Source organism: Gossypium arboreum, chromosome 8 (genome assembly GCF_025698485.1).
Source record: "Gossypium arboreum isolate Shixiya-1 chromosome 8, ASM2569848v2, whole genome shotgun sequence".
Taxonomy (NCBI): Eukaryota; Viridiplantae; Streptophyta; class Magnoliopsida; order Malvales; family Malvaceae; genus Gossypium; species Gossypium arboreum.
Window position 1 is genome coordinate 98,013,712 of NC_069077.1, and position 288,358 is coordinate 98,302,069.

Below are 288,358 nucleotides of genomic sequence, written 5' to 3' on the forward strand. Positions count from 1 at the left end.
TGCACATATCAATAAATCATGACACATCTATATTTCATTTTCATAACTAGAATTCAAACACAAGTCACTTATCAAGCATTATCATTTTCGGCTCAATAATTACATACAAAGAGCATGATTTTGATTTACTTAAAACATGATCTAATCGAATCATAATCTAAGATCCATTACTCAAAAACTTACCTCGGATGTTGTCGAACTATTTCATGGCTATTCGATCACTTTTTCCTTTCCTTATCCAACTTTGGTCCTCTAAGCTCTTGAGCTAATTCAAACAAATTTAACTTATTAAAGTCTCATTATGCTAGCTTATGGCGAATATGACAAGGAGTTTGATAGGTCATATGGCCACCTTTAGCTCAAATACAAAATGGTCATACACATTTTAATCACATTGAGCAATTTAATACAATTAATCTAACATTTCCTCATGTGCACCTTTATGACCGAATACACACATCATTAACCTAATATCAATTAACTAAGCACTTTAACAAATTCTCCTTGAGCCGATTATCTAAGTCAAGATAGATTAATCATTATGCTCGCCTATAACCGAATACATGCAACACCAATCTATCTCATGTGGCGAATATGCATGTCTATGTTGAGGCCAATTATATGCTTAATACTTCCTACAAATATGGTTACTTGTATTGACTACATACCATTTTGTTTCAAGTTCAAAACTCGGCTAATACACATATATACACTAGTAATCAAATACTAACATTTGCACTTCACCTTACTACCATTTTTCATCCAAATAACATGAACAACAACCATATTTCTCTTCTACTTCCTACCATGGCGAATGCATCAAGACACCATACCATTTCAATTTTGGTCATGGGTTAAACAAAGAACTTAATGTCTAACTCAAAAATGCTAAAAAGAAAATCCAAGAGTCATCAATCCACCATCACATGTATCATTACAAAGCTTCACATTTAGCATGCAAATGACATCAACACAAATCCACCTTAGCCGAAACTTAACTCATCTTCATGCCTCATCACCACAACATCAAACACCAACCAAGAAGACAACACCCATGGCGAATATCATCTCCATCACATAGCAAAGATTTAAACCATGGGCTAGGTAGAACTCAAGCTAACAACTAAAACATGCATGAATCTCATGGAACAACATCAAACATACCTCCTCCTAAACACCAACCAACCGAACATGAAGCAAGAAAATCCTCTTCTTCTTCCTTCCTCAAGTCACGGCAATGGAGGAGTAGCCTAGCTCATTTTTTTTTTCTTTTTCTCTTTCTCCTCCTACTAACCACTATTATTTTATTACCCATGCTCCTTATTTTATCATTCCTCCCATAAAACACTAACATAACATGTTTATGACATGTTTTACCCATCACATTTGTCCACCCTCATTGTCATGGCGGCCACTACCAATTAAGTGGGAAATTGACATGCAAGTCCACCCTTTTATTACATGCACTAATAGATCCTTATAGATTAACCTATCACATTTCAAAAGTGTCACACATAAGTCCTATTAACTAAATTCACATACAATTAACTAAATCGAAGCTTAAAACTTTCACACATTCATATTCACATATTTTAAACAATAATTATCATATTCAAATAATTTGGTGACTCGGTTTAGCGGTCCCGAAACCGCTTTCTGACTAGGGTCACTTTAAGGCTGTCACATACGCCCATGCTGCATGCCTTGTTCGACCCCGTGTAACTCTCTAACTTGTACAATGTGGCCAGCCACACACGCGTATGAGTAGGCCGTGTGATTAATTAAATTTTCAAAAATTAGGTGCATGGTTCACACAGCCAAGACACACGCCTGTGTTCTAGGCCTTGTAACGCACACGGCTGAGACACACGTCTGTGTCTCTGCCCGTGTGCTCAATTCCAAGCATTATATTTCTCAAATTTAAGATGCAGGGGACACACAGTCTAACCACACGCCCATGTACCAGGACGTGTGTCACACACGGTCTAGACACACCCCGTGTGTCTACCCTTGTGGACAAAATAAAGCAATTTGTAGCTTCATTTCTCACCCAAAATTTTACCTATATCTTGGACCAAAACTTACATCCAAATACAAACCAATCCAAGCATTATAATATGACCAATTCAAGCATCTAACATAGTATATCATTATATGGATACCTCAATCAAACCATAATATATGTACTCATGATAATACCATATGATTTCCTTAATAGATACCCCAAAATATAATCATTACTAGCCATTTCAAATAGCTAAATTACAAACAGCATTTATGTACCAATATTTAGCTAAGTTACCTATATATGCCATTATACCAAAATGAGGTTACTATTTACACCAAAACAAGATTGTGGATAGTGTGATTATGCTCCAACTGTTCACCAACCTTCGCTAGCTTTCGAGCACTATAAAATAGAGAAAAGTAAATCTAGTAAGCAATATATGCTTAGTAAGTTCGTATAACTAGAATTAAACTTACCAATCTCATTTATTAAAATTAAGCATATAATAACATATTTCCATCAACTTGACAAGATTGCCTTAACACATGCATTCAATCAAACAAGTTAGTAACTTAATTCTCATATACATCAAGTAAACATAGATAAGCTCATCATACTATATTCTTTCAAGACATTATTCATTTCGTCTCATAATTCTCATATCATTCAAGTATTTTATCTGTTGAATTATTGAAATTTAAATGGATACTCAAATAGTACACTCAAGGTGTACAATTCAATAAGCCATCAATTCATATTCAAGAGTACTCATTAGGGCATATAATCAGTGAGCACCCACTCAAGCCACATATCATATAACATGATTACTTGTCCAAGCTAAATCTTGTTTCCAATATATGCTCACAGGAGCTTATTCAGGATTACCCATTCGGGCTAAATCCTATCTATAACATATGCTCAATAGGGCTTATATCAGGATTACCAGTCCAGGCTAAATTCTTTCTGTAATGAGGTCAATAGGATTACTCGTCCGAGCTAAATGCCGTTAGCAACAAATGCAGGACCTCATTCAATAAGGGAAATCACAATTATCCATCAAAATTCAGTATTCAAACGGAACTTAACCTTTTTTAAACAATTTCAAGCATGTATTTAATTCTTCTAGCTACTAGAATCCAACTTTTTCATTTTATGCGATTTGGTCCTTCCCGTAATTAAGCACATAATCGGTAAAATTTTCTTATCAGAATTTTCACATGACATCTCTATCATAATACGGACCACAAAATAAAATTAAAATAAATTTTATTTTCGGCTCAAATTTGTGGTCCGAAATCACTATTCTGATTTCACTAAAAATGGGCTATTACAACTCTCCCCTCTTAAGGATTTTCGTCCTCGAAAATCTTACCAGTAAAGAGGTTTGGACATTGCTTTCTCATGGTATCCTTCGGTTCCCAAGTTGCTTATTCAATACCATGTCTTTACCAAAGAACTTTTATTAATGCCACCTTTTTATTTCTTAACTCTTTTGTTTCACAAGCTAGGATTTTGATCTATTCTTCACTATATGTTATATCAGGCTGAAGCTCTACCTATGTTGGAGAAATAACATGTGAAGGATCTAATCGATACCGTTGTAGCATAGACAGATAAAAAACATTATGAATTCGATCAAGTTCTGGCGGTTAAGCTAACCAATATGCAATAGGTTCAATTCTTTCTGTAATTTCATATGGTCCAATAAACCGTGGACTCAATTTTCCTTTACGACCAAATTGTAGAACTTTCTTCCGAGGTGAGACTTTCAAGAATACCTTGTCACAGACCTGAAATTTTATTTATTTCCGTCTAAGATCAGTATAGGATTTTTGATGATCAGAAGCTGCTTTCAAACTATCCCAAATTATTTTCACCTTTTATTCGGTTTCATGAACTAAATCAACTTTGTGTAACTTTTTCTCACTGAGTTATGTCTAATACAATGGAGTTCTACATTTGAGACCATATAGAGCTTCATAAGGTGCCATTTTGATACTGGAATGATAACTGTTATTATAAGCAAATTCAACCAAAGGTAAATACTTTTCCCAATTACCTTCAAATTCAAGTACACAACATCGAAACATATCTTCCAAGATCTGTATTACATATTTAGGTTGACCATCTGTCTGAGGATGAAATGCAATGCTAAAATGTAGCTGCGTATCCAAAGCTTTTTGCAATCTGCTCCAGAATCAGGATGTAAATCGAGGATTTCTATCGGAAATAATGGAGAAAGGTACTCCATGCAATTTAACAATCTCAGAGACATATAATTCGGCCAATCTATCTAAAGAAAAATCCATACGTATGTGCAGATTTTTTTCAATCGATCAACAATTACCCAAATGGTATCTTTCTTCTTGGGAGACAGAGGTAGCTCTGATACAAAATCCATGGTAATTCTTTCCCATTTCCATTCTGGTATTATAACTGGCTGTAATAATCCTAAAGGAAACTAATGTTCAGCTTTTACTTGTTGACATATTAAACATTTAGATAAAAATTCATAAGTATCCCGTTTCATTACCGGCCACCAGTACATCTTTTTCAGATCATTATACATTTTATTACTACCAGATGAATATACATGTTACCATTATGAGGTTCAATCAAAATCTTTTGTACTAATTCTAAATTCTTCGGTACATATCTTCTGTATCTGAATAACAAACAACCATCAGTGCCGATTTGAAATTCTAAATCAGAAGTCGATTCACATTGTATCCGTTTCGCTCGTAATTTACTGTCATCTTTCTGAGCTTCACTAATCTGCTGCAAGAACATCAGTCTACCTTTTAATTCAACTATAAGTGAACCATCATCAGATAACATCAATCAAGTATTCATTGCTTGCAAAGCAAACATAGATTTTCTACTTAGAGCATCTGTAACTACATTGGCTTTTCTTGGATGGTAGTTAATAACTAGATCATAATCTTTCAATAACTCAAGCCACCTGTGTTGTCTCAAATTCAAATATTTTTGTGACATCAAATATTTCAAACTTTTGTGATCAATGAATATATGATATTTTTCAGAAAATAGATAATGTCACCATATTTTCAATGCAAACACAATTGCTACTAATTCAAGATCATGTATCGGGTAATGTCTTTCATGTGGTTTTAGCTGTCTTGAAGTATAGGCTATTACTTTACATTCTTTCATCAAAACACAGCCTAAAACATTTAACGATGCATCGCTATAAATTATAAATTCTTTACCTGATTCAGGCTAAACTAACACAAGTGCTTCTGTCAATAAGGTTTTCAATCTATCAAAGCTTTGTTGACACTTATCAGACCATTCAAACTTCACATCTTTTTGTAACAATCAAGTCATCAGAAAAGCTATCATTGAAAAACCATTTACAAACCTCCGATAATATTTGGGAAGTCCTAGAAAACTTTAGACTTTAAATACATTCTTCGGTGGCTTCCAATTGACAATAGCTGAAATTTTACTTGGATCTACTCAATACCCTCTGCAGATACAATATGTCAAGGAAAACCAACTTCTCGTAGCTAAAATTCACATTTTCTGAATTTAGCATACAATTATTTTTCATGTAATGTATGCAACACAATTCTCAAATGTTCATTATGTTCATTATGTTCATTTTTATCTCGGGAATAAACCAAAATATCATTAATGAATACCACTACAAATCTATCTAAATAAGGCTTGAAAATTCTGTTCATCAGATCCATAAATACTACAGGTGTATTTGTCAAACCGAATGGCATCACAAGAAAATCATAATGTCCATACCTGGTTCTAAAAGTTGTATTTGGCACATCTGAATCTTTTACCCGTAATTGATAGTAACCAGAACGAAGATCAATCTTTGAAAATACAGTGGCCCCCTTCAATTGATCAAACAAAACACCAATGCGAGGCAATGGATACTTGTACTTTATTTTAACTTTGTTAAGCTGTCTGTAATCAATGCACAGCCTCAACGATCCATCTTTCTTTTTTACAAACAAAATCGGTGCACCCCATGATGAAAAACTAGGTCGAGCAAAACCTCTATCAATCAACTCTTGCAACTGTACTTTCAACTCCTTTAATTCGGTAGGAGCCATTCTGGAAGGTGCTATAGATATAGATGTTTTTCCTGGGACAAGATCTATAGAGAACTCTACTTCTCTAACCGGTGGTAAACTAGGAAATTCCTCTGGAAATAAATCAGGAAATTCATATACAACCAGCACTGATTGAATTTTTGAATCAGATACTTTAGTGTCCAATACATTTGCAAGATAAGCTTCATAACCCTTTTTTACATATTTTTGTGCTGATATTGCTAAAATCACATTTGATAACCCATTTAATTTATCAGATTCAACATGGAGTACTCACCGTTTTGACATTTCAACACAATGTATTTCTATTTACGATTTACCACTGCATCATGTTGGGTTAACCAGTCCATTTCCAAAATCACATCAAATTCATCAAATGGTAATAACATCAAATTAGTTGAAAAGCAATAACCCTTAATCATCAACGAACAATTTTTACAAACTTTATCGACCATAACATACTGGCCTAGGGGGTTTGAGACTTTAACCACAAATTCAGTGAATTCAACAGGTAAATTTTTAACATACACTAAATTTGTGCATATATATGAATATGTGGAATCAGGATCAGTCAAAGCAGTAATATTAGTATCAAGTAGAGTAAATGTACTAGTAATAACGTCTGGTGCAGTGGCATCTTCTCTAGCATGAATAGCATATGTCTTCGCCGGTGCTTGTGCCTCAGATTTAACTGTTGTATCTCTTGTAGTACCTTGACTAACACTGATATTGCCGGGATGACGGGGTGGTCTGCCTCTTGAAATAGGATTACTAGGCTTCCAAGCTTGCTTAATTTCTTTTTCAACCCTTTTTGGACAATCTCTGAGAAAATGGTCAAGGGAACCACATCCATAACAAGCCCCACTTCTCAAACGACATTCTCCAAAATGAAACTTATTACAATGTTTACATTTCAGTTTAGGATTACCAACACTACCAACACTGGTTACAGATGGAGATGAAGACCTCGGGTTAGAGCGTTGAGAGCCTCACTCTTTTCTAGAATATCCCGTAGAGGTGGCAACACGATCATAATACTTTTTTAATTTATTAGAAGCAGATGATTGTGACTTACTCATAATTATTTTACTAGAAACTTGAACTTCTTTTTCAGCTTGTTTCTTTTCTTTACTCAATTCTTCAGCTTTATGAGCTCGATCAACTAGTACCGTAAATTCCCTTAATTCAAGAATACCAATCAACAACTTAATGTCTTCATTTAAACCCTCTTCAAAATGTTTGCACATATCAGCCTTAATTGGAACCCACTATTTGACATACTAGCTCAACCAAAAAAATCCCACTCATACTCAGATACAGTCATGTTGCCTTGTTTGAGCTCTAAAAGGTCTTTCTTTTTCTAATCCATAAATCTCTAGCTAACATATTTCTTTCTGAATTTAGTCTGGAAAAACTCCCATGTAATGTTTTCTCTTGGTACAACAGAAGTTATGGTATTCCACCAATGATAAGCTGTGTCTTTCAGTAAAAATACTACACATTTCAGACATTCAGCGGGTGTACAAGAAATTCATTTAAAACCTGAATAGAATTTTTGAACCAAAACTCATCCCGTTCTAGATCATCATCTATAGTAGCTCTGAATTCCTCTGCCCCATACTTACGGATTTTAACTATTGGAGGTTTGCTAGTTCTAGCGGGTTATGCACCTTGTGGTACCTCAAGAACTGGTTGTGGAGCAGGTGGGAGAGGTTGTTGTACAACAGGATTTGTTCTTATATATTGAGTGAACCATTCATTCATCATTTGAAAGAAGGCTTTTCTTGCCTCCTCACTTTGGCCCTTAGATACAGACCTTTCACTACTAGTTGCAGCTCTTTGAACTGAAGCTGAAGCATTACTCTCAGCTTCCTTCGATTCAGCTCTAGCATAGTTGGATGACATTACTATATGAAAACACATTTAAAATGGTTAGGAGATATCACACTATCAGAAATTATATAATGGCATGTATAGCTAAACTCATACTTGTTACGTTCATTTTAAGAATTGACTAAACTGTAGCTCTGATACCAATAAATGTAACACTCCTAACCTGTATCCGTTACTGGAACAGGGTTATAAAGTATTACTAGAGTTTACAAAACATTTACAAATATTTCATATAAATTACTATTCATTTTCCGAGATTATTCTTAACGTCCCTTAAATGGACCTTCGAGGCCCAATTTTAGTATTAGAATAAAGTCGAGACTTAATTGGGAACACCAAGAAATTTTTGCAAAATTTTAAAAATTTCCATAGGTGCAAGGCTCACATGCCCGCATGGCCTAGGGACACGTCCCTATGACCCTAAGACACGCCTATGCTGCATGCCATGTTCGACCCCGTGTAACTCTCTGACTTGTGCCACACGGCTAGCCACACGCACGTGTGAGTAGGCCGTGTGATTAATTAAATTTTCAAAAATTAGGTGCAGGGTTCACACGACTAAGACACATGTTCATGTTCTAGGCCGTGTAACGCACATGGCTGATACACCCCCGTGTCTCTACCTGTGTACTCAATTCTGAACATTCTATTTCTCAAATTTAAGATGTAGAGGGCACACAGCCTAACCACATGCCCAAGTACCAGGCCATGTGTCACACACGGTCTAGACACACGCTCATGTGACTGCCCGCATGGACAAAATAAAGCCATTTGTAGCTTCATTTCTCACCCAAAATTTTACCTATATCCTGCACCAAAACTTACATCCAAATACAAACCAATCCAAGCATTATAATATGACCAATTCAAGCATCTAACATAGTATATCATTATATGGATATCTCAATCAAACCATAATATATGTACTCATGATAATACCATATGATTTCCTTAATAGATACCTCCAAAATATAATCATTACAAGCCATTTCAAATAGCTAGATTACAAACAACATTTATATACCAATATTTGGCTAAGTTACCTATGCATGCCATTATACCAAAATGAGGTTACTATTTATACCAAAACAAGATTGTGGATTGTGTAATATCCTGATTTTGGGCCTAGTCGGAATAGCGGTTTCGTTACCACAAAATTCGAGATAGAAATAATTATTTTATGATTATTTTAAGGTCTATGATATGATTGCATGATTGTGTGAAAATTTCGTGAAGAAATTTTATGCATAAAGTGCTTAAATTGAAATTAGGGACTAAATCGAACAATTTGTAAAACTTGTATTCTAGAAGTTTCTAGTATGAAATTGTTTTGAAATATTAATTAGGAGGTCTTAAATAGCAATTTTATCAATTTCTAAGTCTATGGACAAAATTGGACATGGATGGAATTTTGGAAAGTTTAGTAGTAAGGGCATTTTGGTCATTTAGGGTAAAATGAATTAAAATACAAAATTAAAAGCCAATTTTGCTCATCTTCAACCCCATGTCCGAATATAGCAAGGAGAAACCATGGCTAGGGTTTTCAAGCTTCCAAGCTCGATTGTAAGTCCGTTCTAGCCTCGTTTTTAATTATTTTTACGTTTTGGAGTCCCGTAGCTCGATTAAGCTTATGCTAGCAATAATTCAATCTAGGGTTCATATTTGGAAAAATACCCATAGGTGAAATTTGTGTATTTTGGTGTTTTATGATAGAATATGAGGTTTTAAATTATGTTAGACAACTTGTACTACTCGGTTTTAAGTGAAAACGAGCAAAAGGGCTTAATCAGTAAAAATACCTAATAGTCATAAGTACATGTTAGAGTGAGAATTTGATGTTTCCATAGAAGGGAAAAATGATCAGCATGTCATAAAACATAAGAAAATAGGCTGAAGTTTAATTTACGAGCTTTGGGGCAAAAGTGTAAATATGCAAAAGTTTAGGGCAAAACTATAATTTTTCAAAATATGATTTTGGGTCAATTTGAATAATGTGAGTCCTAATTAGACTATATTTTAAATGATAGAGCAAGGAAAACTGAAATTGGGCTAAAATGGAAAAATACCAAGTTGTGGACGAAATGGTAAAAGTAGCAATTTTCGCATACGAGGTAAGTTCATGTGTAAATAATGTAGCATAATTGTTATTTTTAAGTTATTGATGTTAATTATATGATATGCTGATTTTTTTATCGTGAAATATTATGCTCTGTGGTTAATGTTGAGTAATATGCAAATTATGTTTACTACTTGATAAATATGAATTGCTACCGAGTATCGGTTCCGATATTCTATGGAAGACGGCAATGTGAGATCGAGGAAAAAAGTCTGTTTGAACCTTAGGAATAGATTAGGATACAAGTAACATGTCACTAGGATGGTTGAGCATCCGAACTCGTTGAGTTGAGTCCGAGTTCACTTATGGATGCGAATGTCCGAACTCGTTGAGTTGAGTCCGAGTTCGTGAAATGTAACTAGGCATCCAAACTCGTTGAGTTGAGTCCGAGTTCACTTATGGATGCGAACGGCCGAGCTCGTTGAGTTGAGTCCGAGTTCACTTAGGGGCGGGTTACATGATTTCTTGATTACATATGAGGCACTTATGTGCAAATTATCCGTGTATCCGAGTTGTATTCCGATGTGTTCAACGGGTGAAATTTCTAGTGAAATGAAAGAACACTTAAGATGCAAGCGACGTTTTGGTAAGTGTTGTGAAATGGACACTTTGGACAGGTATGTTCTTAACCCTCAGGTTGATAATAGATACAACAACGATAAGGTAGTAAGATGATGAACGATAAGGTAGTAAGATGATGAATGATGTTTAGAAATATGATATATGTTTTGGTGATACCATGCTAAAGTTGTTTGGTATATTTGTATTGTTATATTACTTGTTATTTACATATGAACTTACAAGCATTTATGCTTACTCCCTCCTCTTTATTTATTGTAGTTTTGAACAAGCCAGCTCGGGAATCGGGACGGGTCGAAGGTTCGATCACACTATCCAAAGGACTTTCATCTGGGTAAATGGCTTGTAAAACTTAAGTATGGCATGTATAGCAATATATTTATTTTGTGTAAATAATTTTATGATATGGCCATGATTGGTTGAGAAAATGTTTGATATTGATAAGTCATGGTGATGGTTAAATTTAGATCATGTTTGATATCATGGAAGTTTAATAGGTTATCTAGTTCATAACAACTCATGAAAAGATGAAATTTGCCTTAAAACAAAATATTGCTGCAGCAATGACATGAATTTGAAAAATCACTAAAAATAGTATAAATGGAATTAAATGATGAGAAAGTTATGAAATTTAAGCTTAATGAGTCTATTTTCATATGGATAAAAAAAAACAGGCATATAAATTATACTTTATGAGATATTTGAAACCTTGTGAAACAGGGCTAGAGTGATTTCTGGATCCTCTATTCTGACTTTAAAAATTCATAATAAATTGTAAAAAAATAATTAGAAGTAATTATTTATATGTACAGATTCCTTATTGAGTCTAGTTTTAACAGAAACAAACCTTGTAGTCATTGAAATTCTGTATAGAGAGATATCTGATTCGTAATACACAGATGTCAGAGCAGTCGAACCCTAAAATAGGGGAGACTTTAACTAATAAACTGTACTAACTAGCCCAACCAAAAATTCTAGAAAACAATTAGTAAATAGATATATGAGTCTAGATTTATGGAAAATTTACGGATCTTGATTTCGAGTTTCGTAACTCGAGATATGATTTTTCTTGTAACTGTGACGCGAGTAGCTAGAAAGCTGTGAATCTAGAAACAAAAGATTTGAAGTTCTTATTTTGATAAATTATGTTCGGTAACTCCTCAAGCTCGACTCCGGCGACGGTTTCGGGCGTGAGGGTGTTACAGATTGTGTGATCATACTCTAACAATTCACCAACCTTCGCGAGCTTCTGAGCACTATAAAATAGAGAAAAGTAAACGTAGTAAGCATTATATGCTTAGTAAGTTCGTATAACTAGAATTTAACTTACCAATTTCATTTATTAAAATTAAACATATAATAACATATTTCCGTCAACTTGAAAAGATTGCCTAAACACATGCATTCAATCAAACAAGTTAGTAACTTAATTCTCATATACATCAAGTAAACATAGATGAGTTCATCATACTATATTCTTTCAAGACATTATTCATTTCATCTCATAATTCTCATATCATGTCAAGTATTTTGTCCGTTGAATCATTGAAATTCTGATGGATACTCAAATAGTACACTCAAGGTGTACAATTCAATAACCCGTTAATTCATATTCAAGAGTACCCATTAGGGCACATAATCAGTTAGCACCCTCTTAAGCCACATATCACATAACAGGATTACTTATCCAAGCTAAATCTTGTTTCCAATATATTCTCATAAGAGCTTATGCAGGAACACTCATGTAACACCCCTTACCCGAGTTCGAGGCCTGGACAGGGTACGAGGCATTACTGGACTTAAACATACACAACTATGTAAAACTATGCCATAAAATCTCATTCAATTTAAATTGAATCAAAGATATGTACATTGTTCCTTATACGGGCCTACGAGGCCCAAAACATACACCGAGGTGATTTGGGAGTGAACTGAGAATTTTTAAAAATTTTACAACACTTAAAGAAATTTTCCATGTTTGGAGAGTCACACGCCTGTGCAGCTTGGGACATGCTCGTGTCCTCAGCCTGTGTAACTCTCTATTTATAACGTCATCAACAAATGAGGGTCACACGGCCAAGTCACTCGCCCGTGTGCTAGACCGTGTCCTCCACACGGATGAGACACACTACCATGTCTCTGCTCGTGTGGCCGAGAAAATGACTATTTACCAAGCCATTTGTCACCTTTATTTGCACATACTTAAACACAACTACAATATTACATTTCATGGCATAAATAAACTACCATCAGGCAATAACATATCATCTTCACACCATCATCTATAATGCATTATAACATCATAGTCTACCAAATCACTTCATGTTGAGTTCACAATCAAAAGGCATTAACATATGAATAAATTCATATCCATTATATATATATATATATATGTATCAAGAAAATATAAATCACATTACAAAACATTGCCATATGCACATGCATAATTATATGGGCTTACAACCAATTAGCCAATATAGCCAATTTGCATGGCTACAAATTACATCCAACCTTTAGCTTCACAAGCCAGTACATTTAACCAATTCATAATGACTCATACAAAAAATGACCAAGTCTCTATAAATGCCATAAACTTAAAGGGGTTTGCATTCACTTATACCTAACATGATAGCTTGATAGTGCGATAGCATCTTCGACGATCTCTAACCCGAGCTAGCTAAATTAACCTATAAAAGATGGGAAAAGAAGGGGAGTAAGCTTTAAAGCTTAGTAAGTCTGTATGAAAATAATAAGCATTTTATTAACATGCTTCTACCAATTCTCACAACATGATATGAAGGTAAAACAATCATATTTGCACTTTTTTTTTACTTATATTCATGACAAGCTGTCCACTCGAGTCATGGTCACTCAATTATTTATAACTTAAGCTACATAATTCTAAATTAAGATCCGTTAAAAGCATTTGAAACTAGACTCATATATATTTCTACCATGAAATTTTTAGAATTTATGAATTATCCAATAAGTATAGTTTATTCTTCAAATTTACCCCTATTTTGCTATCTGACAATTCTGACCCATCTTCACTAAAAGTTAATTACCTCCCCGTACAGGATTCGAATGATTAATTAATCATGACCCATTCTTCAAAGTTAGCATGATATTGCAACAAAATTCATAATCATAATTTATACATCTTAGCTCACCAAGGTCTCAACATTTCAAAATCTCAATAATCATAAGCTTAGCATACATACCTGTACCCTTTCAACATTTTTCACATATTCATTCTTTCTTTGACATACCCTTTTGGGACTATCATCAAATCATTCTTTGAACTACCTATTGAACACTTGGAATACTATTGGATATGCGGAAAACTTGCACATAAGTGCCACATATACATACGTATGCAAAGCTACCTCATAACATGTAACGCTCATAATAGAGCTACTCACGGGCCTACTCACATAAGCTATCAGTCAAGGTGTAACTACATGGGCTGCTCACACAAGCTGTCAGGTATCCGACGCACTCGGGACTACCTAGACACCGATAGAACACACATAAGACCAGCGTCCGAAACCAAATTACATGTATTGTATCCATCATGAACTCAAACCAACTCAATGAGTTCAGATGCCACACATATATCACGAACCTAGACCAACTCAATGAGTTCAGATTTCTAAATTCCTAGTGACATGTCACTTGTATCCTAGACTATTCTTAAGGTTCAAACGAGGTTTCTTGCTTATTGTATCACTGTCGAACTTGCTCGTAATGTCATTTACAATATCCATAATGCCAACCATATACTCATGGAATATCAATGCATATAATTCATGATAGCAAATAAGCATTTAAATTCATATAACATTAAAGAATTAAAATATGTAACACATCACATTATTTACACATGAACTTACAACTCATATAATATCAAGCATTAACATTCAAGTATAACATTGCATTATTATTATCGTATGAACTTACCTCGATACCAAAAATGGTGAAAAAAGGACTTAACCGTCAAATACTTATTTTTCCCCGATCTAAGTCTGAATCTCGTTTTCCTTGATAATCGAGCTTGGAAGCTTGGAAAACCCTAGCCATGGTTTGTCCATGCAAGTTTCGTCCATATCTTGAAGATGGACAAAAATTGGCTTTTAATTTTATTTTTAATTCATTTTAATTACTAAATGACCAAAATGCCCCTAACTTAAAAATATTCTATTTCACCTATTTCATGTCCATTTTTGTCCAAAAAATTAACCAATATTCTAATTACCATACAAGGACCTCCAATTTAAATTTCATAACAATTGGATACCTCTAGCATATAGAACTCAAGTTTTGCAGTTTTTAGAATTTAGTCCTTTTGACCAAATTGAGTGCCCAAACGTCAAAATTTTCGAACAAAATTTTCATGAAATCATCCCATGAAATTGTAGACCATAAAAATATAATAAAAATAAATTTTATAATGTTGGATTTGTGGTCCCAAAATTACTGTTCCAACTAGACCCTAAATCGGTATGTTACAACCCGTCCGGGCTAAATCCTATCTATAATATATGCTAAATAGGTTTTATATTAGCATTAGCAGTCCAGGCTAAATCCTTTCTGTAATGAGGTCAATAGGATTACTCATTCAAGCTATAAATCCGTCAGCAACAAATGCAAGACCTCATTCAATAAGGGAAATCACATTTATCCATTGAAATTCAATATTCAAACTGAACTTAACACTTTTTAAACAATTTCAAGCATGTATTCATTTCTTATATGGTAACATCCAAACAATTCACATACAAATAAACCACATTCCATACAAGTACAACATCCAATTCAACAATTAACATGCTCAATTAAGTTACACGAACTTGCCTCGACACTTGTTCGCTTATATAAATCTACTAATTCGAAACTTTCTCCTTTCCTCGTTCTAACTTTGAATTTGAATTATCTGGATCTATACAAATGAATTTAATCCCCCAAATAGATAGATTAAACTATCCCGATTTCAAAAATATCAAAATTACTAAAAATGGGATAAGAAAACTTACCCAATTAAGCCAAGAAAGATTGTTTTCTCTTTCCTAGGGTTTCCATGGAATATTTGGGGAAGAAGATGATATGAAATGATTTTAATTCTATTTTAATTATTTATCATCTTTAATTATTTCTATTTCCAATTTAGTCCTTACCCTTTTCTAAATTTCCATGGATGAATCATTAAAAATATTTACTAACTTTTGATTAATAGTCTAATTACCATATAAGGACCTCAAGTTTTAAATTCCATAGCTATTTAATCCTTCTATCTACTAGAATCTAACTTTTGCATTTTATGCGATTTGGTCATTCCCGTAATTAAGCACATAATCAATAAAATTTTCTTATTAGAATTTTCACATGACATCTCTATCATAATACAAACCATACAATAAAATTAAAATAAAATTTATTTTCGGCTCGAATTTGTAGTCCCAAAACCACTATTCTGATTTCATTGAAAATGGGTTGTTACACCCCATGGCATAGTGGAAAAAATATTCTAGCGATCATCAGTCATGTATCCATGTAAGATGAATGAATTGGTGTTGAAACAAAGGTTGAAAAATATACCTTTTGAAACTGAAAAGAGACGAATAAAATTGTTGACAGGATCCCTTTTGAAGATGTAAATTCCAAGCGACAAAAATAGTGTCTCAGCCTCTACGTAATCCACCCAGTTAAAGAACGAACAACAACAAACTTTTGAACTTTTTCAGAGACTATTTTAAAAATGACTGCTAGACTTTTTTGTTTTATTTTTTCTCTTGGTAACCCTAACACATTAATGGATTCCTTTTCCTTTTATTTTCTTTGATATCATATATTAGAAAACAAAACAGGATTATTCCCTTATTATTAGAGAAACAAATGGAAAGTCAAGAAAAAAAATATTATTTCCAAAAGAATATCACTTTCCATGTCCTTTTATATTTTGACCGAAATTATTATTATAACTTTTGTATTAAGAATTTCATAAACTATATACAATTAATATTTTATATGAATCAAATTCATATATTAATTTTAACTATGTTTTCTATTTTGTAAAATAAGTTTGTACGAATAATGTGTTGAATATTTAACCATCAAATTAAATTAACTCAATAATTAATTTAATTCATGTGATAGCTAAATACAATACCGAATGTATTTGGATTCTGTTCACTTCAAGTATAGGGTGTGATCCTATAGACTCTTGTATTGTTAGTAGTAATACTAGAACATTTCTACTATTACAAGCAATGAGTGACATCTAGCAATGCATCATTGCTACCCAAGTTACAAGAAGTTGTGATTCAACATAACCTTTCTATGACAAATTTTCATGTATTATATCATTTTATCTTTAATATCTAGATTAAACACAAGTCATGGAATTGTCACATTTGTATAGTCCAATCTCATATTTCTTGATATTCTAAGTAGACTACAATAAACAAATAAGTGTGATATCTCATATCAACTTATTCGAGCATGGTCGTGCATTTCTAGTCTCACATCATCAAGAGGCCTAAGATATTGCTCCCATCATGTAGGAGGGACAAATCCTATCTTGGTCTATCATCTCCCACTGCATAGATCGTGGCATACCCAACATCAGTATTTATCATATGACCTGTTATGGTAGACATTTATCTGTGCCAAAATATACAACTCACGATATTATGACAGTGATGATCTCAAGTCTGAGGATTATACACATAGTTATCAATATGAGTAATGTTGTGACTATTATATGATAATCCAAGAAATATACTCATAGCGGGTAGGTCCAGTATGTTGTTATCTAACATATACTTATGTATCGATTTTTGACATCTCTATGTCAATGGTAACATTTTGTCATCAATCAACTACACATTAGTCTCAATGCATTATCATTGTCAATGCCCACAATAATACTTGACTAAGGACCTTTTAAGAATAATCATATTATTCTCAGGACTTTATTATTAACCACTTTATTTATACACATAGAAAAAGAAATTGAAATGACAGTGGCAATGCCTTATTAACAAACAAGGTAAAAGAGTATGTGATTACAATCATCTCATGATTGGTCTTTAAGTATACTCTAACAAGATTTATATCAAATCTTGTTTTAAGATTCTAACAAGTGGCATCAGAGCCTCGTTATGCCTAATCATCAAGAATGAATTGATTCTCTATTATTTTTAGATTGATTCATTTTTCAGATTTTATAGATTTAATATTTCAGTTATATATATGTTTGTAACACCCTACACCCGGTCCAGTCGCTTGAGTTGAGCTATATGATGCTACAACATTTAACTGAATCATTCCCATACAATTAATTCATTAAGAATCAATAAAACAATAAATTCATGTTAAGTCTTTATTAATCATACATTAAAATAAAAAAAATGAGTAAAAAAGAGCTTACGAGAGCCCCTAAAATAGCTCAAAACCAACTCAAGACTATTTTGAAACATTTACAAAAAGATAAATAAAATAGTGAAAAGGGGTCACATGACCATGTGATAGGGCTGCGAGCGAGTGGTGCCATTGCATAGTCATGTCCCAAACCCATGCTAAAGACTAATGTCGTGTAATCCGAGGTCACACAGCCATGTCACTAGGCCAAGTAATAGATTGTGGCCGTGTGAGCTAACCTACCCTAAATTAAACATACCACACGACCATGCCCTGCACCTATGTATGCTTATGGCCATATGGAAAATTGTGTCACAGACCATGTGTGTGCAAAAAGCCTGTAACACCCTATACCCGGCTCGGTCGCCAAACCCAAATATCAGGATATCACACCACCACCACACATCACACACATTATAGATTGTCTCATTGTTCAGCAACACCCTTTTGTATTAGCGTATGCACGAGTTTTAAGTCAAATTTACTCTAATATTCATTAATACATGCTAAACATACATCAAATAGTCTTAAATAATAACTAAACATGCATAGGGACCATTTAGCAAAATCTCCAAACAAGTCACATAGGTATCGATACTAAAAGAAATGCATCAATATTTCTTTTAAATGGTATCGATTCCAATTGGAAAATCAATACCAAAAAAGTATTTTTTTCTCACCTAAAAATTAAATTCCAGAATTTATCGGTACCTTTATTAAAGTATCGATTATTTTACCCCGAGTATTAATACTCAAGATAAGGTATCAATACCAAATTACCATACTATCTTCCTGCACATCAAAATATCATAGAGGTATCATTTATAAAACCCGAATATCAATACCTCTGCTCTTAACCACAAAAATACAACAGATTTAAACATTCAAAACATTCGAACTTATACCAATACAACATCACCAAAAAGAACATGAAAACATCTGTATTAATAGTTCAAAAGAACGTAATAATGTCCGAGCAAGTGAACGACATAGTAAGATCGATATTCAAAATTTCTAGACAATAAATTCTTGAAAACAGACTAATAAACATGGAAAAAAAACTAGAAAAAAGTCTACCACATTGCCTTTATTTCCCCAAACGTAAACAAATAAATAACACCTACGAAATAATGCTAAGGTCTTGCTTGGACCACTCTCTTGGAAACACTCTGTTCACACTAGAACACAACCAATCTACAATGGTTTAAAAAAGGAGTGGGTGAGCTTTATAAGCTCAGTGATTAATCAGAATAACTTCCATGCAAACATGTCATCATGCATTAATGAAACAACTTATATAGCACAGTTACAATGTTTCCAGTTCTACTGTCACACCACTTATTCATTAGTTCGTTGACATAGAGTTCACATACACATTTAGACATTTATAACATTATACATAATCACATTTATTGATAATTTGGCACTTGAACTATGGAACATTAAAGCGGGCTTTATCAACACATTTGTCCCGGGCCTTAACCCCCAAAAAACACAACACATATAGGTTAGTACTCAAAATCCTATGGCATGTCAACTATATCTAATGGTCTCTGTAACACCCTTCACCCATATTCAACACCGAAATAGGGTTACAGAGTATTACCAAACTTATAAAACATTTAAACATTTAATTCACATATAATTTCACATTCCATGCAAACATAATTCAAACTCAAGCATAATGTCCCTATAATGAGCCTACGAGGCCCTAAACATGCTTTGGGAGAGGTTCAGGACGAAATCGATAGCTCAAGAAATTTTTACAAAACTTAGAAAATTTTCCTTAAAACAGGGGACACATGCCCGTGTGGTCTGACCGTGTCTCTCACACAGCCACCAGACACGCCTGTGTCACAAGCTGTAATAGCCCGGTTTTAGCTAAATTGGAACAGTGGTTTTGGGACCACAAATCTGAGGTTATAAAATTATTTTAATATTATTTTTGGTATTTATAGCATTTGAATATGTATGTGTGAAAATTTCGTGAAATGATTTTAGCGTTTGAGTGTTTAATTTGACGAAAGGACTAAATCGCGTAAAATGCAAAAGTATCATGCTATAAGTTAAAAGTTTCTATTTACTATGGTTTATTAAATGGAAGGTCCTTATGTTGATATTAGACCATTGATACTGGATTTTTTTATAAATGGCCTTACTATGGTTTATTAAATGAAAGGTCCTTCTGTTTGATATTAGACCATTGATAGTGGAATTTGTCATAAATGGCCTTATATTAATTTTTTTAAAGGTTTTTATTAAAGGTTAATATTGGTAATTGATAAATCATGTTATTATTAATTAAAACAAACATAATAGTGGCTATTTTATCATCTTTTTGCACCAAAAATAGAAGAAAAAAGAAGCTATTTTCATGTTTTAGGGTTTGGCACTTTGTGTTTCTAATTAAGGTATGATTTGAGTTCAGTTTTTGATGATTTTTATGTTTTTGTGATTGTTGCTTTGAGTACTAGCTAAGCTAGGGACTAATTTGCAAAACTGCTTAATGTTTTGAAAGTTGCCATTGATGAATTCATGTGTTTTTGAATGTTTGATGATGAATTATGAAAGTTTAGTGATGGATATCTACGTTCTGTAAAGTGACTTTGAGTAAAAATGTATACTAGGGATTAAATTGTGAAAAAATAAAAATTTGGGGTTAAAAGTATGAATAAATAAAAGTTTTAGGCTGTTAGAGGTCCCTATGAAATTTGATCAAGCATGGATTAAATTGAATTTCATGAATTTTGTGTATTTATGAAATAGAGACTAAATTGAATAAATGTGGAACTTTAAGGGCTAAAGTGTAAAAATGCCCAAATTGTGTGTTTTGGATGAAATTGAATGAATTTATGAATAAAGGAGTTAATTTTGAATGTTTATAGATCAAGAAAGAAATAAATTGGATTTAGATCGGGGAAAATTGAATGTTATCGAATAGTCGATGCAGTCCATTTATTCTGACTATGAGGTAAGTTCATATGCAAATAAATGTCTTTAAATTGAATTATACATGTTTGTCATTGAATTAACATAAATGTTGAATGAGCAAGTACGAGTAAGAATCAACAGAGTTACGACATCCGAAAGTCCTGTACGAACCTTAGGAATAGTATAGGATACAAATGTCATGACATTAGGTTACCAAGATGTGATTACATGTATGACCATGTCTGGGACACTGGCATTGTATTGTGATTACGTGTAAGACCATGTCTAGGACATTGGCATCGTTATATGATTTTGTGTAAGACCCTGTCTTGGACAGTGGCATCAATATGTGATAACATGTAAGACCATATTTGGGATATGGCATTGTACGAGCTTTATATGATTTTCGAGTATCCTTAACGATTTTGAATGGTTCAACAGGAAAATTCAAGTCGAGAAAGAATGTGTGAATGGGTTAAGTGACTCAGGTATGTATGAGATTCATACAAGTATTGAAAAGGGAAGTATTTGACAAATTCAATTATGATACTGAATATGTGTACAATGAGAAAGGTTTGTGAACTTGTATGTGTTTAACTATGCTTGGCATATTTGAATTGATATGCAATTATTCACAAGATGACTTTATTTGTATATGGCTTACTAAGCTTTTAAAGCTTACTTTGTGTGTTCTTTCCCTATTTTATAGATTATCAAGCAACCTCAGAGTCGGGGATTATCGGGAAACGTCATCACACTATTGATCATCTTGGTGGTACTTTTGAAGCTTTGGAATTATGGTATATGACATGTATAGGCTAGTAGTTTGATGATAAGTTTTGAGATATGATAGCAGCCATTTGTATTGGCATGTGAAATGATGTAAATGTTGGTGTGTATGGCCATTTAAGTTGGCTTGAAGTAGGTGTTTGGTAAGTAATTCATGATGTATAAGTCAACATATGTTTTGGTTTGTTTGGTATGGTTATATGGTTGCTCAAGTAACTAGTTGTCAATTGGTGAGTTAATGCTTGAATGATATTATTTTGTGGCTTGGTTTTGAGATGATGAAATGGTATGATTTGACGCATGACATAGATGATAAGATGACGAGGAAATGCATTTAGAAATTACATAAGTTTGATGATTTTGGCATATTGATTTGGTATGTTTTGGTTATGGATTTGAGTAGTTAAGAGAATGGTTTATAAATGGCATGAAATGTGTATGAATTTGCGTGTTTTGCCTGCCTATAAATGTATTGAAATGGTACCATATTGATTGCTAGGTGTGCTTGAGAAAAGGGTGGCAAATTGGCTTTGCAACTAGCCTATTTTTTTGCCCACACGGGTAGAGACACAGACGTGTGTCTCAGCCGTGTGTGACACACGGTCATGCTACACTGTCGTGTGTCCCTTGGGGTACCCTTTCAAATTAAGTCAGTATACACTATAGGTTTGACATGGCCTAGACACACGGGCGTGTCTACTGGCCATGTGTGACACATGGGCTGGCACATGGGCGTGTGGCCGACCGTGTGACCCAAGTCAGTAACCCCTCCAGTTTTTCCACGGCCGTGGCATACGGGCATGTCTCTGACTGTGTGGTACAAGTTAGTATGTATGCCCTGTTTTCACACGGCCTGTGACACGGGCGTGTCTGGTGGCCGTGTGAGGCATACGGCCTATTCACACGGACGTATGACCCCTGAAAGATTGAAAATTTTATAAGTTTCTCAAAGTTTGCAAATGATATCAATTTAGACCCGAACCACTTCTAAGCATGTTTTAAGGTCTTCTAGAACCTTATATGGGACTATATGATTATGTTAGTTTGATATTTATATGAAATTGAATCTTGTATGAGAAATGTATATTATATGTTGTGCCGGTAATGCCTGTAACCCTATTCCGGTGATGGATACGGGTTGGGGGTGTTCAACAAGCCGTGTGGACATTCGAAATGGGAGCACATGGCGATGTCCCAGCCCATGTCCAACCTCATGTAACTCTCTGACTTAGGTCAGACAACCAACACACACGTGAGTGTGGCTAGCCCATGTGCCAGGCCATGTGCTAGGTCGTGCCAAACCTGTAGGGTATATTGACTTATGCCATATGTGTAACATTCTGAAATAAGGCCTAATTGGAACATGGTTTCAGGACCACAAATCCGACATTGAAATATTTATTTTATGATTATTATGAGGTCTAGAATATGAAAATATGCATGTGTTAAAGTTTCATGAGGAAATTCTATGAGTAAGGTGTCCAATTGGTAAATAAGGACCGAATTGAATAAATTGCAAAACTTGGATTCTAGAAGCAATTTGTATGAAATTTCTTTAGATTATTAATTAGAAGGTATTAAAGAACAGTTTGCCCAATTTCTAAGTTTTTGCACAAAAATGGGCATGTATGGATGAAATTTGAAAGAAAGGGCTTAAGGGCATTTTGGTCATTTGGCTAATTAATGAAATAAAATGGGAAAAAGAAGGCAAAAATCAGCCATTCTTCTCCCTTGTCCAGGAAAATTTCTCAAGCCTCCATAGCTAGGGTTTTCAACATTTTCAAGCTCAGTAGTAAGTGCTCCCAAGCCCCGTTTTTAATGTTCTTCGTATTTTTAAAATCCCGGTAGCTTACTCTCTCCATTTCTACCCATATTTTGAGTTAGGGTTCATGTTTTCAAAATGAACCATGTGTGACATGTTTATTCCTTGATGTTTTATGGAGGAATATGAAGGTTGGATGTGTGTTAAACATCTTTTTCTAGGTGATTTTCATGAAAAAACCCCTAAAAGGACCTTTTTGCAAAATGTATAAAATATGTGGTAGAAATGTGAAATAATGGAAAATGTGGGCTGCCATAAGAGGGAAAAACATTCGGCTAGGATTATGTAAGGTAGAAATTGCATGCATTTCATTTTACGAGCCTAGGGACTAAATCGTAAAAATATGAAAAGTTAGGGGCAAAACAGTCAATTTGTCCGGGGGTGAAATTTAGACTTGAAAAGTATAATGTGAAAATTTAATGATTCTAATTTATTGTTATATACCCCAAGGAACAAATTTTGGAGGTCGATCGAGGAAAACGAAAGGTTTCATAATAACTGAAACACGATACTGAAATGAGTACCAGGTAAGTTCGAATAACTTTAAGTAAACTATTAATATGCCTAATTACGTGTGTTATGAATGCATGATATTTAGTTATAAGAATGACATGAAAATCCATGAAAATGTCAATAATAATGATATGATAATAAATGTCCCGGTTGAAGTAAAAAGGGAAAATTCGATGGATAAACCATGGCTTACATGACTTGAGATCCTGTATATGTTGCAGAAAAGGATTTAGCCCGGACGGGTAATCCGTTGATCTCAAATGTAGAAAGTATCTAGCCCAGAAGAATATGTGTACATTGTGGGTTTAGCTCGGACGGGTAATCCGATTAGGGTCTGAATTTAGCTTGGACTGGTAATTTAGATCCGAGCTTATTGAGGGTGTTTGTCGCTATAAGGGATTTAGCCTGGACTGGTATTCCTGAAATCACCTTATGAGTTTACATTACGAGAGATTTAGCTTGGATTGGTAATCCCGCCGTAAGATGTAAGATTCGCGGGAGTGCATATATGAGATGATCGCTCTTCTGACTTGACGGTAAATGGATAATCCATTGAAATTTTACAAGTAACTCAACGGGATTAATATGTGATACATAAATGAAAACATTGAATGATGAGCTCATCTTAGATAAGTTACATGGTGTGATGTTATGTGACTAACTTGTTGATGGAGTGCATGTTATAGGGAAACCATTCCATACTTGTTGGTTTATTTGCCTAATATGGTTGCATGCTAAACAAATCGGTAAGTTCATTTTCCAGTTATTCGGGCTTACTAAGCATGTAAATGCTTACCTCTCTCTTTTCCCTGTCTTACAGAGCTCGTGGACTTACGAAGATTGAAGGACAATTGGAGAGTCAACACACTATCATCTTGTCTAGCTTTGGTATATAGATACTTTTATTTTGTTCAATGGCATGTATAGGGCTTCTGTTAATTTTGTAATATGTGTCATTTGATTAGCCAATATGAAGGCTTGTAAGGTGTACATGTCCACATGCATATGGCCATTGGATTTGGCTCATTTTGTTATAAGGTATGACCTACATAGTTGTGCATATTTGTGTTCTAATGTTATTGAGATGAATGAACATGGCGTATCACAAGTAGATACACATGTAACATGGCCAAATCAAATGGGATGGCTAGACCATAATTGGAAATGAGTTATAATAATGAGCCAATCTTGAATGTGTTATAAGGTAGAGACATTCTTGATACAAGATAAATAATCGTAGCATGTGTAAGACTGATGAAATGAGGTTTACATGCAATGAGGTGTATCGAGGTCATTTGAGAGTATAATTAGGCCTGGCTATATGTTATGCAATGTTTCCACACGGGCATGTGAGACATTAACTCAAAATTTTTCTTAAATTTTTATTAGGTCCTCGGTTTAGTCCCGAATCAATTCCAATGTACGTTTGAGCCTCGTAGGCCTATAATAGAGACATGAAGATGCTATTGGATTGGTTTCAAATTGGAACGAAATTTTATAACCTGTATTTCCCGAAAATTTTCAAGTACATGCCTGGTAACGCCTCATACCTGGTCCTGGTCTCAGGTATGGGTAAGGGGTGTTACAACACGACCATGTCACACACCCGTGTATGAGGCAGTGTAGGGTATATTGACTTAGTTTTTAATTCAACACCAGGGGACACATGGCCATGTAATTTGACCGTGTGTCGCACATGGCTGAGACACACGCCTGTGTCTCTGCCCGTGTGGACAAGAATAGGCTATTTACCAAGCCATTTTGCCACCCAATTTGGTACACACCTACATTAAACCAATTTGCACCAATACAAAGCATAAATAAGCATTCTATTAACATTTTTCAAGCATAATTCATACCGTCTCAACACCAACCAATAAAAACACAATACCATTCAATTCCATACCAAAACTCACTTGCGCAACACATCTACATGCACTATTTCATCTAAACGTTCCTTTACCTAGAAGCACAAGCATACCAATCTCAAATTCAACCATTAGCTACTTAAACTAATAATCCACAATCAACCCTTCACTATGCAATATAAACCACATCACCAAATGGCATTAGCACACACTTATGTATATCACCAACTAAGCCAAATAGGTCAACTTACATGGCCATATACAACATTATATACATAACATTTATAAGCCAACACAAATGGCCAAACTCATAACAACACATATTCCAAAATGACCAAAGTCCCTATACATGTCATATACTTAAAATACCAAAGTTCATAGGTACCGAGTGATAGGCGGGTGGTGTGAAACGAACTCTGACAATCTCTGAATCCAAGCTAGCTTGATAACACTATAAAACATAGGAAAAATAAACAAAGTAAGCTATAAAGCTTAGTAAGCTCGTATGAAACAAACTCGATATAATCATATTCACATAATTCAACAATTGATTATAGATACATGAATTCACATCAACTAACAAACCTTTCAATTACTCATTCACAAAACTATATACTTTCATCATCATTTCTTCGATTCAAAGCTAATTGGTTTATGCACATACCTGTACCGTCTCGTGCCAATCTGATTTTCAGCCACATCATTCATTTACCCATTAAACCATTCCGAATAGAATTCGGATACTCAAGAGTCTTGCACATTAAATACCTATACCATGGCCTGAAGCCAAATCAAGGTAACTTATATCCGAAGTACTGATATCATGGCCCAAAGCCAAATCAGCCAATATTCATGGCCCGAAGCCAAACGGTATAACTCGCACCTGAAGTGCTAATATCATGGCCCGAAGCCAACTCAATGTATCCTCTAATGACATGTCACTAGTATCCTAAATTATTCCTAGGGTACAATTGGGATTTCGAATGTCGAATTACCATCTAGTCATTGTCGAATTTATCCGAAGTCTCGTATTCACAAGTTATATAATATTAAAGCATTTAAAATACACTTATAATGAAATTTATCACATATGAACTTACTTTAGATGTGAAAACGATGAAATAAGTCAATTAGTCAATACCTTTAGTTTTCCTTCGATCTAGATTGAATTCTGCATTTCTTCATCTAAATATATTCAAAATTAACTTATTTAATAAGCTCTCTATTCAATTTAATTCAAAACACACATTTAAACATATTTACACATTTTCCCTTAATGTATCACCACTTTTACAATTTAGTCCCTAGGCTTGTAAAACAAAAATTCATTCAATTTCATCACAACCCAAGCCTAGCTGAATTACTATTATGCCTCTAGCATCCCATATTTTTCATTTATTTCACATTTTAACCACAAAGTTTCCACATTTCACAATTTAATCCCTAATTTGCATTTTTACTAAAAATCACTTAACAAAACTTGTATATCTATCAACAAACATTCATAATCTATCAAGAAACTTCAAAACTCATGCTTTTTCATCAATGGAAACATTCAAAATCTTTAATAGTTTTGCAAAATAGTCTCTGGGCTAGCTAGAACTAGTTGCAAAGATCATAAAAACATAAAAATCATAAAAAACCGGGTAAAAAATGACTTACATGCACAAAAAGACCTAGTCGAACCTTCAAATACGAGTTCCTTCCTTCTTAATTTCGGTGGACAAAACCAATAAGGAAGATGATAGCTTTGTTTGTTAATTGTTTTACTTAACTCATTTAATAAATTACCATTTTAACCTTGTTAATTAATCACTTAAAACATTTAATAGATGTCCATCTTTGTCCACTCATATTAAACATGGTCTAATTACAACATAAGGACCTCTACTTTAAAGTTCTATAGCTATTAAATACCTTTAGCTAATAGAACAACACTTTTGCACTTTATGCGATTTAGTTTTTTTTTTTTATTATCAAATTGACCAATCAAACGATAAAATTTCTTAATGAAATTTTCACACCAACATAATATCATACTGTAGACATTAAAATAATAATAAAATAATTATTTCAACTTTGAATTTGTGGTTCCGAAACCATTGTTCCGATTTAGCTAAAAACGGGTTGTTACAGTCTCAAAGTTCACATGGCCAAAATATCTGTAATTAACATGCATAATTACTTACTATTTTTTTGCATTTTTTCACTGCATATTTACATTATAAGCACAACATAATTTCTGTCATTTGACATGCATAACACGTCCACATTTCCACATTCACAATAATCATCACAAACATATAACACATGTCATGGCATCACATTTTACTTCACTTTCTCACAACACATAAGCGGATATTTCATAGTCTAAACGTTGGTATGAGAAAATTTACACAAGGAATTTGGAGTTGGGGTTTAAGCTACTACTAAATTTCCAATGAATGCAATGAATCATGTCTATAAGCAGTGATTCCAAACATTCACCAATTACGTTTCTATTGAAGTGCCAAAAGCCCAAACTAGCCTTTCCTTAACTCGTAAAAGGTCCTAACTGTGACAGCCCTAATTTGACCTTAATCGGAAGTGGTTTCGGGACCACAAAATCGAGTCGTAAAAATAATTAACCATTAAATTTTGTGTTTATTGTATGTGAAAAGGCATGTGTGAAAGTTTCATACTTTAATTTTATCATTTGTATGCCAAATTATTAAATAGGACTTATGTGAGAAAATTTAGAAATGTGTTAGGCAAATGTTGAAGTGACTTATTAATGCATGTTATAAAAATGCTTGGACTTGCATGTCAAATATCCCCTTTTGCTAGTAGTGGCCGACCATGATGATGAATTTATATTAAAAAAATGTATTAATTTTAGTTAAATGGTTTTATACTTTAAATAAAAATAAAGAAATTTGGTGATGAAAACAAAGTTCTCTCTTTGTTCAACTTGGCCGAATAGAAGAAAGAAAGGAAGGGAAAAATTTCGGTCACTTGAATCCTTAGGGAGGTTAGTATATTGTGTTAAATTTGTGAAATGTTTACTTGTTTTAGGTAAATTATCATGGTTCTTGCTTAGCCCATGCTAAAATTTTCAATAATGATGGGTGAATGGAGCATTCGGCTATGGTTATAAAGGAAGGAATTTTGATTGTTTTATTTGAATTTTGATGATGAATGTGTTGAGGAAAGAAATTGGTCTTTCTAAAAAAAATATGAATGGTTAATGCTTATACTAGTAATAGCCGAAATAAAGATGCTTGATGTCATGAATAAATGTTGTTTATATGTTTGGAATTGAGAAAAATTTGATGTTTAATCACTTAAGGATTCGGCATTGTTTAAGATAATTTATTTAAAATGTGATTTTGAATATTATGAGTATTGGGATGTAAGTATATGTGTGTGCTTGGTCGTAGGAGTTTGCTATGAAATTTTGTTTGGTTGAGTGATGAATGGTCGAATGAACTATAGGCTAGGGTGGATAAATTTTTGTACATAAGTAGTGAGTGTGACTATTGGTTAATGACATTCGGCATTATATTTTTTATATGTGTGCATTCGGCCTTTGGGGGGGGATAACAAGATGAAGTCAAAATGTTAAAGAAGGATTCTAAGACTTGCTAAGTTGTTATGATCATTGCCGAATGTATATTGGTCAAAGGGAAATTTTCAAATCGTTTATGTATGAGTATGTGAACAAAATATTAAATGAATATTCGGCATAATGGGGTTTATGAGTAAATGGCATACTATATATATATATATGTGAATACGTGGTAGTGCATAAAACAAGTAATCGATTAAATTGTGATAGTCACACATAGGTATAGATATATGAACGCTTTATGGATGTACCTTGAGACATAGGGACATTTAGATATATATATATATATATATAGTTAAATTCGTGTATATGGAAGCATGGTAAGTTATGTGAATTTTTGCTTGTTCATGTGAAATAGATATCGGTATAATAAGCATAAAAATTTAGTCTTGGCATATTATATAAAACATATTATACTTTGAAGTTATGTGACTGCCGAATGTGAATAATAAGTAAATAATATTAGTTAAGATATTAAACAAATTTATTTACATTTATTAAGCTAAAGAGCAAGGAGGATCGAAGTTGGAAAGGGAAAAAGAGAAAGCAATAGAGTAACCAATCTACAACCGTTCGAATATACCGAGGTAAGTCTTTGAGTAACGGAACTTAGCTTATGATTTTATAGGTATCATATAAAAGCATAGTAGATAAATTGTGATCTTATGGTTCTATATAAATTACATAGTGAAACAAATGATTTTTATTTTATATGACTTGGAGCCGAATGGTTAAAGAATTCATGTGGAATAGCGAAATGAAATCGTATTACGTGTATGTAGCTATTGAGCCGTAAGAGTAAGGGTTGATAAGCATATTGAACTTGTTTGCTAGTAATGCTAATGGGTTATGATATATATATGTGCAAGGCATTAAATGCGGGTTATTATAACCGGGTTAAGTCCTGAAGGCATTAAATGCGGGTTATTATAAAGGGTTAAGTCCCGAAGGCATTCGTGCTGGTTGTTATATCCGAGCCAAATTCCGAAAGTATTTATGTTTGGAAAGGTGCGATTCTGTCGTAATAATTCGATTAATGTGCTTATAATCTCTAATATGACCAGGTATGGATCGTATATACATTGGAAAAATTTGGTACAGTATAAGTTGTGATTATGTAATCGAATAATGCTCTCCCGGCCATTCCTTAGGGTTATATGAAGTCTATAGCTCACTCGAGTTACATGAAATTGATTCAAATGAAATTTAGTTAAGTTTGACTTCGAATGTGTAAACATATTGATAGAAGTGTAAATTAAAATGAATATGTGATCTTGTGCATAGACATTTATTTATCCTTATGAATGCTATTTCTTTTGTGTTTTTGTTTCAAATGATTTCCTTACTTATAAGCTTACTAAGCATCGAAACGCTTACTCTGTTGCTTAAATTCTCGTATTATAGATTTTGTTCGTCATTATCGGACTCGGAAGTGTCAAAGTCGAAGTCATCCACACTATCTAAGCCCCTTTTTGGTACTCTTTTAGTTGAACTTTGATAATGGCATGTATAGGACTGACCTTTGTTGTTAGTTAAGTATCTTTTGGTAATGTATATATTCGTATAGCCATGTGAAAATGGCTTATATATTTTGAGTATAGCATTATAATCATTTTGTAAATATGGTCTTATGATATGGTTATTGAGTGGTATGGAAATGCTTGATAATGATTAGCCATTGGAATGGCTAATCATGATCATATTTGGTGCTATGTATGTCAAATTGCTAGCTAATCCATGGAAACCATGAAATAGGTAAAATTTATCACAAAATCAATTCAGATAGCAGTAGTGACGTGAATTTGAAAAATCACTAAAAATATTAGAAATGGAATTAAATAATGAATAAGTTATGGAATCGAATCTTGATGAGTCTATTTTCATATGGAAGAAACAAAACAGGTATATGAGCTATATTTTATGAGATGTTTAAATTTTTGTGAAATAGAGCCAGAGCGATTTCTGGATCCCCTGTTATGACTTTGGAAATTCACCATAAATTTTACGAAGATAATTAAAAGTCATGATTTATATGTACAGATCCATTATTGAGTCTAGTTTTATTAGAGACAAACGACATAGTCATTGAAGCTCGATACAGGGAGATATCTGATTCGTAATACACAGAGGTCAGAGTAGTTGAACCCTGAAATGGGGGAGACTTTAACTAATAAACTGTACTAATTGGCCTGACCAAAAATTCTAGAAAAACATTAGTAGATATATGTATGAGTCTAATTTTAGGAAAAATTTACGGAATTGGATTTTGAGTTTTAGAACTCGAGATATGATTTTTAAAGCGACTATGATGCAGTTCGCCAGCTTGTCTGGAAAATTTTAAAATGAATTGTATAAGCTGTTTAAGTAATGAATTAAGTCCGTTAACACCTCGTGTTCAATTTCGGAAACGGTCTTGGGTACGGGACGTTACATTTTATTGGTATCAGAGCTACGGTTTAGTCGATTTTAGGACTACCGTAATAAGTATGGGTCTAGCTATACATGCCATTATGTGTTAATATGATAGTGTGGTGATTTCTGACAGATAAAAATGTGTTTTCGTATAGAAATGGATTCGATCTGATCGAGCGATGGTGATGATATTGAGAGTGTAGCGCCTGCTCCCGCCTACGGGACAGCGCCGATTGACTCTCAATTAAATGCAAGTAATCAAAATGATGAGGCAAAATAAGCCTTCTATGCTATGATGAACGACTGGTTTACCCAATATGTTCGAACTAATCCGGCTGTTGCACAACCCTCACCCCCGACTAATACAAACCCTACACCTGTAATATCTCCTGTAGTTGACCCATTGAGGTTGAACAAGCCCCCGGTTGATAGGATTCGGAAGCATGGGGCTACTGAGTTCAAGGCTACTGACAGTGATGATGCTGAGCAGGCTGAGTTTTGGCTTGATAATACCGTTCGTGTGTTCGATGAATTATCGTGCACACCTGATGAATGTTTAAAATGTGCTATATCTACATTACGTGATTCTGCCTACTATTGGTGGAATACTTTGGTTTCGTTGCCGAGAGAACGGGTTACTTGGGAATTCTTTCAAACCTAGTTTCGCAAGAAATATATCGATCAAAGATTCATCGATCGAAACGGAAAGAATTTCTTGAGCTTAGCGAGGTTCTATGTCGATTCATCGATTATGAGCAAAAGTTTGTCGGACTTAGGAGATACGCTCGGAATGTGTTTTAAATCGAGGCTATCATGTGTAAACGCTTTGAGGACGGGTTGAGCGAAGATATAAAGCGTATGTTGGCATTCTTGAAATTAGAGAATTTGTAGTACTTGTCGAGCGAGCTTGCAAAGCCGAAGAGCTCAGTAAGGAGAAAAGAAAAGCTAAAGTGGAAGCAAGAGAGTTTCGTAAGAGATCTTCAGGAAAGCCTTTTCAACAATCATCGAAGAAATTTAGAAATGATCCAGGCCGATCTATAGACACTTCGGGCTTTTCCAGACGAGATCGTGATCGACCCCCTGTGAGTATGCGAGTCACTTCACTTGCCAGTGTTGGAAATGATCATCGGGACAGGACAGAGTGCCAGTATTGCGGTAAATGGCATTCGGGGAGTTGTAGATTCCATGATCGCTCCTGTTATAAGTGCGGATCAGCTGACCACTTTATCAAAGATTTTCCGAAACTGTCTGAACAGAATGTAAATCAGAGTGGGAAACTGGGTGCTACTACAACACGAGGTAGGCCACCTAGGAATACGGGGGACGCTAGCAGCGATCAGAGAGGGTCTAAAGATCTTATCACCAGATCTGAGGCTCGTGCTCCTGTTAGAGCTTATGCTATACGTGCACGCGAGGATACTTCTTCGCCTGATGTTATTACCGGTACTTTCACTCTCTTTGATACTAATGTGATTGCTTTGATTGACCCTAGATCTACTCATTCTTATGTATGTGAGACTTTAGCATCCAGTAAGACTTTACCTGTTGAGTCTACTGAGTTCGTTATTAGAGTGTCGAATCCCTTGGGTCGTTATGTGCTTGTCGACAAGGTGTGTAAGAAATGCCCCTTAATAATCCGAGGCTCCTGTTTTCCGGCTGACTTGATGCTTTTACCGTTTGATGAATTTGATGTTATTCTCGGTTTGGATTGGTTGACCGTACATGATGCAGTTGTGAATTGCAAAAGTAAGACTATTGATTTGAGGTGTGCAAATAATGAGATAATCCGAATTGAGTCTACTGTTTTGAATGGATTGCCAACAATAATATCCTCGATGTTAGCTCAAAAATATGTGAGAAAGGGGTGTGAAGCGTATCTTGCATACGTACTTGATAATAAAGAATCAGAAAAGAAACTTGAATCGGTACCAGTGGTTTGTGAATATCCGGATGTTTTTCCCGAAGAATTACTGGGGTTACCACCTGTTCGGGAGGTAGAGTTTGGCATTGAACTTGTACCTGGGACTACACCGATTTCGATAGCTCTGTATCGTATGGCATCAACGGAATTAAAGGAATTGAAAGCTCAATTGCAAGAGTTGATGGATAGAGGTTTCGCTCGACCGAGTTTCTCACCTTGGGGTGCACCAGTATTGTTTGTGAAAAAGAAGGACGGAACCATGAGGTTGTGCATCAACTATCGTCAGCTGAATAAAGTGACAAGAAAGAATAAATATCCGTTACTGCGTATTGATGATTTGTTTGATCAACTAAAGGGAGCCTCAGTGTTTTCAAAGATAGATTTGAGGTCGGGTTATTATCAGTTGCGAGTTCGAAATTCAGATATACCCAAAACAGCTTTTAGAACGAGATACAGTCACTATGAGTTCTTAGTGATGTCGTTTAGACTCACTAATGCCCCTGCGGTATTTATGGATTTGATGAATCGGATCTTCAGACAGTATTTGGATCAGTTTGTAGTTGTGTTTATTGATGACATTTTGGTCTATTCGAGAGATGAAACTGAACATGCTGAGCACTTGAGATTAGTGTTGTAGATATTACGGGATAAGCAGTTATATGCTAAGTTCAGTAAATGTGAGTTCTGGTTGAGAGAAGTTAGCTTTTTGGGTCATGTGGTATCTGGATCGGGTATTCGAGTTGATCCAAGCAAAATTTCAGTCATACTTAACTAGAAGCCTCTGAGAAATATTACTGAGGTTCGGAGCTTTTTGGGACTTGCCGGTTACTACAGACGGTTTGTAAAGGGTTTCTCGATGATAGCCACACCAATGACGAAACTACTTCAGAAAGATGTTAAGTTTGAATGGATAGAAAAATGTCAGAAAAGTTTCGATCAACTAAAAACTTATTTGACTGAAGCTCCAGTACTAGTGCAACCCAAATCAGGCAAAGAGTTTGTCATTTACAGTGATGCATCCTTACTTGGGTTGGGTTGTGTATTGATGCAAGAAGGTCGAGTTGTAGCTTATGCGTCGAGGCAATTGAAGCCACATGAGAAAAATTATCCAACCCATGATCTCGAATTAGCTGCCATCGTATTCGCTTTGAAAATATGGCGACATTACTTATTTGGTGAGAAGTGCCATGTATTTTTGGATCACAAAAGTCTCAAATATTTGACGACTCAAAGAGATTTGAATCTGCGACAAAGACGTTGGCTTGAGTTGTTGAAAGATTATGAGCTTGTCATTGACTATCACCCGGGAAAGGCTAATGTGGTTGCGGATGCTTTAAGTCGTAAATCACCTTTTGCTTTACGAGCGATGAATGTACACTTGTCTGTTCTATCCAATAATGTGTTAGTAGCAGAATTAAAGGTCAAACCATTGTTGATTCATCAAATTCGTGAAGCTCAGAAAGTCGATGATGAATTGGTTGCAAAACGGGCTGAATGTGTTTCGAATATGGAATCAGAGTTTCAAATTGATGATGACGATTGTTTGAGGTTCAGAAGTCGTTTGTGTGTTCCAAGAAATTCAAAACTTATTTCGATGATTCTGAACGAAGCTCATTGTAGCCGAATGTCAATTCACCCGGGGAGTACGAAAATGTACAACGATCTGAGATGTCAGTTTTGGTGGCATGGTATGAAACGTGACATTTCTGATTTTGTTTCGAAGTGTTTAATATGTCAACAAGTGAAAGCGGAACATCAAGTGCCTACAGGTTTACATCAGCCGATCATGATACCTGAATGGGAATGGGATCGAGTCACGATGGATTTTGTATCTGGGTTGCCATTGTCGGCAAGTAAGAAAGATGCGATTTGGGTTGTTGTTGATAAACTGACTAAGTCGACTCATTTTATTCCTGTACGTACGGATTATTCACTGGATAAACTAGCTGAATTGTATGTTTCTCAGATTGTAAGATTACACGGGGTACCTATTTCTATTGTGTCGGATAGAGATCCGAGGTTCACTCGCGATTTTGGAAGAAATTGCAGGAAGCTTTGGGTACCAAGTTGCATTTTAGCACCGCTTTTCATCCCCAGACTGATGGTAAATCCTAGCAGATAATTCAGATACTCGAGGATATGTTGAGATGTTGTATCCTTGAGTTTAGTGGTTCATGGAAGCGGTATTTACCTTTGATTGAATTCGCTTACAACAATAGTTTTCAGTCAAGCATTAAGATGGCACCTTACGAGGCTTTGTATGGTCGTAAATGCCGTACACTGTTATTTTGGACCGAGCTTAATGAAAATAAAATCTTTGGGGTTGATTTGATTAAAGATGCTGAGCAGAAAGTAAAAGTAATCCATGAAAGTCTAAAAGCAACTTCAGATCGTCAGAAGTCGTATGCAGATTTAAAGCGAAAAGACATTGGATATCAGGTCGGAGACAAAGTGTTTCTTAAAGTTTCACCTTGGAAAAAGGTGCTCAGATTTGGCCGTAAAGGCAAATTGAGTCTGAGACTCATCGGGCCGTATGAGATATCCGAACGAATTGGGCCAGTCGCATACAGATTGATTCTACCCCCTGAACTTGAAAAGATTCACAACGTTTTTCATGTCTCGATGCTTCGACATTATAGATCCGATCCATCGCACATAATTAATCCATCAGAGGTTGAAATTCAATCTGATTTGAGTTATCAAGAAGAACCGATTCGTATCCTAGCTCGCGAGGTGAAAGAGTTGCGAAACAAAAGGGTTCCGTTAGTAAAGGTGTTATGGCTCAAACACGGGATCGAAGAAGCTACTTGGGAAACCGAGAACTCTATGAAAGAACGATACCCAAATCTATTTACAGGTAAGATTTTCGGGGACGAAAATTTCTTAAGTGGGGGAGAATTGTGACAACCCTAATTTGACCTTAGTCGGAAAGTGGTTTCGGGACCACAAAACCGAGTCGTAAAAATAATTAACCATTAAATTTTGTGTTTATTGTATGTGAAAAGGCATGTGTGAAAGTTTCATACTTTAATTTTATCATTTGTATGCGAAATTATTAAATAGGACTTATGTGAGAAAATTTAGAAATGTGTTAGGCAAATGTTGAAGTGACTAATTAATGCATGTTATAAAAATGCTTGGACTTGCATGTCAAATATCCCCTTTTGCTAGTAGTGGCGGCCATGATGATGAATTTATATTAAAAAATGTATTAATTTTAGTTAAATGGTTTTATACTTTAAATAAAAATAAAGAAATTTGGTGATGAAAACAAAGTTCTCTCTTTGTTCAACTTGGTGAATAGAAGAAAGAAAGGAGGGAAGAATTTGGTCACTTGAATCCTTAGGGAGGTTAGTATATTGTGTTAAATTTGTGAAATGTTTACTTGTTTTAGGTAAATTATCATGGTTCTTGCTTAGCCCATGCTAAAATTTTCAATAATGATGGGTGAATGGAGCATTCGGCTATGGTTATAAAGGAAGGAATTTTGATTGTTTTATTTGAATTTTGATGATGAATGTGTTGAGGAAAGAAATTGGTCTTTCTAAAAAAAATATGAATGGTTAATGCTTATACTAGTAATAGCCGAAATAAAGATGCTTGATGTCATGAATAAATGTTGTTTATATGTTTGGAATTGAGAAAAATTTGATGTTTAATCACTTAAGGATTCGGCATTGTTTAAGATAATTTATTTAAAATGTGATTTTGAATATTATGAGTATTGGGATGTAAGTATATGTGTGTGCTTGGTCATAGGAGTTTGCTATGAAATTTTGTTTGGTTGAGTGATGAATGCCGAATGAACTATAGGCTAGGGTGGATAAATTTTTGTACATAAGTAGTGAGTGTGACTATTGGTTAATGACATTGAATTATATTTTTATATGTGTGCATTCGGTCTTTGGGGGATAACAAGATGAAGTCAAAATGTTAAAGAAGGATTCTAAGACTTGCTAAGTTGTTATGATCATTGCCGAATGTATATTGGTCAAAGGAAATTTTCAAATCGTTTATGTATGAGTATGTGAACAAAATATTAAATGAATATTCGGCATAATGGGGTTTATGAGTAAATGGCATACTATATATATATGTGAATACGTGGTAGTGCATAAAACAAGTAATCGATTAAATTGTGATAGTCACACATAGGTATAGATATATGAACGCTTTATGTATGTACCTTGAGACATAGGGACATTTAGATATATATATATATATATATATATATATATATATATATATATAGTTAAATTCGTGTATATGGAAGCATGGTAAGTTATGTGAATTTTTGCTTGTTCATGTGAAATAGATATCGGTATAATAAGCATAAAAATTTAGTCTTGGCATATTATATAAAACATATTATACTTTGAAGTTATGTGACTGCCGAATGTGAATAATAAGTAAATAATATTAGTTAAGATATTAAACAAATTTATTTACATTTATTAAGCTAAAGAGCAAGGAGGATCGAAGTTGGATTGGGGAAAAGAGAAAGCAATAGAGTAACCAATCTACAACCGTTCGAATATACCGAGGTAAGTCTTTGAGTAACGGAACTTAGCTTATGATTTTATAGGTATCATATAAAAGCATAGTAGATAAATTGTGATCTTATGGTTCTATATAAATTACATAGTGAAACAAATGATTTTTATTTTATATGACTTGGAGCCGAATGGTTAAAGAATTCATGTGGAATAGCGAAATGAAATCGTATTACGTGTATGTAGCTATTGAGCCGTAAGAGTAAGGGTTGATAAGCATATTGAACTTGTTTGCTAGTAATGCTAATGGGTTATGATATATATATGTGCAAGGCATTCGTGCGGGTTATTATAACCGGGTTAAGTCCTGAAGGCATTCGTGCGGGTTATTATAACCGGGTTAAGTCTCGAAGGCATTCGTGCTGGTTGTTATATCTGAGCCAAATTCCGAAAGTATTTATGTTTGGAAAGGTGCGATTCTGTCGTAATAATTCCGATTAATGTGCTTATAATCTCTAATATGACCAGGTATGGATCGTATATACATTGGAAAAATTTGGTACAGTATAAGTTGTGATTATGTAATCGAATAATGCTCTCCCGGCCATTCCTTAGGGTTATATGAAGTCTATAGCTCACTCGAGTTACATGAAATTGATTCAAATGAAATTTAGTTAAGTTTGACTTCGAATGTGTAAACATATTGATAGAAGTGTAAATTAAAATGAATATGTGATCTTGTGCATAGACATTTATTTATCCTTATGAATGCTATTTCTTTTGTGTTTTTGTTTCAAATGATTTCCTTACTTATAAGCTTACTAAGCATCGAAACGCTTACTCTGTTGCTTAAATTCTCTGTATTATAGATTTTGTTCGTCAGCTATCGGACTCGGAAGTGTCAAAGTTGAAGTCATCCACACTATCTAAGCCCCTTTTTGGTACTCTTTTAGTTGAACTTTGATAATGGCATGTATAGGACTGACCTTTGTTGTTAATTAAGTATCTTTTGGTAATGTATATATTCGTATAGCCATGCGAAAATGGCTTATATATTTTGAGTATAGCATTATAATCATTTTGTATATATGGTCTTATGATATGGTTATTGAGTGGTATGGAAATGCTTGGTAATGATTAGCCATTCGAATGGCTAATCATGATCATATTTGGTGCTATGTATGTCAAATTGCTAGCTAATCCATGGAAACCATGAAATAGGTAAAATTTATCACAAAATAGATTCAGACAGTAGTAGTGACGTGAATTTGAAAAATCACTAAAAATAGTAGAAATGGAATTAAATAATGAATAAGTTATGGAATCGAAGCTTGATGAGTCTATTTTTATATGGAAGCAACAAAACAGGTATATGAGCTATATTTTATGAGATGTTTAAATTTTTGTGAAACAGGGCCAGAGCGATTTATGGATCCCCTATTATGACTTTGGAAATTCACCATAAATTTTACAAAGATAATTAGAAGTCATAATTTATATGTACAGATTTATTATTGAGTCTAGTTTTATTAGAGACAAACGGCGTAGTCATTGAAGCTCTATACAGGGAGATATCTAATTCGTAATACACAGAGGTCAGAGTAGTCGAACCTTGAAATAGGGGAGAATTTAAATAATAAACTGTACTAATTGGCCTGACAAAAAATTCTAGAAAAAAATTAGTAGATATATGTATGAGTCTAGTTTCAGGAAAAATTTACGGAATTGGATTTTGAGTTTTATAACTCGAGATATGATTTTTAAAGCGACTGTGATGCAGTTAGCCAGCTTGTCTGGAAAATTTTAAAATGAATTGTATGAGCTGTTTAAGTAATGAATTAAGTCCGTTAACACCTCGTGTTCGATTCCGGCAACGGTCTCGGGTACGGGGCGTTACACTAACAAATATGAAGCTTCAACATAATAAATTACATAACAATACAATAAACAAACAGCTAAGGACTCACATCAAGCAATCAAAATACAAGCCTAAGCTAACTTCTCATGCAATCGAAACCTTTGGCATAGCAAACTCAAATTTCAAATATTTCGGTCTATACTTAATCTTTTTGCCTAAAATGAATTTTATTCATCTAATTATTCACCTACGATAGATTCTCTACCTTTAAACTACGCAAAACTACCCAATTCATGGTATCAAAAGTTTTCAACAAGTTATGGTAATTTCTACAAAAATTCATTAAATCCATAGAAATCTTTAACGAAACTTTAAAATAAGTTAACAAATATTTTTACTTTAAAACTAATGAAAAAAACACTCTAAAACCACTTTTTTTTTTCAAAATCCTAAAATCCACCATTAATGACCCATTTTTTTTACTTTTATTTGAAACATGAATTTAATGGCTAAAAACTCAGTTTTAAAGACTAGCTAGCTTTTAAAACTAATTAGAAATCGATTAGTTTCCTTAGTTGATGATAAACCGAGTGTTTGATCAAAAATTAGAAAAACCCAAAAACTCAACAATGGAGAAATATGTGGTGTTTTGAGTGTTTTTCTTGAAACACTACGAAGGTCTATGTTGGGAGAATGAAAGAATCTAGGGAATGGAGTTTGGGAATCAAAATTTGAATTGGAAGAGCTTGGGAGAGCAAGGGACGGAAAACAAAAGAAAAGGGAGAAAACTATCGTGAAAACTGCAGGTGGGGGGAATAAAATAGGGTGAAAATTAGAATTTTGTTTGACTGTCTTTTAAAAACTCTTAATTTAGATTATTTTACAAATCAGTCCTTATTTCAAAATTGAAAATCTTTTGAACATTATTTTCAAAATTGTTTTAATTTTTAAAAGCTATTGAAATTCTTCAGCTCATTAGAGCTAAAATCCCTAAAATATCCCTAAACTCCTAGGCCTAATTTTGGGTGTTACAACTCTCCCCTCCAAAAAAGAATTTCATCCTCAAAATATACCTAAGCTAAACAAATAAGGATATTGCTGCCTTATTGCATCTTCAACTTTCCAAGTTGTCTTTTGTATTGTGGTTGCGTTACAAAACCTTAACCAATGAAACCTTTTTATTTCACAAAACCTTTTCTTCACGAGCTAGAATCTTAATTGGCTCTTCTTCATAGATTAGATCAGTTCAAACTTCAATCCCATCTACTAGCACAATATGTGACAGATCTAAAATATACTTTCGCAAAATAGAAACATCATGAATCTGCTCAAGTTCTTGCGGCAACTTGAGTCAATAAGCTACCGAACCAATTCTCTCAACAACATCATAGGATCCAATGTACCTTGGACTCAACTTACCCTTCCTTCCAAACTTCAAAACTTTCTTCCAAGGTGAAACCTTTAAGAACACCTTACCACCAACTTGAAACTTGATATCTCAACATTTCAAATCAACATAAGATTTCTACCTATCAAATGCTGCTTTCAATCAATCACAAATCAACTTCACTTTCTCCTTTGTCTCACGAACTAAATCCATCCAAACAACTTACCTCTCATCCAATTCTGTCCAACACAAATGAGTTCTACTCTTCCTACCATACAACACTTCCAACGGTGCCATACGAATACTCGCTTGATGTAACACCCCAAACCCGACCCAGACGTTATTGCCAGATCTGATGTGTCACATACACTTACGACTTAGTATGCATTCGTTGGTTTAAGTGATTGGGGTGGTCTTTGTAAAAACAACGATTGAATGAAAAGCCGGTTTATCAATCTTTAGGCTATCCATTTGTTGTGCTTGTTGAGTCTTGGAAAACATTCATTAATTTTGAAAACCCGTGCAGCTAACACTAGCAGTTTAGACATAGTATGAATATAATCAAAAAATAAAACCATGGCAGGAATAAGAAATTTAAATAGTGGCCTTATTACAACTTAAAACCCAAAAATTAGAATATAAAAATAATAAAAATAAACTAACTTAGGAAAACCAACTTTGCAGATGATGTGGCCGCTCTGAATCCCTCACGGCTCCAAGCCCACTATGGTTGGGGATTTCCTGCAGAGATGAAAATAGAGGGTGAGTTCGGTAAACTCAGTGTGTAACATAACCCAACCATAGCCTAAAACAGATTAAACCTCAGAGTCAAACTTATCTGGGCCTTGGCCAAGTACAGATATCAGAATGAAACCCATAGGCCCATAGCAGATACAGAACAAATATATCATGAATGCAGAAATCCCAACCCAGAGCCATCCATAACACCCCCGTACCAGCTTTGCACAATGTGGGGAGACTACTCGACCCACCCAACCGCTACACACTACAGAAATTGCAGCGAGGCTGCCAGATATTGTGACGAAGTCACCAGATACAGATATTGTGGCTAGGCCACTAGAATAGATATATATATGTGGCGAAGCCACCAGATTGCAGTGAGGCTGCCAGATATTGTGACGAAGTCACCAGAACAGATATATGTGGCGAGGCCACCAGACTGCAGCGAGGCTGCCAGAACGCTTCCTCCATCAATATAAACCCATGTCTCATGCAATAGAAATAATATGTCATGGCATACGTATATAGAAACAGAACATCATGCTTTTCAGAAAAAAATAACCCTAGGGGTAAAATTGTAATTTTGCAAGCATAAGGGTATTTCAGTATTTATTACCTATTGCTAAAGTTTCATGCTCATTCTAACGTTTACTAAGTAATCAGAAGTACTTACCGCATCTTTTTACCAAAGTGGGCCCATTGGCCCATTTGCCCGTTTTCGGCCCATTAAGCCCAAAAATACCGTTGTGCACGAAAATGCACACTCTGCACTCTAACCATCCAAATGCACCATATTCATTAACAACTGTCTCACGAAGCTTCAGACGTCATGAGTTCTAAAATACCAACATTTCAGTATTTCAACTTTTACCGATTCAGTCTAAGGGAGGGTGTCGTTTATACACCTGGTTGATGACGATTGATGACGATATCTCTCACGCGATAATCCTACAATCGATCAGTAACACATTAGACTTACGAATTAACGATAACTAACACAAATCCACGTCAACTAACCCAATCATCACACAAGTTAGTCATTTACGCACGAGAGGCAAAATAGTCATTTAACACCCTAGGGGCAAAATGGTAATTTTACCCCACAAGGGCATCTTGGTAATTCTACCCTACAGGGGTATTTCGGTATTTCTACCCTATAAGGGTATTTTGGTAATTCTATTCTACAGGGGTATTTCGTTAATTCTACAACTTATCCACTTAGGCCTACAGGCCGATTGGGACCACATGGCCCATTTCAGCCCATCGCAGCCCGAAATAGCCATCCTACTGCTAGAGTAGTGAGAAATACACACCTGTTAGGAGACTGCAGTTAATCCGCGCTCCAAACACTCTTAGCTGACGCCCAACCCAAATGAACATGTCACAAAGCGAAAGGGATCAGCCAAGAAGGGTATGCCTACTCTCCTTATGGTTTGCTCTATTTAAAGCCAGCTCTCCATCTACTCTTATGTTAGCTTCCTGATGTGGGATCCCTCCATCACCAGAGTTTAAAACCAAAACCAACTCTTTCCGTCCCAACATAGCAAAATAATCAACCTTTGCGTGCCAAGGGATTCGAACCAAAGTCCTCTCACATGCCAACTTACGCCACCACCACTAGGCCATCAACTCATTTGTGTCATAAATCCAACACATTAAACTTTAAAGCGCACCTACTTGCTTCCAGATTTATTGAAAAGAAAAACCAAAATATATTGCAAGAGCCAAGACTTGAACCTTGGACCCCTTGCTTCCTCTATGGCGTCACTTCCTTGTCCCCTAAGTGGCGCCACCTTGCCACTACACCACACTTCTTTTTTGCATCATCTTTTACCCCTTTACTCTTAAAAGCCCAAATGCCAATTGCATCACCTGTTCATAAAATTAAAATTTCGAAGACTACCACAGATTTAACTTAAGTTTGGGCCTTCCAAAGGCCCACTAACCTACTAAAATATATATATTAACCAACCAGAACACACACAAATTTTAAAAATCACAGAAACACAGAAAACCCGAAAATTGGGGCGTTACAAATCTACCCTCCTTAAAGAAATTTCGTCCTCGAAAATTTACCTAAATCAAACAGATGAGGATATTGTTGACACATCACCACTTCTGGCTCCCAAGTAGCTTCCTCTCTGCCATGATTACGCCATAGCACCTTTACTAGCGGAACTGATTTCCTACTCAAAATCTTAACATCTCAATCCAAAATCTGCACAAGCTCTTCCTTAAAAGTCAAGTCTGTTTGGACCTCGATCTCTGCAACCGGCATAACATGAGTAGGGTCAAAATGATACCGCCTTAACATGGTGACGTGAAAGACATCATGAATCCTATCCAACTTTGGAGGTAGCTCTAATTGATAAGCCACTGGACCCACTCGCTTAAGAATCTGATAAGGCCCAATGAACTGTGAACTTAACTTGCCTTTCCTCCCAAACCTTAATATTTTCTTCCAAGGTGAAACCTTCAAGAAGATCATATCACCCACAGAGTACTCAATTTCCTTGCGCTTCAAATCTGCATATGACTTCTATCTATCAGATGCTTCCTTCAACCGGTCTCTAATCAACTTGACTTATCCTCAGTATCTACCACCAACTCAGGTCCAAGAACCTGTCGTTCACCTAACTCGTTCCAACAACTAGGTGTACGACATCTTCGCCTATATAGTGCCTCATAAAGAGCCATTCGAATACTTGCTTGATAACTGTTGTTGTATGCAAACTCTACCAACGATAAGTAATCCTCCTAACTGCCTCAAAAGTCATAACGCATCCCCTCAACATGTCTTCCAGAATCTGAATAACCCTTTCCGACTAACCATCAGTCTAAGGATGAAAGGCTATATTAAAGTTCAACTGCGTACCCAACGCCTCATTCAACTTTTTCCAAAATCAAGATGTGAATCTAGGATCTCGATCAGAAATAATCGACACTGGAACTCCGTGAAGTCGTACTATTTTTGCCACATACAATTTGGCTAACTTCTGAAGTGAATAATCAGTGTGGACAGGTATGAAATGAGCAGATTTGGTCAACCTATCCACAATTACCCAAATCGAGTCCTTCTTCGATGGTGTCAAGTGTAACCTACTCACAAAATCCATGGTTACCCTCTCCCACTTCCAAAGTGGTACTTTCACTAGCTGCAAAAGTCCAGATGGTAATTGATGTTCAGCTTTCACTTGCTGACAAGTCAGACATTTTCCTACAACTTCTGTTACCTCTCGCTTCAATCCAGGCCACCAATACAACTTCTTTAAGTTGCGATACATTTTACTCCCTCTAGGATGTATAGCACACAGCCCTCCATGAGCTTCTTTCAGAATTGCTTGCCTCAAGTCAGAGTCCTTCGGAATACAAACTCTACCTCGGTAACACAGAACTCCCTCACTGTTCAGTCTAAACTCAGAAGTATCCCCATTCTTAACCTGCCGGAATCAAGAAACTAAGGACTCATCCCTTGACTATTTTTCCTTAATCTCATCCACCCAGGTCAGCCTAACTTGCAGTTCTGCTAACAGACTACCGTCGTCATACAGACTTAAACGAGCAAACATGGCTCTCGGATCGGATCTGATTCTACGACTTAGGGCATCACCACCACATTAGCTTTGCACAGGTGATACTCAATCGCGATCATAATCCTTAAGCAACTCTATCCATCTCGCTACCTAAGGTTCACTTCTTACGAGTCGCAAGTACTTAAGACTCTTATGATCGTGTATATAATACACCTTTCTCCGTATAGGTAATGTCTCCAAATCTTAAGCGCAAAGATTACGGCGCTAACTCCAAATCATGAGTAGGATAGTTAACTTCATGTGGTTTAAGTCGTCATCGCGATGCATAAGCAACAACTTTACCCTCTTGCATCAAGACACGGCATTAACCCTACATGTGATGCATCACTGCATACGGTAAAATCTTTTCCAGACTCCAGCTGAATCAGTACAAGTGTCTCGGTCAGAACTTTCTTCAACTTCTCAAAAGATTTCTGTTGTTTCTCAGTCCAAACAAACGGTACTCCCTTACTTATAAGCTTTGTCAAAAGTGCTTCCATCACAGAAAATCCTTCCACAAACCTTCTATAGTACCCAGCTAAACCTAGAAAACTTTGAATTTTCGACACTAACCTCGGTGACTTCCATTCCAGAATCGCTTCAATCTTTCGAGGGTCTACCTTGATCCCTTCAGCAGAAACAACATGCCCCAAGAAAGTTACCTCTCTCAACCAGAACTCACACTTACTGAATTTCGCATAAAGCTCCTTCTCCCTCAGCACTTACAGCACAATACGAAGATGCTCATCATGCTTCTCCTCAGTTTCAGAATAAACCAGAATATCATCGATAAAGGCGACCATGAATCTATCCAAGTATGGCTGGAACACTCGATTCATCAGATCCATAAATGCCGCAGGTGCATTCGTCAACCCAAATGGCATAACCAAGAACTCATAGTGACCATACTGAGTTCTAAATGTCGTCTTGTGAATATCCACCTCCTTAACCCTCAACTGATGATACCCAGATCGAAGGTCAATCTTGGAAAATACTGAAGCTCCTCTAAGTTAGTAGAATAAATCATCGATTATCGGCAGTGGGTACTTGTTCTTAATCGCCAATTTGTTCAACTGCCGATAATCGATGCACATCTGCATTGACCCATCTTTCTTCTTTACGAACAACACTGGTGCTCCCCATGGAGACACACTTGGTCTAAAAAGCCTCTATCCAATAACTCTTGAACACCAACTCCTTCGGTGCCATCCTATAAGGTGCAATGGACACTGGTGCTGTTCCAGGCAACAAGTCAAATCCAAACTCAACCTCTCAGTTCGAGGGCAAACCCGGAAGCTCCTTTGGAAAAACATCTTGAAAATCCTTGACGGTTCTAATTTTATCCACTGTCAGATCCTCAGTTTCCGATTGGCTTACAAATTCCAAATAAGCCTCATATCCCTTTCGAATCCACTTCTTGGCTCTCAATGCCGACACTACATTACACAGATAATCCCTACACTCACCTATCACCAAAACCTCCTCATCCTTTGTGGTCTTTAACATTATTCGCTTAGTAGCACAATCCAGGGTAGCCCTATGCTTAACAAGCCAATCCATTCCCAAAATGAGATTGAATTCTTCGAAAGGTAGCTCCATCAGATCTCCAGAGAAAACTTTTCCTTGAGTTTCTATAGGCACATCTCTATACAGTTTATCTACCCTAACCGAGTGACCCAAAGGACTTAGTACAGATACCCCACTCACGGTCTCCTCAGAGTGCACACCCAGCGACCCAGATATAGCACATGCAACATATGAATGGGTAGATCCAACATCTATCAACGCAGTGTATGGCATACTGGAAATAAAAAATGTACCAGTTATGATGTCAGGTACATCACCCTCCTCTCGGTGACGAGCTGCATACACCAATGCCGGCTGACGAGCCTCAGTAAATCTAGCACCTCTGCCAGGCGCTCCTCTTCCTCGACTGTTTCCATTACCACCACTGCCTTGCCCACGTCCTCTCGAAAACTGTGGTCCACCCCTCACTGGTTGAGTGACCCTCTGCTCTAAAACTTGAACCTGATCTGGTTCCTGGGGACAATCCTTAACCCTATGCTCCATAGATCCGTATCGAAAAAAAGTACCAGAATGTTTCTGACACTCGCCCATATGCATCTTCCCACAATTCCTACAACCCTGCAGTCTAACAGCACTCATTGTTATTGCTCGAACTGGCTCCATTACCCTTGCTCTCTTAATATTCCTGTTCATACCACCTGAAAGTCCTGAAACTCTCCTAAAACGGTTCCGATCTTTCTCACGATTCTATCTTTCTGTATGCTTCACTTCCTCAGCTATCTTAGCTTTCTCCACTAAAGCAGCAAAGTTACGCTCCTTCTGCGAAGCAATCAGCACCCTAAGTTCATCTCTTAGACCATCCTCGAAGCGTACGCTACGCTCATACCCTGTAGTGACAATCCCAGAAGCATACCGGCTCAGTCTTAGAAACTCAGACTCATACTCAGCCACTGACTTACTCCTTGGACAAGTTTCAGAAATTCTTTCCAGCGAGCGTCCACGTAACTAGCCCCAACATACTTTCCTTTGAAGGCTGTCTTAAACAGCTCCCAAGTCACACTGTCAGCAGGAGTTCCATCTCTCGCCATGAGCCACCACTGATAAGCCTCATCCCTGAGAAACGATATGGCTCTCTTCAGCTTCTGCTCCACAGAGCAGTCCAGATCATCCATAATCCGCTTTGTGGCTTCTAGCCAATACTCAGCCACATTCGGAGCTACACCAAATACGCCCCTAAATAACTCTGCTACATTGGCCCAGTGTGACATCCCTAAATTGACCCTAGTCGGAAAGTGGTTTCGGGACCACTAAACCGAGTTATAATAATAATTAACCATCATAATTGATGCTCATTATATGTATATATGCATGTGTGAAAATTTCATGTTTGGATTTTGTTAATTGTAAGTGAATTTTTATCAAATAGGACTTATGTGAGAAAATTTAGAAATGTGCTAGGCAAATGTAAGGTGGCCTATTAATACATGTGGGAAAGTGTTGTCCTTGCATGTCAAATTAGCCAAAATGAAGCATGATGGCCGGCCATACTATGGGTGGAAACATGTCTCCAACATGTTAGACTAGTGATGCATGTAGGAAACAATAAATTAAGAAAGTTAGCATTAAAGAAATGGAAAAAGAAAATGATGATAACAAAAAAAAAAGTGTGGATGCTTCCCCCTTGCCGTACATGAGAGAAACAAAAACAAAGAAAGAAAGAAAAAAATGTTCATTCTCTCATTTTCTCCTTGCTTGGCGAATGTACTAAGAAGAAAGGGGAAGCTTGAGAAAATCAGCCATGGGAGTTTGCTAGACTAAGGTATGTTGATGTTATCCATGAGATTTATGCATGTTTTAGTTGATAGTTTGAGTTCCACCTAACCCATGGTCTAAACCTTTACCATGAAATGGGGATGATATTCGCCATGGGTGTTGTCTTCTTGGTATCATTGATGTTTGATGTTTGATGTTGTGGTGGTGAGGCATGAAGATGAGTTAAGGTTCAACTAAGGTGGATTTGTGGATGTTATTTGCATGCTAAAGGTAAAGCTTGTAATGATGCATGGTATGGTGTTGTATGGCATTTGGCCATGGTAGGAAATAAAAGGAAACTATGTTCGTTGTTCATGTCATTTGAATGAGAAGTGCTAGTAAGGTGAAGTACAAATGTTAGTGTTTGATTTACTAGTGTATATATGCATACTAGCCTAGTTGTGAACTTGAATCAAATTGGTGTTAAGTCGATACAAGCGACCTTACTTGTTGAATGTATCAAGTGTGGAAATCGGCCTTAACATGAACGTGTATGTTCGGCCACATGAACGAATACATATGTTGATGTGTATATTCGGCCTTAGGTAGCCTATTGAGGGCCTTAGCTTTTCCTTGATGCTTGAATGAATTGTATTGAATTGCTTGATGTAATATAAAATGTGCATGACCAATGTGTATCCAAGCAAAAGGGTGGCCATATGACCATTTAAACTCCTTGTCATATTCGGCCATAAGCTAGCATAATGAGGTTTTAATAAGTTAAATTTGTGTGAACTAGCTCAAGAACTCAAAGGATCAAAGTTGGACAAGGGGAAAGACAAAGTAATTGAATAGCCATTGAAAGCGATGCGACAACATCCGAGGTAAGTCATTAAGCATATATTTGGTATTGATTTAAATGATCATAATATATATGCAATTGTGTTTAATGAATTGATGTGTAAATGAAAATGTATGTGTATGGAATGATGCCATTGTTGAATGTATAAAGGCAGCAAAATGCATAAGGTATTGGTCACGGCACTAAGTGTGCGGGTATAAATGGACACGGTGACAAGATTGGCACTAAGTGTGCGGGTTTAAATTGTACAGCACTAAGCGTGCGAGTTTGATTCTATAGCACTAAGTGTGCGAGCTGAAAATATATAGCACTAAGTGTGCGGATTCACTATATGCTCTTGTATTACAATCGGCCTTGAGTGTGCGAGATTATCGAGTTAATCCGGACAGCGAATCGGGTAAGTACCTTGAGCTCATGACGAATAGGCGGTATGTTCATGCTCGGGGTTGAGCTTGGTAAGCTTTAAATCTATGTGATGATTGCAATTGTGTGATTGTGGTGAAAATGAGTTAGTGTGTGAAAATGCCTCAAATATCTTATCGTATAAATATGAAATGTGGATGTATGGCTTGGTATGAGATTGAACCGAAAGGTCCGAGGAATTATGGTATAGTTCGATATGGATGAAGTACCTAACCTTGTTTCATTGTTTCACTTTGTGATGAATTTAGCTAATGGATAAGCGTAAAGTGCTTATGACTTCTTGAGTTATAAACTCACTCGGTGTTTTCTTGTCACCCATTTTAGGTCTCTTGGACTCGTATTGTTGCGTGCTCGGAACCGTCGTTGAAGTCATCACACCGGCTGAAATATTTTGGTATTGTCTTCGTTGTTGAAGAACATTTGGCATGTATAGGCTATTATATTTTGTTGAACTGTGGGTTGTAAACTTTAAGCCATGTGAAAATGGGCTATGTGGTCGTCGAGTGGGATGCTAGAACCTATAGCCACGAGTCTTAGAAACTTTAATTTTGATAAGGTGGCCATAATTTGTGTCATGTTTGATGGATGATTAAGGCCAAGGAAAGATTCATGAAATTGGCATAGTCTCATCGCAGTAACTGTTGCGGACAGCAGCAGTGAGGTGAGATTGAAAATCACTAAAAATAGTAGAAGTAGAATTAAATAGTGAATAAATTATGCAATTTAACCTTGATGAATCTAGTTTAATATGGATGGAACGAAACGACCATATGAGCAGTATATTGAGAGATATTAAAGTTCTCGTGAGACAGGGCCAGAACGGTTTCGGGTCCCCTGTCGTGACTTTGAAAATTTACTATAAATTATCCAGAAATAATTAGAAGTCATGCCTTATATGTGCAGATTCCATTTTGAGTCTAGTTTCATTAGAAACAAACGGCACCAGTATTAAAGCCCTGTACAGAGAGATATTGAGAGATATTCAAGTTTTAACGCGCGAAGGTCAGTGTAGTCGACTTCTGTAACATTGGTGACTTTAACTAATAAACTGTACCAATTGGCCCAACCAAAAATTCTAGAAATAAATCTATTGATAAATATATGAGTCTAAATTCAGGGAAAATTTACGGAATCAGTTTCCGAGTTTCAAACTCGAGATATGATTTTTATGGCGACAGTGACGCAGTTTTCCAGCCTGTCTGGAAATGCCAAATTGGTTGGTACCTTGAGAAGATTTGGCCCATTAACCCTCGTGTCGGCTAACGGCGACGGTCACGGGTTCGGGTGTTACATTTAATTGGTATCGAGCTATGGTTTAGTCGGTTCTAGGACTACCATAGCGTGTGAGTCTAGCTATACATGCCAAATTGTTAGTGCTTAATAATGTGATGACTTGACGGTTGAAATTTTTGTTTTGATTAGCAATGGAACCGGGTAGAGAGACCCTTGGCGGATCACGTTGAAAGTGTAGCGGCTGCTCTCTGCACAAGGGACACCGCCGTTGAGCCTCGTCATCCGCGAATAATCAAAATGAAGGCGAAACAAGCCTTCTTCACCATGATGAATGAGTGGGTCGCGCAATATGCCCGAACCAACCCTACTGTCCAACCATTCCCGAATTTAAATACTCCACCCCAAGAGCCCGCAATGCCTCCGATTCATCGATCCCGTGAGGCTGAGTAAACCACCGTGGACTTGATTAGGAAGCGTGGGGCTGAGGAGTTCAAGGCCATAGTTCTTGATGATGCCGAAAAGGCCGAGTTACGCTCGATAACACCATTAGAGTGTTAGATGAACTGTCATGCACACCGATGAATGTCTTAAGTGTGCTATATCCTTGTTTGAGACTCGACTTACTATTGGTGGAGGACTTTAATTTCCATAGTCCCAAATGAACGAGTTACTTGGGATTTCTTTCAATCCAATTTGAAAGAAATACATTAGTCAACAGTTCATCGATCGAAGCGTAAGGAATTCTTGGAACTCAAGCAAGGCCGGATGATCAGATCTGAATCTGAACATGAGTTCGTAAGACTTAGTCGGTATGCTCTGGAGTGTGTGGCTGATGAGGTTGCGATGTGCAAAAGATTTGAAGAAGGATTGAATGAAGAGTTAAAGTTACTAGTGGGAATTTTGGAGATAAAGGAGTTCGTGACACTAGTCGAACGAGCTCGCAAGGCGGAAGAACTTGGGAAGGAGAAGAAGAAGGCTGAATTTGAAGCAAGAGATTACCGTAAAAGATTGACGAGTAAAGCTCCGTTCTCGGCTGTAAAGAGGTTCGTGGAGGACACCGAAGAAGTCGAGGACGATGCGGGAATTTCCATTAGAGCCCGACCATTGACGGACTCGAGCTACTTGAGTAGCTAGTGTGGGCAATAATCGTCAAGAGAGACCTGAATGCCCCCAATGTGGAAGACGACACCTAGGTGAATGTTGGGGTAAGTCATTAATAGGGCTGTTATGGATGCGGTTCAAGGACCACTTCATTAGAGATTGCACGGAGCTAGATGAGAGGAATAAGACGCAAGGTGCAAGACCTAGTGGAACGACGGCTAGAGGTAGGCCCCCGAGAATCTCTGGAGGTAGGGGTGGTAATCAGAGAGGAGCCTCTAATACGACCGTCCGATCCGAGACCCGTGCTCCTGCTAGAGCATATGCCATCCGCGCACGAGAGGAGGCATCCTCCCCTGACGTTATCACTGGTACTTTTACTCTCTTTGATACTATTGTGATTGCATTGATTGACCCCGGCTCTACTCACTCCATAGTATGTGAAACCTTAGCATCCAAAGAAGACTCTACCTATTGAGTCTCTTGAGTTCGTAATTCGAGTGTCAAACCCTTTGGGTCAATACGTGCTTTCGTTGATAAAGTGTGCAAGAGATGCCCCTAATAATTCGAGAATCGCTTTTCCGGCCGATTTGATGCTTCTACCATTTCATGAATTCGATGTTATTCTTGGTATGGATTGGCTGACCGTACATGATGCAGTGGTGGACTGCAAAAGGAAAACCATTGATTTGAGGAGTGCAAATAATGAGGTAGTCCGAGTCGAGTCTCTCGATTTAAAAGGAGCGCCGCGATAATATCTTCTATGACCGCCGGAGGTATGTGAAAAGGGTGTGAAACATACCTTGCGTATGTGTTTGGAAGTAAAGAGACGGAAAGGAAACTCGAATCGGTACCAGTGGTTTGTGAGTATTTAGATGTTTTTCCGAGGAGTTACCTGGGATTGCCACGGTTCGAGAAGTGGAATTCGCATCGGTTGTACCGGTACTACGCCGATTTCAATAGCCCGTATCGTATGGCGTTAACGGAATTAAAGGAATTGAAGGTTCAATTGTAAGAATTGACGGATAGAGGTTTCGCTCGACCGAGTTTTTCTCCATGGGCGCTTTGTATTGTTTGTGAAGAAGAAGGACGGAACCATGAGGTTGTGCATCGACTATCGTCAACTCAATAAAGTGACGATAAAGAATAAATATCCATTGCCACGAATTGAAGATTTGTTTGATCAATTAAAGGAGCCTCGGTGTTTTCAAAGATAGATTTGAGGTCGGGTACTATCGGTTGAGGGTCCGAGAATCGGACATACCCAAAACCGCTTTTAGAACGAGGTACGGTCACTACGAATTCTTGGTGATGCCGTTTGGGCTCACTAATGCCCTACGGTGTTTATGGATTTAATGAATAGAATTTTCAGGCCATACTTGGATCGGTTCGTAGTTGTATTTATCGATGACATTTTGGTCTATTCGAGAGATGAAACCGAACATCTTGAACACCGAGGCTAGTGTTGCAAATCTTACGAGATAAGCGATTATACGCAAAGTTCAAGTAAATGTGAATTTTGGTTGAAAGAGGTTAGCTTTTGGGGCACGTGGTGTCCGTGATCGGTGTCGAGGTGGACTCGAACAAAATTACGCCATAGTCGATTGGAAACCACCAAGGAATGTTACGAAGTTAGGAGCTTTTGGGGCTTGCGGTTATTACCGATGATTTGTAAAGATTTCTCGACGATAGCCACGCCAATGACGGCTTACTCCAAAAGGATGTTAAGTTCGAATGGACGGAGAAATGTCGAAAAGATTCGATCAATGAAAGCTTATTTGGTGAAGCCCCAATTCTAGTGCAACCCGAATCGGGCAAAGAGTTTGTCATTTATAGTGACGCATCCCTACTTGGGTTGGGTTGCGTATTGATGCAAGAAGGGCGAGTTGTGGCCTATCGTCGAGGCAATTAAAGCCACATGAGAAAAATTATCCGACCCATGATCTCGAATTGGTCGCCATCGTATTCGCCTTTAAAGATATGGCGACATTACTTATTTGGTGAGAAGTGCCATGTGTATTCGGATCACAAAAGTCTCAAATATTTGATGACCCAAAGAGACTTAAATCTGCGACAAAGGCGATGGCTCGAGTTGTTAAAAGATTATGAGCTCGTCATTGATTATCACCGGGAAGGGCTAATGTGGTTGCGGATGCCTTAAGCGAAATCATCCTTTGTTTTATGACGATGAATGTACACTTGTCTATCCTACCCGACAATGTGTTAGTAGCTGAATTGAAAGCCAAACCATTATTGATACGTCAAATTCGTGAAGCTCAAGAAGGTCGACGATGAGTTGGTTGCAAAACGGGATGAGTGTGTTCGAACAAGGACTCGAAATTTCAAATCGATGATGACGATTGTTTGAGGTTCAGAAGTCGTCTGTGTGTTCCAAAGAATTCGGAACTTATTCCAATAATTTTGAACGAAGCCCATTGTAGCCGAATGGCAATCCACCCGGGGAGTACGAAGATGTACAACGATTTGAAACGTCGGTTTTGGTGGCATGGTATGAAACGAGACATCTCTGATTTTGTTTTGAGATGTTTAATATGTCAACAAGTGAAAGCGGAACATCAAGTGCCTTCAGGATTACTTCAGCCGATCACGATACCCGAGTGGAAATGGGATCGAGTCACAATGGACTTTGTATCCGGACTGCCATTGTCAGTGAGTAAGAAGGATACGATTTGGGTCGTTGTCGATAGACTGACTAAGTCGGCTCACTTTATCCCCGTACGTACGGATTTTTCAATGGACAAACTAGCCGAATTGTACGTTTCTCAGATTGTGAGATTACACGGGGTGCCTATTTCCATCGTGTCGGATAGAGATCCGAGATTTACCTCGCGATTTTGGAAGAAGTTGCAAGAAGCTTTGGGTACCAAGTTGCATTTCAGCACCGCCTTTCACCCTCAAACCGATGGTCAATCTGAACGGATAATTCAAATACTCGAGGATATGTTAAGAAGTTGTATCCTTGAGTTTAGTGGTTCATGGGAACAGTATCGCCTTTGATTGAATTAAACACAACAATAGCTTTCAATCAAGTATTAAGATGGCGCCTTACGAGGCTTTATACGATCGTAAATGCCGTACCCCATTATTCTCGGGTGAACTTAGTGAAGGTAAATTCTTCGGGGTTGATTTGGTTAAGGATGCCGAGCAAAGAGTTCGAGTAATTCGTGAAAGTTTGAAAGTTGCTTCGGATCGCCAAAAGTCGTATGCGGATTTGAAAAGAAAAGATATTGAATATCAGGTTGGAGACAAGGTCTTTCTCAAAGTTTCACCTTGGAAGAAGGTGCTTAGATTTGGTCGTAAGGGCAAATTGAGTCCGAGGTTCATCGGGCCATATGAAGTATCCGAACGAGTTGGGCCAGTCGCATATCGATTAATTTTGCCCCGAGCTCGAAAGGATTCACAACGTTTTCATGTCTCGATGCTTGACGATATAGGTCGATCCATCGCGTAATTGCTCCATCCGAGATTGAGATTCACCTAATTTGAGCTATGAAGAGGAACGGTTCGCATTATGAGGCGTGAAGTAAAAGAGTTGCGCAATAGGAAAATCCGTTAGTGAAGGTGTTGTGGCATAAACACGGAATGGAAGAAGCCACTTGGGAACTTGAGGACTCTATGAAAGAGCGATACCGAGCCTATTTACTGGTAAGATTTTCGGGACGAAAATTTCTTAAGTGGGGAGAGTTGTGACATCCCTAAATTGACCCTAGTCGGAAAGTGGTTTCGGGACCACTAAACCGAGTCATAATAATAATTAGCCATCATAATTGATGCTCATTATATGTATATATGCATGTGTGAAAATTTCATGTTTGGATTTTGTTAATTGTAAGTGAATTTTTATCAAATAGGACTTATGTGAGAAAATTTAGAAATGTGCTAGGCAAATGTAAGGTGGCCTATTAATACATGTGGGAAAGTGTTGTCCTTGCATGTCAAATTAGCCAAAATGAAGCATGATGGCCGGCCATACTATGGGTGGAAACATGTCTCCAACATGTTAGACTAGTGATGCATGTAGGAAACAATAAATTAAGAAAGTTAGCATTAAAGAAATGGAAAAAGAAAATGATGATAACAAAAAAAAAGAGTGTGGATGCTTTCCCCCCTTGCCGTACATGAGAGAAACAAAACAAAGAAAGAAAGAAAAAAATGTTCATTCTCTCATTTTCTCCTTGCTTGGCGAATGTACTAAGAAGAAAGGGGGAAGCTTGAGAAAATCAGCCATGGGAGTTTGCTAGACTAAGGTATGTTGATGTTATCCATGAGATTTATGCATGTTTTAGTTGATAGTTTGAGTTCCACCTAACCCATGGTCTAAACCTTTACCATGAAATGGGGATGATATTCGCCATGGGTGTTGTCTTCTTGGTATCATTGATGTTTGATGTTTGATGTTGTGGTGGTGAGGCATGAAGATGAGTTAAGGTTCAACTAAGGTGGATTTGTGGATGTTACTTGCATGCTAAAGGTAAAGCTTGTAATGATGCATGGTATGGTGTTGTATGGCATTTGGCCATGGTAGGAAATAAAAGGAAACTATGTTCGTTGTTCATGTCATTTGAATGAGAAGTGCTAGTAAGGTGAAGTACAAATGTTAGTGTTTGATTTACTAGTGTATATATGCATACTAGCCTAGTTGTGAACTTGAATCAAATTGGTGTTAAGTCGATACAAGCGACCTTACTTGTTGAATGTATCAAGTGTGGAAATCGGCCTTAACATGAACGTGTATGTTCGACCACATGAACGAATACATATGTTGATGTGTATATTCGCCTTAGGTAGCCTATTGAGGGCCTTAGCTTTTCCTTGATGCTTGAATGAATTGTATTGAATTGCTTGATGTAATATAAAATGTGCATGACCAATGTGTATCCAAGCAAAAGGGTGGCCATATGACCATTTAAACTCCTTGTCATATTCGGCCATAAGCTAGCATAATGAGGTTTTAATAAGTTAAATTTGTGTGAACTAGCTCAAGAACTCAAAGGATCAAAGTTGGACAAGGGGAAAGACAAAGTAATTGAATAGCCATTGAAAACGTGCGCCAACATCCGAGGTAAGTCATTAAGCATATATTTGGTATTGATTTAAATGATCATAATATATATGCAATTGTGTTTAATGAATTGATGTGTAAATGAAAATGTATGTGTATGGAATGATGCCATTGTTGAATGTATAAAGGCAGCAAAATGCATAAGGTATTGGTCACGGCACTAAGTGTGCGGGTATAAATGGACACGGTGACAAGATTGGCACTAAGTGTGCGGGTTTAAAATTGTACAGCACTAAGTGTGCGAGTTTGATTCTATAGCACTAAGTGTGCGAGCTGAAAATATATAGCACTAAGTGTGCGGATTCACTATATGCTCTTGTATTACAATCGGCACTGAGTGTGCGACATTATCGAGTTAATCCGGACAGCGAATCGGGTAAGTACCTTGAGCTCATGACGAATAGGCGGTATGTTCATGCTCGGGGTTGAGCTTGGTAAGCTTTAAATCTATGTGATGATTGCAATTGTGTGATTGTGGTGAAAATGAGTTAGTGTGTGAAAATGCCTCAAATATCTTATCGTATAAATATGAAATGTGGATGTATGGCTTGGTATGAGATTGAACCGAAAGGTCCGAGGAATTATGGTATAGTTCCGATATGGATGAAGTACCTAGCCTTGTTTCATTGTTTCACTTTGTGATGAATTTAGCTAATGGATAATTGTAAAGTGCTTATGACTTACTGAGTTATAAACTCACTCGGTGTTTTCTTGTCACCCATTTTAGGTCTCTTGGACTCGTATTGTTGCGTGCTCGAACCGTCGTTGAAGTCATCACACCGGCTGAAATATTTTGGTATTGTCTTCGTTGTTGAAGAACATTTGGCATGTATAGGCTATTATATTTTGTTGAACTGTGGGTTGTAAACTTTAAGCCATGTGAAAATGGCCTATGTGGTCGTCGAGTGGGATGCTAGAACCTATAGCCACGAGTCTTAGAAACTTTAATTTTGATAAGGTGGCCATAATTTGTGTCATGTTTGATGGATGATTAAGGCCAAGGAAAGATTCATGAAATTGGCATAGTTCTCGCAGTAACTGTTGCGGACAGCAGCAGTGAGGTGAGATTGAAAAATCACTAAAAATAGTAGAAGTAGAATTAAATAGTGAATAAATTATGAAATTGAACCTTGATGAATCTAGTTTAATATGGATGGAACGAAACGACCATATGAGCAGTATATTGAGAGATATTAAAGTTCTCGTGAGACAGGGCCAGAACGGTTTCTGGGTCCCCTGTCGTGACTTTGAAAATTTACTATAAATTATCCAGAAATAATTAGAAGTCATGCCTTATATGTGCAGATTCCATTTTGAGTCTAGTTTCATTAGAAACAAACGGCACCAGTATTAAAGCCCTGTACAGAGAGATATTGAGAGATATTCAAGTTTTAACGCGCGAAGGTCAGTGTAGTCGACTTCTGTAACATTGGTGACTTTAACTAATAAACTGTACCAATTGGCCCAACCAAAAATTCTAGAAATAAATCCATGGATAAATATATGAGTCTAAATTCAGGGAAAATTTACGGAATCAGTTTCCGAGTTTCGAAACTCGAGATATGATTTTTATGACGACAGTGACGCAGTTTTTCAGCCTGTCTGGAAATGCCAAATTGGTTGGTACCTTGAGAAGATTTGGCCCATTAACCCCTCGTGTCCGACACCGGCGACGGTCACGGGTTCGGGGTGTTACACCCAGAGCCGCTCAGAAATAGACCCCCGAATTTCATTTCCCGTACTTGCCTCAGCAACCCTTTCCAAAACTTAGAGCATTGCCTGGGATAGAGCATCATCCCTGGCACCTCGATCATGCGACTCTACCTCCGTTGCTGGTGGTACCGGTGCATCTGCTGCCGGCACATGTCCTGAAGAGGAAGATTCAGCCTAAGCATTACCTCGGCCACGTCCACGGCCTCTTCCATGAGCTGCTCGTGTACTTATTTCAGACATATCGATTAAGAATTTTATGAATCGTTTAATATTTGAGTGTTTATTACAGATGTCTTATGAATAATGATAATTGAGTTTGAGTTTGTTTCATTTTGCGGTAGCCTAGCTACTGATCTCGATCTACTTATCGAGTTTCTATAGTTCGGTGTTACCCTAACTAAAGTACCATGATAAGGTTTTGTACAAGCATATAATGATATTTCAGAAACAATCAGAAAGGCTCAGAAAACTTACAAACTTGGGCCAGGGATTCGATGTGCCACCTTCTAAAAACCTAATTTTAGAAAACCGATTTTAATCTTTAAAATCATCTATTTGCAAAGAGAAAATATTGGAAACATTCTCGAAAACAATTTATAATCAAGTTCCAAAAAAAATGATTTTTGAAGACCTTTATTCAGTGTTTCTTTACAAACTCCCGTTTTTAGACCCGTTCTACAACCGAGTTGTTGCAACTTGGCTCTGATACCACTAAATGTAACACCCCAAACCCGGCCCAGACGTTATTGCTAGATCTGACGTGTCACATACACTTACGACTTAGTATGCATTCATTGGTTTAAGTGATTGGGGTGGTCTTTGTAAAAACAGCGGTTGAATGAAAAGCCGGTTTATCAATCTTTAGGCTATCCATTTGTTGGGCTTGATGAGTCTTGGAAAACGTTCATTAATTTTGAAAACTCGTGCAGCCTAACACTAGCTGTTTCGACATAGTATAAATATAATCAGAAAATAAAACCATAGCGGGAAAAAGAAATTTCAATAGCGGCCTTATTACAACTTAAAACCCAAAATTAAATTAGAATATAAAAATAATAAAAATAAACTAACTTAGGAAAACCAGCTTTGCAGATGATGTGGCCACTCCGAATCCCTCACGGCTCCAAGCCCACTATGGTTGGGGATTTCCTGCAGATATGAAAATAAAAGGTGAGTTCGATAAACTCAGTGTGTAACATAACCCAACCATAGCCCAAAACAGATCAAACCTCAGAGTCAGACTTATCTAGGCTTTGGCCCAAAACAGATATCAGAATGAAACCCATAGGCCCATAGCAGATACAGAACAAATATATCATGAATGCAGAAATCCCAACCCAGAGCCATCTATAACACCCTTGTACCAGCCTTACACTATGTGGGGAGACTACTCACCCACCCAACCGCTACACACCACAGAAATTGCAGCGAGGCTGCCAGATATTGTGACGAAGTCACCAGATACAGATATTGTGGCGAGGCCACCAGAACATATATATATGTGGCGAAGCCACCAGATTGCAGCGAGGCTGCCAGATATTGTGACGAAGTCACCAGAAAAGATATATGTGGCGAGGCCACCAGATTGCAGCAAGGTTGCCAGAACGCTTCCTCTATTAATATAAACCCATGTCCCATGCAACAGAAATAATATGTCATGGCATACGTATACAGAAACAGAACATCATGCTTTTCAGAAAAAAATAACCCTAGGGGTAAAATCGTAATTTTACATCCATAAGGGTATTACAGTATTTATTACCTATTGCTAAGGTTTCATGCTCATTCTAACGTTTACCAAGTAATCAGAAGTACTTACCTCGTCTTTTTACCAAAGTGGGCCCGTGACTTTTAAAATTTACTATAAATTATCCAGAAATAATTAGAAGTCATGCCTTATATGTGCAGATTCCATTTTGAGTCTAGTTTCATTAGAAACAAACGGCACCGATATTAAAGCCTGTATGAGAGAGATATTGAGAGATATTCAAGTTTTAACGCGAAGGTCGGTGTAGTCGACTTACGTAACATTGGTGACTTTAACTAATAAACTGTACCAATTGGCCCAACCAAAATTCTAGAAATAAATCCATGGATAAATATATGAGTCTAAATTCAGGAAAATTTACGGAATCAGTTTCGAGTTTGAAACTCGAGATATGATTTTTATGGCGACGATGACGCAGCTTTTCCACTGTCTGAAATGCCAAATTGGTTGGTACCTTGAGAAGATTTGGCCCATTAACCCTCGTGTCAAACACCCATGACGGTCACGGGTTCGGGTGTTACATTTAATTGGTATCGAGCTATGGTTTAGTCGGTTCTAGGACTACCATAGCGTGTGAGTCTAGCTATACATGCCAAATTGTTAGTGCTTAATAATGTGATGACTTCTGACGGTTGAAATTTTTTGTTTTGATTAGCAATGGAACCCGGGGTAGAGAGACCCTTGGCGGATCACGTTGAAAGTGTAGCGGCTGCTCCTGCACAAGGGACACCGCCCGTTGAGCCTCAGTCATCCGCGAATAATCAAAATGAAGGGGCGAAACAAGCCTTCTTCACCATGATGAATGAGTGGGTCGCGCAATATGCCCGAACCAACCCGGCTGTCCAACCTTTTCCCAACAACTTCTCAGCTTGCATAGCGAAAACCATATTAGTTATAAATCCTAGTCTTTCACCAACAACAATAATCTCCAACCCATCACTATTTCTCAAAGTAATTCGCTTAGCCATATACTCACTCAACCAGTCCATACCAAGAATCACATCGAAATCGTAGAAAGCCAGTTCCATAAGATCAATAGAAAAAACATATCTTTGAATCATAAAAGGGGATCTATGATAAACTTTATTCATTGCCACACAATCTCTACAAGAACTAATAATAGTCATACCCAAATCAAGAATCTCTACAGGAATCCCTAACTTACAAATCAATTCACACAAGATATATGAACGTGTAGAACTAGAATCAACCAAAGAAAATAACTGAGTGTATTACAAAGTGAAAGTACTTGCAATGACATCAATTGGATCCTGATCCTTTGGCTTTCTAACAGCATAAACCCCAGTTGAACCTTTAGACTCAACCTATGTAGGCACAATATGAGGAATAATCCACTACCGAACCGGTCTCCCATTACCTTTACTGCAATCCCACCTCTAGCAAGTGCAGAAGCAAGTGTTGAAGTTTGAGTTTGTGAAACCTCAACTCTGTTTGGGCAGTCCCTCAGAAAATGTTCCTTCGAACCACACTTAAAGCAACCATCTCTCATCTTGCAACACTCGCCAGGATGCTTACGCTCACAATGTGCATAAAGCGGCCGTCCAAAACCACCCGTTGAACCACCAGTACTAACTATGAAACTACTTTTCTGTTTTGACGGACTCGGTTGAGACCCAAGTCTCGTACCCCTACCAAAACTCTAACTATCATGCCCTCTATTAGGCGATCGACCAGATGCACAATCGGAAGTCCTTTTACTAGACTCAGTAACCACAAAATGAGGCGGCTCATCTAAAGTCTCATCAACTACTTTGTCTTTCTCAACTAACTTATCTAACATCGTTGTGTTCTGAGTTACCAAATAAACCCGAATCTCACGGTTAAGCCCAAAATGGAACCTCTTACAATGGTTCCTATAGAAAGAACCATCTCAGGAGCATACTGGCTAAGTCACACAAACTTCATTTCATAGTCAGCTACTGACAAATCTCCCTAAACCAGATCCAGACACTTACGTTTACGAGCCTTCATATACTACTTGCCCATAAACTTTCTTTTAAATACCTCAAGAAAGTAACCCCAAGTCAAACAATCAGTAGAAGTAACCTTTTAACATTATTCCACCAATGATGAGCCTCACTGTTGAGTAAGAACATGCTACCAACTTCTCCTCATTAGAACAAGACATTTACTTGAGGATCCTTTCAACTCCCTCCAACCAGTACTCAGCTATAGTTGGATCGATTCTTTTTACCCTAGAAAGTTCCTTACGACCCAACGCCTGAAGATATTCAAGCAGCAACCATCAATTAATAGATACAAGGTTGGCAAGTGTAGGAGCAGGGTTAGCACCAGCAATCCACTAAAACGCTCCAATCATAGCCTCCATCAAAAGGCCAACACCCTTATCAGGTATGTTCACTTTACGCGGCGGCATAGGAGGTGCAGAGGGAGTATGTAAGGCTTTGAAAATAGGTCTAGTAATTTCAAGTAAGTTTACCAGGTTTTGAGTGAAATTTAGGAGTTAGTCGAGTTTATTAGTGATTTTTTTAATTTAGTTAGCTTAATTTCATTTAAACTCAAAAAATAATATTCTGGAAAATGAAAAAAATGTTTCAAAAATTTAATTTTATGGTTTAAATAATTTTTGGGTAAAATAAATATTTTGGGTCTAATTAGAAAGAAAAATAAATTAAAATGGGGGTTTAATTGAGAGAATTTAAAATATTAAGTAAATAAGACCATTTTGTAAAACAAGGGAAATGTAAAAGTGGTTTTATAGCAAATATCCTTATTTTCAGAATTTTAGAGGGAAAGGTGTTTGTAAAACAAGGGAAATGTGGGAGTGGCCTAAAGGAATTTCCCCAATTTTTGAAAATCAGGTGGGGGTTTTCAGTTTTAAAAATACTACAACTACCTCACTTTGCACATCATTTTCACCCAAATTGAGAACTTTTTCTCTCTTTTTTTTTTCTCATTTTTATAGACCGCGTATCAGAGATAGATCTCAACTTTTACTCTATCAAAATTCTCTCCAAAATCTCCATAAAAGTTTTCCAAAGTTGAGTAAAAGTCATCTGAAATTTCTTCAAGGATCTTGAGTCAATCTTCTAAATTGACGATTTGAGATCAATTGAAGGTAATTCTCAAATCTAAATTTGTTTTTAATTTTTCAATCATTATTTTCTATTTAAATTGATTAAAATGGATTTTCAAGTTTTGAATTCTTCTTTCTTGAACATGGAACTCAGCAATGGTGAATCCATGGTTTTGAGTTGGAATTCAACTTTTAATGGATTTCTAAGCTCAAAATATGTTTATCAAGAGGTTTTTAATTAGAAAATAGGAGATCAAACTCGTTTGGTTGATCAATTTTGATAAATTCGTTTTTAATCAATAAAATGAGTTGATTTTCCAGAAAATTTTAAAACAATTTAATAGATGAAATTAACACTTAGGTTTTATGTTAATGGACTAGGAATGAAGTTTAGAAGTGGTCTGTGGTGTTGAGATTAGTTGATGAGTTTTATGTTTTGGCTTAATTGTGTAATTTCAATAAGGTAGATTAGAGAAACAATTTAGATTTGTATAGTTTATGAAATTTAGACTTTCTTGGTGTTAATGTTAGTTTGTAATGCATATTTTGTCTGTGTTAAAGCTTCACACTGAGATGAGGATGATGCTAATTGAATTTGAGGCTAAAACATACCTACTTGAACACATTTTTGTTTGAAAAACAAAGTGTGGAGGTGAGTGATTTTAAAGGCTATTGGTAAATTTTCCCTGTTATTTGTTAAATTGAAGTTTTAAATAGTGTTTTTAATAACTTAATCACATCCTATTTGGTTGGATTTGTAAAAATTGATTTTATTTTTCAATAGCATTATTGCAATTGGCTTTTGGAAAATTGCGTGTTAAGCATTTTGCATGATTAATTTGGATTGAATGGATTGTTAATTGGAGCATGAGTAACTAAATTTTTGAGCATTGGATGTTGGTGTTATGATTTGTTTAAGATTCATGGACAAAGGCATTTGTCATACTTAATTATATTGATGTTGAAATTGTTAAGCTACATGCTTTTAATGACATTTTTACATATTAAATTCAGTGTTTAAACATAAGATTTTATGCCTTGTATGTATTACAATGTTGGCAACATTGCATGGTGGATCTATTGGATATAGTTGACATGCTATAGGATTTGTTAGTGCTCACCATTATATGTGTTATTTGTGAGCATATTTCTCAAGAAGTTCTGATTTTTGGAGTGAATAAAAGAGTGTTGAGCTTATGTCTTGATCGACTATTTAACGTCACAGCAATAATGTGCAAGCGTACACTGTTGATACAAGTATAGTAGACAGATGTGAGTTTTTCAGATATCGATCCCACAGGGATGGGTGTCTTTTGTCTATTAATGTTGGTACAATAACCGGATATAAATGAGATGAATTGTGAGGATAGTTGTCGACGAAATAACTTTAAAAACAATAAAAGAAACTATGATAATGATAAACTAGGATCTCCAACATGAATCTTTTAGCAGAATACTAAGTGCTCACAAGGTATAAAAGTATAGGTGATTGTCGATGCAATAAAGCTCAATGTATATCTTACTTAGTGTTACTCCTCTATTTAAACTTATACTTAACCAAGCATATTAACCTCACATTCCGATGGTGGCAGTATTGCACTAGTAAGAACAAGTGGACTAAAATCCTCTAATCTTTACTCAACTTCCGTTGTAATGCTTGTTGGCTCAAACTGTCATTGCACTTTCCAGTGTCAGTGATTGCAATAACACTTCCGTGTTAAAAAAAATTCAAACCCCAAGATTAAACCATAAAAGCAAGATTAAATAAGATAACATTTCACCAAGAACTCATCAATACTTCCATACAATCAGAAATTAGAGAGTAATCACCAGCATTTAGAAAGAAATAAGAAATAATTGAATGGAGAATATATCCCTAGACAACTCGACTGAATCTCTCTATTCCCTCTTGTCGTGCACTTAGGTCTCCTCGTCAGGAGCTAGTCTGCATCTTGTTTTCACGTTGGCTCACCCATGAGAGGTTTAAGTTGCCATGGCTACAAGCTCCAAGGTCGAATGGTGAAGATGATGATGGAGAGAAAAAAACTCAAGAAGGCTCATTTTTTCTTCTCATCTCCACCTTTTATGTCCTCCCCCATAGTACAGGTGTCATTTCCCTAAAATTATTCTGTCCTTGTTCGTACAGGTTGGTTATACCAGACTGGATAGCTCATGTAGTTTTGGTTCTTATCTGGACAGTTGTCAAGTACGGGAACAATTCTGAACGCAATTTGGAATTAACCCATGTAACGACATTGCAAACATCTGTCAAGTGCAGCGATAATTTTAGACGCAATTTGGAATTAACTCATGCGGTGACATTAATGCAATAAGATAGCAAAATTAAGGATAAAATAGGCTAGGATTCACTGAGTTATAAAATGCAATTTACTAAACTAAAAATGCTAAAATGTATGCTAAGGATAACTAAATGGGAACAATTTAACCAATAAGTAAGGGAAAACCTATGTTCTTTCTAGTGCTATCATGTCTCCACTTAACGAGACTGTGAGGCAATATAAGGGAGCGTGTGGCTTCAACCCGTTCAACCTTGTATTGTTTCTGATTTGTAGGAGTCTAGAGATCCATTTATTGAATGTTTGATCACATGTTTAAATATTGCCATAGATGTATTATGCCTATATAAGTGTATGTTTATAAGTTAAATTATGATTTCATATGCTATATCAATTTGGAATTTTATTCATGGAATATCATATGTTATTATGATTATAATATGTGATATTGTGACTGAAATTTTAATGCTTAATTTTTCTGGATTTATGCATGAATTGGACGTGATTTACTTATTGTTTTTACGACCATTCACTGAGCTTTTTAAGCTCACGCCCTCACACCTTTGTGTAGAGACATTTCTGGCTTGAGGAGTTGAGGAGTGAGTGCAAGGCTGTTCCAAGATGAAGGCTCGGTAGTAGCTTAAGATTTCTTCTTTAAAAACAATAGGGGGCATTGTAGCACTTATTGGGGCTAGATTTTATTCAATTGTAATGGACATTGGACATTTATTTGGACATTTATTTTGGTGATGTTATAATTACTTTAATGCTTGACTTTTATGCTTAATTGTTGTGTGGTTTATGGTATGTTTGTAACGCCCCAATTTTTGGGAATTCTGTAAAAGTTGTAAAATTTAAAATTCTGTATTCTGCTTGTTAAGTGTAGGTTTAATTGTGATAGTGGGCCTCTAGAAGGCCCAAGCTTAGGATAACCCGATAGTTTTAACTAATTTTAATTCCATAAGAGAAAGGGGTTCTGGTAAATTGGGCTTTGAGGAATTAACTGTGTAAATAGATCACAAGGAAGCAAGTGGTGAAGTGGCATGTGATGCCACAGGGAAGGCTATAAGTGGCATGTGGAAGCTAGGGAGGAGCCAGGTTCAAGTCACGTTGATAGCAAAACAAGGGATTAATTTTTATGAACAGAAAAGGTAGGTAATAGAAATGAAGTGAAAGACTGTTAACAAGAGTTTGAGTTGCTCAGGAGATTGAATAAGGATAGAGATAAGGGAGGAAATCTAGGAGCTGATTGGGGTGAGCTGTGTTGGCCGAATTTTGGACTCTTGAGGGGCAAGAGGTGGCCAGCTAAGGGTTTCTTTAGGGGGAAAATTTTGGCTAGGTCAAAAGCTAGGTATAAATTCGGCATTAGGGAGTGTTGTGCCGTTTTTTTTCTTTTCTGACCATTCTTCCTTCTTTTCTTTTTTTTTTCCTTTTCTTTTTTTCTCTCCATCTATCTTCCTTCTCCTTTCCTCCATTACTGAACCTTCCTACCATCTTGTTCATCTCTATTTTTTCCTTCAACCGTTTCAAAACCTTCATAGCCTTTGGCCATAAAAAGCCGAAATCCCGAAAGCTTGATTTTTTTTGTGCTGATTTCTTATAACCAAAACCCCATCTCTTCTCTTCATCATTTGTGGCCGATTCACCAGCCCACTAAAACCTCAAGTTTTGACGACAAGACCATAGCAAAACCCTCTCGTTTTACCTTTCTAAGCACAAGTTGCAAAAAGCCGAAAACCCCACATTAAAAGGGACTTGGCCGAATACTGGAATCACTGAAAGCTCGACTTTTGTTATCATCTGAGGGGTTAGATCTACATCGGGATCGAGTGGGAAACTCATTGGAATCAGTTGCTGAGGAATCGGTGGTAAGTCTTCTCCAAAACTAAGTCTTCTTACATATTTTAGGAAAAGCCGAAATCCCTAAAAGTTAGGGAGGTTGTCGATTTGGACTTGTAACCTTGAAGGTTCGTAATAACTATTTTGTTTTGGTAATAGCGTGATTTAGAGGCGGTTGATCAAGGGGTTGGACAGGTGGAACGATCGGATCTTTGGAATTAACCATCATTCGGCAGTAAGGTAAGAGCAATAAGGGATTTAGGCATGTTTGGCCGAATGTGGTAGAGGACTATGTACTCAATTTTATTTCGATATTTGGAGTAATATTAAGTTATTCAATTGTAGGCAGTTGGTGTGTAGATCTCGTCAAGGAAATCCCAAAAATAGGTGTGTAACTGACACCCTCTCATAGGCTAGATCGGGAAAAGCCGAAAAGCCGAAATGCCGAAAAATTGGTATTTTAGGCACTTGCGAGTGTACGAATGCTCGTAAGACGTATGGGTAATTATTACTGGTAATCAAAAGTGATAAAACTGCAGTACGCGCGATTTCGTGCGTTTTGATATTTTGGGCTTGATGGCCAAAACTGGGTTAATGGGCCAACGGGCCCAATTCGGTAAGAACACTCGGTAAGTGTTTCTGGCTAAAGCGTAATAGCTACGATATGCATGAAAACCTTAGAAATAGTTAGATTTACTAGAATACCCCTATGTATGCAAAATTACCATTATACCCTTATGTATGCAAAATTACCATTATACCCCTATGTATGCAAAATGACCTTTATACCCCTAGGGTTAATTTTGTCTGAAAAGCATGATGAATTAAATCGTATGATGTATGCCATGAATGTATATCATTGCATGGGGACATGGGTTATATTATGGAGGAAACGTCCCGGTGGCTATGCCACAAATTATTTGTTCGGTGGCCCCGCCACAAATTATCTGATCGGTGGCACCGCCACAAAATATCTATATCCGTGACTCTGTCACATTTTACATTCTGGCGACCATCTTTGCATATTTCGTATGTGTAGCGGTTGGGTGGGTCGAGTAGTCTCCCACATGGTGAAAGGATGGTATGGAGGTGTATGTGGTTGGATATGGTTGGGTTTCGCATAAGCATGATATATACGTTCAGTCATTGCGGGCCTACGGGCTTTATTCGATATCTGCTGGGTGAGGCCAACTTATTCATCTCGTGGTTTGAACTGATCTAGGCTATGGTTGGGTTGAATTACACACTGAGTTTTCCAAAACTCACCCTTATTTTCATCCTCGCAGTAATCCTCAACCATAGTGGGCTTGGAGTCGTGAGGGGTTGGATCGCCACATGTTTCTACGAACCTGGTTTCTTTCTGGTGAGCTGGACGTCCTTTTAATTTCATTTATGGTTTTGGGGTTTTAAGTGTAATAAGGCCGCTTAATTATTATTATGGTTTTGTTTTACTTTTATTATTTTATTTTATTATGATGAAAAAAAACTATGATAACTAAGGAAAATGGGTTAGCTTTAGGACGCGTTTCCAAAAACATTAAGGGATTTCAAAATAACACGTTTACAAGTAATACTTCCACTAAGCAAACGTTTTCAAACTTAATCATTTTTCTTAAGATAGTCATAACCAGACGGTTTTCTCAAAGTTATACGAGTTGTTAAGGTGTGGCAATGGTGGTGTGCATGTCTAGGATTGGATCCGGAGGGAGCTTGGTACTTAAGCAGTCCAACAGACTCACCTCCTCTTTTCCTGGTTTCCTACCTGGTGCACAACTTCTATTCACTTTAACCTACTTTTAAAAGTATCTTTTACAACACCAACTAAGTTTTCCAAACTAAGTAATACGGAACGTTTTGAAACACATTGATGTGGCACACCGGATCCGGTCATAACGTCTAGGCCGGGTTTGGGGTGTTACATTTAGTGGTATCAGAGCCAAGTTGCAACAACTCGACTGTGGAATGGGTTTACAAAAACGAAGATTTTAAAAAAAAAAATCTGGACTTCAGAAGGTGGCATTCCGAATCTCCGGCCCAAGCCTGTAAGTATTCTGAATTTTTCTAAATATATTCTGAATTATCTGTCTGTACTAAAACTTTATTAGAATACTCTAGATAGGATGCTACTGAAATCCTAGAAAAACTTGCTAAAAGACTGAGACTGTAGCTAGACATCGATTCTGCGAAAACCCATTTCTGAATTACTGTCTGAATTATAAAACATCTGTAATAAACATTGGAATGATATTAATGCATAAAAGTCATAATCAGATAATACGATATGAGTACGCGAGCAGCTCGAGGTAGAGGCCATGGACGAGGCCGAGGAAGAGCTCGAGCAGGATCTTCGCCTTCAGGACATATGCCAGTGGCAGAAGCACTGGTACCATCGGCAACGGAATTGGAATCACATGATCATGGTGCCGGGGATGACGCCCTATCGCAGGAAATGCTTCGAGTTCTGGAAAGGGTTGCCGAGGCAAGTTTGGGCAACGAAATTCGAGGATTGATTTCTGAATGACTCCGGGCTAATGGAGCGGAGATCTTTAGGGGTGTATCTGGTGTAGCCCCGAATGTGGCAGAATATTGGTTGGAGGCCACGGAACGAATTATGGATGACTTGGACTGTTCTGTGGAGCAGAAGCTGAAGGGGGTCGTATCGTTGCTGCGAGATGAGGCTTATCAGTGGTGGCTCACCATGAGGGATGGAACCCCAGTTGATAGGGTTACTTGGGAGCTATTTAAGACAGCCTTTAAAGGAAAGTACGTCGGGGCAAGTTATGTGGACGCCCGTAGGAAAGAATTCCTGAATCTGGTCCAAGGAGGTAAAACTGTTGCTGATTACGAGGCTGAATTTCTGAGGCTGAGTAGGTATGCTGTGGGAATAGTTGCTACGGAGTATGAGCGTAGCGTTCGCTTTGAGGATGGACTCAGAGATGACCTTAAGGTGCTGATTGCTCCACAGAGGGAGCGTGACTTTGCGGTTCTAGTGGAAAAAGCTAAGATCGCTGAGGAGGTAAAGCGTACTGAGAGGCAGAACCGTGAGAAAGATCGGAACCATTTTCGGAGGGATTCTGGACCTTCGGGTGGAGCAAACAAGAATGCCAAAAGGGCGAGAGTGGAGGAGCCAGTTCGAGCTGTTCCGATGAATGTGGTTAGACCGCCAATTTGTGGAGACTGTGGTAAGGTACACCTGGGTGAGTGTAGGAAACATTCGGTGCTTGTTTCGATGCGGATCTATGGAGCCTGAGTTAAGGATCTGCCCACGAGAGTGATCGAGCTCAAAGTTCTTTGTCTGAGGGTTGTTCAACCCATGAGAGGACGTGGACAAGGTAGGGCGAAATGGGAATGGAAATGGTCGAGGTCGAGGAGCTGGCGGGGAGCCAGAATCTTGAGGCTCGACACCAAAGATTGGTGTATGTAGCTTGTCGTCTAGAGAAGGGCGGCCTTTTGATGTCATAAGCTGATACGTTTTAGTTTCTAATATGCCGATAACGCCTTGGTGGATATTGGATCTACTCATTCTTATGTTGCGTGTGCCATATCTGGGTCATTGGGGGTGCATTCTGAGAAGATAGTGAGTGGGGTATCTGTGCTAAGTCCCTTGGGTCAGTCGGTTAGGGTAGACAAGCGGTATAAGGATGTACCCTTAGAAACTCAAGGTAGGATCTTTCCTGGTGATCTAATGGAGTTGCCGTTTGGAGAGTTTGATCTCATTCTGGGAATGGACTGGCTTGTTAAGCATAAGGCGTGTAACACCCCGATCCCGATACCGTCGCCGGAGTCGGACACGAGGGGTTCACAGACTAAATTTCACTTGTCACACAGACCATTTTAACATTTCCAGACAAGCTGGCTAACTGCATCACTGTCACCTTAAAAATCATATCTCGAGTTCCAGAGCCCGAAAATCAGTTCTGTAAATTTTTCCTGAAACTAGACTCATAATTCTATCTACACATTTTTTTCTAGAATTTTTGGTCAAGCCAATTAGTACAGTTTATTAGTGAAATTCTCCCCTGTTTCAGGGTTCGACTACACTGATCTTTGCGCGTTACGACTTAGATATCTTCTAGTACAGGGCTCCAACACTTATGCCGTTTGTTTCTAATGAAACTAGACTCACAAATAAATCTGTACATGCATAGAAAAACTTCTAATTCCCTCTGATTAATTTATAGTGAATTTTCAAAGTCGGAACAGGGAATCCAGAAACCGTTCTAGCCCTGTTTCGCGAAATCTTGAATATCTCTTAAAATCCGACTCATATGACCATTTCGTTTCTTTCATATGAAAATAGGTTCATCAAGGTTCAATTACATAATTTATTCACTATTTAATTCCATTCCTACTATTTTTAGTGATTTTTCAATTTCACATCACTGCGGCTGTTAGCATCTGTTACTAAAGCAAACAATGACTATTTCATAATTCTTCCATGGCCAAGCTATAATTCATCATACATAACACAAATTATGACCACCTTATCAAAATTTAGATTTCTAAGACTCGTGACTATAGGTTTTAGAACCACACTCAACCGACCACATAGGCCATTTTCGCATGGCTTAAAGTTTACAACCCAAAATTCAACAAAACAAAAGAGCCTATACATGCCAATGTTCTCCTAGATCGACTAAGAAGACAATACCAAAAATTGCTCGCCGGTGTGATGACTTCGATGACGGTCCCAAGCACGCAAACAGGTCGAGTCCAAGAAACCTAAAATGGGTGACAAGAAAACACCGAATGAGTATATAACTCAGTAAGTCATAAGCATTCCTCAACCATCCATTAACAAAATTTTCATAAAATGAAATAATGATACAAGGCCAAGTGTTCCAGCCATACCGAACTATACCATAGTTCCTTAGACCTTTCGGTTCAATCTCATACCAAGTCATACATTCACATTTCACATTCTAATCAATAGGATATTTGAGGCAATTTCCACACATCATTTCATTTCCGTTACAATCATACAACTAAATGATCTTTCGTCCATTCGACGATACCTTATTTACGTGAATGCAATTGAAATCATCACATAGGTTCAAACTTACCAAGCTCAACCCCGAGCATGAACATAGGGTCTATTAGCCATGATCTCAAGGTACTTACTCTTTCCGCTGTCCATAATCAACTCGACAAGGTCACACCCTCCATGAAAATAATCAATCGAAGATCTATATTTAATTCGCACACATAGTGCTTAATAATCGTTCACGCACACTTAGTGCCATGTGATTTAAGCTCGCACACATAGTGCCAGGTAGTCCAAGCTCGTACACTTAGTGCCATACATTTCAAGCTCGCACACTCAGTGCCAATCTCGTCACCGTACACATTTATTTCTCGCACACTTAGTGCCATAAGCAAACTCTCTACACACATCACTATCTCTTAGTGCCATAAGCAAACTCTCTACACACATCACTATCTCTTTTACATTCAACAATATCATCTTTTCATACACATACATTTGTATACATTTCATCTCATTAAACACAATTGCATAGGTATTACGATCATTTAAGCAATATCAAATATATGCTTAATGACTTACCTTGTGTTAGGTAAAACGGTTCCAACTCGGCTACTCGACGTTCTTCCCTTTGCTTTTGCTTGATTCGCCTCCTCTAACTTCTTGAGCTAAATCAATAAATTAACTAGTTTAACCATCTTGCCAAATATTTATATCAAAATACTAATGATTTCATAGCATAGGAGACACATGGCAAATTTATATCTTTCTACCTTATGTTCTTAAGCTATTCGACTTATAGCCAATTATCTAAGTCAAGATAAAAATCATCGATTTGCCTAACTATAGCTGAATGTGCAACATCAATCTATCATTTCCACTTCATTTAACACTTAACATTTACCACATATCAATTAACCAAACTCTTCATCTAATCATGCTCTCATATTCGGTCATCCATAGCTATACTAACCATATAGCAAATTGATTCTAAGTCTAACACAAGTACCACATTTTTAACACCATGGCCGAAGACTTCATGTCTCATCCACAACATCAAAACACCAACCGAATCCTTCCTATCACCGAGACTAAAATTCACACCTTGGGCTTCCTACATTCTTTTCATAACATTCATAGTTCATTCGGCCATTCATCACTCAACCAACAAAATTTTCTAGCAAACTCTTATGACCAAGCACACACATATACTTACATTTCAAACTCAAAATACCCAAAATCACATATTAACTAAGTCATCCTAAACAATGCCGAATCCTTAAGTGATTAAACATCAATCTCTTTTCTTTTTTTTCCTTTTCTCAATTCCAAACATATAAACAACATTTACTCATGACATCAAGCATCTTTATTTCGGCTATTACTAGTATAAACATTAACCATTCATATTTTTTAGAAAGACCAATTTCTTTCCTCAAGACATTCATCATCAAGGTTTTGACATGGCTAAGTAGGAAACTTAGTAGCTAGCTTAAAGTATGCTAACCTTTCAAGAACCAACATGAACTCACTTACCTTAATTCAAGCTCAAGGGTGACCAAACCTTCTCTTCCTTTCTCCTTCAATTCGCCAAGCATGAACCAAGGATGAACACTTTTTTTTTTTTCTTTCTTTCCTTCAACTCACGGCAACAAGGGGGGCATGCATGAGACCATTTCTCTTTGTTCATCATTTCCCCTTTTTTCCATTTCTTTAATGCTAGCTTTTTTTATTTAATTGTTTCCTACATACACTATTAACATAACATGTTAGAGACATGTTTTCCACCCATAGCATGGCCGGCCACTACTAATTGGGGGGGGGGGAAATTGACATGCAAGTCCCCCCTTTTTCTTACATGCACTAATAGGTCCTTATGTTTTGTTCTATCACATTTCAAACTTTTATCACATAAGTCCTATTTACTAAAATTCACCTACAATACAACAAAATTCAAATATGAAATTTTCACACATGCATATATACATATAATAAGCATCAAATATGACAGCTAATTATTTTTATGACTCGGTTTAGCGGTCCCAAAACCACTTTCTGACTAGGGCCAATTTAGGGCTGTCACAACTCTCCCCCACTTAAGAAATTTTCGTCCCCGAAAATCTTACCGGTAAATAGGCTCGGGTATCGCTCTTTCATAGAGTCCTCAAGTTCCCAAGTGGCTTCTTCAATTCCGTGTTTATGCCACAACACCTGCACTAATGGGATTTTCTTATTTCGCAACTCTTTTACTTCACGCATCAGAATGCGAACCGGCTCTTCTTCATAACTCAAATTAGGCTAAATCTCAATCTCAGATGGAGTGATCACGCAACGGGTCGACCTATATCGTCAAGCATCGAGACATGGAAAACGCTAGAATCTTTTCGAGCTCGGGGTAAAATTAATCGGTATGCGATCGCCCAACTCGTTCGGATACTTCATACGGCCCGATGAACCTCGGACTTAATTTGCCCTTACGACCAAATCTAAGCACCTTCTTCCAGGGTGAAACTTTGAGAAATACCTTGTCTCCAACATGATATTCAATGTCTTTTCTTTTCAAATCCGATACGACTTTTGGCGATCCGGCGACTTTCAAACTTTCACGAATTACTCGAACTTTCGCTCGGCATCCTTGATCAAATCAACCTCAAGATTTTACTTTCACTAAGTTCATCCGAACAATGGGGTACGGCATTTACGATCGTATAAAGCCTCGTAAGGCGCCATCTTAATACTTGATTGAAAACTATTGTTGTAAGCGAATTCAATCAAAGGTAAATACTGCTCCCATGAACCACTAAACTCAAGGATGCAACATCTCAACATATCCTCGAGTATTTGAATTATCCGTTCGGATTGACCATCGGTTTGGGGATGAAAAGCAGTGCTAAAGTGCAGCTTGGTACCCAAAGCCTCTTGCAATTTCTTCCAAAATCGCGATGTAAATCTTGGGTCTCTATCCGACACGATAGAAATAGGTACCCCATGCAATCGAACGATTTGAGAGACGATAATTCGCCAATTTATCAGCGAAAAATCCGTATGACAGGATAAAATGAGCGACTTGGTCATCTATCAACAATGACCCGCATCGAGTCTTTCTTATTCTGAGTCAACGGTAACCCAGACACAAAGTCCATTGTTACTCGATCCCATTTCCATTCGGGTATCATGATTGGCTGAAGTAATCCCGATGGCACTTGATGTTCTACTTTCACTTGTTGACATTTCAAACACTTTGAAACAAATTCTAAAATGTCTTGTTTCATACTGGGCCACCAAAATTGGCGTTTCAGGTCATTGTACATTTTAGTACTACCCGGGTGGACTGACATTCGACTACTATGAGCCTCATTCAAAATCATCGAAACAAGTTTCGAATTCCTTGGAATACATAATCGACCCTTGAACGTCAAGCAATCATTGTCGTAAATCTGAAATTTCGATTCCTCATTCGAAACACATTCAGCTCGTTTAGCGACCAATTCAGCGTCGACCTTCTGGGATTCAAGTATTTGATGAACCAATAACGGTTTGGCCTCTAATTCAACTACTAGTACCTCATCGGGTGAAACGGACAGGTGAGCATCCATCGCTCTCAAAGCAAACAGTGCTTTACGACTTAAAGCATCGGCCACCACGTTAGCCTTTCCCGGGTGATAATCAATGACAAGTTCATAGTCTTTCAACAACTCAAGCCAACGTCTTTGTCGCAGGTTTAGATCTCTTTGAGTCATCAAATATTTAAGACTCTTGTGGTCCGAATAAATATGACACATTTCTCCAAACAAGTAATGTCGCCATATTTTCAAGGCGTAACACTATATTGCTAATTCAAGGTCATGGGTCGGATAGTTTCTCTCATGTGGCTTTAATTGTCTCGACGCGTAAGCCACAACTCGACCTTCTTGCATCAATACACAACCTAGCCCAAGCAAGGATGCATCGCTGTAAATGACGAACTCTTTACCGGACTCCTATTTGTACTAGCACTGGGGCCTCGGTTAAGCAGTGTTTTCATCGATCGAAACTTTCTTGACAAAGATTCGACCACTCGAACTTAACATCTTTTTGGAGTAGTTTCGTCAACGGTGCAGCTATCATCGAAAAACCATTTACAAATCGTCGATAGTATCCGGCAAGCCCCAAAAAGCTCCTAACTTCGGTAATATTCCTTGGAGGTTTCCAATCGACTATGGCTGAAATTTTGCTCGGGTCCACTCTGACACCCGATGCGGACACCACGTGCCCCAAAAAGCTAACCTCTCTCAACCAAAATTCACATTTACTGAACTTTGCGTATAACTGCTTATCTCGTAAAATTTGCAATACTAATCTCAGGTGTTCCGCATGATCGGTTTCATCTCTTGAAAATAGACCAAGATGTCATTAATAAACACAACTACAAATCGATCCAAATACGGTCTAAAGATCCGATTCATCAAATCCATAAATACCGCAGGGGCATTAGTGAGCCCAAACGGCATCACTAAGAATTCGTAATGACCGTACCTCGTTCTGAAAGCAGTTTTGGGTACATCCGAATCTCGAATTCAAGAATCGGTAATAACCCGATCTCAAATCTATCTTTGAAAACACCGAGGCTCCTTTCGGTTGATCAAACAAATCCTCAATACGCGGTAACGGATATTTATTCTTTATTGTCACTTTATTGAGTTGACGATAGTTGATGCACAACCTCATGGTTCCGTCCTTCTTTTTCACAAACAATACAGGTGCGCCCCAAGGTGAGAAACTTGGTCGGGCAAAACCTCTATCCGTCAACTCTTGCAACTGAGCTTTCAATTCCTTTAATTCCGTTGGTGCCATACGATACGGAGCTATCGAAATTGGTGTAGTCCCAGGTACAAGCTCGATGCCGAACTCTACCTCCCGGACGGGTGGTAAACCCGGTAATTCTTCGGGAAAAACGTCCGGGTATTCACAAACCACCGGCACAGATTTGGGTTTCTTTTCTAACTTTTTGTCATCAAGTACATACGCAAGGTATGCTTCGCACCCCTTTCTCACATGCCTTTGAGCGGTCATTGAAGATATTATCGCTGGCACTCCGTTTAAATCGGTAGACTCAACTCGGACTATCTCATTATTCGCACTCCTCAAATCAATGGTTTTCTTTTTGCAGTTCACCACTGCCTCATGTACGGTGAGCCAATCCATTCCAAGAATAACATCAAATTCGTCGAACGGCAAAAGCATCAGATCGGCCGGAAAACAAGATTCTCGAATTATTAGGGGGCATCTCTTGCACACTTTATCAACAAGTACGTATTGACCCAAAGGGTTTGACACCCGAATTATGAACTCAGTAGACTCAATAGGTAGAGTCTTACTGGATGCTAAGGTTTCACATACATATGAATGAGTAGAGCCAGGGTCAATCAATGCAATCACACTAGTATCAAAGAGAGTGAAAGTACCAGTGATAACGTCAGGGGAGGATGCCTCCTCTCATGCGCGGATAGCATATGCTCTAGCAGGAGCACGAGTCTCGGATCGAACAACCGTATTAGAGGCCCCTCTCTGATTACCACCCCTACCTCCTGAAATCCTCGGGGGTCTACCTCTAGCCGTCGTCCCACTAGATCCTGCACCTTGCATCTTATTCTTCTCATCTAGCTCCGTGCAATCTCTAATGAAGTGGTCCTTCGAACCGCATCCGTAACAGGCCCTGTTAGCAGACTTACCCCAACATTCACCTATGTGTCGTCTTCCACATTGGGGGCATTCGGGCTTTTCTTGACGATTATTTCCCACACTAGCAACCGAAGTAGCTCGTGAGTCCATCGATGGTCGTGCTCTAATGGAAATCCCCGCAGTCGCCCTCGACTTATTTGTGTCCTCTCTGAACTTCTTTACAGCCAAAAATGGAGCTTTCCCCGTCAATCTTTTACGATAATCTCTAGCTTCAAATTCAGCCTTCTTCTTCTCCCTTCCGAGTTCTTCCGCCTTGCAGGCTCGTTCAACTAGTGTTACAAATTCTTTTATCTCCAAAATACCCACCAGTAGCTTTAACTCTTCATTCAATCCTTCTTCAAATCTTTTGCACATAGTAACCTCATCAGCCACACACTCCCGAGCATACCGACTAAGTCTTACGAACTCATGTTCGTATTCAGATACTGTCATACGGCCTTGCTTGAGTTCCAAGAATTCCTTACACTTTTGATCGATGAACCGTTGACTAATATATTTCTTCCGAAATTCGTTTGAAAGAAATCCCAAGTAACTTGTTCCTTTGGGACTATGGAAATTAAGGTCCTCCACCAATAGTAGGTGAGTCTCGCAACAAGGATATAGCACACTTAAGACATTCATCGGTGTGCATGACAGTTCATCAAACACTCGAATGGTGTTATCAAGCGTAACTCGGCCCTTTCGGCATCATCAAGAACTATAGCCTTGAACTCTCTCGCCCCACGCTTCCTAATCAAGTCCACGTGTGGTTTACTCAACCTCACAGGATCAAGAATCAAGGCATTACGGGCTCTTGGGGTGGAGTATTTAAATTCGGAATGGTTGGACAGTAGGATTGGTTCGAGCATATTGCGCGACCCACTCATTCATCATGGTGAAGAAGGCTTGTTTCGCCCTTCATCTTGATTATTCGCGGATGATCGAGGCTCAACAGCGGTGTCCCTTGCGCAGAGCAGCCGCTACACTTTCAACGTCATCCGCCAAGGGTCTCTCTACCGGGTTCCATTTGCTAATGAAAACAAAAATTTCAACTGTCAGAAGTCATCACATTTTTAAGCGCTAACATTATGGCATGTATAGCTAGACTCACACGCGCTATGGTAGTCCTAGAACCGAAAAAACCATAGCTTTGATACCAATAAAATTGTAACACCCCGTTCCAGATACCGTCGCCGGAGTCGGACACGAGGGGTTCACAGACTAGATTTCACTTGTCACACAGACCATTTTAACATTTCCAGACAAGCTGGCTAACTGCATCACTGTCACCTTAAAAATCATATCTTGAGTTCCAGAGCCCAAAAATCAGTTTCGTAAATTTTTCCTGAAACTATTCTCATAATTCCATCTACAAATTGTTTTCTAGAATTTTTGGTCAAGCCAATTAGTACAGTTTATTAGTGAAAGTCTCCCCTGTTTCAGGGTTCGACTACACTGACCTTTGCGTGTTACGACTTAGATATCTTCCAGTACAGGGCTCCAACACTTATGCCGTTTGTTTCTAATGAAACTAGACTCACAAAGAAATCTGTACATGTAGAGAACAACTTCTAATTCCCTCTGGTTAATTTATAGTGAATTTTTAAAGTCGGAACAGGGGATCCAGAAACCGTTCTGGCCCTGTTTCGCAAAATCTTGAATATATCTTAAAATCCGACTCATATGACCGTTTCGTTCCTTTCATATGAAAGTAGGTTCATCTAGGTTAAATTACATAATTTATTCACTATTTAATTCCATTTCTACTATTTTTAGTGATTTTTCAATTTCACATCACTGCAGCTGTCAGTATCTCTTACTAAAGCAAACAATGACTATTTCATAATTCTTCCATGGCCAAGCTATAATTCATCATACATAACACAAATTATGGCCACCTTATCAAAATTTAGATTTCTAAGACTCGTGACTATAGGTTTTAGAACCACACTCAACTGACCACATAGGCCATTTTCGCATGGCTTAAAGTTTACAACCCAAAATTCAACAAAACAAAAGAGCCTATACATGCCAATGTTCTCCTAGATCGACTAAGAAGACAATACCAAAAATTGCTCACCGGTGTGATGACTTCGATGAAGGTCCCAAGCACGCAAACAGGTCGAGTCCAAGAAACCTAAAATGGGTGACAAGAAAACACCGAATGAGTATATAACTCAGTAAGTCATAAGCATTCCTCAATCATCCATTAACAAAATTTTCATAAAATGAAATAATGATACGAGGCCAAGTGTTCCAGCCATACCGAACTATACCATAGTTCCTTAGACCTTTCGGTTCAATCTCATACCAAGTCATACATTCACATTTCATATTCTAATCAATAGGATATTTGAGGCAATTTCCACACATCATTTCATTTCCGTTACAATCATACAACTAAATGATCTTTCGTCCATTCGACGATACCTTATTTACGTGAATGCAATTGAAATCATCACATAGGTTCAAACTTACCAAGCTCAACCCCGAGCATGAACATAGGGTCTATTAGCCATGATCTCAAGGTACTTACTCTTTCCGCTGTCCATAATCAACTCGACAAGGTCACACCTCCATGAAAATAATCAATCAAGATCTATATTTAATTCGCACACATAGTGCTTAATAATCGCTCACGCACACTTAGTGCCATGTGATTTAAGCTCGCACACATAGTGCCGATAGTCCAAGCTCGCACACTTAGTGCCATACATTTCAAGCTCGCACACTCAGTGCCAATCTCGTCACCGTACACATTTATTTCTCGCACACTTAGTGCCATAAGCAAACTCTCTACACACATCACTATCTCTTTTACATTCAACAATATCATCTTTTCATACACATACATTTGTATACATTTCATCTCATTAAACACAATTGCATAGGTATTACGATCATTTAAGCAATATCAAATATATGCTTAATGACTTACCTTGTGTTAGGTAAAACGGTTCCAACTCGGCTACTCGACGTTCTTCCCTTTGCTTTTGCTTGATTCGCCTCCTCTAACTTCTTGAGCTAAATCAATAAATTAACTAGTTTAACCGTCATGCCAAATATTTATATCAAAATACTAATGATTTCATAGCATAGGAGACACATGGCAAATTTATATCTTTCTACCTTATGTTCTTAAGCTATTCGACTTATAGCCAATTATCTAAGTCAAGATAAAAATCATCGATTTGCCTAACTATAGCCGAATGTGCAACATCAATCTATCATTTCCACTTCATTTAACACTTAACATTTACCACATATCAATTAAACAAACTCTTCATCTAATCATGCTCTCATATTCGGTCATCCATAGCTATACTAACCACATAGCAAATTGATTCTAAGTCTAACACAAGTACCACATTTTTAACACCATGGCCGAAGACTTCATGTCTCATCCACAACATCAAAACACCAACCGAATCCTTCCTATCACCGAGACTAAAATTCACACCTTGGGCTTCCTACATTCTTTTCATAACATTCATAGTTCATTCGGCCATTCATCACTCAACCAACAAAATTTTCTAGCAAACTCTTATGACCAAGCACACACATATACTTACATTTCAAACTCAAAATACCCAAAATCACATATTAACTAAGTCATCCTAAACAATGCCGAATCCTTAAGTGATTAAACATCAATCTCTTTTCTTTTTTTTTCTTTTCTCAATTCCAAACATATAAACAACATTTACTCATGACATCAAGCATCTTTATTTCGGCTATTACTAGTATAAACATTAACCATTCATATTTTTTTAGAAAGACCAATTTCTTTCCTCAAGACATTCATCATCAAGGTTTTGACATGGCTAAGTAGGAAACTTAGTAGCTAGCTTAAAGTATGCTAACCTTTCAAGAACCAACATGAACTCACTTACCTTAGTTCAAGCTCAAGGGTGACCAAACCTTCTCTTCCTTTCTCCTTCAATTCGGCCAAGCATGAACCAAGGATGAACACTTTCTTTTTTTTTTTTCTTTCTTTCTTTTCTTCAACTCACGGCAACAAGGGGGGGCATGCATGAGACCATTTCTCTTTGTTCATCATTTCCCCCTTTTTTCTATTTCTTTAATGCTAGCTTTTTTTATTTAATTGTTTCCTACATACACTATTAACATAGCATGTTGGAGACATGTTTTCCACCCATAGCATGGCCGGCCACTACTAATTGGGGGGGAAATTGACATGCAAGTCCCCCCTTTTTCTTACATGCACTAATAGGTCCTTATGTTTTGTTCTATCACATTTCAAACTTTTATCACATAAGTCCTATTTACTAAAATTCACCTACAATACAACAAAATTCAAATATGAAATTTTCACACATGCATATATACATATAATAAGCATCAAATATGGCAGCTAATTATTTTTATGACTCGGTTTAGCGGTCCCGAAACCACTTTCCGACTAGGGCCAATTTAGGGCTGTCACAAGGCGACTCTGGATTGTGCTGCTAAGCAAATGGTGCTAAGGACCACGGAAAGGGATGTGGTTATGGTGATAGGTGAGTGAAGGGACTATTTGTCTAATGTGATATCGGCTTTGAGGGCTGAAAAGTGGATTCGAAAAGGTTGTGAGGCCTATTTGGCATTTTTAAGTCAAACAGATGTAGAGGGGCTGACAGTGGATAAGGTTAGAACTGTAAAAGAGTTCCAAGATGTCTTTCCGGAGGAGCTTCCGGGATTTCCTCCAAACTGAGAAGTTGAATTTGGAATCGACATTGCTCGGGACAAGACACGGTGTCCATTGCACCATATAGGATGGCACCGAAGGAGTTAGTGGAGTTAAAGGCGCAAATTCAAGAATTGTTGGATAGGGGCTTTATTAGGCCAAGTGTGTCTCCATGGGGAGCACCGATGCTATTCGTGAAGAAGAAGGATGGGACGATGCGCATGTGCATGGATTATCGCCAGTTAAATAAACTGACGATTAAGAATAAGTACCCTCTGCCAAGGATTGGCGATCTGTTCGACCAGCTTAAAGGAGCTTCTATATTTTCCAAGATCGATCTTCGATCTGGGTATCATCAGTTAAGGGTCAAGGAGGCAGATATTCATAAGACAGCATTCAGGACTCGTTATGGTCATTATGAGTTTCTGGTTATGCCATTTGGACTAACAAACGCTCCTGCAGCGTTTATGGATCTGATGAATCGTGTGTTCCAACCATTTCTGGATCGGTTTGTGGTCATCTTTATTGACGATATTCTGGTATATTCTGAGACCGAAGTAAAACATGATGAGCATCTCCGCACTGTGTTGCAGGTGTTAAGGGAGAAGGAACTTTATTCGAAGTTCAGCAAGTGTGAGTTCGGTTGAGGAGGTAACCTTTTGGGGCATGTGGTCTCTGCAGAGGGATTAGAGTGGATCCTCGAAAGATTGAAGCAATTTTGAATGGAAGCCACCTAGGTCGGTTTGAAATTCAAGTTTCCTAGGATTGGCGGGTTACTACAGAAGGTTTGTGGAAGGTTTTTCTGTGATGGCAACACCTCTCACAAAACTTATAAGGAAAGGAGTACCGTTTGTTTGGACGGAGAAGCAGCAAGAAGCTTTTGAGAGGTTGAAGAAAGTTCTGACTGAAGCACCTGTGTTAATTCAACCAGAGTCTGGAAAAGATTTTACTGTGTACAGTGATGCATCACACGTGGGTTTGGGTTGTGTGTTGATGCAAGAGGGTAAGGTGGTTGCTTATGCGTCTCGACAACTTAAGCCCCACGAAGGGAACTATCCTACTCATGATTTGGAGTTAGCAGCAGTGATCTTTGCGCTTAAAATCTGGAGACATTACTTGTATGGAGAAAGGTGTATTATATACACAGATCATAAGAGTCTCAAGTATTTGCTGACTCAGAAGGAACTGAACCTTAGGCAAAGGAGATGGATCGAGTTGCTTAAGGATTATGATTGTTCAATCGAATATCACCCAGGCAAGGCTAATGTGGTAGCCGATACTCTAAGTCGTAGAGCCGTATCTGATCTGAGAGCAATGTTTGCTCGTCTAAGTCTGTATGATGATGGAAGTCTGTTGGCTGAATTGCAAGTAAGGCCAACCTGGGTGGATCAGATTAAAGAGAAGCAGTTGAAAGATGAGTCTTTGGTCCCTCGTTTTCAACAAGTTAAGGAAGGGGGAACTTCTGAGTTTGGGTTAAATGATGATGGGGTTCTATGTTTTTGAGGTAGAATTTGTGTTCCGAAGGACTCTGACTTGAGACAGTCTATTTTGAAGGAAGCTCATGGGGGACTTTGTGCCATGCATCCTAGAGGGAATAAGTTGTACCATGACTTGCGAGAACTGTATTGGTGGCTCGGACTCAAGCGAGAGGTAACGAAATTTGTGGGGAAATGTCTGACATGCCAGCAAGTGAAAGTTGAGCATCGATTACCTTACGGATTATTGCGGCGGTAAAAATACCACTTTGGAAGTGGGAGAGGGTAACCATGGACTTTGTGAGTGCGCTACCCTTGACACTATCGAAGAAAGACTCGATATGGGTGGTTGTGGATAGGTTGACCAAGTCGGCTCATTTTATACCTGTTCGCACAGACTTTTCTCTTTAGAAGTTAGCCAAGTTGTATGTGGCGGAGATTGTACGACTGCATGGAGTTCCAGTTTCGATTATCTCTGATCGGGATCCTAGATTCACATCTCGGTTTTGGAAAAAGTTGCATGAGGCGTTGGGAACACGATTGAACTTTAGTACGGCTTTCCATCCCCAAACCGATGGTCATCGGAAAGAGTTATTCGATTCGGAAGACATCTTTGAGGGATGTGTTATTGATTTCGAGGTAGTTGGGAGGATTACTTGCCTTTGGCAGAGTTTGCATACAACAATAGTTATCAGTCGAGTATTCGAATGGCACCTTATGAAGCTCTGTATGGGTGAAGGTGTCGAACACCTAGTTGTTGGACTGAACTGGGGGAGCGACAAGTTCTTGGACCGAAGTTAGTGGCAGATACTGAGGATAAGGTCAGGTTAATTAGAGATCGGTTAAAGGAAGCGTCTGATAGGCAAAAGTTGTATGCAGATCTGAAGCGTAAGGAGATTGAATACTCAGTGGGCGATATGGTCTTCTTGAAGGTTTCACCTTGGAAGAAGATACTAAGGTTTGGTAAGAAGGGCAAGTTGAGTCCGCGATTCATTGGGCCTTATCGGATTTTGAAGCGAGTAGGCCCAGTGGCTTATCAGTTGGAATTGCCTTCAGATTTAGACAGGATTCATGATGTTTTTCACGTCTCCATGTTAAGGCGTTATCGTTCTGACCCTACTCATGTCGTGTCGATTACAGAAGTTGAGGTGCGAACTGATTTGACCTTTGAGGAGGAGCCTGTACAAATATTGGATCGAAACGTTAAGGTTCTGAGGAGGAAATCGGTAAAATTAGTGAAAGTGCTTTGGCGTAACCATGGCAGAGAAGAAGCTACTTTGGAGCCAGAGGAGGCAATGCAACAACAATACCCTCATCTGTTCGGATCAGGTAAATTTCGAGGACGAAATTTCTTTAAGAAGGGTAGAGTTGTAACGCCCCAATTTTCGAGAATTCTGTAAAAGTTGTAAAATTTAAAATTCTGTGTTATGCTTGTTAAGTGTAGGTTTAATTGTGATAGTGGGCCTCTGGAAGGCCTAAGCTTAGGATAACCCGATAGTTTTAATTAATTTTAATTCCATAAGAGAAAGGGGTTTTGGTAAATTGGGCTTTGAGGAATTAACTGTGTAAATAGATCACAAGGAAGCAAGTGGTGAAGTGGCATGTGACGCCACAGGGAAGGCTATAAGTGGCGTGTCGAAGCTAGGGAGGACCCAGGTTCAAGTCACATTGATAGCAAAACAAGGGATTAATTTTATGAATGTAAAAGGTAGGTAATGGAAATGAAGTGAAAGATCATTAACAAGAGTTTGAGTTGCTCAGGAGATTGAATAAGGATAGAGATAAGGGAGGAAATCTAGGAGCTGATTGGGGTGAGTTGTGTTGGCCGAATTTTGGACTCTTGAGGAGCAAGAGGTGGCTGGCCAAGGGTTTCTTTAGGGGGAAAATTTCGGCTAGGTCAAAAGCTAGGTATAAATTCAGCATTAGGGAGTGTTGTGCCGTTTTTTTTCTTTTCTGACCATTCTTCCTTCTCTTCTTTTTTTTCCTTTTATTTTTTTCTCTCCATCTATCTTCCTTCTCCTTTCCTCCATTGCCGAACCTTCCTACCATCTTGTTCATCTCCATTTTTCCCTTCAACCGTTTCAAAACCTTCATAGCCTTTGGCCATAAAAAGCCGAAATCCCAAAAGCTTGATTCTTTTTGTGCTGATTTCTTATAACCAAAACCCCATCTCTTCTCTTCATCATTTGTGGCCGATTCACCAGCCCTCTAAAACCTCAAGTTTTAACGACAAGACCATAGAAAAACCCTCTCGTTTTACCTTTCTAAACACAAGTTGCAAAAAGCCAAAAACCCCACATTAAAAGGGACTTGGCCGAATACTGGAGTCACTGAAAGCTCAACTTTTGTTATCATCTGAGGGCTTAGATCTACAACGGGATCGAGTGGGAAACTCATTGGAATCAGTCACTAAGGAATCGGTGGTACGTCTTCTCCAAAACTTAGTCTTCTTACATATTTTAGGAAAAGTCGAAATCCCTAAAAGTTAGGAAGGTTGTCGATTTGGACTTGTAACCTTGAGGGGTAGTAATAACTATTTTGTTTTGGTAATAGCGTGATTTAGAGGCGGTTGATCAAGGGCTTGGACAGGTGGAATGATCGGATCTTTGGAATTAACCATCATTCGGCAGTAAGGTAAGAGTAATAAGGGATTTAGGCATGTTTGGCCGAATGTGGTAGGAGACTATGTACTGAGTTTTATTTCGATATTTGGAGTAATATTAAGTGATTCAATTGTAGGCAGTTGGTGTGTAGATCTCATTGAGGAAATCCCAAAAATAGGTGTGTAACTGACACCCTCTCATAGGCTAGATCGGCAAAAGCCGAAAAGTCGAAATGCTTAGAAAACCAAAGATTTTGGGCACTTGCGAAAAGCGAATGCTCGTAAGACGTATGGGTAATTATTACTGGTAATCAAAAGTGATAAAATTGCAGTACGCGCGATTTCGTGCGTTTTGATATTTTGGGCTTGATGGGCCAAAACTGGGTTAATGAGCCAACGGGCCCAATTCGGTAAGAACACTCGGTAAGTGTTTCTGGCTAAAGCGTAATAGCTACGATATGCATGAAAACCTTAGAAATAGTTAGATTTACTAGAATACCCCTATGTATGCAAAATTACCATTATACCCTTATGTATGCAAAATTACCATTATACCCCTATGTATGCAAAATGACCTTTATACCCCTAAGGTTAATTTTGTCTGAAAAGCATGATGAATTAAATCTGTATGATGTATTCCATGAATGTATATCTGTTGCATGGGGACATGGGTTATATTATGGAGGAAGCGTCCGGTGGCTATGCCACAAATTATCTGATTCGTGGCCCCGCCACAAAATATTCATGTCTGGTGACTCACACATTTTCAGATCTGGCGACCATCTTGCATATTTCTGTGGCATGTAGCGGTTGGGTGGGTCGAGTAGTCTCCCCACATGGTGAAAGGATGGTATGGAGGTGTATGTGGTTGGATATGGTTGGGTTTCTGCATAAGCATGATATATCTGTTCTGGTCTGTTCTAGGCCTACGGGCTTTATTCTGATATCTGTTCTGGGCTAAGGCCAACTTATTCTGTCTCTGTAGTTTGAACTGATTTAGGCTATGGTTGGGTTGAATTACACACTGAGTTTTCCAAAACTCACCCCTTATTTTCATCCTCGCAGGTAATCCTCAACCATAGTGGGCTTGGAGCTGTGAGGGATTCGGACTGGCCACATGTTTCTACGAACCTGGTTTCTTTCTAGTGAACTGGACGTCCTTTTAATTTCATTTATGGTTTTGGGGTTTTAAGTGTAATAAGGCCGCTTAATTATTATTATGGTTTTGTTTTACTTTTATTATTTTATTTTATTATGATGAAAAAAACTATGATAACTAAGGAAAATGGGTTAGCTTTAGGACGCGTTTCCAAAAACATTAAGGGATTTCAAAATAACACGTTTACAAGTAAGACTTTCGCTAAGCAAACATTTTCAAACTTAATCATTTTTCTTAAGATAGACATAACCAGACTGTTTTCTCAAAGTTATACGAGTTGTTAAGGTGTGGCAATGGTGGTGTGCATGTCTAGGATTGGATCCGGAGGGAGCTTGGTACTTAAGCAGTCCGACAGACTCACCTCCTCTTTTCCTGGTTTCCTACTTGGTGCACAACTTCTATTCACTTTAACCTACTTTTAAAAGTATCTTTTACAACACCAACTAAGTTTTCCAAACTAAGTAATACGGAACGTTTTGAAACACATCGATGTGGCGCACCGGATTCGATCATAACGTCTAGGCCGGGTTTGAGGTGTTACAATGTTGATGAGAGTTCATATGGTGATTGAGAACATGGTGTTTGAAGCATGTATTTTACCATGTATTTTATACTAACATAGTTTATCTATAGCTTGCCAAGAAGTGGAATGCTTGTGGCTAAGGTATGTACCTTGTGTGATATAATTGATGGTTGCTAACTATGATTATAATTTAGTCCTAAAAGTTGATTAGATTAATTGAAGCCTTTAATGATAGGGAAACTCCATAATATTTTAGAATTAGACTTGTGAGTGGTAAAATTTGGTAGAAATATTCTTAGATAATATTTTGGGTAATGTATTAAAAGTTTATAATATAATAGCCCATTTTTGGGTCACATCGAAATAGTGGTTTGGGGACCAAAAATTTGAAGTAGAAATATTTATTTTGTTATTATTTTAAGGTTTACAGTGTAACATCCCGATTTAAGGTCTAGTCAGAATAGTAGTTTTGAAACCACAAATTCAACGTAATAAAATTTGTTTTTATTATATTTTTATGGTATAAAATTTCACGGGATGATTTCATGAAAATTTTGTTCGAAAATTTTGACGTCTGGGCACTCAATTTGGTCAAAAGGACTAAATTGTAAAAAGTGCAAAACTTGAGTTCTAGAACTAAAGGTGTCTAATTGCTATGAAAATTTAAATTGGAGGTCCTTATATGCTAATTAGACCATTGGTTACTTTGTTTGACAAAAATGGACAAGAAACAGGTGAAATAGAATATTTTTAAGTTAGGGCCATTTTGGTCATTTAGTAATTAAAATGAATTAAAAACAAAATTAAAAGCCAATTTTTGTTCATCTTCAAGCTATGGTTGAAACTTGCATGGAGAAACCATGGCTAGGGTTTTCCAAGCTTCCAAGCTCGATTGTAAGTCTGTTCTTGCCCCGTTTTTAATGATTTTTACGTTTTTGAAATCCTCTAACAAGATCTAGCTATTTCTACCATTTATTTCAGCTAGGGTTGATGTTTAAAAATTTACCCATGTGCTAAATGTGTGTATTTTGATGTTTAAAGGAGGAATATGAATGTTTTTTGTGTGTTAAATGACTTTTACTAAGTAGTTTTCGGTGAAAACGTTAAAATGGACTAATTTCTAAAAGTTATAAAAATTGTCATAAAAGTGTGATTTAGTGGAAATTGTGGGCTGGTAGTTATGAAAATGATTCAGCTAGGCTTAAAGTACAATGAAATTGAATAAATTTGATTTTACGAGCCTAGGGGTAAAAATATAAATATGACAAAGATTAGGGGCAAAAATGTAATTTTTTCATAATATGATTTTTGAGTCACAATGAATAATGTGACTAATTATTAAGCTAAATGTGATATTATAGATCAAGGAAAATGAGATTCGGACTTAGATTGGGCCAAAACAAGTATTTGACGGTTAAGTCATTTTTCACCATTTTTGGTATCGAGCTAAGTTCGTGAGATAATAATAATGCAATGTTATACTTGAAAGTTAATGCTTGATATTACATGAATTGTAAGTACATGTGTAAATAATGTGACGATATAGTATGTTTTGATGTGTCGACATTATGTGGTAAATATTTTATCATTATTATGTATGTTATGCCTAATGGTGATTTTGTAAGTATGAATGAAATTGTGGTCGTTATCCACGACATCACGAGCAAGTACGATGGAGATGTTATGTGTATGTGAGAAAGAATCCCGTTTGAACGTTAGGAATAGTTTAGGATACAAGTGACATGTCACTAGGAATTAAGATATCCAAATTCATTGAGTTGGTCTGGGTTCGTGATATATATGTGACATCTGAGCTCATTGAGTTGGCCTGAGTTCATGATGTATGTGATACATGTAATTGGGTTCTAGGTCTAGTCTTATGTGTTCTACCGATGGCTAGGTAGTCCTGAGTGTGTCAGATACCTGACAGCTTGTTTGAGCAGCCCATGTAGTTACACCCTGACCGATAGCTTATGTGAGCAGGCTCGTGAGCAGCTCTATTTTGAGCATTACATGTTATGAGGTAGCTTTGGCTACGTATGTATATATGGCACTTACGTGTAAGTTTTTTGTGTATCCAATAGTATTACAAGTGTTTAACGGGTAGTTCAAACAATGATTCGATGATAGTCCCAATAGGGTATGTCAAAGACAAGACTGAATATGTGAAAAATGTTGAAAGGGTATAGGTATGTACGCTAACCTTATGGTTATTGAGATTTTCAAATGTTGACACCTCGACGAGCTAAGATGTATGAATTATGATTATGAATTTTGTTGCAATATCATGCTAACTTACATTGTGAAATTGAACATAGAATCCATGAAATGGTGAATTCATGATTAGTTGAAAATGAACTTATGATAGTTATCATTATATTACACTAAAACAGTTTTGAACAGCAGCAGTAGTCTGACTTTGAAAATCCACCAAAAATTGTGAAAATCTAACTAGAGACTGAATAAAATATGAAATTAAAGCTTATTGAGTATATTTTCTTATAAATGAAATGGTGTAAGAAAAAAATTCATATTATGAGATATTTGAATTTTCGTAAGACAAGGTCAGAGTGATTTCGGATTCCCTTGTTCTGACTTTGGAAAATCACTAAAAATTGTAAAAAAAATAATTATGGGTTAGAATTTATATGAATAAATTCTTAATGAGTCTATTTTCAAGAGAGAGAACATCATCCGAATCTCGTATTAAGATATAAGTAATTTTCAGTAAAGAAAGGTCAAAGCTATCAAACAGCAAAACAGGGGTAACTTTGAAGAATAAACTGTACTTATTGGCTAATCCATAAATTTTGAAAATTTCATGTTAGAAATATATATGAGTCTAGTTTCAAATTCTTTTAACGGATCTTAATTTAGAATTTTTTAGCTCAAGTTATAAATAATTGAGTGACCATGTCTCGAGTGGACAGCTTGTCATGAATATAAGTAAAAAGGTGCAAATATGATTGTATTACCTTGAGATCATGTTGTGAGAATTGGTAGAAGCATGTTAATAAAATGCTTATTATTTTCATATGGACTTACTAATCTTTAAAGCTTACTCCCCTTCTTTTCCTATCTTTTATAGGTTAATTTAGCTAGCTCAGGTTGGAGATTGCTGGAGATGCTATCACACTATCAAGCTATCATGTTGGGTAAAAGTGAATGCAAACCCCTTTGATTTTATGGCATGTATAGAGACTTGTTTATTTGTTGTATGAGTCATTATGAATTGGTTAAATGTATTGGCTTGTGAAGGCTAAAGGTTGGATGTAATTTGTAGCCATGCAAATTGCCTATATTGGCTAATTGGTTGTAAGCCCATATAATTATGCATATGCATATGGCCATGTTTTGTAATGTGATTTATATTTTCTTGATATATATATATATAATGGATATGAATTTATTCATATGTTAATGCCTTTTGAGTGTAAATTCAGCATGAAGTGATTTGGTAAGGCATGATGTTATAATGCATAATAGATGATGGTGTGAAAATGATATGTTATTGCCTTGTAACACCCCATACCCGTGTCTGACGCCGGGACAGGATACGAGGCATTACCGGACTTAAACGCAATCAATCATGCAAACCCAACCATAAAATTTCATTCATATTTCAAAATATTCAATTATATGTACATAGTCCCTTATTTGGGTCTACGAAACTCAAATCATACTTTAGAAGGGGTTCAGGACTAAACCGAGAACCTCCCAAAGTTTTACAGCACTTAGAAAATGTTTCATGTTTTGGAGAGTCACACGACAGTGTGGGTAGGCCGTGTGGTCTCACACGCCCATGGTGCTCTGGACACGCCAGTTTCCTCAGTCTGTGTAACTCTCTGTTTATGAAGTCACGCTTGTGTGCTAGACCGTGTCTTCCACACGGTTGAGCCATATGGTTGTGTCCCTGCCCGTGTGGCTAGCACATAGGCTATTTTCCAAGCCTTTCTGTCACCCTTTACATGCATACACACAAACAAGGATCCAAAAGCATTGAACACCCTCAATTATGATGTAGACATTTCATTTACTTATCAACATTCATGTGTTACACTAATTCTCACGTTAAATCAAGTCTAGACACACCATATCTTATTCATTTGGCTTTATCAAATATCTTATTCATGACTATTTAATTCCAACTTATCATCAAGCATAACCTTCTACCCAATTCATAACTTTATATAGTGTCTACATTTCACATGCATAAAACAATATGCTTGACTAAGATATTCTACACCAATTCCATATTCAATTTAACATTATTACTATTTCTCACCTTATACCATTGCACCATGGTTACCAAACTATCCATCAAACGTCCATGTTCAAGGCATTATCATTTTATTTCCACATTACACATTTAATTCATGGTCATGACCACCTCGATTGGTCATAAAACATGGATTCAACACACATAATATATTACAAACCATGCATGGCAAACAGACATATTCACATCAGAATTATTAGGCACAACATGAATAGCTAGATTTACAAGTCGTAATCAATAGCACAATATAGGCCAATACATTTGGCCAAATTATAATAACACGTGTTATAAAACTAGATCCCTATACATGCCACTCACTTGATAATTCTAAGATATGTATCAATACTCCAAAGGTATTGGCTTGATAGTGTGATGCTGCCTCCGACGATCTCCAACCCCGTGCCGACCTGAGAACACTAAGGAATGGAAATGAGGGAGTAAGCTTTACGCTTAGTAAGTTCGCATGAAAAATAATAAGCAATGTATTAACATGCTATTTTCAAATTCTTTCTATTTATTCAAAGTCCAGTCAAGCTATTTTCTCGAGTCATAGTAATTAAATTATTTATAGCTGGAGTTACGGAACTCTAAAATAAGATTTGTTAATTTTCCCTGAAGTTAGACTCACATATCTTCTTACCATAAAATTTTCAGAATTTTTTGGTCTAGCCAATAAGTACAGTTTATTATTCAAAGTCTCCCCTGTTTCGCTATTTGACAGCTTCGACCTTTTTTCACTAAATTTTTTTTATCTCTTAGTACAGGATTCTGATAATGTTCCCACCTATTTCTATTGAAAATAGACTCCTTAAGGACTTAGTAATATGAATTAACCCATAATTATTTTTGTACAATTTCTAGTGATTTTCCCAAGTCAGAACAGGGGATTCCGAACTCATTCTAACACTATCTCACAAAAATTAAAATATCTCATAATATGAGATTACTTTTCTTATACCATTTCCTTTATCTAAAACAAGACTCAATAAACTTTAATTTTATATTTTATTTAACATTTAATTCGACATCCACAATTTTTTGTGGAATTTCAAAGTCGGACTATTGCTGCTGGCCAAACAGTTTTAGAGCAATTAAATGATAATCATCATAAGATTGCCATAAAAATTATTCTCATATGTATCACTCATTTATTAGCACTCTTACCACCAGTCCATTTCACTTCCAATGTCCAACACATATTCGTGTGTTTCGAGGATGTACCTATGCTATCTCTTAGCACCACCACTCGTCCAATCGTGACAATCATATCCATCATAATAGTATCTTATAAGATAAATAAGTTCGTCATGGAAAAAACCCTTTTTATTCATATCTCATATTAATCCCGCTGAATTTCTCAAAAACTCGATGGATATCCCATTTACCATCAAATCATGCAAGTGATCATTTCAAGTACACACTCCCGCAAACCTTGCTCTTACGGCAGAATTATCAGTCTAGGCTAAATCCCTCGTACTATAAACTCATAGAGTAAATATTGGGATTAGTAGTCCAGGGATTTCCCTTGTGACGGAAAATTACTTTCATGAGCTTGAATCTGAATTACCAGTCCAGGCTAAATTTAGACCCTAATCGGATTACCCATCCAGGCTAAATCCATAATGCACACATATTCTTCGGAAGGCTTGATCACTATAGGAACATCGTCTGGGCTAGATCCTTTTTACCATTAATTCATTTCTAGAAATCCATCGATTATCCTTTTTATTCAATCGCGATTTTCTCTTTTCATCAAGTATATCAATATGCATAGATTATCATGCAATGCACATTCAAATCAACACATTTTCATGTTTATTTGAGCATAAATCCATACAATCAAAATAACATGTCACGTTGTTTCTATACAAACTTATTCATTTCATTTAAAATATCATATTCCACCAAATTTCTATTAACACAAATTCAATACAATCATAGCAAGATATATTTGATGTATAACAATAATAACATGAATAATATGCTTATTAAATCACACGAACTTACCTCGAATATGAAAACGAAAATTTATCGATTTAGTCCAAAACCTTATATTTTCCCGATTTAAGCTTGAATCTCGATTTTCTTGATAATTGAGCTTGGAAGCTTGAAAAACCCTAGCCATGGTTTCTCCATGCAAGTTTTAGCCAAGAGGTTGAAGATGGACAGAAATTGGCTTTTAATTTTGTTTTTAATTCATTTTAATAACTAAATGACCAAAATGCCCTTCATGAAATATTTTGGAAACATGCCTAACCATGTCTATTTTTGTCCACCAACTTCACCAATAGTCTAATTACCATATAAGGACCTCCAATTTAAAATTTCATAACAATTGGACACCTCGAGCATGTAGAACTCAACTTTTTCACTTTTTACGATTTAGTCCTTTTGACTAAATTGAGTGCCCAAACGTCAAATTTTTGGAACGAATTTTTCATGAAATCATTTCGTGAAATTGTAGACAATAAAAATATAATAAAAATAAAATTTTTCTCATCAGATTTGTGGTCCCGAGACCACTATTTTGACTAGGCCCAAAATCGGGATCTTACATTTCTCCCCTTTTAGGGATTTTTGTTCCCGAAAATCTTACCAAAAAAGTGGTTTTGGTTTTTCACTTATTTTCCTCAATCTTATAATCGATGTCAAAGAACTTTCACTCAAGCTAAGCTTTTACTACCTATCTCCTTAAATTCCACATACAAGAATCATTAGTGGTTTTCGCTTTACAACACTTTCACTGAAACTTAATCTCTATCAAAAAGTTCATGTATTCAAAGGTCTAATCCATACCATCATGTTACATATACATTCATACTTGAATATTTTTTGAATTCGAATAGTGAAACTAGCCAGTTCATGTTGGCTTTCTACTTCCTATAATTCCATACAGCTCGATTATTTTCCAATCCAACTCTCGGTTACTTTTAAGTTTGAAAGCCTCTTCTAGCTTTCCCAAGAAATCATGATATGAAACCTAGATCTCAATCCGATTAGTCGAGACTAGAATCTCAAGATGTCCGATATTCATAAAGAAACAAAATTCCTCAAACCTGATGAGCGAAGATTCAGTACATACCAGCATGATTTACATATCTCGTCAAATATTTAACAATAAGCTACATGACATTTTTCTCTTTCAAAGAAAGAGATGATCTTGATAAGGCTTTGATGATAATCCTTTCTCATTTTCTATCCTAATTGATAAACCATAATTTATACATATTTTTACCCCATGCTTAACGCATTTATGGATGGTTTCTCCTTAGAATTGGTGAATTCGATGCTCCTAATCCCTTAATTTCATGTTTTATACTTAGGTGAGCATAGGAGAGTGAAAGGAACGAGAAACGGGCCAAAAACGGAGAAAATGGGCCAATGTACAAAATCAACACGACATGGACTTCCTCACACGGGCAGACCACACGACCGTGTCCCTTTGGCAAGGTCAAAGCATGAGTTACACGGGTAGATCACACGCCCGTGCCCATTTAACAGCCTTGACCATGGCTCTAAGCAACCGCACATGGGCATGTCCCTGCCGAGCCCAAGTTTAGTCCAATTCGAAAAAGGCCAATTTTGAGGGCTCTTAGGCATTCCAAAGCCTATTTAAACACCTAAGAAGGCACTTAGACGGGGAAGGCATAGGAGGAAGCAAGGAATTGCTCAAGGAAAGCCAATTGATCCATCTCAGAAGCTGGATTCACCATCAAGAATAAAGATCTCCCTTCAAATTCCCTCAAGAGTTTTGGGTTTTAGTATGTTTTGTTATTTTTATTCTTTTGAGATGTTTACTTTCATTAGTATGAACTAAAACCCCTAAATACCTAAGGGGGATGAAACCTAAGACGGATCTTGTTATTATTATCTGAATTGTATGATAAATATTTGACTTGTTCTTAATTATGTGTTCTTAATTCTTGTTTTGATATTCCAAGATATTGATTCAAGTTAAGCTCTTATTCAGAGAAGGAATAGACCCTGTCTAAGAGAAAATTTGTCATAATTAAGCGGACTTGATTGCGCCCCTAGAGATAGGGTGACAAGATTTTTTCGGATTAGGGTGAAACCTAATAAGGGATTTTTCCGAATTAGGGTGAAACCTAATAAGGGGATCCATAGATCGAATTAATGCAACCCTAGGGCATTAATTAGAAAGAGATTTCAATTATTCAATCTAGGGTTAGACGTTGTTAGTCTCGAGAGAGATAATAATATAACTTAGGGATCTCTATGGAACAAGTTGAATGAATAAATCGTTTGATTCAGAGTCAAATAACAAGTAAAGTCTAGGTGGATTTTTCCTTAGGTATTGTCTCAATCAATCGAGTTTTCCAAAATGTATTTTCCCCAAATTTCCTTTCTATGATTTCTTAGTTTAGTTAATTAGTTAGATAAACAAAACCCTTTTATTTGTTTTAGGCTAGATAATAAAAAGAAAGTTGATACTAGTACTTTTAGTTCCTTTCCCGGTTTGATAATCCGGTCTTGCTAAAGCTATACTACTGTTCGATAGGTACACTTGCATTCATCGTGATAATAGTTAGTTTCAAGAACGATTCATTATAAATATTTAAAACATGTCATAAATATCACGTATCACTAATATCAATACTAGCAGAGATAAATCTAGTAGAACCTGATGCTCAGCTTTAACCCCATTAACATTTCAAATATTCTTACACAAGGGTCATACAATAACTATCTCATCATCTTTTAATACCAAAGTCATTTACACTATAGCAAACTTAGGCCTTTCTATGACATCAGATATTTTAAGCTATCACTTGTCTTGTTGCCTTAAAACGCATCGCCATTCAAGCAACAATACATCATTGAAAATCAGGAAGTCTTTGCTCAACACAGACTAGACTAGTTCAAAGGCTTCGGTTAACAATGTTCTTATCTGTCCAAAGTTTTCCAATCATGCCTTAAGCCATTAATTTCACAAGACGAAAATTTTACTGCTTAAGCCTTTGCCAATGTTAAATCCTTATATGAAAATTTAAAGACATCCAAATACTAAGATCACCATATTACCACAATCAAATTAGAAACATAGTCATGCTTGATATATATATTACAAATTAAAGATCATATTTTAGATATAAGCCATGCTCGACAAGTAATGAGATAAAGATAACTGGAAACTCAAGATAAAGAAACCGAATACGAGAAATCCAGAATATAGAAATCCAAAACACGATACTGTCTCGAAAGACTGAGAACAAAGTTTATAAGAAAGTATGAAAACCTCAATGGTTTCTTAGAGAAAAGAAATCCAGAAAGACATCATTCTAACTCACTGAAAACGAATACGACCAGAACGATATACTTCTCGTGTATATATATATATAATCATAAAGAGGAATAATTTGTAGAGACAGAATCATGGCACCATTTACAATTTCACATCATTTCCCAATAGGCAGAATGTAGCAGAATACCAGAAAGAAGATAGAATCATGTAGATCATAACCCAAATCAAATTGACAATGTCTTTGTCTAACATTAAGATCAGAAAACATTCTCATAATATCAACATTCATCAAAAAATAGATAGTCTCAATAACCCTTCCGCAGACAAATGATCTCATACTATATTTCAAGAGAGGCAGTCAAAATTTGCTCACTGTAATTACCATACGCGGACATCTCATATTTCAAATATTATTTCCCGAAATCATTTTAGAATAGATTGATTTTCAAAGTTAACCTCTTTACTAACTGTGATATTGCAAAAATTAAATAATCTTTCAATCAGTCCAATATCTTTCTAACTCTATTTGCACTTATCAACCTATTCTCAATCACTAATCATGCTTATGACTATTCAATCACTGAATTCTTTGGTTTCTCATTCGGAAACTTGTTCATCACAAATCTCGGGAAATTCCATTATAAAACACCACTTTGGTAAGGGGACGGGAGTCGTAGGGCCTCTAACTCGACTCTCATATACATATACATGTAACACAATTTTCATCATCATAGCAACATCATCACAAACATGTCATTCATTTCGGGTAAACTAACTTTCATTTTGAATTTACGCCCACTTTCCAGTCATCTCATTTTAACAAGTATACTTATGCATGCATTCCATGTTTTCTAGATAACTTTACTTATCTATTATTTAATCATACAAGTCATGCACATGGTATCATACAAGGGCCAACAACATGGTTAAGTTTATCACAATCTATACTTTTACCTCATACACCATCATTTAGACATATCATTATAATCATATAAATTAGTCCAAGCAATTTAACACATTTACTCAAGCTATACGAGCTTGCCAATCATAATCATCCAAACAGATATACATGAATATTCATCACATTAATATTTTTGATAAGTTATCTAAACACATGCATTTACTCGAGCAATTCGGTCATATACATCATGAAATTATTAATAAATCATAAGTAAGTTCGTTATGCCATATAATCCTTTGTCTCATTTCAATAATTCATTTCAATCTATCAAATTTTTTATATCCAATCAGGACAATGACATTTTAGTCATAACAGGATATTGTGAATCTTATTCGTACCTTTCCAAGTTTCATATCATCATGACTGTACTTTAATCAAATACCTTAATTCCCGAATCAATATGGTCAAATGTAGCTCGGTTGGAGAGTACATTTGTCTAAACAAAATGGCTATCATATGCGTCGAGAGACATCACACTATCATAGATCGGTGGCATGTATAGCTAGACTCTCATACATATGATAAGTTAGTCAGAGAATTGACTAAACCATAGCTCTGATACCACTAAATGTAACACCCCCTACTAGTGTTCGATGCCGGGACAGGATACGAGGCATTACCAGACTTAAACGCAATTAATCATGCAAACCCGACCATAAAATTTCATTCATATTTCGAAATATTCAATCATATGTACATAGTCCCTTATCTGGGTCTACAAAACTCAAATCATACTTTAGAAGGGGTTAGGGACTAAATTGAGAACCTCTAAAAGTTTTACATCACTTAGAAAATGTTTCATGTTTTGGAGAGTCACACGCCCGAGTGGGTAGGTCGTGTGGTCTCATACGCCCATGTGGCTCTGGGCACGCCTATGTCCTCAACCTATGTAACTCTCTATTTATGAAGTCAGCAAACAAAAAAGGGTCACACGGCCAAGTCACATGCCCGTGTACTAGATCGTGTCTACCATACGGCTGAGACACACAACCGTGTCTCTGCCAGTGTGGCCAGCACATAGGCTATTTTCCAAGCCTTTTTGTCACCCTTTACATACACACACACAAACATGGATCCAAAAGCATCCAACATCCTCAATTATGATGCAGACATTTCATTTACTTATCAACATACATGTGTTACACATTCTCACATTAAATCAAGTCTAGACACACCATATCTTATTCATTTGGCTTTATCAAATACCTTACCACTTATACCTTTTTACCATAGTTATCTTCATGTCTATTTAATTCCAACTTATCATCAAGCATAACCTTCTAGCCAAGTCATAATTTTATATAGTGTCCATATTTCACATGCATAAAACAATATGCTTGACTAAGACATTCTACACCAGTTTCATATTCAATTTAACATTATTACTATTTCTCACTTTATACCATTGTACCATGGTTACCAAACTATCCATCAAACATCCATGTTCAAGGCATTATCATTTTATTTCCACATTACACATTTAATTCATCATCATGACCACCTCAATTTGTCATAAAACATGGATTCAACACACATAACATATTACCAACCATGCATGGAAAACAGGCATATTCACATCACAATTATTAGACATAACATGAATAGCTAGATTTACAAGTCATAATCAATAGCACAATATAGGCCAATACATTTGGTCACATTATAATAACACATGTTATAAAACTATATCCCTATACATGCCACTCACTTGATATTTCTAACTTATGTATCAATACTCAAAAGGTATTTGCTTGATAGTGTGATGCTGCCTCCGACGATCTCCAACCCAAGCCGACCTGAGAAATCTAAGGAATGGAAAGAAGGGAGTAAGCTTTACGCTTACTAAGCTCACATGAAAAATAATAAGCAATGTATTAACATGTTATTTTCAAATTCTTTCTATTTATTCAAAGTCTAGTCAAGCTGTTTTCTTGAGTCATAGTGATTAAACTATTTATATCCGGAGCTATGGAACTCCAAATTAATATTTGTTAATTTTTCTGAAACTAGACTCACATATCTTCTTACCATAAAATTTTCAGAATTTTTGGTCCAGCCAATAAGTACAGCTTATTATTCAAAGTCTCCCCTGTTTTGCTATTTGACAGCTTCGACCTTTCTTCACTAAAATTTATTTATCTCTTAGTACGGGATTCGGATAATGTTCCTATATATTTCTATTGAAAATAGACTCATTAAGGACTTAGTAATATGAATTAACCCATAATTATTTTTGTACAATTTCTAGTGATTTTCCCAGGTTACAATAGGGGATTCCGAACTCATTCTAACACTGTCTCACAAAAATTAAAATATTTCATAATATGAGATTACTTTGCTTATAGCATTTCCTTTATCTAAAACTAGACTCAATAAGCTTTAATTTCATATTTTATTTAGCATTTAATTCGACTTCCATAATTTTTGATGGAATTTCAAAGTCAGACTATTGCTGCTGGCCAAACAGTTTTAGAGCAATTAAATGATAATCATCATAAGATTGCCATAAAAATTATTCTCATATGTATCACTCATTTATTAGCATTCTTACCACAAGTCCATTTCACCTCCAATGTCCAACACATGTTCATGTGTTTCGAGGACATACCTATGCTATCTCTTAGCACCACCACTCGTCCAATCGTGACAATCATATCCATCATAATAGTATCTTTTAACATAAATAAGTTCGTCATGGAAAAAACCCTTTTAATTCATTTCTCATATTAATCCTGGTGAATTTCTCAGAATCTCGATGGATTTCCCATTTACCGTCAAATCATGCAAGTGATCATTTCAAGTACGCACTCCCGCGAACCTCGCTCTTATGGTAGGATTACAAGTCCAGGCTAAATCCCTTGTACTATAAACTCATAGAGTAAATATTGGGATTAGTAGTCCAGGGTAAATCCCTTGTGACAAAAAATTACTTTCATGAGCTTGAATCTGAATTACCAGTCCAGGCTAAATTCAGACCTTAATCAGATTACCCATCTAGGCTAAATCCATAATGCACACATATTCTTTGGAAGGCTTGATCACTATAGGAACACTCGTCCGGGCTAGATCCTTTTTACCATCAATTCATTTCTAGAAATCCATCAATTCTCCTTTTTATTCAACCGAGATTTTCTCTTTTCATCAAGTATATCAATATGCATAGATGATCATGCAATGCACATTCAAATCAACACATTTTCATGTTTATTTGAGCATTAATCCATACAATCAAAATAACATGTCACCTTGTTTCTATACAAACTTACTCATTAAAATATCATATTCCACCAAATTTCAATTAACATCAAATTCAATACAATCATAGCAAGGTATATTTCATGTATAACAATAATAACATGAATAATATGCTTATTAAATCACACGAACTTACCTCGAATACGAAAATGGCAATTTATCAATTTAGTCCATAACCTTGTATTTTCTCGATTTAAGCCTAAATCTCGATTTCCTTGATAATCGAGCTTAGAAGCTTGAAAAACCCTAGCCATGGTTTCTGCATGCAAGTTTCGGCCAAGAGGTTGAAGATGGGCAAAAATTGGCTTTTAATTTTGTTTTTAATTCATTTTAATAACTAAATGACCAAAATGCCCTTAATGAAAAACTCTGGAAACATGCCTAACCATGTCCAGCTTTGTCCACCAACTTAACCAATGGTCTAATTACCGTATAAAGACCTCCAATTTAAAATTTCATAACAATTGGACACCTCTAACATGTATAACTCAACTTTTGCATTTGTTACAATTTACTCCTTTTGACTAAATTGAGTGCCCAAACGTCAAAATTTTTGAACGAAATTTTCATGAAATCTTTTCGTGAAATTTTAGAAAATAAAAATATAATAAAAATAAAATTTTCCTCATCAGATTTTTGGTCCCGAAACCACTGTTCTGACTAGGCCCAAAATTGGGATGTTACATGCCTGATGGTAGTTTATTTATGCCATGAAATTTACTATTGTAGTTGTGTTTAAGTATTTGCAAGTAAGGGTGACAAATGTCTTGGTAAATAGCCATTTTCTCAGCCACACGAGCAGAGACACGAATGTGTGTCTCAGCCGTGTGGAGGACACGGCCTAGCACACGGGCAAGTGACTTGGCCGTGTGACCCCTATTTGTTGATGATTTCATAAATAGAGAGTTACACGGGTTGAGGACATGGTCGTGTCCCAAGCCACAAGGGTGTGTGACTCTCCAAACATCGTTGTAAAATTTTTAGAAATTCTCAGTTTAGTCCCGAATCACCTCTTGTGTATGTTTTGGGCCTCTAGGCTCGTATAAGGGACAATGTACATGTGTTTGATTCATTTTAAATTGAATGAAATTTATGGCCCAATTTTATGAAATTGTGTATGTTTAAGTCCTATAATGCCTCGTATCCTATCCCGATCTCGGGTACGGGTAAGGGGTGTTAAATACAGTATGATTGGATGATTGTGTAAAAATTTCATTAATAAATTTTATCGATTAAGTGTCCAATTTGACTAGAAGGACTAAATTACAATAGGTGCAAAACTTGAGTTCTCTATGTTCAAAGTGTCTAATTGCTATGAATCCTTAAATTAGAGGTCCTTAAATGGTAATTAGAAATGTGACAGTGAATTGCAAGCTAAGAGAGTTCAGTGCAAACCGAATAGTGATCCAGACATTCAGTTTAGGGCCGATGATTGTTTAATGTTCCGAGGTAGGATTTTCGTACTGAAAGATACTGAGTTGATTCAGAAAATTCTTCATGAGGCACACAGTGGTTGTCTGTCTGTTCATCTAGGAAGTACGAAGATGTATAATGATTTGAAGAAATTGTATTGGTGGTCGAGTATGAAACGAGATATTTCTAAATTCGTATCGAGATGTTTGATTTGTCAACTAGTAAAGGCCAAACATCAAGTACCTTCAGGTTTACTTCAGCCTGTGACCATACCTAAGTGGAAATGGGATAAAGTTACAATGGATTTCGTATTGGGGTTACCTTTGACTTCGAAAAAGAAAGATGTCGTAGGGGTCGTTGTTGATAGATTGATAAAATCGACTAATTTTGTTCTGGTACATATTGATTATTCACTTGATAAGCTAGCTAAATTTTACATTGCTAAGATTGTTAGATTGCACAGGGTGCCTATTTCTATTATTTCGGATAGAGATTCGAGGTTTAAGTCGCAATATTGGAAAAAATTGCAAGAAGCGTTGGGTATAAAGTTGAATTTTAGTACTTCGTTCCATTCACAAATCGACGGTCAATCTGAGAGAGTGATTCAAATTCTCAAAGATATGCTTTGCTTTTGTGTTTTAAAGTTCGAAGGTAGTTGGGAGAAATACCTATCGTTGGTTGGATTTGCTTATAACAATAGTTATCAGGCGAGTATAAATGTAACATCTCGAAGTAAGGCCTAGTCAGAATAGTGGTTTCAAGACTACAAATCTGAGATAGAAATAATGATTTTATGATTATTATGAGGTCCATGATATGTATACATGCTTGTGTGAAAGATTCATGAAGAAATTCTATGTATAGAATGTCTAATTGAATGTTAGAGACCAAATTGAATAATATGCAAAACTTGTGTTCTAGAAGCTATTAGCATCAAATTGCTTTAGATTATAAATTAGAAGGTCCTAATTAAAAATTTGACCAATTTCTATAATTTTGGACAAAAATGGGCATGTAGAGGAAAATTTTGAAAGAAAGACCCTAAGGGCATTTTGGTCATTGGGTAATTAAAAGAATAAAAAGGGAAAGTCGAAGCAAAAATGTGCTCATCATTTCCATGCTTGTCCTAAATTCTCAAGACACCATAGCTAAGGTTTTGTTCAACTTTCAAGCTTGATTGTAAGTGCTCCCAAGCCCCATTTTTAATGTTCTTTACATTTTTGAAGTCCTCGTAGCTTGATTTACCTATTTCCACCCTTATTTTGAAGTAGGGTTTATGTATGAAAATTTACCTATGCGTAACATGCATGTATTTTGATGATTTATGGAGGAATATGAGAGTTTGATATGTGATAAACATCTTTTACTAGGTGATTTCTCATGAAAGCCATTAAAAAGGACTAAATTGAAAAAGGTCTAAAATAAGTGATAAAAATCTGATTTTGAAGAAAATATGGGCTGTTATGAGTATAAGAAAAGTTCGGTTAGGCTTGGGTAACAAAAAAAATGCATGTATTTCATTTTGCGAGCCTAGGGACTAAATTGTGAATAAGTGGAAAGTTAGGGGTAAAAAGGTAATTTTACCAAAGCATGAATTATGGATTGATTTGAAAAATGTGATTAATAAACAAGTTAAATTTGGTATTATATATTAACAAAAAATTGATCTGGGTCTTGATCGGGGAAAGAATAAAGTATATGATGATTAGGCTCGATTATCATCATTTTGTATGAGAAAGGTACATGTGTAAATAATGTGACAATGTAATATATTTTGATGTGTTGATATTATGTGATAAATTTTTCATCATTATCATGTATGCTATGCCTAGTGGTAACTTTGCAAGTATGAATGATATTGGTCGTTATCCATGACGTTACGAGCAACTACAATGGAGATGTTATGTACATGTGAGGAAATGTCAGACTCACCAAGTATGCCCAGGAGTGTGTGTCCACCGAAGCTATTATGTGTAAGAGGTTCGAGGATGGGCTAAATGAAGACATCAAGCTACTAGTTGGGATTCTAGAGTTGAAAGAGTTTGTGGTATTGGTCAATCGAGCTTGTAACGCTGAAGAACTGAACAAAGAGAAAAGAAAAGCTATGAATGAAGCCAGAGACGCAAGAAAGAGGCCAATGAGTAAGTCATTCCAATCTCAGTCAAAGAAGTCTAAAGAAATGAATCCTCGGTTGACTGTTTCAATTGGACATTCGTATCGGGATCGTGAGAGATCATATTTGGGTTCTGAAGCTCAAGCTACTTCAATGGCGAGTGTAGGTAATGTGAGAGCTAATAGACCCGGTGTCAGCAATGTGGTAAACAACATTTTGGAGAGTGTTGGATGATTAGTCGGGCTTGTTTCAAATGTGGTTCCCGAGAACATTATATTAAAGATTGTCCAAAAAGGGTTAAAGAAGAAAAATTTCAGAGTGCCAGACAGACTAGTGCTACTAGTAGAGATAGACCTCCGAGAAATACTAGAAATGGAGCTAGTAGTCGAAGTGTGACAAAGGAATTAACTGGGAGACTGGAAGCTAAAGTACCTGCTAGAGCTTATGCCATACGTGCTTGGGAAGAGGCGTCATCTCCTGATGTGATCATTGGTACATTTTCTCTTTATGATACTATTGTTATTGCATTGATTGATCCCAGATCTACTCATTCTTATGTTTGTGTGAATTTGGTATCTAGTAAGAGCTTGCATGTAGAATCTACTGAATTTGTGATTAAAGTGTCAAACCCTTTAGGCATATATGTGTTAGTAGATAAGGTTTGCAAAAATTGCCCTTTGATGATTCAAGGTCATTGTTTTCCGGCTAATCTAATGTTGCTACCATTTGACGAGTTTGATGTCATTTTGGGTATGGATTGGTTGATATTACATGATGCCAGAGTAAATTACAGACAGAAAACTCTTGAGTTGAAATGTGAAAATGGTGAAATTCTTCGGGTGGAAACAAATGAATCAAATAAATTGCCTATGTTGATTTCATACATGTCTGCTCAGCGATATATGCGAAAAGGGTGTGAAGCTTATCCTGCTTATGTATTAAATACTAAAATGTCTGAGTCGAAGATTGAATCAGTACCGATAGTCTACGAGTTCCTGGATGTATTTCCAGAAGAATTGCCGGGGTTGCCTCCGATTAGAGAGGTAGAGTTTCCTATTGATTTATTACCTAGAACTGCACCAATTTCTATCTCTTCATACAGAATGGCTCCGACTGAATTGAAAGAATTAAAAGTTCTGTTGCAAGAGTTAACAGATAAGGGGTTTGTGAGACCGAGTTTCTCTCCCTGGGGTGCCCCTGTGTTGTTTGTAAAGAAAAAGGATTGATCTATGAGACTTTGTATTGACTATCGACAGCTCAACAAGGTGACCATAAAGAACAAGTATCCGTTGCCGAGAATCAATGATTTGTTTGACCAGTTAAAAGGAGTGACAGTGTTTTCAAAGATTGATTTGAGATCCGGTTACTATCAGCTGAGAGTTAAAGAGTCGGATGTGCCAAAAACTGCTTTCAGGATGAGGTATGGACACTACGAATTCCTTGTGATGCCTTTTGGTTTAACCAATGCTCCAGCTATCTTTATGGATTTGATGAATCGAATCTTTCAGCCATACTTGGATAGGTTTGTGGTTGTGTTCATAGATGATATCCTGATTTATTCTCGAAACGAGTCCGAGCATGCTGAACATTTAAGAATGGTATTACAGATTTTAAGAGAAAAGAATTTTTTTGCTAAATTCGGTAAAAGTGAATTTTGGCTTCATGAAGTCGGATTTTTGGGACATGTAGTTTCGAATAATGGTATTCGGGTCGATCCGAGCAAAGTTTCGACAATTGTTAATTGGAAACTACCGAAGGATGTATCTGAGGTTAGAAGCTTTTTGGGCTTAGCTAGATATTATTGACGCTTTGTCGAGGGATTTTCGATGATCACCTCTCCTATGACTAAGCTGTTGCAAAAGAATGTTAAGTTTGATTGGACTGAAGAGTGTCAATAAAGTTTTGAGAAGTTGAAAGAGCGGTTGACCAAAGCACCAGTGTTACTGCAACCTGAGTCGGGAAAAGAATTTGTGACCTATAGTGACGGGTCATCAATTGGTCTTGGTTGTGTTTTAATGCAAGAAGGTAAAGTAGTAGCTTATGCCTCAAGACAGTTGAAACCGCACGAGAAGAATTACCCGACGCATGATTTAGAGTTGGCCGCCATTGTCTTTGCTATGAAGATTTGGCGTCAGATTTATCTGGTGAGAAATGCCGAATCTTCTTGATCACAAAATTTTGAAATATTTGATGAATCAAAAAGATTTGAATTTACGACAACAGAGATGGCTTGAATTATTAAAGGATTATGAATTAATAATTGATTATCATCCCGGGAAAGCGAATGTAGTCGCAGATGCCTTAAGTAGAAAATCTTTGTTTGCTTTGAGAGCTATGGGTACAGATTTGGCTATGTCTGATGATGGTTTGATTTTGGCTGAGTTAAGAGTTAGGCCGCTATTTCTTCAGCAAATTTGTGAAGCTCAGAAGAATGACAGTGAATTGCGAGCCAAGCGAGCTCAGTGTGAATTGGATTGTAACTCAGATTTTTGAATCAGACTAGAGGATTGCTTAATGTTCTGTGATCGAGTATGTGTACCAAAAGATGCTGAGTTGATTCAGAAGATTTTACATGAGGCACACAGTGGTTGTTTGCAAGTTCATCCTGGTAGTACGAAAATGTACAACGACCTGAAGAAAATATATTGGTGGAACGGTATGAAGAGAGATATCTCTGAGTTTGTAGCAAAATGTTTGATTTTCCAGCAAGTGAAAGTTGAACACCAAGTTCCTTTAGGTTTACTTCAACCAGTGATGATTCCCGAGTGGAAATGGGACAGAATTATGATGGATTTTGTGACAGGGTTGCCTCTGACTCCGAAAAATAAAAATGCCATCTGGGTAATAGTTGACAAACTAACTAAATCAGCTCATTTTATTCTGGTATGTACGGATTATTCTCTTGATAAGTTGGCTGGATTATATATTTCTGAAATTGTGAAATTACACAGAGTACCTATGTCTATTATTTCGGATAGAGATCCGAGATTTACTTCGAGGTTTTGGAAAAAGTTGCAAAAAGCTTTGGGTGCGAAATTGAATTTTAGTACGGTCAATCCGAAAGAGTAATTCAGGTACTCGAGGATATGCTCCGATGTTGTGTTTTAGAATTTCAGGGTAGTTGGGAGAAATATTTGCCCTTGGTCGAATTTGTCTACAACAACAGTTTTCAATCGAGCATACAGATGGCACCGTACGAAGCATTGTATGGTCGCAAGTGTCAGACTCCTTTGTATTGGAGTGATCTCAGTGAGAAACAGATTCACGGAGTTGACTTAATTAGAGAAACTGAAGAAAAAGTGAAAGTGATTCATGATTGTCTGAAAGCTGCTTCAGATCGACAAAAGTCATATACGGATTTGAAGAGAAAAGAGATCGAGTTCCAAGTGGGTGATAAAGTTTTTCTAAAGGTATCTCCGTGGAAGAAAATTTTAAGGTTTGGCCGAAAAGGCAAGTTGAGTCCGCGTTTCATTGGGCCTTATAAGGTTATTAAAAGAGTTGGACCAGTGGCTCATCGGCTAGCCTTGCCAACCGAGTTGGAAAAGATTCCTAATGTGTTTCATGTGTCGATGCTGCGACGTTACCGTTCTGATCCTTCACATGTGATTCTTCTAACAGAAATTGAAATTCTACCGGATATGACCTATGAGGAGGAACCAATAAAGATTTTGGCTCGGGAAATTAAACAGTTGAGAAATAAAAGTATAGCCTTAGTGAAAGTATTATGGCACAAACATGGAATAGAAAAGGCTACGTGGGAACTTGAGGAAGCTATAAGGAAACAGTACCCGAACCTCTTTACCGGTAAGATTTTTGGGGACGAAAATCCGTAAAGGGGGGAGAATTGTGACAGCCCGAATTAGGGCCTAATCGGAATAGTGGTTTTGTGACCACAAATTCGAGATAGAAATAATTATTTTATAATTATTTCGAGGTTCATGATATGATTGCATGATTGTGTGAAAATTTCTTTATGAAATTTTATGCATAAAGTGCTTAAATTGAAATTAGGGACTAAATCGAATAATTTGCAAAACTTGCATTCTAGAAGTTTTTAGTATGAAATTGCTTTGGAATATTAATGAGGAGGTCTTAAATAGAAATTTGACCAATTTCTAAGTCTATGGACAAAAATTGGACATGGATGGAATTTTTGGAAAGTTTAGTAGTAAGGGCATTTTGGTCATTTGTATATTAAATGAAATAAAATGGGAAAAATAACACAAAAATGTTTTCATCTTCATTAAGCTTGGCCGAATTTCACCTCTTTCCATATCTAGGGTTTCTTCAAATTTCAAGCTTAATAGTAAGTGATTTCAGGCCCCGTTTTTAATGATTTTTATGTTTTTGAAATCCAGGTAGCTCAATTTAGCTTATGTTAACAATAATTCAACCTAGGGTTCATATTTGGAAATATACCCATAGGTGAAATTTGTGTATTTTGGTGTTTTATGATAGAATATGAGGTTTTAAATTATGTTCGACAACTTGTGCTACTCGGTTTTAAGTGAAAATGAGCAAAACGACATAATCTGTAAAAATACCTAATGTTCTTAAGTACATGTTAGAGTGAGAATTTGATGTTTCCATAGAAGAGAAAAATGTTCAGCATGTCATAAAACATAAGAATAAGGGCTGAAATTAAATTTCTGAGCCTAGGGGCAAAATCATAATTTTGTAAAAGTTAGGGGGCAAAAACATAAATTTTCCATAATGTGATTTTTGGATTGAAATAAATAGTATGAGTGTTAAATGAGCTAAATGTGTTGTTATAGATCAAGAAATACGTGGAATCGATCGTGATCGGGGAAAAGAAAAGCTTTCGGACTAAATTATAACATTTCTAAAGTTTGCACCGAGTAAGTTCATGCATGAATAATTTATCGATTTTTTTTATGTTATTTTATGTTGTTATCATATGAATTGGTGACTGTCCATAGAATGATTAAATGATGGAATTTGAAAATTTAATCCGATTATGAATAAGTGTTAACAGTGAAAAAGGAAAGATTTTCAGGTTGAACCTTCGGAACAGGAACAATACGAATGACCCATTGTGAATACACCTATGTAGTACTAAGTGTAGGCTACTACGTGTATCATACTGTTAAGTCGCATGTGTAGTACTAAGTGCAGGCTACTATGCGTACTCAATGACTTTGATCACGTGTGTAGTACTAAGTGCAGGCTACTACGTGTATCGGATTGTTGATCGCATGTGTAGTACTAAGTGCAGGCTACTATGCGTGTCGAGATAACCGCTATAAGTGTGGAAGGGGGAAATATGTGTAAACAATGGTATATTTGTTATTTTCCGTTGAGTTCAACGGGGAAAATCGATAAAATTGTAATATGTGAAAGTTATTATAAGGTGAATATGTGCAAATTTATGTTTATGAAGAGTTAGGAGCTATGTGCTCGATAATTGGGTGAATTATGGTATAACAAAAAGGACTAGGTGGAATTATGCAAGAGTGAATGTTAGAAATAAAACAGTGTTGGATAGTAGCAGTTACATGATTTTAAAAATTTACCAAAAATCGTGGAAGTTGAATAAAAATGCAAATGATATATGAAAATAAAGCTTAATGAGTTTGTTTTCACATAAAAGAAACAGGGGAAGCAAAATAATTCTATATTGTGTGATATTTGAATTCTTGTGAAACAGGATCTGAATGAATTCGAGATCCCCTGTTCTGAATTTAGAAACAAATTATTAAGAGTCATACCTTACATGAATGGATTCCTTATTGAGTCTATTTTTAAGGGAAACAGACAGCATGGTCGTTGGAATTCTGTACAGGGATAAATTTGGTTTGTAGTGCACAAGAGTCAGAGTAGTCCTACCCTGAAACAGGGGATACTTTAACTAATAAACTGTACTAATTGGGCCGACCAAAAATTCTAGAAAAAAATTAGTAAGTAGACATATGAGCTTAGTTTTAAAGAAAATTTACAGAATTGGATTTTTAGTTTTTTAGCTCAAGATATGATTTTCTTTTTAAACCAGGACTCCAAAAAACAGTCTATCCTGAATATGTTATTATATACTAGTAGGATTGTTTTACTTTGATAAATTGTATATCAATTTCGTACTTACTTACTAAGCTATATGCTTACCTTCTTTTCTTTTTCTTGTCTTATAGAATTACTAAGCCAACTCGAGATTTGGAGATCGTCGGAGACCCATCCACACTATCAATACTTTTTGGTATTTTGTAAACACTATTTTGGAATTATGGCATGTATAGAGGGCTGAATCATTTTGTTATATGTTATAATTAATTTGGTTTAAAATATTACTTTTCAAAATTTGATAATTTACTTGTATTTATGTATATCTGTTAATGTTATCTATTTTTGTTCAAACTAGAGGAATTAATTATGTAAGATTAGGTAAATGTGTGAATTCATACTTTCGTGATCTGTAATATTCCGTACCTTGTTCCGGCTTAGAACATGGGTAAGGGGTGTTACATTGAGAGCACCAAAACATATATCACATTTCTATTCATCATTCATCGTCTTACTACATTATTGTTGTCGTATCAAGTTTCAACCCGAAGGTTAAGTACATACCTGTCCAAAGTGCCCATTCCATAACACTTACCAATACGTCACTTGCATCTTGAGTATTCTTCCATATCACTAGAATTTTACCCGTTGAACACATCGGAATAGAACTCGGATACACAGATTTCATGCATGTAAGTGCCATACTCGCAGCTAGACAAACTCAATAGCCTACGAAAATTATGTAGCCAAGCTACCATGTAACCCGCCCATAAGCGAACTCGAACTCAACTCAACGAGCTCGGGCGTTCACATCCATAAGTGAACTCAGACTCAACTTAATGAGCGCAGATGCATAGTTACATCTCACGAACTCGGACTCAACTCAACGAGTTCGGCACTCAACCATCCTAGTGACATGTCACTTGTACCCTAATCTATTCCCAAGGTTCAAAAGGGATTCTTCTCAATTTTACATTTTGATCACCTTCTTCGAAATGTAGAAACCGATACTTGCTAACATCTCATACTTATCAAGTTGTTCAAATAATTTGCATATCACCAAATAATAATTTACAAAACATCATATTTCATGATAATAAGTATCATGTCATATAAATAACATTAAATCACATAAAATAAAAATTATGTTACCTTATTTACACATGAACTTACCTCGTATGCGAAAATGGTCATTTTTACCATTTTGTCCACAACTTGGTATTTTGTCGATTTTAGCCCGAATTTTGATTTTCCTTGCTCTATCATTTCAAATATAGCCTAATTAGGACTCATATTATTCAAATCAACCCAAAATCATATTTTGTAAAAATTACAATTTTGCCCCTAAACTTTCACATATTTACACTTTTGCCCCAAATCTCGTAAATTAAACTTCATCCTATTTTATTATGTTTTATGATATGCTGATCATTTTTCCCTTCTACAACAACATCCAGTTCTCACTCTAACATGTACTTATGAACATTAGGTATTTTTACCAATTATGTCATTTTAGTCGTTTTTACGTAAAATCACTTAGCAAAAGTTGTTTAACACAATCTCAAGCTTCATATTCGACCATAAAACATCAAAATTCATGCATATCATTCATGGGTAAATTTTTAAATACAAACCCTAGCTCAAAATATTAGTAGAAACAGGTAAACCGAGCTACGAGGATTTCAAAAATGTAAAGAATATTAAAAACAGGCATAGAAATCACTAACAATCAAGGCTTAAAAGTGTTGAAACCCTAGCTATGGTGGAGAGCAAAATTCAGCAGCAACTTATGGAGAAGATGATCATTTTTTTGTTATTTTTCCCATTTTATTTCATTTAATATCCAAATGACCAAAATGCCCTTCCTTACTAAACTTTCAAAAATTCCATCCATGTCCAATTTTTGTCCATAAACTTAGAAATTGGTCAAATTGCTATTTAAGACCTCCTAATTAATATTTCAAAGCAATTTCATACTAGAAACTTCTAGAATGCAAGTTTTGTAACTTATTCAATTTAGGCCCTAAGTTCAAATTAAGCACTTTATGCATAGAATTTCTTCACGAAATTTTCACACAATCATGAAATCATATCATAGACCTCAAAATAATCATAAAATAATTATTTCCATCTCAGATTTGTGGTCCTAAAACCACTATTCTGATTAGGCCCTAATTCGGGATATCACAACTCTCCCCCTTTAGGGATTTTCGTCCCCGAAAATCTTACCGGAAAAGTGGTCTTCACTTAGATTTCTCAATTTCATATTCGGTGCTGAAGAACTTTCACTCAGGCAGTGCCTCCAATATATCTCTTTAATTTCTCATATATTCTGAAAGCTTACGGACTCATCTCTCAATTGTTCTTAAATTTTCAGCCCTTCTCAGTTTCCCTTGTCATCATGACATAAAACCCAGATCTCAATTTGGTTAATGGAGACTAGAATTCCAAGAAATCCAACAATCAAAGGGACTTGCACTCTTCCAAAATAATCATACAGATTTTCATCATCGATAAATCACAATCCAATAACATCTGAATCAAATTACAGTACATGTCATTACTCTCTGAATGAATAGACAAATTTTCACTGTAAGCTTCATACAATTCTTTTTGTATAAGCCTCGAATAATAATACCATGAATCAAATCCAATCTAAAATTCAACATCAGAAGTTGATCCTCATTGTACTCTTTTAGTTTACTACTCACTATCACATTTTCCTCTTTCTGCTACGGAAATAATTCTGATATAGCGTCGAAAATAATCCTTCTCATTCTTATCCTAATATCAATACTGGCAAAGATAATTCTGGTAGATCCTGATATTTGGCTTTAACCCCATCAACAACTCAAATTTTTCGTGGCATCAAATGCTCTAAACTATTACATTACCTTATTGTCTTGAATCACATTACAATTTATACAGATTGAACACTTGAGTCGATCTTAATCACTAGTGAATGACATTTCAAGTAATCCTTTCTTCTAGTTACAAAATAATTCATCATGCCATCCTTTACTATTCATTTCTTACGCTAATCAAAACCATCTCAATTGCATTAGCTCAAATAACCAAAATATCTCATTCGAAGTCATTAATTATAATTGACTTACTTGAGAGAAGTAATCCACCATACCGATTGAAACTCGCACTTTTATCACTTACGCATTTACTGTTGTCAAACCCTTACACAGAAATTTGAGAAATTCTAATATTAAAATCACCACATTACCAAGATTAAATCAAAAGTATAGTCATGCTTGTCATGATTATCACGAGCTAAAGAGTGCACTTCGAACATAAGTCATAATTGACAAATTATGGAATAAAGATAACAAGAAAACTAAATAAAGAAATCCAAGATTGAGAAACCCGAAATAAAGAAATCCAGAATAAAGAAACCCAAGATACGATACTATGTCGGAAAATCGAAAACCAAACTCATAGGAAAATATAGAAGATCTCGAAAATTCCTCAGAGAAAAGAAGTCCAGAAGAAAACATCATTTAATCCCACTGGAATCAAATATAACAAGAACAATGTATCTTCCCATACATATATATCAAATGGAGCATTAAGTAGAAGAAACAGTATCATAATATCATACATATCCTCTCATCAATTCTTATCAGACGAAATGTAATAAAATGCCCGAGGAAATATAGTAATACAAATTATAAACCAGTCGGACTACCAATGCATCCATCTAACACCAGGATTAGAAAACATTCCCATATAACAAGAATTTCTTCAAAAGATCAACAGCCATAGAAAATTTTTTTTCTGAGAAGGGATAAATACATAGAACATCTCAGAAGAAACTGTTAAATCTGTCCAGCCGTAACTGTCACACTCAGATATTACACATTTCAAATATCATTTCCCACAACTAGTTCAGCCATCACAAATTTCATGTTAGACCTTTCATTAAAGAAGACCAGTTCTGAATAAATTTTGATTTACACTTTTCTCGACCTTGTACCTGAGTAATTCAATTTACCAAAGTAAATTCATTCTTTAAATGGGACAATGCATAGCTCCAATAATCTTTATATCAACCTAATACTTTTCTAGCTTTGACTTTATTTACCAACTCATTCTCAGTCTCTAATCATGTTTATGATTATTCTAGCACTGAACTCTTTAGTTTCTCAATCGAAAACTTATTCAATACAAATCTCATGAAATTCCATTATAAGCTCCACCTCGGTAAGGGGGAGGGGTTGTAGGGCCTCTGACTCGACTTTCTCATACATATACATATGACAAAATTTCCATCATCATAAGAACATCATCAAAATCATATCATTCATTCAGGCAATTCATCATTCATGTTGGTTTACACAAATTTTCTAGTTATCCCATTTAGACAAGTATACTTATGCATGCATCCTATGTTTTCTGGATAGCTTGACTTATCCATTCATTTAATCAAACAAATCATACTCATGACATCATATAAGGGCTAAACAAACATAGATATCACAATCGCAACTTTCATTTCGTGCATTATCATATACATATCATTACAATCATATAATTCAGTCCAAACAATTTAACATAGATAAATTCATTTCATTATAATCTTTTATCTCATAAAAAATATCATTGACAAAATTGGATATAAAGCAGTGTCATACAGCAGTAGTGACGTGAATTTGAAAAATCACTAAAAATAGTATAGATAGAATTAGATGATGAATAAAATATGGAATTTAATCTTAATGAATCTATTTTCATGTGGAAGAAACAAAATAGGTAAAAGAGTTGTATCTTATGAGATGTTTACATTTTGGTAAAACAAGGTTAGAGCAATTTCTGGATTCCCTGTTCTGACTTTAGAAATTCACCATAACTTGTGTAAAAATAATTAGGACTCAAAATTTATATGTATGGATTCCTTATTGAGTCTATTTTTAAGTGAGACAAACGACATAGTCATTGGATTTCTGTACTGAAAGAAATTTGATTCGTAATGCATAGGTTTCATAGTAGCCTAACCCTACAATAGGAGAGACTTTAACTAATAAACTATACTAATTGGCCCGACCAAAAATTCTAGAAAAAAAAATAGTAAGTAGATATCTGAGTCTAGTTTCAGGAAAATTTACGGAATTGGATTTCGAGTTTTGTAACTCGAGATATGACTTTTTTATGTAACGCCTCCATACTCGAGACCGTCGCCGGAGCCAAGCATGAGGTGTTAACGGACTTAATTCATTAATTAAACAGCTCAAACAATTTATTTTAGAATTTCCAAACAAGATGGCCAACTGCGTCACAGTTGCTAAAAAAATCATATCTCGAGTTACAAAACTTGAAATCCAATTCCGTAAATTTTTCCTGAAACTATACTCAGATATATACTTACTAATTTTTTTCTAGAATTTTTGGTCAGGCCAATTAGTACAGTTTATTAGTTAAAGTCTCCCCTATTTCAGGGTTCAGCTACTCTGACCCCTGTGTACTACGAATCAAATTTCTTCCTGTACAGAGATACAATGACTATGATGTTTATTTTTATTAAAAATAGACTCAATAATGAATCCATACATATAAAATGTGAGTCTTAATTTTTTTAAAAAAATTTATGGTGAATTTATAAATTCAGAATAGGGGATCCAGAAATTGCTCTGACCCTATTTCACTAAAACGTAAATATCTCATAAAATACAACTTTTTTACCTATTTTGTTTCTTCCACATGAAAATAGATTAATTAAGATTCAATTCCATATTTTATTCATCATCTAATTCTATCTCTACTATTTATAGTGATTTTTCAAACTCACGTCACTGCTACTGTGTGATTCTGTTTTATAGCCAATTTCACCATTTTATGGATTTCCATAGATTAGTTAGCATAGAAAGCATACGTGTTATCAACTATAATCTCGATTAGCCACTCCAATAGCCAATCATTCTCAAACATTTTCATGCCATCCATGAGCTATATCATAAGATTATATACACAAAAGGATTATAATGCTATACATGCCATATTCCCAAAATATGCAAGCCATCATACCGAGATGGTCCGTTGATAGTGTGAACGTGCCTCCGACCGTCCTGATCTCCAAACCGGCTTGTCAAAACTACAAGGAATGGAAGGGAGGGAGTAAAAATAAATGCTTAGTAAGTTCACATGCAAATAACAAATAACTTAACAAAGCAATTATACCAACCAACATTAGCATAATATCACCAAAACATATATCACATTTCTATTAATCATTCATCGTCTTATTACATTATTGTTGTCGTATCAAGTCTCAACCCGAGGATTAAGTACATACCTGTCCAAAGTGCCCATTCTATAACACTTACCAATACGTTACTTGCATCTTGAGTATTCTTCCATTTCACTAGAATTTTACCCGTTGAACACAATCGGAATATAATTCGGATACATGGATTTCATGCACGTAAGTGCCATACCCGCAGCTAGACAAACTCAATAGCCTGCGAAAATTATGTAGCCAAGCTACCATGTAACCCGCCCATAAGTGAACTCGGACTCAACTCAACGAGCTCGAGCGTTTGCATCCATAAGTGAACTTGGACTCAACTCAACGAGTTCAGATGCCTAGTTACATCTCACGAACTCAAACTTAACTCAATGAGTTTGGACATTCGCATTCATATTCTGCCACAAAAATTTTACATTGTTTCAGCTCAAGGAACTCTTTCCGTTTTTGATCAATGAACCGCTGGCTTATATACTTCTTTTTAAACTCTTCTTGGAAGAAATCCCATGTAACCCTTTCTTTCGGAACCACAGATACCAGTGTCTTCCACCAATGATATGCAGAATCCCTTAGTAAAGATATAGCACATTTCAAACATTCTTCGGGAGTGCAAGAAAGCTCATCGAATACCTTGATAGAATTTCAAGCCAGAACTCTGCCTTCTCGAGATCATCATCTATATTAGCCCTAAATTCTTCGGCCCCTTGTTTTTGAATTTTATCAACTCGGGGTTTGCTCAATCTTACCATTTCGGCACCTTGGGGAACTACAGGAACTGGTTGAGGAATAGGAGGGGGTGGAGGAGGCTGAGCGTTCGGATTTGCCCAAACAAATTCTGTGTACCAATTACTCATCATACGGAGAAAGGCTTCGAGCCCCATCTCCCGATCATGTGTCTCATGCTCGCTCTCAATGGCGCGATCCCTTGTGCAGAGCCGTGCATTACTTTCTACATCATCATTCTGACTTGGTGGGATCCATTTACTATATAAAAACACGATTTAAATTGTCAGGAGTCATCACACTATCATAATATAATTATGGCATGTATAGATAGACTTCCACACAGTACGTAAATTCGAGAACCGCCTAAACCTCGGTTCTGATACCAATAAATGTAACACCCTTACCCATTTTCTAAGCCGGAACAAGGTACGGAATATTACAGATCACGAAAGTATGAATTCACACATTTATCTGATCTTACATAATTAATTCCTCTAGTTTGAACAAAAATAGATAACATTAACAGATATACATAAATACAAGTAAATTATCAAATTTTGAAAAGTAATATTTTAAACCAAATTAATTATAACATATAACAAAATGATTCAGCCCTCTATACATGCCATAATTCCAAAATAGTGTCTACAAAATACCAAAAAGTAGTGATAGTGTGGATGGGTCTCCGACGATCTCCAAATCTCGAGCTAGCTTAGTAATTCTATAAGACAAAAAAAAGAAAAGAAGGTAAGCATATAGCTTAGTAAGTAAGTACGAAATTGATATGCAATTTATCAAAGTAAAACAATCCTACTAGTATATAATCACATATTTAGGACAGGCTGATTTCTGGAGTCCCAGTTTAAAAAAAATCATATCTCGAGCTACAAAACTCGAAATCCAATTCCATAAATTTTTTCTGAAACTAGACTTATATGTCTACTTACTAATTTTTTTCTAGAATTTTTGGTCGGGCCAATTAGTACAGTTTATTAGTTAAAGTCTCCCCTATTTCAGGGTACAACTACTCTGACCCCTGTGCACTACGAACCAAATTTTGTGTTATTTTTCCCATTTTATTTCCTTTAATATACAAATGACCAAAATGCCCTTACTACTAAACTTTCCAAAAATTCCATCCATGTCCAATTTTTGTCCATAGACTTAGAAATTGGTCACATTGCTATTTAAGACCTCCTCATTAATACTCCAAAGCAATTTCATACTAAAAACATCTAGAATGCAAGTTTTGCAAATTATTCGATCTAGTCCCTAATTTCAATTTAAGCACTTTATGCATAAAACTTCATCACGAAATTTTCACACAATCATGCAATCATATCATGAACCTCAAAATAATTAGAAAATAATTATTTCTATCTCGAATTTGTGGTCACAAAACCACTATTCTGATTAGGCCTTAATTCGGGCTGTCACAGGAAAACTCCATTTGAACCTTAGGAATAGTGTAGGATACAAGTGTCATGCCATTAGGAATTAAGAAATCCGAACTCATTGAGTTGGTCTGGGTTCGTGATATATATGTGGCATCCGAGCTTATTGAGTTGGTCTTAGTTCATAATGGATGTGATACATGTAATTGGGTTCTAGGCGCGAGTCTTGTAACACCCCAAACCCGGCCTGGATGTTATGGCTGAATCTGACGATGTAACAATGAAGTGTTTTTCGCAAAGTACGATATTGTAAAAACCCATTCTCAACTTATCCTCTTTGTGTGTTCTTATAGAGATTCGTTTAGTTTAAAACTCAAGTCGTTTAGCAAAATGCTAATCATATTAAAATTGTTATTACTTTTTAAAAAATTGTTTGTTGCGGAAGCTTTAAAATATGTCGCGTAAATGTGGTGTTGTGGGAAAAACATTTATCTTTTTTAAAACACGTGCCTTATCCTACTACTAGCAGTTATAAACCCAAGAAAATAAAAACCCAAATTTAAGTTAAAATCTATAGAGGCCTTATTACATAAACAAATACCCAAATTAAATTACTTATAAATTAAAAATCAAATAAGAAAGCAAGTGCAGTTGTGTGGCCACTATTGAGTCCCTCGCAGCATCGATCTGCCTAAGGCTGGGGATTACCTGTATAGTTAAATAGATGTGTGGGTTTATGAAAACTCAATATGTAATCCCATATAAGCAAACAGTCAGAAAACAAGCACAGTCTGGGCCTAAGCCCTTTTTAGTAACAGTGACAATATCAGTTTGGGCTTTAGCCCATCTCAATATAGAAACAGTCATGTGTTCGAGCCTTGGCCCATTGCAGTAACTGTAAATAGTACAGTAATAGTAATAGTGCAGTAATAGTAAACAATGCAGTAACAGTAAATAGTATGCAAGTCCTACCCATCCATCCTCTACACTTCATCTCCGTCTAACCCTACACTCCATGTGGGGATAAAATCAACCTACCCATCCCTACATTCCATGTAGCACCAGTTGCGGCACTAAACAGTATTTGCAGCAGAGCTGCCAGTATAATAGGCTTAGAGCCATCAGTGATTTGCAGCAGAGTTGGCAGTACGATACACTTCCTCCAATCATATAAAAACCCATCCCCATGGAATGCATCATTCAACATGTCATAATATCATACATGTATTCAATACAATTACAATAGCATGCTAAAATATAAACATAGATCACATAGGGGTAAAACAATCATCTTACCATAAAAGGGCAAAACGATCATTTTACCACATGAGTGCGTAACAATTATTTTACCTCATAAGAGCAAAACAATCATTTTACCTCATAAAATCAAAACAACCATTTTACCCTATAAGGGCAAAATAATCATTTTACCACATGAGTGCGTAACAATTATTTTACCTCATAAGAGCAAAACAATCATTTTACCTCATAAAATCAAAACAACCATTTTACCCTATAAGGGCAAAACAATCATTTTACCCCATAAGGGAAAAATAGTCATTTTTCCCCATAAGGCAAAATAGTCATTTTACCACATAAGGGCAAAACAATCATTTTACCTCATAAGGGCAAAATAGTCATTTTACCTTATAAGGGCAAAATAGTCATTTTACCTTATAAGGGCAAAACAATCATTTTACCCTATAAGGGAAAAACAATTATTTTACCTCATAAGGGCAAAACAATCATTTTACCACATAAAGGGCAAAATAGTCATTTTATCTATTTAGGGTCCAGCTTACCGACCCAATAGAAGGTCCACAGTCGTCTTGGGCGACCCGTGCAACCTTAATAGTCAAACAGTGAAAATGGGCCCAAGGCCCATATTGTAGGCCCATAAGCCCGTGTCGCCCACATAGCCCAGAAATGGCCTTGGCTATGTAGATTACACAGCCTAGCCCAATATTCTCCACACGTTCGTGTGGTTTACCTGTGTGGGGCCCACACGACCCAGTTCGGCCCAAAACGGCCCAAAAGGCCTAAGCCCATAAAATCGCTGATGGTGGCTTCTACGATCAAACACTAATGCCTATGCGTTTGGATTACCACACGAGCGAGCGTACAATCGTGTAGCATCGACGGTCCCCTATTTCGGCTTTTGCGAATTTAATATTGTGGCAGTGTGATTACACACCTGGTTATGAACCGCATACTCAATCCTCAAGCCCTCCAAATCTGAGTTCAATCATAAAAAAGGATAACTATATGTCTAACAAATTTAAAACAACTCAACACAAAATACTTAATCACTTCACCGCATTCACATACCGCGTTTGAACAACCAAGACCCCCACTTAAACTGTTGAAACTGAATAACTTTTAATTTTTGAAATCAAACTGAAACACCCATTAACCAATACCACATGACTAAATTGAAACCAAAAAGAAACACCATCTAACGACCGCAAAGTCGCAGAATAAATTAGCACCCAAAAACGGCAGCGCAGTATAGAAAGAGTTGACGCAGAGAGGGTAAAAGAAGAAGAAACAACCTAATAACAATGGAGGAGAAAGTTTGCATTAAGAAGGGTCAAAACCGAAATGAAAAAACAGAAGATCAAGGAATCAAAAATCAATATCATAATAATTAGGCACGAGATAATCAACTGAAGTTTAAGAAACCAATAGCTCAAAGCCGAAATTGATGAAAGGTTCGGCTAGAGAACAAGAACACAACTAACACTCACTCGACACAGGAAAAGGGTTTGAGGAAGAAGAAAACAAATAGCAAAGTGCAGAGGGGAGAGAAAAATACAAAACAGTAGAGAAGAACACAGTTATCAAAAATTTCAGAAAGAAAAAGAGAAAAACAAGGTAAAGCCGAATTGCCAAAAGAACAAATTTTGGCTAAGGGGAAAAGTTTTCTTTGCCGTCAGACCTTTGGGAATTTGGAAAGAGAGTCCAAAATTTTGGAAAACCAGAGTTCAATTTTAGTTCTATCTCATCCCATTCCCTAATCCACTCCTCAAATCACTCCCCAAATCCTCCTAACAATCGAAATTCCCTTAACAATCTACTAAAATTTGGCCACAACTTCCCACACTCTTCAAACACACAAGTTTCGGTCAAACTAGAACTCTCCCATGGCCAACAACAAAATAAAACAGCTCCATGTGCCTACCAGCATTCGAACCTCAGACCTCAAGTAACTACCACACGCCACCTATCTCCCAGACCAGCAGGCCCTTTCTGTCATGTTTTACCCACATTTATTTAGAAGCCTACTGACTAAAGATAGAGTTTAAACCTTTTAAAAGAAAAACTTTTGCACATGCCTAGGCTTGAACCCAAGACTTCACAAATAGTTCCTAGAACACATAACCACTAAAGCAGACAGACACTTGTGTCACTTTCTTGCACAATTAAACATTTATATACAGCCTTCTAATTATTCCCATGCTTAAAACCTAATACTTCTAGGCCAAAAATTTAGGGCGTTACAGGTCTTGTGTATCCTACCAGTGGCTAGGTAATCCTTGAGTGGGTCGAATACCTGATAGCTTGTATGAGCTGCTCGTATAGCTACACCCTGACCGATAGCTTATATGAGCAAGCCCGTGGGTAGCTCCATTGTGAGCATTACATGTTCTGAGGTAGCTTAGGCTATGTATGTATATGTGGCACTTATGTGCTAGTTTTTTCGTGTATCCAATAGTATTTCGAGTGTTCAACGTGTAATGCAATGGATAATGTGATGAAAGACCCAAGGAGGGCATGTTAAAGAAGGTATGGTTATGTAACATACTATGAGTGAGTACAAGTATGTACGCTAAACTCATGAGCAATGCCTTGATAAAGAATGACTTATGGTGAGAAAGTGAGAAAGTTTATGTATATGTATATATATGAACATATGATAAGTATGCAAAAAGGCTTGAATGATGAATAATCTTTATGGTTATATTATTATGTCTTTGTGTGATAATTGCTTACCATCATTGCATATTATTTGCATGTGGACTTACTAAGCTTTAATGCTTACCCCCTTTCCTTTCCCTCCTTTGTAGTTCTACCAACCTAGCTCGGGGATCGGAAGTTATCGGAGTATTCAATCACGCTATCAAAAGAATATTGGGTATAGTAAATTTGATAACTTGAGTATGGCATGTATAAGGGGCTTGGTTATTTTGTGAGATGTGTCATGCGAATTTGGCCAAGTTGTAAAGGCCTCTAATATTGATGATTCATTTTGTAATGGCCATGTGATATGACTTATATTTGATCATTGGGTTGTAATCTAATTACCCATGCATGCATGTACTAATGCCTTGATGATGTGATATGTTATTGCTTGGTGAATGGATGATGAGGTGTGGAATAGATGATAGGAGATAAGAATTGACTAAATGACTTAAGATGATCATGGTAATAAGTCTGTAATATGGAATCTGGATAATAAATTTGATTATGCATGAAATTGGTGTAGAATGCTTTTAAATGGTGAACTAATTGAATATGCATTAGGATGATATTTTGAAGACATGAAAATGCCATGGAATTGGATAATGAGTGTTTAAATATGCTATATTGCATGCTATGAAACATGTTTGAGTATGTGGATGAGTGAGGGTGGCAATTGGCTTAGAAAATAGCCTCTAAATTGTCTACACGGGTAAACACACGGGCATGTGTCTATGCCGTGTGTGACACACGGTTTTCCCCCATGGGCATGTTGCATAGCCGTGTGTCCCCTGCACCCTAGTTTTATAAGTTAGTATGCCGAGTAGCAAACACACGGGCTAAGACACGGGTATGTGTCTTGGCCATGTGAGAGACACGGCCTGCCCAAATGGGCATGTGCTCTGGCCATTTGAAGTCTGCACCATTTTATGAAATATTCATTTATTTTTAATTGACCACAGGTTTGGCCACACGGGCATGTGATATGGCTGTGTGACCTTAAATTGATGCTGACATCATAGTCAGAGAGTTACACAGCTGGAGGACACGGGCATGTTGAGAGCACACGTTCATATCCCCTGTCTCACACGGGCATGTGGCTTTGTATTAAAGAAATTTTCCCAAACTTTTCTAAAGTTCTTGGTTTAGTCCTTGACCACCCCCAATGTATGTTTTGGGCTTCGTAGGCGCATATGAGGGACAATATGCTTGTGTTTGAATTTTTTGAACTGGTTAAAATTTTATGGCCTGATTTTTCATGTATGTGTATGTTTAAATTTGGTAATGCCTCGTGCCCTATCCTAGCATCGGACTCAGGTAAAGGGGTGTTATATTTAGTGGTATTGGAGCTACAGTTTAGTCAGTTCTCAAACTATGTAGCATGTGTTCGAGTCTAGCTATACATGCCATACATATATTATGATAGTTTGACGACTCCTGATGATTTTAAAATGTGTTTTCATATAGCAAATGGATCCTGACAGAGCAGTGGCGGATGATGTAGAAAGTAACAGACCTACTCTTGCTAAAGGAGTAGTGCCATCCGATAGTAGACCTGAGACTGTTTGTAGAGGAGCAGGAGGCAAAGAAGCCTTTCTCCACATGATGAATGCCTGGTATACGGAGTCTGTTCGAACAAACCCGAACGCTCAACCTCCCTCGCCTCCTCCAAATCCTCAACTCGTAGCCATGATGCCTTAAGGTATGGATTTTATGATATTTTTTAGAACACCAATTGATAAAATTCAGAAGTAAAGTACTGAGGAATTTAGGGCAAATGCCAATGATGACCCTAAGAGAGCAGAGATCTGGTTAGAAAATTCGATACGGGTATTTGATGAATTATCCTGTACACCCAAGGAATGCTTAAAATGTGGCATATCCTTATTGAGAGATGCAGCATATCACTATTGGAAAACGCTGATACCCGTGGTGCCTCCAGAGAGGGTTACTTGGGAATTCTTCCAAGATGAATTCTGAAAGAAGTATATTAGTGAACGGTTTATCGACCAAAAGCGTAAGGAATTTCTAGATTTGAAACAGGGTCGTATGACAGTTATGAGTATGAGAGAGAATTCATCAGACTGAGTAAGTACGCTCGGGAGTGTGTATCCTCCGAGGCTAGAATATGTAGAAGATTTGAAGATGGACTTAATGAGGATATCAAGAAGTTGGTAGGTATTCTTGAGTTGAAGGAATTTGTAGTACTCGTCGAACGGGCTTGTAAAGCTAAAGAACTGATTAAAGAAAAGAGGAAAGCCAAGCTTGAGGCTTGAGACACAAGAGAGAGACACCCGAGTAAGTCATTTCCATCTCAATCTAAGAAAGCTAGAGAGATGAACTCCCGTTCATATGTGTCAGCTGGACATTCATATGGGAAATGTAGAAAGCAAAATTCAGGTTTTAAAACTCAGACTACGTCTGTAGCAAGCGTGGGTAACGTTAAACCTTCCAAACCGGAGTGCCAGCAATGTGGTAGATGTCATTTTGGCACCTGTAGAGTGAGTGATGGATCTTGTTTCAGATGTGGTTCTCAAGGCCACTATATTAAAGATTGTCCTGAGATGGTAAAAAAAGAAAGATTACAGAACCCAAGATCGAGTGGTACAGCTTCTAAGGGAAGACCCTCAAGAAATGCTGAAATTAAGTCCAGTAGTAAGAATGTAACACGAGATACATCAGTGAGGTCTAAAGCCAGAGCTCCAGCTAGAGACTACGCCATACATGCGCGTGAAGATGCGACTTCTCCTGATGTGATCACTGGTAATTTTTCTCTTTACGATGCTACTGTTATTGCTTTGATAGACCCTGGCTCTACTCATTCGTTTGTGTGTATGAAATTGGTATCTAGCATGAATATACCTGTTAAGTCTACAGAGTTTATGATTAAGGTGTCGAACCCATTAGGAAAGCATGTGATAGTAAATAAAGTATGTAAGAAATGCCTTTTGATGATTAGAGGTCATTGTTTCCCGGCCGACTTGATGTTGTTGCCGTTTGATCAATTTAATGTCATATTGGGTATGGATTGGTTGACATTTCATGATGCTATAGTGAATTGTAGATAGAAAGTTATTGAATTGAAGTGTGATAATGGTAAGATTCTCCGGGTTGAAACAGACAAGTCAGATAGCTCACCAATTGTAATTTCTTTGATGTCTGCTAAAAAATGCATGAGAAAAGGGTACAAATCTTATTTGGCGTACATATTAAATACAAAGGAATTTGAATTGAAAATTGAATCAGTACTAGTTGTATGTGAGTATGCAGATGTATTTTTGAAGGAATTACTAGGTTTGCCTCCAATTAGAGAAGCTAAATTTGGTATCGAGTTAATGCAAGGCACGAAACCTATTTCTATTGCTCCGTACAGGATGGCTTCGACTGAGCTCAAAGAATTGAAGTCACAATTGCAAGAGTTGACCGATAAAGGTTTTGCGAGACCAAGCTTTTCACCGTGGGGTGCTCCCATACTATTTGTGAAAGAGAAGGATGGTTCCATGAGATTATGCATCGACTGTAACAACCCGATTTAGGGCCTAGTTGGAATAGTGGTCTCAGGACCACAAATCCAAAGTTTGGGGAATTATTTTATTAATATTTTACAGTCATAGCATGTTTATATTAGTACATGAAAAATTTGGTAAGCTAAGTTTGACGTTTGTGAGCCCAGTTGCGAAAAAGGACTAAATCGCATAAAGTGTAAAAGAGAGAACCAAAAATTGAGGGTCTTTAATGGGAAGGTAGACCCTTAATTGATAGTATAGCCGGCCATGAGACATAGGGGAGACAATTTTCAAAATTAGGTGGAAATTTGGTAGCTATTTTGACCAAAAAGAAATAAAATAAAAAAAAGTTGTCAATTTCTTTTCTTCTCATCTCTTTCCACTGAAAGTATCAGCCATGAAAGGGGTTTGAAAGCTTAAAATTTTTAGCGACTTGAAGCACTTGCAAGTAAGTGATTTTGATAGTTTCTTTTAACGATTTTTACATTTTTGGACTCCTTGAAGCATAAGCTATCAAATGAGGGGTCTGTTTTACAAAATGATTAAGAGTTTAGGGTTTTTCCATGAATGGATTTGTAGTGTTTAGTGATTTTTTATGGAAGAAAATGAGTCTTGGTTGTCTTATAAACAACTTTTTTGAAAGGTGTTAGCATGAAAACACCTAAAGGGACTATTTTGCATAAGTTGCAAAATAAGTGATGAGTGTGTGAAATAGTGGTAATTTTGGGTTGCTATAACAGTAGAAAAAGTTCAGCTAAGCTTAAGAAGCGAAGAAATTCAATAAAAATTGATTTTTGAGCATAAGGGTAAAATGGTCATTTTACTAAAGTTTAGGGGCAAAATGGTCATTTTGCCGAAATATGAATTTTCAATTGCCTAATTGTAATGAGTGACCAAATGAGTGTATTTTGCTAATATAGATCAAGAATTGTCAAATCCGGACCAAGACTGAGGGAAAGCCAAGCAAATCGACTAAACCATATAATCGCTATATTTTGAAATCTGAGGTAAGTTGTATGTAAATAATATAACTTCATTGATACTATCCATATTGAAATTTTCATTAAATAGATATTGCATGAATTGCTTGATTTCGAGATTTGAGAATGGGTAATGATCATTGAGATAGTAGAATTCTCGTTGGAACCTCAAGAAGTAAGCTGAATATTCATGCCGTATCACTTGGGTCATTTGTGTGAGCTAGTGTAAGACATGTTTGGGACATGTATCGGCCACATTATGAGAGCTAGTGTAAGACCATGTCTGGGACATGGCATCAGCATTGAGACGAGTGCTAGTGTAAAACATGTCTGGGACATGCATCGGCCTCGGGACGTAAGCCAGTGTAAGACATGTCTGGGACATACATCGGCTACGAGATGGGTCAGTGTAAGACCATGTCTAGGACATGGCATCGGCACAGTTATGCGAGAGCTAGTGTAAGACCATGTTTAGGACATGGCATCGGCCTCGAAGATGATAGCCAGTGTGAGACCATGTCTGGAACATGGCATCGGTGCCTTACCCATGATTGAGCCTTATGGAATATCCAGTAGTGTTCCGAATGGTTCAACGACGAGAGTTATAAATTTAAGTTAATGAGGAAAGTATAACCGTATTGTGAGTACTACAGGTACCTAAGTGATAGAAATGCATAAGATGTGAACTCATTGTATATGCTATGTGATTTGTATGAAGTGAAGAGTAAGCCATGCTTATGCCCACATTAGTATCATGTCTTATTGATAAAGGGTAGACTTATTGTTGTATATCTGTTTATGTGAAACTTCCTAAGCTTTATGCTTACTCATTTTTCCTTTCTATTTCCTTACAGTGCCGCCTATCTAGCTTAAGGATTACTAAAAGTCAGAGATATCGATCACACTATCAGCTGAAGCAACCGCTATAGTTGGATTTAAATTTTTGAATATGGCATGTATAGGGCTTAGACTTTATTATTTTGTGCCTTTGAGAATTGGCTAATGGTAATAACTTGGGTTGGGAATCCTTTATTTTGTGAAGCCTTGAATGATGGCTAACACTTATTTTGATTTATAAAGATATATTGCCATTGGTAAATGAATGTCTATTATGACTGTTCGATTTTAGAAATTGTATTTGTCTTGGTATTGGTTGGTATTAGCATGGAATTAGGTATATAAGGGTGGCAATAAGGCTTGGAAAATAACCTTATATTGTCCACATGGGTAGGCACACAGACGTGTGTCTAGACCGTGTGTGACACACGGTTTGCCCCATGAGCGTGTACTTCAGTCGTCTGTCCCTTACACGTAAAAAAAATTTCAAGTCAGCATGCATGGTAATAAACACACGGGCAGGGACACGGTCCTGTGTCTCAGCCGTGTGGAGGACACAGCCTAGTACACGGGCTTGTGCCATGGCCGTGTGACATTTTAGTGATGCTGACGTCAGAAATAGAATGTCCAAGTTTTTGCACACGGGCTTGAACACGGGCGTGTCGTGGCCGTGTGAGGGACATGGGCCATTGATACGGGCGTGTGTCTGGCCGTGTGAAAACCCCTGTAGGTGAGATTTAGAAATTAATTCTACACGGGTATGGGACACGGGAGTGTCCCAGGGTGCTTAGGCAGTGTGAGCCACACGGGCCAATAGCACGACCATGTCGAAATGGTCACACAGATGTGTATTTTAAGGTAAATTTATTAAGGTTGGTTTAAGGACCTGAAATGGTTTCGAATAGTTTTTAACAATTGATTTGGGGATCGTGGGCCCGCAATAAGAAGTTTAAATTAGAAATTGAAAAGGTTTTAATTTGGACCAAGTCTCGGTGACTTGAGATTGTTTGTACGCAAGAGATACAGTTAGGTAATGCCTCGTACTCTAACCTGGCATGGGTTATGGGTATAGGGTGTTACATCAACTACCAACAACTCAATAAGGTGAGAATTAAAACTAAGTATCCTCTCCCAAGGATTAATGACCTGTTTGATCAGCTGAAGAGAGCAACATGGTTCTCTAAGATAGATTTGAGATCTGGCTACTATCTATTAAGAGTTAAAGAGTCAGATGTGCCTAAGACTGCCTTCAGAACGAGGTATGGCCACTATGAGTTTCTTGTTATGTCATTTGGATTAACAAATGCCCCTACCGTGTTTATGGATTTGATGAATTGAATATTTCGACCATATTTGGATAAGTTTGTTATAGTATTCATCGATGATATCTTGATTTATTCGAGAGATGAGGTAGAGCATACCGAGCACTTGAGAACTATTTTGCAGAATTTGAGGGACAAACAGTTGTATGCTAAGTTTAGCAAAAGCGAGTTTTTGCTTCGAGAGGTCAGATTCTTAGGCCACATTGTTTCAGGTGATGGCATCCGAGTTGATCCTACTAAGATTTTTGCTATTGTTGAATGGAAGCCGAAAAGGAATGTAACAGAGATTAGGAGCTTTAAGGGTTTGGCTAGTTACTACAGATGTTTTGTGAAAGGATTCTTTATGATAGCGACTTCTATGATGAGATTACTTCAGAAAAATGTTAAGTTTGAGTGGTCGAAAAAATGTCAGCAGAGCTTTGAGAAATTGAAATTGTTATTAACCGAGGCACCAGTGTTAATACAACTGGAATTAGGGAAAGAGTTTGTGATTTACACTGATGTATCCTTGAGTGGACTGAGTTGTGTGCTTATGCAAGAAGGTAAAGCTGTAGCTTATGCTTCGGGGTAATAGAAACCCCATAAGAAGAACTATCCTACGCATGATCTAGAATTGGCCGCCATTGCCTTTGCTTTGAAGATTGGCGACACTATCTATTTGGGGAGAAATGTCATGTTTATACAGACCATAAAAGTCTTAAATATTTGATGACCGAAAAGGACTTGAATTTGAGGCAACGAATATGGCTCAAATTTTTAAAAGACTATGAGTTTGTGATTGATTATCACCCTGGTAAGGCAAATGTGGTCGCCGATGCCCTGAGCAGGAAGTCTATATTTTCCTTGGGAGCTATGAACACGTGGCTGGCCCTGTCCAATGATGCTGCAATTCTAGCAGAGTTAAGCGCCTTTTTTACGACAAATTTGTGATGCTTAGAAAACTGATAAAGAGTTACAAGCAAAGAAAGCTCAGTGTGAGTCGAACAATGAACTAGATTTTCAAAAAGACTCCGATGGTTGTCTGAAGTTCCATAGGAGAATTTGTGTTCTGAAGAATACTGAGTTAATCCGAAATATTTTGCATGAGGCTCATAACAAATGTATGTTAGTTCACCCGGGTAGCACGAAAATGTACACCTACTTAAAGAAAATGTATTGGTGGAACGGTATGAAAAGAGATATATTTGAGTTTGTATCGAGGTGCATGATTTGTCAGCAAGTAAAAGTCGAACACCAGGTACCTTCATGTTTACTTCAGCCTATTGAGGCTCCTGAATGGAAATGGGACCAAATTACCATGGATTTTGTGACATGTTTACCATTGACACCAAGAAAGAAAGATGTCGTTTTGGTGGTGATTGATAGAATGAATAAATCGGCTCATTTTATACCGGTACACACTGATTATTTACTTAATAAGTTGGCTAAATTGTATGTTTCTGAAATTGTAAGACTTCACGGAGTACCTTTGTCGATTATTTCAGACAGAGATCCAAGGTTTACTTCACGATTTTGGAAGAAGTTACAAGAAGCTTTGGGTACAAAACTGAATTTTAGTACCACTTTTCACCCACAGACTGATGGACAATCCGAAAGGGGAATTCAAATCTTGGAAGATATGTTCAGATGTTGTGTTTTTGAGTTCCAAGGTAGTTGGGAAAATTATCTACCCTCAGTCAAATTTTCTTACAACAATAGTTATCAGTTGAGCTTGAAGATGGTGCCTTATGAGGCATTGTATGGACGTAAATGTCATACACCGTTATATTGGACTGAGCTCAAGAAGAATAATATTCATGGAATCGATTTGTTTAAGGAAACCGAAGAAAAGGTGAAAGTAATCCGTGATTGTTTGAAAGCGGCATCAGATAGGCAAAAGTCGTATGCAGATTTGAAAAGAAAAGAAATTGAGTTTCAAGTCAGTGATAAAGTATTCTTGAAAGTATCTCCATAGAAAAAGGTTTTGAGATTTTGCAAAAAGAGCAAGTTGAGTTCTTGTTTCGTAGGACCTTATGAGATTACTAAGAAAGTAGAGCCTGTTGCTTATCGTTTGGCTTTGCCGACTAAGTTAGAAAAGATTCACGATGTATTTCATGTGTCCATGTTGCATCGATATAGATCTGATCCCTCACATATGATTGCTCTAACAGAGGTTGAAATTCGACCGGATATGACTTATGGTGAGGAACCCGTTAAAATTTTGGCTCGAGAAGTTAAGCAATTGAGAAACAAAAGTATTGCTCTTGTGAAGGTATTCTAGCAAAGACATGGGGTTTAAGAATCAACATGGGAGCCCGAGGAAGCTATGAGAAAACAATAACCAAACCTTTTTTATGGTAAAATCTTCGGGCATGAAAATCCCTAAAGGGAGGAGAGTTGTAACATCCCAAAGTAGGGCCTAGTCAGAATAGTGGTTTTGAGACCACAAATCCAAGATAGAAATAATTATTTTATGATTATTATGAGTTCCATGATATGTATGCATGCTTGTGTGAAAGATTCATGAAGAATTTCTATGCATAGAATGTCTAATTGAATGTTAGGGACCAAATTGAATAAGATGCAAAACTTGTGTTCTAGAAGCTTTTAGTATGAAATTGCATTAGATTATAAATTAGAAGGCCCTAATTAGGAATTTCACCAATTTTTATAATTTTGGACAAAAATGGGCATACATAGGAAAAAATTGAAAGAAATACCCCTAAGGGCATTTTGTTCATTTGGTAATTAAAAGAATGAAAAGGAAAAGTCAGAGCAAAAATGTGCTCATCTTCTCCATTCTTGGCCGAAATTCTCAAGACACCATAGCTAGGGTTTTGTTCAACTTTCAAGCTTGATTGTAAGTGCTCCCAAGCCCCGTTTTTAATGTTTTTTTTTACATTTTTGAAGTCCTCGTAGCTTGATTTACCTATTTCCACCCTTATTTTGAAGTAGGGTTTATGTATGAAAATATACCCATGTCTGACATGCATGTATTTTGATGATTTATGGAGGAATATCAAAGTTTGATGTGTGATAAACATCTTTTACTAGGTGATTTTTCATGAAAACCACTAAAAAGGACTAAATTCAAAAAGGTGTAAAATAAGCGATAAAAATCTAATTTTGAGGAAAATATGGACTGTTATGAGTATTAGGAAAATTTGGCTAGGCTTGGGTAACAAAGAAAATGCATGCATTTCATTTTACGAGCCTATGGACTAAATTATAAATAAGTAAAAAGTTAGGGGTAAAAAGGTAAATTTACCAAAACATGAATTATGGATTGATTTAAAAAATGTGATTAATAAATAAGTGAAATTTGGTATTATATATTAAGAAAAACGTGATCTAGGTCTTGATCGGGGAAGGAATAAAGTATACGACGATTAGGCTCGATTATCATCATTTTGTACCGAGGTAAGTACATTTGTAAATAATGTGACAATGTAATATATTTTGATGTGTTGATATTATGTCATAAACGTTTCATCATTATTATGTATGCTATGCCTAATGGTAACTTTCCAAGTATGAATAATATTGGTCGTTATCTATGACATTACGAGCAAGTACGATGGAGATGTTATGTAAATGTGAGGAAAACCCAGTGTGAACCTTAGGAATAATCTAGGATACAAGTGACATGTCACTAGGAATTAAGAAATCCAAACTCACTGATTTGGTCTTGGTTCGTGATATATATGTGGCATCCGAGCTCATTGAGTTGTTATGAGTTCATAATGGATGCGATACATGAAATTGGGTTCCGGACACGAGTCTTGTGTGTCCTACTGATGGCTAGGTAATCCTTGAGTGGGTTGGATACGTGATAGCTTGTGTGAGCAGCTTGTGTAGTTATACCCTGACCAATAACTTATATGAGCAAGCTCGTGAGTAGCTCCATTGCGAGTGTTATATGTTATGAGGTAGCTTAGGCTATGTATGTATATGTGGCACTTATGTGCTAGTTTTTCTGCATATCCAACAGTATTTTGAGTGTTCAACGGGTAATGCAATGGATAATTTGATGAAAGACCCAAGGAGGGCATGCTAAAGAAGGTATGGTTATGTGACATACTACAAGTGAGTACAGGTATGTACGCTAAACTCACGAGCAATGCCTTGATGAAGAATGACCTATGATGAGAAAGTTTATGTATATGTATATATATGAACATATGATAAGTATGCAAAAAGGGTTGAATGATGAATAATCTTTGCGGTTATATTATTATGTCTTTGTGTGATAATTGCTTACTATCATTGCATATTATTTGCATGTGGACTTACTAAGCTTTAATGCTTACCCCTTTTCCTTTCCCTCCTTTGTAGTTCCACCGAGCTAGCTCAGGGATCAGAAGCTGTTGCAGTATTCGATCACACTATTGAAAGTATATTGGGTATAGTGAATTTGATAACTTGATTATGGCATGTATGGGGGACTTGGTTATTTTGTAAGATGTGTCATGCTAATTTGGACAAGTTGTAAAGGCCTCTAATATTGATGATTCATTTTGTAATGGCCATGCGATATGGCTTATATTTGATCATTGGGTTGTAATCTAATTACCCATGCATGCATGTGCTAATGCCTTGATGATGTGATATGTTATTGCCTGGTGAATGAATGATAAGGTGTAGAATAGATGCTAGGAGATAAGAATTGACTAAATGAGTTAAGATGATCATGGTAATGAGTTTGTAATATGGAATTTGGATAATAAATTTGATTATGCATGAAATTGGTGTGGAATACTTCTAAATGGTGAACTAATTGAATATGCATTAGGATGATATTTTGAAGATATGAAAATGTCATGGAATTAGATAATGAGTGTTTAAATATTCTATGTTGCATCTATGAAACATGTTTGAGTATGTGGATGAGTGAGGGTGACAATTGGCTTAGAAAATAGCCTCTAAATTGTCCACACGGGTAGACACACGGGCATGTGTCTAGGCCGTGTGTGACACACGGTCTGCCCCAATGGGCGTGTTGCATAGCCGTGTGTCCCCTTCACCTTAGTTTTACAAGTCAGTATGCCTAGTAATAAACACACAGGCATGTGTCTTGGCCATGTGAGAGACACGGCCTATCCAGATGGGCATCTGCTCTGGCTGTGAGAAGTCTACACCATTTTATGAAAAATTCATTTATTTTTAATTGACCACACGGCCTGCCCACACGGGCGTATGATACGGCCGCGTGACCCTAAATTGGTGCTGGCGTCATAGTCTGAGAGTTACACGACTGGAGAACATGGACATGTCAAGAGTACACGGGCATGTCCCCCGTCTCACACGAGCGTATGGCTCTGTATTAAAGAAATTTTCCCAAACTTTTCTAAAGTTCTCGGTTTAGTCCTTGAATACCCCCAATGTATGTTTTGGGCCTCGTAGGCTCATATGAGGGACAATATGCTTGTGTTTGAATGTTTTTGAACTGGTTAAAAGTTTATGGCCAGTTTTTCATGTATGTGTATGTTTAAGTCCAATAATGCTTCGTACCCTGTCCTAGCGTTGGACGCTGGTAAGGGGGTGTTAAAATAAATATGGCACCGTATGAAGCATTGTATGGCTGCAAGTGCTGAACCCCGTTACACTGGACCGAACTTAATGAGAAATAAATTCATGGGGTTGATTTGGTCAGAGAAACCAAAGAAAAGGTGAAAGTAATTCGTGATTGTTTGAAAGCAGCTTTGGATCGACAAAAATCATACATATATTTGAAACGAAAGGATATTGAATTTCAGGTTGGTGATAAATTATTTCTGAAAGTACCATCGTGGAAGAAAATTCTTAGATTTGGTCGCAAAGGCAAGTTGAGTCTGCGGTTCATTGGGCCGTATGAGATTATTGAAAGAATAGGGCCAGTGGTATATCGATAAGCTTTTCCGTCAAAATTGGAAAGGATTCACAATGTGTTTCATGTATCGATGTTGCGCCATTATCGATCAAATCCTTCGCACATAATTTCGTCAAAAGAGGTTGAGATTCAACTCGATATGAGTTATGGTGAAGAACCGATCAAGATTTTAGCTCGAAAAGTTAAACAGTTGAGAAATAAAAGTATAGCTCTAGTGAAAGTTTTGTGGCAACGACATGGGGTCGAAGAGGCTCCGTGGGAACCTAAGGAAGGTATGAGAAAATAGTACCCTAACCTCTTTTCTGGTAAGATTTTCGGGGCCAAAAATCCCTAAAGGGGGGAGAGTTGTAACAACCCGTTTTTGGGTCAAATCAGAACAGTGGTTTTGGACCATAAATCCGAAGTAGAAATATTTATTTTGTTATTATTTTAAGATCTACAGTATGATAAATGATAATGTGAAAATTTTGTTAAGAAATTTTATCGATTAAGTGTCTAATTTGACTAGATGGACTAAATTACAATAGGTGCAAAACTTGAGTTCTCTATGTTAAAAGTGCCTAATTGCTATGAATCCTTAAATTAGAGGTCCTTAAATGGTAATTAGACCATTATACTAGGGTGGAAAAAAATAGACATAGTAAGGTGAAATTTTAAAGTTTTTCATTAAGGGCATTTTAGTCATTTGGTAAATAAAGACAAAATTTAACAAATAAAAGACGTCATCTTCTTCAAATTAGTCCCCAATGGCCTAATTTTGCAAGGAGAAAACATAGCTAGGGTTTTGGTCACTTTCAAGGTCGATTGTAAGTCTGTTCTTGTCCCGTTTTTAACGATTTTTATATTTTTGAGATTGTTGTAACTTGGTTTAGCTATTTCAAGGATTAATTTGAAAGAAAGGTGAAGTTTAAAATTTTACCCATGTTGAACATGTATGTATTTTGATGTTTGATGGTAGAAAATGCATGTTTGTTGTTTGTTAAACAACTTTTGTAAAGTAATTTTCAGTAAAAACGTCAAATAGGGACTTATTTATAAAAGTCTATAAAATGAGAAGAAATGTGAATAAATGAAAAATGTGGGTTGTCATGAGTATGAAAAAGGTTTGGCTAGGCTTGGGTTGTGAGAAAATTGAAAGAAATTCATTTTACGAGCCTAGGGACTAAACTGTAAAAATATCAAAAGGTTAGGGACTAAACTGCTTGTGTAAGCAACGCCATATAGTTACGTCTAGACTGACAGCCTGTGTGAGCATGCCCGTCGATAGCTCGAGAGCGAGCAATTGTGAGATACGAGAATCAGGTAGCATTGGCTACATATGTGCAAGATTCCCAAGTATCTGACATTATTATTCCGAGTGGTTCACAAGTATGTCAAGGATGAGAATAAGTGTAAATTCGTTACAAGCTAGTACAGGTATGTATTCGAAGCTTATGATTATTAATTTGTGAAATGACGATTTCAAGGTAAGTTGTGATGGAAGTGAATTATGATCAAGAGATTATGATAAATTATGTTATCTTATGTTATATTACTTGCATGATTAATGTATGGTAAGGTTGCTTATTTCTTCATACGAGCTTACTAAGCTATATAGCTTGCTCCATTTTATTTTCAATGTTTTATAGTGTCAACAAGCTAGCTCGGGATTGCAGATCGTCAGAAGTCGCATCACACTATCAAACTGTCCTTTGGGTACCAATGATTTTAAAACATTTTGAAAGTATGGCATGTATAGGGACGTGGTCATTTTGTTATATGTGTCATTTGATTTGGCCAAAGTATTGGCTTATATTTGTTTAAAGTGATTTGGTATTTAGCCATGTAACTTGCTTATTTTGGCTAAAATGATTGTAAGCCCATTTATATAAGTATATGTGTTAATAGGTTCTTCTTTTTTTGTGTTTTGTAATGGGTTGCTATATGTTTATTATGGTTAAATGACTTATTGTGAAATGGAAGAGATGGGTCCTTTGGTGTGCTAGGAAATCTAAGCAGAATTATGGATGATGAAAGTATTCATGTTGATACTTGTGAATGTGAGTTTGACATGAATTGATTTGGTAAATTATGCTATAGTAAATATGTTAAGAGTTGGTAATGAATGATATAATTTAACCTTGTTTATGGATGTTTTAGTTGCTTAAACATACAATGGATTATGCCATTGAACTTTTGTGTGTGTAGGTGTAAATGAGGGTGACAATTGGCTTGGTAAATAGCCTTATTTTGTCCACACCGGTGTATGTCTAGGCCGTGTGTGACACACAGTCTGCCCCATGGGCATGTGTTCTAGCCGTGTGTCCCAGACACCTTAATTTTGAGAAATAGAATGCTCAGAATTGAACACACGGGCAAAGACATGGGGGTGTGTCTCAGTTGTGTGAGGGACACGGCCTCAAGCATGGGCGTGTGTCCCGACCATGTGAAGTTTGCACCTATTTTATGAAAATATTACCACACGGCCTGGCTCACGGGCATGTGACTTGGCTGTGTGACATTAATTTGTTCATGCATTGCAAAACAAAAAGTTACACGAGTTAGGGACATGGGCGTGTGTGACTACACGGCCTACCCACATGGGTGTGTCCCAAGCCACACGAATATGTGACCCTGTTCATAGCTAAACTTTTCTAAGTATTTTAAAAATTTCCTAAGTGCTTGGTTTATTCCTGAACCACTTCCAAAGCATGTTTTGGGCCTCATAGGCTCGTATTAGGGACTTTATGATTGAATGCGAATGGTTTTAATTTGGATGAAAATTTATGACCGAAAATTTTATGTTTGCCCGCTTTGTAAGTCCGATAATGCCTTATATCATGTTCCGACGTTGAATACGGGTAAGGGGTGTTATGTAACATCCCGAATTAGGGCCTAGTCAGAACAATGGTTTCGGGACCACAAATATAACACATTAAAATTTTCTTTTATTACATTTTTATGGTCTACAATTTCACGGGATGATTTCATGAAAATTTCGTTCGAAAATTTTGACGTTTGGGCATTCAATTTGGTCAAACGGACTAAATTGTAAAAAGTGCAAAACTTGCGTTCTAGAAGTAGAGGTGTCTAATTGATATGAAATTTTAAATTGGAGGTCCTTATATGGTAATTAGACCATTGGTTAATTTTTTGGACAAAAATGGACATGAAATAGGTGAAATAGAATATTTTTAAGTTAGGGGCATTTTAGTCATTTGGTAATTAAAATAATAAAAAGGGAAAATAAAAGCCAAATTTATGCTCATCTTCAACCTTTGGCCGAAATTTGCATGGAAGCCATGGCTAGGTTTTTGTTCAAGCTTTCCAAGCTCAATAATAAGTCTGTTCTTGCCCTGTTTTTAATGATTTTACGTTTTTGAAATCCTCGTAACAAGATCTAGCTATTTCTACCATTTATTTAAGCTAGGGTTGATGTTTGAAAATTTACCCATATGCTACGTGTGTATATTTTGATGTTTAAGGGAGGAATATGAATGTTTGTTGAGTTTAAATGACTTTTACTAAATAGTTTTCGGTGAAAACGCTAAAAAGGACTAAATTGTAAAAGTTATAAAATTTATCATAAAAGTGTGATTTATTGGAAATTGTGGGCTATTATAGTTATGAAAATGATTCGGAGAGGCTTAAAGTACAAAGAAATTAGATAAATTTCATTTTTATGAGCCTAGGGGCTAAATTGCAAATATGTGAAAGTTTAGGGGTAAAAATGAAAATTTGTAAAAGTATGATTTTTGGGTCAATTTGATTAATGTGAGTAATAAATAAGTTATATTTGAAATTTTAGATCAAGAAAATCGAGATTCAGGCTTAAACCGGGAAAGTACGAGATTTTGGACTAAAATGGAATAATTAGTTGTGCTCAGATCCGGGGTAAGTTCTTATGATAATAATAATGCAATGTTATGTTTGAATTATATTTCTTACTATTATTTCATATATTGTATGATTTAATATATTGGAAAAATTGATGGAATAGTGTTTATGATGTGGAAATATGACACGGAAGAGTATTACATAAAATGCAAGAAAATGATGATACATGACAAGTGATATATGAAATATGTGATATATGTTATGTAAATTATTAAAAGCTTATTTGCTATTTGAGTTATGCCTTATTATGCTATGAATGGACAATTGGTACTATTGTAAGCATGAAGGATATTATGGTCGCTATCCACAACGTCACGAGCAAGTGTAATAGAGGTGCAATGTGCAAGTGAGAAAAATCTCGTTTGAACTTTAGGAATAGTTTAGGATACAAGTGACATGTCACTAGGAATTAAGAAGTCCAAACTCATTGAGTGGTCTGAATTCGTGATATATGTGGCATCAAAGCTCATTGAGTGGTCTGAGTTCATTATAGATGCGAGCATTCGAGCTCGTTGAGTGGACTGAGTTCATAATTGATGCGATACATGTGATTAAGTTCCGGGAAATGGTCTTGTGTGTCCTACCGGTGGCTAGGTAATCCTTGAGTGGTCGGATACCTGACAGCTTTTATGAGTAGCTCGTATAGTTACACCTTGATCGATAGCTTATATGAGCAAGCCCGTAAGTAGCTCGATTGCGAGCGTTACATGTTATGAGGTAGCTTTGGATTTATGTACAAGTTTTTCGTGTATCCAATAGTATACCGAGTGTTCAATGGGTAATGTAATGCAATAGATGTGATGAAAGTCCCGAGGAGGGCATATAAAGAGGTATGGTCATATGATATACTATAAGTGGTACAGGTATGTACACTAAACTCACAAGTAATGCCTTGATATATGATGTTTCATGATAAAGAGGTATGTGGGTGATAAGTAAGTCAAAGTTTTTGAATGATGAATAAACTTATGTTTATGTTTATGGTTATGTTTATTATGTCATCATATGATAGTTATCATGATATTGCACTGAAACAGTCTTGGACAACAGCAATTGTCTGACTTTGAAAATCCACTAAAAATTGTAGAAATTGAATTAGAAATTGAATAAGATATGAGATTAAATCTTATTGAGCCTAGTTGCACGTAGAGGAAACGGTGTAAACAAAAAATTTCATATTATTAGATATTAGAATTTTTATGAGATAGGGTCAGAGTGATTTCATTCTCCCCTATTTTAACTTTGGAAAATAACCAAAAATTGTACAAGAATAATTATGGGTCAAAATTTATATGAATAAATTATTAATGAGTCTATTTTCAAAAGAATTAGACAAAAACAACATCTGGATCCCGTACTAAGAGATATATAAATTTTAGTAAAGAAAGGTTGAAGCTATCAAACAGCAGAACAGGGGTAACTTTGAAGAAAAAACTGTACTTATTGGCTAGACCAAAAATTCTATAAATTTTATGGTAAGAATATATATGAGTCTAATTTTAGGAAAAATTAGCGGTTCTTAATTTAGAATTTTGTAGCTCAAGTTATAAATAATTTAGTGACTATGACTCGAGTAGATAGCTTGACTGGAATATGAGCAAATAGTGGAATTATGTGTAATTTCGATTGTGTTACCATGAGAATATGTTGTAAGAATTTGGCAAAAGCACGTTAATAAATTGCTTATTATTATTTTCATATAGTCTTACTAAGCTATAAAGCTTACCCTTCTCCTTTCCATTTCTTTTAGTGTTGTCAGGTTAGCCCGAGGTTGGTGATCGTCGGAGGCGGCATCACACTATCAAGTTATCAGCCAGATATTAACAAATCTTAAGTGTTTTCAAGTGAGTGGCATGTATAAAGACTTAGCACTTTATGATATGTGTTTCATGATTTGGCCAATTGAGTTGGCTTATAATGTTTCATTTGTATATAGCCATGAGATACGACTTGTATTTTATCATTGGGTTGTAAACCTAATTGATTTTGCTTGACTATTCTAATGTTTTGATGATGTGCATGTTGTGATGGATTGATATCGATGGATGTGTGATATGGTATGCATATTTGATGGATGAACTTTGATCAATAGGTGTGGAATGCCTTAAAGAAACATGTTGGTGTGAATGTGTGATATGTGACATTATAGATATGAATTAGACATGACTATGAGTGCTAGATGATTAAGTTGAGAATATTAGCATGAAGATAATCATGGTATAAGGATATAAGTGGTAATGAAGATGACAAGGCCAAATGAATATGGTTTGGTATGTCTAGACTTGTTATAAAATGAGTATGAGAAACACAAGTATGATGACATGCAGATGTTATGTTTGTAACTTAATTGAGGATGTTTAATCTTTAATTAGATACCATATTCTATGCCTTTGATGTTGTATAAGTGTGTGAGGGATTAAGGTTGACCAAGGCTTGAAAATAGCCTAGTGTTGGCCATACGAGAAGAGACACAGCTGTGTGTCTCAGCCGTGTGGGAGACACGGCCTTAGCACACGAGTTGGCCGTGTGACCTTAAAATACTGCTGACGTCATAAACAGAGAGTTACACGGGTTGATGACATAGGCGTGTCCGAGCCACACGGGCGAGTGTGACCATAAGGCCTACCCACACGGGCGTGTGACTCTCCAAAAACTAGAAAATTTTTTAAGTGTTGTAAAAAGTTCGTAAGTTCTCGGTCTAGTCCCGAACCACTTCTAATGTAAGTTGTGGGCCTCGTATGCCCACATAAGGGACAATATGCATGTGTTTGAATGTTTTTGAAATGGTTGAAATTTTATGGCGCAGTTTCACTTGTATATGTACATTTAAGTCCGGTAATACCTCGTATCTTTTCCTGGCATCGGACACGGATAAGGATGTTACATGTTACATATAAAATTTACGTTTTAGTTTCTATTAATAAAATAATAATTAGACTTAGTAAATGAATTTGATTGAAACTGAAATTTTTAGGGCTTGCATAAATTGACTAAAAGAAGGTTGGTAACCATTTAGAACTAAAAATTGGACTGTTTAACTTTAGATGGTAAAATGACCAAAATACCCTTAAGGTTAAATAATTAGAAATGGTTTAAAAATGGTTTACAAAATCACTTCCGCATTAAAATTAGATAGTTAATTAGTTAGAATTCAGGTGTTATAAGGTTGGGGGTATGTTTTGGGTTGTCTTGAGCTGGAGAGTCACTTCGGTGGCTATTGTGTCGCTTCGGATTTGGGCCGGGCCATCTCGGTTGGGTTTGGGTGTCATAAAGTACCATCCCTTGTGCACTAGTCTCACATTAACACGTCTAGAAGGCATATTGCATCTAATAATCTATCACACAAACAAACAAACAAAGGTGTGAGTGGCGGGAAATGATCCAAGCAACATTACTGCAGTAAAAATTTAGGATTAAGGCAATGTGTTCCTGTTCTTATCCTATATGCAATTCAACCAGAGATATTTCAACAATTCCAAGCAATCAAAATAACTTAAACACTGGGGTTTTTGGATCCATGGGTTACAAAACCTCTATCAATACAACAATGACTTAGGCTCGAGTGTTAAATATCCTAAGCTTTGATACCATGAAATGTAACACCCTAAACTCGACTCGGTTCGTCGAGCCCAAATATTAGGATATCACACCACCGTCATACATAAATTGTTTCATTATTAAGCAACACCATTTTATATTAACGTATGCATGAGTTTTAAGTCAAATTTACTCTAATATTCATTAATACATGCTAAACATATATCAAATAGTCTTACAATAATAACTAAACATGCATAGGGACCATTTAGCAAAATTCCAAAACAAGTCACGTAGGTATCAATACTAAAACAAAGGTATCAATATTTCTTTTAAATGGTATTGATACTGATTGGAAAATTGATACCAAAACAACATTCTGTTTCTCGCCTAAAAATCAAATTCTAAAATTTATTGATACCTTTATTCAAGTATTAATTATTTTATCCAAAGAATCGATACTCGAGATAAAGTATCGATACCAAATTACCATATTGACTTTCTGCACATTGAAATATCACAGAGGTATCATTTTTAAAACCCGAATATTGATACCTCTGGTCCTGACCATGAAAATACAACACATTTAAACATTCAGAACATTCTAACTTATGCCAATACAAAATGCAACCATCACATCAGCAAAAGAACATCAAAACATCCATATTAATAGTTCAAAAGAATGTAATAATATCTGAGCAAGCAAATGATATATCAAGATCAATATTTAAAATTTTTAAAGCAATAGTCATGAAAACATCCTGATCAACATGGAAAAAAACTAGCAAAAATTCTACTACATTACGTTTATTTCCCCAAACATAAACGAATAAATCACACCTATGGGATAATGCTAAAGCCTTACTTAGATCACTTCTTTGAAAGCACACCGCTCACATCGGAACACAACTAACCTACAATGGTTTAAAAAGGAGTGGATGAACTTTACAAGCTCATTGAATGATAAAAACAACTACCATGCAAACATGTCATCATGCATTAACGAAACAACTTATATAGCGGAATTACAAATATTTCCAATCCTAGTGTCACACTACTTATTCTTTAGTTCGTTTACATAGAGTTCACATACACATTTAGGCATTTATCACATTATACATAATCATATTTATTGATAATTTGACACTTGAGCTATGAAACATTAAAGTGGGCTCTATCACCACACATCGGATACACAGATCTCCAACACACCAAATGACTCATAGAGTTGAACATATCCCAAAATGTGTAGCATATAGCTAGCACTCTCCATCACAACAAACATGTCTTAGTGATTGAACCTTAGCTCAAATTCCCTTATTTCTCCAAATTTGTCTCAGGCCTTAACGCCTCAAAAACACAACACATATAGGTGAGTACTCACAATCCCATGGCATGCCAACTATATCCAATGGTCTCAAAGTTCACAAGGCCAAAATATTCGTAATTAACACACAAAATTGCTTACCATTTTTTGCACTTTTCTCTGCATATTAACATTATAAGCACAACATAATTTTTGTCATTTGGCATGCATAGCATGTCCACTTTTCCACTTTCACAATAATCATCACAAGCATATAACAAATGTCATGGCACCACATTTTAGTTCTTCTTTTCACAACACATAAGCACATATTTCACAATCTAAACATAGGCACTCGAAATTTAGATTAGGGGTTTAGGCCATTGCTAAATTCACAATTAACGTAATGAATAGTGTCTACAAGCAACAATTTCAAGCACTCACCAATTACACTTTTGTTGAATTGTCGAAAGCCTAAACTAGCTTTTCCTTACGAATCTGAAGCTCCAACACAATAAATTACATAACAATACAATCAACAATTAGCTAAGGACTCACCCCAAGCAATTAAAATACAAGTCTACGCTAAGTTCTCATGCAACCGAAACCTTCGACATAGAAAACTCAAAATTCAAATATCTCAGTCTACACTTGATCTTTTTGCCTAAAATGAATTCCATGCATCTAATTTTTCACCTACGATAGATTCACAACATTTAAACTATGCTAAACTACCCAATTCAGGGTATCAAAAATTTTCGACAAGTTATGGCAATTTCAACGAAAATTCGTTAAATCCATAGAAATATTTAACAAAACTTTAAAGTAAGTTTACAAACATTCTAATCATGTCAAAACTAATTGAAAACAGTTTGAAATCACATTTTTATTCAAAATCTCGAAATCCATTATTAGCGTCCAATTTTTAGCTTTTATTTGAAACATGCGATTTAATGGCTAAAAACATAGCTGTCGAAACCTTTTTTAAAAACAACTTTTTATTTTAAAATGAGAATGGAGTCACCACCGATCCTTTTTATTAGGTGTAATCGGGTCACCTCAAAATTAACTATCTTAATAAAATATTAGATTTTACTAAAACGATAAATTTTTTAGCCTACAAAACACGAGCAAATGGAAGGAATATCAATTTATAGTAATAGTAGCAATAATCATGTCATAATTACTACCATAATACCAATATAAATGAAAAAAGAAAAATAAAATAAAATAAAATAATAATGAAAATAACAAGGATAAAAATAAGAATGCATATTAAAAAGAAAATATAAATAATATAAATTTCAAGTGTTAAAATAAAAGAAATAGTAAATAAAGTGGAAAATTTAAATAAATGAGGGATTAAATTGAGATTTAGACAAAACTTAAAGCATGAATCGCGAAATAAATGAAGAAAGGGGAAATAAATGACTAAATTGAAAATATAACAAAATCCAGTGCCTAAATTATAAGAACACATAATATAAAAGATTAATTTGAAATGATATATAAAAGTCTGGGGGCTTAAGGGGAAATTAATCCAACCCAGGACACGCGTCATTCCCTAAAGGGTCAGCAATCTAAGGACCAAACTGAAAGCGAGTCAAAATTAAATGGTATAATTTTAAAAAAAAAGTAAAAAAAATGAAATTATGACCACATTGAAAAGTGCTTAAAGGCGGAAGGACTAGGGCAGTAAATAGACCATTTCCACGAAAACATGTGGATCCTACAGGATTCGGATAGGGTCGGTTGATCAAGCCTGAAGCGACGTCGTTTTGGGACTTTAGAAACCTGGCCAAAACAACGTCATTTAGTGATGCCTATATATACCAATTTTTTTAAAAAAAAAACATTCATTTCTGTTCAGCTTTTTTTTTTTAAAACTTAGGCCTCCCATTTTTTCTCTAGAACTATTTCCACGTCCGACCAAAGAGGTGTTGTCACTTTGCCATGGCCACTAATCATCGGCAATGGTGACCATTGCCTCTGGTGGCTGAAGTTAAAATTTTTTGCCTTTTTCAATCCCTCTGACTCCCAAAACTAGATCTAAAGGCTAAGCCTTCTAAACTCGAAGAAAAAAAAAGAAACATTTGGCTCTTCTGCACCTCACGTCCCCTTTCACCGAAGCCTTAGAGAAAACCTTAATGGGTTTAGAAGCATTCAGGGTCAGAGAAGGTCTTCGACGACGGCGGGAGGCGAGACGACCGGTAAAAAAATAAACTTTTGTTTTTTATTTATTATTTTTTTCAAAAATAAAAAATGAACTATTTTTTAAAACGTTTTCTTTGTTCTTGCTATTTCAAAGATCCTTTCCAAAAAGTTACATCCATTGTTGTGGCTTTTATAGCCAATTATATAATATTTGATTTTTTTTTTTGCTTTTTTTGTCATTTCTGTCTTCTATTCTCTGTCCCTTTTTTTTTCTTCTTCTTTAGAGGTATCCAAGGCAAGGTGAACAATGATATGGGGTCCCACCCTTTCCATTTTGGTGAAACGATGGTAGGGGGCAGTCTTCGAGCGACGTATCCACTGTCATGGCCAAGAGCAGTAACGTTTAGGGGATAGAGGTGGCTAAGGTTTCTATTAGTTTTTAGGCTTTTGGGTTTGGGTTGTTTTGGCCTTTTAGGGTTAGGTTAGATGGTTTGGGTTTGTAATTTGGGAAAGTGCATTTTGTGAATGAACTTTTATTATTTTTTTTTTTGTTTATTGGGCCAGACGGATTTAGGCCCTTACAACTACCCTTCTTTGCTTGTTATCGTGCAATGAGAAGGGAGCAAAGACCTTAAAAAATGACCAATTCTGTTCGGTCTCACTGAATCTCGACTTCTCTTGTGCTTCCCTTCTTCAAGTAACTTACTCCTTTAGTTCCTTGGTTACTCTACTTTACTGTATCTGTTTCGTTACAAGTTTAGGAAGGTAAGATTTAGTATCACGGCTTCATCTTGCTCCATGGCAACTTCAAGGAGATAAGATTTGTTGTTGAAGCTTCATTCTAACCCACTGCAACTTTTGGGGTATAGAAATTGTAGTTTCAATCCGATCCACTACAACTTCAAGGATATAGGAGTTGTAGCTTTATCTTGCTTCACTGCAACTTTAGGGAGATAAGATTCGCCTATAATAAATTCAATCCGATCCACTACAACTTCAGGGATATAAGAGTTGTAGCTTCATCTTGCTCCACTGCAATTTCAAGGAGATAAGATCAGCTATAATAAATTCAATCTGACCCACTGCAACTTTAGGGGTATAGGATTTGTAGTTGTAGCTTTATTCCAACTCACTACAACTTCAGAGGTATAGGAATTGTAGCTTCATCTTGCTCCACTGCAACTTCAGGGAGATAAGATTCGCTATAATAAATTCAATCCAACCCACTGCAACTTCAAGGGTATAGGAATTGTAGCTTCATCCTGCTCCACTGCAAATTTAGGGAGGTTAGATTTGCTATGGTAAATTCAATCCAATTTACTACAACTTCGTAGGTATAAGATTTGTAGTTTCATCTTACTCCACTGCAACTTTATAGAGATAAGATTTGCTATTTTAACTTTGCATCTTCGTGGATATGGAAGTCACTGTTTCATTGGTCTGTTACACCACTTTTCTAGGGAACAAGACCTATAGAATCTGTATGCTTATATTCTGCCAAGAAATTAGGATGTTATGATTTGAATAAATCAAATGCTCCTATTTAGATGCATATGAATGATGAATGCAACATTATTTTGTTAGATTGGATTTGTCTTTTAACATTTGGGAATATGGCTCCAGGTTTGTCCAAGTCCTATCATTGACGTTTTACCGTGTCTACTACTCGGGTTTGGTATCTTTGATAGGGAACCTGATGAGGGAATCACAATTTGAGCTCGTCATTTTAACATGTTTTTAAATTTCAAATTTGGCTACTTCCAAATAGTGGTCTTTTTCAGGTCCCTGTACCATTTAGAAATTCTTTAGAGCGATATGTAGAAATCCTTTTACTTGAATATTGTTAGTCCATTAATCATTATTTCAATGTAAAAATGCTTGAAAAAAGTCGTAACAAAGGAAAAAATTGAAATTTATCGGAAGCAAAGCTCTTAATGAAAATATTTAATCAAAATAGCAAACATTGCTAAAACACAAAGCAGGTAAAAGTGAAACTAGGTACCCCAAATATCATAGCATGAGCTTTTCTGCACAAACTTCTTGAAGACCATTTTGAGCTTGATATGTGTCTAAGAGGTTTAGAGTAATTTGTTGATTCCCACGATCTTCTTAATGTTCTTATTGGCTGCCTCCACTGCACCATTCATTTTTGGCGATATGGTGATAAGTTGTGATGTTTGATCTTGAATTGACTACAGACCTCAATCGTGCTGTTGTTCAAATTCAAGGCATTGTCAGATATGATCCTTTCTAGCATTCTATACCGACATATGATCTCTTTCTTCACGAAATTGCTAATTGTCGACTTTGTGGCATTGGCATAAGAAGTGACTTCTACCCATTTAGTGAAGTAATCAATGACCACTAAGATGAATCGATGCCTATTGGAAGCTTTTGGTGAGATCAACCCAACGACATCCATGCCCCACATAGAGAAAGGCTATGGAGAAGTCATAACATGAAGAGGTGAAGGTGGCACATGAATTTTGTGTCCATAAAGTTGGCATTTATGACATCTCTTGGCATAAGTAATACAATCCCCTTCCATGATGGACCAATAATATCAAAATCTCATGATTTGTCTGACATTGTAAAACCAGTAGCATGTGTTATGCAAACTCCTTCATGAACTTCTTCTAGTATTTTCTTAGCCTCAACAGCGTCTAAACACCTTAGTAACACTTGATCCTTTCTTATTTTGTATAGGATCTCCTCATCTAATACATACTCATTGGCTAGTCTCCTTAGCATCCTTTTATCATTCTCGGTTGCGTGCTCAAGGCATTCACAGTTCTTTACATATTGCAATATGTCATGGTACCAAGGGTGATCATCCTTTTCTTTTTCCTCGATGTTGTAACAATGGGCCAGGGCCTCATAAATACTCATCTGGATAGGTTTTACATCCTCTTGTTTGTTCATTTTAACCATGGAAGCTAAGGTAGCCAAAGTGTCGGCCATCAGATTTTTATCTCGGGAGAGGTAGTAGAAGGTGATGTCATCAAACTTCTTAATTAACTCAAGGACCAGCCTTCTATAATCGATCAACTTGGGATCTCTAGTCTCCCATTCACCTTTGGAGTTTATGGATCACTAGTGTAGAATCCCGATATACCTCTAGCACCTTCATCTTGCATTTTATAGCTACAAAAACATACATGATGCATGCTTCGTATTCTGGCATGTTATTTATGCAATCAAAGACAAGTTTATTGGTGAAAGGATAATGATCTCCATCTAGGGATACTAGGACTTCCCCAATTTCATTACTCATGGCATTTGAGGCTCCGTCAAAATTTATTTTCCAAGGAAATTCTTCTAAAGTACCTTCTTCAATGGTTGCAACATACATTAGATCCTCATTCAGGAAATCAAAATCTAAATGCTCATAATCCTTTAAAGCTTTGCTAGCTGGGAAATTCACAATTGCACTCCCCTTTACTGCCTTTTAGTTAGGTGGCATCAGCACTAAGGCATTGGATAAGTAATGTTTAACCTTGTTGAAGGTTTTCTGGTATTCCTTATCCCGTACATGTAACACCCCTTACCCGTGTCTAATGCCAGGACAGGATACGAGACATTATCAGACTTAAACATAAGCAAACATAAAAAACCGGGCCATAAAATTTTGTTAAAATAAAATTCATTCATACATATGGAAATTGTCCCTTATATGGGCCTACAAAGCCCAAAACATACACTGGGAGTAGTTTGGGACTAACTGAGAACTTTAGAAAACTTTTGGAAAACATAGAAAAATTTTCATGAAACAGGGTCACACGCCCGTCCAGGTAAGCCTTGTAGTCACACATGCCCATATGGCTTGGGACATGCTCATGTCTTTAGTTCGTGTAACTCTCTATTTATGACATCATCATACAATTAGGGTTACACGGCCAAGTTCATGTGCTTAGGCCGTGTGCTTAGGCCATGTGGCGAATTAAATCCCAAAAATTAAGTGCAGACTTCACACGGCCTAGTCACATGCCCATGTCCTAAGCTGTGTCCTTAACACGGCTAAGGCACACGGTCGTGTCTTTGCCCGTGTGTTTACTACTGGGTATTCAATTTTACCTAATTAGGGTGCAGGGGATACATAGCAGGATCACACGCCCATGGGGGCAAACCGTGTGTCACACACAATCTAGACACACGCCCTTGTGCCTATCCGTGTGGACAACTTTGAGGCTATTTTCCACGCCTTTGGTCACCCTCAATAACACATGCACATTACACATGTCAATGACATCCTACATGGCATGAATGAGCACTTACACATTCATAAATATGGCTTATACATAACAACTTCTTATCAATTTATACTTGCTTAAGACATCATGTTTTATTTAGACCAAGCTTACCAAATCACATGCAATATGAAACATCAATTTAATTCCATTTCATACATTCATGCCTTAGTTGTTATTATGGTATGTTTTCCATCATCAAACATCCATGATCATATTCAAAATTCATCCATGCCAAATGAATTTAACCATAACATGAGTGACCATAGCACATATATGCATGTATGAATAGGATTACATCCCCAAAATTAATATGGGCCATATCTCATGGCCATATACAAAATAAATCATCAAATCATTATAAGTCAACACATTTGGCTACATAAATATGACATATAAAAAAAATACCAAGTCCCTATACATGCCATACTAAAAAATACTTAAATTCACTATATCCAAAGGATTAGTTTTATAGTATGAATCGAGTTCCGACATCCTTCGATCACTGAGCTAGCTTGGAGATACTATAAGAAAATGGAAAGGAAAGGGGAGTAAGCATAAAGCTTAGTAAGTTTGCATGTAAATAATTAGCAACATTAACCATGCAATATTATACACATAACACAATAATACTTATCACAATGTGATCAAGTATCATAGGTACATTTTAAGTCATGCCATTTACATAATGTACGATAAAACTCATGATCATAATTCATTTATTCACTTCTTCCAAGGTCTCATCGATTCATAATCTCAATGTTTACGAGCTTTGTGTATGTACTTGTATTCTTTCAACATGATCATACATTGTCATATCTTTGACATAATCGTTGGATTACCCGTTGAACCACTTGGAATACTAAAGGATACTCGAGAACTCTTATACACATGATAGGATGCCAATGCCATATATGGTCTTACATGGGATCACATATCGATTCTAATGCGATGTCCCAAACATGGTCTTACATGGGATCGCACATAACCCTAATGTTATGACATTTGTATCCTAACCATTCTTAAGGTTTAACCGGGGTTTTGAGTTATCAAACTTCGTCGAATTGTCATCGAATCATCATTAATTAACTCCAAAAAAAAAATTATACAATTCATGCAATATTAAATCATTAAATAAATAAAAATGTAACGTTGCTTTATTTACACACGAACTTACCTCGGTACTCAAAATATGGCTACCATCTGATTTAGTCCAAAACCTTATTCTTTCCTCCGTTTAGGTCCGGACTCTGTTTTTGTTGATCTATAATAGCAAATTTCACTTATTTAATTTTCACATTGTTCAAAATAGTCCATAAATCATACTTTGGCAAAATTACAATTTTGCCTCTAAACCTTCACATAATTATGATTAGCCCCTAGGCTCGTAAAATGAAATGTGTTCATTTTTTTTCTACCCAAGCCTAACTGAACTTATATCATACTTATATCAGCCCACATTTTCTTCTAAATTAGATTTTTAACCACCTATTTTACAAATTTTACAAAAAGGTCATTTTTAGGTATTTTCATGAAAAACCACTTAGTAAAAGATGTTTATCATGCATCAAACTTTCCATATTCCTCCATGAAACACCAAAATACATGCATGTCACACATGGTAAGTTCTTTAACATGAACCCTAGCTCAAACTAATGGTAGAAATAGCTAGTTCATGCTTCAAGGATCTTAAAAACATAAAAAAACATTAAAAATGGGGCTAGGGAGTACTCATAATCGAGCTTGAAAGTTGAAGAAAAACCTTAGCTATGGCTCTTCAAATTTTTAGCACACATATGAAGAAGATGAACACAAATTTGACTTATTTTTCCCTTTTTATTCTTTTATTAACCAAATGACAAAAATGTCGTTAAGGCATTTCTTTCAAAATTTTCCTATTCATGCCCATTTTTGTCCATAAAAATAGAAATTGCAAGAATTACTATTTAAGGACCTCTAATTAATAATCCATGACAATTTCCTACTTAAAGCTTCTAGAACTCACATTTTGCAATTAGTCCTAAATGTTAAATTGGACAATTTATCAATAGAATTTTTTCATGAAACTTTCACACAAGCATGCAATCATATCATAGACCTCATAAGAATCATAAAATAATTATTTCTATTTCAAATTTGTGGTCTCGAAACCATTATTCAGACTAGGCCCTAATTTAGGATGTTATAATAGACCTGGATCATGTTTCTTAAAGAGATGGAATATGGGGTCACATTTCTCAGTTAGTTGTGAAATGCATCGAGAAATGTAATTTAATCTCCCTAAGAAACCTCGAACCTCCTTTTGGGTACGTGATGGAGGTAACTCCTTATAGCATTGATTTTATCCGAGTCGATCTCAATCCCTTTCTCGCTGACTATAAATCCTAGCAGTTTACCCGATGTGGCCTCGAAAGTACATTTTATTGGATTCAACTTTAGCTGGAATTTTTTCAACCTCAAAAATAGTTTCCTTAAGAGTTTTACATGCTCCTTTTTTGTTCGGGATTTTACGATCTTATCATCGACATAAACCTCGATTTCTTTGTGAATCATATTATGAAACAAGTTACCATGGCTCTTTGATATGTTGCTCTTGCATTTTTTAGTCCAAATGACATCACTCTATAGAAAAATGTTTCCCACATGGTTACGAATGTGGTCTTTTCCATATTTTCAGGGTGCATCTTTATCTGGTTGTATCCAAAGTAACCGTCGATGAAGGAGAACTGTGAATACCCTACCGTGTTAGCCACTAAGGTATCGATGTGAGGCAACAGGTAATTGTCCTTCGGGCTAGCTTTGTTTAAATCCCTATAGTCTACACACGTTCATACTTTCCTATCTTTCTTAATGACAGGGACTATATTGGCTACACACTTCGAGTATTTAACCACTTGTAGGAAACCAACGTCAAATTGTTTCTTGACCTCTTCTTTTATTTTCACCAAGATGTCAGGCCTCATCCTTCGAAGTTTGTTGAACTGGCTTTCATTTTTCCTTTGTGGGAAGCTAGTGTACCACAATATCAGTACTTAGACTAGGCATGTCTTGATACGACCATGTGAAGATATCTTTGAATTCTTGGAGTAACTCAACAAGGTCTTGCTTTGTCTCAATAGTGATGCAAGCTTCGATCTTTACCTCTTTATTTTCTTGTTTGATTCCTAAGCTCACAATTTCCATTGACTCTTTCTGGGGTAGGATCTGTTTCTCATATTATTCTACCATCCCTAACAAATCAGGAGATAAGTTGCAATCTCGATCATCTTCAAAGTCCTGAGGTTTCTCTGGACACATATCCTGATCAAAAGGAGACTCTGAGTTAGCAGCAGCGTAGCTCGTATCATTGATATTCGGAGACCTGTTATAGCAATAAAAGAAGACCCAAAGAATAAATAAGTTTAAGAATAATTATATGTGTGGTATAAGTATGAATGAAATGAAAAAATAGAAGAATATTTGTCAAATGGAACACGAAAATGCATTATTTTATTGAAATAGAAATAATGGACATGTGTCTTTCACAAAAGGATTCCTATTGCTCCTAGGCTTAAAGCAATAAGTGTGTTTTGAACATTACTCTAAAATAGTTCTAAAAATTACAAGGATCTCTTACGTAGTCCAATTGTTCAGAACAGTTCCAAGGATATAAGGAGAAATTCTTGAAAGGTTTTCTTCCCTAGTTCCTTATTTGGATATGGCATTGATGCTCAAATTTCCCAACATTCCTCCTACAGTCTTGATTAACAGGTTCTTATTTTCTAACATTTTTCATTCAGAATAAATGATTTCTCCTAACACGAATGTTTTAGATATATGGGGAAAGAGAACCGCTTCCCATTTGATCTCTCCCCTACTTAGTCGTACTCCTCTTCTCTCTTGCTTCTTTTCCAGTTCCTTCTTTTTCTATCTCGCATCTGGCTTGTACCTTAAGCCTAAACGGTCTTATTTTTCCATCAACATTGCTGCATTGACCTTTCCTTGGAGATATTTCTGGAGTCCTCTTTTAAGCAAGGTTCCTTTCCTGACTGTCAATTACAGACCCATCCTCATGGTTTTGGATATTTTTGGCATTGGGATCTTTCTCCCTTCAATAATGAAAGTTGCATTAACAAATTTTAGTGATCAAAAGGAACATTTTATTGTTTCTTCATCTGATCCTATGTATGACGCGTCACTAGTTATGGATGCAATGATGTCCTCTTCAGTGTTTATCGTTACCAATCAACCCTTTGTTACCAACTTTAGTTTTTGCTGCAGTCACGATGCCACTACCCCAACTGAATGAATTCAACGCCTACCGAACAAGCAGTTATAGAAAGGTTTGTTATCTAATACCAAAAAGTCTACCTCATATGTGTTCGAACCAATTAAGATTGGTATTTCCATCCTTCCCATCACCTTTATTTCTGTACCATCAAATGCTCTCACTATATTATGGCATGCTTTCATATGAGAGCTATCAATTGGAAACCTATTCAGTGTCGATAGAGGTAAGATGTTCAACGTAGATCCATTCAATTAACACTCCCAACAATGTATATCTTTTGCAGTAGGTAGTGATATGTAGAGCCTTCGTGGATCTTATACCCTTGGAGGTATTTCATCATCATTGAAGATGATGAAATTGTAGGCACTCAAATTGTTAACCAAACGATCTAGCTTGTTCACAGTGATATCATCAGTGACATAAGTCTCATTTAACACTATACGATCTAGACTAATATTGATATGTGAGCTGGTTGTTTATGTAGCTGCTCTACTACACTATACTCTCTGTGTTTCAAGAACTTCAAGAATTCCTTAGCCTTATTCTCAGTTACTGGCTCATTGATAGCTGATTTAAGTCTAGCCATTTTTTCTTTCTTCTGCTCAATTGCCATGTTTTTTCCTTAAGGGGTTCAATTCTTGCATTTGTAGGGTCATAGCATTTCTCACTGAGTGTGAAGAAACCAATATCCTAGACCCCTTCTAAAGTGCCAACCGAGTTCTCTCCTCCTATAATCATCACGTTTCAATCATTATTCCATGGAACCCTTTTGCTGTCCTTGTAGGGAAAAGCCACAAGTTTTTGAATTATGATTCTTGGCGTAGCTTGTGCTCCTACTTCATTACCTCTCGGCCGGGAAATAATCACCACTGGGTGATTGACCTTGTAGACTTTCTCTGTTGATCCTTCCTCTGAGGCACAAACATCTCCTCCCTCCAAGCCTTTAACATCTTCAAAGAATTCCAATTCTTTTTTATCCATCAGAATTTTCACTAGAGCTTTGAATTCGGTGCACTCCTTGATCTCATGACCTTCTTTAGTATGGAACTCACAATAGCTCCTCACACCTTTGGGTATCTCCTCTGAATCTTGAATGATTAATCCCACGTCTATCATTTTTTTCCAAACCCATTTTAGTGGGGATTTGACCTCCGCAACATTGGTTTTGGTCCTCTTGCCCCTCCTATCGATTATCGCTTTTACCTCTTGGTCAGGGTGACTGGGCAACATATTTCCTGCCACATTAGGTCCTGAGGGATCATCGAACCTTACAATCCCCATCTTGATGAACCTCTCTATCAACTTCTTGAATGTAGTGTAATTCTCAATCGAGTGTTCCATTGTTCCTTGTGGTACTCGCATTGAGCATTCGCATTATAGTACTTTGGGAATGGAGGTTGATGGGCTTTAAGTAAAATAAGGATACTACATGCGCGTTGAACAAATTGTAATATAACTCCCCATATGTCATTGGGATAGGTGTGAATTGAAGAATTTTTGTGTTTGGCCTTGAATTGGATTCTTACCTTGAAGGGCCTTGATGGTTGGTTGTCATGGTCCTTGGTTGACCTACAATGATCGATTTTGAATAGCTCTTATTGTACACACTTGCGGTATTTACTTCATTTTTTATCTTTCTCGGGGCAGACCTTTTAGCACTTTCCCCTACGTCTACTTTTCCACTACTTATTGCATTCTCAATCATTTCTCTAGACATAACAAAATCTAAAAAGAACTTGGTAGCACAACCCAACATATGGTTAATGAATGGGGCTTTCAAAGTGTTTATAAAAAGCATTGTTGTCTCCTTTTCTAGAAGAGATGACTAAACCTGTGTTGCCCTCTCCTTTTATCCTTGAGCATATTGCCTAAAGCTTTCATTTTGCTTCTTCTCCATGTTTTGCAATGTAATTCTATCGGGTGTCATATCGGTTACATGGTTGTATTTTTTTATGAAAGCCTATGCCAAATCTTTCTATGAATTGATCTTGGCACGGCTCAGCTGATTGTACCATTTGGCAGTTGACCCATTCAAACTATCCTGGAAGTAATGGATTAACAATTGGTTGTTATGGACCTATCCCATCATTCTTCAACAGAACATTGTGATATGGGCTTCAAGGCAACTAGTCCCATTGTATTTTTTGAATTCTGGAGTTTTGAATTTTGATGGGAGCACTAAATCCGAGACTAAACTCAATTTGTTGGCATCGACCCTTCAAAAGTAGTCAGCACTCTCCATAGCTCTGAATTTATCCTCTAACCACTTGCACCAATCTTCTAGCTGTTTTGGAAATTCTACTTTTACTCTCTCCATATCTGCCATGTCGTCCAAAATTTGGAAAAACTGGGTTGGTTGGATTATCTCAGGGATTGGAACCTAAACCCATTGGGTAATTCACCGATCCTAAGGTGTCGGCTTGGTATTGTTGTGCTCTTATGGTAATGAGTACTCTTCATAGATATGTATCTAGTTGGGCTTGGACATTCATTGTGGTAAAGCCCGAGGGATACGTAGGGTCTTCATTATCGTCCCCAGATTTATCATAGTACTCTTCCCTTTTTCAATCCCTCCGGCCAATAACTAGGTGAAATAGCTTATTATGCTTCTTTGGGACTCTTGTATTTGGTCCTTCATGTCTTGTTGCACCTTAGTTAATTGGTTCTATAGTTGTGCTTGCAACTGGTCTTGCATGTCTTTTTGATTTTGTTTTAGTCTCTCTACCCTTGATCCATGGCTTCAGTTTTACCGCTGCTACCATAACAATATTCGGTTGGCAGATTCTTGTTGGTTTTCAGGGCAACTATCATAATTTTGATTAATTAGGGTCTTTATACAATTTTTATGCATGTGATGAAATGTAATGCTAATGAATGAATGCAAAAAGAGGCATTGATTCTAGTTCAACTCTATTAGAACAACGTTAATAGAAAACAATTTTTTTTACACAAAACGGATACATTTTACATATACGGCCTTGCCTTAATACTCAAAGCCTTGACTGTCCTAAGAAGCCAAGCTAATTCTCGGCCCCGATCTAATTCTGATTCATATCTGAAGCTCAGCATGTTAGCTTGAATCACTAGAGTTTGCAAATGGTCGGCTACTTCCCGTACTTGAGTGAAAGCTTCATTCATGATGTGATCTCTATCCCAGATCTGACTTTGAGAGCGTTGGAGTTTCTCTTTCCAATATTCATTGTTTGTTTCAAGAAGCTCAACTCGAAGTTCACAATTTCGTAGTACAGCCTCAAGCTCTTCTGTCATTCTCTTCAACTCTTCAATCTTAGTCTGGCTTGCTTTCAACTCAGTCACAAAGTTGAGACTATGATGTTGATGCAAAGATATTTCCAACTCCGCTATCCATGCTCTCAATCCAACTTTTTCATCTTGGCTTTTTAATCATTCCTTTTTTAGAGCATCTTCTTAGACGCGAGCATCTCGGAATTTCCTTTTCTACTGATCGACTCTAATATTTTCTTCTTGGATTTCCTGCCTCTATTGTTCTGGCATTTTCCCAACTCTGCGGTCATTATTGGAAAGCGAAGTTTCTTACAATCTATTTTTAGACTATCCAGGTCTTCCTTAGCCTTGTTCTTTCCTTTTCTAATTTTCTCAGCTTCTAGCTTCTAAACGTCGACGTCTAACCCTTGCTAAACCTTTTACTCTTCCAACTTTTCTATATTTTTGCCCAACTCTAAACTCTTCTTTTTGAAATCTTGTTTTACCATTTCTAATTCAGATAGTATCACTTGTAAGTGTTACTCTATCAATCGGGTACTTTCTTGGCTTGATGAAGAGACATTGTCCTTAATTCTTTTACCCCACCACCAATCATATTCTGGGGTCATCATTGGATTTGCGACAAACGTTTTCATTTTGTGAGTTTGGTTCCCTACGTTTGAAATTGCAGGAACCTTCTTTTTGTAATTGTTACCTTTGTAACCCTTGCATTGCTGGAACAAATTGCCTCGACCTATACTGTCTCAATACAAGTAGCGGGGCATATCTGAGTAGAGGGATTAGTCAAAGTCTCTACATCAATATAAAATTTCATCGGGATCATCCAAGGGGCCCACTATTCAACATCTTTTTCTTGAAGGCTCTGGAGAATTGCTATCCACTTTTCTTTAAAAATGTTGTCTTATCTTTGGATAGCCATAAATTCTTTCAATGGAGAATAGTCTTCGGAGAACACTCGATAAGAAACTTTTTCTAGCTTTCAGAAATGACTATGAAACCAGGCTAGCAAGAGCTATGCATATATGATAAACCTTCCTTCACCTGCTCTTCGATATGCATTTAAAGATCTAAAAGTTCCAGCCAAAATTACTGGGACGGGAGTTACCCTTTTGTCAAGTCAGTCAAAGATATATAAAACTGTATCATCTACATGCCTTAGTGCTTTAAGAAAGATAACCAACCCATAAATACTTAAGGCGAAGACATTTACCCTTTTCTTCGCATCCGGATGTACCATGATCAAATCCCGCAGACTTTTGTAAGAGATAAATTTTCTATCCTCTTTCTATTTAATTCGGGCCATGACCCATTTCTCGCTCATCCTAGTTATGTTCATTAGTCTCTTTAAGAAAGTCGGGACATTGGCAGCTCTAGAATAGATATTGTTGACTTGGATCTTTAGGTAATGGAGCAAAGTGGTGTACTCTTCTACGGTGAGCACCAAGTCTACTTTTCCAAAAGTGAAGCAGCTATAAGAGGGATTCCAATACTGGGCAAGAGCTTGAAATAGGTACTTATCCACTTTGACATCGACTAGATAAGACAACTCACCATATTCACGATAGAATAACTGCTTGATTTCATCATCCCATTGATCCCATATTTCTTTTAGCTCTTGAAGATTTTCTTTTAGCTCCTGAAGACTATTCTGAATTACATTAATGTGGGTGAAATCCCATAATTTTAACATGTACCCCTCTGACAGGCTGTAACCTTTCTCTTGTTGTCTTTTCTTGGACCATATTGGCACGGCCGCATTGTCTTCCACTTTATCAAGAAATCCTTTTCCATGGCAAGCTCTCTATTTAGCAAATAAACATGAATCAACACCCTTTTCTATGATGAAAATGCAATGCAATCATAGCCAAAACAAAGCAAAACAAGTTAGTACATTTCATACGAAGCTAGAATACAAAGAAAGAAATAATAAATAAAACATCTATTCGGGTGACCACTAAAGGTTTGATATGGTTCTACATAGGGTAGGTTCTTTAGGGCTTGTTATACGCAGTTTAGTTCTAGAGTAAGGGTAATTGGACCAACAGATTTCTAAATCCTCATCCATTATAGGCTCATACGGATTGAGTTCATTTTAGGGGAATACATTTCCTTATGGCTGTATGGAGGTGAAGACGTCACGAAGACATAGGTACGGATGCATCCTGAAAGCGATCCACTATTCTATAGAGAGGTGAAGACCTTACGAAGGAATAGATTCCCACTCTTACTTAAGAAGGGTAAAATGGAACGATTATCATGCAATATATGTGAAAATATACCAAAAGAAACTCAAACCAATAAAGCAGACATATTAAATAATTATGTAACCCAAGAGAATAAAGACCTTATTTACCAGAAAAGTAAAATATGAAGGATAAAATACAAGAAAAGAATCGTCAATTTAAATCGAATTATCAATTTTCGAAAAAAAAATCAAAAAGTAATCAACTCGCGGTTTGACTCTTTTATTTGTCCCCAATAGAGTCGCCAAGCTATTGAAATTGTTTTTAAAATTGACTTTTTATTTTAAAACAAGAATGGAGTTGCCACCAAACCTTTTTATTATGTGTAATTAGGTCACCTCAAAATTTAATTATCTTAATAAAATATTATATTTTACTAAAACGATAATTTTCTTAGCCTACAAAAATTTAAGAAAATGGGTTCGGGAATCTGTTACATATGAGGAAGGATTAGCACTGTCATAACGCCTAAAACTGGTACCTGGCTGGTTACTTAATGTTTTGATGTCAAAAATTAAAAATTCGAAGAGAATTTGAAATATGATCCCTCTTTGCAAGATTTTTTATATTAAAATATCGCTTAACTAAATTAAATTTTACAAAAGGCCTTATGTAATAGCCTGATTTTGGGTCTAGTCAGAACAGTGGTTTTAGGACCACAAATCCGACACAGAAAACTTCATTTTTATTATATCTTTATGGTCTACAATTTTACGGAATGAATTTCTAAAAATTTTGTTCAAAAATTTTGATGATTGGGCACTCAATTTGGTCAAAAGGACTAAATTGTAAAAAGTGCAAAAGTTGAGTTCCACATGCTAGAGGTGTCTAATTGTTATGAAATTTTAAATTGGAGGTCCTTAAATGGAAATTAGACCATTATAATTCAGTATGGACAAAAATGGACATGGTGAGAAAAAAATTTAAAGTTTTAAGTGAAGGGCATTTTAGTAATTTGGTTATTAAATGAATTAAAAGCCAAATTAAAAGCCAAGTTTTTTCCGTCTTCAAGATATGGCCGAAATTACCATGAAGAAACCATGGCTAGGGTTTTTCAAGCTTTCAAGCTCGATTTTAAGTCTGTTCTAGCCCCATTTTTAATAATTTTTATGTTTTTGAGATCCTCATAACCTAATCTATCTATTTCTACCACTAATTTTAGATATAATCAAAGTTTAAATTTTTACCCATGACAAATATTTGTGTATTTTGATGTTTAATGGTAGAAAATGCATGTTAGATGTTAGATAAACGACTTTTTCTTAGTGATTTTCGGTAAAAATGTCAAAAAGGACTTGTTCTTAAAAGTTCTAAAAATGTATGTAAATGTGTGAATAAAAGGAAAATGTGGGCTACTATAAGCATGCATAAGGTTCGACTAGGCATGGGTATTGAAGAAATTGAGTACATTTCATTTTACGAGCCTAGGGACTAAAATGTAAAAATGTGAAACTTTAGGGGAAAAAATGTAATTTTTTTAATAATGTGGTTTTTGGCTAATTTGAGTAGTATAATGATTAAATAAGTTAAATGTGATAGTATAGATCAAGGAAAATGAGTATTTGACAATTAGGTCTTTTTCGCGATTTTTATGTCGAGGTAAGATCGTATGTTTAATAAGCATTAAACTATATATGTACTGATGCTTAATTGTTATATCTGTGATAAATGTCATATTGTTGAAATGAGATGTAAATATTATTGAGTACGGTACTACGGAAATAACCGATAGAGATTCGGTACAGTGAGAAATCCCGTTTGAACCTTAGGAATAGATTAGGATACAAGTGCACTAGGAAACCTTGTGTTATGTGATCTATGTGAATCCGAGTGCTGGTCATTACACACTACCGGTGGCTGGGTAGTCTGGCATGTGTTGAGGATACGTGACAGCTTGTGTGAGTAGGCCCGTGATTAGCTCGAGTACGAGCCCTATGTGTTATAAGATATGAGGTAGCATTGGCTACATATGTGGCACTTACGTGCCAGACCTTTCGTGTATCTGACAGTATTCCAAGTGTCCAACGGGTAATCCGAAGAGTATGTCAAAGATGACATAGTATGTGACTATGTTATGAATTTGTACAGGTATATACATAAGTTTATAAGCATTAAATTCATGATATTGTGAGTTCAGGGTTTCGGGCCAAAATTAAGTTATGACATAGTATGTTTTATTCGTACAATATTTGATTTATCAGATATGAGAAAAAGAAAAGATTAGCATAAATGCCTATTAAAATGATTATAGAAGTATGAGGAGATATAAGTTTTAAACATTGAAAGATGTTAAAATATATGCTTGAAAAGTGAGTACTAATGAGTAATACGCATGTTTATTATAAAGTTTGAAATGATTGGTTGATTATTGATATCTGTGTTAACGGAGAGATTACAACTGTTAGGCTAATGTCAAAACATGTTAAACTATGTTTGCAAATTGATAGAGTAAACTATGTGATTGAATAAATTATAATTGTAAGGATTATAGCAATTTATATTACCTTGTGTTTATATTATTAAACTTGGTAAATGATTGGTAAGAGTTGCTCGTTATTTTCATACGGACTTACTAAACTATATAGCTTACCCCCTTTCTTTCTCATATTTTATAGTGCCTTCAAGCTAGCTCGGGTTGGAGATCGCCGAAGATTTTATCACACAATCAAGCTATCATTTTGGGTATTAATGAGTTCAAGTATTTTGAGTTATGGCATGTATAGGGACTTAACTACTTTGTTATGTGTCACATGATTTTAGCCAATGCAATAGCTTGTAAACGTCAAAGGCTTGTTTTGCTATTTGGCCATATAAGTTGGCTTATATTGGCAATATAGTTGTAAACCTCAGTATATTCATATATGTGTCAATGTCTATGGTCAAAAGATCACGGTATGCTTGGTGAATGTGAAGTGTTTGGAAATGTGATTTATGGCATGAATGTGAATGTTGGTAATGTGGTCTATTGATGAGATGATAAATTTTTGTGTACAATAAGTTAAATAAAAGTAGTCAAATGAAGCCTAATGAAAGTGAGTTTGTCATGAATGATTTATGGCATGATAAATGTTGTGTGTATGATAGATGTTGATATGGTACTGATTTATGATGGTCATAATTGTGAATGGTTCATGGTTCATTTTGTATATAGCCTTGGATGTTGGCTAATGTTGGTTATGAGTATATTTGTATTAATGTAATTTGTGAATGTGGAAACTTGCGTAATTTGATGAGGAAAGGTTGATGTTTTAAGCATGTTAGAAAATGGCATGAGAATGACATGTTATTGTCTTGGCTGTGATTATTTGGTTGCTCTTCATGCTTGAGTTTGTGCCATGTGATGTTGACTAAATATGTGCAAGTAAGGGTGGCAAAATGGCTTGGTAAATAGCCTTGTTTTTGTCCACAAGGGTTGACACACGGTCAGTCCCATGGGCATGTGATCCGGCCGTGTGTCCTCTACACCTTAATTGTTGCAAAACAAAATGCTCAGAATTGAGCACACAGGTAGAGACACAGTCGTGTGTCTCAACCGTGTGCAGGACACGGCCTCAGGACTCAAGCGTGTATCTTGGCTGTGTGACTTCAATTTGTTCTTAGGTGACAGATTGAGAGTTACACGGGTTAAGGACATGAGCGTGTATGACCACACGTGTTAAGGACATGAGCGTGTATGACCACACGGCCTACCCACACGGGCGTGTCCCAAGCCACACGGGTGTGTGAGCCCTGTTTTAGACCCGAACTGCTTCTAATGTATGTTTTGGGCCTCATAGGCTCGTTTTAGGGATGATATGACTGTATATGAAAAGTGTTAAATTTGGATGGAAATTTACGTTCAGTTTTTGTATGTTTTCTTGTGTTTACGTCTGATAATGCCTCTACCCTGTTCCGGCGTCAAATACAAGTAAGGGGTGTTACATTTAGTGGTATCAAACCTATGGTTTAGTCGATTCTTGGACTAACCTAGCATGTGTGACAGTCTAGCTATATATGCCATATACAACCTGTGATAGTGTCATATGTCCTGACTTTGATGAAATTGTGACATCCCTAATTTGACCCTAGTCAAGATGTGATTTCGGGACCACAAAATCGAGTTATAAAATTTATTAAATATTAAAATTTGCATATCTTTATGTGTGGAAGTGCATGTGTGAAAATTTGAGATTGTTAATCTAGCCTCATGAATGTGAATTTCATTTGATTGACTTAGTTGAGAACTTAAGAAAATATGATAGGTGAATATGTAAGGACCAAATAGTATTAAAATAGGGAGGTTTGGGTTTGCATGTCAAAATGCCAAGTTTATACAAAGTGGCCGGCCAAGTAAGGATTTTCTCCACTAAGTTTTTATTATTTCTAATTAAATATTGGTAAGTAAGTTAAAATAGATGAAAAATAAAGATGAATAAAAGAGAAAATAGAAGAGGGGTGTTCATCTTCTTCTCCACCTTGCCAAAACCGAAACAAAAAGGAAGGAAATAGGGAAGTTTTCATTAAGGAAATTCGGCAACCCTTTTTCTAGTTGGAGGTAAGTTTTGAAATGTTGGTTTTAACTTCCTTTGTATGTTGAGCTAATTGTTAAAATACATTTCAGCAATGTCATGAAAAAAAAAATCAAACTTTCATGGTGGTTTAGGCATGAAGCCGTATATCAAGAGGTTAGGAGTAGAGGTTGTTTCATGTTGTATTGAATAAGTAGAGATTATTATGAGGTTGAAATTTGTGGAATTTTAGTTAAGTAATGCTTGGTACATTCGGCCATAGGGGTTAATGGAATGTTTATTTTATTTGTTAATTTCTTTTATGAGAAATGGGTAATTGTTAAAGTCGAATGAGTTAGGAGGATAGGAGAGTACAAAATTTATGTTATGTGATAATTTAAGTAGTTGACAGAGACATGGAAGAAGGAATAAATTGATATTCTTATGTTTTGAGAGTGAAAGGTCTAATGAAGATATAATAAATTTAAATGCATATTTTAGTTTAAATGTTAAGTAGAATTTGGTTAAAATAGCTTGATATATGTGTGTTTGCCGATTATTTTGTTTATCAAGATAATTGAGTGACCAAATTTTTGAATTTGAAATTTTGTTTGATTAATTAAAATGGGCATTAAGATGTCGAATTCATGAAATTAGAAGTTTATGAGCTTGATAGATTTTAAATGATTGCTAACCGAAAATGAAGTTTGCTTGTGCCGAATGTGATTTTAGTACATTAATTAGGAGTTTAATTTCATTCGGTAACTCATACCAAATTGGGAGATAGTATTAAACATTAGTATTATTTGTTAAATAATTGAAGTGAGCTTTGAATGGTTGTTTTGCTTATAATGGCCGAATGTGAACTTAAGTTTTGAATTACAATTGAAGCTTGTTAGTTAGTTGATGATGTCCTTTGATAGCCCTTTTGATATTCGGCCATTGTTAAGGAATTTTGAATTGGTTATAAATTTCTATGTTTTAATTAGCAAATTGAATTATTGAAGGTTGAGCTAATTATATATGTATACGTTTTATATGTACATTAATTTCTTAGTCTATGTTATTCGGCTATAATTGTCATGGTAGAATGTAACACCCCAAACCCGTGACCGTCACCGGATTCGACCACGAGGTGTTACCGGGCTTACTTCCCTTATTTCCCTCTTTGAAATTTTGAAATTTTTGTTTCAGGCAGGCTAGCTAACTGCGTCACTGTTACCTTAAAAATCATATCTCGAGTTCCAAAACTCGAAAACCAATTCCGTAAATTTTCCCTGAAACTATACTCATATATCCATCCATGGATTTATTTCTAGAATTTTTGGTCAGGCAAATTGGTACAGTTTATTAGTTAAAGTCGCCCATGTTACAGGGGTCGACTACACTGACCTTCGCGCATTACGACCTGGATATCTTCTCGTACAGAGCTTCAATGCTCATGTCGTTTGTTTCTAATGAAACTAGACTCAAATGGGAATCTGAACATATAAGGCACGACGTCTAATTCCTTCTGGATATTTTATGGTAAATTTTCAAAGTCGAGACAGGGGATCCAGAAACGGTTCTGGCCCTGTCTCACGAGAGCTTTAATATCTCTCAGTATACTGCTCATACGGTCGTTTCGTTTCGTCCATATGAAAATAGGTTCATCAAGGTTCAATTTCATAATTTATTCACTATTTAATTCTACTTGTACTATTTTTAGTGATTTTTCAATCTCATATCACTGCTGCTGTCCGCAACAGTTACTGCAGTAGACTATGCCAATTTCATGAATCTTTCCTTGGCCTTACTAATCATCCATTATACATGACACAAATCATGGCCACCTTATCAAAATTAAAGTTTCTAAGACTCGTGGCTATAGGTTCTAGCATCCCACTCAACGACCACATAGGTCATTTTCACATGGCTTAAAGTTTACAACCCACAATTCAACAAAACAAAATAGCCTATACATGCCAAATGTTCTCCTAGTTCAACTACGAAGACAATACCAAAAGATTTCCAGCCGGTGTGATGACTTCAACGACGGTTCCGAGCACGCAAACAATACGAGTCCAAGAGACCTAAAATGGGTGACAAGAAAACACCGAGTGAGTTTATAACTCAGTAAGTCATAAGCATTCAATACAATTCATTCAAGCATCAAGGAAAGCTAAGGCCATCAATAGGCTACCTAAGGCCGAATATACACATCAACATATGTATTCGTTCATGTGGCCGAACATACACATCAACATATGTATTCGTTCATGTGGCCGAACATACACATCCATGTTAAGGCCGATTTCCACACTTGATACATTCTACAAGTAAGGTCGCTTGTATCGACTAAACACCAATTTGTTTCAAGTTCACAACTAGGCTAATATGCACATATACACTAGTAAATCAACACTAACATTTGTACTTCACCTTACTAGCACTTCTCATTCAAATGACATGAACAACGAACATAGTTTCCTTTTATTTCCTACCATGGCCGAATGCCATACAACACCATACCATGCATCATTACAAGCTTTACTTTTAGCATGCAAATAACATCCACAAATCCACCTTAGCGAACCTTATCTCCATGATATAGTGAAGATTTGAACCATGGGCTAGTTTAGAACTCAAGCTAACTACTAAAACATGCTTGAATCTCATGGCACAACATCAAACTTACCTTAACTTAGATGCAAATATGGCGAATGTCTTCAACTTTTCTCTTTTCAAACCGCCAAGAAGAACCAAAGGGTGAAGCTTTTCTTTTCTCTTTGTATTTTCTTCCTAGTCTTTGCTCAAAGAAAGGATGAATAACAACTTTTTTTTCTTTCTTTCTCTCTAGCTACGGCACCATGGGGGGCATCCATGCTCATTTTTTTTTTTTTTTTCATTTCTTAATTCTTTCTACATAATGCACTAACTAAACATGTTGGAAACATGTCCCTTGCCCATAATCTAGACATTGCGGCCACTCATCCAAAATAAATGGAGTATTTGACATGCAACTCCATTTATTTTACTTCATTCCTTTATTAACCTCTTAAAATTAGCTACATATTTTAAATCCTTTCACATGAGTCCTTTTCTTTCAATTCACAATCAAATTAACTAAATCAAAGAATTCAAAATTCACATGCATTTTCACATATTCTAGACAATAAATATTACGTTCGAACATGTCGGTGACTCGGTTTAGCGGTCCCGAAACCACTTCCCGACTAGGGTCAATTTTGGGATGTCACATAGAATTTTTTTTAATTTGTAAATTTGTTAATCATTAGCTCAAGAGCATCAAGTGTGACAACCCCAAATTGACCCTAGTCGAAAAGTGGTTTCGGGACCACAAAACCGAGTCATAAAAATAATTAATTGTTATATTCTATGCTTATTGTGGGTGTACATGCACATGTGGAAGTTTCATTCTCTAATTTGACCAATTGTATGAGAAATTATTAAATAGGGATCAATGTGAGACATGGTGAAATATGATAGGCTAATTTTAAATGGCCTATTAATACATGTGGAAAAGTGTTTGTCCTTGCATGTCAAATTAGCCAAATTGGAGCATGATGGCCGGCCATGCTATGGGTGGAAACATGTCTCCAACATGTTAGGCTAGTGATGCATGTAGGAAACAATAAAATAAGAAAGCTAGTATTAAAGAAATGGAAAAAGAAAATGATGATAACAAAAAAAATAATATGTGTGGATGCCCCCCTTTTTGCCGTGACGAAAACAAAGAAAGAAAGAAAGAAAAAAAAAAAGTAGTTGTTCATCCTTTGGTTGTCTTGGCCGAATAGAAGAAAGGGAAGAAGGGGGAAGAACTTGAGAAAAATCGGCTATGGTGGCTGCTAGACTAAGCTATGTTTGATGATATTCCATGAGATGCATGCATGTTTTAGTTGTTAGTTTAAGTTCTACCTAGCCCATGGTTTAGATTTCTTTTGCTATTTGATGGAGATGAAATTCGGCCATGGATGTTGTCTTTCTTGGTTGGTGTTTTGATGTTGTTGTAATGAAGCATGAAGAGGAGTGAGTTCGAATGTTTAATAAAAGGAGATTTTTAGGTCATTGAGTTCTTGTTGTTGTGTGTGTATGTGCATGAGTATTCGGCCATGCTATAGAATTCATGTTGCAAAATGATAAATGCTTGGTACATTCGGTTATAATGGGCATTAAGAGGGTGAAGTTTGAATTAGTTAAATGTTCATATAGGTTGTCTTGATGAAAAGAGAAAGAGAAGAATTAGATATTATATTTGGTGCTAGTGTGGTATATAAGGGTGTTGAACTTAAATAAGTAATATTCGGCTAGCATGATAAGTATGAAATATTAAGTAGATGAGATAATTGATGGTGAAGTGGCTAATAGGGACTTTTAATGAAATCTATGCTAAGGCCGAATGTATCAAATGCTAAATGTGCTTATGTATATTCGGCCACCTAATTAAGCACATAGGTGGTGTTGAATTTAATCTTGCACATTCGGCCATATGGGTGTACACACTTGTGATACTATCCTTGATTAGGATAGTTGGCAATAGGGTGATAGCCTAAGGTTGTGAACCAAATAGTTCAAAAGCATGGGGTAGAAGGATAAGAATTTGTCATGTGTATCCTATGAAATGAAATTTTAATGTGTGATACAAATATTTTACAAAGTGGTTGAATGGGTTAATTTAATTGTTTAAGCTCAAGATCCTAAAGGAGAGGCGTCCAACAAGGGGAAATCGAAGGTCATCGAGTAGCCGACTTGGGATTATTTACCCAACACAAGGTAAGTCATTAAGCATATATTTGGTAATGATTTAAACGATCATAATATCTATACAATTGTGTTTAATGAGATGATATGTAAATGAAAATGTATGTGTATGGAATGATGACATTGTTGAATGTATAAAGGTAGTAAAATGCGTAGAGTGTTTGGTCTCGGCACTAAGTGTGCGGGCAATAAATGGGCACGGTGACAAGATTGACACTAAGTGTGCAAGCTTGAAAAGTATGGCACTAAGTGTGCGAATTTAAATTATATGGCACTATGTGTGCGAGCTTAAATCACATGGCACTAAGTGTGCGTGATCGATTATTAAGCACTACGTGTGCGAATTTAATATATATGTTCGATTGGTTACTCACATGGAGGGTGTGACCTTATCGAGTTGATCATGGACAGCAGAAAGAGTAAGTACCTTGAGCTCATGGTGAATAGGCGCTATGTTCATGCTCGGGGTTGAGCTTGGTAAGCTTTAAATCTATGTGATGATTAAACTTGCAGTCACGTAAATAAGGTATCATGGGATAGATGAAAGTTCGTTTGTTTGCATGATTGTGGTGAAAATGAGTTGAAATATGGAAATTGCCTCAAATATCTTATTGAATAGAATAAGAAATGTGAATGTATGACTTGGTATGAGATTCAACCGAAAGATCTAAGGAACTATAGTATAGTTCGATATGGATGGAACACTTAGCCTCGTTTCATTGTTTCACTTTGTGATAAATTTTGCTAATGGATAATTGTGGAGTGCTTATGACTTACTGAGTTATAAACTCACTCGGTGTTTTCTTGTCACCCATTTTAGGTCTCTTGGACTCGTCTCTTTTGTGTGCTCGGAACCGTCAACGAAGTCATCACACCGGCGAGCAATCTTTTGGTATTGTCTTCTTAGTCGATCTAGGAGAACATTTGGCATGTATAAGCTCTTTGTTTTGTGAAATTTTGGGTTGTAAACTTTAAGCCATGCGAATATGGCCTATGTGGTCGGTTGAGTGGGGTTTTAAAACTTATAGTCGCGAGTCTTAGAAATCTTAATTTTGACAAGGTGGTCATAATTTGTGTTATGTGTGATGGATTATTAGTAAGGCCAAGGAAAAATTCATGAAATAGGCATAGTTTATTTCAGTAACTGTTGCGGACAGCAGCAGTGATGTGAGATCGAAAAATCACTAAAAATAGTAGAAGTGGAATTAAATAGTGAATAAATTATGAAATTGAACCTTAATGAATCTACTTTCATAAGGAAGAAACGAAATGGTCACATGAGTTGGATTTTAAGAGATATTCAAGTTTTCGTGAAACAGGGCCAGAACAGTTTCTGGATCCCCTATTCCGACTTTGAAAATCCATTATAAATTAACCAGAGAGAATTAGAAGTTATGCTCTATATGTGAAAATCCCTTTGTGAGTCTAGTTTCTTTAGAAACAAACGGCATAAGTGTTGGAGCCCTGTACAGAAAGATATCCAAGTCATAATGCGCAAAGGTCAGTGTATTCGAACCCTGAAACAGGGGAGACTTTAACTAATAAATTGTACTAATTGGCTCAACCAAAAATTCTAGAAAAAAATGTGTAAATGGAATTATGAGTCTAGTTTCAGGAAAAACTTACGGAACTGGTTTTTGAGTTCTGGAACTCGAGATATGATTTTTAAGGTGACAGTGACACAGTTATCTAGCCTGCCTGGAACAGAAAAAAAAATTTATACAGGGGGAAATAAGTGAAGTAAGCCCGGTAACACCTCGTGTTCAACTCCGGCGATGGTCACGGATTTGGGGTGTTACATCAAGGACAAAAGTCGGAAAAAGGGAAGGCAAAACTAAGCGAATAGCAGTAGAATTATAGTCGTCGACAACTCTTAACATAAGTTTCTAGCATATAAGTTTAGTTATAATGAAGAATGATATGGAATACGGGTAAAGATGAGACTATGAATTGGTGTAATTACCTATAGTAAAATAATAAGGAATAAGTTACTTCTATGAGCCTTAGCCGATTGGTTATTAGAAAAGTGATATTTAAATTATGATTTGTATGTGATAATAAGAAGTATTTATATATGATGATATGTTTTAAACTCAAATGGTAAGTTCTTAAGTGTTTGGACTTGGAAATTTAAGAGCAAATTGTAATAATCTGCTTAGGACAGCAGCAGTAGCGTGATTTTTGAAAATCACCATAAATTGTTGGAGTGGAATTAGAGACTGAATAAAATATGTAATCAAAGCTCAATGAGTATAGTTTCTTATAAAATAAACAGTGGAAGCAAAGGAAATTCCTATAGAGAGATATTTAAAGTTGTGTGTGACAGTGTTAGAATGAATCTGAAATCTCCTGTTCTGTTTTTAGAAAATCATTATAAATAGTACAAAAATTGTTATAAGATAAAATTTATATTCTTAGACTCCTTAATGAGTCTAGTTTCAAATGAACTAAACAAGAACATATTTTGAAATCTGTACAATGAGAAATTTGATTTCGTAGTGAAGAGTGGTCAGTATAGTGAAATAGTGAAATAGGGGAAACTTTAAGAAAATTATGGTTTTGATTGACCAAACCAAAAATACTAAAAATTTTATGGATAGAAGATATATGAGTCTATTTTTGGGGAAAATTTATGGCACTTCATTTGGAGTTTCGTAGCTCCAGTTACAAATAATTTAATGATTGTTGCTCAAGAAAACAGCTTGTAGTGAATCTGTGATTTTGTTGTAAACATTGATGAAACTAATTGAGTTGCTTATAAGCTATTGCTGAATTGATGTACAAGATAAATATATAGGTGTGAGGCGAAAATGGCTAAAATTTAAATGTGTGCAAGTTATCCGAATGGCTATTTTATAAACGTAAGCAATGTATATGTAATATGTGTTGATAGTTTTATAAATTGAAGGTGTAGTGACTTATATGTTGTTTAGCCGAATGGTTGTCATGAGAAGAATGTAAGTCATGTGTGTATTTTCTTATTTAGTTGGAAGTTTATTGAAAGGGATATATATATATATATATGTGTGTGTGTTAAAGTCGAATGATATTATGACATGAAGTTAAGGTACATGCAATATGCTTATATTCGAATGAGGTTAATGAGTTACAATGGCGATAGTTTGTGTGAAATGTGGTATCATGTGATTAAATATACATGGAATTTGGAAAGCATCCAGGTTAAGACTCGCTGACTACGTGATGTGGGCTAATGGCTCTTGTGAAATGAGACTAGCTATATGGAGATACGAATAAGTTCGAATGAAGTGATACCTTATTAATGTGTTTCCGTGTTGGAAAAATCGAAGGTATGTGAATTGACGTGTATGCAACTTTGTGAATTAACTATGATGATGTATCAGGGCTTAAAGTCCCGTAGGCTTGGTACTGGTAACTGGATTCTGATTTTTTTTAAACCTAGCAGGCTATGGCTAAGTGCTTTGAATTATTTCAAACCGAAGACCATTTGTATATCTTTAAGATAAGGATTTAATTAGTTTCATAAAAATTTACTAATTTGAGTTGTATTCGGAAGGATGTGCAAATACAAGGTATGGATTACGTTTGGTCATTTATGTATATGTGATAAGGAATATGTTTGGTTCTTTATGTACGTATACGAAACTTTAATACTTGTCATGATTTGATTATTTGAAATATTAATGTGAATATGAACTAAAGAACTAAGCTCCTAAATACATATATACATTTATGTATGTGCACGAAATGAGTGCATATGATTAAGTGGTTAGAGGTATTGAAAGATTAAATTGGTAATTGGTAACTATGGAAACGGTAAGTGTACAAAGGTTAAGTATATGGTAAGTGATACTTACTTGCTATGTGAACTCGATTTCGTTTGTATTACAAATGTACTTGGGGAATCACTTATGATATGGTTATAAGCTATATTCAACGAGTATTGACTCTATCAAATTGTTTATGTAAGATGAATTACATGTGCTTACATAGGGTTTAATCTATGTGACCGAATGGCGATATATCTTGACATTTCAAAACGTGATTTGTGTAAGGCCTAATCTTAAGCGACTCAGTAATAAATCAACAATTACGGATGTTCAGCACATTAAGTTGGCCAGGTATGTATTATGTACTTGTGTAGGCTTATTAAGCCCATCGAGACTTCACTTGGATTTTGTGTAAGTTATAAATGTATTTAATCCAGCAAAGTTAATTGTTTTACTTAAGACTTACTTAGCCTTGAAAGCTTACTCTGTTGTTACGTTTCTCTATTTTATAGATTATCAAATTTGGCCTTTGCTCGGGGATCGTCAACAACTCGTCACACTATCACTATCCACTGTTTGGTACTGCTATGTTTTGGATTATCTTATGGCATGTATATAATAGACTAGTGGCAGAAGAATATTTTGGTTAATGTATATAAGCCATGCGAAAATGGCATCTTTTGAATGTTTACTTAGAAGTTTAAATTTTATCCTGGTCGTGCTTAGTACTTATTTAAATGAATGATCTTTATTTCAAGAAAAGTTCAAAATTTTCTTGATCGACATGAGTTACAAGTCCGGTAATGCCCTTACCTATTCCTGACGATTCACGGGATAGGGGTGTTACAGAAATTGTTTTGTTGAGACAGGGATGCTTTCCAACCGAGCTACTTTTGAAAACACTGAAAGTGTAATAGCCCATTTTTAATGTTAATCGGAACAGTGGTTTTGGGGCCACCAAATCCGACGAGTAGGTTTGTAAATATTATATTTAATATTTACGAGTTAATTGTGAGTTTAAAAAACATTTTTGATATTGTGATTTTTGTTTTATAAGTGATTTATTAAGTTCAAGTGGTATGAACCTAAGGTCAAGTGGGTTTAAAAATGAGGTATCGAGACCTCATTTCTATAAACCGAGTCGTAAATATTTTTATAAATATTTACGGAGTGGCAATAAGATGGTAGTAAAGTTTTGTTGAAAAATTTTATCGTTTTGATAGTTAATTAAGCAAAAATGTGACAACCCGAATTAGGGCCTAATCGGAATAGTGGTTTCGTGACCACAAATCCGAGATAGAAATAATTGTTTTATAAATATTTTGGGGTTTATGATATGATTGCATGATTGTGTGAAAATTTCGTGATGAAATTCTATGCCTAAAGTGTTTAAATTGAAAGTAGGGACTAAATCGAATAAGTTGCAAAATTTGCATACTAGAAATTTTTAGTATGAAATTGTTTTGAAATATTTATTAGGAGGTCTTAAATAGAAATTTTACCAATTTTAAGTTCATGGACAAATTTAGGACATGGAAGGAATTTTTGGAAAGTTTAGTAGTAAGGGTATTTTGGTCATTTTGATATTAAATGAAATAAAATGGGAAAAATAACACAAAATAGTCATCTTCCCCATTTAGTTGCTGCCGAAACTTCACTCTCTCCATAGCTAGGGATTCTTCAACTTTCAAGCTCCATAGTAAGTGATTCTAAGCCCCGTTTTTAATGTTCTTTACGTTTTTGGAATCCCGGAAGCTCGATTAAGCTTATGCTAGTAATAATTTAACCTAGGGTTCATATTTGGAAAAATACCCATAGGTGAAATTTGTGTATTTTGATGTTTTATGATAGAATATGAGGTTTTAAATTATGTTAAATAATTTGTGCTACTCGGTTTTAAGTGAAAACGAGTAAAACGGCATAATCGGTAAAAATACCTAATGTTCATAACTATATGATAGAGTGGGAATTTGATGTTGTTGTAGAAGAGAAAAATGTTCAGCATATCATAAAACATAAGAATAAGGGCTGAAATTAAATTCCCGAGCCTAGGGGCAAAATTGTAATTTTGTAAAAGTTAGGGGCAAAATGTAATTTTTCTACAATGTGATTTTGGATTGAAATAAATAGTATGAGTATTAAATGAGCTAAATGTGTTATTATAGATCAAGAAAGGCGCTGAACCCGACCTCGAGCAGGGAAAGAAAAAGTTTTGGACTAAATTGCAAAATTTCCATATTTTGCACCAAGGTAAGTTGTATGTAAATATTACAATAATTTCATGTACATTCTTATATTTCAGCCTATTATATAAATATACTAGCTGATGTTAAAATATAAATTGACTATTGGAAAAATGGAAATAAATATAGAGAGAGATCCAGTTGAACATTGAATCGAATGAAATAGAGGGCGTAGCTAGGTCACATGTATGATCTTGAGTGCACATCATGTGTACAAGAAAGCTACGAGACACCCTGTAGTAGCTAGGTCACATGCGTGATACGAGATGTATCCCATGTAGACAAGAGAGCTACGTGAAAGATAAATGTAGCTAGGTCACATGCGTGATTCCAAGTGAAGGACACCATGTAGACAAGAGAGCTACGTGAAAGATAAATGTAGCTAGGTGCATGCGTGATTCCAAGTGAAGGACACCATGTAGACAAGAGAGCTACGAGACAAATCGGCTAGGTCGCATGAGTGGTACTAAGTGTTCACCATGTGTACAAGAGAGCCGAACTAAATGAAGTATGATGGTGTGGTGTGTCTTTGAAACCGTTAAATATCGAGGATTGATCCGAATTGTTCAACAGGATGGTTTTGTGGTGACATTGTGGTTTGGACCTACACTTATAGTGAATGAAATGTGGTGAAAATGAATTGTGGCATATACATATATACGATAAAATGAGGTTAGCATAAAGAATGTGTGAAAGAGTGAAATTAGTATTAAAACTGTTTTAGATGGCAGCAGTGACGTGATTTTGAAAAATCACCAAAAATAGGAGGAATATAATTAGAGGTTGAATGAGATGTGAAATTAAAGCTTAATGAGTCTACTTTCATATAAAAGAAGCAGGGCAAGCAAAGGAATTCTATATTTTGAGATATTTACAATTGTAACTGACTTGCTCAGGATGAATACGTGATCCCCTGTTCCCACTTTGAAAAATCATTAAAAATTGTACAAAGCAAACTAAGAAATATAGTTTACATGCCTAAATTCCTTATTGAGACTAGTTTTAAATACAATAGACTTCAGGGTTGTTTGAGTTATGTACTGAGAGAAATTCAATTCGTAGTGAACAGAGGTCAGGCCAGTCGAGCTGTGTAACAGGGGAAAACTTTAACTAATAAACTGTACTAATCTGCTGAACCAAAAATTATAAAAAAAATTTAGCAAGAAGCTTTATGAGTCTAGATTCAAGGAAATTTTACGGATATGAATTTTGAGTTTTGTAACTCGAGTTATGATTTATTTAGTGAATATGACACAGCAGAGACAGCTTAATCGAAGTGGAATAAATAGTGAAGTTAAAGTAGACATACTTGAATTGTTGTGTAAACATGTTAGATTCTTAAATTAGTATTTACATACTACTTACTAAGCTATAAGCTTACTTCGTTTTCTCTCTTTTGTCTTATAGTGTTCTCCAGCTTGCTCAGGAGTCAAGGATCGTGAAGATCTACCCGCACTATCATACTTTGGGGTATTTGAACTAAACGTTTTGAATTATGGCATGTATAGTAGGCAAAAATTATTTTGTTATGTGTCATATTTGTCTAGGTTTAAAATATTAGTTACAGTACTCGACCAGTTACTTTGTACAAGGCATAAAAGTTGGCTAATATTGTTCAAGATATATGTTATACGATGCATTATCAAATGGGATGACATATTTCTATCTTGGTTATGTTTAATGGTATATGTTATGTTCTGGTAATACCTTGTATCTGCATTAAATGACAGATAGCGGGTAAGGGTGTTACAAAAAAGGACTAAATCGCGCAAAGCGTAAAAGTTGTGTTCTATAAGTTAAAGTCATTAAATGGCTATGGAATAAAATAGTGGGAGTCCTTAAGTGGTAATTATTCCATAATTTCTGATAGTGGAATTCCATGGCGTGGTATAATGGAAATTATTAATGTATATTAAGGTTAAATATGATATTTGTAATTATAATAAAATAAAATGAAACAAAAGCCAAATCACATGCTATCATCTCCATCAATAGCCGAATGTGAGAAAGAAAATAATGTTCTCAAAGCTTTGAAGGTTCGACCATGGTTGTTCATGCATGTAAGTCGATTTCATCTCGGTTTTTAATAATTTTTATGTTTTTGAGATCGTTGCTTTGTGTTCTAGCTAGCACATACCTCCGATTTCAAAATTCTTAAAGTATTTGGATGATGCCATTGTTGAATATTTGATTATCTTGATGTTTAATGATAGAAAATAAATCTTTGATGGTATATTATTGAGTTTTGTTAAGTGAATTTTAGCAAAAATGTCAATTTTGGACTAAATTGTGAAATATAATCAATTGTGTGGTAAAAGTGTGAATAAATGAAAAATATGGGCTGATATGAGCATGTATGAAATTTGGATAGCTTGGGCTATGATGAAATTGACTAAATTTGCATTTTACGAGCTTAGGGACTAATTTGTAAAAAGGTCAAAAGTGTAGGGGTAAAATAGTAATTTTACCAAAATATGAAATTGAGTTAAAATGAATAGAATATGAATTGAAATAGCTGAATTTGATTGATTAGATCAAGTTAAGCCTCGTACGAGTCTATATCAAGGGAAAAACAGAGTTTCTAACTAGTCGATTCATTTCAACGTTTTGACGATCGAGGTAAGTTCGTATGTATTAAGCATTGTTAAATTTATGCTTTTAATGCGTGATATTGTATAAATTGTCTATACGTGATTATTGTTATGATTAACGACTTATCGGCTAAAATGGAACTTAGTGTGAGATTCGAAATAGCTTCGGCTAAAAGTGGCACTTGGTGTGCAATTTGAGATAGCTTCGGCTATATATATAAATGACACTTAGTGTGAAAAGTATCGAGGATGGCACTTAGTGTGCGAAACATCCAGAATAGCACTTAGCATGCGAGGTATCGAGTATGGCACATAGTGTGCGAGACATCAAAGATGCAATGGCATTATGCATATGTATGAAATGGTAAGGATCGATACAGGTATGTACAGAAACTCAACTTAATATGAAATCCATCAATGGTAAATCCATGAGAATTTTGAAATGATGTTGATGTTGGTTAATTTGGTGAATAATGATATATGTTTATAAATGTATGGATTTCTAATTGAAAGAAAGGAAGGTGTGGTAAATTTAGTTATTACCATTTCTTACTAAAACAGTTTTGGATAGCAGCAGTAGTCCGACTTTGAAAATACACCAAAAATGGTAGAAAGTGATTTAGAGATTGAATAAAATATGGAATTGAATCTTATTGAGTCTAGTTTTTTATAAAAGAAACGGTGTAAGGAAAAGAATTTCATATTATGAGATATTTGAAGTTGTGTGAGATAGAGTCAGAATGATTTCGAAATCCCCTGCTCTGATTTGAGAAAATCTTTAAAAATTGTACAAAAATATTTATGGGTAATAATTTATATTCCTATAATTCTCTATTTTCAATAAAAATAGACAGAAACGTCATCCAAGTCCCGTACTATGAGATAATTAATTTTTAGTGAAGAAAGGTCGAAGCTGTTGGGCAGTGAAACAGGGGTGATTTTAAAGAATAAAATTTACTTATTGGCTGAACCAAAAATTCTTAAAATTTTATGGTAAGAATATATGTGAGTCTAGTTTCATGGAAAATTATAGGAACTTAATTTGGAGTTCTGTAGCTCCATATATAAATAAATTAGTGACTATGAGTCGAGAAAATAGCTTGACTTGTACATAAGTAAAAATGCAAATATGGTTGTATTACATTGAAAAGCAAGTTAATAGATTGCTTATTATTTTCATATGAACTTAGTAAGATTTATAGCTTACTCCCCTTCCTTTTCATCTCTTATAGGTTTATTTAGCTAGCTCGGGTTGGGGATCGCCGGAGATTCAATCATACTATCAAGCTACCATTTTAGGTATAATTATTCAAATACTTAAGTCTATGGCATGTATGGGGGCTTTATCTTTTGTAATTATGTCATTACTAATGTGGCCAAATGTGTTGGCCTATAATGGTTATAGTTCAATTTGTGTATAGCCACGAATGGTGGCTTATGTTGATTTTATGATTATGCATGTGCCTATGTCATGGAGATGAGGTTTGTGATTGTGTTTATGTAATGAGTTATACTGTTGGTGGTGAATGCTTGATGGTTTAATTGAGATGAGATGATGTATTGATAACTAAGGCTTAAATGTGTGATATGGGAGAAATCATATAAACTTTGATGCATGAGAATTTGTAAATTTGAGCTTTGTGACAGCCCAAAATTGACCCTAGTCGGGATGTGGTTTCGGGACCACAAAACCGAGGCATAAAAATAATTTAAAATTTATTTTGATGCCTATGATATGTGTTAAATTGTGTGTGACATTTTTGATGATTTGATTTAGGGTTATAAATGTGAATTTCACTAGAAAGGGCCTAGTAGTAAACTTTGAAAGTATGATAGGGAAATGTGTGATGACTAATTAAAGCATGCATGCAAAACAATGGACTTGCATGTCAAATACCCCCTTTTATAGGTGGTGGCGGCCATGGCAAGAGAGGATGGGCAAAACATGTCATAAACATGTTTTGTTGGTGCATTAGGGAGAAATAATAAACAAAGGTGTATGGGTAAGAAAAGAATGAAAAAAAAATGTGTGTGAGTGTGGTATCTTCCCCCCATTGCCGTGAGTTGTAGAGAAAAAAAAATTTGTTCATCCTTTCTTTGAGCCAAAACTAAGGAAAAGGAGGATTTTTGCTCCATTTTGGTTTAGAAGAGATCTAGAAGGAGATTTGGCTATACTTGCATCAAGATTAAGGTATGTTTGAGGTTGTGTCATGAGATTCATGCATGTTTTAGTTGCTAACTTGATGTTCATGTTAGCCCATGGTTCAAATCCTTGTTGTGCCATGGAAATGGTATTTGGCCAAGGTTGATATTGCGTTAAAGCCATTGCATGCTAAATGTGAAGCTTGTTGATGATGCATGCAATGATGGATTGACTACTCTTGAAATTTCTTTTAGCATTCTTGAGTAAGACATTGAATCCTTTGTTTAACCATGACCAAAAAAAATTAAAAGGAGTATGGTGTGTGATGTATTCGGCCATGGTATGCTCATGAGCATGGTTTATGCTTCTTGCATGTTAGTTAAAATTTGTGTTTTGGATGGTTATGAACACCTTGAAATTCGGCCTTGCACCTATATGTGTATATGTTTTTGCACATGATGATTTGGTTATGAAGTAAATGATAAATATGTTTGTTTAAAGAAGAAATGGTTGGAGAATGTTTGTGAAACTTGCATGTATATTCGGCCTAGTACTTATATGGTGTGAAAATCTCGAAATTTATTGTTGATTTTGTGCAAGTATGACTAAGTATAATCGGCCATATGAGTGCTTGATGCTATGTTATAATTATTGAGCTTAAGTATGTGGATGTAAGTGTGTGCGGCCTTATAAGGGCTAAGTACCTTGGATTCCCCTTTTGATATTCAAAACGATTAAATCAATTTATTTGTTAACATTAAGCTCAAGAGCAAAGGGGAACTAGCTCTAATAAAGGAAAAGAAAAGGTGATTGAATAGCCGTTGGAAGCGCTCGATAATCTCCAAGGTAAGTTTTCGAGTAGCGAAACTTAGACTTTGATTCGATTGAACGAAGTAATAAGCAATCGAAATTGTGCCCTTGTATGTGGCCATTGAGCGAAATGATATTCTTGATTAAGTAAATTGTGCATAAAAGTTTGATATGAAATTGAAACAAAGATGTGTATGAATGTGCGATTGTGATATCGGGCTAAGCAAGGCAATTGTGCGAGTTGTGATATCGGGCTAAGCCCGAAGGCAATGGTGCGAGCTATGATATCGGGCTAAGCCCAAGGCAATTGTGCGAGTTGTGATATCCGGGTTAAGTCCCAAAGGCATTTGTGCGGGTTACCATAACCGGGCTATATCCGAAGGCGTTTGAGCAGTAGCTATATCCGGTTAAACTCGAAGGTATGTGATTTGAAAATTATAAGCTTGCTGGAAAATTTTCAGTTAATGCACTTGTGAAATTCCCAACAACAAGGTATGTGTTGTGTGTGCTTTGCACACTAGGAGTAAGTGCGTATGAATATTTGCTCCAATGATAAGCGAGTTATCGGCCTTAACTAAGCCGTTATTTGTGTATGAATATAAGAGTTGGGATTGTGAAGTAAGCATGTCATTGAGAAATTGTGCATATGAATTATTGTTTAGCTACTTGAATGCTATGCTTTGGTTGTGTGTAAATTATGGCTCGAAACTTACTAAGCATAAATTGCTTACTCCGTTCCTTTGTTTCTCTGTTTTATAGATTTTGCTCGTTAGCGATCGGATTCGGGATCATTGAAGTGAAGTCATCCACACTATCAAACCCCCTTTTTGGTACTCTTTTAGTTGAACTTTGGATATGGCATGTATAGGACTACCCTCGGTTGTTTTCAAGTACTTTGTGATGTATATGTGTACGGCCATACGAAAATGGTTCGTAAAAGTAGAGTACGGAATTAGACCATTTGTGGTTGGTAATTTTATATGGTTTCATGATGTTATTATGGATTGGAATGGGAGTGTTGGTCACATGATCAGCCATTGGAATGGCTAAACATGATCATATGTGGACCTATGTATGACTAGACTATAGTTGGTCCATGAAAACTACAAAATGGGTAAAGCCTACTTTAAAAGCAGATCTTTGCCAATTGCAGTGACGTGGATGTGAAAAATCACCAAAATTTGTAGGAATGGTATTAAATAGTGAGTAAGTTATGTAAACGAACCTTGACAAGTCTATTTTCATATGTAAACGAACCTTGACGAGTCTATTTTCATATGAAAGTAACGAAACGATCATATGAACAGTATACCGAGAGATATTAAAGTTCTCGTGAGACAGGGCCAGAACGGTTTCTGGGTCCCCTGTCGCGACTTTGAGAATTTACTATAAATTATCAAGAAAGAATTAGAAGTCATGCCTTATATGTGCAGATTCCATTTTTAGTCTAGTTTCATTAGAAACAAACGGCACCAGTATTAAAGCCCTGTACAGAGAGATATTCAAGTTGTAACGCGCGAAGGTCAGTGTAGTCGACCCCTGTAACATGGGTGACTTTAACTAATAAACTGTACCAATTGGCCTGACCAAAAATTCTAGAAATAAATCAATGGATGGATATATGAGTCTAAATTCAGGGAAAATTTACGGAATCAGTTTCCGAGTTTTGAAACTCGAGATATGATTTTTAAGGCGACAGTGACGCAGTTTTCCAGCCTGTCTGGAAATGCCAAATTGGTCGGTACTTTAAGAGGATTTGTCTCGTTAACCCCTCGTGTCCGACACCGGCGATGGTCTCGGGTTCGGGGTGTTACAAGCTTGACTAAGCATGATGTTTTAAGTATGTAAAATATGATATGAGGTTACCATGATCTTGTATTGTTTGTGGATGATTGAATGTTTAAATGTGTCATGTTAATGGTCAATAAAAGTAAGCATGTGAGTTTGTTATTGAGGGTGGCAATTAGCTTGGAAAATAGCCTAAAAATTGTCCACACAGGCTGTGTGTCCCCTGCATCATGTACTTTAGTTTCAAATTGGCCACATGGGATATGACACAGCCATGTGTCTCAGCTGTGTGAGGGACACGGTCTGGAGGCACAGGCGTGTGCCTTGGCTGTGTGCCCTTATTTTTGTGATGACGTCATAAACAAAGAGTTACATGGGCTGAGGACACAGGGGTGTCTCGAGCCAGACGGGCGTGTGACCCTGTTTCATGATGAAATTTTCTAAGTTTTCCAAAAGTTTCCAAAGTTCTCAGTTTAGTCCCGAACCACCCCCGATGTATGTTTTGGTCCTCGTATGCCCGTATAAGGGATGTTATGCATGTGTATGAAAAGTTTTAATTTGGATGAAATTTTATGGCCTAGTTTTGTATGATTGTTTTGATGTAAGTCTGGTAATGCCTCGAACCCTGTTTCGACGTTGGATACGGGTAAGAGGTGTTACAGAAAGTGATACTAAGATATTTGCAAATGTGTTTGTGATGAGTCGAAACTTGGAAAGGTATGAATAACAGTTCATGATATGCATGTGATGATGTAAAAAATGAAATAACCATAAGTTGAGAAATATGGGTAAAATGTCATTGTTCCAGTTGAACGTTGTGTTTCGATGGATTTTGGAGATTTTAGGAAACAAAATGAAAGTTTATATTGTGATAAGCATCCATGTTTGTTTGGCATTCATATGATGTTATGTGCCGGACTTGTTTGATTAAGTGAATGTGATAAGTAAACTTACTCAAAATTTATGGAATGTATATATATATGTGTTCAATTGTTTGAGTAAGATAATCAAAAAGTTCATGTAGCTTAAATATGTATGTTAATTTGCCTGAAGTAAATTCTATAACTGTGATGATATTATGATGATAATGAATGCTAAGTCACATGTGTGTATATATGAGTGTCGAGTTAGAGGCTTTACGACCTCACCCCCTTACCAATGTGGTATTTTATAATGAAATTTCACAAGATTTATATTGAATGAGATCACAAGTGAGAGACTAAAGAGTTCAGTAGCGAAATAACTAATAATCTGGTCAGAGTTGAGAATAGTTTGGCAAGTGAATACCGGTGTGGAAAAGATGCCAGGTTATTCTAAAGATTATTCAGATTTCACATTGTAATGGTTAAAAAAAAAGTTAATCTCGGTTAAGCGACTCATTCAAGTATGATGCCTAAAGTATGTATTTGTTGGAATTTCTTCCAGATTGATTTTTGTTAGTGAATGGAATAATACAGGATTAGTGATGACAGAATCAGTCAGAGAAATGATATTTGAATCGTGAAGATGTTTAAGTGTAACAGTTGTAATTGAATAGAATATAATGATCTCTTCTGGGTATTTTATATATTCACTTATCCTCAGAGATATATGTGATTACTCATTTTCTAATGAAATTCTTATCGTATGAGAATGCTAGCTGATTCTAATATTAGATGAAAGCACTGCTGTTCTGGATGGTTGATGATCAGCCTATCTTTTCTCTTTCTTTGGGGTTCTATTCTATTATGTTTGGAATAAAAATTGATGGTGAAAATTTATGTGAGGCTATCCTTTTGTTTCTATTGGATGTTGTTTTGTTTTATGTATATTTGGAAAATATATTATCTCTGTTACAATTGATTCTAGAGCATGTAAACATTACTTTCTTCTGGTTTTCTCTGAGACATCATCAAGATCTGTATTATTTTCGTATGAATTATGCTCTCGGACTTCTAGTATGGTATTACATTTTGGATTTCTTTATCTCGGTTTTCTTATCATCCTTATTTCATAAATTATCAATCATGGCTCATCTTTAAAGTGTGTATTTGACTTGTGATAACTATGTCTATTATGGGTGTATTTCTGGTTCGATCATAGGAACATGGTGCTTCTGGTATTAGGATTTCTCTAATTTTCATGAATGGAATTGACATTGGCAAAGGCATAGATAGTAGAAGCTCAAGCTCAAATTGTATGATGGTTTTCTTTCCTCATGTAAGTTGATTAAGGTCAATGAGTTCAATCATGATATTTTGATTTCTTGAGCTAATGCAATTGTAAGGATCTTTGATTAGCATGTTATGGGAATTAGAAAAGATTGTATGATTGGGTTGTTTAATAGCATGAAAAAAGGAGTATTTTGATATGTTATTATTCAATAGTTGAGATCGACTCAGTTGTTTCTATTTGAGCGAGCTGGTCAGTTGAAAGGTAATTTGAGTTATATGCATTTAAGTTTATCCTCAGGTAAGAAAATAAAATCTTGTACATTTATAGGTGAATAGACGGACAATTTGAAGGAAGAGTTCATATTCTAGAAAGTATGATACAGAGGTATACCTATTAGATTTGTTCTAATTGAATGATGTTGTTATGAGTTAAAGCTGTTCCGATTGATAAAGTTATCACATTCATGAAAGTTTATGTGACAGCCCTAAATTGACCCTAGTCGGAAAGTGGTTTCGGGACCACGAAACCGAGTCTTATAAATAATTAAAGGTTATATTCTGTGTTTATGATGTGCGTAAATGCTTGTGTGATAGTTCCATACTTTAATTTGGTCAGTGTATGTGAAATTTATTAGTAGGGACTTATGTGAGACAATTTAGAAATATGCTAGGCAAGTGCTAAAGTGGCCTATTAATATATGTGGGAAAGTGCTTGTCCTTGCATGTCAAATTAGCCAAACTATAGGTAGTGGTGGCCATGCTACAAATTATATAATCAAGTGTGAATTTTATATTAACTTTAATTAGCTAGGTGCCATGTTAGTATGGAGGATGTAATAAAATAAAGAAATGATAACTAAAGGAAGGGATGGGTGAAAGAAAAAGAAAAGAGGTCATCATCCATGTTTCTTCCTAGCCGATTCTAAAGAAAAAAAAGAGAGAACAAGAGCATTCGGTGATGAAAACAAGTTGTGTTCTTTGGTTCTTCTTGGCCGAATTGAAAGGAGGAAGAAAGGAGTGAAGCAATCGGTCATCTTAGGTCAATAATAAGGTAAGGAAGTTGATACTAGTTCTTGAAATCCTAGTTGATATTGAGTGAGATATCAAGTTATTGTTGGTAACCCATGTCGAAATTGTGATTTTGGAATAAGTAAGGTTTTCGGCTATGGAGATTAATAAGGGTGATGGTTGTGTTTCATGCTAAATCTAGATGAACAATGGTAGTTTGCTTACATCTTGATATTTATGAGTTCCTTTCTTGGTTCTACCTTAGATCCATAAGTATGATTTATGCTTGTTATGTTACTCATGGTTAAAATGATTCGGCTATGGTTCATGTAAAAAAATAAAATATACATGTGAATTTGGTTATTATATTTGGTTAATGATTTATTCTTGTGAAGTATAAATTTGTAACATGAATTGAGTTGGAAGTTATTATAATGTACTTGTGCATTCGGGTATATGATGAAAATATATGAGGTGGTTATAATCAACTTTGTGATTCGGCTCTTGCACATATATATATATATTTTCACATGATGTATTGGTATGACATTATATATTATCTCAAGGTATATATTTATATATGGTGGTGTTTCAGTTATGGAGTAAATGATGGATACGTATTGAGTTATAATATTTAATGCATTAGTTAGTAAAATGTATGTCATTTATATGTGGTATTAAGTATATAATTGGCCTCAACATAGACATGCATATTCGCCCACATGAGATGGATGGGTGATGCATGTATTCGATTAGAGGCAAGCATATTAATGCTTTTATCTTGGCTTAGATAATCGGCTAAAAGAGAGTGTGGGCGAAAATGTTGAGTTTGATTCATGATTTCATATATATGTGACTCTAATGTCTAATGTATATATGGGTTAAGTACCTTGAGTTCTCTTTTTGATGTTCAAATGATTAAATCAATTTATTTGTTAAATTAAGCTCAAGAGCAAAGGGGAACTAAGTCCGATAAAGGGAAGGAAAAAGTGATCGAATAGTCGTCAAAATTGTTTAACAACATCCAAGGTAAGTTTTCGAGTAATGAAACTTAGATTATGTTATAAGCAAATCAAAATCATGCCCTTTTTATGTAGCTATTGAGCCGAAAATGATAATGCTTGATAAGTGACTTGTATTTAAATCCTAGTTATGAAAATGAAATATAGATGTGTCATGATTTATTGACACGTGCATGGATATTCGGATGATAACCGGGCTAAGTCCCGAAGGCATTTGTGCTAGTGACTAATTCCGGGCTAAGCCCGAAGACATTCGTGTGAGTTACTATATCCGGGCTAAGTCCCGAAGGCATTTGTGCAAGTTACTATATCCGGGCTAAGTCCCGAAGGCATTTGTGCGAGTTACTATAACCGGGCTAAGTCCCGAAGGCATTTGAGCGAGTAGTTATATCCGGCTAAATCCCGAATGTACCGGGTTGGGAATGAGCAATCTTGCTGTAATAATTTCAATTAATACGCTCGTAAACCCCAACGACGAGGTATGTTTCGTATATGCATTGAATTAGTTGATCCTTATAAATAGTATTCGCTCAGTCAATTAATGAGTTTCTAGCCTTTGGCTAAGTTGATTCCTTATGTGTGAATATAAGGGTTGGAAATGTGGAGTAGGACTGATTTTTTTTAGAATATGTGTATATGAAATTATCCGTTTAGTTATATGAATGCTATGCCTCAGTTGTGCCTAATTTCCTTGTTCGAAACTTACTAAGCATTAAATGCTTACTCCATTCTTTGAATCTCTGTTTTATAGATTTTGGTTCGTCAGCTATCGGACTCGGGATTGTCGAAGTCGAAGTCGTCCACACTATCAAAGCCCTTTTGATACACTTTTGGTTGAACTCTGAAAATGGCATGTATAGGACTACCCTTTTTGTTGTTGGTCATGTACCCTTTGGTTTTGTATAAATTTGGATAGCCATGCGAAAATGGCTTATATACACTTTGAGCGTAGTATTATAATCGTTTTGTATGTTATTCATTAAGAGGTATGGTAATGTTTGGAAACGATTAGCCATTGGAATGGTTAATCATGATCATATTTTGTGCTATATATGCTAAAAGGGCTAGTTGAATCATGGAAACTATGAAATAGGTAAAGTTTACCTTAAAGGCGGAATCTTGACAAAGAAGATGATGTAAATTTGGAAAATCACTAAAAATATTAGGAATGGAATTAAATAGTGAATAAATTATGTAATCGAACCTTGGTGAATCTACTTTCATATGGAAGAAACGAAACAATCATATGAGTCATATGTTAAGAGAAATTTAAGTTTTTGTGAAAAAGGGCCAGAATGGTTTCTGGATCCCCTGTTCCGACTTTGGAAATTCATTATAAACTAACCAGAGATAATTAGAAGTCATGCCATATATGTATAGATTCCTTTTCGAGTCTAGTTTCTATAGAAACAAACAGCATAAGTATTGAGGTCCTGTACAAGGAGATATCTAAGTCGTAATGCATGAAGGTCAGAGTAGTCAAACCCTGAATCAGGGGAGATTTTAACTAATAAACTACTAATTGGCTTGACCAAAAATTCTAGAAAAAAATTTGTAGATCGATATATGAGTATAGTTTCAGGAAAAATTTACGAAACTGGTTTTCGAGTTTTGAAACTCAAGATATGATTTTTAAGAAGACAGTGACACAGTTAACCAGCTTGTCTAGAAATTTTTAAATGGACTGTGGAAATAAGTGAGTTAAGTTCGTTCACACTTCGTGTCCGACTCCGGCAACGGTCTCGGGTATGAGGTGTTACAGTTTAAATAGTCTGTTGCATGTTAGCAAAGTTGAAAATAGTTGAAGGTGTTATTTACTGAAGCACTGGTTCTGGGTTCTGTTTGAATTGAGTAAAGAATTCGTATTTTTTTAGTAATACACCATCGAACTGATTGGAATGTGTTTTAATACAAGAATGTGAAGTGACAATTTATGCTTTCTGATGATTAAAATCTTATAAAAAAAACTTGTTCGATGGGTGATTTAGAGTCGGCCACTATTATGTTTGTGTCGAGAGTAGATGACATCGTTTTCTCGACGAAAAACATCATATGCTTCTTGACTCTAAGAGTATGAAGTATCTAATGTTACAAAAAACTCTGCAAATTGAAACAATGTTGATGGCTTGAACTATTAAAGATTGTGAATAATTAATGATTAACCTTTGAGGAAGTAGATATAGTTGCAGATGCTTGAATGGAAAGCCTTTGTTCATTTTGTGAATGTTGATTACATGATTAATCTTATTCGATGGAAGTCTAAATTTAGCTAAATTAAAAAGATAATGCGATGTTTTCTTTTCAAGGTTGAAAACCTCAGAAATGTGATAGTGAGTGGTAACCTAAACGAATACAGTGTTAGATGACTTTTGATTCTGATTTCTATTATTATTAATCCAAGATAGAATTCGTGCAATGAATTATCCGAAGCTTATGCAGAAAATGTTGTACGAGACTCAGTAGTAGCTCGTTTGCTCAATTAGATAGTAATTCAAATCTTTGACGATATGCTCCGACACTATGTTTTAGAGTTCAAAAGTGATTAGAAAGAGATATACAAGGTGAAATTAATTTGTGATTCTTAGTAAAAAGGTGAAAGTGATTCACGAAAGTTGAAAGGAACTTCAGACTGACATAAGAGGTATACAGATTTGAAAATTTAAGATATTGGATTCCAGATCGATGACAGAGTGCTTCTAAAAGTATTTCCCTCGAAAGGGACTCTTCTATGAGGTAGAGGGAAACTACGAGAATGTTACTTTAATCTCTTTTCTGGTAAGATTTTCAGGGACGAAAATCCCTAAAGGGTAGAGAGTTGTAACAACCCGATTTTGGGTCTAGTCAGAATAATGGTTTCAGGACCACAAATTTGACGAAGAAAAATTCATTTTTATTATATTTTTATGGTCCAAAAAATTATTTTTTGAAAATTTCATTCAAAAATTTTGATGATTGGGCACTCAATTTGGTTAAAAGGACTAAATTGTAAAAAGTACAAAAGTTGAGTTCTACATGCTAGAGGTGTCTAATTGTTATGAAATTTTAAATTGGATGTCCTTAGATGGTAATTAGACTATTATAATTGTATGGCAAAAAATGGACATGGTGAGATAAAATTTTAAAGTTTTAAGTGAAGGGAATTTTAGTAATTTGGTTATTAAATGAATTAAAAGCCAAATTAAAAGCCAATTTTTGTCCATCTTCAAGCTATGGCCAAAATTACCATGAAGAAACCATGGCTAGGGTTTTTCAAGCTTCCAAGCTCGATTGTAAGTCCGTTCTAGCCCTATTTTTAATGATTTTTACGTTTTTGTTATCCTCGTAACCTAATCTATCTATTTTTACCACTAATTTTAGATATAATCAAAGTTTAAATTTTTACCCATGATGGATATTTGTGTATTTTGATGTTTAATGGTAGAAAATGCATGTCAGATGTTAGATAAACAATTTTTTCTAAGTGATTTTCGGTAAAAATGTCAAAAAGGACTTGTTTGTAAAAGTTATGAAAATGTGTGTAAATGTGTAAATAAAAGGAAAATGTTGGTTGCTATAAGCATGTATAAGGTTCGGCTAGGCATGGGTATTGAAGAAATTGAGTACATTTCATTTTACGAGCCTAGGGACTAAAATGTAAAAATGTTAAACTTTAAAGGCAAAAATGTAATTTTGTCATATTGTGATTTTTGGCTGATTTGAATAGTATAATGATTAAATAATTTAAATGTGATATTATAGATCAAGAAAAATGAGTATTTGACGATTAGGTATTTTTCGCCATTTTTATGTGGAGGTAAGTTCGTATGTTTAATAAGCATTAAACTATATATGTACTAACGCTTAATTGTTATATTTGTGATAAATGCTATGTTATTGGAATGAAATGTGAATATTATAGAGTACGTTACTATGGAAATGATCGATAGAGATTCGGTACAGTGAGAAATCTTATTTGATCCTTAAGAATAGATTGGGATACAAGTGACATGTCACTAAGAAACCATGTGTTATGTGATCTATGTGAATCCGAGTGCTGGTAATGTACACCCTACCGGTGGCTGGGTAGTTTGGCATGTGTTGCGGATACCTAATAGCTTTTTTGAGCAGCCCGTGTAGTTACGTCTTGACTGATAGCTTGTGTGAGCAGGCACGTGATTAGCTCGTGTGCGAGCCCTATGTATTATAAGATATGAGGTAGCATTGGCTACATGTGTGGCACTTACGTGCAAGACCTTCCTTGCATCCAATAGTATTCCAAGTGTTCAACCGGTAATTTGAAGAGTATGTCAAAGATGACAAAGTATTTGACTCTGCTACGAATTTGTACTGGTATGTACATAAGTTTGTAAGCATTGATTTCATGATATTATAAGTTCAGGGTAAATGTAGTTGGTAATTGTGTAATTGGCTTTTGGGCCAAAATTAAGTTATGACATAATATGTTTTATTTGTACAATATGTGACTTATTGGATATGAGAAAAACAAAAGATTGGCATAAATGCCTGTTAAAATGATTATAGAAGTATGAGGAGATATAAGTTTTAAACATTGAAAGACGTTAAAATATATGCTTGAAAGATGAGTACTATGAGTAATGCGCATGTTTATTATAAGGTTTGAAATGATTGGTTGATTATGGATATATGTGTTAATGGAGAGATTACAGCTGTTAGCCTAATGTCAAAAGATGTTTAGCTATGTTTCCAATTTGATAGAGTAAACTATGTGATTGAATAAATTATAATTGTGAGGATTATAGCAATTTATATTACCTTGTATTTATATTATTAAACTTGGTAAATGATTGGTAAGAGTTGCTTGTTATTTTCATACGGACTTACTAAGCTATATAGCTTACCCCCTTCCTTTCCCATGTTTTATAGTGCCGTCAAGCTAGCTCGGGTTGGAGATCGTCAGATATTTTATCACAATATCAAGCTATCATTTTAGGTATTAATGAATTCAAGTATTTTGAGTTATGGCATATATCGGGACTTACCTGCTTTGTTATATGTGTCATATGATTTTAGCCAATGTATTGACTTGTAATAGCCAAAGGCTTGTTTTGCTATTTGACCATGTAAGTTGGCTTATATTGGCAATATGGTTGTAAGCCTAAGTTTATTCATATATGTGTCAATGTTTATGGTCATATGATCATGGTATGCTTGGTGAATGTGAAGTGTTTGGAAATGTGATTTATGGCATGAATGTGAATGTTTGGTAATGTCGTCTATTGATGAGATGATAAATTTTTTTGTACAATAAGTTAACTAAAAGTAGTCAACTGAAGCGTAATGAAGGTGAGTTTGTCATGAATGATTTATGGCATGATAAATGCTGTGTGTATGATAGATGTTGATATGGTATTGATATGTGATGGTCATAATTATGAATGGTTCATGGTTCATTTTGTATATAGCCTTGGAAGTTGGCTATGTTAGTTAAGAGAATATTTGTATTAGTGTCATTTGTGAATGTACAAAACTTGCGTAATTTGATATGGAAAGGTTGATGTTTTAAGCATGTTTGAAAATGGTATTAGAATGACATGTTATTGTCTTGGTTTGGTTGGTCTTCATGCCTGAGTTTGTGCCATGTGATGTTGAGTAAATATGTGCAAGTGAGGGTGGCAAAATGGCTTGGTAAATAGCCTTGTTTTTGTCCATAAGGGTAGACACACGGGCATGTATCTAGGCCGTGTGTGACACACGGTCAGCTCCATAGGCATGTGATCCGGTCGTGTGTCCCGTGCACCTTGCAAAACAAAATGCTCAGAATTGAGCACATGGGTAGAGACACGGGCGTGCGTCTTAGCCGTGTGAAGGACACGGCCTCAAGACACGGGCGTGTATCTTGGCTGTGTGACTTCGATTTATTCTCAGGTGACAAACAGAGAGTTACACAGGTTAGGGACACAGGCATGTATGACCACATGGCCTGCCAACACGGCGTGTCCGAAGCCATACGGGCGTATGACCCCTATTTTAGGAAAAATTTTCTAAAGTTCTCGGCTTAGTCTCGAACCGCTTCCAATGCATGTTTTGGGCCTCGTAGGCTCGTTTTAGGGACGATATAAATTTATGTGAAAAGTCTTAAATTTGGATGGAAATTTACGTTCGATTTTTGTATGTTTGCTTGTGTTTACGTCCGGTAATGCCTCGTACCTTATTCTGGCGTCAAACACAGGTAAGAGGTGTTACACATTACTTCGAGTTAATCGAGAAGAAAGGATCATGCCCTATAAGTTAGAACATGATGCTTTGAATCCTCGAAAATAAGAATGATCACCATTTGATCATTACTTGAATCTTGTTTTTTATTTTTAAATAGGATATTCGATTACTTTAGTTTTAGAAAGAGGCCATACTCAGTAAGTTAGGAGCATGTGTTGTAACACCCCAAACCCAGCCCAGACGTTATGGCCAGATCTGACGTGTCACATGGACTTATGACTTAGTATGCATTCGCTGGTTTAAGTGATTAGGGTGGTCTTTGTAAAAACAACGGTTGAATGAAAAGCCGGTTTATCAATCTTTAGGCTATCCATTTGTTGTGCTTGTTGAGTCTTGAAAACGTTCATTAATTTTGAAAACCCGCGTAGCCTAACACTAGTAGTTTCGTCATAGTATAAATATAATTAGAAAATAAAACCATAGCGGAAAAAAGAAATTTAAATAGTGGCCTTATTACAACTTAAAACCCAAAATTAAATCAGAATATAAAAATAATAAAAATAAACTAACTTAGAAAAACCAACTTTGCAGACGATGTGGCCACTCTGAATCCCACACAGCTCCAAGCCCACTATGGTTGGGGATTTCCTGTAGATTTGAAAATAAAGGGTGAGTTCGGTAAACTCAATGTGTAACATAACCCAACCATAGCCCAAAACAAATCAAACCTCAAAGTCAGACTTATCTGGGCCTTAGCCCAGTACAAAAATCAGAATGAAACCCATAGGCCCATAGCAGATACAGAACAAATATATCATGAATGCAGAAATCCCAACCTAGAGCCATCCATAACACCCCCTACTAGCCTTACACCATGTGGGGAGACTACTCGACCCACCCAACCACTACACACCACAGAAATTGTAGCGGGGCTGCCAGATATTGTGACGAAGTCACCAGATACAGATATTGTGGCTAGGTCACCAGAACAGATATATATATGTGGCGAAACCACCAGATTGCAGCGAGGCTGCCAGATATTGTGACGAAGTCACCAGAACAGATATATGTGGCAAGGCCACCAGATTGCAGCGAGACTGCCAGAACGCTTCCTCCATCAATATAAACCCATGTCCCATGCAACAGAAATAATGTCATGGCATACGTATACAGAAATAGAACATCATGCTTTTCAGAAAAAAATAACCCTAGGGGTAAAATCATAATTTTGCATGCATAAGGGTATTTCAGTAATTATTACCTATTGCTAAGGTTTCATGCTCCTTCTAACGTTTACCAAGTAATCAAAAGTACTTACCTCGTCTTTTTACCAAAGTGAGCCCGTTTGCCCATTGGCTCGTTTTCGCCCCATTAAGCCCAAAAATAACGTTGTGCACGAAAATGCACACTCTGCACTCTAATCATCCAAATGCATCATATTCATTAACAACTATCTCAAGAGTGCTCGCATGCTCGCGAGTTCACAAAATACCAACATTTCGGTATTTTGACTTTTACCAATTCAGTCTAAGGGAGGGTGTCGTTTACACACCTGGTTAATGACGATTGATGACGAGATCTCCCACGCAATAATCCTACAATCGATCACTAACACAGTAGGCTTACGAATTAATGATAACTAACATAAATCCACGTCAACTAACCCAATCATCACACAAGTTAGTCATTTACGCATGATGGGCAAAATAGTCATTTTACCTTACAAGGGTATCTCGGTAATTCTACCCTACAGGGGTATTTCGGTGTTTCTACCCTACAAGGGTATTTCGGTAATTCTATCCTCTAGGGGTATTTCGGTAATTCTACCCTATAGGGGTATTTCGGTAATTCTACAACTTATCCACTTGGGCCTACGAACCCATTGGGACCACATGGCCCATTTCAGCCCATCGCGGCCCGAAATAGCCGTCCTACTACTAGAGTAATGAGAAATACACACCTGTTAGGAGACTGCAGTTAACCCGCGCTCCAAACACTCTTAGCTGACGCCCAACCCAAACGAGCACGTCACAAAGCGAAAGGGATCAGCCAAGAAAGGTATGCCTACTCTCTTCATGGTTTGCTCTATTTAAAGCCAGCTCTCCATCTAGTCTTATGTTAGCTTCCCGATGTGGGATCCCTCCATCACCAGAGTTTAAAACCAACACCAACTCTTGCCGTCCCAACATAGCAAAATAATCAACCTTTGAGTACCAAGGGATTCAAACCAAAGTCCTCTCACATGCCAACTCACGCCACCACCACTAGGCCATAAACTCATTTGTGTCAAAAATCCAACACATTAAACTTTAAAGCGCACCTACTTGCTTCCAGATTTATTGAAAAGAAAAACCAAAATATATTGAAAGAGCCAAGACTTGAACCTTGGACCCCTTGCTTCCTCTATGGCGTCACTTCCTTGTCCCCTAAGTGGCGCCACCTTGCCACTACACCACACTCCTTTTTGTGTCATCTTTTACCCCTTTACTCTTAAAAGCCCAAACCCCAATTGTATCACCTGTTCATAAAATTAAAATTCCGAAGACTACCACGGATTATCTTAAGTTTGGGCCTTCCAAAGGCCCACTAACCTACTAAAATATATATTTTAACCAACCAGAAAACACAAAAATTTTAAAATCACAGAAACACAGAAAACCCGAAAATTGGGGAGTTACAACTCTACCCTCCTTAAAGAAATTTCGTCCTCGAAATTTTACCTGAATCAAATAGATGAGGATATTGTTGACGCATCTCCACTTCTGGCTCCCTAGTAGCTTCCTTTCTGCCATGATCACCACAGAACCTTTACTAGCGGAATTGATTTCCTCTTCAAAATCTTAACATCTCGATCCAAAATCTACACAGGCTCTTCCTCAAAAGTCAAGTCTGTTTGGACCTTGATCTCTGCAACCGACACAACATGAGTAGGGTCAGAACGATACCGCCTTAACATGGAGACGTGAAAGACATCATGGATCCTATTCAACTATGGAGGTAGCTCCAACTGATAAGCCACTAGACCCACTCGCTTAAGAATCTGATAAGGCCCAATGATCTATAAACTTAACTTGCCTTTCCTCCCAAACCTTAATATTTTCTTCCAAGAAAAAACCTTCAAGAAGACCATATCACCCATAGAGTACTCAATTTCCTTGCGCTTCAAATCTGCATATGACTTCTGTCTATCAGATACTTCCTTCAACCAGTCTCTAATCAACTTGACCTTATCCTCAGTATCTGCCACCAACTCAGGTCCAAGAACTAGTCGTTCACCCAACTCGGTCCAACAACTAGGTGTACAACATCTTCGCCCATACAGTGCCTCATAAGGAGCCATTTGAATACTTGCCTAATAACTGTTGTTGTATGCAAACTCTGCCAACGGTAAGTAATCCTCTCAATTGCCTCGAAAGTCGATAACGCATCCCCTCAACATGTCTTCCAAAATCTGAATGACCCTTTCAGACTGACCATCAGTCTGAGGATGAAAGGCTGTACTAAAGTTCAGCCGTGTACCCAATGCCTCATGCAACTTTTCCCAAAACCAAGATGTGAATCTAGGATCTCGATCAGAAATAATCGACACTGGCACTCCGTGAAGTCGCACTATTTTTGCCACATACAGTTTGGCTAACTTTTGAAGTGAATAATCAGTGCGGGCAGGTATGAAATGAGCAGATTTGGTCAACCTATCCACAATTACCCAAATCGAGTCCTTCTTCGACGGTGTCAAGGGTAACCCACTCACAAAATCCATGGTTACCTTCTCCCACTTCCAAAGTGGTACTTTCACTGGCTGCAAAAGTCCGGAAGGTAATTGATGTTCAGCTTTTACTTGTTGACAAGTCAGACATTTTCCCACAACTTCTGTTACCTCTCGCTTCAATCCAGGCCACCAATGCTACTCCTTTAAGTCGCGATATATTTTACTCCCTCCAGGATGCATAGCACACAGACCTCCATGAGCTTCTTTCAAAATTGCTTGCCTCAAGTCAGAGTCCTTCGGAATACAAACTCTACCTCGGTAACATAGAACTCCCTCACTGTTTAGTCCGAACTCAGAAGTATCCCCATTCTTAACCTGTCGGAATCGAGAAACTAGGGACTCATCCCTTTACTGTTTTTCCTTAATCTCATCCACCCAAGTCGGCCTAACTTGCGCTTCGCTAATAGACCGTCGTCATCTGAACACAAACGAGCAAACATGGCTCTCGGATCGAATCTGATTCTACGACTTAGGGTATCAACCACCACATTAGCTTTGCTTGGGTGATACTCAATCGCTGATCATAATCCTTAAGCAACTCTATCCATCTCTGCGCCTAAGGTTCAGCTCATACGAGTCGACAAGTACTTAAGACTCCTATGATCTGTGTATATAATACACCTTTCTCCATACAAGTAATGTCTTCAAATCTTAAGCGCAAAGATTACCGTTGCCAACTCCAGATCATGAGTAGGATAGTTAACTTCATGTGGTTTAAGCTATCGCGATGCATAAGCAACCACTTTACCTCTTGCATCAGCACACAGCCCAACCCTACATGTGATGCATTACTGCATACGGTAAAATTTTTTCCAGACTCCGGCTGAATCAGTACAGGTGCCTCGGTAGAACTTTCTTCAGTTTCTCAAAAGATTCCTGTTGTTTGTCAGTCAAAAAAAACGGTACTCCCTTCCTTATAAGCTTTGTCAAAGGCACTGCCATCACAGAAAATCCTTCCACAAACCTTCTATAGTACCCAACTAAACCCAGAAAACTTTGAATGTCTGATACTGACCTCATGGCTTTCATTCCAAAATCGCTTCAATTTGTTGAGGGTCCACCTTGATCCCTTCACCAGAGACAACATGCCCTAAGAAAGCTACCTCTCTCAACCAGAACTCACACTTACTGAATTTCGCATAAAGCTCCTTCTCCCTCAGCACTTGCAGCACAATATGAAGATGCTCATCATGCTTCTCCTCAGTTTTAGAATAAACTAGGATATTGTCAATAAAGACGACCACGAATTGATCCAAGTATGGCTGGAACAGTCAATTCATCAGATCCATAAATGCCGCAGCTGCGTTCGTCAACCCAAATGGCATAACCAAGAACTCATAGTGACCATTTCGAGTTCTGAATGCTGTCTTGTGAATATCCACCTCCTTAACCCTCAACTGATGATACCCAGATTGAAGGTCAATCTTGGAAAATACTTAAGCTCCTCTAAGTTGGTCGAATAAATCATCGATTCTCGATAGTAGGTACTTGTTCTTAATCGTCAGTTTGTTCAACTGCCGATAATCGATGCACATCCGCATTGTCCTATCTTTCTTCTTTACGAACAACACTAGTGCTCCCTACGGACACACACTTGGTCTAATGAAGCCTCTATCCAATAACTCTTGAATTTGGTCTTTCAGTTCCACCAACTCCTTCAGTGCCATCCTATAAGGTGCAATGGACACCGGTGCTGTTCCAGTCAACAAGTCGATTCCAAACTCAACCTCTAGGTTCGGGGGCAAACCTGAAAGCTCCACTGGAAAAACATCTTGAAAATCCTTGACAGTTCTAACTTTATCCACTGTCAGATCCTCAGTTTTCGATTGGCTTACAAATGCCAAATAAGCCTCACATCCCTTTCAAATCCACTTCTCGGCTCTCAATGCCGACACCACATTAGACAGATAATCCCTACGCTCGTCTATCACCAAAACCTCCTAATCCTTTGTGGTCTTTAACATTATTCGCTTAGCAGCACAATCCAGAGTAGCCCTATGCTTAACAAGCCAATCCATTCCCAAAATGAGATCGAGTTCTCCAAAAGGTAGCTCCATCAGATCTCCAGAGAAAACTTTTCCTTGAGTTTCTATAGGCACGTCTTTATACAGTTTATCTACCCTAACCGAGTGACCCAAAGGACTTAGTATAGATACCCCACTTACGGTCTCCTCAGAGCGCACACCCAACGACCCAGATATAGCACATGGAACATATGAATGGGTAGATCCAACATCTATCAACGCAGTGTATGGCATACTAGAAATCAGAAATGTACCAGTTATGACATTAGGTGTATCACCCTCCTCTCGACGATAAGCTGCATACACCAACGCCGGCTGACGAACCTCAGCAAATCCAGCACCCCTGCCAGGCGCTCCTCTTCCTCGACCATTCCTATTACCACCTCTGCCTTGCCCACGTCCTCTAGGAAACTGTGGTCCACCCCTCACTGGTTGAGCGACCGTCTGCTCTAAAACTTCAACCTGATCCAGTTCCTGGGGACAATTCTTAACCCTATGCTCCATAGATCCGCATCAGAAACAAGCACCAGAACATTTCCGACACTCGCCCATATGCATCTTCCCACAATTCCTACAACCTGCAGTCTAACAAAGATTCATCAGTCTTTCGAGGCGGCTCCATTACCCTTGCTCTCTTAACAATCCTGTTCATACCACCTGAAAGTCCTGAATCTCTCCTAAAATGGTTCCAATATTTCTCACGATTCTGTCTTTCTGTATGCTTCACTTCCTCAGCTATCTTAGCTTTCTCCACTAAAGCAGCAAAGTTACGCTCCCTCTGCGGCACAATCAGCACCCTAAGTTCATCTCTCAGAATGCTACGCTCACACTCTATAGCGACAATCCCAGAAGCATACCGGCTCAGTCTCAGAAACTCAGACTCATACTCAGCCACTGACCTACTCCCTTGGACCAGGTTCAGAAATTCTTTCTGGCGAGCGTCCACGTAACTAGCCCCAACATACTTTCCTTTGAAGGCTGTCTTAAACAGCTCCCAAGTCACACTGTCAGCAGGAGTTCCATCTGTAACACCCCTTGCCTGTATCCCTCACCGGAACAGGGTTCGAGGTGTTACCCGACTTAAACTTAGTCAATCACACAAAAACTGTGCTGAAAAATTTCAATCAATTTAAAACTTTTCTTTTCACATGCAATCTATCCCATATATGAGCTTACGAGGTCCAAAACATTAAAACCCTATACATGCCATAGACTTGAAATACTAGGATTTACTTACACCGATAACGTGAGCTCGATAGTGTGATAATATCTCCGGCGAACTCCAACTCGAGCAGGTAACTGAAGTCAACAATCTATAAAACAGATAAATGTAACAACGGAGTAAGCTTTCATAAGCTTAGTAAGTCTTAAGCAATGCAAACAAATAAACGCAATTATACTTCGATTATTTAATTTCTTAAGAGGCCAAATTCTAGGGATGTTGCCATCTGGCCGAATATACACAAGCACATAATGCACGTTTAGCATTCTTATCACACTTAATCTGAAATCATATAACATATTTGTATCAAATACCCTCACATACTTTCACACCCTGACCAGGTGTATCATGATCATAGGTATAGTTTTAACATTTATTCACGTACGTATCACATTACTCCCTTATGATTCACTTCAAATCAAAATCACATATGAGTACATACTACGTACCTGGCCCACTTTACATATTAAATGTATTCATTTGACAATCTAGCACCAGGTACCTTAGTCATAGGCTTTTCTCAAATCACCGGCATTTCGCCTGCTAGGCTCGAGGCCCAATATCATTTCACCAGCTTTATAGCCTGCTAGGCTCGAAAGCCCGAATAGTATCTTACCGACATTATAGTCTGCTAAGCTCAAAGGCCCGAATAATCAAATCAACAAGTTTCATATAACATATTCATATCAATTGAGTACTAACATCATTCGAACGTATATATAATTATACATCTCAAATATTTTTCTTTCATCTCATTTTCACACTTAACATTTGATAGCTTATGCATAACATTTCACTCACATTCATTTCAAACTTATCATTCGATTATAAAAGCACATTGCATATTTACCAACATGTTATACTTGCCATTAGGCCATATAAGCATGATACAATACACTATCATTTCATCTTTAACATTCATGCTAAACCCTTATCTTACAAGGAACACGAATTCACATAACATATCATTTCACAAGCATTACGCCAGCTAGGCACGAAGGCGAATACACATCAACGACACGAAGCACGCTAGGCACGAAGGCGAATATAATACCACACTAGGCTCATGGATTTATCCGGATATAATACCGATCTGAAGCTCGTGGGATTTAACCGGATATTTTACCAGCACGAAGCCTGCTGGTCTTTAAGCCCGGAAACACATCAAATATCATGCATATTTAATTATATATTTACACATCTCATTCAACATATCACATTTCCATTTCACCATTCAAACTTAACCCATAGTGACCATTTGACTATAAGTCATATGCATAAATTATTTATTGCGCAACTTAGTTCAAGTAGAACCAAAAGGTCACGATTCATCTAATATATACATATTGCTCACTGAGTCGTACACAACCTTTCAAATTATCAATTATAAGATGGTTCCGTACATAGCCCATCCTTATCGATAATTTACGATGGTTTTACCCTTACTCACATATATGTCATAGGCATTTTTATCTATGCTTCTCAATTCATATTCATGATTCAATTCCAATCAATTTAACATGCCTAAGTACATATCGCATACCTGAATAATTTACTTTACGGAACGAATCCACATATCCTATTAGCCCATAGTCTTATAGCACCACACTTTTAATGGTTTACCTCATCGAAGTTCACATTTAATCACTTTAGTGCCAAGCCATATTCGGCTATCACAAAGGACTAATAATAATAATTTTATACACATCATGGTTTCCTTTAGGTATTTAATAATCACAAATCGTGATATCTCCACCAGCACATATACGACATAGTTTATTCATTGTAACACTCATTTAGTGCATCAAATTTCCAAATCCAATTCAACTTAAGCATAATAGCCATAATCGGCTTATAGCCTTAAATCATTACATATTCGGCACATTAACTAAATAAAATTTACATTCCTTTACCATATTAATTTAACTCTTGGGAATATAAAAGGAATCAAGCTTAAACACTTAAGAACTTACCTCGAATGTTGCGGATGATTACAATGGCTATTCGATTACTTTCTCTTTTCTCTTATCCGAATTTGCCCCTCTATGCTCTTGAGCTTAAAATTTAAAGATTTTAAACTAGTCATTATTCAACTATTCAAGCATCACTTTCAAAATATAATATATATATATATTCAACTTTCACACCTACTGATCATAGTAAGCTTATAAGAAATCAATAAGCAACTCATTAACAAATTTTTGTCAATGTTTACCACATAATCATAATTTCACTGCAAGCTGTCTTCCTAAGAACCAGTTACTAAATCATTTATAACTGGAGCTACGAAACTCCAAATCAAGTTCCGTTAATTTTTTCTGAAAATAGACCCATATAACTTTTACCCATAAAATTTTCAGGATTTTTGGTTTGGCAAATCAATACAAGATTTTTCTTAAAGTTTCCCTTATTTCACTATTTGACTAATCTGACCACTTTTCACTACGAATCAAATTTCTCATTGTAAAAAATTCAAAATATGTTCTCGTTTATTTAATTTGAAACTAGACTCATTAAGGAGTCTAAGAATATAAACTTCATCTTATAACCATTTTTGTACAATTTATAATGATTTTATTAAAACAAAATAGAGGATCTAGAAGTCATTCTGACCCTGTCCCACATCACTTCAAATATCTCATCATCAGAAATTATTTTGCTGACACGGTTTCTTTTATAAGAAACTAGACTCATTAAGATTTAATTACATAATTTATTCAGCTTCTAACTCATCTCCCAAAATTTATGGTGATTTTCCAAAATCACGTTACTGCTGCTGTCCTAAGCAGATTTATTACCAATTCACTCTTTCACACATACCTTGCATGCTTGTTATTTAAACATGCATATCACAAATCAATCATCATATACCTATAACTTCACTTAAGCATAATCTTCCTTTCATCATTTTAAAGCACAACATTACTTAATATTATCCAAGTTCACATTCGGCCATAATACACACAACATGTTAGCCGATTTTTCCCCTTAGCGTCTAAGGCACATGCATGCTCATTTGCTTGGCTCAACTTCATCTATTCTTCATTTTTCATCAAAAGAACATGAAGCAACAACCATTTCTCTCATTTCCATTCATGACCGAATGCTCACAACACAACCAAATATCAAAAATATGCTTCATGGGTTAAGGTAGAAACAAGAAAAACCCATGAACATCAAAATAGAAGCAAAGCACCATGAACTTACCTTGGATTTTCTTCCCCAAGTGAACGAACATTCAAGAGCTCTTTTCCTCTCCTTTCTCTTCCATTTTTGGCTACCATGAACAAGGATGGACAAAAGTTTTCCTTCACTTCCTTTTGTCACTCTTATTATTCTAATTACCCAACAATTTATGACACAAAATGGCGTATAATATTTGTGCCATACTCATGCCATAATTTCAATAAAAAAATTTGCACATGTTGTCTACCACCAACATGATGGCTGGCCACTACATGTAAAATGGGAGGTTTGACATGGAAATCCTCCTATTTTACACTACAAATTATTTGGCCACTACAATTTGGCCTATAGTATTTTCAGAAATTTTCACATAGGTCCTATTTTATAATTTTACTCTCAAATGACAAAATCAAAGCATGAAATTTTCACACATGCACTTTCACATATAATAAACACAGAATATAACATTTAATTATTTTTGTGACTCGGTTTTATGATCCCGAAACCACTTTCTGACTAGGGCCAAATTAGGGCTGTCATACCATCTCTCACCATGAGCCACCACTGATAAGCCTCATCCCTGAGTAACAATATGGCTCCCTTCAGCTTCTGCTCCACAGAGCAGTCCAGATCATCCACAATCCGCTCTGTGGCTTCTAACCAATACTCAGCCACATTCAGAGCTACACCAGATACGCCCCTAAATATCTCTTCTCCATTGGCCCGGAGCCCCTCAGAAATAGACCCCCGAATTCCGTTTCCTGTACTTACCCCAGCAACCCTTTCCAAAACTCAGAGCATTGCTTGGGATAGATCGTCCCCGACACCTCGATCATGAGACTCTACCTCCGTTTCCAGCGGTACCGGTGCATCTGCTGCCGGTACGTGTCCTGAAGATAAAGATTTAGCCTGAGCATTACCTTGGCCACGTCCATGGCCTCTTCCACGAGCTGCTCGTGTACTCATTTTGTATTATCTGATTAAGAATTTTATGAATCAGTTTAACATTTCAGTGTTTATTACAGATGTCTTATGAATAACAGTAATTCAGAGTTTGAGTTTGTTTCCTTTTGCGGTAGCCTAGCTACAGTCTCAGTCTACTTATAAGAGTTTCTATAGTTCTAGTGTTACCCTAACTAAAGTACCATGATAAGGTTTTGTACAAGCATATAACTAATATTTCAGAAACAATCAGAAAGGCTCAGAAAACATACAGACTTGGGCCAGAGATTCGGTGTGCCACCTTCTAAAAAAACCTAATTTTAGAAAACCGATTTTAATATTTAAAATCATCTATTTGCAAAGAGAAAATATTGGAAACATTCTTGAAAACAATTTATAATCAAGTTTCAAAAAAAAAATGATTTTTGAAAACATTTATTCAGTGTTTCTTTACAAACTCTCATTTTTAGACCCGTTCCACAGCCGAGTTGTTGCAACTTGGCACTGATACCACTAAATGTAACACCCCAAACCCAGCCCAAATGTTATGGCCAGATCTGACGTGTCACATGGACTTACGACTTAGTATGCATTTGCTGGTTTAAGTGATTGGGGTGGTCTTTGTAAAAACAACGGTTGAATGAAAAGCCGGTTTATCAATCTTTAGGCTATCCATTTGTTGTGCTTGTTGAGTCTTGAAAACGTTCATTAATTTTGAAAATCTGCACACCTAGCACTAGCAGATTCGTCATAGTATAAATATAATTAGAAAATAAAACCATAGCGAAAAAAAGAAATCTAAATAGCGGCCTTATTACAACTTAAAACCCAAATTTAAATCAGAATATAAAAATAATAAAAATAAACTAACTTAGAAAAACCAACTTTGTAGATGATGTGGTCACTCCGAATCCTTCACAGCTCGAAGCCCACTATGGTTGGGGATTTCCTGCAGAGATGAAAATAAAGGGTGAGTTCGGTAAACTCGATGTGTAACATAACCCAACCATAGCCCAAAGCAGATCAAACCTCAGTCGACTTATCTGGGCCTTGGCCTAGTACAGAATTCAGAATGAAACCCATAGGCCCATAGCAGATACAGAACAAATATATCATGAATGTAGAAATCCCAACCTAGAGCCATCCATAACATCCCCGTACCAGCCTTACACCATGTGGGGAGACTACTCGACCCACCCAACCGCTACACACCACAAAAATTGTAGTGAGGCTGCCAGATATTGTGACAAAGTCACCAGATACAGATACTGTGGCTAGGCCACCAGAACAGATATATATATATATATAAATATATATGTGGCGAGGCCACCAGATTACAGCGAGGCTTCCAGAATGCTTCCTCCATCAATATAAACCCATGTCCCATGCAACAGAAATAATATGTCATGGCATACGTATACAGAAATAGAACATCACGCTTTTCAGAAAAAAATAACCCTAGGGGTAAAGTTGTAATTTTGCATGCATAAGGGTATTTCAGTAATTATTACCTATTGCTAAGGTTTCATGCTCATTCTAACGTTTACCAAGTAATCAGAAGTACTTACCTCGTCTTTTTACCAAAGTGGGCTCGTTGGCCCATTGGCCCGTTTTCGACCCGTTAAGCCCAAAAATACAGTTGTTCACGAAAATGCACACTCTGCACTCTAATCATCCAAATGCACCATATTCATTAACAACTATCTCACGAGCACTTTCACGCTCATGAGTTCACAAAATACCAACGTTTCGGTACTTCAACTTTTACCGATTCAGTCTAAGGGAGGGTGTCGTTTTCACACCTGGTTGATGACGATTGATGATGATATCTCCTACACGATAATCCTACAATCAATCACTAACACATTAGACTTACGAATTAATGATAACTAACATAAATCCACGTCAACTAACCCAATCATCACACAAGTTAGTCATTTACGCACGAGGGGCAAAATAGTCATTTAACACCCTAGGGGCAAAATGGTAATTTTACCCCACAAGGTATCTCGGTAATTCTACCCTACAGGGGTATTTCGGTATTTCTACCCTACAAGGGTATTTCGGTAATTCTATCCTATAAGGGTATTTCGGTAACTCTACCCTATAGGGGTATTTCGGTAATTCTACAACTTATCCACTTGGGCCTACGGACCCATTAGGACCACATGGCCCATTTCAGCCCATCGCGGCCCGAAATAGCCGTCCTACTGCTAGAGTAATGAGAAATACACACATGTTAGGAAACTGCAGCTAATCCGTGCTCCAAACACTCTTAGTTGACGCCCAACCCAAACGAGCACGTCAAAAAGTGAAAGGGATCAGCCAAGAAGGGCATGCCTACTCTCCTCATGGTTTGCTTTATTTAAAGCCAGCTCTCCATCTACTTTTATGTTAGCTTCCCGATGTGGGATCCCTCCATCACCAGAGTTTAAAACCAACACCAACTCTTTCCGTCCCAACATAGCAAAATAATCAACCTTTGCGTGCCAAGGGATTCGAACTAAAGTCCTCTCACATGCCAACTCACGCCACCACCACTAGGCCATCAACTAATTTGTGTCATAAATCCAACACATTAAACTTTAAAGCGCACCTACTTGCTTCCAGATTTATTGAAAAGAAAAACCAAAATATATGGCAAGATTCAAGACTTGAACCTTGGACCCCTTGCTTCCTCTATGGCGTCACTTCCTTGTCCCCTTAGTGGCGCCACCTTGCCACTACACCACACTCATTTTTGTGTCATCTTTTACCCCTTTACTCTTAAAAGCCCAAATGCCAATTGCTTCACCTGTTCATAAAATTAAAATTCTGAAGACTACCACAGATTTAACTTAAGTTTGGGCCTTCTAAAGGCCCACTAACCTACTAAAATATATATTTTAACCAACCAGAACACACAAAAATTTTAAAATCACAGAAACACAGAAAACCCAAAAATTGGGGCGTTACACGTGTAACATCTCTAAATAGGGCCTACTCAAAATAGTGGTTTCGGGACCACAAATTTGACATCAAAATATTTATTTTATGATTATTACAAGGCTTAGTATATGAGAATATGCATGTGTTAACTTTCATGAAGGAATTCTTTGAGTAAGTGCCCAATTAGAAAATTAAGGACTAAATTGAATAAATTGCAAAACTTGGATTATAAAATAGAAGGTCTTGGGGAGAAATTTTCCCAATTTCTAAGTTTTTGGACAAAAATGGGCTTGCATGAATGAAATTTCAAAGAAAACGCTTAAGGGCATTTTGGTCATTTGGCATGTTAATGAAATAAAATGGGAAAAAGAAGGCAAAAATTAGCCATTCTTCTCCCTTGTCCAGCTGAAATTCCTAAGCCACCATAGCTAGGGTTTCCAAGCTTTTCAAGCTCATTAGTAAGTTCTCCCAAGCCCTATTTTTAATGTTCTTTGTAATTTTGAGATCCCGATAGCTTACTCTCTCCATTTCTACCCACAATTCATGCTAGGGTTCATGTTTAAAAATTTACCCATGAATGAGTTACTTGCATTTTGATGTTTTATGGAGGAATATGAAAGTTTGATGTGTTAAACAACTCTTCCTGGGTGATTTTCATGAAAACCCCTAAAGGGACCTTTTTGCAAAAGTTGTAAAATATGTAGTAGAAATGTGAAAATAATGGAAAATGTGGGCTATCATAAGAGGGAAAAGTGTTCAGCTAGGCTTGAGTAAGGTAGAAATTGCATGTGTTTCATTATACGAGCCTAGGGACTAAATCGTAAAAATGTGAAAGGTTAGGGGCAAAACGATCATTTGGACCGGGGGTGGAATTTAGACTTGAAATGTATAAAGTGAGTGTTAATAATCTATTTTTATTGTTATAGACCTCGAGGAACAAATCCCGGAGGTCGATCGAGGAAAACGAAAGGTTTCGAAATAACCGAAACACGACACCGAAAAGAATACCAGGTAAGTTCGGATAACTTAAAGTAAACACTCAATGTGCCTAATTATATGATTTATGAATGCATGATGATTGCATTTATTAATAACATGAAATTTTATGAAATGCATGTTTAAGTATGAATTATGATAAATGTCTCGGTTGAGGTTAAAAAGGGAATTCGATGAAGAAACCATGATTGACATGTGTAATGAGGTCCTGCGTGTGTTGCAGTAAGGATTTAGCCCGAACGGGTAATCTGTTCATCTCATTTATAAAAGGATCTAGCCCGGACGAGTGTTCGTTTGAATGGTTGAGCCTCCCGAAGAATATGTGTGCATTATGGATTTAGCCCAGACGAGTAATCCAGTTAGGATCTGAATTTAGCTTGGACTGGTAATTCAGATCTGTGCTTAGTAAAGGTGTTTGTCGTTATAAGGGATTTAGCCTGGACTGGTAATCCCACCATAAGATGTGAGGTTCACGGAAGTGCACACTTGAAATGATCATTCATACAAATTGATGGTTAATGGGTATTCCATCGAGACTTCCTAGAAACTCAATAAGATTAACATGACTTATATGTACAAAATGAGATGTTGAATGATGAGCTCGTCCAAGATAACTTTCATAGTGCATTGTTATGTGACTAACTCATTGATTGAGTGTATGTGATAGGGAAGCCATCCTATGCTCATTGAATTTATTACCCAATTTGATTGCATGTTAATTACTTGGTAAGTTTACTTTCTTGTTATTCGAGCTTTCTAAGCATGAAAATGCTTACCCCTCTCTTTTCCCTGTCTCTTACAGAGCTCAAGGATTCGTAAAGATTGGAAGACGATGGGAGAGTCAGTATACTATCAAATAGATCAGCTTTGGTATAAAGACAGTTCTGATTTGTTCAATGGCATGTATAGGTCTTTTGAGTATTTTGTTATATGTTATTTGATTTGCCAACTGAAGGCATGTAAAGATAAATCTATCTTTTTGTATATGACCATAGAGATCGACTTGTTTTGAAGTAGGCTATGGCCTACAAAATTTCCATGCATATTTATAATCATATGCGGTGGTTGAATTCCAATTGGCAATGAGTCACAAGAATGATCCAATCTTGAATGTATTAAAGTGGCTTGCAAACCCATAAATACAAGATGGGAAATAAGCTAGTATGTAAAACCAATGATATGAGGTTTCCATGCAATAAGTTTTTGCAAAGACCTTGTATAAAAGTATAATCATGTTTTACTTTGTATTTAATAATCATTAAGTATAAGTGATAAAAAGGAGTGACCAAAGGCTTGAAAAATAGCCTATTAAGGTCCACACGGGCCACACCCATGGGCGTATGGCATGGCAGTGCGTTCTCTGCATCTAAAATTGTAAGTCTATTAAATGAACACGGGCTAGACACACAGGCGTGTGTCTTGGCCATGTGAATTTAACAGAATGTTCAAGTCTTGGACACGGGGTGACTGCACGAGCGTGTTCCAAGCCACACGGGCATGTGACACTTCAAAGTAGGGGAAATTTTCCAAGGTGCCCAAATCTTTTCAAATGTTCTCGATTTTGTCCCGCACTGCCTCTAGGTATGTTTTAGATCTCGAAGACGTGTTGAAGGGATAAGATGCACATATTTGAAAAGTTTTTAATTTGAGAGCAACTTGTGACTCAATTTAATATGTTTATGAATGTGAAATCCCAATAACGTCTCAAACCCTATCCCGACGTCAGATACGAGTGAAGGGGTGTTACATTTAGTAGTATCAGAGCTACAGTTTAGTCGGTTCTATGACTACCATAGAGAGTATTGAAGTTTGCTATACATGCCATTATTCGAATATTGATAGTATGACATCTCCTAATCGTTTAAATTGTTTTAAATATAGTAAATGTCTTCCAATCAAGCACAAGATGAGTCCGAGGGAGCCGAGAGCCGTACTCCAGCTTCCGTACAATGAGCTTTATCTAGTAGTAGTAGAAGGCCTATGTCTGAAGGCTGGGAAGAGGCCCAAACTGCCTTCTTTGATATGATGGACGAATGGTTCAAGGATTACCTGAGGAATCGCCCTAACATACCAAGACCTCGCCCGCCCTCTAACCAACCTGATGAGGATGTGCCACGGGGTATGGCATCGGTAAGAATTGGTAAGGCCCCTGTTGATAAGCTTAGAAAGTATGGGGCTAAAGAATTCAGAGCTAAAGTTGATGATGATGCTGAAAGAGCCGAGTTTTGGCTCAAGAATACTACTCGGGTGTTAGATGACTTGTCGTGCACACCTAAGGAGTGTTTAAAGTGTACCGTGTCCCTTCTGAAGGATACTACGTATCATTGGTAGAAGACTGTATCCTTGGTAGCGCCAAAAGAAAATATCACTTTGGATTTCTTCCAAGCAGACTTTAGGAAGAAATACATTAGCCAATGGTTTCTAGACTCAAAATGAAAGGAGTTCCTGGAACACAAACAAGGGAACAAGACTGTAGCAGAATACGAATGAGAGTTCATGAGGCTAAGTCAATACGCAACTGAATGGGTCCAAACCGAGTCGAAAAATGTGTAAACGCTTCGGGGAAGGTCTGGATGAGGAAATTAAGTTGTTGATTGGGATCCTAGAAATACGGGAGTTTGCCGCATTGGCTGATTGGGCCAGAAAGGTCAAGGAGCTTAAAAATGAAAGAAAGCAAGCAAAGAGAGAGGCCCGAGTCACAAGCAAGAGGTCTAATGGTAAAACACTCTCATTTCCCACAAAAAAAATCAAGGAGCCAGCATGAATGCTCCATTTCATCAGTAGGATATTCGGGTAAAGCGAGAAGCTCTAAACGACGAAGCCAAAAGTCTTCCTCCCCGAAGGTAACTAGTGTGGGAAGTGTAGATGATCAAAAGCCGAAGTGTAAGAGTTGAAAAAAATTTCACTTCGGAGAGTGCCGAGTGAAGAGCGGTGCATGTCTCAGATATGGATCTCTTGACCACTTTCTTAGAGACTGCCCAAAGCGAGTCGAAAAAGAAGTGGAAGTAGCCCTAAAGTCAAGTACTCCCATTTCACGAAGTAGACCTCCGAGATATCTTGGAAGTGCCAGTGGCAGTCAAGTTGCGGCTAAAGATGCTGCCAAACTAGAGGCTCAAGCTCCGGAAAGAACATATACGATACGGGCCTGAAAGGAATCCTCTGCTCCTGATGTTATCATGGATACTTTTTCTCTTTTCGATACATGTGTTATGGCCTTAATTGTCCCGAGGTCAACACATTCATACATTTGCATGAGCTTAGTATCTAGAATGAACATACTCATTGAGCCTACAAAATTTATTATTAAAGTGTCGAACCCACTAGGTAGATCAGTCATGGTTGATAAAGTCTGTAAAAATTGTCCTTTGATGATTTAGGGTCATTATTTTCCGGCTAATCTTATGTTGTTACCATTTGATGAATTTGATGTAATACTTGGTATGGATTGGTTAGCCCTGCATGATGTAATTGTAAATTGTGTTAGTAAGTATATTAAATTAAGATGCTCGAATGGTGAGATCCTAGGGTTCATTGAAGAGAGTTGGGTATGCCTTCGGTTGTGATTATGGCAATGGTTGCTCAGAGATATATGAGAAAAAGGTATGAAGCCTACCTTGCAATTGTATTGAACACTAAGGAAATAGAGTTGAAGATTGAATCTGTGCCTATAGTATGTGAGTACCCAAATGTATTTCTAGAAGAATTACCTGGATTACCTCCTGAGAGGGAAATAGAATTTAGTATTGAGCTGATGCCATGGACAACTCCTATTTCAATTGCTCCGTATAGGATGGCACCAACTGAGCTGAGAGAGTTGAAAGCACAGTTGCAAAAGCTGACGGATAAAGGTTTTGTAAGCCCGAGCTTTTCACCTTGGGGTGTTGCCATTCTATTTGTAAGGAAGAAAGATGGTTCGATGAGGTTATGTATAGATTACCACCAACTGAACAAGGTAACTATCAAGAATAAGTATCCCTTGCCAAGGATCGATGATTTGTTTGACCAGTTGAAAGGAGTCACCGTGCTCTCTAAGATAGACTTGAGGTCTAGCTATTACCAACTGTGAGTTAAAGAGTTAGATGTACCTAAGACAGCCTTTAGGACAAAGTATGGCCATTATGAATTTCTTGTCATGCCGTTTCGGCTGACGAATGTACCGACCATATTTATAGACCTAATGAATAGGATATTTTGGCCATATTTGGATAAGTTTGTTCTTGTGTTCATTGATGACTTCTTGATTTATTCCAAAGATGATTCAGAACATGCAAAGCACTTAGGAATTGTGTTGCAGACTTTGCAGGAAAAGCAGTTGTATGCTAAGTTTATCAAGAGTGAGTTTTGGCTTCAGGAAGTTGGATTTTTAGGTCATGTTGTTTTGGGTGAAGGCATCCGAGTCAATCTAAGTAAGATCTCTGCTATTGTTGAATGGAAACTGCCTAAAAATGTAACCGAGGTTAGAAGGTTTTTGGGCTTAGCTAGTTACTATTGAAGATTTGTGAAAGGATTCTCCATGATAGCAACTCCGATGACAAGATTGTTATAGAAAAGCATTAAGTTTGAATGGACGAAAAAGTGTTAACAAAATTTTAAGAAGTTAAAGACACTGTTAACTGAAGCTCCTGTTTTAGTATTACCTGAATCGGGAAAAGAATTTGTAGCCTACAGTGATGCATCCTCAAATGGACTGGGTTGTGTACTTATGTAAGATGGAAAAGTAATAGCCTATGCTTCAAAAAAGTTGAAGCCGCTTGAGAAGAACTATCCTACACACGACCTAGAACTTGTTGCCATCGTTTTTGCTTTAAAAATTTGGAGGCATTATTTATATGGTGAGACTTGCTGCATATTCACTGACCACAAGAGTTTGAAGTATTTGATGACTCAAAAACAATTAAATTTGAGGCAGCAGAGGTGGCTAGAGTTAATCAAGGATTACGAACTAATTATTGACTATCACCCGGGAAAGGCGAATGTTGTCGCTAACACATTGAGAAGAAAATCCTTGTTTGCATTTAGGGCCATGGATACTCGTTTGGCATTGATTGATGATGGTTCAGTCTTGGCTGAGCTAGAGGCTAGGCCGACATTCCTTCAAGAAATTTATGATGCTCAAACTAATAATGATGACTTGCAAGCTAAAAGAACTCAATGTGAGTCAGGTATTGAATCAGATTTTTGGATTGGTTCTGATGGATGTTTGATGTTCAGTGATAGGGTTTGTGTACCCAAAAACAATAAACTTATTCAAAAAATTTTGGAAGAAGCACATAACAGTCGTTTGTCAATTCACCCGGGAAGTACCAGGATGTACAACGATTTAAAGAAAACGTACTAGTGGAATAGCATGAAAAGAGATATTTTTGAATTTGTGTAAAATGCCTGGTATGTCAGCAAGTTAAAGCTAAACATCAAGTGCCTTTAGGTTTGCTACAGCCTGTGATGGTCCCCGAATGGAAGTTGGGACAGAGTTACTATGGATTTCGTGACAGGATTGCCATTGACTTCGAAGAAGAAAGATTTCGTATGGGTCATAGTAGATAAGTTGACGAAGTCGGCACATTTTATTCTGGTGAGGACAGATTACTCCCTCGATAGATTGACCGACTTGTACATTTCTGAGATTGTAAGATTGCATGGGGTACCACTGTCAATTATTTTCGACAGAGACTAGAGGTTCACTTTGAGATTCTGGAAGAAATTACAAGAAGCCTTGGGTACGAAGTTAAGCTTTAGTACGGCTTTTCACCCTAAAACAGATGGTCAAACTGAGTGGATGATTCAGATTCTTGAGGATATGTTACGATGTTGCATCCTTGAATTTCAGGGTAGCTAGGAAAAATATTTGCCGCTAGTAGAATTCGCCTATAACAACAGTTTTCAGATGAGTTTGAAAATGGCACCTTATGAGGCCTTGTATGGAAAGAAGTGCCGAACTCCATTGTACTGGACAGAACTTAAGGAAAATCAAATTCACAGAGTTGATTTGATTAAAAAAACTAAAGAGAAAATTAAAGTTATACGAAGCTGTTTGAAAGCGGCATCAGATAGGAAAAAGTCATATGCTGATCTGAAAAGAAAGGAAATTGAGTTTCAAGTTGGAGATAGAGTATTCTTGAAAGTATCTCCATGGAAAAAGGTGTTGAGATTTGGCCGGAAAGGCAAACTGAATCCGCGATTTATCAGACTGTACGAGATCATTGAAAGAATTGGACCGTTAGCCTATCGCTTGGCATTTCCACCTGAACTGGAAAAGATTCACGATGTGTTCCACGTATCTAGATTAAGGCGATACCAATCAGACCCCTCTCACGTGATTTCGCCGACTGAGTTTGAAATTCGACTGGACATGACCTATGGAGAGGAACCAGTTAAGATATTGGCTCGTGAGGTTAAACAGCTAAGGAATAAAGATGTGGCCCTAGTAAAAGTTTTATGGCACCGACATGGTGTAGAAGAGGGTACATGGGAACCAGAAGAAACCATAAGAAGCCAATATCCAAATCTGTTCACTGGTAAGATTTTCGAGGACGAAAGTCCCTAAGGGGGAGAAATATAACATCCCAAAATAGGCCTAGTCGGAATAGTGGTTTCATGACCACAAATATGAGATCAAAATATTCATTCTATAATTATTACGAGGCTTAGAATATAAAAATATGCATGTGTTAAATTTTCATGAAGGAATTCTTTGAGTAAGTGCCCAATTGGAAAATTAGGGACTAAATTGAATAAATTGCAAAACTTGGATTCTAGAAGCAATTTGCATTAAATTGCTTTAGATTATAAAATAGAAGGTCTTAGGGAGCAAATTTCCCAATTTCTAAGTTTTTGGACAAAAATGGGCTTGCATGGATGAAATTTCAAAGAAAAGGGTTTAAGGGCATTTTGGTCATTTGGCATATTAATGAAATAAAATGAGAAAAAGAAGGAAAAAATCAGCCATTCTTCTCCCTTGTCCAGCCGAAATTCCTAAGCCACCATAGCTAGGGTTTCCAAGCTTTTCAAGCTCATTAGTAAGTGCTCCCAAGCCCTATTTTTAATGTTCTTTGTAATTTTGAGATCCCGGTAGCTTACTCTATCCATTTCTACCCACAGTTCATGCTAGGGTTCATGTTTAAAAATTTTCCCATGCATGAGTTACTTGCATTTTGATTTTTTATGGAGGAATATGAAAGTTTGATGTGTGTTAAACAACTTTTCCTATGTGATTTTCATGAAAAACCCCTAAATGGACCTTTTTGCAAAAGTTGTAAAATATGTAGGAGAAATGTGAAAATAATGGAATATGTGGGTTACCATAAGAGGGAAAAGTGTTCGGCTAGGCTTGAGTAAGGTAGAAATTGTATGTGTTTCATTATACGAGCCTATAGACTAAATCATAAAAATATGAAAGGTTAGGGGCAAAATGGTCATTTGGACCGAGGGTGGAATTTAGATTTGAACTATAAAATGTGGAGTTTTAATGATCTATTTTTATTGTTATAGACCCCAAGGAACAAATCCCGGAGGTGGATCAAGGAAAACGAAACGTTTCGGAATAACTGAAACACGACACCGAAACACGACACCGAAACGAATACCAAGTAAGTTCGAACAACTTAAAGTAAACACTCAATGTGCCTAATTATATGATTTATGAATGCATGATGATTGCATTTATTAATAACAAGAAATTTTATGAAATGCATGTTTAAGTATGAATTGTGATAAATGTCTCGGTTGAGGTTAAAAAGGGAATTCGATGGATAAACCATGATTGACATGCGTAATGAGGTCCTGCATGTGTTGCAGTAAGGATTTAGCCCAGACGGGTAATCTGTTGATCTTATTTATAAAAGGATCTAGCCTAGACGGGTGTTCCTTTGAATAATCAAGCCTCCCGAAGAATATGCGTGCATTATGGATTTAGCCCAGATGGGTAATCCAATTAGGATCTGAGTTTAGCCTGGACTGGTAATTCAGATCCGAGCTCAATAAAGGATTTTGTCGTTATAAGGGATTTAGCTTGGACTGGTAATCCCAACATCACCTTATGAGTTCATAAAATGGGGGATTTAGCCTGGACTGGTAATCCAGCCGTGAGATGTGAGGTTCGCGGGAGTTGATACGTGATATTCGTGACAGGTTTTAAATATTTATAATGAATCGTTCTTGAAACTAACTATTATCACGATGAAGCCAAGTGTACCTATCGAACAGTAGTATAGCTTTAGCAAGACTGGATTATCGAACCCAAAGGAACTAAAAGTACTAGTATTAATTTTCTTTTTATTATCTAGCCTAAAAAATATAAGGGTTTTGTTTATCTAACTAATTAATTAAACTAAGAAATCACAGAAAAGAAATTTTGGGAAAATGCTTTTGGAAAAATGATTGAATTAAGACAATACCTAAGGAAAAATCCACCTAGACTTCACTTGTTATTTGACTCTAAATCGGACGATTTATTCATTTGACTTGATCCATAGAAATCCCTAAGTTATATTATTATCCCTCTCGAGACTAACAACATCTAACTCTAGGTTGAATAATTGAAATCTCTTTCTAATTAACTCCCTAGGGTTGCATTAACTCGATCTATGGATCCTTTTATTAGGTTTCACCCTAATCCAGTAAAATCTTGTCACCCTATCTCTAGGCACGCAAATAACTTCACATAATTATGACAAATGTACTCTCAAACAGGGTCTATTCCTCCTCTGAATAAGAGCTTAACTTGAATCAATATCCTGGAATATCAAGACAAGAATTAAGAACACATAATTAAGAACAGATCAAATATTTATCATACAATTCAGATAATAATAACAAGATCTGTCTTAAGTTTCATTCCCCTTAGGTATTTAGGGGTTTTAGTTCATAACTACAAAGGTAAACATCTCAGAAGAATAATGAGTACAAAACTTAAAGAAAAAACCCAAACTCCTGAAGGGAAATTGAGGGGAGATCTTTAGTCTTGATGATGAACCCGGCTTTTGAGACGGATCAATCAGCTTTCCTTGAGTAGTTCCCTACTTTCTTCTCTGTTGCCCCCTTTTTCCTCCTTCTCTAGGGTGTATTTATAGGCTTTGGAATGCCTAAGAGCCCTCAAAGTTGGCCTTTTCCGAATTGGACTAAACTTGGGCTTAACAGGGACATGCCCGTGTGACACGCCCGTGTGCGATTATTTCAGGCTGTGGTCAAGCCTGTTAAATAGGCATGGGCGTGTGGTCCACCCGTGTGAGTTGTGCTTCGACTCTGCCAAATTGACATGGTCGTGTGGTCTGCCCATGTGAGGAGGTCCAGGCCGTGTTGATTTCGTACATTGGCCCATTTTCTCCATTTTTGGCCCGTTTCTTGTTCCTTTCACTCTCCTATGCTCACCTAAGTATAAAACATGAAATTAAGGCATTAGAAGCATCAAATTCACCAATTTTAAGGAAAAATCATCCATAAAATGTGCTAAGCATGGGATAGAAATATGTATAAATTACGGTTTATTAGGAGTGCACACTTGAAATGATCATTCTATGAATTGACGGTTAATGGGTATTCCGTCGAGACTTCTTAGAAACTCAACGAGATTAACATGACTTATATGTAAAAAATGAGATGTTGAATGATGAGCTCATCTAAGATAACTTTCATAGTGCATTGTTATGTGACTAACTCATTGATTGAGTGCATGTGATAAGGAAGCCATCCCATGCTCATTGAATTTATTACCCAATTTGATTGCATGCTAATTACTTGGTAAGTTTACTTTCCGGTTAATCGAGCTTACTAAGCATGAATATGCTTACCCCTCTCTTTTCCTTGTCTCTTACAGAGCTCAAGGACTTGTAAAGATTGGAAGACAACTGGAGAGTCAGTATACTATCAAATAGATCAGCTTTTGTATAAAGATATTTCCGATTTGTTCAATGGCATGTATAGGTATTTTGAGTATTTGTCATATGTGTCATTTGATTTTCCAAATGAAGACATGTAAAGATAAATCTATCTTTTTGTATATGGCCATAGAGATCGGCTTGTTTTGACGTAGGCTATGACCTGCAAAATTTCCATGCATGTTTATAATCATATGTGATGGTTGAATTCCAATTGGTAATGAGTCACAAGAACGAGCCAATCTTGAATGTATTAAAGTGGCATAAAAACCCATAAATACAAGATGGGAAATAAGCTAGCATGTATGAAACCAATGATATGAGGTTTCCATGCAATAAGTTTTTGCAAAGACCTTTTATAAAAGTATAATCATGTTTTACTTTGTATTTAATAATCATTAAGTATAAGTGATAAAAAGGGGTGACCAAAGGCTTGGAAAATAGCCTATTAAGGTCCACACAGTTGGGTACATGGACGTGTGTTTAGGCCGTGTGTAATACACGGGCCACACCCATGGGAGTGTGGCATGGTCGTGCATTCCCTGCATCTAAAATTGTATGTCTGTTAAATGAACACGGGCTAGACACACGGGCGTGTGTCTTGGCCGTGTGAATTTAACAGAATGCTCAAGTCTTGGACACGGGGTGACTGCACGGGCGTGTTCCAAGCCACACGGGCATGTGACACTTCAAAGTAAGGGAAATTTTCCAAGGTGCCCAAAGTTTATCAAATGTTCTCGGTTTTGTCCCGCATTGCCTCTGGGTATGTTTTAGGTCTCAAAGACCTGTTTAAGGGACAAGATGTACATATTTGAAAAGTTTTTAATTTGAGAGCAACTTGGTGAATCAATTTAATATGTTTATAAACGTGAAATCCCGGTAATGCCTCAAACCCTATCCCAGCATCGGATACGGGTGAAGAGGTGTTACAGCACGATTCTTCAAATTCCAAAAATTATAAACATTGCCTCAATTTTAATTATTTCCTATATGTCGGGTAAAACGAATATAAGATTTAAAGTGATGTACATTTGATTTATTTGGGTATAGTATAAAAATAGATAAATATATTTATTTAAACATGACGCGTGGCATGGTGATAGAAAAATAAAATAAAATGGTAGTGTGTAAAAAAAGGAAACGATGATATTAGGAAATAAAAAAATATAGAAATAAGATAAAATATAAAATGTCATGCTAGTAAATAATAATGCAACTATAATATTAATAGGAACACCAATTCATAGTCATAGTAGCAATAATCATGTCATAATTATTACCATAATACCAATATAAATGATAAAAGAAAAATAATAATAATGAAAATAATAAGGATAAAAATAAGAATCCATAGTAAAAAGAAAATGTAAATAATATAAATTTCAAGTGTTAAAATAAAAGAAATAGTAAATAAAGTGGAAAAATTAAATAAATGAGGGATTAAATTGAGATTTAGACAAAACTTAAAGCATGAATCTAGTTGCAAAAGAAATGAAGAAAGGGGAAATAAAGGACTAAATTAAAAATATAACAAAATCTAGTGCCAAAATTATAAGAATGCAGAATATAAAAAAGTAAACTGAAATGAAATATAAAAGTCTGTTGGCTTAGAGGGCAATTAATCCAACCCAGGACACGCGTCATTCCCTATAGGGTCAGCAATCTGAGGACCAAACTAGAAGCGAGTCAAAATTAAATGGTATAATTTTTTAAAAAAAGTAAAAAATAGAAATTTGGACCACATTGAAAAGGGCTAAAACACAGAAGGACTACGGTGGAAAATAGACCATTCCCACAAAAATACGCTGATCCCAGGGGATTTGGATTGGGTCGGCAGGTCAAGCTTGAAACGACGCCGTTTTGGGACTTCAAAAACCTGGCCAAAACGACATCGTTTAATGATGCCTATAGATACCAATTTTTAAAAAAAATTCATTTCTGTTCAGTTTTTTTTTTAAACTTAGCCCTCCCCTTTTTTGTCTGGAATTATTTTCGTGCCTGGCCAAAGAGCTGTCATCGCTCCGCTATGGCCATCAGTCATCTGCGACGGCGACCATCGCCTCTAGCGGCCGGAGTTAAAAAAATTTGCCTTTTTCAGTCCCTTTGACTCCCAAAACTAGATACGAATGCTAAGCTTTCTAAACTTGAAGAAAAAAAAAAGAAACATTTGGCTCTTCACGCACCTCACGTCCCCTTTCATCAAAGCCTCAGCGCAAACCCTGGGTTTGGAAGCATTTGGGGTCAGAGAATGTCTCCGACTACGACGGAGGCGAGACGACCAGTAAAAAAAATGAACTTTTATTTTTTATTTATTATGTTTTTTTCAAAATTAAAAAATAAAAAATGAACTACCTTTTTTAAATGTTTTCTTTGTTCTTGCTATTTCAAAGATCCGCTCCAAAAAGTTACATCCATTGTTGTGGCTTTTATAGTCGATTACATAATATTTGATTCTTTTTTTGCTTTTTCTGTTGTTTCTATCTTTTGTTCTCTGTCCTTCTTTTCTTCTTCTTTGCAGGTACCCATGGCAAAGTCAATGATGATAGGGAGTCGCACCCTTACCATTTTGGTGAAACGATGGCAGAGGGCATCCTCTGGCGACGTATCTGCTGACATGGCTAAGAGCAACGACGCTTAGGGGATAGAGGTGGCTAAAGTTTTTGTTAGGTTTTAGGCTTTTAGGCTTGGGTTTTTTGGGGCTCTTAGGGTTATGTTAGATGGTTTGGGTTTGTAATTTGGGCCAGTACATTTTGTAAACAGACTTATTATTATTTCTTTCTTTCTTTTTTTGTTGTTTTATTTATTGGTCCAGACGGATTTGGTCCCTTACAATAGTTTTAAAGACTAGATAACATTTAAAACTATTTAGAAATCGAATCATTACCTTAGCTGATGATAAACCGAGCATTTGTTCAAAAACTTGAAAAACCCAAAAACTCAAAAATGGAGAAACCTATATTGTTTTAAGTGTTTTTCTTGAAATACTATGGAGGTTTAATGTTGGGAGAATGAAAAAAATCAAAAGAATGGAGTTTAAGAATCAAAATTCCACTGGGAAGAGCTTGGGAGAGCAAGGGACGACAGAAAAAAGAAAAAGGAGAAAACTATTGTAAAAACTGTAGGTAGGGGGAAGAAAATAGGGTGAAAATTAAAATTTGTTTTAATTGTATTTAAAACTCATAATTTAGACCCTTTTACAAATCAATCCTTATTTCAAAGTTGAATGTCTTTTGAACATTATTTTCAAAAATTGTTTTAATTTTCAAAATGCCATTGACAAAATCATTTTCGAATACCATGCTAATGAAATTCCCGAACTCACTAGAGCTAAAATTCCTAAAATACCCCTAAAACTCCTAAGCCTAATTTTGGGGTGTGACAAAGCCTTCCACCATAAGCACCACGATTCAATTATTAAACAACAACTATTCCTTACCATTCATGCCAAGCTGTCCATACCTACACATATGCAGCTATCATTCTTATAGCTAGAATACCAATATGCAAATTCACCAAATGGCATAAAGTATATGCACCTATTTCTTCAAGCAAAACATATCATAATTGTAATTGTCTTAAACCATTTCAAAATTCAACATAATCATACCAAATTTAAATATTTGCCTAGCACAATTAAAAATTCGTAGCCACTTTATGCCATTTCCTAAGCATATAAAAAATGCCATTCAAACAATTTCCCACATCATTAACCTCTAAGTATTAAATTGGTACCAACCACATAACACCACAATATTACATATATAAGCTTATACACAACCAAAGTACCAAAACATGTTCATTATTTTGCAAAGTAAACATCATATATACATGCCGTAAGTTACCAACTTTCAAACTTCAAAGATCTATCGAATCAGTGACCGTAGGTGTGAGCTTCTCGCTGGTTTGATCGACACGTTCCAGGCATCTAAAATCTACAAGGGAGTAAAAACACGAATAAGTATATAAAATACCTAGTAGCATATAATATAACAATTTCTTACCTCAAATCCCTGTCACATGTAATATCATTTTGAACAATTATGCCTTTCAAGGTCCAACAACATCATTAAACATATAAGGTTATGAGCTCAAACACACATATAACTACAATTTGTTCACATTTTTACTTCAAACCAACTTATGCTTGTACCCAAAACATATACATTACTTAGCCAACCATCAATGACATATTATCTGTAACACCCCTCACCCGTATTTGATGCCGAAACAGGTTTTCAAGGTATTACTGGACTTACATTGCAAACAATCATACAACTCCTAGTCACAAATTTCAACCAAATTTAAAACCATTTGCATTCAATCATAAAGTCCCTGATACGAACCTAGGAGGCCCAAATCATTCTTTTGAAGTGGTTCTGGAATAAACCGAGAACCCTGGAAATTTTTACACAACTTGGAAAATTTTTCCATAAACAGAGGTCACACACCCATGTGGTTTAGGACACGCCTAGTGGTCACACACGCTCGTGTCCCTAACCCGTGTAACTCTCTATTTTGCAAGGCATGAACAAATTGAAGTCACACGGCCAAGCCACATGCCCGTGTGCTAGGCCGTATGGTTAATTAATTTTCATAAAATAGGTGTACACTTCACACGGTTAGGATACACGCCTATGTCTGGGGCCGTGTCCCTTACACGGCTAAGACATATACCTGTGTCTCTCCCATGTGCTCAATTTTGAGCATTCTGTTTCTCAAAAATTAAGGTGCAGGGGACACACGGCCAAAACGCATGCCCATGGGTTACGCCATGTGTCACATACGGCCCAGACATATGCTCGTGTGTCAACTCGTGTGGACAAAGTAAAGGCTATTTACTAAGCCATTTGCCACCCTCATTCCCACATACACATACACAAAATTCAATGGCCTAAATCATGGTGTACTTAGGCATCCAAAATATCCACGATTATGGCCAACACATGTCAATGCAATACCATCATCTATCGTGCTTATGACATTTCATTATGGCTAATCAAATATACCAACTTCACATTTAAAAACACCACTAAGTCTACTTTCAACTTGCATTAACTTATCAAGATCCACTAGCATACCAATGACCCAAACTCATCCATTTCACAACAAGTTATTAAGCCACAATAAACAATTAGCAAACCAATATAAACCACATCACCAAGAGACGTTGGTACATACATGCATATATATGTATAAGCTTACAATCAATTTAACCAAAATGGGCCAAATTACATGGCTAAATACGAAATCAAGCCTTTGACAATTACAAGTCAATACATTTGCCTAAAATCATAATGACACATATAACAAAATGACGAAGTCCCTTTACATGCTATATATTCAAAATGTTTAAAATCATCGATACCTAAAATGACAGTTTGATAGTGTGATGCGATCTCCGACGACCTCCAACCTGAGCTATCTTGGTACCACTATAAAACATGGAAAAATAAAACGGAGTAAGCTATATAGCTTAGTAAGCTCGTTGAAAGAAATAATCAAATCTTACCATACATTTAACATTCAAGTAATGTAATATCAGATAATGTAATTTACTATAATCTCATGACCATAATTCATTCCATCACAAACTTACCTTGAAATCATCATTTCACGAATTTAATAATCATAAGCTTTATGTACATACTTGTACCATCCCATAAAAATTTCATACTTATTCTCATCATTGACATACCCAATGAACCACTCGGAATAATAATATCGGATACTCAGGAAATCTTGCACACAAGGTGCCACATATGTAGCCATTGCTACCTCTATCTCATAATACATATATGCTCGCTCTAAGCCATCAACGGGCTTGCTCACACAGGTTGTTAGTCAATACGTAACTACACGGTGCTGCTGACAAACATATGCCGGTATACTCAGCCACCGGTAGGATGTACAAGACCAACACCTGGCTCACATAATATAATACCCTAGTGACATGTCACTTGTATTCTAATCTATTCCTAAGGTTCGATTGGGGTTTCGCGGTTGCTAATGCATCGTTGAATGTGTCTGTAGAGTCATTTAAACAATTCAAACAAAATTAAAGAATTTAAAATACAATTATAATAAAGCTTAGCTACATGCGAACTTATCTCGGATGCAAAAACTACAAAAAGGGATCTATTCGTCAGTTATTTTGTTTTTTCCCCCAATCTAGATTCGAACTTCATTTTTCTTAATCTATAATGTCAAATTTAGCTTATTTAATCATCAAATTATTCAATATTGTCCAAAAACACATTATGGAAAAAATTACATTTTTCCGCTAACATTTCATCATTTTACAATTTAGTCCCTAGGCTCGTAAAATGAATTTCATTCAATTTCATCACAACCCAAGCCTAGCCAAATATTACTTGTACACATAATAGCCCACATTTTTTTATTTATTCACACATTTCTTCACATTTTATAATCTTTTACAAATAAGTCCCTATTTGACGTTTCTATCAAAAATCACTTTACAAATGTTGTTTAACTAACAACAAACATGCATTTTCTACCATCGACCATCAAAATTCAAGCATATTCAACTTGGGTAAAATTTTAGACTTTAACTTTCTTTCAAATTAGTCTTTGAAATAGCTAGATCAAGTTACAACGATCTCAAAAATATAAAAATCATTAAAAACGGGACGAGAACGGACTTATAGTTGAGCTTGAAAGCTTGGCCAAAACCCTAGCTATGGCTTCCTCCAAAATTTTGGCTATGGTGGGGACTAAATTGAAGAAGATGAACATCTTTTATTAGGTTAATTTGTCTTTATTTACCAAATTACCAAATTACCAAATTACCCTTAATGCATAACTGTAAAATTTCACCTAATCATGTCCATTTTTGTCCATCCTAAAGTATATTGGTCTAATTACCATTTAAGGACCTCTAATTAAAAATTCATAACAATTTACTACCTTGAACTTATAAAACTCAAATTTTGCACCTATTGCAATTTAGTCCTTCTAGTCAAATTGAGCACCCAATCGATAAAATTTCTTAACAAAATTTTCACACAATTATTCTATCATGCTGTAGACCTTAAAAGAGTAATAAAATGAATATTTCTACTTCAGATTTGGGGTCTCGAAACCATTGTTCCGATTTGACTCAAAAATGGGTAGTTACATTATCATTTTATACTCTCAATATTTCTTAATGAAACTTTAAAAAAGAACTTTGTATATAGGTTAAAGAAATAGTGTCGATTTACACATTAGGGCTAAACCTACACGATGAATAGCCTGGCCAAAGCTTAATATTCTTGTATTCTCATGTTTGTAACATATGCAGGAGCTTGAACCTAAGCCTATATTCTTGAGTCTGCAACATATGCACAAGCTCGAAACTTATTCTTGTATTCTCGAGTTTGCAACTTATGCAGGAGATCGGAACCTGGGTAAAACTCATTACCTTGTATACAAGATTTTTACTAATTTCATTAGGATTTATCTCATGTTATAACACAATTTCAATTCATCAAAAATCAATATTAAAAAATCTAATATAACACACCAACATAAACTATTTAAATTATAGTGTTTGAACTTACCTGTCAAAATCGTAGCAGTTTGACTAACAAGGACTAGTCGACAATTTTTCATATTCCTTGTACGTCCTCAGGTCGTTGAAATTCTTAATCTAAAGTATAATTTGATTTAGTTAACCAATCCAAATAAAGTATAACAATCTATGAACAACATATAATAGTTCAATTTTAATTATACAATAAATCTCCAAATTTTGTATTTATCACAATTGAGTCCTAAAATCGAAACTAATATAACTTTCATATTAGAGCTTTGATTTAAAATCAGTCTCAATTAAATCCCCCAACAGTCCAATAGAACACAAAAATTCAAAAAATTCACAAACATTTTGAACTTATTGCATTTTAGTCCCTAAGTTCAAAACTAACAACTTTTAATTTACACACCAATCCATTAACATATCTAAGCTTATAAACAAACCAAATAACCACAAAAGCTTCAAGAAAACATTAATGGAACCTTTAACAAACTTTAACAGTTTCACGACATAGTCCTTGGGTTGGCTAAATCAAGCTCCTAGTAACATATTATAAAAGGCTTACCAATATGCAAGAACAAACAAACTGTAAGCTAGGTTTCTCCCACCTTTTAGAATCAGTTTTTCCAAGGTTAAAGACGACAAAATGTATTTTTCATTTTCTTTCTTTTACTTTTAATTAAAAAAAATTTATTATATAACATATAATAATATAATTCCACTAATTTAAGCCACCAATTGTCCAAAAATGTTTAAATGTGGAAAATTTCAACATAAATCCTAAAAAATTCCTTTTAAACACTTTTTATTAATAAAATTCAATAGTGATCTAGCTTTTTCATTTTTTAAGATTTAGACCTTTTGATTAATTAACTAGAAAATGACAAAACTATTGGACTAAAACTTAATACAACACTTAAAAAAGTTTGTAAATATTTTATAAATAATATTTATGCACTTTCATGTAGAAATGGTGGTCCCAAAACCACTGTTTCCAAAACAGCTAAAAATGGGTTGTTACAACTCTCCCCCCTTAAAGGAAATTTTGTCCTTAAAATTCTTACTAGAAAATAGATTAGTGTATTAAGATTTCATAGATTCCTCCTTTTTTCCCATGTGGCTTCCTCGATACCATGTCAATGCCACAAAACCTTCACTAATGGTACACTCTTATTACGAGGTTCTTTCACTTCTCGAGTTAGAATTCTCACTGGTTCTTCACTATATGAAAAAACAAACTGTAATTCCATTTCATTAGCGGATATCACAAGTAATGATCTAAATGGTAATGATGTAACATCGATACGTGGAACACATTATGAATCTTTTCTAACTTTGGTGGTAAAGCGAAATGGTAAGCTACAGGTACGATTCTTTCAAGAATTTCATACGACCCTATAAATCTCGGGTAGAGCTTTCCTTTTTTATCGAATCACAACACCTTTCTTCAATCAAATCAAATCAGTACTGCCAATCTTTCTTTCACTCAAGTCAGACCAATACAATGAAGCTCTACATTTTCATCCGTATAAGGCATCATATAGTGCAATTTTAATACCTATTTGATAGCTGTTATTATAAGCAAATTCAGCTAATGGAAAATTTTTCTCCCAGCTTCCTTCAAACTTAATAACACAACATCTCAACATATCTTCAAGAATCTATATTACTCGCTCAAATTGCCCGTCTGTCTAGGGATGAAATGTGATGCTAAAATTTAATTTTGTACCTAAATATTTATTAGCTTACCTCAAAATCTAGAGGTAAACCTTAGATCACGATCGGAAATAGTGGATATTAGCATGCCATGTAATCGTAAAATCTAAAAGATATAAAAGTCAACTAACCTCTCGAGTGAGTAATCCATTTTGACTGGAAAAATGTGTGCAATTTTCTTCAATCTGTCAACAACGACCTAGATGACATATTTCTTTTTCGGAGTCAGTGGTCCCGATATAAAATCATGGTAACTCGTTTCCATTTCCACTTTGTAATCATTATAGGCTACAATAGACCTGATGGAACTTGATGCTCGGCTTTCACCTGTTGACATACCAAACATTTAGTTACAAATTCATATATTTCACATTTCATACATGGCCACCAGTACATTTACTTCAAATCATTATACATTTTTGTATGACTATGATGAATCAAATAGGCATTGTTGTGAGCTTCACTCAGAATATCATGTTTTAATGTCATATCATTCTGAACACACAAACGACCCCTAAAATACAAATTACTATCATCACCAATATTGCACTCTATAATCTGACCATTTTTAATACATTCACGCTTCAAATTCAACTTGGAATCATTTTTCAGCGAGTTTGAAATTCATTGGAGAAAAGTCAGTCTAACTCTCAATTCAGCCATAATAGAACCATCGCGTTCCATAGTCAATCGAGTATAAAATGCTTTTAGGGAAGATAAAGACTTTCGGCTCACAACATCTACAAACATATTTGCTTTTCCAAGATGATAGTCTATAATTAAATCGTAGTCTTTCAATAATTCGAGCCACCTTTTCTATCTCAGATTCAATTTTTTTTGAGTCATAAATTATTTCAAGATTTTATGACTTGTGTAAATATGATATTTTCACCGTACAAATAATGCCACCAAATCTTTCAAGTAAACATGATTACAACTAACTCAAGGTCATGTGTCAGGTAATTTCTTTTGTGAGATTTCAGCTAACAAGAGACATAAGTTATTACTTTGTCATCCTTTATAGGTACACAACCTAGCCCGTTCAATAAGGCATCACTGTAAACTGTAAATTCTTTTTCGGATTTAGGCTGAGTCAACACTAGAGCTTTGATTAACATATATTTCAACTGATCAAAACTCTATTAACATTTATTAGTCTAAACAAACTGAACATCTTTCTGTAGTAGTTTCGTCAATGACAAAACAATTATCAAAATCCCTTTCACAAAACACCAATAATAACATGCCAAACCCAGAAAGCTATGTAACTTAGTAACATTTCGTGGAGGTTTCCAATTCAAAATTATAGAAATGTTGTCCAAATCAACCAGAATACCATCCTCATAAATCAGATGCCAAAAATATCCAACCTCGAACAACCAACACTCACATTTGTTGAACTTGGCATAAGGCTGTTTTTCGCGCAAAGTTTGCAACATTGTTCTCAACTGTTGATCTTGCTCAATTTCATTTTTTGAATAAATCAAAATGTCATCATTGAAAACAACTAAAAACTAATCTAAATACGGCTGGAACACTCTATTCATCAAATCCATGAATGTAATAAGGGCATTCGTCAAATCGAATGACATAACAAGAAATTCATAGTAGTCGAATCAAGTTCTAAACGTTGTTTTCAGAACATCTAGTTCTTTAACTCACAACTGGTAATATCCCTATTGCAAGTCAATTTTTGAAATAATGGTCTCCCCTTTTAACTAGTCGAACAAATCATCGATCCGTGGTAATGAATATTTATTCTTTACAGTCATCTTATTCAACTGTCGGTAATCGATACATAACCTCAAAATGATGTCTTTCTTTTTCACGAATAAAACATAAGCACCCCACAGTGATACACTCGGTCTAATTTATAAGACATAAAAGTAACATGTTTTTAATCCAATTCTTGATGCATTTTTGGATGATTTATCATGTAAATTCGTGAATTTGATCCTCCTAATCCTTTATATTCATGTTTCTATACTTAGGTGAGCATAAGGGAGTGAAAGGAGCGAGAAACAAGCCAAAATCGAGCAAAAAGAGTTGTTTTCAGCATCGACACGACCTGAGAATTTCCACACGGGCGGGCCACACGCCCATGTGTCAACCAGTGTCAATTTCGCACCCTATTTCCTAAACACGTGGAAAAACCCTTTTTTTAGGCTTTTTGAGCATTCTAAAGTCTATAAATAACAATTTAAAGAAGACCTAAGGGAGGACGCAGAGAAGATTGAAGAAATTACTCAAAGAATACCATTAGAGCCAACTCAGAAGCGAATCTCCTTCAAGATTGAAGATCTCTTTTTAACTTCTTTCGAAGTTTATTTGAATTTCTTTATGTCTTGTAGTTTTTCTGACATCGAGATGTTTTCTTTTCAGATTATGAACTAAATTCCCTAGATACTTAGGGAAGATGAACCTATGATGAATCTTATTATTTGATTTCTGAATTACATGATAAATACTTTATTCTTGTTCTCAATTATGTATGCTTATTTCGTGCTTTAGTATTTTAGGGATATTAATTCATGTTTAATGTGTGGACTAAATTCCTCTAATCCCCACTCAACTTTTGTTGAAATGCTTGTTCGCTCAAACTGTCATTGCACTTTCTAATGTCAGTGGCTGCAATAACACTTCCATGATAAAAAACATTTCAAACCCAATGATTAAACAATGAAAGCAAGATTAATCAGTACCTCTATACAATCAGAAACTAGAGAGTAATCACCAGTATTTAGAAAGAAATAAGAAAGAATCGGGTGGAAAATTCTATTCCTAGACAACTTGACTGAATCTCTCTATTCCCTCTTGTCTCGCACTTAGATCTCCTCATCAGGAGCTAGTCTGCATCTGATTTTCATGTTGGCTCACCCGTGAGAGGATTAACCTGCCATGGCTGCAAGCTTTAAGGTAGGATGATGAAGATGATAATGGAGAAAAAAGCTCCCTTTTTTCATCTCACGTCTACCTTTTATGTCCTCCTCCAACAGTACAGGTGTCCTTTCCTCAAAATTATTCTATCCTTGTATGTACAGGTTGGTTATACCAGACTGGATAGCTAATGCAATTATGGTTCTTATCTGGATAGCTATCAGGTGGGGCAACAATTCTGGATGCAATCTGGGATTAACTCATGCAGCAACATTAATGCAATAAGATAGCAAAATCAAGGGTAAAATAAGCTAGGATTTACTGAGTTATAAAATGCAATTTTTAAACCGAAAATGCTAAAATGTATGCTAAGGATAACTTAATGGGAACAATTTAATCAATAAGTAAGGGGAAAACCTATGTTCTTTCTAGTGCTATCACACCCCTAAACTTAAGTTTTTACTTGTCCTTAAGTAAAACAGAAACTAGCAAGGCTACAAAAATTTTACTAAGGCAAATGATCATTCTAGCAGCTTGAACTCTCTAATTTTCCAATGGATGAATCACATTCAGATGAAAGAATATTGCATCGACAATTCATAAGCATGAATGAATAATGTTGCAACTTCATCAAAGCTAGCATCATGCTTTAAACCCTAAATTCTATCTACCATTACAGTAATTATTGTAGAATACTAAGTATATATATACATATTTTTTTCTAAATAAGGGATATTATTGCATTACTGTACCCTTGCTCCTGAGAAGTAACGATGGGGTGCACCAAACCCCCAAGGAGTACGTAATTGCACTGACACACACTTATGTAGCGACAGCCGTTGGCTAGATTGATTTTTCTAATGCTTGTATTAGAGTGTTCCCTTTTTGACATTCCATATTATACCCATTTTGGAGTGTCTCTACTTTATAATTATATATACATATATAAGCAGCTGTAAAAAGCATATTCATTTAATATTTAAGGAATGATGGCAGTCATCCATTACTAACGCAACCTGATCCATTTATCAAAGAATTTATGCTATAACCTTCTATCAATTTTATCCAACTCATTCATTGATAATTTACATGATTCAAGAATTAAGCATTGAATGTAACAAAAATTTTAAACAATTTTCATTAACTATAATTAAACCTTGCATACTTCATTTCCGAATTATTTTTTTGAAAAGTGGGTGCATTTCCAAGCCCTATGTGCATTCCCCCAAACTTAAAGTTTTCATTGTCCCCAATACACAAACATGAAAATGTAATGACAATAAAAATGCAATGACAATATATATTTATCAAAAAAAAACCTGCAGCTATATGCAATGCATGAATACTATAACTAAAGCTTAAAATAAACTAACTCAGTTATCCACAACAGTCGATGTAGCTGGATGATGTTTCTTTCTCCTCCTTTTCTTCTCCTCCTTCTTTCATTTTTTTATCCTTGGAGTGCTTTGTTTTCTTGTCTTTGGGCTTTGCACAGTCTTCGGATTGATCCTTAGTGCTTGGCTCTGCCCCAACATCGTCGGCTGCTGTTTGTGTGGGAGAGAGGCCACTTGGAGTGGTCTAGTGTAGACTACTATTCCCAATAAATTACATTGCTCCTCACTGGTTACCTCAGCAACTTCTACCGGTCTCACTCTAGCTCACTCCAAATTATCAATATTTGTACCCACAGACTCGGTTGCGGTTACAGTCTTCTCGATAGAATCTTCTTATTCTTATTCTTTCTCATTTTTAGCAACTTCTTCTTAAGTAACAACTTCCTCTTTTGCAGCAGCAACTTTCTTCTCAACAACAATGTCCTATTGATCAGAAAAAATACCATCCTCAGACAAGCTGTTAATCTTTCAAAGGAATTTTTCAATGTCCCTAGATTCCTTTTCTTTTTTAGTATTAGAGACCCGCATAATTGAGTAGGGATGCCACCGGTCTATCTTGGTCTTTTAAGTCGTTATCCAAGGAAGAGAGGTCATAATTGCAAATGATTGGTGGAAAACAGGGAATTCAAGTAGTGGGGATAGGCTCAGTTCGCCTAATGTGGCTAAAATAGAACTTTTTCAGGCTCTAGTATAAGCATAAAAAAATTTCTGGGATTTCTCCATATCTTCTACTGTAGCAACAAGCCTAATCTACCTATTGTTGATGGAATTTACCATTTTTTCAACATCCTTCAATTTGCGCCATAATGTTGTCTCTATATTCAAGTTTATTCCTTTTCTGTCGACTTTGGCTTTGCCCTTTCTTATCTTACTGGTCTTTGCCTCCTTCAATATCAGCGTGTCATTGCCTTGAGTCATTCTTTCTACAGAGGCTTTATTGATTGGGCCCTTATTTTCCAAGACTTCCTCACCAGCATAGGGCACAATTTCTCTTTGCTGGCACAATAACATCACTAATGATGGGAAAACCAAGGTCCCAGTCTACCTTGTGGTGTAGTCAGCTATTTCTTGGTGAAATATTGCGCCTACATCAATTTTTCTACCCTTGCCAATAGGATCTATCAGACACATTTTATCTAGGGTAACTGTGGTACTGTGAGTGGAGGGCTTTAGCTTGCTGTTGACAAAATGAAACCAAATTTTACCTTGCATCGTCAGGAAGCAACGGTGCATTGTGTAATTCTTTTGATGGGAACTCATTCACATTGCTTCCCCGACACACAAGTCCCTCACCAACAGGTCTTATTTTTCATCTATGATGTCATCTATGAACTCGAAGTGTTAATCGACATCGACTTTAGTGCTGTACAGCTTGTTGATTGTTGCAGCATTCCATGGTATTAAATATTCTCGAACAAAAATGAACTCTAACTCATAATCATAGAGATTAACATAAAACTCACATACCATAGCTCGCTTCAATTACTAGCTCCTTTATCTGCACTGGCCTGGGGGATTCTGATTCACAAGCTATGGTAGCAGAGGACGCATGTTCTCCAACAGATTTAGTGGCTTTCTTGACCGAGCCTCTTGTTTTGGCCATCTTTTATTGAGGGAGAATGGTTTAAAAGTAAAAAGATATGATTTTGAGAAGAGAAAATAAATAAAAATGCCTGCTTGAATGCGTTACAGTCGGTACAGTGGGAGGGGATTTATAGTGGGTGAAAAAGAAAGATGGAGAGGCGTGTTGTTTTGTGGAGAGATATAAGGCTAGCGCGAAGAGTTGTGCCCAATAGAAATTGTGCCCGCTCAGAAAGATCAAACTACTGAGTAAGTTTTGATCCAACGGTGGAATCTATTTTTCTCTGAATTTTTATGAACTATAAATGGCAGTATAGAGTTATGGAATGTGCTAACAGTAAGATTTCAATGCATCAACAATGGTACCTAATTATTCTGTAAAAAGGAAGGAAAACAAACTTTAACAAAACATAAATAAACAAACTAAAATTATGTAGTAATTAAAAATTAAAAACTTTTCAACCAATTTAATGATCTCTACCTACTTTTGATCATTTTTGCCAAAATAGTGTTTCAGCCTCTGTCCATTCACTTTGAACTGGTGTCCATCATGTAAATCTCGAATTATGACTGTACCATGAGGAAATACATCAGCAACTTCAAAGGGTCTACACCAACGTGAACGCAATTTACCTGGGATCCATTTGAATCGAGAATTGAATAATAAAACCTGTTAACTGATGATAAATTATCATTGTAAAATAATCTTGCATTTCTCTTAATCTCCTCTAGTTCAGTGATATCCAACAGTATTTTCTTTCCAATCGCTTCATAGTCCATGTTCACTTGCTTAATTACCCATATTGTTTTGTGTTCCAGTTCGATTGGCAAGTGACATGCTTTCCCAAAAACCAATTGATACAATGACATGCCTAATCAAGTGTTGTATGTTGTCCGTAATACCCATAAAATGTCATCTAATCGGAAAGACCAATCTTTCCTCGAAGTGTTTACAACCTTCTCAAGAATGCTCTTAATTTGTTGATTTGAAACTTCAGCTTGTCCATTGGTTTACGGATGATAAGTAGTAGCCATTCTATGATTAAATCCATATCTTTTCAGTGCGGTCGCCACTTGGTTGCAATAAAAGTGTGCACCTTGATCACTAATCAATGCCTTTGGTGTGCCAAAGCGGGTGAGTATATACTTGCGAAAAAAATTTAGCACTGTCTTTGCATTATCCTTTGGGACTGTAACAAGTTCTACCCAAGTCAACTGCTACTAATAAATAAAGATTTCCAAATGAACTTGGAAATGGTCCCATAAAATCCATACCCCAAACATCGAATAATTCAACCTCCATAATTGGCTGCTGTAACATTTCATTGTGTCGGGATATAGAATCGGTGCATTGACACCTATTGCATCGATTCACAAAATTTTAGGAGTCTTTGAATAATGTCTGCTAGTAAAATCCTAATTAGAGAACATTAGCAGCAGTTCTCATACAACTGGAACGACCTCTATAAGGAGCATCATGACAATGCTTCAAGATTGAAAGCATCTCCTCTTTTGGAACACAACGTTGAATAATGTTGTCGTTGCATACCTTAAATAAATATGGCTCGTTCCAATGATACTTCACTACATCACAAAGAAATCTTTCTTTTTTATGGCTTGTGGCACCCAATAGGAGTTTTCTACACACTGGATAATAAACAAAATCTGCATACCAAAGGGTTGCATCTATAGCAAATAACTTCTCAATTGGGAATGCGTCGACAATTTGAAGTATGTTTCTATCTTCGCTACCAATTTCCAATCGAGACAGATGGTCTGCAACTTGATTCTCTGAACCCTTATGGTCTTTTATCTCGATGGCAAAGTCTTACAACAGTAATATCCAGTGTATCAGTCTTGGTTTGGTATCCATTTTCGCAAAGAGATATCTTAGCGCCAAGTGATCAATAAATACCATAACCTTTGCACCAACAAGACAGGAACGAAACTTGTCGAAAGTAAATACTACAACCAGCAATTCTTTCTCAGTGGTGGTATAATTGAGTTGAGCTTCTGTAAGGGTTTTACGAACATAATAGTTGTTGTGAAATATTTTTCCCTTTTGTTGTCCTAGAACGAACCCAAGGCAAAGTCATTTGCATCGCAAATAACTTCAAAAGGTTGAGACCAATCGGGTGCAAAAACAATGGGTGCATTTACTAGCTTCTTTTTTTAACTTAATAAAGGCATCTAGACATGCATTGTCAAAGAAGAATTTTTTATTCTATTCCAGCAATGAGCACAAGGGCTTCACAATTTTTGAAAAATCTCTAATAAACCTTCTATAAAACACTGCATGTCCCAGAAAATTGTGAATACCCCTCATGTTTATTGGTGGAGATAATTTCTTAATGATTTCTACATTAGCTTTGTCTACTTGAATGTCTTGATTAGAGATGTGATGTCCTAACACAATTCCTTTAGTTACGATGAAATGACATTTTTCCCAATTCAAAACAAGATATGTGTCCTCACATCGCTTCAGTACTTTATCCAAATTGTCAGCGCAATGATCAAAATCATTTCCATAGAGTAAGAAATCATCCATAAATATTTTTAAAGAGTCTTTGATCATATCTGTGAATATTGCTATCATGCACATTTGAAATGTGGTCGGTTTGTTGTAGAGACCAAAAGGCAAATGACAAAAAGCGAAAGTACTCAAGGGACAGGTGAAGGTTGTTTTCCCTTGATCCTCCAGTGCTAGAATAGTTATCTAAAAAGTAATAATAGGCCCTTCCAACAAGCCGATCCAGCATTTGGTCAATGAAAGGAAGCGGGAAGTGATCCTTCTTTGTGGCCGCATTTAATTTGCGATAATCCATGCAAACTCGCCATCCCGTAGAAATGCGTGTAAGAATTAATTTATCCTTATCATTGTAAATCACAGTGATGCCACTCTTTTTAGGTACGCATTGCACTGACTTACCCAATTGCTATCAGAAATCGAGTAAATAATTCCAGCATCAAGCCATTTTATGATTTTTTTTTTTGACAACTTCATTTATCTTCTCGTTTAATCTTCTTTCCTGTTCAATAATTGCTTGACTTCATCTTCCAACCTGATCTTGTGCATGTAGGAAGAAGTACTAATACCTTGAATATTGACAATACTCTGAGCACTAGCTTGTTTATGTTGCCTAAGAATATGGATCAATTTCTCTTTTTGAGTTACATCAAGTGTTATAGAGACAACAATTGAGAGAGTATTGTGATCACCTAGAAAGACATATTTAAGATAAAGAGGTAGTGGTTTCAATTCTAGAGTAGGAGCTTTTTTAATAGATGGTTTGAAAATTGGGGTTGTTCTGTTGGCTAGGTCTACGGATTCAATCTGCCATCCATGCTTGAGTTCAAGATTATTAGCTTCAACTATGCTGTCACAATCGTCTAAGGATTCAGCATTAGATGTCATTCCAAATCATCAGAAAGTACTGTACTTTGGTCATTGAATTCTTCCTCAATTAAATCATATAGCACATCAACAATATGACATTCTTTTTTGTCCTAGCATTGAATAGATTCAAAAATACTGAAGGTGACTTGCTCATCATTAAGTCGCATGGTTAGTTCACCTTTATAAAAACCAATCAGAGTTCAACTGGTGGCTAAAAATAGTTGTCCCAAGATTATGGGAACCTTCTTGTTTGCCTGGCAGTCAAGTATGATGAAATAAGCTGAAAAAATGAATTTATCCACACGAACTAAGACGTCTTTTATTTTCACATCAGGTTGAGCCAAGGATCGATCGGCTAGTTGTAATGTCACTGTAGCAGATTTCATGTGGCCAATTTCCATCTTTTTGAAAGTGAATAGTGGCACTAGGTTAATGCTAGCTCCCATGTCACATAAAGCCTTACCCAAATAATGATTGTCAATTGAACATGGGATGGTAAACCTCCAAGGATCTTTCAATTTTGGGGGCAACTTGTTTGTCAAAACAACACCACAACCTTCTATGAGTGCAATAGTTTCAATATCAGTAAGCTTTTTCTTCTTGACAAGAGGTCTTTCATAAATTTCCCATAACTTAGAATTTGTACCAAAGTGTCCATTAAAGGAATGTTGATCTGCAGTTGCTTCAGTGTGTTCAGGAACTACTGATACTGCTTGTCATGCTCATTCTTCCTGAATCTTTGTGGGAAGGGTAAAGGTAGAGATATTTCTACTTGTGCCGACACTTTTGATTGCATCGACAGTTTTGAAGGTCTGACATTAGGCATCGATTTCTTCAGATTCTACCTTCTCACTAGTGATCACTCTATTCGTATCTTGAGGTGCTACAGTAGAGTCGATAGACAGTTTCCTAGTTTTTTTACTACTCCTAAGAGTGATAGCCTTACAATGTTCTTTCTCCCTCGAACTAGGATTTTCCATGTCATTAGGTAATGAACCAGGTGATTGAGTATTCAGATTTGAAGCAAGTTGTCCTAATTGCACTTCCAATGCTTGAATGGAAAATGAATTCCCTTGTATGATAGCTTCCGTGCAAGTAACATGTTCTCGCATTAACGCTCAAAAGTTACTAACGGGTCTGAACTAGAAGCTTGAGTGTACAATTGCTGTCGATGTCCTTGAACATTTGATTTGGTAGTGAAGAGTGTTGTGGCTGCACCAAATTTTGTTGTGGATGTGTCTAGCCTTGTTGTGGATGCATTTGAGTGCGTTGATTGCAATTCTGTTATTGTTGATTGTAGGTCCCTTTCCTAAGATTATAATTTCCCTAAGTAGATGTATTCCCATATCTGAATGTTGCAGCATTTTGTCTAGCATTCTGAGTTCCCCAAAACTGTTAGTTGTGTGTAGGGTTGTTATAAGAATTTCCATAAGAATTTTTGCGGATGTTACTAATATAACAGGTATTCTCTGTATGGTACGAACAATCTTCATAGCTATTGGTGTCACTATAAATCTCACAACAAAAAGTAGGAATGTCAACTTGCTGAGCGACGTGTATAGGTGCAACTCCACTAGTCCCTTGCATATTTTTAATCATGTTTGTGAGAGAAGAAACTTGAGCACTTAGTGTAGTTATTGCATCCAATTCAATAACTCCTAGAGTAGTTTTTGCTTGTGCAGCTCTGGAGATAGGGTATTGACAATCATTCTGAGAAATTCTCTGAAGAATTCTCACAGCATTATTATAAGTACAATCCAGCAGAGGTCCATTGGTTGATGCGTCGACAAGATTCCTTGTATGTGAATTCAGCCAATTATAAAATTATCTCAATTTGTGTTTCTGGTTGAATGTCGTGCATGGGACAACGTCGAAGTAAAGATTTATAATGTTCCTATGTGGTGTGAAGATTTTCATCATCTAATTGATGATAAACAATAATGTCATTTCGAAGATGAGCATTCATTATCGGCGGGTTAAATCACAAAAAAACTATGTTGCTAGTGCATTCCAAGAAGTAATTGATCCGACAAGTAGCCCAAAAAACAAAGTACATGCTCTTCCTTGTAAGGAATAAGGAAATAATTGCATATTCAAGGCGTCATTAGGACGTTTTGTTGACTAAAAGAAGAACATATCAATAAAAAGGATTAAAGATGTTCTCTCGCATCTTCGTGTGGCAGTCCAGCATATTGTCCATTAGAATTTAGCATTTGAAACATTACTGGCTTGAGTTCAAAATTCTAGTCCAACTCTTTTCCTTGTTTACAATTAAAGTTTTTTTTTTTAATATAACTTCTTTGACTGGTGTTTTTTAGAAAAAAAGGAAATTTAAACCCCACCTGCATTTCTGGCTACACATATCCTTATCATTCCTGATTTTCAATCGAACGAACCGGTGTTTTCTAGAAAAAAGGAAATTTAAACCGTACCTGCGTTTTTGGCTACACGGATCCTTATCGTTCCTGATTTTCAATCGAACAGCCGTCTCTTCTATTCTCGTACCACGAACTCGAACAAATTCTCTTCTTAAATAGAAACCAGCAGAACTGTTATTCCAAAAATTTTATTTAATATTCAAATAATAAAACTCTCTTTATTTTCGGGTAGAGTAACAAAATCTTAAAGTTGTGTAAATAGCTCTACCAATGCTATCTATTTTTAGGAAGAGGAGGTAGAACACTTGTTGAATTGTAAAAATTTATTTCAACTAGAAAACGAACTCCTACACTATCTAGGAGTATAAGGGGCGACAACCCTAGTTAATAATACTAGAGTTTGCTATCCCACTCATTAACATGAGGAGCTTTTGGGTCTCTCCCATATCGGGTCCAATTATAAGTACTTATTAGATTTTAACCCTGATACTTTTTAATTCGATCCAATCTGATATTTGTTTTCCTAATTTCTAAAATAAAAACCATAATATTTTTCTAATTAAATAATCATATCAACTGAATTCTAATTTCGTTAAAATTGTGACAATTTAACTGTAAAAGAATCTATGAGAAAATATATTTAATATTTCTACATTCAATGTTCACTATTACCAAATGATTTATTTCCATTTTCGAACTTCATTTAATTCAAAAAGATAAATTCATTCCCTGGTCATTTTCATTTTGGAGAAAATCACTTTCATTTCCAAATAATTCAATTTCTCCATTTTCATTTTTATTTTGGAGAAAAACATATTCATTTCAAAATGTTTCTTATTTCTCCATTTTCACTATTTTTATTCATTTGATTCAACTTCCAATTAATTTTTAGTTCCAATGAGCTATCGGAGGGTGATCTACCATAATTCATTATGGTAAATTAGATTATTTTCAGCACTTAACGAGCTTATTTTCTATATATTTTATATTTTCCATTTTTAATAGTTTATGTTTAATTTTAGCAAAATAATTGTTTTTATGCAATTTTTAACCATATGGTGACCTAATGGGCTAATACGGGCCTAGGGATGAACTAACGAGCTACTAGAGTTTGTAAGACATTGTTTTTGGGCTGGGAAAGCGAAAGACGATGGTTGTGTTACAACACCAGCTTGTCGTGTCCCAACACCGGACTTTAAAGCCAAAGAATTTAGTCTCGAAAGGCAGTGTTACGACACCAATCCCGTGGTATTGCAACACCACACGACAAACATGAATTATTAAGATAAGGGTGTGTTTGTCCGCACAATAAAAATTATCAATTTTTAGGGTTGTAATTAACCTAATTACGCTTTGGTGATCATAACTAATTCCTATTTTGGATTCTACTCAATCAACTAGTTCCTAACCTAGTAGGACCTTTTGATCTTCCACTAAACTAATGAGTCGACAAGAACTACTTATCTCTCGTCCTCACATTCTAGACCGAATTGGGGTAAGGGGTTCACAGATAGGCAATACCAATTTTGGGTTAGTTCCCACTTAGATAACTTGCTAGGGTTGTCAGGCTTAGGGTTTAAGTTATTCCTATCCCAAACAGTTGATCCGCTAAGAAACCCTACATAGAAATTAGTTATTCCCACGTCCACTTGCTAATCCCCCAGAAGAGGATTAGTTCCTCATAGATCCTGTAAACAATATATACTTTATGAATAAAGTAAACATAAGAAATAGATCAAGAGTAAAAGTAAATAGAAATCCTGATTTGTATTTGAACGATTGAAGCACAAAAACCCTCGAATAGTTTTCTAAATCCACAAGTTAGATTCTCCGCAGAACAATAACGAAAATAAACTAAAAAGAAATCCTAAGTACAAAATAAACTAAAAACTATAAATTAAACTAAAAAGAAAACTCTAAGTTATAGAAAAGATGTCCTTCAAGTGTTTAATTAAGCCTATTTAAAATATTAGGGTTGGTCGTCATCCCTAGCCCTAGTTCGGCTAACGTTTTTATGTTAAATTTCATTATGTAGATCAAAATTTCCTTATCTCATTAATGCTTCATGCATAGGGCCGGTGTCATGAAAACCACTACTTATGTCAGGACATTGAAGGCAACTTGCTTGGCTCAAGCTCAACTTTAGGGGTGTGTCGCGACATATTTTCTCTATGTGTCACACCAAAGGCAAGCTTGGTATTTTAGGTTCTTGCTCACAATGTTATGACATTGAACTCCCGTGTTGCAACATAGCAACCAGTCTCTTATGCTCATGCCTCCGAACAGTCTCTTGCGCACTCACTAAATATGTTAGCCTTCCCTTAGGCATACGTTGGCCCAGAAAGTCATATAAAACAAAAGAAATCATACTTTTTATTAATTGAAAACTAAAATAGAAAAACTAAATAAAACATAATAAAATGTCTCATATTTAAGCTCCTGAAGTATGAAACTAGTTTAATCTGCTATAGCGAATTGTGTGTAACACCCTATATCCAACCTGGTCGCCGAGCCCGAATATCAGGATACCTTACCACCTTCTCATGTCATTCAAAAACATTAAAAGCTCATTCGAGAAGAAACATCATCCATTTTATTATTTGCTCGAGTTTTAAGTGAAACATGCTCTAATTACCATCAAATCTTGCTAAGCATATGTTAAGCATCATATAATAACATTTGTACATACATAAGGGCCAATTAGCAAAATTTTCCAATCAACTACGAAGGTATTGATGCTGGCACATAGGTATTGAGATTTCCTTTATTTGGTTTCGATACCAAATGGAATATCAGTACCAAAACAACATTTTGTTTCTCACTCAAAAATAAAACACCCAAAATTATCGGTACCTTATGATCGCGAGGTTCCGTGATAGGTTTTAAATATTTATAATTACTCATTCTTGAACTAACTATTATCGAGATGTAGGCAAGTGTACCTATCGAACAGTACTATAGTTTTAGCAAGACCGGATTGTTGAACCCAAAGGAACTAAAAGTACTAGTAATGAATTTCTTTTTATTATCTAGCCTAAGAATAAAGAGGTTTTGTTTTAATTAACTAATTATCTAAACTAAGAACTCACAGAGAAAAGAATTGGGGAATTGCTTTTGGGAAAATCAATTGAATGAAGACAATACCTAAGGAAAAATCCACCTAGACTTTACTTGTTATTCTGGCTCTGAATCAGACGATTTATTCATTCAACTTGTTCCGTGGAGATCCCTAAGTTATGTTATTATCCCTATTCAAGACTAATAACGTCTAATCCCTATATTGAATAACTGATACTTTTCTCTAATTAACACTTTAGGGTTGCATTAACTCGATCTATGGATCCCCTTATTATGTTTCACCCTAATCCGACAAAATCTTGTCACCCTATTTCTAGTGACAAAAGTACTCTTAGACAGGGTCTATTCCTCCTCTGTATAAGAGCATGCCTTGAATCAGTATCCTGGGATATCAAAACAAGAATTAAGAACACATAATTAAGAACAAGTTAAATATTTATCATACGATTCAGAAAATAATAAAAAGATTCGTCTTAGGTTTCATTCCCCTTAGGTATTTAGGGGTTTTAGTTCATAACTAAATAACAAAACATCTCAGAAGAATAAAGAATACAAAATATAAAGAAAACCCAAAACTCCTGAAGGGAAATTGAGGAGAGATCTTCAGTCTTGATGATGAATCCAACTTCTGAGATGGATCAATCGGCTTCCTTGGAGTAATTCCATACCCCCTCTTCTCCGTCTCCTTTTTCTTCCTCTTCCAGGGTGTATTTATAGGCTTTGGAATGCCTAGAAGTCCTCAAAAGTGGCCTTTTTTGAATTGGACTTAACTTGGGCTCGGCAGGGACATACCCATGTACGATTACTTCAGGCCGTGTTCGAGCCTGTTAGAATGGCACGGGCATGTGCTATACCCATGTGAGGAGGTCCAGTCCATGTTGATTTCGTACTTTGGCCCATTTTCTCTGTTTCTGGCCCGTTTCTCGTTCCTTTCGCTCTCTTATGCTCTCCGAAGTATAAAAAATGAAATTAAAGCATTAGGAGCATCGAATTCACCAATTCTTATGGAAAATCATCCATAAAATGCATTAAACATGGGGTAAAAATATGTATAATTTACGGTTTATCACCTTACGAAAAGTATCGGTAATTTTACCTTGAGTATCGATGCTCATGATATGGTATCGATACCAATTTACGAATTTGACTTCCTACACATTTTAAAATTACAGAGGTATCATTTTTAACACACGAATATCGATACCTCTGTTTTAGACTAAAAAAGTACAACACATATAAGCCTATTTTAGTATTTGCTCAAGTTTTAGTGAACCATGCTCCTAATTACCATAAGTCTTGCTAAACATACCCTAAGCATCATATAATAAAATTTGTACATACATAAGGGCCACTTAGTAAAATTTTCCAATCAAGTATGAAGGTATCAATATTGGCACATAGGTATCAATATTTCCATCATTCGGTATCGATATTGAATGAAAATCAATACCAAAACAGCATTCTATTTCTCACTTGATAGCACTAGAAAGAACATAGGTTTTCCCCTTACTTATTGGTTAAATTGTTCCCATTTAGTTATCCTTAGCATACATTTTAGCATTTTCAGTTTAGTAAATTGCATTTTATAACTAAGTGAATCCTAGCCTATTTTATCCTTAATTTTTCTATCTTATTACATTAATGCCGCTGCATGAGTTAATCCCAGATTGATTCTGGAATTGTCGCCGCACTTGACAGCTATCCTGATAAGAAACAAAACTGTGTGACCTGTCTAGTCTAGTATAACCAACCTGTACGTACAAAGGCAGAATAATTTTGAGGAAAGGACACCTGTACTGTTGGAGGAGGACATAAAAGGTGGACGTGAGAAGAAAAAAAGGAGTTTTTTCTCCATCATCATGTTCATCATCCTAACTTGAAGCTTGCAGCCATGGCAGCTTAAGCCTCTCACAGGTGAGCCAACGTAAAAACTGGATGCAAACTAGCTCTTGACGAAGAGATCTATGTGTGAGACAAGAGGGAATAGAGAGATTTAGTCGAGTTGTCTAGGAATAGAATTCTCCACTCGATTATTTCTTATTTCTTTGTAAGTGCTGGTGATTATTCTTTGATTTCTGATTGTGTAGAAGTACTGATGAATTCCTAGTGAAATGTTATCTTATTTAATCTTGCTTTTATTGTTTAATCTTGCGGTTTGAATGTTTTTTAACACGGAAGTGTTATTACAGTCAGTGACACTAGAAGGTGCAATGACAGTTTGAGCGAACAAACATTTCAACAGAAGTTGAGTGGGGATTAGAAGAATTTAGTCCACTTGTTTTAATAGTGTCATATAGCCATCATCAGAAGGTGAGTTTAATATGCATGTTTAAGTCTCACATTAAATAGAGGAGTAATGCTGGGTAAGATTTACATTGAATTTTATTGCATCGACAATCACCTACACTTTTATACCTAGTGAGCATTTAGTATTCTGCTGAAGATTCATGTTGGGGATCCCAGTTTATCACTATCATATTTTATTTTATTGTTTTCAAGTTATTGCATCGACAATCACCTACACTTTTATACCTAGTAAACATTTAGTATTCTGCTGAAGATTCATGTTGAGGATCCCAATTTATCACTATCATATTTTATTTTATTGTTTTCAAGTTATTGCATCGACAACTATCCTCACAATTTATCTTATTTATATCTAGTTATTGCACCAACATTAATAGACAAAAGACTACCATCCCTGTGGGATCGATATCCGATAAACTCACATCTGTCGACTATACTTGCATTGACATTGTACACTTACACATTATTGCTGTGATGTTAAATAGCCGATCAAGTTTTTAGAGCCGTTGCTAGAGGTGGAATTTGTTTGATGTTTATTTTTATTTTTTTGTGATTTTGCATTTTATTTTACTTTTATAATATTTAGTTCTAACTAACTGGTTTTTCTTTGTTGCTATTTCTTTAACTACAATTTAGTTGTTTTATGACACGAAGAAATTTGGATTTTCATGCTGATTTTGATCCAGAAATTGAAAGGGCTGTTCAGAGTAGACTTCGAGAACAAAGAAATATGCTTCTATCGGGGAACAATGCAGCCATACCCCCAATGCAATAGTAAGATGTTAATAACCTATTGTTGCCACAAGATGCTCGCGTACAAAATAGAACTATACAAGATTTTGTAGTACGTATTTTGGACGATTTACAACCAGGACTTGTTAGGCCAGCAATCCATGTTCTTCCTTGTAGAGATTTAATTTACTCTCCTGTATTCTAGAAAGATTTGTCTTGGCGCAGGGCAGATTTATTTTCCAACGTTTTGGGATGTAAAGGGGAGGTTAGAAAAACAGTCTACTTATAGGTCCAAGCTCGAAAGCTATGAAAAAACCGAACAAAAGAAGATGACAAGATGAAATGAAACTCGAATCTTATTACCAAGATCCTCAAAGCTACACACCACAAAATTTTATATATACATTTTGATATTAAGTTGAACATGGATGAGCTTTAGCTAAAACCTATTGTTACTAGGCCATGGAATTTCGTAGTCCCATTTGTGATCAACCTCATCGTACGCATACAAGCCATAGGTCCCAACGGACCAATTACACCATTTATAGCACTCGCGCGTCCTAACATCATGGCTAGAATCATACACCAAGAAATGTCCTCTCCTTGTCATGTCTCCATCTTTGAACTCCATGTCGCATTCTATGTTCACATGCTGGAAAGTGAATAGGTCGATAAAAGCCGACTTAAATTCTCCATCGTACTTCAAATATCATTTTCCCATATCATCACTGTTTTGCCAACAATGGATCATCAATGTCTCGTGGTTTTCGAGCTTGTTTACTATGTTTACATGTCTTTGACCTAGGTAGAGCCCCAAGGATGGTTCGATTCTAGCCAAAGATGCAACGAGGAAGATTACATGAATTTTAAAGTTGAACTTTGAAGAACTCATCACCAGGTGTTTTCCTAATCAAATCTCAATACACAACCTGCCAAAAAGAATTGAAATTAAGCTGGAAGCTCTGATAAATGATCGAATGATAAAAAATTCTGAACCAATATGTTGTAATAAATTATTGAAATGGAAAATTTCTGAAAGCCGTTCAACCTTTCTGCTACATGCATTCATATTAAGTTATTGCCTAATGGATATAGCCATAGTTTGAACCAGACATTGTACTGATTTCTAATTACATATAACAGCAATTATTTCCAGCTCATTCATGGCTATAGGTTATGAAGTATGAAGGGTAGGAGACAAGTTTCATTATGAAATATGGACAGAAGAAGCTTGGATTTCACGTCACTAAAATTATTAATCCACCCAACATATATACATCATTTCAGTATCTCATATTTTTGATAAACGAAATGTTTATTTCTACGAAACCAGCCTATCAAAAAGCATGGGAAGGCCACGAAAATCATTAGATGTAACTACGGTCTGTGTTCAGAGATTTAGAAAGGGAAATTGTGAGTTAGAAAAGAAAAAAAAAAACATAACATTATACCAATGAAACAACCTCCTCATGTGTACCATAAGCTTATAAAATCTAGCGGCACTTGCGAATTTACTTCATCATAGGTGTCATTTAATTTGATGTCATTTCCAATATACTTAAACCTTAAAATGGAAACCCTTTATTCGTGGAGGATCATCCATTTTTCTTTCCTCGACCTTTTCTATATTCTTTCCTCCTTTCTCCCCCCAAATTTAGTGATATATATCTATCAGCCACATATTCTTCTATTTATATGTAAATATCGCATGGACTTCACCCACTCATTCAACATTACTGATCGGAGAACATTGAAAAAACTTAAACGACATCATGCTAATAATAATAGTGTTACAAGTTCTACTAATGGTAGATGCCGTAATTTCCAAAAACTCCCATAATTTTATCACAAAATAAGTTTTATAATTCTTATAACTTATGGATGGATTCGATACGAAGAAATTCCTCTACCTTGCTGGTGTTATACTTAACGGAGATTTACCTTACTCTTTACCCCGTAAGTACTGTTTCCGGTTAAAAAAAGAGACTGAAAAACTAATTCTTTGAATCCTTTCTCTACGACAGAAACGTTGTATTCCCTCAAAGCTCATCAGACATTTTTTGTTTTTTGGTTTAAACTTCCTTAGATAATCTCTTTTTGGGTTTTCATTGATTGACTTAACTTCCTATTCAAAGATTTTTCCGGAGTATTTAGTAAATATTGTCGTGAATAAATTTAGTTGAGGAGTGAAATCATTGTAGCTCATCCATTTCATAGTTTTTAAATCTCGTGAATTGCTGCTTCAATTTTTGTTTGCATTTGCATATATAGTCATTCATTTCAGTTAAGTAGTTAATTCACACTTCACACTTTATTTATTTTTCACCACCAACTTGTTAATTTGTAATTTCACAATAATTTGTTTTACATATATAACTCACTACTTTTTTAGTTATTGATGATTGTGTAAACTTGTACATCAATCGCATATATATAATATTCAAGACAAGTTTTTGGCGTCGTTGTCGGGGGACTATGTTTTAAATATTATTTATGAAACTGAAAATTAGCAATTTGGTTTAAATTCTTTTGTTTTTATTTAAGTTTTATTTATTGTGTTTTTTTCTTAGGTACCAATAGCTTATGAACATAGATCGAATCATCGATCTACCTCCTGTTGAACTTGAGACTGAAAGCACCTTTAGAAAAAGAAGAAGGGAACGAGTAGCCTAAAGACAAGCTACGAAAACAGATTGAACGACAAAATCAGAATCAAGGAGTTGTTTACAATGCTCATAATCCAATCATTGTTGCTGATGACAAAGATAGTGTTATTTATCAGTATGTCGTGCCTTTATTCAATGAACTCAATTTGAGAATTGTGAGACCCTATTTGAGGCTCCTCCTTTTGAATTGAAGCTGGTTATGTTCCGAAGTTGCAAACTGTGGGTGAATATTGTAACACCTCTCAGCTGTATTCAATGCCAGAATAGGATTACGGAGTATTACCCGACATATTATACAATTAAATAAACATATCACATACATTATCAGGAGGCCCAAAACATGCATTCGGAGTGGTTCGAGACTAAACCGATAACTCAAGAAACTTTTAGAATACTTGGAAATTTTTTCAAACTACAATGGACACATGCCCGTGTCTTTACCCGTGTGGACAAAAATAGGCTATTTACTAAGCCATCTTGCCACCTAAATTTGCATACACCTACACCAAACCAAATGGCACCAAACATGACATAAATAGGCATTCAACCAACCTCAACCAAGCATGAATCATACCATTTCAATACCAACTTATACCTGACACACAAATACCACATTATGCCATTCAATTTCATACCAAACTCCACTTTCACAAATCATCAATAAAATCACATTCATTTAAGCATCATCTTACCTAAAATCACATACATACCTATCTCAATTTATCAAACATATGATACAAAAATTACAAATTCACAAACTAGCATTCATCACAAGCATTTATATAGCATTTACCATATGCATAACAAAGGTCATTTACACATATATACAATCAAACATACCAAAAGAAACCAACTCTCATGGCTATATACAAAACCAAACACTTAACATTTACAAGCCAATTCAAATGGCCAAATTCATTACCAACACATATACCAAATGATCAAAGTTCCTATACATGCCATATAACCAAAACATAAACTTAAAAGTACCAAAGTGATAGCTTGATAGTGTGATGAGGTCTTTGACAATTCTCGAATTTGAGCTAGCTTTGATTTCACTATAAAACACGGAAAAATAAACAATGTAAGCTATAAAGCTTAGTAAGCTCGTATGAGATAATAAGCAAAGCTCACCATTCAATTACCATTCAAGAATATGTATATAATATGCTATAAAACATTTAGTCACAATGTTAACATGTATTCAATCACATAATAAATCAAAATCTCTTAAATTTCATAGTCTCAATACTTGTGTGGTTTCTGTACATACCTGTACTAATACGTATCTATTTCTCACCATTTCATATCTTCGCTATACCAGTTGAACCATTTGGAATACTATCGGATACTTGGGAATCTCGCACCCTAAGTGCCACATACATAGCCGAAGCTATCACAATCTCATATCACATAAATGTTCACTCTTCAGCTATCAACGGGTCTGCTCGCACAAGCTGACATTCATGACAAAGCTACACGGTGCTGACGAGAATCCGCAACATATGCCAAATAACTTAGCCACCGGTAGGACGTATGGACCAGCATCCAATTACATAACCCCTAATGACATGTCATTCATTCATAATCCATTCTTAAGGTTCAACCGAGATTTCTCAATACCGAATCTTTGACGAATATATCCTTAAGGTCGTATTCACAATTTATGCAATATCAAAGCATTTAAAACACAAATTTAACAATGCTTATTACATACGAACTTACCTCGAATGCAAAAACGACGAAATAACTCGATTAATCCGATACTTTATTTTTCCCCCGATCTAAATCTGAATTTCGCTTTTCTTGATTTATATGTAATCAAATTTAACTAATTCAATTATCATTCTATTCAATTTAGCCCAAAATACACATTAAGACAACTTTCACTTTTCCCCTAATATTTCAACATTTTTACAATTTAGTCCTTATATCATAAAAATACAAATTTGTGCAATTCAACCTATACCTATGCTAGCCAAATTTCAATTAAGTCCCTAGCAGCCCATATTTTTAGTTTATTTCACAATTTAACCACAAAATTTCAACATTTCTCAATTAAATCCCTAAATGACAATTTTATCAAAAATCACTTATCAAATGTTGTTTATCTAATAACAAGCGTACATTTTCTACTATTAAACATCAAAAAACATGCTCATTCATTAATGTCAAAACCCTAAACCTTTAACAGTGTGTAAATTAGTCCCTGGGCTAGCTAGATTAAGCTGCAACGATCTCAAAAACATAAAAATCATTAAAAATGGGACAAAAATCATACCTAAATGGACAAGGATAGCATGGCCGAATGTCAAGCCCTAAATGTGGATTCCTCTCTTGATAAAATCGGCTAAGGAAAATGATAACATCAAAATTTTGTTTTTTTTATTTAATTAATCTTTAATAACCAAATAACAAATTTAACCATACTGATAAAACATTAAAATCATCTAAATATTATCCATCTTTGTCCACTCAATTTAAAAATGGTATAATTACCACATAAGGACCTCCACTATATAATAACATAGCCATTTAATACCTTTAACTAATAGCACATAAATTTTACACTTTTCGTGATTTAGTCCTTTTATCAAATTAAGTACTAAAACAATAAAATTTCTTAATGAAAATTTCACACAATCATATTATCATGTTTTAAACATTAAAATAATAATAAAATAATTATTTTGACTTTGGATTTGTGGTTCCGAAACCACTGTTCTAATTTGACTAGAAACGGGTTGTTACAAATATAGTGGAAGACCTATCAAAGATCTGCATTAGCATCTTCTCCTATTCATGGATGTGAGTGATTCATTTAAGCTAGCCGAAGTGATTGAAGACTTTTTGAGATTGAAGTTATTCCCATGTTCACTAAGAGATTGAGCTCAAGCATGGTTGAATTCTTACCGCTTTACGCGGTGTTAACATGGTAAGAATTGGCTGAACGATTCTTGACAAAGTACTTTTGAGAAGAAAAAATGCCAAACTCAAAAATGAAATTACTACATTTCACCAATTTGATGAAGAATCTCTCTATAATGCATGGGAGCAATTCAAGGAGCTATTGCAAAAATGTCCTCATCATGACATTCCCAACTGCATTAAGTTGGAGACTTTTTACAATGGTCTCAATGCACATACAAGAATGGTGGTCGACGCTTCAACCAATGGAGCTTCTTTTTCGAAATCGTACAATGAAACATATGAGATGTTTGAAAGGATTTCTAGCAACAACTATCAGTGGCTGACTAATCGAGTTGCCACAAGAAGAAGAGTGGTCAAAGTTTATGAAGTTGATGCACTAACATCTTTGGCAGCCTAGGTATCTCTATTACTTCCATTCTTAAGAACTTTATTGCTAATGGTTTTAATGGTAACATGATAAGTTAGTAGTCAAGCCAGTTTGAGAACATCTCATGTGTTTGTTGTGGAGATGGTCATATGTTTGAAAACTCACAATCAAATCCAGAATCCATCTGCTACATAGGTAACTAAAATTAGAATAAAATTTGGCCAGGACCACAATCAAATTACTACAATCCTTCATGGAGAAATCATTTGAATTTCATATAGAGCAATCAACAAGTCGATCCTAGCAACTCATATATGCAATCTCGACCAAACCCGAAACTTAACCCTTAGGATTTAAGGTAAGACTCTATTTCTTTATTGTGTTAGCAACAAAGGAAACTAGGTTTACCAAAAGGCTAGCATGTTTGCTTGTATTTATGTATGAATTTAATGTGTTGTGTCTGTTAAGTGACTTGGGTATGTTTATGACATTACAAACCTATGAGAACCATCTACAAGCAAAGACAAGGGAAAAATAAAGTTTACTTCAGGTTTTAAGCAAATTGGTTAGTGTTCAGGGATCGCCATATATATGTGTGAAGCATAGTGTTATCGGAAGCTTAGGTTTTTTGTTCTAAGTTTTGAGAGTAAGCTTATCTATATCTCTATTTTGTGATTATGATTATATATGTGTTTTATGAATAGTGATATGCAAGCTTTATATTGTGAGCTTATTATGGACAATGAGTTGCAAGCTCTAAGTTTAAGTATATGTTCTATAAACTTCTAAAATCATTGGATATAATGGCATGCCATAGGATTATAAGTACTCACATTTGTATTTTGGGGGAGTGGCCTTGGGATAGGCTTGGAGAGATCAGGGAATGTCGAGCAAAGCTCCATTTAATAGGACATGTTGGTGTGTTTGGAGAGTGCTTAGCGTTATGCTATACTTCTGGGACATGTTAAGATTGTAACACCCCGAACCCGAGACCATCGCCGGTGTCGGACACGAGGGGTTAACGAGACAAATCCTCTTAAAGTACAGACCAATTTGGCATTTCCAGACAGGCTGGAAAACTGCGTCACTGTCGCCTTAAAGATCATATCTTGAGTTTCAAAACTCGGAAACTGATTCCGTAAATTTTCCATGAATTTAGACTCATATATCCATCCATGGTTTTATTTATAGAATTTTTGGTTGGGCCAATTGGTACAGTTTATTAGTTAAAGTCACCCATGTTACAGGGGTCGACTACACTGACCTTTGCACGTTACAACTTGAATATCTCTCTTAACAGGGCTTTAATACTGGTGCCATTTGTTTCTAATGAAACTAGACTCCAAATGGAATCTGCACATATAAGGCATGACTTCTAATTCTTTCTGGATAATTTATAGTAAATTTTCAAAGTCACGTCAGGGGACCCAGAAACCGTTCTGGCCCTGTCTCACGAGAACTTTAATATCTCTCGGTATACTGTTCATATGATCGTTTCGTTACTTTCATATGATAATAGACTCATCAAGGTTCGTTTGCATAACTTATTCACAATTTAATACCCTTCCTACAAATTTTGGTGATTTTTCACATCCACGTCACTGCAACTGGCAGCATCTGTTTTTAAGGTAGGCCTTACCTATTTTGTAGTTTCCATGGACCAACTATAGTCTAGTCATACATAGGTCCACCTATGATCATGTTTAACCATTCCAATGGCTGATCATGTGACCAACACTCCCATTCCAATCCATAATAACATCATGAAACCATATAAAATTACAAACCACAAATGGTCTAATTCCGTACTCCACTTTTACGAACCATTTTCGCATGGCCGTACACATATACATCACAAAAGCACTTGAAAACAACCGAGGGTAGTCCTATACATGCCATATCCAAAGTTCAACTAAAAGAGTACCAAAGGGGGTTTGATAGTGTGGATGACTTCACTTCAATGATCCCGAATCCGATAGCTAACGAGCAAAATCTATAAAACAGAGAGCCAAAGCAACGGGGTAAGCATTTTTATGCTTAGTAAGTCTCAAGCAATGAAATCGGCTTTAACTAAAGCATTACATTCACATAGCCAAATGAATCATTTCATTAATACACATGCACATAATCATACTTACTTCACACTTCATCATTATATCCATTCACAAGATATCAACCAATTCAAGAGCTGAAAATTCGTTAGTCGATTGAACGAATATTATTCAAACGTATTGACTTTTCCAATGCACATGTAAACATACCTTATCCTTTGGGCCTTTCGAGCGTACAAATTAAATTTATTACAGCAACCAACGCTCACCTTCAGCCCAAGCTTCTTCAGAATACAACCGGATATAACCACACGCACGAATGCCTTCGGGTCTTAGCCGGATATAACGACTTGCACAAATGCCTTGAGTATTAGCCGGATATAACAACTTGCACGAATGCCTTGAGTCTTAGCCGGATGTAGTCACTAGCACAATTGCCTTGGTCTTAACCGGATATAAATACTAGCATAAATGTCTTCGGGACTTAGCCCGGGTATCATTCAATTGCTCATGCACACATACATCAATAATCATTACACATCCATGTTTCGTTTTTGTTACTAGGGCTCAAACACAAACATATCACTAGCATAATCGCCTTCGGGACTTAGCCCGGGTATCATTCAAATACTCATACACACATATATCAATAATCATTACACATCCATATTTCATTTCACATAATTCAAGTAGGGTCATTTCTTGAAGACTTACCTCGGATGTTGTCGAACGGCTTCAACGGCTATTCGATCACTTTTTCCTTCCCTTTATCCAATTGTGGCCCTCTAAGCTCTTGAGCTAATTCAAACAAATTCGATTTATTAAAGTCTCGCTTGCTAGCCTTGGCCGAATACACACATCATTGACTCAACATCACATAACTAAGCACTTTAGTCAATTTTCTTTAATTACGCACACATTCGGCCTTAGCTCACAACAAGGTAGCCGATTACCTAAGTCAAGAATAGGCACCATTAAGCTTGCCTCTAACCGAATGCATGCACAATAATTCCCCTCATGTGGCCGATTATACTTAGTCATGCTTGCACAAAATCAACAATAAATTGCAAGATTTTCACATCATATGTGTACTAGGCCGAATGTACTTGCAATTTCACAAACATTCTTCAACACTTTCTTCTTTAAACAAACATATTTATCACTTACTTCATAACCAAAACATCATGTGCAAACATATATACACATATAGGTGCAAGGTCAATTTCAAGGTGTCCATAACCATCCAAAACACAAATTTTAACTAACATGCAAGAAGCATAAACCATGCTCATGAGCATACCATGGCCGAATACATCACACACCATACCCTTTTAATTTTTTTGGTCATGGTTAAACAAAGGATTCAATGTCTTACTCAAGAATGCTAAAAGAAATTTCAAGAGTAGTCAATCCATCATTGCATGCATCATCAACAAGCTTCACATTTAGCATGCAATGGCTTTAACACAATATCAACCTTGGCCAAATAACATTTCCATGGCACAACAAGGATTTGGACCATGGGCTAACATGAACATCAAGTTAGCAACTAAAACATGCATGAATCTCATGACACAACCTCAAACATACCTTAATCTTGATGCAAGTATAGCCAAATCTCCTTCTAGATCTCTTCTAAACCAAAATGGAGCAAAATCCTCCTTCTTCCTTAGTTTTGGCTCAAAGAAAGGATGAACAAATTTTTTTCTTTCTTTCTCTACAACTCACGGCAATGGGGGGGGATACCATACTCACACACATTTTTTTTTTTCATTCTTTTCTTACACATGCACCTTTGTTTATTATTTCTCCCTAATGCTCCAACAAAACATGTTTATGACATGTTTTGCCCATCCTCTCTTGCCATGGCCGGCCACCACCTATAAAAAGGGGGTATTTGACATGCAAGTCCATTGTTTTGCATGCATGCTTTAATTAGTCATCACACATTTCCCTATCATACTTTCAAAGTTTACTACTAGGCCCTTTCTAGTGAAATTCACATTTATAACACTAAATCAAATCATCAAAAATGTCACACACAATTTAACACATATCATAGGCATCAAAATAAATTTTAAATTATTTTTATGCCTCGGTTTTATGGTCCCGAAACCACATCCCGACTAGGGTCAATTTTGGGCTGTCACAAAGATTCTTTGAATCAATGTGAAGAGTAATAAGAATATTCGCTTATCCAACAGAAAATTACATGTGTAAAATATTGTGTTTTTCAAAATATTATGTTTTTTTTTCTTTTTTTCCTTAAGCTAACTATCAACAGGTATTTGCAAATCAGACTTCACATAGATATGGTGAACCCAGTTCACAGAACAATAATTTTGCCTAAACTTTTTTTTAACTTATGTTTCGCGTATACTATGAGGTTATTCTTTCCTTTTTATTCACTGTGTTTGCAAGAACTCACACGGTCCTTTCTATACACTACAGATAGTTAGAATGCACGGTTTGTAATAACAAGGTGAGTGGTCCAAGAGAAGTATAAACACTGGAGAGGTAGTAGAAATGAACCCAAGATCTAAAGGAAATGTGAGATTCTTCTTGGGATTACGAATATCTTATAATATGTTGACTTCGTTGATTGTTACAAGACTTAAATTTTCTTATGTTTACTTTTATTTTCAACTTTGCGAACTGATAAAATTATGTAGTAAAATACTTGAATGTTTAATAACTAAACTTCATTTCAGTTTGAATATATTTTGAAAGCATGTTTTGATATTTTCCCTAAATGACAAGTCCATGTTCTTGTACTTAAATTCTTATCTGATTGTGTGACAGCCCTAAAGTGACCCTAGTCGAAAAGCGGTTTTGGGATCGCTAAACCGAGTCACCAAATTATTTGAATGTTATATTTATTGTCTAAAATATGTGAATATGAATGTGCGAAAATTTTTAAGCTTCGATTTAGTTAATTGCATGTGAATGGAGTACATAGGACTTGTGTGACACTTTTGAAATGTGATAGGCTAATCTATAAGGATCTAATAGTGCATGTAATCAAAAGGAGGACTTTCATGTCAATTTCCCCATTTAATTACTAGTGGCCGGCCATGACAAGGGTGATGGGCAAAACATGTCATAAAACATGTTGTGCTAATGGTTTATGTGAGAAAGGATAAAATAATAATGGGAAGGTAAATGATGACAAAAAAAATGTGTGTGGTTGCCCCCTCCATTGCCGTGAATAGAAGAAAGAAAAAAAAAAAAAAGAAGAGAAAAGCTCTCATGTTGTTCTTGGCGAATAGGAGAAAGAAAAGAAGGAAAAGAGCTTTGAGGAAATCGGCTATGGTGGTTTGATAGACTAAGGTATGTTTGATGATGTTCCATGAGATGCATGCATGTTTTAGTTGTTAGCTTGAGTTCTAGCTAGCCATGGTTCAAATCTTTGCTATGTCATGGAGATGGTATTCGCTAATGTGGATTGGTGTTGATGTCATTTACATGCTAAAATGAAGCTTTGTAATGATGCATGTGATGGTGGATTGATGACTCTTGAATCTTCTTTTAGCATTTTTGAGTGAGACATTAAGTTCTTTGTTTAACCATGACCAAAATTGAAATGGTATGGTGTTGTGATGCATTCGGCCATGGTAGGAAGTAGAAGGAAATATGGTTGTTGTTAGATGAAGTAGAGTCTAACAAATGAGCACATATGTGCATTAGTTGCTAGATGGAGAAGAATCGGCTAGCAAGTTGTGTGCCAAGGCGAATATAATTTTGTATATTAATGAGTAATGCATGTGTTGAATTGATGGAAAGGGAGAGGATGCTTTAATAGTGTATATATGTGTATTGGCCAAGTTTTGAACTTGAAACAAAATGGTGTTTAGTCAATACAAGTGACCATACTTGTAGAATGTATTAAGTGTTGCAATCGGCCTCAACATAGACATGTATGTTCGGCCACATGAATGAGTACATAAGTGATGTGTATGTTCGGCCAAAGGTAAGCATATTGATGGCTTTATCTTGACTTAGAAAATTCGGCTAAGGGGAATATTAGCTAATATGTTGAATTCGATTCGTGATTTCGTACATATGTGACTCTAATGTCTAATGTATATATGGGCTAAGTACCTTGAGGTCCTCTTTTGATGTTCAAATGAATTGTGTTAAATTGCTTAATGTGATTAAAAATGCGCATGACCATTGTGTATTTGAGCTAAAGGGTGGCCATATGACCTATTAAACTCCTTGTCATATTCGGCCATAAGCTAGCATAATGAGACTTTAATAAGCTAAATTTGTTTGAATTAGCTCAAGAGCTTAGAGGACCACAGTTGGATAAGGAAAGGAAAAAGTTATCGAATAGCCACCAAATCGTTCGACCACCTCCGAGGTAAGTTTTGAGTAATGGAACTTAGATTATGATTTGATTAGATCATGTTTTAAGCAAATCAAAATCATGCTCTTTGTATGTGGCTATTGAGCCGAAATTGCAAGTGTGATAAGTGTCTTGTGTTTGAGCTTTGGTAATGAAAATGAAATACGGATGTGTCATGATTTATTGATAAATGTGCATGGTTATTCGAATGATGTCCGGGCTAAGTCCCGAAGGCTTTGTGCTAAGTGACTAAATCCGGGTTAAGTCCCGAAGGCATTTGTGCGAGTTACTAAATTCGGGTTAAGTCCCGAAGGCATTGGTGCGAGTCACTAAATCCGGGTTAAGTCCCGAAGGCATTTGTGCGAGTCACTAATTCCGGGCTAAGCCCGAAGGCATTGGTGCGAGTCACTAAATCCGGGTTAAGTCCCGAAGGCATTTGCTGAGTTACTATAACCGGGCTATGTCCCAAGGCATTTGAACGAGTAGCTATATCCGGTTAAATTCAAGGTACGTGATTCGGGAATGAACGATCTTGCTGTAAAAATTTCAGTTAATACGCTTGTAAAATCCCAACAATGAGGTATGTTTCAGTATGTGCATTGGAATAGTTGATTCCTTGAATAATATTCGCCAATCGAGTAATGAGCTTCCGGTATTTGGCTAAAATGATCCCTTATGTATGAATATAGGGGTTGGAATGTGAAGTAGGAATGATTTGAGAATATGTATATATGGAATTATCCGTTTAGTTATATGAATGCTATACTCAGATTGTGCTTAAATTCTTTGCTCAAAACTTACTAAGCATTTAATGCTTACTCCGCTTATTTAATTCTCTGTCTTATAGATTTTGGTTCTTCAGCTATCGACTCGGGATTTTTGAAGTCAAGTCCCCACACTATCAAAGCTCCTTTTGGTATACTTTTGGTTGAACCTTGAAATGGCATGTATAGGACTACCCTTTTGTTGTTGGTCATGTACCCTTCGGTTTTGTGTAAATTTGGATAGCCATGCGAAAATGGCTTAAATATACTTTGATCATAGCATTATAATCATTTTGTATGTTGTCCGTCGAGAGGTATGGAAATGTTGGTAACGGTTAGCCATGGGAATGGTTATTCATGATCACTTTTGGTATATGTATGACAAACTCTAGTTGATCCATGGAGGATCAGGAAATAGGTAAAGTTTACCTTAAAAATAGATGCTGGCAGCAGCAGTAAAGTGGATGTGAAAAATCACTAAAAATAGTAGGAATGGAACTAAATAGTGAATAAATTATGTAATCGAACCTTGATAAATCTATTTTCATAGGAAAGTAACAAAAAGTTAATATGAACAGTATATTATGAGATGTTAAAGTTTTCGTGAGACAGGGCCAGAACGGTTGCTGGATCCCCTGACCTGACTTTGGAAATTCATTATAAATTAACCAGAGACATTTAGAAGTCATTCCATATATGTATAGATTCCTTCTTGAGTCTAGTTTCTATAGAAATAAATGGCATCAGTATTGAAGCCCTGTACAGGGATATATCCAAGTCGTAATGCATGAAGGTCAGTGTAGTCGCACCCTGTAACAGGGGAGACTTTAACTAATAAACTGTACTAATTGGCTCAACCAAAAATTCTATAAAAAAATTTGTAGATGAACATATGAGTCTAGTTTCAGGGAAAAATTACGAAACTGATTTTCGAGTTTTGGAACTCAAGATATGATTTTTAAGGTGACAGTGATGCAGTTAGCCAACTGCCTGGAAATTTTTAAAATGGACTGTGAAAGCAAGTGATTTAAGTCTGCAAACCCCTCGTGTCCGACTCCGGCAACGGTCTCGGGTACGGGGTGTTACAGATTGTTACTTCAATTTTAAAGCATGCAAATAAACAAAACCAAATAGCCGATATTGAGTTAGCCAAAATTGCTACGAAGTACCCAAGAACGTAAACCCTTACTTTATATGAACGCTTATTTTTGTATGCAAACCTTTATATGTATGTAAACCCTATATGTATGCGAACCCTATATGCATGGAAGCCTCAGAGTAAGTTACTAAATATCAACAGTCTTTCACATGGTTACATGATCACATAATTTTTCTTCTTTTGTCTTTATTACATATTGTTGTCACATGTGAATGCCTTTCTCTTGTGCAAGTTAAATTTTATGAGTTTGCATGTCTCTTGTTCCTTTTATACATACATATTTGCAACTTGGGAATGTTTTATAATTTAACTTCTGGTGTGTTAGAGGTTAGGTTAGGTGTTGAATGGAAAGTCACTTTGGTGGCTGATGTGACATTCTAGATTTGGATTACATCGTCCCAATTAGGTTTGTGGTGTTACAAAAATTTCAATGCTAACCCAGATCACGACACAAAAATGTTTTACCAGACTACATCTCTTAGACATTACAGAAATAGTCACACAAATATCACTGAATATTCTACAAAGGCTTTAAAATGTATGCCACGCATGCTTCACAAAATACGCCACACAGGCTTCACAAAATATGAAACAAAGGCTTTACATAATACACCACACAGGTGATCACGGGGTTTCGTGATAGGTTTTAAATATTTATAATTACTCGTTCTTGAACTAACTATTATCACGATGTAGGCAAGTGTACCTATCGAACAGTAGTATAGTTTTAGCAAGACCAGATTGTCGAACCCAAAGGAACTAAAAGTACTAGTAATGACTGTATTTTTATTATCTAGCCTAGGAATAAAAAGGGTTTTATTTTAATTAACTAATTATCTAAACTAAAAGCCACAGATAAAAGAATTGGGGAATTGCTTTTGGCAAAATCGATTGACTTAACACAATACCTATGGAAAAATCGACCTAGACTTTACTTGTTATTCTGGCTCCGAACCAGATGATTTATTCATTCAACTTGTTCCGTAGAGATCCCTAAGTTATGTTATTATCCCTATTCAAGATTAATAACGTCTAATCCCTAAATTGAATAACTGAGACTTTCTCTAATTAACACTCTAGGGTTGCATTAACTCGATCTATAGATCCCCTTATTAGGTTTCACCCTAATCCAGCAAAATCTTGTCACCCTATTTCTAAGAGTGCAATCAACTCAGCTTAATTATGAAAAAAGTACTCCTAGACAGGGTCTATTCCTCCTCTGAATAAGAGCATGTCTTGAATCAGTATCCTGGGATATCAAAACAAGAATTAAGAACACATAATTAAGAACAAGTTAAATATTTATCATACGATTCAGAAAATAATAACAAGATTCATCTTAGGTTTCATTCCCCTTAGGTATTTAGAGGATTTAGTTCATAACTAAATAAGAAAACATCTTCGAAGAATAAATAATACAAAACATAAAGAAAACCCAAAACTCCTGAAGGGAAATCAAAGCGAGATCTTCAGTCTTGCTGATGAATCCGGCTTCTGAGATGGATCAATCGGCTTCCATGGGGTAATTCCTTACCTCTCTTCTCCGTCTCCCCTTTTTCTCCTCTTCTAGGGTGTATTTATAGGCTTTGGAATGCCTAGAAGCCTCAAAAGTGGCCTTTTCTGAATTGGAATTAACTTGGGCTCGGCAGGGACACGCTCGTGTGACACGCCCGTGTGCGATTACTTCAGGCCGTGTTTGAGCCTGTTAAAATGGCACGACCGTGTGCTATGCCCGTGTGAGTCGTGCTCCAATTCTACTAGATTGACACGGCCATGTGGTCTGCCCGTGTGAGGAGGTCCAGGCCGTGTTGATTTCGTACTTTGGTCTATTTTCTACGTTTTTGTCCCGTTTCTCGTTCCTTTTGCTCTCCTATGCTCTTCTAAGTATAAAACATGAAATTAAAGCATTAGAAGCATCGAATTCACCAATTCTAATGAGAAATCATCCATAAAATGCATTAAACATGAGGTAAAAATGTGTATAATTTACGGTTTATCAAATACCCCTACACTTAAGCATTTGCTTGTCCTCAAGTAAAATTCTCAACTCATAATCAAAATAAATCCTTCTCAACTTATAATTTCTATTGATAATATCTCACATTAAACCATAAGTAATCATACATTGGGAATTTAACTAAAAGAGCATAAAAGTTTCAATCATTCCAAGTTGAGCATTTTATTCCGAAAACATAGGTGTCTTCCCTCATCTAAGTAATTACCTTTAATTCAGAATATCACAGAGTTTTACATCCTCACTAAAGATTCACTCAAATCACTCGAGGTTTTTTAAGGACAATAAAGGAAGCACTCAATAGTCAATAATGGAAAGTCATTACCATAGGCTTGCATGAAAATGAAATCTCCACCACTATAATTTAAGATGATACATCAATCAAAAGGTCTTTAAAGGGTTGTAATGAGGCTTGGTTAGGGGGTGTGGTCACAAACTGAAGGAAAGGGTTAGAATCGAGATTGACTTGAAAGTTGCCTTAACTAGAAAAATAGTTAATCTTCACTTACGTACAACAAAGCTTCTCTTAGAATATGAAATTACAGATATGCATACATAGTTTTTTCTTTTCTTTTTTTTTTTAAGAACAAGTTAAATATTCATAAACTAACTTATTACAAACAAGACATAGCTAAGCAATTTGCTCAACTCAAATCTCGACAAAAATAGGGATTAAATTAGGGGGTTTCAATAATAATAGGTTAAAGGTTAATATTAAGGGTAATACAAGAAATGGCTTATTAGGCTTAAGGGGGTTTACTAGGGGTTAATCGTGGAGGTAGGCTTTTCATGGCATGAGTGGGTTAATCCTAAGTGCCTTAATCATTTTGATATATCAAATCAAATGGTGTGGTTTTGACATGCATAATCAAACAAGTTCTAGAATAACAGTCCAATACTGACGCACTCAAAGCAATAATAAAAGTGAGCATGAAAGGATGAATAGATGCTCAAAAGGCTCAAAATCTCAAAAAAATTATGGCTTTTTGATGTTTAGACTCGTGAATTCCAGTTCAAAATAATACCTAGACTTGGGGAAACAACCTAAGATTTTGAATTCTTAAAAATCAACTCATCATGCTTGATTCTCTATTGTCTTAAAGTTTAAATAATCAATGCATAAATCTCTATGTTTTAATTCAAGTTATATCAATCAAAATCATAAATTAATTAAAATTTATCCTAAATATGATATGAGAGTTTTTCAAGAGAACAAGATGATTATTCAGGGATTTTTCTGATAATGAAATAAATACCCCCCACACTTAAGATGTACATATCCCTCAATGTACAAAGATAGATATTAGAGTATAAAAATAAGACAGGGAGAGAAGTGAAACTGTAATATCCTGATTTTGGGCCTAGTCGGAATAGTGGTTTCGTGACCACAAAATCTGAGATAGAAATAATTATTTTATGATTATTTTTAGGTCTATGATATGATTGCATGATTGTGTGAAAATTTCATGAAGAAATTTTATGCATAAAGTGCTTAAATTGAAATTAGGGACTAAATCGAATAATTTGTAAAATTTGCATTATAGAAGTTTCTAGTATGAAATTGTGTTGAAATATTAATTAGGAGGTCTTAAAAGCAATTTTACCAATTTCTAAGTCTATGGACAAAAATTGGACATGGATGGAATTTTGGAAAGTTTAGTAGTAAGGGCATTTTGGTCATTTAGGGTAAAATGAATTAAAATACAAAATTAAAAGCCAATTTTGCTCATCTTCAACCCCATGGCGAATATAGCAAGGAGAAACCATGGCTAGGGTTTTCAAGCTTCCAAGCTCGATTAGCAAGGAAAACTAAAATTCGGGCTAAAATGGGAAAATACCAAGTTGTGGACGAAATGGTAAAAGTAGCCATTTTCGCATACGAGGTAAGTTCATGTGTAAATAATGTAGCATAATTGTTATTTTTAAGTTATTGATGTTAATTATATGATATGCTGATTTTTATTATGAAATATATGCTTTGTGGTTATTTTCGAATAAAATGCAAATTATGTGTATTAATTGTTAAATATAAAGTACTACTGAGTATTGGTTTTGGTATTTTACGGAAGATGGCAAGGAGATGTGTTCGAGGAAAATCCCGTTTGAACCTTAGGAATAGATTAGGATGCAAGTGACATGTCACTGGAATGGTTGAGCATCCGAACTCGTTGAGTTGAGTCCGAGTTCACTTATGGATGCGAATGTCCGAACTCGTTGAGTTGAGTCCGAGTTCGTGAGATGTAACTAGGCATCCGAACTCGTTGAGTTGAGTCCGAGTTCACCTATGGATGCGAACGCCCGAGCTCGTTGAGTTGAGTCCGAGTTCGCTTATGGGCGGGTTACATGGTAGCTTGGCTACATATGTGGCACTTATGTGCAAACTTTCCATGTATCCGAATTATATTTCGATGTGTTCAACGGGTAAAGTTCTACTGAAATGGAGGAATACTGTAACACCCCAAACCCGGCCTGGACGTTATGACCGGATCTGATGCGCCACATTGATGCGTTCAAAACATTCTCATTACTTAGTTTGGAAAAGCTGAGTTGGTGTTGTAAAGACACTTTTAAAGGTAGGTTAAAGTGAATAGAAGGCGTGCACCGGTAGGAAACCGAAAAAAGAGGAGGTGAGTCCGTCGGACCGCTTAATTACCAAGCTCTTCCGGATCCAATCCTAGACATGCACACCACCATTGCCACACTCTAACATCTCGTATAATTTTGAGAAAATCGTTTGATTATGTCCGTCTTAAGAAAATGTTTAAGTTGAAAACGTTTGTTTAAAATATTTATTTCCTTGGAAAACATTTACTTTATGGAAACTTTATGCGTCATCGTGATCTTTTAAAAATCAAGTAGTTTTTATAAAAGCGAACCCTAGTGCTAACCAGTTTAATAATCCCCAAAATAAAAACAATTAAAAAGAGCGGCCTTATTACAACTTTAAACATAATAAAATAAAATAATCCAAATTAAATGCTAAACTTATTTAAAATTGGCAATCCATTTTCATGGCCACTGAATCCCCTTGACTCCAAGTCCACCAACTAGGGCTCACCGCAAGGAGGGAAGAGGAAGGGGTGAGTTTGGAAACTCGGTGTATCTGAAACCCATCCAAAGCCCAATTCAGCTCGAGCCCATTGGGCCTAAGCCCTATTCAGATAACGACACGTGAGAGGTCAAGCCCTTTTCGAATCTGAGAGCAAGGCCTTAGCCCTTTTACATAACAGTGTGGCCCATAGGCCCGGTTCAAGAATATGAGTATCAATAGAAATAATGAATGCAAGCCCATCTGGGAAACTACTCAACCCACCAACCGCTACATCGCCTGCACCAGCCCTACACACCATGTGGGGAATATCTCAACCCACCCAAATTTCACACACACAGTTGCACAGAACGCACTCAAATTTCATCGATTGAGGCAAAGCCTCCAAGACGTGGATGAACCACTTTCGAGATTTCCTCCATTAATACCCCAACCCCATGCAACAGATATTAATAAAAGCATATCATGTAAAATACAACATTGATTATTCATGCAGTTCAGCCAATTTAAACCCTAGGGTATATTGGTAATTTTGCTCTTTAGGGGTAATTTCAGTAATTTTGCTCTTTAGGGTAATTTCGTGATCTACGCTACTACACAAGCTAATTCAGTAATTTTTATCAGTTTTATGCAATTTGATTCCACCATCTACCTAACAGGCTAATTTGCCCATCTCTTACCCATATTGGTCCGTAAGCCCATTGGGCCCGGTTAGGCCCATCGAGCCCCTTTTTCTGAAATACGTTAAAACGTCACACGAACTTGCTTACCACCTTGCGGTGCCGATCTAACAATTACTCTATGCCTTGAGAGCATTCAGATACTCACATGATCATGAAATGCCGAATTTCGACATTTCGGCTTTTGCCAATTGAACTAAGAAAGGGTGTTCGGTACACACCGATTCATGACGATCGCTTCGAGATCCCTTCGATGTCCTACACTTTATTAGCACGTTCTTATTTACAAACCATAATCACTAAACCCCAAAACTTACTTATCCATGATCGAACCATATCCCTAAAACCTTTGAAACCTTACCTTTTGCCAAAACGATAGTAGCTCGAATCGATTGCTCCAATGAACCACGCCTTAGATTCAACGCTAAGAAGACTCTAGTCACCAAAGAAAACATCGTTAAAGACTCTTAGAGCCATATGCCCAAATCGATGACCTCCCTAATTTTAGGGACTTCGCTTTTCTTAACTTTGCAAAATAAAAACAGATTTGAGATGATACGTACTTACCCCTTACTACCACTTGATTTCCACGCAATCTAGTGTAGATTTATCTATCAAACGACGGTAGAACTCGATTCCCCAAAGTCTTGAATTTTCGGCTATAAGCCCCCAAATCTATGGTTTTTCGGCTTTTGTATGATGAAGAAGATGATAATGTGGGGCTACAACCTTGAAGTAGAATTGCGGTCAGAGATCTAGGATTAAGAAAAGATAATTGCAAATTAATAAAAACAAAAGAACATAGGAGAACCTGGCTTTGAAGAAATCGGCACAAGCAATGATCACAGGATTTCGGCTTTTATGGATTCGGCAAAAGTATTGATGAATAGCAGGTATGATGGATAGTTTTGAAGAAGAAGAAAGAAAAAATAGAAGAAGAGGAATAGGAGAGGTGGTAGTTTCGGCTAGAGAGGAAAAAAGAGAGGAAAAACAACCCTAAGGTGTTAAAGCAGAAGAAAAGCGGCACCACTCAATACCCTAAGTGCCGAAATACTAACAACATAGCCCCCGCCGATTTTTCCCTCTTCAATTCCCATAATTGACCAACTCCTAGCCTCATCCAAATCCCTTAAATCTCTCCCTTATCCCTCCTTAATCCAAGCATTTAAACTGATCCAACTCTCCTTTAGCGAATCCACCGAACTCCAACACTTACCCCTCCCGCACTAAAAAATAAATGCATCTATTTGCCAACACAGGAATCGATCCCTTGCCTTCCCAAAGCTCCACACGCCACTTTTCTAGGAGCCTAGTGGCGCCACCCTTTCCACTTAACCAAGGCTCTTTTGTGATGCAATTTACCCATCACTCCACTTAAGGCCACTTAGCCGTAACCCCTAACTCCTAAGTCTAAAATTCCAAAAATTCAACTGGTTTTGGCCAACTCATGGGCCTTCTATAAGCCCATTTACCTACTCAAAATACTAATTCCACATCCAAATACAAAATTTTAAAATCTTTACAAAATATTGAAAATCGCGAATAAAGCCGAAAATCAAGGATGTTACAACTCTACCCTCCTTAAAGAAATTTCGACCTCGAAATTTTACCTTATCAGAACAGTTGAGGGTATTGTTGCTGCATAGCCTCCTCAGTCTCCCAAGTAGCTTCTTCCTTGCCATGGTTTCTCCAAAGTACTTTCACTAGTGGAATTGATTTCCTTCTCAACATCTTGACGTCACGATCAAGTATTTGCACTGAGTTCCTCTTGAAGGTTAAATCTGGTCGTACTTCAATTTCAAAGAATCGGTATGATATGAGTTGGGTCGATCGATACCGCCTCAACATGGATACATGAAAATGTCGTGGATACGATGCGCTCGTGGCAACTCTAGGTGATAAGCCTTTGGTCCAACCCGCTTAACAACTCGGTAAGGCCCAATAAACCGTGGGCTCACTTACCCTTCTTACCAAATCTCAAAATTTTCTTCCAAGGGATACCTTCAAGAAAACCATATCCCCACAAATAACTCAATCTCTTTGCGCTTCAAATCCGCATCGACTTACGCCTATCGAACGCCTCCTTTAACCGACCCCTTATCAGCTTAACCTTGCTTTCAGTGTCTGCCACCAATTCCGGTCCAAGCACTCGTCGTTCACCCAACTCTATCCAACACGTCGGTGTACGACATCTTCGCCCATAAAGCGCTTCATATGGTGCCATCTGAATACTTGCTTGATAGTTGTTATTGTACATAAACTCCGCCAATGGTAAGTAGTCCTCCCAACTTCCACAAAATCGATGATACAACCTCTCAACATATCTTCCGAACTCGAATAACCCTTTTCGATTGTCCATCATGCGTGGGTGAAAAGCGGTGCTAAAATCCAATCGTGTTTCCAACGATTCTTGCAACTTCCGCCAAAACCGAGACGTAAACCTAGGGTCTCGATCAGAGATTATTGACACTGGCACCCCATGCAGTCGCACTACCTCCGCCACATATAGCTTAGCCAACTTTTGTAGTGAGTAGTCGGTACGAACAGTATGAAATGAGCAGATTTTGTTAACCTATCCACAACTACCCACACCGAATCTTTCTTGGTGGGTGTCAAAGGTAACCCACTCACAAAGTCCATTGTTACTCTTTCCCACTTCCATAGTGGAATTTTCACCGGTTGTAGTAATCCCGACGGCGGTTGGTGCTCGGCCTTAACTCTTTGCACGTCGACATTTCCCAACAAATTCGGTCACCTCTCGTTTTAATCCGCCACCAAGACACCTCTCGCAAGTCTTGGTATAACTTATTCCCTCCAGATGCATGGCACGAGTCCACCATGAGCCTCTTTTAGAATTAAGCGCCTCAATTCAGATCCTTTGGAATACAAACCCTTCCACGAAAACACGTAACTCCTTCACTTCGTTTCAACCCAAAATCCTCGTTCTCACCACTCTTAACTTGTTGGAACCAAGAGCTAATGAATCGTCCTTCAACTGCTTTTTCCTTAATCTGTTCGGTCCAAGTAGGCCTTACTTGCGATTCGCCAACAAGCTTCCATCATCGAATAGACTTAATCGTGCGAACAAGGCTCTCAAATCCGTAACAACCCTTCGACTCAATGCATCCGCCACCACATTAGCCTTTCTGGGTGGTACTCTATCGAACAATCGTAGTCTTAAAGCAACTCCACCCACCTTCGTTGCCTAAGGTTCAACTCCTTCGAGTCAACAAATACTTTAAGCTCTTATGATCTGTGTATATGATGCACTTCTCCCCATATAAGTAATGTCTCCAAATTTTAACGCAAAAATCACCGCTAGCTCCAAATCATGCGTAGGGTAATTCACCTCATGAGCCTTAAGTCGCCGTGATGCATAAGCGACCACCTTGCCCTCTTGCATCGACGCAACCTAACCCCACATGCGACGATCGCTATATACGGTGAAGTTCTTCCCAGACACCGGTTGAATCAACACCGGCGCTTGGTCAATACCTTTTCAAGCGATCAAAAGCTTTTTTTGTTTCTCGGTCCGCACAAATGGTACTCCTTTCCTTATGAGTTTTGTCAAGGCGCCGCCATTACCGAGAAACCCTCCACAAACCTTCTGTAGTAACCTGCCAACCCTAGGAAACTCCGAATTTCTGATACTAACCTAGGTGGCTTCCGTTCCAGAATAGCTTCAATTTTACGAGGATCCACCTTAATCCCCTCGGCAGAGACCACATGTCCTAGGAATGTTACCTCTTTCAACCAGAATTCACACTTGCTAAATTTCGCATAGAGCTCCTTCTCCCTTAACACTTGCAGCACAATACGGAGATGCTCATCATGCTTTGCCTCCGTTTCAGAGTATACCAAGATATCGTCGATAAAGATGACTACAAACCGATCCAAGTAAGGTTGGAATACTCGATTCATCAGATCCATAAAAGCTGCAGGTGCGTTCGTTAGCCCAAACGGCATGACCACAAACTCATAATGTCCATATCGAGTTCGAAATCTTTGTCTTATGAATATCCCTTCTTTTACCCTTAGCCGATGGTATCCGTAAGCGAAGATCGATTTTGGAGAATACCGAAGCTCCCTAAATTGATCGAACAGTCATCAATCCTTGGTAGTGGATACTTATTCTTAATCGCCGGTTTGTTCAATCTGGCGATAATCGATGCACATGCGCATCGCTCCATCCTTCTTCTTTACAACAGACCGGTGCTCCCCAAGGAGACACACTAGGCCTAATGAAGCCTCTATCTAATAGCTCTTGAATTTGAGCCTTGGGCCCACCAACTCCTTGATTGCCATCCTATAGGGTGCAATAGAGACCGGAGTGTCCCCGGTAACAAATCGATTCCAAACTCAACTTCCCGATTGGGAGGTAATCCAGAAGCTCTTCCGGAAAACATCCCGAATTCCCTAACAATTCGATGGTCTCCACAATCGGATCCTCGATTTCAACTTGACTTACCAAAGCCGATATGCCTCGCATCCCTTGCGCATCGGTTTCAAACCCTCAACGCCGATACTACATTGGATAAGTAATCCTTCGTTCTCCAATGGTCATAACCTCTTCATCATTGACAGTTCTTAACACCATCCTCTTAGCTGCACAATCCAAAGTTGCCTTATGCTTGGTCAACCAATCCATCCCTAGGATCAGATTGAATTCTTCAAACGGTAACTCCATCAAATCCCCACAGAAAACCTTGCCTTGAATCTCCAGAGGCACCTCCTTGAAGAGTTTCTTTACCTTAACCGAATGACCTAAAGGACTTATCACAGACACCCCACATACAGTCTCCTCGAAGTGCACGCCCAGTGCCCCAGAAATGTTATATGCCACATACGAATGGGTTGATCCCACATCAATCGAGAAAAGATAAGGTACACATAGATAAAAACGCATCGATTATGACATGGTGCGTCACCCTCCTCGCGGCGATGAGCAGCATACACCAAAGCTGGCTGACGAGCATCCGCGTTACCAATACCCCTGCTGGGTGCCCCACGTCCACGGCCATTACCTCCGCGACCTTGTCCACGACCTCTTGGCGGTGGTGGTCCATCCTCATGAGTTGAGCCGGTCGCTCGGCCCTTGTTCGCCACTTGAGTGGAGTGGCCCTCCTAGGACAATCCTTAATCCTATGCTCCTTAGAGCCACAACGAAAACAAGCCCTTAACGCTTCCAAAGACTCTCCTTGATGCATTCGCCGCAATCTCCACAAGCTTATATCTACTGTGTTCACCGGAATCTTTCGAACCGGTTCCCCATCCTAGCTCTCTTAACATTTCGATTCAAGACCACCGGTCCAAAGATCCCTCTGAATCGATTAGGTCCTTATCACGATTCCTCCGTTCGGTTTGCTTCACTTCCTCGGCTATCTTAGCCTTCTCTACTAGTGCAGCGAAATCTCGCTCCCTCATGAGCTATGAGCACCCTTAACTCATCTCTAAGGCCATCCTCAAAACGCGACGCTGCGCTCATATTCAAGTGGAAACGATGCCATTAGCATACCGACTCAATCGTAGAAACTCCGCCTCATATTCAAGAATGGTCTTATTTCACGAGTCGATTCAGAACTCCTTTCTGCGTGCATCTACATAGCTAGCTCCAACATATTTCGCCTTAAAGGTCCTGTTTGAACAGCTCCCATGTTACCCTCTCACCGGGGTACCTTCTCTCACGAGAATCCACCATCGACACGCTTCATCCCGCAAAGAACGACATCGCCCTTTCAACTTCGCTCTCCCGAGCGGCCTAGGTCGTCCATGATCCGCTCTGTGGCTTCCAACCAAGATTTTACCACATTTGGGGCCACTCCAGATCGCCTAAAAATCTCATCTCCGTTGGTTCAAGTCGTTCGAAATGGACCCCTATTCATGGGCCCGACGTTAGCTCCGCCACCCTTTCCAAAACCCTCAACATGGCACGAGACAAAGCGTCATCCCCCGCGGCCGGTCATACGGTCCATTTTCATTAATCGGTGGTGGGCGTATTCGCCACCGGCACGTGTTCAGATGACGCCGATTCAGCTTGAGTGCTACCTCGGCCTCGACCACGGCCTCTTCCTCGAGTAGCCCTTGTACTCATAACGATTTATCGACACGAATTTTATGACATTAGTTTACAGGTTTCACTGTTTAATACCGAATGTCTTATGAACAGATAAAGTTTTAAAGTTATTTCGCGCAATCATAATTTACCTATGGTTCCAGTCTTGTAGTCCTAATACTACATCATCAATAGCTCTATCTCTAAGGCTCAGTACTATCTACAGTATTATTTACAGTATAGTACAGTATATATATAGAGCAGAAAGATACTTACAGACTTGGCGCCGGGGATTCAATGTGCCACTCATTTATCAGTCTATTTAAAATTCCAAACACCATGTTTTTGTTTACCGAAAATAAAAAGATTTTATTTGAAAACACTTTTATTTTAAAACTATTGATTTAACCCCGTTTAACAAATAGAAAAAAACTTGAACATCTTCAAAAACTTACCATTTCTAAAAATACCCTTCTTAGGCCCAAGTTTTTGAAAAGATTTTGGACCGATCCACGTACCGAGTTGTTGCAACCAGCTCGATACCACTAAATGTAACACCCCAAACCCGGCACGGACGTTATGACCGGATCGATCGCCACATTGATGCGTTCAAAACATTCCAGACATTTAGTTTGGAAAAAGTTGAGTTGGTGTTTTAAAAGACACTTTTAAAGGTAGGTTAAAGTGAATAGAAGTCGTGCACCCTAGAGGAAACCGAAAAAAGAAGAGGTGAGTCCGTCGGACTACTTAAGTACCAAGCTCTTCCCGGATCCAATCCTAGACATGCACACCACCATTGCCACACTCTAGCATCTCGTATAATTTTGAGAAAATCGTTTGATTATGTCCGTCTTAAGAAAATGTTTAAGTTGAAAACGTTTGTTTAAAATATTTATTTCCTTGGAAAAACATTTACTTTATGGAAACTTTGCGGCGTCATCGTGATCTTTTAAAAATCAAGTAGTTTTTATAAAACGAACCCTAGTGCTAACAGTTTAATAATCCCCAAAATAAAAATAATTAAAAAGAGCGGCCTTATTACAACTTTAAACATAATAAAATAAAATAATCCAAATTAAATGCTAAACTTATTTAAAATTGGCAATCCATTTTCATGGCCACTCTGAATCCCTTGACTCCAAGTCCACCAACTAGGGCTCACCCGCAAGGAGGAAGAGGAAGGGGTGAGTTTGGAAAACTCGGTGTATCTGAAACCCATCCAAAGCCCAATTCAGCTCGAGCCTATTGGGCCTAAGCCCTATTCAGATATCAAGACACGAGAGGTCAAGCCCTTTTCGTATCACAAGAGCAAGGCCTTAGCCCTTTTACATAACACAGTGTGGCCCATAGGCCCGGTTCGAGAACATGAGTATCAATGAAATAATGAATGCGAGCCCATCTGGGAGACTACTCAATCCAACAACCGCTACACCGCCTGCACCAGCCCTACACACCATGTGGGAATATCTCAACCCACCCAAATTACACACCACAGTTGCAACAGCGCGCTCAAATTTCATCGATTGAGGCAAAGCCTCAAAGACGTGGATGAACCACTTTCGAGACTTCCTCCATTAATACCCCTACCCCATGCAAGCAGATATTAATAAAAGCATATCATGTAAAATACAACATTGATTATTCATGCGATTCACCAATTTAAACCCTAGGGGTATATTGGTAATTTTGCTCTTTAGGGTAATTTCATAATTTTGCTCTTTAGGGGTAATTTCGTGATCTACGCTACTACACAAGCTAATTCAGTAATTTTTATCGTTTTATGCAATTTGATTCCACCATCTACCTAACGAGCTAATTTGCCCATCTCTTACCCATATTGGTCCGTAAGCCCATTGGGCCCAGTTAGGGCCCATCGAGCCCCTTTTTCTGAAATACGTTAAAACGTCACACGAACTTGCTTACCACCTTGTGGTGCCAGATCTAACAATTACTCTATGCCTTGAGAGCATTCGCATACTCACATGATCATGAAATGCCGAATTTCGGCATTTCGCTTTTTAATTGAACTAAGAAAGGGTGTTCGGTACACACCTGATTCGCGACAACTGCTTCTGAGATCCCTTTCGATGTCCTACAATTTATTAGCACAGTTCTTATTTACAAACCATAATCACTAAACCCCCAAAACTTACTTATCCATGATCGAACCATATCCCTAAAAACCTTTGAAACCTTACTTTTTTGCCAAAATCGATAGTAGCTCCGAATCCGATTGCTCCAATGAACCACGCCTTAGATTCAACACTTAAGAAGACTCTAGTCACCGAAAGAAAACATCAGTTAAAGACTCTTAGAGCCATATGCCCAAATCGACATGCCTCCCTAATTTTAGGGACTTGACTTTTCTTAACTTTGCAAAATAAGAACAGATCCGAGATGATACATACTTACCCTTACTCCCACTTGATTTCCACGCAATCTAGTGTAGATTTATCTATCAAGCAGCGGAGAACTCGATTCCCCAAAGTCTTGAAGTTTCGCTATAAGCCCCAAATCTATGGTTTTTGGCTTTTGTGTGATGAAGAAGATGATAATGTGGGGCTACAACCTTGAAGTAGAATTGCGGTCAGAGATCTAGGATTAAGAAAAGATAATTGCAAATTAATAAAAACAAAAGAACATAGGAGAACCTGGCTTTGAAGAAATCGGCACAAGCAATGATCACAGGATTTTGGCTTTTATGGATTCGGCAAAAGTATTGATGAATAGCAGGTATGATGAATAGTTTTGAAGAAGAAGAAAGAAAAAATAGAAGAAGAGGAATAGGGGAGGTGGTAGTTTCGGCTAGAGAGGAAAAAAGAGAGGAAAAACAACCCTAAGGTGTTAAAGCAGAAGAAAAGCGGCACCACTCAATACCCTAAGTGCGAAATACTAACAACATAGCCCCCGCCGATTTTTCCCTCTTCAATTCCCATAATTCGCCAACTCTAGCCTCATCCAAATCCCTTAAATCTCTCCCTTATCCCTCCTTAATCCAAGCATTTAAACCGATCCAACTCTCCTTTAGCGAATCCACGAACTCCAACACTTACCCCTCTGCACTAAAAAATAAATGCATCTATTTGCCAACACAGGAATCGATCCCTTGCCTTCCCAAAGCTCCACACGCCACTTTTCTAGGAGCCTAGTGGCGTCACCCTTGCCACTTAACCAAGGCTCTTTTGTGATGCAATTTACCCATCACTCCACTTAAGGCCACTTAGCCAGAACCCCTAACTCCTAAGTCTAAAATTCCAAAAATTCAACTGGGTTTTGGCCAACTCATGGGCCTTCTATAAGCCCATTTACCTACTCAAAATACTAATTCCACATCCAAATACAAAATTTTAAAAATCTTTACAAAATATTGAAAATCGCGAATAAACCCGAAAATCAGGATGTTACAAATACTCAAGATGAAAGGGACGTATTGGTAAGTGTTGTGAAATGGGTACTTTGAACAGGTATGTACTTAACCCTCGGGTTGAAAAATCGATATAACAACAATATGGTAAGATGATAAATGAAAATGTGATATGAATGTCTTGGTGATGATTATGCAAATGATGTTTTATGTTTGCTTATATGGTTATGTTACTTGCTATTTGCATGTGAAATTACTAAGCATTTATGCTTACTCCCTCCTTTTCATTCCTCGTAGTGTTGACAAGCTAGCTCGGAAATCGGAAACGGTCGGAGGCACGCTCTCACTATCCGTATACCATCTTGGCATAATGGCTTGTATATTTTGAGTATGGCATGTATATCATTATAATCATTTTGTATATATGGTCTTATGATATGGTTATTGAGTGGTATGGAAATGCTTGGTAATGATTAGCCATTGGAATGGCTAATCATGATCATATTTGGTGTTATGTATGCTAAATTGCTAGCTAATCCATGGAAACCATGAAATAGGTAAAATTTACCATAAAATAGATTCAGACAGCAGCAGTGACGTGAGTTTGAAAAATCATTAAAAATAGTAGAGATACAATTAGATGATGAATAAAATATGGAATTGAATAATTATGAGTCTATTTTCATATGGATGGAACAAAACAGGTATATGAGTTATATTTTATGAGATGTTTAAATTTTTGTGAAACAGCACCAGAGCGATTTCTAGATCCCCTGTTCTGACTTTGGAAATTCACCATAAATTTTACAAAGATAATTAGAAGTCGTGCTTTATATGGACAGATTCCTTATTGAGTCTAGTTTTATTAGAGACAAAAAGAATAGTCATTGAAGCTCTGTACAGGGAGATATCTGATTTGTAATACACAGAGGTCAGAGTAGTCGAACCCTGAAACAGGGGAGACTTTAACTAATAAACTGTACTAATTGGCCTGACCAAAAATTATAGAAACAAATTAGTAAATATATATATGAGTCTAGTTTTGGGGAAAATTTACAGAATTGGATTTCGAGTTTCGTAACTCGAGATATGAATTTTTAAGCGACTATGACGCAGATTATTAGCTTGACTGAAAATTTTAAAAATAAATTGTTTGAGCTATTTAAGTAATGAATTAAGTCTGTTAACACCTCGTGTTCGACTCCGGCGACGGTCTCGGGTACGGGGCATTACAGAAACTTCCTGTATAATGAATTCCTCGAACTAGAGTTTTGGAGAGTGATCGGTTCGAGAGTGGAGGAGGATACTCCATCGGTCGTAGAGGTTCATTAGGCCATAAGTCCTGTGCCAAAAGAATATTATATCCAGTGGTAGCTATGGTCGTGGTCAAGCAAGACATGGCAGTTGTAGAGAACCTTTCCCTGTGGATTTTTAGTTCCTTTGTGATTATGAGCTTAAGAGCTTTATATAACTGTGATAAAATCAGGAACTTTTTAGGGGATATTAGGAAGAATAAGTACTCGAAAAGAAATAACCGAAATTTATAATAAAATTCTAAATCTGCTAAAAAATAAATAAATATAAAATAAAAAGTAGTTAGAATAAAAATTAAAAACATAAAATAATAAAATAAATATTTCTAAACCTCTTCATCATTGGATGGTTCGCGAGCTGGGATTGGCGATAAGATGTGGAGATGCTGACAAATCTGCTGTAGAGTAGCATCAATGTTGTCAAACCGTTGAAAACACTGATGCTCGAATCGAGTGAGGCACTCAGAGATGTTAGCATATGAAGCTGCCGCATGAACTGGACGAGAGGGTGGTGCTGGTTGAGTCGGTGGGTCCTCGTGCTATGGGGGGACATCATCAGGAATGTCCTCGCAGGCCTCCTCCTCGGTAGATTGGGTGAGACGATACTGGGGAGAGGAGGTTCCTCGATGCCTTTCAATCATCCTCATGCTAAGCATGCTCGAGATGCCTTGTGGAGACATCTGCCCAGTCGATGCAGCAGCCTGCTACTAAAGGTCGGGCCCAAAGTATTTGGAAGAGCTCTTCTTGGGGCCCTCGTAGAAACTGTAGGAGATGGAAAAGAGATGGGAAATTGAGGATTAATGTAGGGAAGTGGATTTTAGGATGGTTTGGGGTTGGGGAAATGAGAAGCTAGGGAATGGTAGCCGGGATAGGGATTAGGGAGTGGAGAAGGGAAGATTTCAACTAGGGTTTTGAACAGGGGAAGAAGATGAACAGTGGTTTGCTTACATAGGGGAGGGCCACACGGCCTAGGGCCACGCCCGTGTACTCTGAGGGTGAGCCCGTGTTTTTTGAATTTTGTAATTTAGGTCGTGCTCAGCTATGATCCCGCGCCCCTGTGTTTGGGGCGTGTGTGGTACGCGGCCATGTTGCACGGTCGTGCCTAGCTTTGTTTGATTCTCCCACGCCAGTGTGTTAGGGTAACACGCCCGTGTATTGTTGTCCACGGCTTAACGGTACGGGCGTGTCTCACGCCCGTGTCAAAGAAATAGAATTGAGCCTTGCCCCTGACACACCCATGTTTTTCCATTCCTACGCCCGTGTTCACCTATCAAGTTCACCCACGGCCATGTCGCACGGGCATGGGGATTTATTTCACGGCCGTGTCTTTTCCCATGTTTGGCCACTGCTTTAGGTACGCCCATGTGCCTGGCAGTGTGTGCTGAAAAACTTTGCAATTCAAAGATAAAGTTAATGATTTAAAGTGTTAGAAATTAAAAATAAAGAAATCAAAATATGTTAGTGCTCGGGTTGCCTCCCGAGGAGCTCTTATTTATAGTCTAAGCTCGACTTACCTCTCTAGTTAATGGTTAGAGTGGTTTGAGGAATTTATACTCCTTATTCCTGCTGTCAATCTCATCAAAATAGGGTTTTAATTGGGTGTTATTTACCTTAAAAGTGCCAAACTTGGGGTGACTCACCTCCACCGTACCGAATGGAAAAATACTGGGTAGCTTAAGAGGGATTTCCTCATTCGGTGTGGTAGTGACAATGTGGGGATCTGTGGCATCTAGTAAGACTTTATCGCCAACCTTAAGTTGATTAGGAGAGGTATCAAGCTTGTTTTAGTATAGTTTTGGTTTATCACGTGTTCTCGATTTTTGTGCTCACCATTCGTCTAGCTTCTCTATCCGTAGCCTTCGTTCTTCATGAATATGTCCTATATCATTTCTGGAACATGGCTCGTGAACTTTTTTGAAGCTTCATTTTTGCAAAGTCATATTGCCACTTTTAGTAGATTGGTGTGGACTATTACCTTTAATGTTCGTTGTGATGCCAGAATTACGAGCTTGAAGGGTGATTGTTTCGTGTCCCACACGAAGTGTAAGCTCATGTGTGCCAACATCAATAATTGTTTTAGTAGTTACTAAAAAGGGCCTTCCTAAAATCAAAGGGGTGTTATTATCCTCCTCTAGGTCTAGAACAACGAAATCAACGGGGAATATGAACTTATATACTTTCATGAGTACATCTTCAATAATACCCCTAGGGAATCTTATAGTTTTATCTGCCAATTGAATGCTCATCCTAGTTTGTTTAGGTTTCCCAAGACCTAGTTGCTTAAACATTTTGTAAGGCATGACGTTAATACTAACCCCTAAATCAGCTAATGCATGACTTATATCTAAACTACCAATTAAAAAAGGAATTGTAAAACTCCATGGATCTTTCAATTTGTGGGGTAGCTTATTCTGTAGAATAGCTAAGGAGATTGCATTTAGCTCCACATGCGACACTTCATCCAACTTCCGCTTATTTACTAAAAGCTCTTTTAAGAGTTTCATTACATTTGGCATCTGTGACAAAGCTTCAATAAACGGTAGGTTAATATGTAATTTTTTCAAAAGTTTGAGGAATTTACCGAATTGTTCGTCTGAGCGGTCTTTCCTTGTCGCGTTAGGGTATAGGACACGAGGTTTATATTTGACAGTCACTGGTTTGTTATGACTTACCTTACTTTTACTTTTGGTCACCACAGTTTCCTGCATCAATTCTGGCTTAGGTGCAATGAATCCTTCCTTATCCTGAGTACTAATTGCGTTGAGGTGTTCCCTTGGGTTAGGTTCAGTATTACTTGGTAAGCTACCTTGTGGTCATTCGGAGATTAGTTTGGATAGCTGGCCTATCTGAGTTTTGAGTCCTTGGATCGATGCTTGTTGATTTTTAAGTGTTGTCTCTGTATTTTGGAAACAGGTTTCTGACATTGATATGAATTTTGAGAGCATCTCCTCAAGGTTTGGTTTCTTCTCTTGTTGATAAGGTGGCTGTTGAAAACCCTTAGGATTTTGTGGCTTTTGATTTCCTTGACCACCCTAGGAGAAATTTGGGTGGTTCCTCCAACCTGCATTATAAGTATTACTGTATGGGTTATTTTGAGATCTAAAGTTATTGTTACCCATATAGTTGACTTGTTCCTCTTCGGTTGTGGGATTGAAGGATTGATATTCTATATGCACACCTCTTCCACTTGAGTCACACCTCATTACTGGATGTACCTGCGTAGAACCAAGTAAACCATCAATCTTTTTATTGAGAAGTTCTACCTGATTTGACAAAGATAGAATCGAGTCGACGTTAAAGCGTCAATTTGTTTTCATTGGCTTTGTCCTCATAACTTGCCACTGATAGTTATTCAGTGACATCTCCTCTATAAACTCATAGGGATCTTCTAGTGTTTTATTGTTGATGGTTCCACTAGCAGCTGCGTCAACCATTTTCCGAGTTGAAGGATTCAGACCATTGTGGAATGTTTTTACTTGAAGCCAAAGCGGTAACCTATGGTGAGGGCACCTTCTCAGTAAGTCGTTGTATCTCTCCCATGTATCGTAAAGTGTTTCTAAATCCATCTGCACAAAAGAAGAGATATCATTACGTAATTTAGCCATTTTAGCCAGCGGAAAATATTTTAGTAAAAATTTTTCGATCATTTGTTCCCAAGTAGTAATTGACCCTCGTGGTAACGAGTTCAACCACTGTTTAGCTTTTTTTCTCAGTGAAAAAGGAAATAACCGAAGACGAATGGCATCATCAGAAACGCCATTAATTTTAAATGTATTGCAAAATTCCAGAAAGTTTGCTAAATGAGCGTTGGGATCTTCATCCTGCAAACCATCAAACTGAACAAACTACTGTATCATTTGAATTGTAAAAGTATTTGCAGCTACAGCCGGTCTATCTATGCTAGATTTTGTTCCTATTAAAGAAGGATTAGCATAATCATACATAGTGCGTGGAGCAGGATTTTGATTAGCCACAATTGCAGGAGGTAGCTGATTGCCTTGGTTTTTATCCATCTCTTCGGTTGGGGGTTGAGTATCGTCTTCTTGCTAGTTCTCCGTGTATCATAAGCTGCACCTTATCTCTCTTTGATTTCTACAAACTGTACGATCAATTTCTTCATCAAAAAGTAATGGTCCGACGGGTTTCTTCTAGTCATAAACTATAAAAACTTGCCAAGAGAAAGAAAAAGTAAATTAATAAATAATAATAAAAAAATTAAATTAAATTACAAGAAAAATAAATGGCTAAAGTAATAAAAATTGAGCGCTCCTAATATTTTAGTTCCCCGGTAGCGGCGCCAAAAACTTGATCTTGAGGTTTTGTGATAGGTTTTAAATATTTATAATTACTCGTTCTTGAACTAACTATTATTGCGATGTAGGCAAGTGTACCTATCGAACAGTAGTATAGTTTTAGCAAGACCAGATTGTCGAACCCAAAAGAACTAAAAATACTAGTAATGACTGTCTTTTTATTATCTAGCCTAGGAATAAAGGGGGTTTTTATTTTAATTAACTAATTATCTAAGCTAAGAATGCACAAAGAAAAGAATTGGGGAATTACTTTTGGGAAAATCGATTGACTTAAGACAATACCTATGGAAAAATCCACCTAGACTTTACTTGTTATTCTGGCTCTGAACCGGACGATTTATTCATTCAACTTGTTTCGTAGAGATCTCTAAGTTATGTTATTATCCCTATTCAAGATTAATAACGTCTAATCCCTAAATTGAATAACTGAGACTTTCTCTAATTAACACTCTAGGGTTGCATTAACTCAATCTATGGACCCCCTTATTAGGTTTCACCCTAATCCGGCAAAATCTTGTCACCCTATTTCTAGGTGCGCAATTAACTCTGCTTAATTATGACAAAAGTACTCTTAGACAGGGTCTATTCCTCCTCTGAATAAGAGCATGTCTTGAATCAGTACCCTAGGATATCAAAACAAGAATTAAGAACACATAATTAAGAACAAGTTAAATATTTATCATACGATTCAAAAAATAATAACAAGGTTCGTCTTAGGTTTCATTCCCCTTAGGTATTTAGGGGATTTAGTTCATAACTAAATAAGAAAACACCTCCGAAGAATAAAGAATACAAAACATAAAGAAAACCCAAAACTCCTGAAGGGAAATCGAGGAGAGATCTTCAGTCTTGATGATGAATCTGGCTTCTGAGATGGATCAATTGGCTTCCTTGGGGTAATTCCTTATCCCCTTCTCGGTTTCCCCTTTTTCTTCTCTTCTAGGGTGTATTTATAGGCTTTGGAATGCCTAGAAGCCCTCAAAAGTGGCCTTTTCCGAATTGGACTTAATTTGGGCTCGGTAGGGGCACGCCCGTGTGCGATTACTTCAGGCCGTGTTCGAGCCTGTTAAAATGGCACGGGCGTGTGCTATGCCCGTGTGAGTCATGCTCCAATTTTGCCAGATTGACACGGCTATGTGGCTGCCCATGTGAGGAGGTCCAGGCCGTGTTGATTTTGTACTTTGGTCTATTTTCTCCGTTTTTGGCTTGTTTCTCGTTCCTTTCGCTCTTCTATACTCTCCTAAGTACAAAATATGAAATTAAAGCATTAGAAGCATCGAATTCACCAATTCTAATGAGAAATCATCCATAAAATGCATTAAAACATGGGGTAAAAATGTGTATAATTTATGGTTTATCAACGGCTTCATAGAGTACACCACAAAGACTTTACAGAATATGTCATACAGGCTTCATATAATATGCTACAAAGGCATCACAAAGAATTACATGTTTATTGTCTCATCGGGCCATCTCAAAGGATGCCATGGGGTTTCTCCCTTATGGTCTTATACATATATTTCCATGTTGTGATTTTCTAGTCCATCTTGAATCTCACTGAAGGCATAACCATAAGTATTTTTCATTCTCATACAACACCATTGGTTTGCAGCTACATGGTCTTACACATTCTCATGTCGTGTTCTACCAGCTTAGTTTACATCTCACTGGAAGTTACACCATGAGTGTCCTTGTTATCACCGAAATCTATTTGCCAGTTAACAATGTAGCTTCCTTACCGGAGGCATAAAAAATGGATGTTTGCTCGTCCAACACAGAATCCACTTATCTAGAATCATTTTTATACTTGACTAGTTTATATTCTCTTAACAAAGTTCACCTTTCCATACTTGATGTCACATGCATTTACATTACATATCATCTTATTCATACCCTAACTCATTTACCTCAATTGCGAACATGCAACAACATTACTTTGCTTCACACGCTTACCACTTATTCGTGATACTATAAACATGTGAATATCCAATATAAATTAACTTAAATAAATCAGGATAAAGACTTACCTAATACACACCTATACTATAGTTTGGAGATCCAAAACCTTGAACCCACACTAGCAATTGCTCGAAAGAACATGGAATTACTCGTATACCAAGTACATTCAACGCTCATGCAGGGCCTTCTATTTAATCCCTACTATATTTATGCTTCTTAACATCCTTACTCTTATGGAATTATAATATACAAAGCTATCATACTTACTAGATGGTTGAAATATCCACTGATTACTCCCAAAAATCTTAGCTCCTAGTCTAATAAATAAGAAGAGAATATTTGGGCTTAAAAAGAAGAACCTGAATGTAGAACAAAAGCAAAAAATTCATCTTGATGTTCCATTTATACCATATATATACTCAATTTCCCCTTAGTGGATCATAACAAGTGTCGAATGTGTATAGAAATTTTCCTTTAAATGGCCTACAAGAACAAAAAGAAATATAAAATAGAATTTTGTATAGATGCTATTTGAACAGTCAACTCATTTGGCTCACAACCAAATCTCGTTACAAAACTTGCCTAGCTAGTGCTCAAGCAAACAATGCATACTATACCTTTGGCGGTAACCTTCACAAGGCTTTTCATTTGTCGTACTCTCTATTCATTTGAGGAATATTCTGAGATTAAATTCCTATTCATTTCTATGGGTGGATGCTCTATGTGCCAACTTTAGTTCACCAAAAGTCTGCAATTGGCAAACTATACTACTATAATGCACCAAAACAGGTAAAATTCATCTCTAGTCACCTTTTTTTTGTATCCGTCAAATTTGGGGTGTTACAACTCTCCCATTCTTAATGAAAATTTCATCCTCAAAATTTTTATCAACTTGAAAATCCCCAAAACTAAAGTTGGATAGCTTATTCTCCGCGCCAGGCGTATAATACAGATTGAGGGAATGCCCTACACAGTCTTATCAACTTCTATTTGGTGGTATACACTATGGGAATCCCAATTGCAAAAATGCCAACAGTTAGTTTTAATTGGCAGATTCTAAGCTTAATGGGTACTCCCTTGATTTCAAATGTTTCTTAACCTCAGTCTTGACAAGTGTTGAATTGAAATTAGAGGATTCGAACAGTTAACCCAAATTTTTAAACTTCCCACGGACGTTTGGTTTTTTAGAGACATTAAAACTTAAACACTTTTCCGAAGCTTTTGTTATATCATTAGAACCTTATATATCCTTCTGTCAAAGCTTCCCATTTCTCTCGTCTTCGGCTTTCATTTTCCTTCAAAGGTAATTTTTCCCTTTTCTTTTTTCTTTCATTTCTAGAACACAATATGGTTCGAACCACCATACGAGGGAGAGGTTGTGGCCAGATTAGAAGGAACAACTGTCCCAAAGGTCCAGTTACATTCGGATTCGAAGGTCTTGATGACATCCCATCACACACGAATGCTCTGATGTATGAATGTAGTACTACTAAAAAAGAATTAAATCGGTACTTAAGAGTACAAGGCATCTTTCAACCAAAGTTTGCCTATGAATTCCAACAACACGAGGGTATCATCTAAGTGACAATACTAGAGGTTTCATTCTTTCGCTCATTTTTCTAGTGGCAGGCTTCCATCTACCTGTCCACCCCTTCTTCTACTTAGTATTCTACTGTGAAGACATCACAATAGGACAACTATCTACTTTATCCTAGTGGACATTGGTGGCCTTCTTTATAGAATGTTGTATGCACAATGAGCCACCAATGTTAGGCGTATTCCAAAAGATTTACCAGTTGAAGATAAAGAGACAGGGTGCCTCAATCGGTAATGCCCACTTCAGAACACGTCTGGGCTATAAGCCTATAGTATAGAATTGGGATTTGAATATTTATCTGAAGAAGGAGAAATTTGTAAAGGTTGTTTACAAGCTAGAAACTGGTTTCGACTTCCCTACTTAATGGTTCCTTCCTCGAGAAAACATCTTTTTACAAAGTCTACTTGTTGACTCAGTTGTTGTATTAAACCATTGTAAACAGTTAAGGAAACAAGTAACAGAATTGGTGGAAACTGTCTGAGTTAGGAATGCTTTCCAATATTACCTATAAGAGATCAACCCAAATGGTCGTCAAGAAAATGACCTTCTTCAATGAGCGGATTCTTATACTGTTCATTTTACTTCAGTGGCTTGGCCTTACAATACACGTAGTGATCTGGCATGAGTTTTAGTAGGGACATGAGGGAACCTCCCTTCTTCTTTTACGACACTTGTGGACTACATCCACACCACTAGAATATAATAAATATTGGTACACCTTCTACTTCTTCTTCTAGTCGGCCTAACTCACCTATTAATGGTGTAGGGTCTTCTTTAAATTCTCATACCACTATGCCTATTCCAACAATCATGGGCATTTCAACCATACTGGATGAAGCTTGGGCAAACAAAGGTGCCAATACTGCTCCACCTAAGAAAATAGTAGTTAAGAAAACCCAAACGAGACCAAGGGTAGAGAGGAGCAACCAAGACTCTGAGGATAGTGAATGGCCATAGTTTCTTAGACTCAAAAAAGGGTTATCTATTCCGATTATGAATACTTCTCATATTCATGCCCTTCCTCTTGCACCAACCATACAAATGGAGTCTGTCCATTTTGCAAATTCCAAATCCACGCCACAAATCCTCCATTAGCTAAGGTTCCAACAGAAACCAGATACCCAATTCAGCCAGTGGCTCCTATTAGTTCTCTAGCTCATGATGCTTCCACGGGTGAAACAAGTGAGTTTTTCCCTTGGTGAAATGTACTAAGTTAGGGCCATCTCCTATCTCACTAAGTGCCATCTACCAACAGCAAAACAACATAGTGCCTCAATAGGTAAAAGAGGCTTTCTCTTTTTGTCTTTCTTCAAATCCTTAATTATATCCCTTTTCCATACTGATGAAGTCTTCCAAAGCTCTATGAGTAGAATTCGAGCTTATGAATTAGGCCCTCTAAAAAGTCTGCGAGTAATATGGTGCTAAGGTATTGAGCTTGGAGGAGGCTATAAAATCCGGTGAATAGTTCTTGGCTCAGCTACACCAAAGCCATCAAAATGATGAGACCCAAATCGAGAAACTCAACTCATTTGTCCAAGCTTGGAAAAATAAGTATAAGAATATAGAGACCAAATAAGTATAACTTGGTTTTTCTTTCCCAAGTGATTATTGGCCTTATGAATCTAAGTTAGTTAGATTTTAAATTCCTTTACATAGATTTTAAATTCCTTCACAATATCTCTACTGAGTTCCTGAACTTTAAAGTCTATAACCCCAAGGGTGAATACTTGGAAAATTTCTAAAGGGAGTGGAAACTAGCATTTGGCTTCTTCATTTACACTAGCCTAAAGTAGAGGATGAAGAAGAGGACTTAAAAGCACTATAGATTTGGAGAAAGCCCCTGAGTAGTGCCCTCAAATAGAGGAAGTCCCTACAGAACCAACCGATCAACCATCTAAAGGAGGGAACTAAGGATTTTCTATTTTTTGTACTTAACTTCCTTGTTTTCTTTTGTACAGGCATTCCTACCTTTTTAATGAAGTTATTATTTCCCTTTTCCTCTGTCTCTCATACCTTAATTATCAATAATGTACAAGAGTATATGGCATAGATAAAATTC

The 288,358-nt window shown here is 36.5% G+C and overlaps 2 non-coding genes across 2 annotated transcripts; one reads left to right on the top strand and one right to left on the bottom strand.

The window, feature by feature from the left end:
* Window positions 1-253,327: 253,327 nt before the first annotated feature.
* On the bottom strand, window positions 253,328-253,434 carry LOC128280116 (small nucleolar RNA R71). The gene has a single exon (XR_008270298.1). It is a non-coding gene; the product is annotated as a small nucleolar RNA R71 (small nucleolar RNA).
* A 28,488-nt stretch (window positions 253,435-281,922) lies between these two features.
* On the top strand, window positions 281,923-282,029 carry LOC128279667 (small nucleolar RNA R71). Its single transcript, XR_008269866.1, has one exon. It is a non-coding gene; the product is annotated as a small nucleolar RNA R71 (small nucleolar RNA).
* Window positions 282,030-288,358: the final 6,329 nt, after the last annotated feature.